Source organism: Monodelphis domestica, chromosome 3, assembly GCF_027887165.1.
Source record: "Monodelphis domestica isolate mMonDom1 chromosome 3, mMonDom1.pri, whole genome shotgun sequence".
Classification (NCBI taxonomy): Eukaryota; Metazoa; Chordata; class Mammalia; order Didelphimorphia; family Didelphidae; genus Monodelphis; species Monodelphis domestica.
The window spans coordinates 272,775,546-273,063,903 of record NC_077229.1 but is presented as its reverse complement, the minus strand read 5'-3'; the positions used below and the strand labels follow the sequence as shown (position 1 = coordinate 273,063,903).

Sequence of the window (288,358 nt, the reverse complement as noted above, 5' to 3'; positions counted from 1 at the left end):
TCTAGGTAAAGTGTTGGAGAAATATGAAAAGTTATGCAGATATTTGAAATTTTTAACTAAGGTAATTTTAATCTTAGAGAATTTAGAGAGAATAGAGAGAAAACTATGTCTTGGTCATAGACCCCTAAATTTTAGAGGCAGAATGATCTGCATCCATCCAACTCCAGCAGTTCTTTCTCTGAAAGTAGATAGCATTCACCATCATGAGTCCTTTAGAATTATTCCAAATCTTTGTATTGCTGAGAGTAGCCACAAGTTTTCAATTGATTATCATACAATATTTCTATTACTGTGCACAATAAAAAAAATTTTAAGCCCTTACCTTCTGTCTTATAATCAATACCATGTATTAGTTTCAAGGCAGAAGAGCAACAAGGGATAGGCAATGGGGGTTGAGTGACTTGCCCAGGGTAACACAGCTAGGAAGTGTCTGAGGCTATATTTTAACTCAGAACCTCTCAACCCTAGTCACCTGGCTACTCCTCTGCTTTAAAATATTTTTTCCATGTTTACATGATTCTTTTTCTTTCCCTCTCCTCTTCCGTCTCCCCTCCCAGAACCAACAAGCAATTTGCTCTTCTGTTTTAAAACTTTAATGACTATACAACATTCCAGGATCATGTCTTTAACCTTATGTTCAAAGATCTTCACAGTCTGGCTCTCATCTTTGCTCTCACTTCTCTCACCACAGGATCATATTCTTAGAGCAGGAAGAAGTGTCAGAGGTCATTTTGTCCAACCCCTTCCTTTTATAATTAAATAGACTGGAGAAAAAAAATAGACTGGAGAGGTTAAGCAAGATCTGCACTTGGATCCTAACCAAACCCTCTTTTCTAGCCAGACATGTCTATTATTGGTGAATTCATCCGTTGCTAATTCCATTCTACATGTTTAAATTCTGTCTGTCAAGGCTCAATGTTAAGTCCTAACTCTATGAAGGCTTTTTTTTTTTAAACCATCTTGGCTTACTAAGATCTGTGCTTGGCTTTGTGATGTTTAATATTATCAGTTACTTGGATAAAAGCACAACAGTATCTAAGATGATGCTAGACATTGAACCCTATCTAATAAAATAAAGTTTAACAAAGATAAATGTAAAGTCTTATACTTGAGTTCAAAGAATCAAATGTATAAGATGGAGAAAGTAAAACCAAACAACAATCATGAGGACAATATGGAGATTTTTAGAGAATTGTTCATTCAGTCTGAGTCTTCTTTCATTTTCTAAGCCTCGCCTTCTGTCCATTGTCCCAAATTCTATTAGCCAAAAAAAAAAAAATCCCTAAGCTCAATATTCACAAAGTGGTTCAGGGTCCCCTTAAATAGTTGATGATGGCAATGGCCTAGGATGCAATGGATGATGTTGGTATCTTCAATGAATGTCTGGCCAGGTTCTAAGCACTCTCTCATCCACATATTCCACCAGAGAAGGTCTTCTCTTGAGGTCTGTAGGTTATTCTGTCTGATTTAGCCCATCTGCCTAGACACATGTTGGTGAACCTATGGCAAACATCCTGGAGGGGGTTACTCTCCACATATGTCTGAGGACATTTCTCCCGTCACCACCCTCTGCCCAGCAACCCAATGGGAGCACTTCCTCCCTCACCTGTCTAGGGTACGGTAGGGGGCTTACATGCAGCATGAGGTTTGCAGTTTGGGCACTTGGTCTCTAAAAGGTTTGCTATCACTGGCCCAGACAATTTAGCCAGGGAATGGCTGCTATGCATGCTACAGCTTCTTGGAGCCACAGGTGAGAGTTGGGTGATGACAGGTAGACCAAAGGTGGATGAGCAGCCCTGAGAAGGGCTTGGCAAGCCTTCACACTAGTGGTGCTGGTCCTCCCTGAACATCCCATACACCCCAGTAAACACTAGAAGTACAAAGGAAGGTCCACTCTAATCATACTAAAGGGAGAAAATACATACAAAAGTTGTGTGGAAATACTATATGTACAGAATAAATTAGAGATAATCATAATTTTGGAAATAGTATTAGATACTATGTAGAGTATACTAAATAGAGGGAAAGTATTAGACTTAAAGAGAATCAGAAATGATTTGTTGGAGAAGATGAGATTTGGACATGGAGTATCTGATGCAAAGAATAGCAAGGAGACCAGTGTCACTGGACCACAGAGTAGAAGGAGGAGAGAAGCCTAGAAAGGGATTGTGGGTGGAATAGCTTATAAAGGGTTTTGAAACCCCAAACAGAAGACTTTCTAATTGATCCTAGAGGTAATAGGGAGACCCTGAAGTTGATTGAATGAGGTGTCAGGAGGGCATAGATGTCCAATTTAGGAAGATCACTTTGACAACTGTAAACCTTAAAATTTCACAGACTTATGAATGTTAGAAATTTTACTCCACATTGAGGAATCCTCCAATTCCCTACTTGAAATAATTCCCTACCAGATAGTGAGAACTCTACTTGAATGTGAAAACTCCTTGCTATGGGAGTATCCCTACTCCACCCCTACTTAAGACTGCTTTAGGGCAGAAAACTCCTTGCTAAATAATGAAAGTACTTGAAAACCATACTTATAAAGGAAAGGAGTTCTTTGAGCCATGCCTGTTTTTGGAATTGATACAATGGGATGCTAGGTGCCTATAAAGGTGGGGCAACTTGTAAACTACTTAGACCTAAAAGGTGAAAATTTACTCAGAGGTTTTCTCTTAATGAAATTAGTCGACACAGCAGCATTTTTTTTCTGACTTACTAAAGAGATTAATCTACTCAGCTGTGAATTCAAAATGGGCTGTCTTTTGGAAAACATCTACAGTGATTGGTAGATGGAAGAACTTAGGGGAGGTGACATAGGAGATTTTGCCCTTAAAAATAAGAGCTCAGAGAAGAGCTGAAAGTCATTCTGAAACATTCAGATTGAGGAGGACTCATTCTGAAACATTCAGATTGAGGAAGGACTGATTCTGAAACATTCAGATTGAGGAGGGAGCTGGTGAAAGCAGCTGAGATGATGCTGGCCTGGTGTCACTAGAATCCTTGTTTAGGTAGACCTTGTGGTGAGTGTTAAAAGACTGACTGACTGATCTCTCTCTCTTAAGACTCAGGTCTAGGCCATGTTGGCTTAAGGCCCTTCATACTTATTTCCTTTTTCTCTCTTTCTCTCTTTTCTTTAATTCCACATTTGTATTAATTAAAATCTCTATAAAACCCAGTTGACTTGGGTATTTGAATAATTGGGAATATTTCCCTGGTGACCACCTTATATTTGATTTAAAACCAAGACACTGTAGTGAAACATATTTTCTGCAGTCAAATTTACTCACCCTCTCTTATATCTATCACAATTTATATCTTCCACCATTTTAACTCACTACAGTTTAAGACCTCAACCATTTTAAATCTAACACAACCAAGTGGTAAATGGACTAGAGTGAGGACAGACCAACTAGCAAAGGCTATCATAATAGTTCATCTTATTAGGCTCAACTGGGCAATCCCATGACCTCCTATCAGGTATGACATTGTCTACACTGCAGAGAGGGTTCTTGTTCCGATACCAGTGTGACTTGAGGTTCCTCTCAACTCTATGATTTAGTACATTGCTAGCAATACCAACCAACTTGTTCCTATTTGCAAGGACCAGCCAGTGAGAACTGATGAAGTTTAACATATAGAGAACATTCAATAAACATATTGTTGAATGGCTAGATTATCATGACAGATGGTGTTACGATCTATAGAATGGAATCAACATTGTTGGGCTCCAGGGTCCAAGTCTTCTCTGAAGTTCCAATAGTGCCTTGCTCTTAAAGGATACTGTCAGCAAATGTAAGCTGGGGTGGCAGCAGGATATATGTGCAATTTGAGTCATGTGGATATCTGCTGAGGCTAAAAAAAGTATAGAAAGTCTATAGAGGGGAGCCAAATGCCTTAGTGACAATCCTAATCATTATCAAAGGGTTAGTTAGCACCCACTGATTATCCAAATACTTCATAATCATTTACTAATGGGTCTTTCCCCACACACCAACTGCCACCATTGATATGTGGAAAAAGGAGTATTTAAACTGGGAATAGGCCAATTGTGTGTGGCTTTTATATCCAAATATAGGTGTAGCCTTAGAGACCAATATTAAAAAAACTAACATTGTTCTGCACTAGAAAATGTTTTTGATTTACGTCAACACAAAAGTTTAACGTAATATTGATATGTAAGAAAAAAGATTGATATGTAAATATAACCCTAAAAATAATGCAAGTAGACTTCCTTTTCCAGGAATTTGATCTATTACCAGGCAGATCAACAAGAATTTATTGAGGATTCGCAGTACAATGTGCCAGTAACTGTGCTCACCAGAGAGAATATAAAGAAAAAGAGCAAATGAACCATGCCTGCCCTCAAGGGGCTTAAATTCAAATGGGGGAAATAACATACAGTGCATAGAAGTAGAAGGGCTGAAAGGCTTCCTGTATAATGTGGCATTTGTGCTGATTCTTAAAGAAAAGACTAGCTTTGGGTTTTTCTTTTTCTTTTTTTTTCCTTCTTTTTTTGGGGGTGTGGGGGGAACAGCCAGGTTACTCAGTAGATTGAGAACCAGGCTTACAGACAGGAGGTCCTAGGTTCAAATCTGGCCTCAGACACTTCCTAGCTGGGTGACCCTGGGCAAATCACTTCACCCCCATTGCCTAGCCCTTACCACTCTTCTGCCTTGGAACCAGTACAGTAAGGTAAGGGTTTTAAAAAAAAAAGACTAGCTTTGGGTTTTTCTAGAAATAGGATTGTACAGACACACACTCTCTTTTATTCATTTTACATTTTACACACTACTCCCATTCTGCAATCCAATGACACTGGCTTCCTTGATGCTCCTTAGACAAGGCACTCCATCCTCACACAGTAGGCATTTTCACTGGAAGTCATTCCCATGCCTGGAAAGCTCTTCTTCTTTGGCTCTGCCATCTGCCTATCAGGGCTTCCTTCAAGAGTCAGCTAAAATCCATCCTTTTATGGGAAGCCTTTCCCAATCCCTCTTGTGCCTTTACTCTGTTGATTAGTTCCTATTTATTCACTTGCTTGAACATAGTTGTTTGCATGTTGTCTCCTCCCCACCCCTTGGATTGTGAGCATCTCAAGAGCAAGGATTGTCTTTTGTTTCTTCTTGTATCCCCAGGGATTTGCACAGCACCTGGCACATAGTAGGTGCTTAATAAATGTTAACTGATTAACTGACTGCCCTGTTCACCTTCTCTTGTGAACTCCTACAGCATGTATTTGCAAGAAAGCCAGCTAGGGCTAGGCATATACAGTGGCCAAGGAATAGAGGGAAGATAAGATGAACCCATAGACGTTCTCCAAGCTCTTTGACACCAGTCAAAATGAAATAATGTTTTAAATGGCTGTCATTTGCATAGCACTTTGGGGGTTTTATTATGAATTATATATGATAATAAGTTTCCATATAATTTTTCCAAAGTTATTTTTTTTAAACCCTTACCTTCTGTCTTGGAGTCAATACTGTGTATTTGCTCTAAGGCAGAAGTGTTGTAAGGGCTAGGCAATGGGGTGCTGAGGCAAAAGTGACTTGCCCAGGGTCACACAGCTGGGAAGTGTCTGTGTTCAAATTTGAACCCAGGACCTCCTGTCTCTTGACCCGGCTCTCAATCCACTGAGCCACCCAGCTGCCCACTCCAAAGTTATTTAAACCAAATTGTCTCCCTCCCTTCTTACCCCCACTCCCACCCCACCTCCCAGACCCCTTAAAACATGTTTCCATATTATTCATTTTTATAAGTGAATAATCTTATAGAACCAAAACCCCAAAACAGACACCCAAATAAACGAGTGACAAATCACATGCTTTCATCTGTATTCTGACTCCCACAGTTCTTTCTCTGGAGGTGGACAGCACTCTTGGTCATAAGTCCCTCAGAATTATGCTGGATCATCTCATTGCTGACAGTATATTCCACAAAATTGCCGTCATTGTGTAAGATGTTTTCCTGGTTCTGCTTATCTCACTCAGCCTCAGTTCATGGACATCTTCCCAGTTATTATAGAAATTAAGCAGTCCATCATTCCTTCTACCACAATCACATTCCATCACCATCATATACTACAACTTGTTCAGCCATTCCCCAATTGAGGGACATCCTTTTAATTTCCAAGTCTTTGCCACCACAAAAAGGTCTGCTATAAATATTTTTGTACAAGCAGGTTCTTTCCCATTTTTTAATCTCTTTTGGATACTGTAACAGTTAAAATTTAGGGGAGATGGGAAGACTGAGGCAGGTAGAAATTAGTTTCTCTCTGCAAGAAGTATTATATTTTTTAGAGGTTTATTAAAGGTTAAAGATTAAAGAATATACAAGTAAGAAACATGTGCCTAGGCCAGAGGCCTAGACAAAATAACCTCACATCATGCAAGAGACCGCCTGCTCCAAAACGGAAGTCCAAAAAAAGCCAAGAGCACCCTCTCAAAAGCCTTTGAATCAGTTTAAATACCTTCTCGATCTCAGCCCAGGTGAGATTACAAGGCATTCTGGGGAAGTGGAGCAAAGGCTCATGGGGATTGTAGTCCTGTATTCGAGTCTATTTTTTACAATACAGACCTAGTAGAAGTATTCCTGAATCAAAGGGCATGCTTGTTTTATAGCCCTTTGAGCACACTACCAAATTGCCCTCCAGAATGTTTGGATCAGTTCACAACTCCACCAACAATTGCACAGCACTTTGTATAAATTATCTCATTAGGGCCACACAACAATCCTTTGAGGTAAATTAAGTGTTATTATTTCCATTTTTCAGATAAACTGAGGCTCAGAGAGGCTAAGGAATTTTAATCATTGTAGGCAGAATGTGGAGATCTTGAATTCAAGTCCTGATACTTTATTTAGTTTATGCCATGAAGAAACCTTATTTAAGTAATATTGATACCCAACTTCTTTAAGTCTTGTTCCTGACACTACCTTATAACCCTTATGTGATTTCACACAATTCTTAGCGGGATCATTCAAAGTTATCTAGTCTGGTCCTCTTATTTTACTGAGGAGGGAACAGAGGTCCAGAGAGAGTCAAGAATTTGTCAGGTTTTGAATTCAGAAAGTATAGAATTGAAGTGTAGATATTTTCTCACTATGCCACACTGCCTCATATGGCATCTTTTTTTAAAAATGTCATTTTACATACAATGGCTACACCTGCATTTTTCCATTTCCAAATTCTTGCTACTAGATTTTTTTTTAACTTGGTATCATTCAATGAATGAAGACTTTGCTTTGTAGCATTATTTTTTTTTTTCAAATTAAACCCATCAGTACCTTTTTATTGTTGTTTGGTCCTTTTAGTTGGGTCCAAAGCTCTGTGACCAGTCTTCCTGGCAAAGATGCTGGAGTGTATCTTTGTGGCACAGTGGACAGAGTTCCAGGTCTATAATTGGGATAACTTGGGTTCAAATTGGCCTCAGACATTTCCTAACTGTGTGAACCTGGACAAGTCTTTTAATTCCTTTTGCCTAGCCTTTACCCTTCTGTCTTAAGAGTTGTTATTGGGACAGAAAGTAAGGGTTAAAAGAAATAGATTCTGGAGTGGCTTGTCATTTCCTTCTCCAGCTCATTTTACAGATGAGAAAATTAAGGTCAACAGGCTAAAGTAAGTTGGCCAAGGTCACACAGCTAGCAAAGGTCTGAAGTCAAATTTGAACTCAAGCCCTTCTGACTCCAGGTCTGGCTCTCTATCCACTGTGCCACCTAGCTGCCTTAACTACTAAGAATAATAGTGTTGGAAGGGAGCCAAGAGACCTTCTCCTCCAATAGTGATTGTTGTCCTTAATACTGGAAGAAGATCAAAATGATATCATTATGTCAGGGTCAAGGTAGAGTGTGTCTGACTGTAGCTGATCAGACCAATAGGAGCTCAGAAGGCTCTACAATAGGTCTGGCACAAATAGCCCCTATGAATATCACCTAATCAAGAAATCATCCCCACATCAGGTCCAACAAAGGGTCTTTGCTTGAAGACCCTCAGCACCAACAATCCCATTACCTCCCAAAGAATTGGGTCCATTCCACTTTGAGACAGCCCTAATTGCTAAATTATCCTTTCAGACACTAAGCCTACTTCTGCCCTCTGGGGCCAAGCAGAACAAATGTGATCCCTCCAAAGATCTAAGGTTAAACTAATGTTTTTCTTCATCTAGAGGGTGCCAGTGGGCACAGAATAAGTGTTGAAAAGCTAATCTCTACAGAAAACAAATGATGCATATTCTCACCTCATAACCTGGGAAATAAAGGAGCCTTATTTTAACTCAAATGTGTTTGAGAAACTCTTCTCAGGTGAGGAAACATGCCTTAATAGTAAAGGAGAACATAAGAATAACAGAAATGTAATCATAAATACAAAATGCCCATATCTCTCTTTGGTACACAAAATACCTAGCTTCCTTGACTATGCCAACTAGAACTTTTTTGGATTTATATCTTTCACATATAAAGATTCTAGGAATTTTTATCCCAACTCTCACACATTGATAAATTGGATCTCCAGAGACTAGCAATATTTCCCCTCAGGGATATAAAGTTAGTCCTGAGGGGTTATGGGAGTATCTTTCTAATGCTATATAACTCATGCACCCCAACTGGTGTGTTACACACACACACACACACACACACACACACACACACACACACACTCAACTTCCTGGTAGTCTGACATCAGCCCTAATCTAAATTCTCTTTCAGCTTCAAATCCAAGCCACTACCTTTTGAACTCTCTTCTCTCCCAGGTCTTCTCTAGTGCTCCTGAGGCTGTTCCAAAACCAAATCCACCAAAACTATCAGCTCCTACCAGTTGTCCAAGACTAACTTGCTTGATTCTTACTTCTAAGAGGAAGGTGTCCTGGGTCTCATGGGACAAAATACCACTTGCCATAAGGTTTTCAGTGCCTTGAATATTCTAATTACCTGTCATCTTCAACAGACCTCTTACCCTCACCCCCTCCACTGATAACTGTCTGGATTTATTTCTTCAAGGTTAGCATGACAGTGTTCTAGAGCCAGAATTTACATTTCAGAACTAACAAATGCTACAAATCAGAATTTGATCTACTTCCACTTCTAGTGCCTTCTCTGATATTATCTTCCACTTACATGTTATACATTTTGTAGACACTTTTTTTGCCTGCATTCCCCCCTTTGTAATGTGAAATTCTTTCTTGCAGGGACTATATGGACTTTTTTTTCCGTATGCTCAGATCTTTGCAGAGGGTGAGGAATATTATAAGTACTTTATCAAAATTGGCTGATAGCTTGTCTGATTATAATATCAGTTGGTATTAATTAGTCATTCAGACTTAGTTGCCTTTTAGGAAGAGGATATTTATTAAGGTAGTACTGTAAGAAGAATTAGTTCAAAATACTCCCCCCTATCCCCACAAAAGTCTGTGAGGGGTGGAGGTAACTGGGATCACACTTAGAACATATATGGCTAAGGGGTCACTTACAGCCATGGAAGTTCTTTTTGGGGGGTCCTCAAGATGTTTTATTTTTCTTCTGGGCTCTCTGATCTTTGAACTTATGTCTAACATGTATAAACCAGTGGAATTGCTTGTCAGTTCCAGAAGGGGAAAAGGAAGAGAGGAGGGAAAGAGCATGAACCTTGTAACCATGGAAAAATATTGTAAATAAATTGAACTTATGTCAGTCTTATTCCCTTCTTCTACACTTTCATCAATGGTCAGGGGATGATGCTGTTATGATTAAAATTCTCCAGAGACTCTATCTTAACTTATATATTTATTAAATAATTAAAAAAAGCAGGCCAGAGGTACCAGCCACATGTGGCCAGCCATTCCCTTGGTAACCTCCTCTGAGAGTTGGGCCAACACACCTATTCCCTCTCAGGATTCCCAGGAAAAAGTGCCCTCTTCCTTCTAGTACTCCAATTTATGCTTTTTGTGGCATCCCTTTCCAAAGCCTCTCTGGTGGGAGGGCTCCAATCTTACTCTAGGCAAGAGACAGGATCTTCCAGGTCCCAGAAGTCAGGAGACCTTTAGAATGGCTGCAGAGTGTACATCCACTTTTCTCTACCCCACTATCTTAAGAAGTAACTTTACAGATAAACAAAAGGCTTTATCTTCTTATTCAATCAGAGAGTGAGGGAAGAAGCAAAGTTGCATTTTCAGTCTTAAGATGAAATCTTTCTCCCTTTAAAATCCAAAGGTTGTCATGGGGTGCCAAATAAAGGGGTACAAGCAAGAGTTAGATTTCCACATTGCCAAGATATTAGTGAGAAGATAGGAAGTCCCAAATCCTCCAGACTCTTAAAAGCTCCCTACATTTTCCACAGGCACTTTCTTCCCTCCCCAAACCAATTCAAGAGATTTCCCCTTTGGAGACCAGTCCCTCTGTTCTCCCTCATCAGATGCTGGAATCTCTTGATTTCATTTAGCTTCAATGGCCTTATACAGCCTCCAGAAGAGGATGGCCAAGCCCCTCAGCTAATTGAAACAGACTTCCTAGCTGACCTAGAAGAGGTATCAAGGCCTTGTTCACACTCTGTAATTAATATAAATGAATTCTCTCCTGGCAATGGCATTGCGAAAATTTATTTTTTGTATACTGTTTTTATTGCCAGGTCAGAGCCTTGAATTAGAGAGACCCCAATCAATTCCTGTACCAGGGTCCTGCTTGAGAGTCTACTGCTTTTTACATTTTCTTTGATCTTAGGAATTCCAATGAATGGTCTCCTTTTAACAAAATTTGGCTAATACAAAAAGGAGACAACGATTCTCTTCCTACCTTCATCACCTGTGGTTTGGGCAAAGATTGAAAGTTTGATGGACTATTTACCAATTAGAAATGTCTTAAGATGTTCATGGGAGCTCAATAATGAGCTCCCAAATATATAAGGCACCTAAGCCAGAAGAATCGAGGGCTTTTGAATCTTGGGAGGATCATTTGACCATGTTAGGGTATCTTAAGTAGTCAATTAATCAAAATTAATTGAAAATTAAGAAATACTGGGCAGCTAGGAGAAGTCCTGGGTTCAAAAATGACCTCAGACACTTCCTAGCTAAGTGACCCTGGGCAAATCACTTACCCCCCATTTCCTAGCCCTTACTTAGCTCTTCTGCCTTGGAACCCATATACAGAATTGATTTTAAGATGGAAGGTAAGGGTTTAAAAGAAAAGAAAGCAATATATGATTAGCCTGAAAAAAAAGACCAGAGCCAGATTATGAAAGTTTTTATAGGCCAAGAAGAGAGATTTGTACTTGATTCTAAAGCAAGGAACCCCCAGAGCTTCTTGAGCAGGGTAGGGACATGGTAAAATCTATATTGTAGGAATATCAATTCTGTAGTTGTGTGGAAGACAGATTGTTGGAGCAAGGAGACACTGAAATCAGAGAAACCATTTTGGAGACTATTGCAATAGTCCTGGCAAGGGGTGATGGATGGGTAGTTGAGGCATGACCAAGGTGGCTAGAGGGAGAGGGAGGAAGACTCAGATGCCCTACAGGTAAAATCTATGACTTGTTAACTGGCAGGGCTTGGGGGATGAGGGAGAGTAATAAGTTCTGACTTGGAAGGGAATGAGATCTAGGACAGGTTAGCTTTAGAGAGAAGAAAAGATGCCTTTTACTCACAGGCTTATAGAAAGAATAAGAAGAGCATTCTTCCAGGAATAGAGAAAGCCCAGGGCAGCTAGGTGGTGCAGTGGATAGAGTGCTGGGTCTAGAGTCAGGAGAAACCAAGTTCAAATCCAGCCTGAAGGAACTTACTAGCTGTGTGACCCTGGGCAAGCCACATAAACCCGGATTGCCTCCATTTCCTCATCTGTAAAGGAAAATGGCAAACCATTCCAGTATCTTTGCCAAGAAAACCTCAAATGGGGTCATGAAGGGTCTGACATGACTGAATAACAAGAGAAAGTCATCTTTTCACTGCACGATGACATCAGATGTTATACTTAAGGAAAGAATCCAGGTGTTCCAACTCATAACCCAAGAGCTCATGCTGTGCCAGGAAGCTAATTTCTTTCTGATCCTAATTGCTAGCTACTGTTTTTTTAATTCATCCAGAAAAAATAAATCTCACAGCTGTTTAAGGCTCTAAGAAGCCCTAGACAGCATCTGTATTTTTTAATGCAGAGAAGGGATTCACTAGCCAATCATGGCCCAATACTTGAAAAGACCTGAGAAATGACTGAGCCCAATGAAGGGGTGTGGGAAGAAGGGAAAGCATGCTATAATGTCATAATATCAACCACATGTTCTTTACAGGGCTGATACTGATCCCATACTTTTTGTGGAAAGTCTAGTACCAAAAGGTTACCATATGCTATAAGAATGTTTCCCTCACCACCACTGACTGGCCATAGAAGCCGGGAGCTTTAAATTATCATAGAGGCAACACAAGTTCATCTGTGCCTTGTTTATCTGGAGGTCTGGCTATCTAGAAGATGCCATTGGCTTTTCTAATTAAATAGACACACCTACATCACCAGCAGCCTCCTTCTCTCCCAACCCTACGCCTTATACACACACACACACACACACACACACACACACACACACACACACCCCAATAAAAGTGTGTAAGAATAGGGTTTGCTAATGGATTAGATTTATTATGAGGTCTGGCCTTTATTATTTCCTAGGAATATGCTGCTGACTAAGAAGTTAAAGGACGACCAGGCATCCAAAAGTTAGAGGGGGAAACTTGAAGGAAGGGAGGGAAGGAAAGAACGAAGGAAGAGAGGAAAGGAGGGAGGGAGGAAAGTAGAAAGGAAGAGGTGGAGGAGGCATTTCAAAAGAAGGAAAATGAGATGAAGCATTCTTAAAGTTAACACAAAAGCTATTTATTTCCCTTTGCTGTGGACCTCTGCTTTCTTGGGAGCCAATCAGTTTATCCTGGTGGGACGGAGATGATTTTGCTCTTGGCAACACAGACAGGCTGAGATACCTTCCAGCTGCCCACAGAGAGGGGAGAATGTGTGGAAGCTGCAGACTCAGACCTCCAACTCCTCCCCCTGCTCTTTCACATAACTAAAAGCTTTCTTTGGATGATTTCATCGACTTACTCATTATAACTAGCATTTGTCATAGAAATAAGTCATAGCAACAAGCATAACTTAATGCTGATGGAAGTCAGTATGGAAAGTGAGTATAGTGGTTGGAGTGCCGAAGTGGGAGCCCTCAGTAAGCCCTCAGTAAGTTCCAGTTCTTCTTCAAACACTGATGAGATGTGTGACCCTCTTCCAAGTCACTTACCCTCTCTAAATCTCAGTTTCTTCATCTGTAAAATGGAGACAAAAACTCCTACCTCAAGGAAGCCAAAGCTAAAGGATTTCATCTTCAACTGAAAGGATTTAGTTTTCATTAGAATGGGTTCACTGGAGGACAGCTAGGTGGCTCAGTGCATTCAGGGATTGAAAGCCAGACCTACATAGGAAGTCAAATCTAACCTCAGATACTTCCTAGCTGTGTGACCCTGGGCAGGTCACTTAACCCCCATTGCCTAGACTTTACTGCTCTTCTACCTTGGACCCAACACACGGTATTGATTCCTAGATGGAAAGTAAGGGTTTAAAAAAAGAAAAAGAAGAAGAAATGGTTCACTGAGGAATTGACCCAACCATTTTGGAAAGCAATTTGGAATTATCCCCTAGAGTTACAAAAACTGCGCATACCCTTAGACCCAGCAATTGGGTCTGTTTCCCAAGGAAATCAGGGGGAAAGGAAAAGAATCTGTATGTTCCAAAATATTTATAGCAACTTTCATTGAGTTCATTGAGTTGGCAAAGAATTGGAAATCGAGGGGATGCCCATGAATTGGGGAATGGCTAAACAAATTGTGGTACATAATTGTGTGCCATAAGGAATGACAAACAGGCTAATTTCAATAAAACTTGGAAAGAACTATACATGGACAGCAAAATGAATAGAGAACATCACACATAGCTACAAATTTAACACTTGAAGAATAAATTGTGTGTTGTCTCCAGCAAATGAAACAAAAAATGGGATCATGAAAAGCACAATTTACATATACCTATCTGTTTCCTGGATGATGCCTTCTATGATGTGGGGAGGGGAAGGAGAGGGGGAGACACTTGGAACTAAATTATGTTAATTTTAAAAAAGAATTGGCTCACTGAGGATCAAATGAGATAACGCATGAAAAAGTACTTTGCAAACTAGTTGCTATGAAATATTAGCCCATGTTTAGTTAGCTCCTTATAGTCTGCCACTTAAAAAACATTTTTTTCTTACAAGCCTATGAGGAACTCAGGATGGATGCTACCACTAACATAAATTCGGAAGAGTGACACTTCTAGATATCTTTTTTTAAACCCTTCCCTTCCATCTTAGAATTAATACTATATATTGGTTCCAAAGCAGAAGAGCTATAAGGGTTTGGAAATGGAAAGGAGTTAAGTGACTTATTCAGGGTCACTCAGCTAGGAAGTATCTGAGGTCACATTTGAACCCAGGATCTCCTGGCTCTCAATCCACTGAGCCATCTAGCTGCCCCCGCTAGATATTTTTTCAAATCAAGAATTTTCTATCACAACCATACTGTTCTCAGCCAGTAGAATCTGTCCAGTTATAACGTATTGAAATATTGCTTTGTTATTTTGGGCAACATGAGCATTTAACTGGGAAATAAAAGGCTCCCTCAGCCACAGGAATATTGTTGGCTTCTTTTCAGCTTTGCTGCTCCCTTAGCAGGAGAGTATTCCAACTGGACCAGAACCATGGGAGAAAGCCAGAGGGAAAGTGCTGACCTGCTGCCCCTCCAGGATCCTGGATGTTGTAATTCAAAGCTAATCTCCTCTGAGATGTAGAAAAAGAGAAAATTCGAGAAAAACTGACCCTCTTTTACCTAATTTGACTGCTGACTCAGTCCTGCATCACCCAGATAAAAGGGATTTCCTGTTCTCTCAGGAGCACCCTGCTCCTTGAAGTTTGAGGTTTTAGCTTTATTTATAACCTTATTCGATTTCTCTGGCATCTCTTGTAGATCCTTCATTCTACTGGTACAAAGAACCTAGAAACTATTCTTCAGAACAACATAATGGCCTTAGCTTGGACCAGAAATATTCAGTTCCTCTCAGCCAAGGATTTTTAGTCTTCTGACTCAGTTTGGTGGAATTCATTGAACTTTTTAAACATAAGGGGGAAAAGACTTAAATTTCAATCCTCCCTACCTCTAGTTCATTACTTCCCATCTACAATGTTGCAAACAGTCCTTTGTGCCCACCCTGCATATATATAGTGCTCCACACATAATATTTTCTTAGGTTCTTACAATTTAATAACCCAGTCCCAGTTTCTTCACTCTCCTGAATCATCTTTTGATTCAATTCTGTTCAATAAATATTTATTGAATGCCTACTACTACAAGACACTGCACTATTCACTGAAGACACAAAGAAAGATTGGACACAAGCTCTGCCTTGAAGGTGAATATGCTTAATTGATAAAACAGATGTCTAATAGATGGAAGAAATCTTTTAAGAGATGTCTTTAAAGATCCAGAGAAACATATATTAATGTTCCAGAGAAACGTGAAATCAAAAGTAATTCACACCTTGCATTTGTGGGGTCCCATGGAATGGAAAGATGGCAATGGGATAGTAGCCTACATATTTTTCTCTCATCTACATACATATAAATCACCATCCCACCCTCTACCTAATCAAGGGGATATTCAACTCTGACTGTCAACTCCTAGGTGAAACATATCAGAAAAGTGAACAAATTCCACAGAAAACAAAATTCTTTAAATTTGGCATTCCTTTTTCCATCAGCAGCTGGATTGCATTCAGGTGGGATCCACCAAAATGAGAAGCTAAAATGTTCCCCTTCTCTTCTCTTCCCCTCCTCCTCTACCCTTGCTAGACTATAAATCTCAACGCCCCTTCTTCACAGTTCATTCTTCATCCAAAGTGTCTACAAGTGGCATTGCTTCGTGTCCATTCTCTTCCAAAGCTACAAATGTGCTTCTCATCTAACACATGTATATGCCTTGAGTGCAGACAGGTCCACAAAATGCCATTCCAAATGATAAAAGACCTAATTACATGCTGGGTGGCAACCTCAAACAGATGACCACCAGTACATTTCCTCCAGCTCTTCTGAACTTCTAAGATGTGATTAAATAAATCTCTACTACATCCGCTCTCACCATCTTCCCAGGACCCAGGACTTAGATGCAACCAGCTCTCTCTGACCTAATAGCCACCAGAAAGCCAAACTCAAGGGCACAGATCTGTATTTGTGATGCAGGTATGAATTAGACCATGAAACATTTTTCAGCAACTAGATTCTGGTTCAGATTTTTTAAATCCACATAGTTACTGCCTTCAGGAAATGTTTACACGCTAACCTATGGAATTTTAGGTACCATAGCATTTTGTTGGGGTGAGGAGGAGAGAAATGTTTTGGGTACACTAGATAGATAATAACCAACTCTGCTTAAATTTTAGGCCTGCCTTCTTTGCACAGATGTCAATACTACTCATAGCTGACCAATTTCAGAGGGCGTTCCTAAAAATTTTGGACAATTTGGGTGAATACAGTAGAGTCAGGAGATTGCAGCTATAGCTAAGGATTTGGAACAAAATAATTTGATCTGGTGTTGGAGGAAATTGGAGTAGGGAGGGATCTAAGTCTTATTCACTCAGGTATATAGATAAGATGGGTTAGAAACAAGAGGTAATGGGAATTGAGGAGTTTAAAGAATAGAAAGACCAGAAGTTCCAGTGAGATCAATAGGAGTTAGAATGGAGAAGATTGTGAATAAGACATGACTGGAAGGTTCTTAGACGACGACAAGGTATAGATTGGATAAGGGAAACTTTATAGGAGGAGAGGGCAATTACTGTATGGATGTAGAGGGCATAGGGGTCTGAAAATGACAGTGGGGAGCAAGGAACAAGCCAATACTTTCTCCTGGAACTATGTTCAAGGGAAATGATAAAATGATCAATGAGTATTGGAAAGGATGCCAAATTTTTTTTTATTCATTCATTGTATGATTTATATATTATCTTCCATCCAAGGATAAAACAAGATTGCATATAACAGAAACAGATGAATACTTTTAACCTGGCTTGAGCTAGATAGAATCTCTTTCAAGGTAAAGAATGACTTTTGATCTAGAACCAACTATAAGGTCTGAAAAGTCCTGGTTCAGAGTACTTGATTGTTTTTTAATCTTTAAAATAAGCATAAGTTTCAGAAAACAGGAAAAGATGGAAAGAATCTGAGGGGAGAAAAATAAAAGATCATAGGATCATAGATTTCAAGCTGAAAGGGGACTTAAAATCAACTAGTCTGACTCTGATTTTGAAGATGAAGAAACTGATCCAGAAAAGTGAAGTAGTGCTTGACTAAGTGCAGTTAGTGGCAGTCAGGATTTGAATTCAGGTCCTCTAAATCTAAATTTTAAGATCTTTCTGCTACACAACAACAAAGATGGATTCTCTAAAGGGAAAATGAAGATAGAGCATAGAGGAAGATAGTGACTTGAGGAGGTTTAGGGATGTTTATTACAGTTTTGTGTAGTGCCCAACATCAATTTGCTATTCCTCTGATCCCACACTGGCCAATAAGTCCACGAGTGGACCTGTTCATATTGGGGAGGTGGAAGAGAGTATAGTATTGCTCAACTTGTAGGGAAGGAAGGCATTCTGGGAGAAGAGGGTTGTCACTCAGTAGAGTCTTAGGAAGGTGGCAGCCAAGGGCCAAGTGAGGGAGTAGGCTTGTCTGGAAAAGAAGTTTTGAGGGGACAAAAGATGGAAAATGTGCCCCTTTGAGACAACAGCATGTAGAGCCCAGTGATAGTTCTGCCTTCGTAAAATACCTCGTCTGCTTTCATGACTCATCTCCAACAGGCCAAACACTTGGAGACAAATTCTTTGGCCATGGTAACACATGAAACAAAGGAAAACATAAAATGACCTTCATTCCTATGTAACCCTCTTCCATTACTGCAGTAACAATGACAAAATGGCCAAAAAAAAGAGGGAAGGAGAGAAGAGGCTTAAAAAATCACACAACTTTGTTCTTGTTCATCAGTGAACAAATGACTATTCTACTAAAGGAAATCAATCATATCAACGCTAATATTCTTGCTATCAATGAATCCAAGAGATGAAAAGAAGTCACAACCAAATGGAAGGAGGAAGGTTCATAGGTTCTCCTTAGACAAGCAAGTAAAGGAGTTGATGGAATTGGTTTTCTAACTCATGAAATGACAACAAGAAATCTTTTTTCATGGGACATCTAATTATTTTATAATGTTGTGCTCATGATAAGCTCTTGCAAGGAAATATATTTAAATGACACATTGTAAAGAAAAAAAAAACCTTTGAAAGATTTTAAAACTCTTATCATAGCAATACCAGTCAATATTCCAGAGGATCCTCAGTGAAACATGCTTCCTCCCTCCTTACAATGAGATGGGGACTCAAGATCCAAACTCGTTATACTAGCAACAGCTAGGTAGCACAGATAGAAGGAGCCAGGCACGGAGTTGGAAGGATCTTGATCCAAATATAGCTTTAGATACTTCTGAACTTTGTGATCCTGGACAAGTCACTTAACTCTGCCTCGTCTATGCCACTCTTCAGTCTTAGAATTGATACTAAGACAGAAGGTAAGGGTTTATTAAAAAAAAAAAAAAGAACAACTATTCATCCATTTTTGGAAAGAGTAAATGTGGGAATCTATTTTGCTTGACTATGCATAATTGTTACAAGAATTTTGCTTTATTGTTTTTTCCCCAAGGAAAGGGATTGGAGGAAGAGAGGCGGACCAGGGATATGGTTGCTAGAGAGTGAGAGAGAGAGAGAGAGAGAGAGAGAGAGAGAGAGAGAGAGAGAGAGAAGAAAAGAGTGTTATCTAAAGGGTTCTAGTTTAAATTCACAGAACAGAAGGAAGGCCTGAAAAAGTCAGATCAAGCAGAACAGCTTGAAACCTGTCAAAATTATTTTGTATTTTATAGCTCTTATTTATGTTTATTATTTGTTACTTACATTTATTTTAAATTGTTGAACTAAGTATTCTAATTATATATTATTAAGTCTTGAATAATTAATATTTTTGTTTACTTTTTTCAATTAACAAAAAAAGGTGGCATCTTGTTTTTCTCTTATTTCCTCTTCCATTAAAAAGAAAAACAAAACTATATCACTATTGCACATTTAAAAGAAAAAGCATGCTGTATATAAGAGATTTACAGTGAATGTACAATCCTTTTCTGCTTTAATATGTGAAATTTACTTGGTGTTTGGAAGTTCAGAATTTTTTAAGTTAGTTTTTTTTTAAGGTAATATATTTAGAATTGGAAAGAAACATTCAAGTCATTTCATCTTATCCCACCATTTTTATGGCATGGAAAATGACTTACCTATGATCACACAGATCCTTTGAGTCTAGAACTACAAATAAAGGAAACCGATTGGAACTGGACCTTTACTATCATTCAGAGAGGGAACTTCCAGGTGAGAAACCTCCCTTTACCAATGCAGCCTAACAACTTCTCAACAATTTGTAGTATTAGTTACCTACATCTCTGAGAGGCTAATTGATTTGCTCAGAATCTCACAGCTAGTGTGTGTGTCAGAGTAGGGACCTGAGCCCAGGTCTCTCAGATCACACAAGTAGTAAGTGGCAGAACCAGATTTCAGACAAAGGTTGCAGGATCATGGAATTATGGGATCACAGATGAAGAGCTGGAAGAGAAATTAGAGGCCATCAAATCTAATTCCCTTATTTTATAGACTAGGAAAAGGAGGCTAAGAGATGTTCAGGGTCACACAGCTAACTAATGTCTGGGGCAGTATTTGAAATAAAAATAATTGTAGTTTAGGTTACTCCTACAAGGAGGCAAGGAAATTCTATAAAGAATTTTAAATTCCATTAACCTATTTCCCAATTCTAGGTGATTTCATTACAAAGATGATTTCAAAAAGAAAAGTAAAATATGCACACAAAAAAATATGAAGATGTTCAAGAGTAAAAAATGAGAGAGGCCAATGATTTGAATCTATTATATAGAAGCTTCACACCTCTAATAAATATTTTTTGAAAATTTGGGGGAACATCCAAAGAATGGAATTACATTTTAACAGGGAAAAAAAGATCATTATTAACATGGGAATTCTTTCTTTTTTTTTTTAACCCTTACCTTCTGTCTTAGAATCAATACTGTGTATTGATTTCAAGGCAGAAGAGTGGTAAGGGCTAGGCAATGGGGGTTAAGGGACTTGCCCAGGGTCACACAGCTGGGAAGTGTCTGAGGCCAGATTTGAACCTAGGACCTCCTGTCTCTAGGCCTGGCTCTCAATCCACTGAGCTACCCAGCTGCCCCCAGGAACTATTTCTGAAATAAATCTTGGTAAATAGCTAGGCCATTGTCTCCTTAGAGAAAATATAAAAGTCAATGTTGAATTAGAATAATAAACATAGGATGATAACGTATACTTTTAAGATAACTCCACCTGACCTATTTTTTTTTAATTGTTGAATCTGCAATGACACATGTAAAACCCAGTGGAATTGCTCATTGGCTATGGGAGGAGGGTGGGAGGAGAGGAGGGGAAAAGCATGAATCATGTAACCATGGAAAATTTTTCTAAATTAATTAATTAAATAAACTTAATAGTAAAAAATTTGTTGAATCTGGAAAACAAAATAGGAAACACATAAAAGAATAGACACTGAGTCAGACTGTCATCATTTTCTAAGGAAGTTTAATTTATGCAAATCAGTTGCTAGAAGGAAAAGACAATCTCATCCAGCAGGCACTTGATCTTGCCAGAGAAATGTGGTGGTAGAGAAGGGCAACCCTGGTTTAGAATATAAACAAATTTGTAAATATTTCCTGGGGGAAGTGGTGGGAGATTATGAGCAGTTTTGCCTCAGAAAAGAGCAAGAAGCAGTGTAGGAAAAGACATGTTTACAAAAAGCTGGGTGAGAGATTGAACTAAGCCAAAGCATCCTGACATTACTTGAGAATGAACTGGAAGGAAAATGGACTAAAAATGGAAAAGATATGTCAGCATTTCTATAGTAAAATCTTTCTTCCATCAATGACTATGAAGCTGCTGTGGTCACCACCTCAAATGAGCTATCTGAAGAAGTTGAGATTGCCCTAAGGCAGACAGAGTTGGGAAGAGCAACTGAACTAGACCCAGTACATATAGATTCCTATTCTAGAAATGTCACAATTTTGAGGACATTGCAAGATTGCTTCTCAAGATATCTAAAAGAAGAGAGGATGACGAATACTTTAGAAAACAGTCACAGACCTTAAAACAATGTTGTAGTTTCCTCATGTCCAACTCTTCATGACCCTAAATGGGGTTTTCTTTGCAAAGATACTGAAGTGGCTTGCCATTTCCTTCTCCAGTTAATTTTACAGATGAGGAAATAGAGACAAATAGTGTTAAGTGACTTGAGCAGGGGTCACACAGCTGGTAAGTGTCTGAGGCTAGATTTGAATTCAGGAAGATGAGCCTGATCCCAGGCTATACCTGGAATCTATCTGGTGTATCACCTAGCTGCTTCTATGAAGTAACAAAAAAAAAGTGGCCAATATGTTTAATCCTCAGACTAGAACTTGACTGAGATGGGGAGATTAAAGATGATGTAATTGAAGGATATAACAAAGAAGATGGAGTTATCCATATATAGGATGTCAAAATTTTAGCTCAGGTCGATGTATATGTGAAATGTTTGTTGCTATAGACCCTCTTGGTGAACCTTTTCTGTGTTCCAGTGCCCAGAGGGCAAATTTAAGCTGTCTGTGAGCCCACCACCCCCACCACCACCCCCATTACCAGAGAGTTGAGGGAGAAAGTGCTTGCTTTCTTTGGGCAGCTGGACACAGGAATGGGGCACGCAAAAAATGTCCTGGGAAGTATGGGAACTATCCTGGGAATTCACTGGGAAGAGGGGGAATGGAGCAGCTCCCAGAGTGCTGTAAACCTCAAAATTTCTCAGACTTATGAATGTTAGGGGTTTCCCCCATTGGGGAATCTTCTACTTAAAAAAATTCCCTAGCAGATGGTGAGAACTCTACTTGAGTGTGGGGACTCCCAGCTATGGGAGTGTCCCTGCTCCACCCTACTTAAGACTGCTTTAGGACAGAAAAATGCTTGCCAAACAATGAAAGTACTTTGATCCATGCTTATGGAAGGGACAGGAAGTTCTTTGAGTTATGACTGTTTTAGAATTGATACAATGGGATACTAAGTACCTATAAAGGTGGGGCAACTTGTAAACTACTTAAACCTAAAAGGGTGATAACTTATTCAGAGGTTTTTTTCTTAATGAAATTTGTAGGCACAGCAGCATTTTTTTCTGACTTACTAAAGAGATTAAAACTACTCAGCTGTGAATTCAAAATGGGCGGTCCTTTAGAAACATCTACAGTGATTGGTAGATGTAAGGACTTAGGGGAGGTGACAGAGGAAATTTTGCCCTTAAAAATAAGAGCTTGGATCTCATTCAGGGATCTCGATTTCTGACTCTCATTCTGAAGGAGAGCTCCTTGAGGAGCTCCTCTGAGGGGCTCTGTCCCTCTGGGGTAGGAGCTCTGGAGGCTCTTGAGAGAGGCTCTTTGAAACAATCTCTGGCTGGAAGACTCTTTGAGGAAGGACGCAGGCCTGGTGTTACTAAAATCCTTGTTTAGTCAGACCTTGTGGTGAGTATTAAAAACTAACTGTTTTCTCTTTTAAGACTCAGGTCTAGGCCATATTGGCTTGAGGCCCTTCATACTTATTCCTTTCTTACTCTCTCTCTCTTTCTTTGATTACTCATTGTATTGTTAATTAAAATCTCTATAAAACCCAGTTGACTTGGGTATTTGAATAATTGGGAATATTTCCCTGTTGACCACCTTATATTTGATTTTAAAACCCAAGACACTGTAGTGAAACATATTTCTGCGGTCAAATTTACTCACCCTCTCTTATATCTATCACAATTTATATCTTCCACTATTTTAATCACTACAGTTTAAGACCTCAACCATTTTAAATCTCACAGTGCCAGCTCTGCACGTGTGCCATGTCTTCACCAACACTGTTATAGACTTTGCCATAGTAAATGTCTTTCATGGAAGACAATTTGCTAGAAAAAATGATTACAGCTACATAAATACCTCTTCCAATTTACCACAATCTCTTCCTTGATTCCCTAATAACAATATTAGCTACTGATTCTCATTCAGTATTGAAGGAGGATTTGGTCCTTTATGTGGAAACTTTGGGTACATGATGCCTTGTGTAAACATATATATATTATTTACTCCCCACCCATAAGCCTGCTTTCTCATCTTTAAAAATTCTTTATGAGAATAATCTACACATCCATCAAAAGCATCCTTAGAGTGTGAGAAGCCAACATTCATCGCATGAAGGAGATTATTACTTTCTAGCAGAAAACATATTGATTGAGAAGAATAAAAAATTCACAATCCCCCTAGATTTATTATTTTTTCTATAAGAAAGATTTAGATTAATTAAGTTGTCCATCTTAAAGGTATCTTCCATGTATTTGTCAAAATTACATAAGATTCTTTGAAAAATGCCATAAGAGATAACTGTTTGAGGATACTTTGATTATTAATATTGAGTAAGGTATAAGGCAGGGAAACATCTGCTTGACACAAATGGAAATATAGATGTTGAAATGCTCTAGATTCTCCTGTTTGCAGACCATGCTATGCTAGTTGCATAAAGCCCTGGAACATTGGTGGGGACAGCTAAGTGGTTCAGTGAACAGAAAGGCATAGCTGGAGATGAGAGGTCTTGGGTTCAAATGTGCCTTCAGACACTCCCAGCTTTTGATTCTGGGAAAGGCACTTAACCCCTATTACCTAGTCCTTAGCAGTCTTTTGCCTTAAGACCAATAGTGGTTCTAAGGCAGAGGGTGAGGGCTTTAAAAATAAATAAATGGAGAGAGAGAGAGAGAGAGAGAGAGAGATGAATAAACAAACAAGTAAACAAATAAATAAAGCCCTAGAACATTGAAGGACTTCTTTATGAGGTCCATAATAACTCAGAAGAGTTCAGTCATTATCTAACCACATGGAAAAAACAAGTGGATGAAGGTCATTTATTTCCCAACTATAATATGTGCAGATGGACTGAACACTCACAAAGCTAGTCCACTAGTACATTTATATCTTATACAGACACTCCACACGCACCCAGAATTAGACAGAATGAGGAGAGTGGACTGGATTGACTTTGAAAAGCCTTGGAGTACCTTTAATGATACCATATTTCTTCCTAAAGCAAAGATATCTCTTACATATCAGTATTCCTTCAGTGATATTGAATGGTTGTGAGCCATGAGATCTCAATTTCCAAAGAAATAAAGTTGAATACATTGAAATATGAGGAGAGGATACATGTGTCCTTTCTGAATCCTATCATCATCAAGTTCAATTAGAGAAGGCCTGGGAGTTGATTCTATTGTCTTGATGATCTTAAGAAAAGAATGGAAAGAGATGGGAAGAAGGATGGGGGGTGGGGAGGAAAGGGAAGTTAGAGAAAATTATCTTATATAATTAGGGCACACAAGTAGACATTTAGACAAATAAGGAGGAGGGCATAGGGAAGAGGCTGACACCTGAACTTCATTCTCTTTTAAACTGGTCAAAAGAAAGAATACACATACCCACACACAGAGCTAGATATAAAAATACATTTCACGCAGCAGAGAAATAGGAGAGAAAGAGGAGAAAGTGAGGGGAAAGTAGAGGAAAACTGATTAAGGGAAGTATTGGTTCTAAGCATAACACACTCTAAGGATGTACAAAAATTTTTATGGCTTCTTAAGATGTCCTAGGGTAGGAGTCTAAAGGGTTGCCCATAAACCGGTGAATAAATGACTAAGTTGTGATATATAAATGTGATGGAATACTATTGTGCTGTGCTCTTATCAGCATTATGATCAACCAGAATTCCAGAAAACTAATGAAATGTGCTACCTACTTCCTGTTAGAGAGGTGGGTCCTTTGAAAGGATTTAGAATGTGGAATGAGACAAATTTTTTTTTGTTATGGCCAAGGTGGAAATTTATCTTGATTGACTAGACCCTATTGAAGTGGATTTTGTTTTTCTTTTGTTCTCAGTTAGGGGGTGAGGTTGGGGTAAAAAGAAAGTTCTTGGCTAATTAAAACAATTTTTTTTAATTCAAAGAATTAAAGCTGCAGGGCACCTAAAGTGTAATGAAGAACCATATAGTGGGAATGAGTAAGCTGCAACATATTACTGACAAAGAATTACATGGAAATTGTGACATAAAAAGTGTCAACAGGGAGTTGTATGACTAGAAAATGAAAAAAAAGAATTCTTTTTAGGAAGAATGAGGGATAACAGAGGTGCCCATGTGTGCCATTGCCATCCATGCAATGTCAAGGGATTTAAAAGAACATTCCCACCATTGTCTGGGAAGAATTCTCACCTCTTGTGGAGGATTTATGGAGAGTCATGCACTACAAGGGACAGGATGAGAAGGGACTGATGAGCAGCTATCTGCACTTTTGGAAGGAGTACCCACATTACTGATCCATAGAAATAAGTTAACACTTCAGAACAACACATGTACCAGTCCAATTGTCATTTACTTTGGCTCCTTCCCAGTACGCCTTGACTTGATATTTTTCAAAAAGTCTCAAAAACTTTTAAAATGAGCAAAATCCCTCTAAACAACTCTGTACATAGTTGACCACACAGCATTCATTGTGATCATACTCACACCCATTAAATCTTGACACTGACGTGCTCCATCGATGTGTGCATAGGTAAATGACTTAAACTGTCTGAACCTCAGTTTCCTCATATGTTAAGTGGGGATAATACCATTTGTTCCAACTCCTTCATAGAGATGTTCTAAGAAAAGCATTGTATCATGTGAGTAGTTAAATAAAGATGTTCCATTTCTAAAACTGGTTAAATCTGGGCTTTCACAGTAAAGTTTCCAGCTCTGTTATTTTGTTCTTTCTTCTCCAAACCAATTTATAGATTTGGCTAACCCATCAACAACCATTTACTACTGTGCTAGTTATAGTATAATAGGGGAATGGAAGGGAGTGAACATTTATGAAAAGTCTACTATGGGTCAGCTAGGTGGGTCAGTGGATAGATAGTCAAGCCTGGAAAGGGGAGTCCTTCTTGGGTTCAAATGTGACCTCAGACACTTTCTAGCTATGTGATCCTAGACAAGTCATTTGACACCAATTTCCCAATCCTTACCACTCTTCTGCCTTGGAACAGCGATCCCTCAACTGTGAATCTTAAAACTGCTCAGACTCTACTTCAGAAGATTTGATTAAGCTATTCCCCTATTATAACAATGGAGGTACTTGATCAGGAATGTATTGAGAACTTTAAAATTACTCCACCCTGCTCAGACAGTGCCTTAGGGGAAGATAAAGTTGTAAACTCCTGATTGAACAATGAAAAGTCTCCAACTCATACTTATAGTGAAGCAAAAACCCTAAGCTAGGTGGTCTATTTTTAGATCTAGTACAAAAGGGTGCTAAGTACCTATAAAGGTTAAATTAATCACCAAAAGGCAAGCTTAACAAAAGAGGTGTGAAGTTTTAGTCTACCCAGAGAAGGTGAAAACAAAAGAGTGGTGAGAACTAAGAATGGGCAGTCCTGGGAAAAAGTGTCTACTGTGATTGGTAGATGTGAAAATTTAGGGGAGGTGACACAAGAGAAAATTTCTTTAAAAGGAGAATTCACTTCAGTATGGAAGCTGAATTGGAGCTCTGAACTCAGTTCAGGAGTTGAGGATTTCAGTGAAGGACTGGAGTTGGCTTGGGATGATCTTGTGGTGAATGATAAAGACTGACTCTCTCTCCCTTAAGGCTCAGGCCCATGGCCTAGGCCCTTTCTATTATTTCTCTTTCTCTCTCTCCCTTCCCTTAATTCCTTCATTTGTATTAATTAAAATCTCCATAAAACCCAGTTGACTTGGGTATTTTCATATTTGGAATTTTCCCATGGTGACCACTTATTTTTTTATATGAATCAAGACACTAAAAATTATCTTTACAGTTTGACTGAAACCTTTACAGTTTTGGCAATTCACAGTCTTGGAAATCCACATTTTCGCAGTTATATGCCTATTGTGGGAGTTACGTTCCAGAGACCCCTGCAATAAGTGAAAATCCATGAAGTAGCAGCATTATATTTATTTAAATATATACATATTAAATATATTTACATTTATTTAATTATTTATATTATAAGGCTTTATAAACCCTTCCTATTCTCCTATAAACCTTTTCTACACTCTTATTAACCTTTCCCACACTCTTATAAACACTTCATATGTGCTTAAATACTTTCTACACTCTTAAACCTACATAACTTGGTGCTTGGGTTCACTGCCAGAAGCCTCAGAAGGCAGAGAACATTTGGGTGGCATAGGGCTTGAAATAAATCCAAATTCTTATGAAAACTTCACAAAAACAAAATACCACAAAGCAACACTATGCACAGTGATGAGACTTCAATGTGAAGTGGACAAGGACAGATGCTGAATGTATGGGCACAGTGCAACAGAGCAAATAGATTGATGCTACAGTCAGAACCCAGGATGTAGGACACAGCACTGTGGTTGGTCACCTTTCATTCCAGCAGCTAACAGTATGACACTTACAATCTCACTTTGGCAAACCTGTGCAAGCACTAGTGGTGTACTGCATTTCCATTGTGTACAGTACGGTATTCATCCATAAAATCCCATGATATAGCAAAACCTCCAAAATGCAGAATTAGATTTTTTTTTTAAACCTACAATACAGTGAAGCTCCAATAAGTGAACATCAGTATAGCAAGGGACAACTGTATAGTATTGATTTTAAGACAGAAGGAAAGTTTTTTGGGGGGTGTTTTTTTTTTTAAACCCTTACCTTCTGTCTTGGAGTCAATACTGTGTATTGGTTCCAAGGCAGAAGAGTGGTAAGGGCTGGGGACTGGGGGTCAAGTGACTTGCCCAGAGTCACATAGCTGGGAAGTGTCTGAGGCTAGATTTGAACCTAGGACCTCCTGTCTCTAGGCCTGGCTCTCAATCCACTGAGCTACCCAGCTGCCCCCTTGGGGGGTGTTTTTTAAAAGAGACTACTATGTGCTAGGCACTGTGTACTTTATAAAATTATCTTATTTGGTCCTCACAACAACCCTGAGAGTCATGAAATATTATCTCCATTTCAAAGTTGAGAAAACTAAGGCAGACAAAGTTTAATTGACTTCCCTAGGGTCACAGCTAGTAAGTGTCAATGGCAGAATTTTAACTCAGGTATTCTTGACTCCAGGTCCAGCACTCAATCAACTGCAATACCCAGCTACTTTATTAGGGAGAAAGGCTAAAGAGGCACTGGGACATTTTTTAAAAAAGGCAATACTGCAAGATAATATGTGATAATATAAAGTATTGTATTAGTCCCCAAAATATAACTCAGGCTTTGGCAGTAGGTGTGTCTAAAGTCAACAAAATTATATACTACAGAGTGAATGGCTACAGACCCATCCAAGAATGATTCCAGGTCAAGATTATCTAAAAAATAGGACTCCTCTAATAAATAGTTTGATCCCCAGCACCCTACTTTACTCTTTTTTTTTTTTAATCCTTACCTTCCTTTTTAGAATCAATACTGCGTATTGGTTCCAAAACAAAAGAACAGTCAGGGCTAGGCATTTAGGATTAAGTGCCTTGCCCAGGGTCACACAGCTAGGAAGTGTCTGAGGCCAGATTTGAACTAGGACTTCCTGTCTCCATTTCTATGACATTGTCCTCTCACAAATCCTCCTCACCTATGAAAGTTGGAGCTAGGCAATTCCTCTTCCCCAAAACCACCTCTGTTTACACCATGGGGATTTTATATCCTTGCCAAGATTAGAAAGGGAGTAGAGAGATGGAAATAGTAGGTGGCCCCCCAATCTTTAAACCTCTACACCATGGGACAGGGGAACATCACATGGGGGTTAGACATCTATCATAACTCCAGGCATTTTCAGTGGCTGTCCTCCACGTCTAGAAGTCTCTCCCTCATCTTGTCTCTGCCTTCTGCCTCCCCTGGCTTCCTTCAAAGTCCCAGCCAAAATCCCACCTTCCATAAAAAGCCCTTCAAATCCCCCTTAATGCTAGAGCCTTCCCTCCATAAATTATCTCCAGTTTATCCTGTATGGATCCTATTAGTACAGAGTTGTTTGGCTTGCCTCTCATTAGAACGTGAGTTCCTTGAGTGCAGGAATTCTCATTTGCCTTTCTTTCTATCATTAGTGTTCAGCATAGTTCCTGGCACATAGTAGGCACCTAATATATGCTGATTGACTGGCTGACATCTATACTCACTCAATCTTGGCTTGGTTAGGCTTTCATCATCTATTGTCTTCACTATTGCAAAAAAAGCCTTCTCTATTGGGATTTCTAGTTTTCAGCTTCTTTTCTTAAATCCATTTTCCCCACAGCTGCTAAATCACAGTTCCTAAAACATAGGAGTATAATGATGTCATTATCTTCCTTAAGAAGTTTTAGTGACTCCCTGTAGCTCCTAGGATAAAATAACAACTTTTCACACAAATATGATTATTCAAATATTGTATTTTTTACACATTCAACTGAATACTATGCTCCAAATTTTACAATTTCTGGGTTGTATACTACCCTTCTGGGCTGTCTTTTTGCTTTTTGATTCACTTTACACAATGTTATACATTTCAGTATTTCCATGTTTTTTTTTCCTTCCTTTGAAATACTTTGAAATACCAGAGGACCTGGGTTCAAATGTGACCTCAGACACTTCTAGCTTTGTGATCGTGGACAAGCCATTTAACCTTGTTTGCCTAGCCCTTGCACTTCTGTCTTAGATTTGTTACTAGGACCAGAGGTAAGGGCTTTAAGAAAGAAACAAAGAAAGAAATTCTATAGTATATTTGCCATTTCCAATGTACACCTACAGGGTTTTCCGACATTTCTTTATTACTAAAAAATAAAATAGCTACATACATTTTTGCACGACTAAATTTCTTTTAGGGGAACTAATCAAGAAAAGTTCTTGGAAAGTGAATCCTCAAAAAGATATTGGCCATAGATTTTCCACCATCAGAAAGGACATTCCAGATAGACTGTGTGAAGTGAAAGATGTGTGAGACAGTAGCAAGTTTGAATATCTGAGACTGAGATTCTATATTGAATAAAAATTGGAAAAGAGGTTGCCAAAATAGGGGTAGGGCAAGTTGATACAAGGCAATGAAGGTCAAGTCAGAGGATTTAGATCATTTACTTAAAAGGAAATCATCACAGATTCATAAGTTCAGTAATGGCAAAATGAAAATAAAATAATTTTGAAAAACTGTTTAAGAAATATAGGGGGCAGCTGGGTAGCTCAGTGGATTGAGAGCCAGGCCTAGGAACTGGAGGTCCTAGATTCAAATCTGGCCTCAGACACTTCCCAGCTATGTGACCCTGGTCAAGTCACTTGACCCTCATAGCCTATCCCTTACTGCTCTTCTGCCTTGGAACCAATACACAGTACTGATTCTAAGACAGAAAGTAAAGGTTTAAAAAAAAAGAAAAGAAAAAGAAATGTCTTAAAGATTGGGGATGTAGACTCTAGATGATCACCCTAGGGCAAATATTAATAATATGGAAATAGGTTCTGGAACAATGACACGGGTAAAACCCAGTGGAATTGCTCATTGGCTATGGAGGGGGGTGGGAGGAGGGGAGGAAAAGAACATGAATCATGGAACCATGGGAAAATATTCTATAGAAACACAGCAGGAAAACAACTGTCTAGTCACATGGGTCAATGGGGATATGAGGGGGGGGGTATAGAATCTAAACAATCACCCTGGTGTCATTATCAATAATATGGAAATAGATCTTGATCAATGACACGTGTAAAACTCAGTGGAACTGTTTGTTGGTTTTGGGAGGGGGATGGGAGGAAGGGAGGGAAAGAACATGATTCTTGTAACCAAGGAAAACATATTCTAAATTAATTAATTAAATAAAATTTTCAATTAAAATTATTCTAAATTAAGTAATAAATAAATAAACTTATTATTTTTGTAAAAGAAATATTGTAAAGAGGCACTATGAATTAGGGGAAAGAGAATAGCCCCAAACTCATGCCAGCTGAGTTCTAGTGACACAAAATGGGTAAGTAACTTTGGATAAGTCATTTAGTCCCTCAGTGCTATCCATAACTCTCCAAGCTAGATAATGGATATATCAAGCTTTAATCAAGTTTGCAAGTGTACATATTATCTCACTTGATTCTCACAACTCTATGAAGGAGGCGCTGTTGTGACCCCATTTTATAGATGAGGAACCTGAGACAAACAGATGTTAAATGACTTGCCCAGGGTCATACAGCTAGTTAGTGTTGGAATTGGGATTTGAATTAAGGCCCTTCTGACTCTAGGCCAAACATTGATACCTCCTTCCATCCCTTGCTACCCCTCTAAGACTACAGGGTGCATCGAAGGTCCTCATTCCACTTATCTTTCTGGGAAGTTCAGTATATTGATGAAATCACATATCTAATCTCTGCCTCTAAGAAGTAGCATAGAATTAGAATTGTAAGGCACCCAGAAGTCATCCAGTGCCATTCATTCCCTCATTTTATGGAAGAGCAAACTCAGGCCAAGATGGTTAAGGGATCTTCCCAAGATCACACAAGCAGCAGATGATTCTGGCAGATTTCAGAGGGTGGCAAAGTCGAGAAAGCTAATTAGGCGAGGGAAGCTGTTTCAGACACAAGATAGCCAAGGACAGGGACTGTGGAAATGAGGATCAAAGCCAAGAAACATTGCAAAGGGAGAATCAGCAGGACTCAGTGACTAATTAGATGGGAAGAACAATGGAAAGAGGGAAGTTAAAAAACAACTCCAGAGAGGGCAGAACCACCACTTAGAGTAGCAAGACCTTTTGATGGTGATTTAAAATAATAAAGCCCAGTGGTGTCTTCGGATTGAAAGCTCTCCTCATCCAGAAATCGGGGCCCTCTCAGCTGTTGTGAGGAAATAGGAAAGCACAGAAACAGTGTCACCTCAGGAAAGACAGCAAAGGAGGCACCAAAGCTCTGAAGGGTGGCTGGAGGATGGTTTTCTCTCTCAGAGGGGAAGGCTTTTGTGATCAAAATCTCAGACTGGGACCAGGTCCCCTGAAGCATCAGAATCAACTGAGCTCAGCCCTTTATCTCATGGAGACAGACACCAGGAGATTTGGGGGTGGAGGTGGCTGGGAAGAGGAGAGGAGGGAGTAGGAAGCTGGGCCCAGGAGGTGACCTTTTGATCAGATAATAGAAATTGGGGCTGGGGTGGGGGGGAGTCACCCAAGTCTACACAGACATCCACGGGTACTTAACATATCAGATAATGTGTGGAGGGTGTTGATCTTTGGGATCTGATTTTGGGACAAGACAGATGAGGTCACCCTACATAAGATAGGGACTGAGAAGAAAGCGGGGAGAAATAAAAAATAAAATAGGGTAAGTTTTGTTGGGCTGCCCCAACCTCCATATTTGCCATCTTTCTTCATCTGAGTCCCTCTAAAGGAGTTTGAGGACTGCTCCCCTATTCAAGGACTAAGCCACCTCTTCATCTCTTCGAAGGAAAGGAAGGACTTCTCTGATAGAATATTTCAACGGGGACCCCACTCTTTCTTGGTTAAATTTGGATTCAAGGATTTGAACCCTCCACTTTTATATAAGGCAATACAAAGGCTACTCCTGAGGCATTTCATCCTTCCTCCTCAGCCATAACTCTGGGGCAGGGTGCAGACTCACTGGAGACCACCCTGACTCAGATGACCCTCACCTCAAAGGCCAGATTGCACCCCCCCCCTCCCCACGATGGTGGTAATGTCGAAAGCTGTGGAAGGCAGGATGTCCTGACTAGGAAAACAGCCTCTTTTCCCTCAAACAGCAACAACGAAAGAGCACATTGAATTCACCTCAACTGGAAGAATTGCTGAACTGAGGACAGAAGAGATGGGGTGACTGGGAAGCCGCGAATAGCGGGTGGGGAGGAAGTGGCCAAAGGAGAACTACAGGCGGGGGACTTATCAGTGATTGGCTCCGAGCAGCACTGTGGATGCCCTGGTGGCAGACCGAAGTGCCAGACTCCCACCTCAGTTAAGTCAGCCAGAATAATGAATGGGTCGATGTGCTCTCACCCTGGTGACAGTCTCTAGAGAAGGAAGGGGAAGGAGCAAATTCAGCACGGAGGGTAGAGCCGGCAGAAGATAGTGAATTCCTTCACACAAACACTCCAGACACCCAGTTGGGGCCCGAGTTGGCCAATATCCCATAGCAGCGCCCAAGAGATGGATGTCAGTGACAAGGACCATCAGGGAGGAAGAGGAGGAGGACCCTTCCATTAGGAGCCTGGGAGGGGGTTAAGGAAGGCTCTGAGGACATTTCTAGGACTTGGAAAGGGATGCCTCCGCCACCCCCTCCTTCCCCAACTCTTCCCGCTTCAGACACTGGTTCTATTGTTGAATGAAGATTTAGTCGTAACCGGAGGAATAGGGCTAAAATTTGGCCGGCTCAGATCAGGTGACTGCTTCACCGGGGCAAAAAGAGAATAAAAGGATTACCCTAGCCCCTCCCTCCCCCTCCGAGGCAGGTGAGACTAAATCCATTTAAACTGGCAGGGCACTGTCAGTTTACAAATAAAACATAAGTTATAAATGCAGCCATTGTTAGAGAGGGCCAGCCAGCCTGGCTGTGAGTTTAGATTAGCAATTTGTCCTTTGTGAGGGGATTAGCTGGGGCCTCATTGTTTTAATGTTTATTTATCAATTTGCATCTTCAAGGAGGTTCAGGCCTGGCAGAGGCAGAGCTGCCTCCCCCCACCCCCACAGGCCCCCTTTGTAAGGAAGGCCACTCAGTTTACCTCCAGGCTCCTCTGCCAAGGTCTCTTAAACTAGCCTAGCTCAACCGAAAGAAAGGACATGCAAATCTTGCCTCCACTCCCCCCCCCCCCCCATTTCTCTGGTTTGGGCTCTAACTCTTTATGTTAAGCAAACACTCATTCACTCTCACTCCAATCCCCCACCTCCTTCTCTTTCGGTGATCTCATACCTGATGGTTCCATAGAAAATAAGGGGCCTAGAGAAAGCCTTAAGGGCTCCCCAAAACCCTCACCCTACTCACCCTGGGAGAAAAGACAATTCCCCTTCTCGTGGTCTCTAGTTTAGGACATCCCACTCATCTCCACTCCATGCCTTTTCATTGGGGAATCCTTTCCATCCTTCTTGACCTCCCTGATATCCTTCAAAATTCAGCTCAAAGCTCACCATCTACTGGAGGCTTCTCCTGGTTTCCCTCCCTGTGTCACCCCCATGCTCCTTTCCTCTGGAAGGACATCCCATTTACACTCTATGGAACTGGTTTCACATCCTTGTTTTGCTTGCCGTTTTCCCCATTGATGACTGTGAACGCCTTGAGGGCAGGTACTGCTCTGCTCTTTCTTTTGTCAACCTGGAATCTAGAAACCCCAAACTTGTAGCCTAGTAATATCTGATGAACCCCAGATTTTAGGACTAGCTTGTAAGGTGGAGACCCCAAAGTTTGTACTTGTTCTCTGTTCCCATGAGAATGTACCCTGAAGGGAATCTCAGGCTAGCAGCCTCAGACTGAATAAAGGACCCCAAGGTAAAAGACAATCCATCAGGTGGGGACAAGTCCTAGCCAAGTGGCTTTTTAGCGCAGTAGGCAGCGTGTCAGTCTCTCAAGCTGAAGGTCCTGAGCTCCATCCTCAAAAGGAGGCTGTGATACAGTGGGAGAGGTTTCTGGAGAAAAGAAGGGTCACAAGCTAGTGATAAAACTTGGGGTTCACCAGGTCTTACTAGGCTACAAGTTTGGGGTTTCTAGATTCCATGTTGACCCTTTGTATGACTAACAGCACAGTGCCTTGCACATGCTAAGGGCGAAGGTAATAAATACCTGCTCCTTAGCTCACAGACTAGAGGGTTCAACCTCCCTTTTGTCACTTGGTAGTATGTTTTCAAGGCTTGGACACTACTGTGCACACAGCAGAAGTTCAAACGGTTTTGGAATGGTCCTTTCATAGAGGTGCCCATTATGGAGAGTAGTAGCTGGTTGGACAGGAAGCATCAAGCTTCTATGATGAGAGAGCACAGATCTTTCTTGAATGGTCCTTTCATGGAGGAGTCCATAGAGGCTGGTTGGAGAGCTTCAGTGACAGGAGAGTGTTGGGGGAAAAACACTGAAGAAGCAGTCATATACCTGACTGAGAGAGTCTGCCCAAAAGGAGTTTTGCTTCAGTTTCATGGAATGAACCCAAAGGACAATTTGGGGAGAAGTTTTCTAATTTAGACACACAGATGAAGCCAGTCTAATCTAAATTCCCCTTCTGTCATTATTCTGGAGAGAGTTTCTTTGAGCCAATCCTAATCATCCAAGGGACAGACTGGGGATGGGAGCAGATGGGAACCTGTTAAGCACCAAAAGGAGCATAGTACTACACATATCCATATTATATCAATATTGTTGTAGACTATAAGTCAGGAAACACAATGCAGAATTTAAAATGAGTATCACTGGAGGGAAAGGTAGACCATGATGGATATGAGTTCACTGCAACCAGAGGTTCACTAGTAAATATTTAACAACCAGTTAAAAATCTCTTTTTAAAAGTGTGTGTGTGTGTGGACACACACTCATATTCATCACTATTGTTGTTTAGTCATTTTCAATCATGTCTGATTCTTCATGACCTCTTTTGGTGTTCATTCGCCAACTCATTTGATAGAAAAAGAAACTGAGGCTAATAGGAGTAAGTGACTTACACAGCTAATAGGCATTGTGGGCCAGATTTCAACTTGGGTCTTCCAGACTGTGGAAATTTAACATTAGCCTGTGAAGACAACATTGGATTTTAAAGCAAAGGATCTTGCTTCTGAACCTCTGAACTGTGGATGGATGGAATCCTCCATACAATGCTGGGAGATGCTATACCTGGTACAATGGTTGTTCTAAGGACCACATAGTGATTCCTGGTGTCTGGAACACCCACATTGGATCCAGACTGAATCTGGAGTTCACCAAATCAGGGGCTCAGGAAAGTGACCTCCCAAGGACCCTAAATTCAACTAGAGAAAGGAAGTAAGTCTCTTTTGCCTTGGATCCACAGAGAGAAGAGGTTACTAGCAGAGGGCTGGCACACATGTGGTATGACTGCAAAGCTGCCTGTGGGGAGGTGACTGGGAGAGTGCCATGGGGGTAGGGGGCATGTGCTGGCCAGGGGAGCCCCAGTGCACATATATAGTTGGGCTTGGGGCTGCCCAGGAGAGTGCCCTGGCATGCCTAAGGTCTGACACTTTGCAATCCATGTTCTCTCCCTCCTTCCCCCCTCAATAAGATGACAAGTAATATGATATCGGTTGTACATGTGTTATCATACAATACATATTTCCATGTTCTCAATGAACTGTTTTTAATTAAATTTTATTTTTTCCAAAATTGTTTTTTTTTCCTACCTCCTGCTCACTGCCCCACCACTGAAAAGAAAAAAGAAAATTACAGCCCTCCTAACAAATATGCAGACTCAAGCAAAACAAACTGGCCATTTCATACATATATCTATCTGTGAAACATAATCAATATATGTATGTGTACAGTGTGTGCATGAATGTATAGATATAAATCACTTTAGCAAATTATATGTATTATGTTATTATTGTGTTCTATATTGTATTTTTATATATGTATAAATAGTAAGTCAAAAATTATATACACATACGTACATGTGTGTGTAATTCTGCACCTTGAATAATCCATTATGGGATGAACTATTGAGAGGATGTGAACAGCAATCCCACAGAATGGATGGCAGCCACATCAATAAGTTCACAGCCCCACAGATTTAAGCATTGTACAAAGAATTAGAAATACCCAGACTTTCCCCTCCAGGAGTTAATGATTTAAGACAAACATACTTCATCAGTATCATTTGTAACACCCTCTCTCCAGGGTTCTAATCCCCACCCACCCCCATAGCTAGTGACTAAATCCTCTCTTCCTTCATAATGTTTCTTAATTTGTCCCTTCCTCTCCATTCCCATTGTCCTGCTAGAACAAACTTCCTAAAACATTACTTTTATCATGTCAGGATTATGGAGTGGAAAGAGCACTGAATTTGAAGTCATAAGACCTGGGTTCAAATCCTCACTCTGATGCTTCTAGTTATATGACCCTGGACAAATCACTTCATCTCTGTCCTCCATTTCTTCATATGTAGAACGGGATAATGATAAATATATGGTCTATGGCACAGGGTGGTTATGAGGAAGGCATTTTAAAATCTTAACCTGTTAAATAAATGGTTTTCAAGTAAGATGCTTGCTCAAAAACCTTCAATGGCTCCCCACTACCTAAATAAGAAAGTACAATTTCTTCAGCCTGTAATTCCTTCAACCATTCTTTCCTTATTCTCATTTCACCCTTATTCATATTTTATTTATATCCTGGTTTTGCTCTTACAGAACCAATCTGGTTACATTTCCCCTCAGGGTTTTTGTTCCCCTCAAGCTTCCCCTTGCCAGGTACTCCCTTTCTCACTATTAGCTCTGTAAGTAGTGCCCCAATTCCATCTAACCACCTAATAGAGATTAGCTTTAAAAATGTATATTTGCTTCAATGATATAGCAAGAAAAAAGGTGTGGAAAGTTCTTCCCTACACCTTAAAGACACATTCTCCCTAATTTCATTTTGCTTTCTGGGATTGGGATAAAAATTAATCCAATCTCCACACAATTTTGCTCTTACCAAATTGTTCTCTCATCCACTTCTGTGATGGGTGTTTAAGATTACTCCTGAGGGTCACTCTTTGCTCCTTGCACCACTAGTGGCAAGCTAACTGCAAAACCCGGATGCCAGGATGTAAGTACCTTTCAGTGAGCCCAGGACATGGGCTATGGTTGTTGTTCAGTCATTTCAGTCATGTCTGACTCTTTAGGAACCCATCTGAAGTTTTCTTGGCAAAGATATTGAAGTGGTTTGTATTTCCATCCCCAGCTCATTTTATAGATGAAGAACCTGAGGCCACCAGGGTTAAATGATCTGTTCAGGATCATGCAGCCACTAAGAGTAGGGGGGGCAGATTTTTTTTTAAACCCTTACCTTCTGCCTTGGAACTAATACTGTGTATTGGCTGTGTAAATGTGTAAGTGTGTATATAATTCCACTGTGTAAGTGGAAAGGGCTAGGCAATGGGGGTCAAGTGACTTGCCCAGGGTCACACAGCTGGGAAGTATCTGAGGCCAGATTTGAAGGGGCCTAGATTTTATACTTCAGTTCTCTGCCAAGAAGTAGAATAGATGAGAGGGTAATGAGCTGAGTGACTTTCACAATGCAGGACAGATACTGTGGAATTCTTCACCAGTCTCTGCTGACTTCTGATCTACTGAGCCTGAAGAGTACAGGTCTAAAGGGTCACTGGGAGCAGCTTGGTGACTCAGTGGATAGAGAGCCAGGCCTCAAAATGGGAGGTTCTGTATTCAAATCTGGCCTCAGACACTTCTTAGCTGTGAAACCCTGGACAAGTCACTTAATCCCAATTGCCTGGCTCTTATGTCTTTCTGCTTTTGGACCAATACTGAGTATTGTTTCTAAGATGAAAAGTAAGAGTTAAAAATATATATATATGTATATATATATCTGACTGCCCAAAGCCAGCTCTGTGGCACCCAAGCCACAAGTGGTTTCCCAAGCTCCAAAGTACAGAATAAGACATTGATTTCCTTTGCAAACTCTCATTTTACTGGCTTAGTTTACATTTGGTGCTTCACAGTTTCACGCAACAGAAGTACTCAGAGCAAACTGTTTTGGGGACACTTGTCTTTGTCTCACTACCTATTAGTCTGGTCACACCTGTATTGTGTAGGTCACTCTGGCATTCTGGCCATCTTATGAATGATTAAAAGAATGAATGCATATGTAGATAAATGAATGGATGAGTTAGTCCACTTCCTTCAGAGGATCACTGGAAAACATTACAATAAAGGTTCAAATTTCAGAAACTAGAAACCTGGATTGTTGGTCAAAATGCAATTGAAATAATACTTATTAATCAAACATTCAATCAAAATGCATTTATTAAACATCTACAGGCTAGTAGGTGGCACAGTAGATGGGGTCAGAGTCAGGAAAACTATAGTCTGACTTCCAACCTAATCTTTCAACTGAAGCTCTTCTCTCCAAAGTTACCAATGAACTCTTAATGGCCAGATCTAATGGATTTTTGTCAGTCCTCATGATTCTTGACCTCTTCACAGCCTTTAACCCTGTGGATCACCCTATTCTCCTAGATACTCTCCTCTCAGGTTTTTGGAACACTGTTCTATCCTGCTTCTCCTATACATCTGATCCTTCCCATTAACCTTTTTTTTTTTTAACTTATCTTCTGTCTTAGAATCAAGCTTAGTATTAGTTCCAAGGCAGAAGAGCAATCAGGTTGAGGCAAAGAGAGTTAAGTGACTTGCCCAGGGTCACATAGCTAGGAAGTGTCTGAAGTCAGATTTGAAACCACTATCCCCTGTCTCCAAGCCTGGTTCTCTAACCATCGAGTCAACTAGCTGCACCTTCTCATTTTCCTTTGATAGATCTTCAGTCAGGTCCTACCCATTAATCTCAGGACTCTGTCCTGGGTCTTTTCTCTTCTCCCTCACTTGGGGATGCAATAAGCTCCCATGAATTCAATTATCATCTCTGCCCTGATGATTCTCAGGTCTACTTATCTAATCTCCATTTGCATTTCTGACTAACTGTTGGGAATCTCTCACCATGTCAAACTGAACTCACTATCTTTTTCCCTCTTCTAAACTTCTCTATTACCATCAAGGGTATTACCATCATCCCAGGCACCAAAGTTTATAATCTAGGTGCCTTCCTTTACTTACCACCCTCTTTCTCCCTTCCCATATCCAATCACTTGCCAAGGTCTGTCAATCTTACCTTCTTAACATCTCTCATACATTTCCCTTTCCCTCTCAGACCATTCTCTAGATTATTATTATCTCTTTATTATTTCATTCTTGAAATTTGAGTATTTGAAATATTGAAATAGTCTGCTGGATGATCTCACTGTTTCAAGTGTCTCCCCATTTCAGTGTCAACTTTCCCTTCCTACAGCACAGGTCTCCAAGCCAGGATCAAATATAAAATTCCCTACCTGGCCCCCTCCTACCTTTGGAGTTTCCTCATACCTTTCTCACTCCACATACTCTATAATCCAGTATCATTTTCCTCCTTGCTGTTCCTCACACAAGACATTCCATCCTTTGACTCCTGGCATTTTCAGAAGCTATGGCCCAAGTCTGGAATTCTCTCCCCCCTCATCACTGTCCCTGGCCCCCTTCAAGTCTCAGATCAAATCCCACCTACTGAAAAAAGTCTTTCCTGATTCCCTGAAACACTGGTGCCTTGTTGGTTACTCCAGATTTATCCTGTATCTTGCTTGTACAAAGTTGTTTGCATGTTATCCATCCCATGAGACTGTGAGCTCCTCAAGGTCAGAGACTGCCTTTTAGCTTCCTTTGGACATCCAGTTTGATAAATAGGATGGCAGTGAGTGACTTGGGACTAAAGCCCTGAGGATCTTCGGACTAGCTACAGACATAAATCTGGAAGTCATCTGCATAGGAGGGATAATTAAACTCTTGGGAGCTGCCAGCATAGTGTCCTAGGGAATGCTCACATCTAGAAGATGTTATATGGCTGATGAGTCAGCAAAGGAGATTGAGAAGAAGTCATCCAACTGGTAGCAGATGAAGCAGGAGAAAGTAATGTCAAGAAAACCCAAAGAGGAGAGAGTATTCAGGAAGAGAGAGTGGTCAGCAAGGTCAAATGCAACAGAGGTCAAGAAAGATGAAGGCTGAGAAAAGATGATCTGATATGCTAATTCTTGGGACAATCGTTTCAGTTGAGTGAATTGGGGGAAAGAAAGTGGAGACAGGAAGATAGACCACGTTTTTTTCTAGGAATTTAGAAGAAAGTGAGGTGAGATAAAGGAAGATAGCTTGAAGGGATGGAAACATCTAATCAAGTTTTTTTTTTTTTAAGGATCCAGAGACATGGAAAAGTTTGAAGGCATTAGGAAAAGAAACAGTAGATAGTGAGAGATTAAAGATTAGAGGAGGAAATGATTGAGAAAGTGGTCTGCTGTAGATGATAGGGGATGGGATCAAGGACATGGAGAGGTTGACCTAGGCTAAGTGAGAGACCATCTCATTATCAGTGGCTGGAGGAGGTGGTGTGTGTGTGTGTGTGTGTGTGTGTGTGTGTGTGTGTGTGAAGGATATTGTCAAGGGTTTGAGATGAAGATAAAAAGAAAAGGGAGCTCATGGGAAATGACCTCAATTTTTTCAGAAAAGTTAAAGAGGATAGGAGGTTCAAGGAGAGATAATACTTTCTTAAGTCAAAAAACTTAAAGACATCATGTGAACCATGTGAATTTGCATCCATCTGATATGTATGGTGGATATGTTATGAGAGAACAAACAAAGTAGGCTTTTACATTAGTCTGTGAAGAGTTAGACTTCTTCTAGAAGGGTAAGATTTAGGGAGAAGTAGAAATAATAAAAATGGGGTCAAAGGGTTTTGAGAACCAACCAGGATTCACGTTGGAGTGTTCATTTGCATTATAAAATACAATATTTCATAGGAATTTTTATGCATTAAATCAAAATGTAGCTTTACACAATTATATGAAAATGAGTTTTGGAATAACTTCTGTGGGGAGTGAGATAGGGAACTAGTGAGGGAAAGTGTGAAAGGATTGCTTTGGGGTAGTTAATTGCCTTCTAGGAGCTTCCAATCTGAAAAGGCAAGAAAAAGTGTGAAAATAACTCCTGAACAAAGGGAAAGGGAGAAAGGAGGAATTTGCCAAGGGAAAAAACCATTCTCACCTGGGGAAGGGTGAAGGAAGGCTTGAAGGAGAAGTCAGAATCTGAGCTGGACTTTCCAATAAGAAAGGCACATAAACTGATGAGAGGAAATGAAGGTCACAGAGTCCATTCCAGACATGGGTTAGATGTGAGCAAAGATGAATTTTTAAAAAGTAATGATCATATGTAGCCAGGCCAGTCTTTGGAATTGTGGGGCCCTGGGTGAAATGATATTACATGGGAAAGGAAAGCCTTCCAAATCAGTCTTTTTTTTTTAATTTAATTTTTCTAGTTTGAATTGAAAATCCTCTCCCCATCCCCCCAAAAAGAAGAGCATTTCCACATACTTCAACGCAAAAGGATGATTGTATATGGGAATCTCCATTCTATAACACTTTAAACAACCCTTACCTTACCTTCCATCTTAACATCACTACTGTGTACTGGTTACAAAACAGAAGAGTCATAAGCCCTAGGCAACTGGGGTTAAATGGCTTGACCAGGATCACACAGCTAGGAAGTTTGTGAGGTCGGATTTGAACCCAGAATCTCCAGTCTCTAGGCCTGGCTCTCAAGTCACCAGCCACCCAGCTTGTCCCCATAACATCTGCTTTTTAAGAAAAGTATATAATAAATTCCACACATTACTTTCTCTTTTAAATAGTTAACAAAGGGAGATTTACTTATAGGAGGAGGATATTCAACAAGGATACACACTGAGGACACCCTGAGTTTTATCAGCTAAGCAAAGCTCCCTTGCTTGAGTTGCCTTTTGTGGTTCAACAGTCAAGCATCAGTGTTCCTAGAACTCTTTCATGGTTGTTCAATATTTCGGTGAACAGGAAGCCCTATATTACTTTCAAAATGGTCCTGCTTATCTATGCTTCATTCTGAACTACTTTCTATTCTCTACTCTGTGTTTAAAAAAAAAATGTCAGGGTCTCTAGGTGGCTCAATGGATACAGTGCCAGGCTTGGAGTCAGGAGATCTGAGGTTCGAATCCAGCTTTAGACAATTCCTAGCTATGTGATCCTGGACAAGTCACTACTTGACCCTTACTAGTTGGAACCAATACTTAGTACTGATTCTAAAAAAGAAGGTAAGGATGAAAAAAAAGTCTATTTTTTTTAAGTACCACTGTTACTTAGCCATCCTTCCAACCCAATTCCCTCCCCATTTCCCTTTCCAATTTAAAACTAAGAGTAATGTAATAAGTAATAAGAGGGAATTTCATATGTTGTCTATGCCCCACACCTCTTCCTTCATGTTTGTACACTCTCTTCTCACCCATTCCAATTATGAAAATTGTGAAAAAATATTAAATTTTGAATGAAAGTATGAATTATGAAATTAAATTATTAAAAAAAGTTCCATCTTCTTCCATTTTTCACACTCTAGTGCATTCCTTTTACTTCCTTCTATTTCCCCTCAAATCTTCAGATGGAAACTGATCCCCTCCAAGATTTAACTTTTCAATATACTTTAAAGACATTAAGACACTGAAGAATCTCTCACTAATAGAATGGTAACACTACATCATGTAGCACTTTTTAATTGCCCAAATAACTTTAAATTAGTAAATTTCTCTTTATTTTTGTTTTTGAATTTCCTACTCAGATCTGATATTTTTACCAAAAATATTTGAAAATCCTTTATTCTGGAGTTGCCAAACTCCAGGTGAGTTGCAAGCTAGCCAGCAAAACTCCCTTAGTGTATCAGATTAAAATATAAATAAATAAATAAAAATATAGTACCATATAATCTTAATTTGTGGTTTCCCAAGTCAATGTGCAGACATTAAGGATCTGTTTCTATTTGAGTTTTGACTCTCTTGTTTGTCATTTCTCCTGTTGCAATAGTATTTCATTACAATCATATACCATAACTTGTTCAGCCTTTCCCCAATTAATGGGCATTCTTTCAGTTTCTAGTTCTGTACCAAAAAGAACTACAAAAAGAGTCATTCTAAATATTTTAGATTATATAGTTTCTTTTCCTTTTTGCTGATCATCTTAGGAAATAACCCTAATAGCTGGGTTGCTGGGTCAAAAGGCAAACACAATTTTATAACTGTTTGAGTATAATTTCAATTTATTCTCCAAAATGGTTGGATCTGTAGTTCACAGTTCCATCAACAATGTATTAGTGTCCCTGTTTTCCCACATCCCCTTCAACATTTCTCATTTCATCCTTAATCCTTTTTTAAGGATTCTTAAATTATCTCTCCTTGATTTATTTTCTAAGTTAGCTATTTTTGATATCAGATACTTTACATTTCCTTCTACTCTGTTCTTTCAAACTTCTAAATGCTGTTATATTTCTCCATGTTTCATGGAGTCATTAGTTTGCTTCATCTATTTCAGTTTTCAGAGTGTTAGTTACTTGGGGAAGGTTCATCTCTTTCCCTTATAAGTTGTTCTTCCAGTTCTGTACTCAAGAGGTTTTCATTTTAATTTTTAAAATATCTTTTATAATTTTTCCTAGTCATTTATGTGACTTTCAAAAAGGATTTTTCAGCATTTCTAAATCTACAATTATTTTATACTCATTGGTCTCTTCTTTGGTTTACTCATTTCTATAGATGAGTTCCTAAATAGGACTTTATGACAATGCTGGTTCTCTTCTCTTCCTGAACCAGTGATAGATAGTTTCTCTCCTCTCCTGTGTTTCTGGGTAAGGTGATTCACTGCTTGATCTCACCTAGGATTGATCTCTACTTCCTAGGGTTAGATCCTCTTGGATTGTTGAGGCTCAGCATACTCATTCTTCAGGACCTTCCATGGTTTCTTAAGAAAGAATGGTAGGGACCTTGGAAACCCTTTGTGCCTGAGCTGGCCTAATTTGGGAGCTATTGCACTTTGATGGGGGCTGCCTCTCTTGATAGCCTCCACCTCCCCATCAACCACCACCAAACTGTGAGTCTCTACCCTGTTCCCCACACCATGTAGATTTCTGACTACCCTGACACCTTCTGATTTTGCAGACCAAGAGCACTGTTCTTGTTAGCTTCAGACACAGAGTAACACAAGTTTGCAAGTGTGTTTGGCCCATCTCTATCCACTCTGAGAGTCCGAGAGAACTCTTTTCTCAGCAAGTCAAGTCAACAAATATGTACCAAGCATTTTGCTAAGTTCTAGCAATACAAGGAAAGGCAAGGATTTCTGCCCTCAAGGAACTCGGACAACTAGGAGAGAAAACGTGCAAAAAAGTGTGTGCAATTAAGCTATACACAGGATGAAATGGAGATAATCACAGAGGGAAGGCATTAGTAGGAAGGGTGACAGGGAAAGTCTCTTGCAGAAACTGGGATTTTAGCTGAGACTTAAAGGAAGTCAGAGAAGCCAGGGGTCAGAGATGAGGAGGGAGAAATGGCAGGCAGTCCAGGTGTCTTTGGGGATATTAACAGTTTAGTCTCTTAATTCTATTCTATTAGCCTTGGATTGCAATTTGTGCTATACTAGATTCCTAGAACCTGGCTGTATTTAAATTTTAAATCAGAAAACAAATCTCATTTTAAAAAATCAGCTACACACTCTGGAATGAAGGTGCCTGCTTAACTGATTAGTTAGGAAGATCTGCTTGCTCTGCAAAATACAATAGGTTGTATGGAAAAGGAACTTTCCACATGGGGACTGCTTCTTTTATATGCTCATTCTTTTCATGCACTTGCATTAAAGTCCCTTTGGAAGAACTAGGTTCAAATTCCTTTTCAGATACTTATTTTATATGTTACTTTTAGTCTGTTGGTTAATTTCTCAGTATTCCTTATCTGTAAAATGGGGATAACAATAGCTCTTACCTCACATATTTATCCTAACAATCAAGTGGGTTAATATATGCCAAGTTCTATATAAATATAATATTATCACTATTACTATGATTACTCTGATTTACTCTATAATGGAATCCTTAAAATAAAAACTAACTTTAATCTATCATATTAGAAATATTAGCTAATCAACCCCTTCCTCCCCCATGCCTCAGTAAAAACTCATCCTTGAGGTATACATTAATTGCTACCTTCCTTCTTTCTCTCCCTCAGAACTGGAGCAGAATGGGTTTCTCTAGGACCTTTCCAGTAAGTACACAAAAACCCCAGAGGATAGAAAGAAAGCCTTGCAAAAGCAACATAGGACTCAAAGGAGTAGGGAAAAAGCCTTGATCCAGGACTGAGGATGGCTGGGGAATCACCTAACATCTCTTCTCAGGAGCCATATTGATGTTCATGAAAGATAAGCATATCCTCTGATCCATCCCAACTAGCACACTGTTGGCTTTGGGAATAAATATGACAGACTAATTAATAGCCTCAGATTAAATCCAAATAGATCACTAGACCAGTCTGACTTTTCTTTTAAGATGCCTCAACCATGAGCCCCTAGCCCAAAGGAGACAAAAGATTTAAGGGACCTGGGATTTCTTTTTTTAATTTAAATTTATTTAGTTTTCATTTAACAAACATTTACTTCTCTTCCACATCTCCCCTCCCCAGATGAACAACAAACACAAAGAAAAGGCAAGCCCTCATAGCAAATATGTTTAGTCAAACAAAGCAAATTCCCCAATTGGTCATGTCTGAATATGTACATTTCGTTCTGTATCTTGAAGCCATTACCTTGGGGAGGGACCTACAGATTCCAATGGGAATAGATGGGCTTATTTTTCCAGAGCACCCATTGCATGCAAATGGATTATATTTTAGGGAGAGAAAGATGGACAGTGCATTGTAGCACCCACCCAGCTCAGCTTTTCCCAACACAGTTATTTTTTCCTTTTTTTTATTGTCATACAAAACACACGTCCATATTTGTCATTGTTGTAAAAGCAAAGTCATATATAATCAAAACCTAAAGACACACTGATATGAAAGACAATTCTAACAGTTCTTTCTCTGGAGGTGAATAGCATTCCTCATCATAAGTCCTTCTGGATTGTCCCAGATCGGTGATGGCAAACATATTAGAGACCTTAGAAACCAAGTGACCAAACTGCAACTCTCTTACTGCATGTGACACCCCCACACACACACACACACCTTATCCCAGAAAGGGGAGGGAGGAAGTGCTCTCACTGGGCTGCTGGGCAGAGGGGCTGGTGATATGAGAAATGTCTTCAGATACCCATGGAGAGGGGGAAGGAAGCAGCTCCTTCTGGCATGCTCTGGCATGCATGCTATAGGTTTACTAACATAGTCCCAGATCATTGCATTGCTTGAGAGTAACTAGGTTTTCATTGATAATCATTATCCAATATTGTTGTTATTGTATACAATGTTCTCCCAGTTGTGCTTATTTCACTCTGCATCCGTTCCCACAGATCTTTCCAGCTTTTTCTGAAATCATCTTGCTTATCATTTCTTATAGCACAATAATATTCCATTACCAACATTCCCCAATTGATGGACAGCTCCTCAATTTCTAGTTCTTTGCCACCACAAAAAGAACAGCTATAAATATTTTTGTTCAAGTAGGTCCTTTTCTGTTTTTTATTATCTCTTTGAGATACAGACTCAGTAGTGGTATTACCGAATCAGAGATTAGGCAAGTTTTATAGCCCTTTGGGCATACTTCCAAATTGTTCTCTAGAATGGTTTAGATCAGTTCACAACTCCACCAACAATGCCTTAATGTCCCAAGTTTGCCACATCCCATCCAACACTTACCACTTTGTTTATTGCCATATTGGCCAATCTGATAGGTATGAGGTGGTAGCTCAGTGTAGTTTTAATTTGCATTTCTCTAATCAAGAATAATTTAGAACATTTTTCATATGATTTTTGATTTCTTCATCTGAAAATTGCTTGTTCATATCCTTTGACCATTTGTCAATTGCAGAATGGCTTATATTCTTATAAATTTGCTTTATCAGACACATTTGTTATGAGAAAAATTTTCCCAGTTTGTTGTTTCCCTTTTAATCTTGGTTAGTTTAGTTTTGCTTGTAAAAAAGCTTTTAAATCTAATATAATCAAAATTATTCCTTTTATATCTTATAATATTCTTTATCTCTTGTTTGATCATAAGTTCTTCCCTTTTCCAAATATCTGCCAGGTAAACTATTCTGGGTCCCCACTAATTTGGTTATGGCATCACTCTTTATATCCAAATCATATATTCACCTTGACCTTATCTTGGTATAGGGTATGAGATAGTGGTCTTTACCTAACTTCTGCCATACTGTTTTCCAGTTTTCCCAGCAGTTTTTATTAATTGGTTAGTTCTTATTCCAAAAGCTGGGATCTTTGGGTTTATCAAACACTGGGTAGTTAAGGTAATTTATCCCTTCCTAACAGTTTAATGAACACTAAGAGGGACAAGAAATCCTTAGTCGGCAATGTGTAAAGTGACATATTGAGTGATATTTGTTTATCTGAAGATTTAGATATGGTATTAATGGTTTTACAGAAAGATTTGTCTGTCTCTGTTTGCTTCTCCTCCTTCTTTAACTAAGAGTATTGTCCTATTTTGTTCCTAATCCAATTCCATAAGGTCTCCAATAAAAATCAGTCCCCATTTCCCTTGTCCCAGAAACGTCTTGTCCTGGAATAAAGCTAGATAAATGTTTTTGTTCTTTTAATAAGGAGGAAAAAGGGAGGCAGGTGGGTGGCTCAGTGGATTAAGAGTCAGACCTGAAGATAGGAGATCCTAGGTTTGAATCTGGCCTCACATACTTCCTAGCTGTGTGACCCTGGGTAAGTCATTTAACCCCCATTGCCTAGCCCTTACCATTCTTCTGCCTTGGAACCAATGCACAGAATTGATTCTAAGATAGAAGGTAAGGGTTTTAAAAATTGTTTTATTTTAAATAAGGAAGAAAGAGTGTAGTTAGGGGGCTTAATGGATTGAGAGCCAGATATGGAGAGGGGAGGTACTACATTCAAATCTGATAGCAGATACTTCCTAGCTGTGTGACCCTGGGCAAGTCACTTTACCCCACTTGCCTATCCCTTCACTGCTCCTTTGCCTTGGAACCACTATTTAATATTGATTCTAAGACAATAGGTAAGAGTCTTTAAAAATAATAATAATAAGGGGCAAGAGAAGGGGTCTAAGATGCTTTAAAAAATTTAATCCCTATTTCTGTCTCACAATCAATACTAAATATTGGTTCCAAGGCAGAAGAGCTGTAAGGGCTAAGCAGTTGTGGTTAAGTGCCTTGCCCAGGGTCACATACTAGAAAGTGTCTGAAGTCAAATTTGAACCCAGGTCTTCTGGATTCCAGGCCTGGTGTTCTATCTACTGGACCACCCAGCTGCCCTGTTTACTTCATTTTATTGGGATTAAACCCAAGAATTCCTGTATGAAGATATCTGTGTTTTAAATGTAGGGTAAATCAATCAATAAGCATTGATTATTTACCTATAATTAGTGCTAAGCACCCCAGTAGGAACTGAGAATCCAAAGACAAAAGACAGAGTCCCTCTTCTCAAGGAGATGACCTCCTATATAATGATTCATTGCTGATTTTTAGCACATCATCTCTGACTTGGGTCTTTGAGCTAGGACCAGAACTAGATCATGGGTGACCAAACTGCCAAATGGTACCCATTCTTTTTTTTTTTCTTAAAACCCTTCCCTTCCTTCTTGGAGTCAATACTGTGTATTGGCTCCAAGGCAGAAGAGTGGTAAGGGCTAGGCAATGGGGGTCAAGTGACTTGCCCAGGGTCATACAGCTGAGAAGTGGCTGAGGCCAGATTTGAACCCAGGACCTCCCATCTCTAAGACTGGCTCTCCATCCACTGAGCTACCCAGCTGCCCCCGGTACCCATTCTTGCACCTAGGACTATGCCAAGGGTTTCCTTGGACCTGTTTCCATCCTGGTGCTTCCTGCTCTGATGTTCCCTCTTGTCTCCCTTTCAGCCCCTATTGCTACCACCACGCTAGCTTCTGACCAGCCCCTACCTCATTGTCCACAGACCCCTCTTATCTTTCTCACCTGTCCTGGCCTGGTGACTTAATATGACTGTTTCTTGGCTTTCCTGATCTGAATTTGGGGCCTGGAGGATTTTCTAGGTTGTTGTAGAGGAGGTATTTTGGGAGAACAAGGCAAAAATCCTGATTCGATCAGTCCTGACAACTTTTAAATGCCAAAGGATGTCGGATCTCCCATTTTTTTCATCTTTGTCCTGGCATCCTGCCTCCTAGGAAGAGCTTCTTTTCACTGGTTTCCTAAACGGAATCCTTAGAATAGCTTAACTCACTGCACTACAATGAAGCCCAGCAAAGAGACTACATCATACCTCAGGAGAATGAACTTCTTGAGCATCCCACAAATAGGAGAAAAAGACTTCAGGAGCTGTAAGTCAGCCCTTTTTTCCCCCACATTATTTAATTTTTTATTTTAGAATATTTTCCCATGGTTCCGTGATTCTGTTGCTATAAATTTGAACTTACTTTGCCCAGGACTTGTGGATACTGAAGGGAAAGTGTATCAAAGATGTGGGGGAGTATGTTTTATAACAAATGTTCTATTTTATCACTTTGCTGAATATCCGTTTCTTTTTTCTTTTAACTTTTACCTTCTGTTTTAGAATCAGTAATATACATCAGTTCCAAGACAGAAGAGTGGTAAGAGCTAGGCAGTTAGGCTGAAATGACTTTCCCAGGGTCACACGGCAAGGAAGTATCTGAATCCAGGTTTGAATGCAGGACCTCCCATCTCCAGATTTGTCTTTCCATCCACTGAGCTAGGTGCCCTCTAAATACATATATATATATATATATATATATATGTATGTATGTATGTGTGTGTATTAATATTTATCATTTGTTTAAATTATTTAAGCTTAGAATGTTACACTACTGACCTCAGTAACTCTCTTTTTTAATTTTAATTTTTTTTTAATTTTCCATGTTTAGACAATTAACTTTCTTTCCCTCCCCCTTCCCAGAGCCAGCAAGCAATCTCTGTAGGTTGTACAAAAGCTATCACTTGATACCTATTTCCATATTATTCATTTTTACCATAGAGCAATCTTTTAAAGCCTAAATCCCAAATCACATCCCCATATATACATGTGATAAGTGATGTCATATGTTTTGCTTTTGCATTTTTACTCCCACACAGTTCTTTCTCTCAGTGTGGATAGCATTCTTTCCCATAAGTCCTTCTGGAGTGTCCTGGCTGGTTGCAGTGCTCCTAGTAGCCAAGTCCATTACACTGGATTGTTCCACAATGTTTTACTTTCTTTGTACAGTGTTCTTCTGGTTCTGCTCATTTCTCTGCAGTTCATTGAGGTTCTCTAAGTTCATGCAGAAACCCTCCAGTTCATTATTCCTTTTAGCACAATAGTATTCCATCACCAGCATATACCAGCTTGTTCAGCCATTCCCCAACTGAGGGGCAACCACTAATTTTTTAATTTTTTGCCACCACAAAAAGCATGGCTATGAATATAAAAATCCTTTTTTATTATCTCTTTGGGGTACAAACCCAGCAGTGCTATGGCTGGATCAAAGGACAGACAGTCTTTTATCGCTCTTTGGGCATAGTTCCAAATTGCCCTCCAGGATGGATGGATCAATTCACAACTCCACCAGCAATGCATTAGTTTCCCAATTTTGCCACATCCCCTCCAGCATTCATTGCTTTCCTTTGCTGTCATGTTAGCCAATCTGCTAGGTGTGAGGTGATACCTCAGAGTTGTTTTCATTTGCATTTCTCTAATCAGGAGGAATTTGGAACCCATTTCTAAAACACTATTTCAGGTTGATTGCCTAAAAACCACTGGGTAAGCTCAAGATAATGGCTTTAGAGTATAATGACTGAACTTTTTTAGAGGCAATATTTCTTAACTTAAAATAATTTACTAATTGATCCCTCAAGATATTCCTAAACTGGCCAGTTGACTCCCTCCATAATCCAAACAGATTACCAAAGAGAGGGAGTGGGGAAAAAGAACAGGGCAAAAGAGAAAACAAACTTCTCTTGTTCAAGCCAAAATAGATCCCTTGTGACCTCACCACTCAGTCCCTCCCCTGGACATCCCAAGACATCTCCTAAACTGGCCAGTTGACTCCCTCCATAATCCAAACAGATTACCAAAGAGAGGGAGTGGGGAAAAAGAACAGGGCAAAAGAGAAAACAAACTTCTCTTGTTCAAGCCAAAATAGATCCCTTGTGACCTCACCACTCAGTCCCTCCCCTGGACATCCCAAGACATCTCTGATTGGTAAATAGCCTCTGAGGAGGTAGATTTAGAGACCTCAACTCTTTCCTCATTACTTCATCACCGGAAGAGGTAGGTCTTTGTTCTTAGGAGGAAATTCACCAACAAATCCTTTCCTCCTCCCCAAGTGGCTGGGTCACCATAGTTAAACATGGCAGCTAGAACTTGCTGACTTTTCTTACCTAAGAGAGTATTAGAGTATAAGATAAATAAGGAGCTGTCTCCACCTTGCTTCTAACAAAAGGCAGCCCAGTGAGATGCCCTGAGGTCTGGAAATAAATTACTTTTAGCTTGGAACCTGGCTGACCTTCAAAACCAGAAGTTTCAGAAAGGTTCTATATAAAAGTTATTATTAATTTTCAGAGAATCAGCCCTGATTTTCTAATCTTAGTTCTTTCTTTCAAAATCCTTCCTTCCCTTCAAGACCCAACTCAAATATTATTTCCATGGAGCCTCCTCTAATCCACCCAGTTAATAATTGTCCTCTCAAATATGTGTGAACAAGTTTTATTTTATCAGTAGAATGTAATTCTTTCTAGGAAGCGACTCATTTGTTTTGTCTGTGTATCTACAGAGCCTAGCATACCAAGTACCTTACACACAGTCAACACTTAATGCTTGTTGAATTGTTTAATCCTGTAGAACAAAAAAAATTTTGATCCCTGATCATACAATAGTCATAGTTTATAAAGAAAGTGTAAGACTATAATGCTGTTTATAGTGCATGCAGGAAGAGAGAAAAGCTGTAACTGATCACTTTACAGTTCTTTTATCCTGCCAACAAGTAGCAATTATTCTTCACATCCCATTCGTGCCACAGAAAAGCTCACTTTACCACTTCAATTCACAAATTGCCTACTAAAAACACCTCCCGTCCCCAAAAACCCTTCCAACCTGTCCCCACGCAGTTTAGGAGGAAACGTGAATGTAGTGGGGCTAGAGAACATTTGAATAATCGTTCTTTTCTCTCTTGAGTTCAGAGCATTCTTTTTACCTGCTAATTTGCAAAAGAGTCACGCCTGCCTTTATTTCATCTTCAGATACTGCAGATGTGATATCTATCCACATTTTCGTTGTGACAAATGTAATATAAAGAAGAAAATCAAGAAGCCACACCACATGTTATAACAGCATTTTACTTAGCCTCTTCAGGCAAGATCTGGCCCATCATTTACTTTTTAAAATATAATTTAATTAATAAGCACTTATCAGGAGCCTAGGATGCTACTTTATGCACTGATTTTGTTTTTATTTTTGTTTGAACTAATGACATAAAGAAAAATCCTTTGAGTACTTTATATTGACGCAGCATTGCATCTTTCTTTTTTGTAAACTCAAAATGTTTAAGTAATTTCCCATTTTTTTTTCCTAATACAGATATATCAGGCCATGAACAACTGAGTTAAATCATCCGATGGATCTCTGAGGCTCTCTCTTCACAGTCGCTCCAACCATCCAACCTTTACTCAATTTATTTTTATCAGATTAGTATTAAAAGAAGTTGCTAATCTATCGCATAAATAACCTCACCATAAAGCACTTTATACAAAGTGTATAAAACCCGGCATATAGACATGCATATAATTCAAGTTAAATAAAGTTATAAGAGCCATACCCAGGAATCCCCCATGGCCCAGTTCAAATTTCAGTTCCTTCGGAAAGCCTTCCATGATTCTTCCATTTGAAAATGATCCCATGATCTTCCTTGGTCCTCCACATGGGGAATTAAGGACGAGAGGGAAACAAACATGTATTCAAAACCCACTACATGCCAGACACTCATTTAATCCTCACCACAATCCATGAGACAGAAGCTATTTTCTCCTTCTTGTGGAAGGAAACTGAGGCAGACAGAGAATAAGTGACTTGTCTAAGGAACTCACATTGATGTCTGAGGCCATACTTGAATTCAGAACTTCCTGATGCTTAGCTTTGAGCTCTATCCATTAAACCACCTAGCTGGGACTAGTACTCTATTTGTACTTCTCCTGCATTTATCATTCTCTATTTGCATTGCAGTTTTTTCCTTGTGTTGCACTTCCCAACTAGATTTTACTTCTTAAATTAAGGCATCATTGAATCTCCTTCAAGAATAATCAATGCATTAAAATAAATTCATTTTAATTGCACATAAGACTATTTAATGCAATTGGCTTGTAAGAGTCTTAGAGTGATTTAGCAACTTGAATTCAGGAGGTTCATGGGGAAAGCTATGATGAGCCTCAGTTTCTTCACTCTCTAGAATGGGGATAATATAACTCAGATAAGCAAGGCAGTGCAAATGAAGAGAAAGTAATCTAATAGCATTGTATAAAAGTGAGGGTCTACACTTTCCAAAGCCAGAATTATACAGGGGTCCCTCTCTACTCCAGGTGTGATCCTCTGACTGAACCAGATTAAAGGGTAACTGAGAAATGTTTAACAAAATAAGTAAAAATGTAATTGTTGTTCAGTTGTTTTCTAGTCATGCCTGGCTCTTTGTAATTCTGTTTGGGGTTTCCTTGGCGAAGATACTGGAGTGGTTTGCTGTTTTCTTTCCTAGCTCATATTACAGGTGAGGAAATTAAGGCAGACAGGGTGAAATGACCTGCAGCTGTGTCTGAGACCAGATTTGAACTTAGGAAGATGAGTCTTCCTGACTCCAAGCCTGGCACTTTAACACTATGCCACATAGATGTCACAAAAATGTAATAGGACATAGATAATGTTAATAAGTGATTTTCTAAGTCAATATTTGGCTTGTAGGTATCCTTATCTATAGCTGAGTAGCCCCTGTTTCTATTTGAGCTTGATATCACTGAAAAACACTAGAAAAAAGGTGGTATAGACTCAACATTTCTTTAAGTCATATACGTAGCAAAATTCCATTGCCCACAAAATTCCTGCCAGGTTGTTTGGTCTATTTATGGCCTAGAATTATTTTTCCTTGTGGTTTTTTTCCCTTGCATCTACATGCACCTAGAAAAGGTGTTTTTAAGCATTTTGGCAGTCTGGTATATCCATGTTCAGAAAAATGTTCTTAAATACAGAAAATAAACTAGGACGGATGACAAAGCAAAGCAGAATGGAAGCTGCTTGATGGCAAGGCTGGCCTTTGATCTGCTTTTACTCGGCAGCGCCTCCGCGCAGTGCCTTGCACACAGTAGGTACCTAATGAAAGTTTGCTCAGTTGAAACAGTATTAAAGTTGGCATTCTGTCAAGGAAACAAAAAGGTTGTCTGGGCCCCTTTGTTTTATTTGCTGAGGAATAACTAAAATGTGCCGCAGTTCTGGGAGATGGGTTTAACCAAAGCACAGCTTTTCTGGGGGAAAAAACCAAAACAAAACAAAGCCACACATACATTTTATGAAATTTCTTTTTTTTAAAGAAACTTTGCATTTCCATCCCACCAGGGAATAGACTTTTAATGAACACATGAAACAACTAGGTGACATCTTTATCAGCCCTCATAAACCTTGATTGAACACACAGTGATAAGGCCTGTTTAAACTGTCATCCTCCTGATAACATATACAGAGTCAGCTCAGGCCTTAGCAACCGCCTGGTGTAAAAGAGGCCTCTCCAAGCGGCAGAGTGCAGGCCCGTTAGGTAATGGATATCTTGTAAACAGTTCAAAGCTCTGGGCAGTGGCTTTAGGGGGGGGGGGGGCCTTGGGGGAGGAGTTGAAGATGGAGAGAGGAGAAAGGGGGGACGCACGCACTGTCTCCCCCTATTTTCTTGTGCCATCCCTTGGCTGATCCCCTTCCTCAGCGTTGGTGTGGGTAAGCTGGGGGCGAGTTAGGGGCTTGGAGGGGGGCAGGCTTTCCCAGCAGAATGACCTTTAGCATTCCCATTTGCAAACAGAGAACGCTGTAGGGGACTTTGAAAGGATTTTGGGAAACGCTGCCCTGGTTTTCTAGTAGCATCATAAACGAGGGGAAAGAGGCAAGATCCAAAAAAGCTAAGGGCTTCGTGGAGTTCCTGAAGACACGATGTCGATTTCTGCTCTCACTGCCCGCCCCGCTCCCCAGCCGGCCTCTCCCGCCCTCATCCAACTTCCCTTCTGACCATTTAAGAATCTCCTGGGCTGGCCACCTTTCCACTGATGGCTGGCTCCTTCCGTGGGGCTCTCCGACCCTCCCCCCAAGCTCTCAATCCCATGGTCACAGTGACACCCAGAGGCTACGGCGGGGGCTGGACTGTGCCGGAGCTTTATTCAAACAATTTCAAAGGGGCAAAGCAGCTACACCCCGAGAATGGGAAGAGTTCTGGGGAGAAAGGGTGGAGCCAGGGAACCAGGGCTGTGTGAATTTCCTCTTTGGAATTAAAAGGTTGCCCTACACATGTATTATATAGATAACATATTTTACATGTCATATGTATGCATGTATATTGCAAAGAGCCTACAAATATGCATATAATAAGGTACATATGTTTATTTTATATGTGTGTATATATGTATGCCTATGTAAAGAATGCTGGAGAGAAAGGAATGAATCAGGGAGCAAAGTTTGAAAACGAATTTTCTATTTGAAATGAAAAGCCTCCCCTACTATACATACACATATAGTATATTTTTACCATGTCACACACATTCTATGTTTGCATATATTATATATATGAGAGAGGAGAGTGAGAGAGAGAAAGGGAAGGAGGGGGGGGGGGAGAGACAGGGAGGGAGAGAGGGGAAGAGAGAGAAATAAAGGGAGAAAGAGAGGTAGAGAGACAGAGAAAGAGGGAGAGAAGGTGAGAGAAAGAGAAAAATAGAGGGAGAGAGACAGGGAGAAAGAAAGAGAAGGAGAAAGAGAGGAAGACGGAGAGGAAGAGGGAGAGAGAAGAAGAGGAGCAAGGTTTGAAGACTAATTTCCTTTTTGAAATTAAAAGCCTCCCTACTTAGAATCTTGTTTCCTGTCTCTTCTCTTTCTTTCCAAAACTCCATATCCATCTATCTATCCATCCATCCAAACACACAAAAGTGGCCCACCATGGATGAACATCTAGACTCAAAGCCAAGAAAATTTGGCTTCAATTCAGTTCCTACCTCTGACCTGTACAGGCTATTCCACCCTGGGCTAAAGACTAAACCTTTTCAGCACCCTAGTTGACTCTAAAACTGTTGCTATTTCAGAGATGCTAGTATTGGTAGATGTGGTTAAGAATGAAAGATGGCAGATCCCATCCCTCCAGACCCAGATTCTTATTGACAGTTAAAATCAACAGATTTTTTAAAAAGCATTATGCTATGCTGCAAGGGTTGGCAAACAAAATAAAATAAAGCATTCCCTGCCCTCAAGGTGCCTGCAATCTAGTAAAATTGGGAGTGAACAAAGAGACAAACACTACACATAACAGATTAAAATGGGTGAGGTGACAGGATGAGATTCAAAGTACTATGAGGCACTGGAGGAAGGAAAGGTTGTGGAGCTAGTAGAAGGCTTCTTAGAGGAAGAGGCACATAACCTGGGCCTTGAAGGCTTTGAAGGACTTCAACAGTTGGATATAGAGGGATCAGGGAAGAGAGTCCATTAAGAGGGGATAGGAAATGCAACCTCAATGGCATCTAAAAAAGAAATTACTAAAAATATCTTAGGACAAGAGAATAGATGTCTTATTAAGTGAATTGTTATGACATAATTTTTTTAACCATGTCTCTTGAGTGTGTAGAAGGCAATGTAATTTTTTTTTAAACCTTTAACTTCCATCTTAGAATCAATACTTTGTATTGGCTCCAAGGCAGAAGAGTGGTAAGGGCTAGGCAATGGGAGTTAAGTGACTTGCCCAGGGTCACACAGCTAGGAAGTGTCTGAGATCATATTTGAAGCTAGGACTTCCCATCTCTAGGCCTAGCTATCAATCCACTGAGCTACCCAGCTGTCCCTCCTCCCCTACAATGCAATTTTTCTAAAAAGAGATGAACACTTCCTAGCTGTATGACCCTAGGCAAGTCACACAACCCCAGTTGCCTAGCCCTTACCACTCTTCTGCTTTGGAACCAATACTTAGTATTGATTCTAAGACAGAAGATAAGGATTTTTTCTTTTTAAGAAAAAAGAGAGAGATGAAGCTAGAGCTAAATATAGAAGATGCCTGGTGTCCATGTCCTAGGGCTTTGGCAGAAAAGGAACAAAAAGGGAATTTTACAGATGGGAAATTCCAGAGTACTATGAAAATCACTGGGCCATTAGAATTCAGGGACTTGAATTTTAGCACAGTTTTTAAGAGTAGTGAGTGTTCCAGCCTCCCTCAACTACGAGTGTATGCTCCAGGAAGAGATATAATCACCAAAGTAACCAAGTTTTACAATTATGATTGTCCCTTGGAACAAACTCATTTTTTCTCCAAGTTATTGACTATTTCCCACATACATGCCACTTCCTATTTGTGAAATGTTGAGCTATCAAATTGGATCAAATGAGATAGACATTGATAAAGTCCTTAGCCCAGATCCTGGCACAGAGAAGACACATAATACATGTTCCTTCCTTTCCCCTCTCTCCCTATCATTTTACTACCATAACATCACTATGTTTTGTTGCTCACAACTCTGCAAAAGAGGAATTTGATGTCCAGGGTAATTAAGTGGCTTGCCCAGGCTACAAAGCAAGTTGATGGTAAGTCAAGGATTAGTAGGTTTAAGTCTCTAAGTTTATAATTGGGAGCTCAACCTTTAGACCCATTCTGCAAACATACAGTGTTCTGGAAGAGAAATTTGCTGGTGGTTTTCAAGAGTCTCTCTCAAAGTCTTAAACACTCTACTGGTCCATTCTGGTGAACACCAATGATATTAAGAGGGGTATTCCAGTCATTGGCTCTAAATGAGAACACACAGCTCTAGGTCATCTCAAAGTCGTAGAGGCCTTAATACCAAAAGGAAAAACAGACATCCTAATACTGGAGTCCAGTCTAATCAACTACATTTTCTTGTACTTTTGCTAGTACTCACAGGTCTATATTAAATTTTTTTAACTCTTACTTTCTGTCTTAGAATTGGTACTAAGTATCAGTTCCAAGGCAGAAGATCAATAAGGGTTAGGCAATCAGGTTGGGTTTCTGTTGTTGTTGTTGTTGAATAGAAAATATTTATTTAAATAATTAATTTAGACTATTTTTCCATGGTTCCATGATTCATGTTCTTTCCCTTCCTTCCCCCCCCCCACATCCAATGAGCAATTTCACTGGTTTTTACCATTGATCAAGACCTATTTCCATATTTGTTGTTGTTGTTGTCGTTTTTAAAAGAGATAAACACTTTTAGCTGTGTGACCCTGGACAAGTCACATAATCCCAATTGCTAAGCCCTTACCATTCTTCTGCCTTGGAAATGTTAAGGGTAAATTTTAGGATTGAGACTAAATATATATATATTTTAGTGGTCACCAGGGATTTAAATTCTAAATTCCAATGAAATACTCAAGTCAGAATAGAATTTTATGGTGGTTTATTTACAATAGAAGGAAGACATTAAGAATGAGGGAGAGAGATAGAAAGAAAAGATTTGCTCTGATCTTGTCTGAGCCAGGGGAAGTTCAGAGGCTTTAGTCAAGGGGCCTTCCCAGAATATTAAATCTAGCTTAGCTTCCAGCCACAAGGCCTCCTCCAAGATGAGGGGCCTCCTTGGAGGCTAGTGCCTCCAGAAAGAGCCAAGGAAAAGGGGAGTCAGCCTTAACACTTACCACATAGTTGTCTCAGGGAAGCAGTCTGAAGTCCCACGCTCCAGCCCTCCAAGCCAAATTCCACCACCAAAGTCCAAAAAAAGTCCCACTCACAGGAAGCGATGCAAAATATAAAGGCAATTGTTTACATCACTTCCTGTGTCTAACATGTACCAATGGTGGCTTAAACTTGGCTTTGGACAGCCCATGGGGTCAGTCAATTGTTTCTGATTTGTGACTTGCGAGCACATGATGGTCATAGGCCTTCCTCCTTCACACTTAATCCTGAAGTGGGAGTATATACATTCCTGGTTGCTAAAATTCTAAAGACTAAGCAGGGTGGAGTAAATCTAAAATTCACAGAATCAATACTTAGTATTGATTCTTTTGATGGAAGATGGGAATTTTTTAAAGAAAGGAAAAAAACAGATGAAGCTAGAGTTAAACATAGTAGATACTTGGCACCCATGTCCCAAAAGTCAATAACTTGGAGCTTTGACAGAAAAGGAATGAGAAGGGTCACCCAGCTGGGAAGTGTCTAAGGCCAGATTAAACCCAGGACTTCCCATCTCTAAGCCTGGCTTTCTATCCACTGAGCCACCTTGCTGCTCCTTCCATATTAAATCTTATAAACCTCCCTTCATGATACTTGAGACTAAGAAGTGAATCAGTGTCTGTTATACTAATGGTTGACCAAAGCCAATAGTCCTCTGACCAAGAACCATAGCAAACACCCCTGCCCTGGATTTGTAGCCAGTTCTCAACTTCTCCAGGAGCCCAGTTGTCTGTCCTTTGGGTTCAGGGAGGATACTACCTAAGTGCTGCTCTCTTTGATATAGAAATGGCTTAATATCAGAAAACCTCAGGTCTTCTGAATAAGGGACATTAACTTTTTTAGATTATGGCTAATCAGTGGTAATCCACCCTTCCTTTGAATGCTTCCGAAGACAAGAACTTCACCCTCTAGAGGTTGCTAGATGATGTAGTGTATGGAGCACAGGGCTTGGAGTTGGGAAAGCCCAAGTTCCTACCTTGGACAAATATCAGTGATGTGACCCTGGCACATCACTTCGCCTCACTTAGAGTCTCCTTGTCTGTAAAATGAGGATTATAATAGAGCCCTTTTCACAGGATTGTTATATCAGAAATGTATGTAAAGTGTGTGAGAAGGAAATTTACCCTTCTTCCCTTTGCATACAACTATTGGTGTGAGTCTGAGTGAACTTGGCCTGGAAGCAGGGATTGTAAAAGAAATCATTGGGTGAATTGAGGCATGAGGATAGAATGGCAGCTGGAAAAAGGCAACTATTAATAGAGTCATGGGATCATGAGACAGGGGGCAGGGTGACTATCCCCTGCTCTGCCCCCTGGATCGCCCCCCTGGGCAGCCCAGGCAAAATAGAAAGCCATAGCTGGCTCCTGAGACATGACTTGTAAGCATTAGTAGGCTGAGAATAGGTTTGATAAACTGAGGCAAGATCGGATTGGGCTCTCTTCTCTTCTGGATTTGTTCCTGTCTGGACTTCTACTTGGACATAGCTAGGGGGCCCTAGTGGCAGCTGCAGAATAGCAAGTCAAATGAAACAATAAGGAAAGTAAACTATGCATCTCTTATTTTTTCCATTTCTTTTTCCCTTACTAGTTTTGATTAACAAAATTATAAATTTAAGGCCAGTCTCTTAGTTTTCACTCTTATAAGTGCTTTGCAAACTTCAAAGGCACAACATATAAATGCCAGTTAGTCATTGATTGAAGTAATTCCTCTTCACTAGGCAGTGTGATATGGAAATAGCATTGCTGTTAACATATATAGTGTTCACCTGGTTCAGCTTATTTTGCTCTGCATCAGTTCCTGCATATCTTTTTCAATATTAATTTAATTTTTAATTTTTAAATTTGGAAAATTTTATTTAATTAATTTAGAATATTTTTCCATAGTTACAAGATTCATGTTCTTTCCCTCCCCTCTTCCCATTCTCCTGTAGCCAAAGAGCAATTCCACTGGGTTTTGCATGTGTCATTGATCAAGACCTATTTCCATATTATTAATATTTGCTCTAGGATGAGCATTTAGAGTCTACATTCCCAGTCATATCCCCTTCGACCCATGTGATCAAGCAGTTGGTTTTTTTTTCTGTGTTTCTACTCCCACAGTTCTTCCTCTGGATGTGGATAGTGTTCTTTCTCCTAAGTCCCTTAGAATTGTCCTGGATCATTGCATTGCTGCTAATAGAGAAGTCCATTACAATCAATTGTACCACAGTGTATCAGTCTCTGGGTATAACATTCTCCTGGTTCTGCTCCTTTCACTCTGCATCAATTCCTGGAGGTCTTTCCAGTTCACATGGAATTCCTCCAGTTCATTATTCCTTTTAGCACAATAGTATTCCATCACCAACAGATACCACAATTTGTTTAGTCATTCCCCAATCAAAGGGCATCCCCTCATTTTCCATTTTTTTTTTGCCACCACAAAGAGCCCTGCAGATCTTTCCAGCTTTTTCTGAAATTATCTGGCTTATCATTTCTTATAGCACAATAGTATTCCATTACCAACATGTGCCACAATTTGTTCAGTCATTCCCCAATCAATGGACATTCCCTTAATTTCCAATTCTTTGCTACTACAAAAAGAACTATTATAAATATATCTGTACAAGTAGGTCCTTTCCCCTTTTATATTATCTCTATGGGATACAGACCCAGTAGTAGGATCAAAGGATAGTCACAGTTTTATACCACTTTGGGCAGAGTTTCAAATTGCCCTCCAGAATGGTTAGATCAGTTCACAACTCCACCAACAATGCATTAGTGTCCCAATTTTGCCACATCCTCTCAAACATTTATCACTTTTTTTAATTGTCATATTAGTCAACTCAAAAGTCCCAGCATTATTTTAATTTGAATTTCTCTAATCAAGAGTGATTTAGAACATTTTAAAATATTATTATTGAAAGTTTTGATTTCTTTATCTGAAAATTGCTTGTTTATATCCTTTTGTCAATTAGAAAATGGCTTATATTCTTATAAATTTGATTTAGTCCTCTGGATTTATTGGAGAAATTTGTTACAAAAATTTTTTCCCAGTTTATTGTTTCTCTTCTAATCTTTGTTATATTAGTTTTGCTTGTACAAAAGTTTTAAATTTTAGTATGATCAAAAATATAATCAAAATTTTCTCTTTTACAACTTATAATGCTCTCTATCTCTTTGGTTGTTCATAAAGTTTTCTCTTCTCTGTAGATCTGCCAGGTAAACTGTTCTATGTCCCCCTAATACTTATGGTATCACTCTTTATATCTAAATTGTATTCCCATTTTAACCTTATGTTGGTATAGGGTGTGAGATATTGGTCTATATGTGTTTCTGCCATACTGCTTTCTAATTTCCCCAGCAGTTTTTTTCACTCTAAAATTTTAAATTCCAAATTTCTTCCCTCCTGCTTTCCCTATTTTCCTGTCTCCCTTTGATAGTAATGATTTGATCTAGGTTATTCATGTGCAATTATGCAAAAGCATCTTTCCACACTGATTATAACATGTAACTTTCAAAGCAGTCCTACTTGTCTGGGATTCCTTCTGATCTTACTCTTTGGTTTCTTTTTTTCTGTTTGGTAGCAAAATATCCTTACCTTCTGTCTCCCCATCTCCATCTTGCCCTTCTCCCCACATTAAAAAAAGAATGAGGGAACAGGGTCTTTGTTCATCTGTTCTCTGGAATCATGATTGGTCAGTGCAATAATCAGAGCTTTAAATCTTTCAAACTTGTTCTTCTTTATACTCTTTTTTAATTGAAAAGGATGCTCTCCTGATTCTGTTCCCTTCACTTTGCACCAGTGCCATACCAGTCTTCCTTGGTTTCTTAGAAACCATTCCTTTCATTATTTCTTAAAGAAGCATAATATATATTAATATATTCCATTACATTCATATACCATAATTATTCCTATTTCTGGAAGGGAAAACAAAGAGATAAGGTGATTAAATGACTTGCCCATGGTGCCATGACTACTAAGATGTCCGGATCTCAAATCTAGGACTTCTAATTCCCAGTCTAGCACTTCTAGCCACTGTACCACACTTCCTGACTCAGAATTTACATTTACTCCTCCAACATCCCATGGCATTCTAGAAATGGTCTTTCCCTCATGCTGTCCTTTGTACGCAAGAATCCATATGCATTTTTGTCCATAGGAAATGAATAACTTGACTACTTGGGGATTTGGGCTTATCCAAGGTCAATTTACACTCTTCCTTCTAACTATTTTTGTGTAGGTCCCACTACCCATTCATTGCAAACAGAAATTGATTCATTTTGTGGCTTTTTGTTGTTGAGTCATTTTAGTTGTATCTGACTCTTTGTGACCCCATTTGGGATTTTCTCAGCAAAGATGGTTTGCCATTTCCTTCTCCAGTTCATTTTACAGATGAGGAAACCAAGGCAAGCAGGGTTCAGTGACTTGCCCAGAGTTGCAGAGCTAAATTAAGTGCCTAAGGTTGGATTTAAACTCAGGTCCTACCTGGTTGCCTTTGTGACTCATTATCTATGGTTAACAGTCCAGGAGGAAGACAATTGAAATGGATTGCTAAAATGATCCAAAATTTTCATTTCTGTTTTCAGGGGCAATTGAGTTCACCACACTTGCTAATTCCTAATATTGATGTTAGTCGTGTAGGGGCTCACCTCAATGGTGTCCCTCTGGTTCTCCCTGCAAAGTGATGGATTGCATCAGAAGTACTAAGGTCCAATTTCAAGATGAAACAAAAACACAATGAGTTTAGTAATCCTCCGAAAGCACAAACCCTGAATATTGTCCAGGGCCAGACCTGAGCATGGAGACACTCTAGATTCTTTAGTGTATTGGAATTCCCATTGAGACTTTCGTCCAGTCCTTCACAGGATTTTAAGTATGTAATGTCTTGCAGATTTCAGTGCTGGCTCTGATAGCTCTGACATCTCTGAACTAAAGCTAACCCCAGCTATTTACTTTAAAGCCTGATAAGTTATACTGTACCTGTCAGAGTTTCTCTCTTGACTCAGAGACTCTCTTCCAGAATGGAGGGAGGGAGGGAGAGAGAGAGAGAGAGAGAGAGAGAGAGAGAGAGGGAGAGAGAGAGAGAGAGAGACAGACAGACAGACAGACAGAGGCAGAGACAGACAGACAGAGACACAGAGACACAGAGACAGAGAGACACAGAGAGAGAGGAAAGGAGGGAGAGAAAGTGAGAGAAAGAAAGAGGGAGGAAGGGAGAAGTAGGGAGTGGGAGGCTGTTCTGGCTTCCTTTGGATATGTTCCTTACAATTGCCATTGTCTCATTCTAATCTTGATTCAGACTGAGAAGGAAATACAGTCTGGGGAGAAAACCCATTAAAGCTATTCCCCTATCTTTATTGAAAAATTCTGAGATTAGGGTTGGGATTTGGGCTAGTGGGATAGGGCAGATCTGTGATTTCATTGATTTGAGAACTCCCAGTCAAAGAAATTATCTATCTCAAAGACTCCTTCCTTAAAACCTAGACAATTAAAAAGTTGCTCAGATAGCTAGGTGTCTCAGTGGCTAGAGCCCCAGGACTGGGTTCAAATCTAGCCTCAGACACTTTCTAGCTATGTGCCTCTGGGCAAGTCACTTATCCTTGTTTACCCAGCCCTTGCCCTTCTGTCTTAGACTTGTTACTGAGACAGAAAGTAAGGGTTTAGGGGAAAAAATAGTTTTTTTAAATTGCCCAGAGCACTGACTTGCCCAAGATCACACAACTAATATATATCAAAGGTAGGATTTGAACACAGGTCTTCTTGGCTTTGAGGCTAGATCTCTATCTACCATGCCAGGAGTTGGCAAATAATCATACTTTAAAATGTAAAAACCTTTCTGAGCAGGCCAGTGGTGAGCCATATTTGGCCTTGTGGCAGCAATTTATTGACCTCTGCTTCCCCTATGTTTGTGCGTGTGTCTATGTCTATGTGTGTATGTAGATATATATATATATATATATGTGGATGCATGTATATATATATATATATATATATATACACACACACACATATGGGAATGTAATCATTGGTCTTTGACCACTTGGCTTATTAAGTAATTATTTTTTGTTCTTTAATCCCCCATCTCCCCCCATTCTCCTTTTCCATTGATGTAGTCAGGGAAAGCAAATGGCAGATTTGGCCAGCCAGGGAAAGAATTTGATTCGTATAGATTGAGACCCTGCTATCCTTGGACTTCCTGTGATAAGAGATCATCTGGTCTAATTAGCCCCCTCCATTTTGCAAATGAGAAAACAGAGGCTTAGAGAGAGATTTGCCAATGTGACCCAGAGAGTAAGTAGCAGAGATGAGTTTCGAACCCAGACCTTCTTGACTCTGAATACAAATGTCTTCAGCTACTGAGATTTGCCCCTAAATAGGTCCAGTTCTTGACCATGTAAGGTTAAAGCATCATTGATAGACCTCGGTAGCGGATGCTCCCTAAGGAGTTCCTACTTTCTATCCATCTAGGAAAGGTAAAATGAGATGGGCACATGCAGTGCTCACTCCTACCCCAAATGCCATCCCAGGAAAAGTTGGCCCTATGACAGGGTGCCATCTCTGTATCATTTGGGAACATTGAAATGAATTCCCAAGAGATGTCTAGGGTCGTCCCATAGGTTTTCCTCTGCTAGCAAGTCAAGTCACTCATGGTCCTAAGCGACAGAGACTTTCCTTCAGAGATGAGGGAATTTGTGACTACACAATTGCCTCGATCCTGGCAAGTATAATAATTTTAAAAAATATATGAATAATAGATTATATTTGTGTAGCACTTTCAAAGCACTTTCCTAACAATAATAAAGGCATTTGCTTCTTATAGGGTTCAGAGGTTGAGAAAATCTCATAATTTGATTCATATTTTATTCTCATAAGGATCATGGGGAAAGGGGAAGGTTTTATAAGCATTATTGCTCCCATTTTACTGAGAAGGAAAAATGTACAGAAAATTCAAATAATTTGCTCATGTTTACAGTTTGTATATGAGGCAGAAGGGTTTTCTTGACTCCAAGTCCAATACTTTTGAAACCATACTGCCTCTCTTCCATCAATAAAATCACAAATTAGTCTTGATGTTCAATAAGAATCTTTCTTAAATTTAATATAATATTTTATTTTTCCCAGGTACATGCAAAAACAATTTTCAACATTTGTTTTCCAAAATTTTGAGTTCCAAATTCTTTCCCTTCCTACTTTCCTTCGCCCCTTCCCAAGACAGCAAGCAACTTAACGTAGGCTATACATATGAGATCCTGCAAAACAAATTTCTATATTTGTCATGTTGTGGAAGAAGATTCATCTTAAAAACATGAAGAAAATAAAGCAAAAAACAGTATGCTTCAATCTGCATTCAGAGACCATCAGTTCTTTGTTTGGATGTGAATAGCATTTTTTATGATGAATCCTTTGGAATTGTCTTGAATATTGAGGATTTTTTAGAAAGGATACCTAATAGGCAAGCAAAATTAAGAAACTTAAATAGACCAGTTGATTTTTTACCCTATAAAAATCATTTTTCCTTTTTTGAGCCTCAGTTTCTTCATCTGTAAAATTATCTTTTCACACCCCTTCCTTGCAGAAGTATTGAGAGAAATATAAAATAGTTTTGGGGGACTTCTGCAAATCCAAATCCAAATGCTCCTGCTAATTTCTTTCTTAGAAATAACATTATTGGGGGAAGCTGGGTGGCTAAATGGATTGAGAGCCAGGCCTAGAGATGGGAGGTCCTAGCTTCAAATGTGGCCTCAGACACTTCCCAGCTGTGTGACCCTGAGCAAGTTACTTAACTCCCATTGTCTAGCCCTTACTGCTCTTCTGCTTTGAAACCAATACATAGCATTGATTCCAAGATGGAAGGTGAGGGTTTAAAAAAAACAACAACATTATTGCAGCTAAGCAAATATTATTGATGAAATCAAACATAAATGATCCACCCTAAAACACAAGAAATAACTAATTCTCAGACCAAGGCAGGCAACCTGAAGCCCTTAGCTGTTGATTTGAAAGACTATATAAAAGCTAATCTCAGAAGCTAGTTTGCTCCATATTTTCTTTACAAGTTGACTCTCCAGGCAATTGAGGTTGATCTGTCTATCAGTGATTCAAGGGCTAATTTTTGGCTCCTTCTTTCTAGCTCTGGGTGCCCACCTTTGGGTTACTCCTTATCCAAGAAGAGGGGCCAGGTGAAATTAAAGGATTTAGTCTGCTATTTGTTAGCTCCTCTGTTAAGTTGTCCAAAGAGAGTGAAGGTGAAAGTAATTGGCTAAAATAAAGTTCAGACTTTATCTGTAAGGTTTCATTTGTCCATGGGGCACCCTCGCACATATTCACCCTACACCCCCATCACCATACATAATCAAGAGTTGGCTTCAGCTGAGATTTATGGGGGAGTGTATCTGGATTTCCCTGGTCTGATGATATCCCAGTTGGCCAACTTTCAAGGCTTGGTGCCAGGCCAATGTTTTGGGGAAGGATTGTCCAGAAAGATAGGGGCTGATATGATTTGGCTGCTGTATTCAATCTGGCATGTGTTGTTACGTGCTTCAGTGTTATGTATCCTAAACTCTGTACATGCACTTAGCTGCCTTTTCATCATCCTCAGAAAATATCAAGGCAGCACCTTCTTGGCACTGGCAGCCTCCTGAATATTTTTTAGAAATAATATTTTAAGTGTGGGGCCCGGTAGATACAAGATGTAGTGGCACAGCATGGTACTAATAGGTTACTGTGGTACTGAAGTTAGATGGAAATTAGAATGTTTTCCTGTTTCTGAAAATCAGAAAGTATTCTGGGAAGGCATGAGATAATAATGTATCATTTTTTTCAGTCCACATGTATAAACATAGGCAAGTACTTTTTGAAGACTGAAACACAGGACCTTAATACTTGAGCTATGAAAACACACAGGGAAAGAAAAATAAAACACCAGGGAATGGTAGTTTTTAAAGAATTTTAAAAGAATTTTTCATCTTTACTCCCAACTTGCTTAGCTAATTCACAAATGACCTGAAAGAGAAGCATTCTTCCATTCTCTTAACTTATTTATTCTTTAGTCTTAAATATAATTCTTATAATTATTTTCTTATTAGAGTAATCTTGCCCTAGCTGATATTTGACAGTTTTTTTCTAGATTTCCCTAATCAGATTGTTTTCAATGGGAATTTTCATTGATGGTGTTGATTCTGGCACCAAATTCTTTGAAGGTGATTTCTATATGCTGTATGACAAAACCTTGATAGTCCATCTAAGGTTCTAAGCCAGAGGGTCGTGAACTTGCTTGTTCCAAAATTTTGATAACTATATTTAAATATACAGGAAGGTACTGATCAGAGGGAATAATGAATCTCCTAAAGCAGTCACACATTCAGGTTAGCAACACATTAAATTATAAGCTTCTAGTCCAATGGAAATTCACAGTGCAAATTCTAATAATGTCACCCTAAATTGTCTTTGATTTCCTTTGTAATCCTATAAATTTTATTTTATGCATCTAAAAAAAAATTCTGCTGAGAAGGGGATAGACTTCACCAGACTGACAATGGGCTCCCTGACTCTAAACAAATTAAGAATCCCTGATCTAAATAATTGCACATTTTTTTCTGTCATATAAATTTTTGTAGACTTTAGGCAATGAAGGACTAGCCCTTGTTAAGAAGAAGAATTAACTAAAACATCTAAGAAATCATAAGGGTCAGTTTTAGAGGAATAAGAAATCAGCAAAATATTTAAAGCACATTTGTCACCTTGTTCTTAAAATAAACCAATAACTTTTATAATGCAGAATATATTTATTCCACTAATCGTGCATTAAGAGGCAAGGGAATGTAGATGAATAGAATCTGCACTACAGGGATGGTTCTTTTGCCAGGAGATCCCTACAATGATGAAATCACAGGTCTAGGAAAAACAAAAAAGCAAATCACCGCTTCATTTTCCCCCAAAGGGATGGCAGTCTAGAATTGCAGAAAGAGCACTAGAAGGAATCAAGTCAGTTCTGTCCCACATTATCACAGAGAAATCAGCATTTTCTATTGCAGTATCCTTAGCCACATCTTTAATAAAAATGAAATCATAGACCCAGGGATACCATCACTGGGTCTATTTCCCAAGGAGATGAGGGAAAAAAAGAGGAAAAGAACCCATATGTTCCAAAATATTCAAAGCTGTGCTCTTTGTGGTGGCAAAGAATTGGAAATCGAAGGGATGCTCATCAATTGGGGAATGGCTAAACACATTGTGGTATATGAGTATATATGGATGTATATGAGTATGAGTATATAAGATGAGTATATATAGATGGAAAACTACTGTGCCATAAGAAACAATGAGTGGACTGATTTTTTTTTAAACTTGGAAAGAACTACACAGAATAATGAATAGCAAAATGAATAGAACCAAGAGAATGTCATACACAGTTATACACTTAATACTCGAAGAATAAGTGGTGAATGTTACCTCTAAAGAATGAACTGAAAAGTAGAAACGTGAAAGATATAATTTGTGTGAATACATCTATCTATTGGATGATACTTTCTGTGTTTCAGGCAGAAGGGGCAGGGGCTGGGACACTTGTGTATAGATTCCATTAAATACACGTATATTTAATAGAATGTATATAATTTATTTTTGTGATTAGCATAATTTATCTAATTCTGTGGAATTAGAATTTATACATATTAAGTAAAGATAAAAATGAAATCAGAAGTAACCAAGAAATTGCAGCTCAATGGTAAGACATCTGTGAGGCTCACAGATTTGGCTGTCTCCATTTCAATGTTTCTTGCTTCTCCTGTGGGCAGCTAGGTGACACAGTGAATAAAGCCCTGGAGTCAGGAAAGAACTCAGTTCAAGTCCAGCCTCCAATATTTTCTAGCTATGTGGCTCCATACAAGTTATTTAACTTCTACCTGCTTCAGTCCTCACCCCCCAAATGGTTATAACAAATAACATCTACCTTCTTCCTCCTGAGTTGTAAGGATAAAGAATGAGATACTATTTGTACAGTGCTTTGCAAATCGTAAATAACCAAAGAAATGTTCATTATTAAACCATGTAGCTCTTGGGTTGCTGGGCAAAAAGATCAACATGAAGTTTTGGTACCAACATCTTATTGATGAGGGTGAAGAAGTAGAGAAATTCTGTGAAGATGTATCATGAAGCATAGAGGGCACAGTGCCCAGTAGGGCACTCCAGCTCCTTTTTCATCTCTTCGGCTGTATCTTTCACCTTGACCTACACTTATTCTAGCAGATCTAAAGGGTTTTCCAGGGGGATGGAGTAGGCCACTAGGGTGCTAAAACTCAGCACTCAAGGTCCTAGGGATAACCCTAGCTTAGGAAACCTGCTTATACATAACCACAATTGTAGCTCCTGAGCCCCCATGGGTGTGCTTTCCCTTTATACAAATTTGTCACAATGATTCCATTAACTCCAAAAACAAGCTTTGCCCTCAAGGCACATGCAGTTTAGTTGATAAGACAATGTGAAAACTACTATGTATAAATAAGAGATACAAATGCAATGAGATACAAAATAAGAGAACAAATTAGAGATAATCTAGAGAGAAGGAATGATGATTAAGGAGGACTAGAAAAGGATTCTTGCACAGCATATTTCCTAAGCAAGAAGACAAAAGTAAGGATAATTTCCTTAATTATAAGAATATAATATGAATATTATATTAACAATATATTACATATTATAATATAACCATAAGATAAATTCATGAAATAGAAGTCAAAAATAGGAATAATCAAAATAAAATGGTCCATCCTTCATTCCTCTCATGGCTGTGTTTCTGACGTTTCCTGGACATCAAAATCAGGCCTTCCTTGCTCCTCATCCTAGCACTCTGGGGCAACGTTGCCCTGGACGGACCTGATGGTCTTAAGCTCAAAAGCAACGGGATCCTGAAGCCTGAAACTTTCCAGGCATCCCAGGTCTGCTCTCTTGGCGAGGTCCTAAGGCAGCAGGACATTTTTTTGACGAAAAGCAGATTTCTTCATCCTGGGATCTGCAGAGCTATTCAGGTCTTGTTCAGTGTGGGCTTTAAGGAATTTTTCCCCCTTTCAGAATACTGAGGGCAATATGCAGCCTTATCGGCAAGCCTTTGAGGATTTCCCCTCTCGAGCTGTAGATGGCGCTAAAGAGCAAGCTCCTTAGCCGTGTTGCTGCCACCAATGAGTTCCCAACACCAGCGTCAGCCACAGAGCCAGCCTGCCTCTAGCCGGCATCTGCTAGGCTCAGCTCGTCTAGCTTCTGTGTCTGTACTTTTTTAGCAAGCTTCTTCAAGTCTTCTCAAGTGGCTTCTCAACTAGCTTCTTCTTTTTATTTTATTTTATTCATTTAAAATTTTAAATTCATTTTTAGTTTTTATTTGTTTTTAAGAATATTTTCCCAGGTTTCCACGATCCGTTTTCTTCTCCTCCTCCCTCCCTGAGCCAACGAGCAATTCCACGGATCAACTAGCTTCTAATGCCTCAAACCAGATCCTCCTGTGTAATCTCTGACTTGGGTTGAGAAATCCAAAATCCGCATTTCTGTCAGATACCATTGAAATAGTTATTATACAACAGTCTCATAGTTTCAAAACAATTCTTCTGGCAGTAAGCTTCCAAGACCTAAAAGCAGATCTATGCAAATGGGACTGCTGAGAAACAGCACTGCTGCCACCAGATAGGGATTTTATCTCCCAACGGGATCACTTTTTCTCAGGTCCTCAAAACCAGCTGTTTCTCCTTAAGTTACTTTTTTTTCTGGGTTTCTCACATCAGTGTCCTTTTTTTTTACCCTTTTTCTTTTAAATCCTACCTTCCATCTTAGAATCAGAACTGTGTATGGGTTCCAAGGCAGAAGAGCAATAAAGGCTAGACAATGGGGGTTAAGTGACTTACCCAGGATCACATAGCTTGGAAGTGTCTGAGATCAAATTTGAACCCAGGATCTCCCCTCTCCAGGCCAGGTTATTAATCCAGCCAGCCACCTACCTGTCCCTACTCATTTCAATAAATACAGCATTTGCCCAAGAAAAGGGCAATACCTTACGAAGAACCTGACAAGATCCTTCAAGACCAGTCTCTATTGATATTGATATGAGGGCAAAGCTTGTTTTTGGAATTAATGGAATCATTGTGACAAATTTGTATAAAGGGAAAGCACACCCATGGGGGCTCAGGAGCTACAATTGTGGTTATGTATAAGCAGGTTTCCTAAGCTAGGGTTATCCCTAGGACCTTGAGTGCTGAGTTTTAGCACCCTAGTGGCCCACTCCATCCCCCTGGAAAACTCTGGGAGGTTTTCTCCTGGCAGACACATAGGAGGAGTGCCATGATTATGTTGGAAAGGTTTTATGAAAGAATAAGTCTTAGGAGGTATAGATTTACAGCCTTCAAATAACTCAAGACACCTTCTGGGACCAAAGCATAATTTACATTGATTTTTACTATCTTCAATTAGTCAATCAATAAGCATTGTCAAGCATCTGCCATGTGCCAGGCACTGTGCTAGGTGTTGAAGATGAAAAAAATGGCAAAAACAATCCCTGTCCTCAAGGAGCTCACAGCCTGATTGGAAAGACAAAATGCAAACTATTATGTATAAATAAGAGATATGCAGGACAAATTGGAGATAATCTCAGAGAGAAGGAATGATGACTAAGAAGCCCAATGTTAGAGAGAAGGAAAGAAAGAATTCTAGGTACAGAAGAAGAAGACAATGAAAATGCCTAGAGTTGGTGCTATAGTAGACCCTTGAGGCAGGGAGACTAGTTAGAAGTCTAGAGCAATAGCCTAAGGAGAGAGACAGACAGCCAGACAGAGGTAGAGAGACAGAGACAGAGACAGAGAAAACCAGGGTATATACTGGAGATGTTACAAAAAAAAAAAAAAAACCCAATAGGACTTGGAAACTGATTGGATATGGAGAGGGTGAGAAAAAGTGAGGTAAAGGGTGACCCCTAAGAAACAAGCCCAAGTGAGTCAGAGCATAGTGATATCTTCCATAGTAAAAAGGAAGTTGGGAAGAGGGAAAGGCTTGGAGGGAAGGATAATTAGTTGTTACATGAAAGATGTCTATGAATATTCAATTTAAGATAGCCAATAAGTGGTAGGAAATAGAGGACTGGACAAGAGAGATTAGAGCTAGACAAATAGATGAGGGAACCATCTAAATAGAATGATAACCGAATCCATGAAAATTCATGAGAAGTTTACAAAGAATAGAGGTATAATGATTCCTTTGGAGCACACCAAACATGACATTCAGAGCCTTCCATAACTTGTTTCTCCTAGCGACAGGTTTCTTATACTTTATCTCCTCCATGCAATCTGCAACTCAGTGACACTGGCTTCCTCTGCAGATATTTTCTCTGGTTGTCATTCCCCCATTCCCTAAATGTTCTTCCCCCTCATCTTCACCTCCTGACTTCCCCAGCTGTCTTTAAGTCCCAGCTAAAATTTTGCCTTCCATGTGTAGCCTTTCCCAATCCCTCTAAGAACAAACAAGCACCTTCCCTCTGATGGTCATCTTCAATTTATCCTGTATTTTCTTTGTCTGCAGTTGCTGGTATATTGTCTTTCTCTACAGACTGAGCTCCTTGAGAGCAGGGATTGTTTTTGCCGGTCTCTTCATTCCTAACACTTAGCACAATGTCTGGCACATTTATGGTTCAATCATTTTTCAGTTATGTTTGACTATTCATAAAACAAACCCAGATTTCTAGTGTTTGCCCATTTGAGTTATAAATGCTGACACTGAAAAAAATTATTTTCCCCCAATTTACAAAAACAAACAAAACAAAAAGATTATATACAAATGAAATCACACTACTTTTCTTCATATCTGCATAATAAATACCATCCATAAATGTCCCAGCCCCTCCTGGCCCTTCCCACATCACAGAAGATATCTTCAAGGAGACCTATATATACATATAAAATAAATTTTTCATGTTTCACATTTCTGATCATTTTCTGGAAGTAACATTCACATTTATTCTTCCAGCGTTACTTCTGTGGTTATGTATAATGTACGCCTGGTTCTACTAATTTCACTATTCACTATCTCATAGAGTTCTTTCCAAGTTGTTTTTTTTTCACCACGCTGCTCATCATTTCTTATGGCACAGTGGTATTCCATCACAATCATATCTCTCAATCTGTTTAGCCATTCCTCAGTTGAGGGATGTCCCCTCAATTCCAATTCTTTGCCACTACAAAGAGATCTACTTAAAAATATTTTGGAAGATATGTTTTAGTCTTCTTTCCCCAATCTCCTAGGGAAACAGACCCAACAATAGTATTGATGGGTCTAAGGGTATACACAGTTTTATAACTGAGTATAATTCCACATTGCTCTCCAAAAAGACTAAATTGATACACAGCTTCACCAACAGTGTATTAATGTCCCCATTTTTCCACATTCCTTCCAACATTTGTCATTTTTCCTTTTGTCATTTTAGCCAGTTTGATCAGTGTGAGGTGATATCTTTTTGGTTTGGTTTGCATTTCCCTAATCAATGGTGATTTGAAGCATTTTTTCTTATACCTATATATGATTTTGATTTCTTCATCTGAAAATTATCTGTTCATATCTTTTGCCCACTTGACAATTGGGGGATGGCTTTTATTCTTATAATTTTGACAAAGTTCTCAAGGCTTCTCTCTGAAAGGTTGTCTATAAGATTTCCCTTCTAATCTTGGCAGCATCTGTTCTATTTGTACAAAATCTTTTCAATTTAATGTACTTGAAATTATGCATTTTACATTTCACAATTCTCTCCATCTCTTACTTATTATCATAAATTTATCATAATAACATTTATTATAAATTCCTTTCCTATCTGTTCAACTGATAGGTAGTAGGTTCTCTGTTCTTCTAATTTACTTATGATATCTCCTTTTATGTCTAGATCATGTATCCATTTTGATCTTAGTGAATGGTGTAAGATATCAGTCTATACCTAGTTTCTGCCAAATTCCAATTGTTCCAACAATTTTTACCAGATAGTGATTTCTTATCCCCAAAACTTAAGCCTATGATTTTGTCAAAGACTATAGTAATCTTGTATTTGGCAAAAATATAGATCTAGATAAGGAGGCAGAAACTGAAATTGTCCTTACATTATATGCTACAGATAAAATATGGGGGGTATTAATTTTTTTTAAGAAAGAGAAATAAAATTTTATCTCCTACCCATGTTTAAAAAAAAAGAAAGAAAAGAAAAACAAAGCCCTGGTAACAAATATGAATAGTTAAGCAAAACAAATTCCTTCATTGGTTATATCCAAAAAACATCTCATTCTACTCTGAATACTTTACTTCTTTGTCTGGAGGTAGGTGATGTTCATCATCATGAAATGGAATGGAACCATGTGTTTTCACTGAGTTGTTCAACATTCTTCAGGCTTTCAAAATTGTTTTTATTGTATTGTATTGTGTTATTTATTGTATTGTCATAGTTATTGTATGAATCATTCTCTTGGCTCCGTTCACTTTGCCCTGTATCAGTTCAGACAAGTCTTCTAGGTTTCCTTGATGCTGCTCATTTCATCATTTTTATAGGACAATAATATTCCATTAAATTTATATGCCAGAATTTGTTTAGCCATCCTCTGATTGAGAGGCATTTGTAAATATTGATATTCTAGAAGACGTGAACATCATTGGAAAAGAAAGGTCATCTAGCTATTTGTCACCTGTATACAAATCTTTACTGAACTATAATTTATAGTTTACAGGCTTTGCAACTTTTAAAAGAATGTAGCTCTGTGCTTCTGATTTCAGAGATGTTCATATTATAGACCCCCAGACACATGTTTAAACTAAAAGCAAACACTCAACGGGAACTTTGCGCCAGTCATTGGTTCACCATTACATGGGAGCTCAAGGATGGTGTGCAGGTGCTTAGTGAAGTTAGTAAATAAGCTAATTTTAGATGAACTTGCGCAGCGAAGGAGGCAAATGAAGGTCAGCTCTGTACACCCTGCTGCAATCATTCTCATTGGCCCCAGGGGAAAACATGTTCCAGTGGCTGCAAACCTGCAGGGGAGATTTCACAAGAGGAGTGTTTTACTGCCCCCTTGTGGGAAAGGCAGGTTGCTACAACCAAGTAAAGGGCTCGGATATGCAATTGCAAGGTGCTAGGAGCAGAAAAGTGAAACAGGATTCTTAAAACATACATTCTATTCTCATCTATAAATCACATCTTTGGACACTTGTCAATCCATCTCAATAAAATATTTCAATGCTCTCATTTTTAATAGCAGTAAAATCACTTACCACCCCTATTCAATACATTAAATAAAGTGTATTAAAAATTAAACTAACATTTAAGTGAGAAACAAAATAGTTGCTAGTTTTAAAAAACAATTTTAAAAGTTTATAATTGGAGCATAATGGTGCCTGGAATATAGCGAGCACTTAATACAAGTCTTTTTCAACTGTGAGTTTTACATTAATTTCATTCTAAAATTCCACAAGTACTTTGGACATTTTCCCTATCTGGGTCTTACTAAATTGTAAGCTCTCTGAGGTCACAACTCCTGTTTGATTTATCTCCGTATTCTCAGCAAGCCTAGTTCAGTGCCTTTTATATGACAGATGAAAAGAACACGAGAGGAACTCTAAACAACTTTAAAATAACATCCTCAAATCAAACTTTGGAGTGGCAGAGCCATCACAAGATCAGAGTGTGCCATTTTCCCAGCCTATGGTAACTCAGAAGTAGGCAAGAGAAGTCTCTGACACCCAGGGAGGTCTGCTGGGTGTGTAACAAAAATTATAATGGGAGCAGCTTCAGGAACTAACTCTCAGCCCAGATATGGTAAGAAAGAAATTATAGGGGATCTGTTCCTGGCACTAGGTGCATCTGGAACTCTATTGCAAATACACAGTTCTGGGTGATAGTTCCAGCATGTGGTCAGTCACAAGGGAATAGGGTCCTGGTCATAGTTCCAAGGCAGAGAGGAGGACTAGCAAGGCAGCTGCAGGAGAGGAGGAAATCTGGTCACAGTTCCAGGGCCAAGAGGAATACTAGTGCTTGCAGCTACGGGAAGCAGAAGTCCTTCCCAGGTAAAGACTAGAGTATAGACCAGGACAGCAGGGACCATACTTTTCTGTGCATTACACCACCTCAGAAGCAATGAAAACTTGCAGACCCTTAGAGCTAACTTTGAAAAAAACATGACAAACCCTGAATCTTAGAACAATGCAACAACACCCCCCCCCCCATTCCCAGGTGCATTAGCCCAACTTTATTTTTTTTTTATTTAAAAAACTTTTTGTTCAAAGCCCAACTTTAAAGTTTAAAGTCAAGAAATGAAGGGATGAGAAAAACGCATACACCAGAAAAAGGAAGAAGGGAGAGGTAGGAGGAAATTTTTCCCACAGAAAAGGAGCCTATAAAAAAGAGGTTTTATACTGGAGGGAGAAATGGGAGTGGGGGTGGCAAGCAATGTTTAAGCCTTACTCTCATTGAAATTGGTTCAGAGGAAAGCATATATACACACACATTCAGTTGTGTACTATTTTACCCAATAGGGAAATAAGAGGAAAAGGAGAAAAAAGAGAGGAGAGGATGAATGATAAAAGGGAGGTCAAAACAAGGGAGGTATTGCTTAAAAGTAAAATAGACTTTTGAAGAGGGACAGGATAAAAAGAGAAGAAATAGAATACAATGAGATAGAAGGAAATACATAGTAACTATAACTGAATGCAAATAGGATGAGGTAATAGATAAAATAGAAACAGAAGAGTGGATTTGAAATCAGAATCTAACAATATATTGTGTACAAGAGACACATCTGATATAGAAAGACACACATAGAGTTAAAATAAAGCATTGGAGCAGAATCCATTATGCTTCAACTAAAATAAAAAAGCCAGAGGAACAATTGTAATCTCACACAAAGCAAAAGCAAAAATAGAGAGAATTAAGAGATAATCAGGGAAATACAATTTTGCTAAAAGGTTCCAAAGACCAAAAACTAATATCAAAACAATTTATAGCGTTTCTCTGATAAAGATGTCATTTCTCAAATGTAGAGAGAATTGAGTCAAATTTATAAACATAGGAACCATTCTGTGACTGATAAATGGTCAAAGGATATAAATAGCCAATTTTCAGGAAAAAAAGCAAAACTATCTATAATCATATATTTAAACCCTTACCTTCCATCTTGGAGTCAATACTGTGTATTGGCTCCAAGGCAGAAGAGTGGTAAGGGCTAGGCAATGGGGGTTAAGTGACTTGCCCAGGGTCACACAGCTGGGAAGTGTCTGAGGCCAGATTTGAACTTAGGACCTCCCATCTCTAGGCCTGCCTGACTCTCAATCCACTGAGCTACCCAGCTGCCCCTAATATACTCTAAATCACAATTGATTAGAGAAAGGCAAATTAAAACAACTCTCCTATCTATTAAAAATGACAAATTCTGAAAGGAAAGTCAGAAAATAGGTTCAATAAGGAACTATTGGTAGAGTAGTGAACTGGTTCAACCATTCTGGAGAACAATTTGGAACTATTCCCAAAGGGCTATAAAATTGCATATTCATTGACCAGCAATACCTCTACTAACTCTACATCCCAAAGAGATAAAAGGATGAGGACCTATATGTACAGAATTATTTATAGCAGATCTTTTTGTGGTGGTAAAAAAAAAATTAGAGTTCAAGGGAACATTCATCAATTGAGGAATGGTTGAACAAATTGTGGAATATGATTGTGATGGAGAACTACTGTGCTGCAAGAAATAATGAGGGATTTGATTTCATAAAAATACAGTAAGGCCTAGATGAACTTATGCAAAGGGAAGTGAGAACAGGGAGATCATTGTGCATAGGAACAGTAATATTGCAATGATTATTAACTATGAAAAATTTTTCTCCTTCAATCAAAACTATTTCAAAGGACTCATCATGAAAAAATGCCATCCAGGGTGGCTAAGTGGCTCAGGGAACTGAGAGTCAGGCCTAGTGATGGGAGGGAGGGAGGAAGTAAGGAAGGGAGGAAGGGAGGAAGGGAGGAAGGAAGGAAGGAAGGAAGGAAGGAAGGAAGGAAGGAAGGAAGGAAGGAAGGAAGGAAGGAAGGAAGGAAGGAAGGAAGGAAGGAAGGAAGGAAGGAAGGAAGGAAGGAAGGAAGGAAGGAAGGAAGGAAGGAAGGAAGGAAGGAAGGAAGGAAGGAAGGAAGGAAGGAAGGAAGGAAGGAAGGAAGGAAGGAAAAGAAAACATGTTATTCCTCTTTAGTGGATGAACCCTGAATACAAATTGAAGTATATTTTCTTATTTCTTTTTTGTTTTTGTTTTTTACAATATGGAAATGTGTTTTTCATGATTTCACATGTGTAATTGATATTGTATTACTTGCCTTCTTAGTCTGGAGGTAGGGAGAGAATTTGGAACTCAAAATTTGAAAAAAAATACGCTAATAAATAATAATTTTTTAAAGAAAAAAAGACAATAGAAGAGGATAATTATGGGAAGATGGTGACTATTACAGCCTACAGAGCAGCTGATCCTCCACAAACATCCTGTGAAAATTTTAAAAATTAATTAGGAGGATGATAATAAAGAAAACCAAAAAAGAAATAGTTATAAGTTCTTCGATCCAGCCCAGAATTACACAAAAAAAGACTGTTAGAATTCTGTGGAAACTCTGAACAGATAGGGCACAGTTGGTAGAAGGCAAGGCATTGCCCCAAAGAAGGAGACAGGGGTAAGCTAATGTGGGCATGGAGTTCAGGCAAATCAGCACCTATGAAACCCTGCTCGAGGCACAGCCAGACAAGCAAAACTTCCATCCCTAGTCAGTCTCATCTGAGGCGGCAGACGAGGGAGCACAAGGCAAGCCAATAAGGCATTTATAAAGTGCCCGTGGCAGACACCTCACTGGGGATGCAAAGAAAGGAAAAAAGCAAAAGTCCTGCCCTCCAGAAGGGCCTCTATTTTAATTCCAGAAGCTACATATATAAATTACCAGGTGACTTTGAGAAGTATGTATAGAGAATGGATAGAAGACACTCTGAGAAGGGAAGGTGTTAGCATCTGGAGAAACCTTTAGGTTGTATTTGAGCTGAGTCTTGAAGGCAATCTGAGAAATTAAGAGAGAAGATGAGAGAATGGAATCTTCCAGGCCTGGGGGACAATCAGTGCAAAGATACAGACAGAAAATGAATATCATATATATACAGGGCTGTGCTGGAACTAGCTCTAACTGGCTTCCATATCAATTGTTAAATTTTCAGAAATATCAAAACAAGACTTGATTTGGTGTTTTACGATTGTTTAGACTTAAATCGGGCAGCTAGGTGGCACAGTGGAATAGAACACAAGCCCTATTGTCAGGAAGACTCATGTTCCTAAGTTCAAATCTAGCTGTGTGACCAGGCAAGCACTTGATTCCATTTGCCTCAGTTTCCTCAGCTGTCAAATGAGCTGGAGAAGGAAATGGCAAACTACTCCAGTATCTTTGCCAAGAAAACCCCAAATGGAACCAGAGTCAAACACAACTGAAAACAACTGAACAACAAAGATTTAGAAAGGATTAATAATGTAGATTAAACTCAGAAGTGTGTGCTTTTGTTTTCCCCAGAGAATTAAGTTGCTAAATATTTACCAGTGGCACCTTCCTAATAATATACAAAGACCAACAAGTAGTCCATTTTTGCAGAACCACTGAGTGCCTGGAAGAGAAAAGGGGAAGAAATTGGAAAGATAGAAAAGGGTAAGGTTATTAAAAGCTTTAGATGCCTAACAGCAGAGGTAATGGGAAACCATCAGAGCTCAATGAGCTGGGAGAAATAGTCAGACCAGTATGTTCCAAAAGAGGGCAGTTAGTGGCTCGGAGGATAGTTAGGCCTAGAGATGGGAGGTCCTAGATTCAAATGTGACCTCAGACTCTTCCTAGCTGTGTGACCCTGAGCAAGTCATTTAACCCCCAATGCCTACCTTACTGTTCTTCTGCCTTAGAACCAATACATAGTCTCTATTCTAAGACAAAAGGTAAGAGTTTAATATATATATGTATGTATATGTGTGTATATATAAAATGATGTTCCAAAAAACAAAACATACAGGCTTAAAACCAAGAATCATTTGCCCAGCAAAACTGATTATAATCCTGGAGGGGGAAAATAGATTTTTAATGGAAGAGAGGGCTTTCAAAGAATTCCTTAAAAAAAGACTAAATCATAGTTGTTCATTTGTTTAGTTGGGTCTGAATCTTTATGACCCTGGGCCATACAGACATACAGGTTTTCTTAGAAAAGATACTGGAGTGATTTACCATTTTCTTCTCCAGTGGAGAAGTGAAATGACTTGCCCAGGGTCACACCGCCAACATGAGTCTGAGACCAGCTTTCTGAAATTAGAGCATAGTAGAAACTTTGAAATACAATGGCATGAGTAAATAGAAACATAAGTGGGAGGAAAGATGATCCAAGTATATGGTGTTAGCAAGGGTTATAGTTGAAATAAAACCATGGAGAACCTCAAAGTAATCTCTATTAAGATTCAATGATCTTAAAAAGCAAAAAAGAAAGGAGGGGGGTAAACTAGGGAGGAAAAAAGAAACAATAAGGGTTGAAACTTATAATCAGGCTATGCAGATTTCTTTCTTTCTTTTTTCTTTCTTTCTTTCCTTCCTTTCTTCCTTCCTTCTCCTTTATTCTCCTTACTTTCTTTTTCTTCTTTTCTTCCTCTCTCTCTTTCTTCTTTCTCTCTTTTCTTTCCTTCTTCCTTCCTTTTTTCTTTCTTTTCCTTCCTTTCTTCCTTTCTTTCTCTTTCTTCCTCCCTCCCTTCTTTCTCTCCTTTCTTCCTCCATTCCTTCTTCCCCTCCTGCCTTCCTCGCTTTCTTCCATTTTAGAATCAATGTGGTTTGGTTCCAAGACAGAAGAGTAGTAAGGCCTAGGCAACTGGAGTTAAATGACTTGCCACATTTAAACTCAGGACTTTACATGTCTAGGCCTGGCTAACAATCCTCTAAGCCACTTAGCTATCTCCTGTATATTTCTTTGTTTCTCTTTTTTTCTTATTGCCTTTTTTTTGAAAAAGGTGTATGGGGAGTTAAGGGTAAAGTATCAAAAAAAGTGCAAAAGAAAAGGAATAAAAGAGGATACTTTAAGCATATTTTCATTTTCCTCCATTTCATTATTTTTCCCAAGTAAAAAACATGTATTTTCTCTCTTATCCACTTCCCCCAAAAAAGTCAGTTAAATTCTTATAACAAATGTAATAGGGAACAGGTACCCATCAAGAATAAAAAGAAAAGCAAGCAAAGAGAATCACTGAAGCATATATATTTCTAAATGCACAGAAGGGCACAGAAGGCTCATAAAGAATCAGAGACAAGATAGCTTTGAAAATTACATATTGAACTTATTATAAGTTAATAAGAAATGCAAGATGTACATAATAGGGATCTGTACTTTCATGTATAATCTTCATTATTCTGTTCTACTATTTAGATGGAAGTACCTGTGTTATATTATATTAATTAACGTGCAGAAGCACTTTATAAAAAGAAGGGGAAAAAGGAAAGGAAACTAGGAGAAAAAAATTAAGTCATTTACACACTCTATTTGGAAGAAATGCTCTGTATCCACAGGGGATTCTAGAAGTTCCCTCAGCAAAGAAATCAAAGAGGATCTATAATAAAAATAGGAATGAAGAAGTGTCAAGAGGATGGTTGTAGAAAGAGTCCAAGTGTGATATTTAACTCTGGCCAGTGAATCAACTTCTTTCTCTTTCTTTCTTTCTTGTATCCTTCCTCTCTTCCCCACCCCCCCCTCTCTTTCTAAGGAGGAAGGGTAGGGGGCCAAAAAAAGGGACACTGGGCTGAAGGAGCCCTGGAGGATAATAGATGAGCTTGGTCTGAGGTAATTAAGCCCAGCCAGGATAGGCTATTAGTAAATCTTCTAAACTATATTTAACTTCCCAACTCAAGCAGCAGTAATCTAATGCAGGGGGGTGGGGGGTGGAAGAAATCTTTTCCTATGTGTTACAAGCTCCAAAATAACTTCTCTCCCCTCCTCCCGATAAACACAAATTGCTTCAGTGAAGCTGTGGGTTAGATTAAGGAAATGAACTTTAAGTTGTATTTGGCACATAGGCTTAATCCTTCAAGTGTTAATTGCCAATTCATTAACTGCACAAGAAAATGTTTTTGTGGGGGGGTTCAGAGAGAGATTGTGGGGTGTATGGGATGCTCAGGGGGGATGGTATCTCTGGTATGGAGGGCTTGTCGTGCCCTTCTAGGGCAGTTCTCCAGCCTCTGACCCTCACCTGACACACAGCTCTCACTTGTGGCTCCCAGTAGCTGCTAGCATGAGGCAGAGGTGGCTTCGACAGGCCGGCTAAACCTTGTGAGGGTAGCCATCGGGTCGACGTTGACCCCTGGTGAACCAGGGCTTTGCTCACCCAGCATGTGAAGACAGCTTCGGCCAAACAGACAGAAGAAACCAATAAGAAGGTTCAACGGCTGAGATGGCGACGCAGCAAAGCACTGTGGAGTGCTTAGGGCATGTTGGAGCACAAAGGACAACGCAGCCATCCAATGCAGCTGCGGAAGTCTCCAGATGTAACGACTTTTTGTGCCACTGGACCCAGGCTTCCAAGGCCGAGAGAGTGGGACTGCCTCTGTGCATCGACTTTTCCACTTAAATCTCCTTCACACACAAGTATCTTTGTGCATACTCATCTATCATAGATGAAAACGCACAAAGACAATCATTCTCGGTTACCAAGAGACAACTACTATAGTGATACAAAGAAAGGCAAAAAATGGGCCCTACTTCCAAGAAGCTCATACTTCAGTGGGACAGACACCTTGAAAAGAGATACATATGTAGGGCAAATTGGAGATAATTGCAGAGTAAAGACATTAATATAAGTGAGAATGGGAAAAATGGGTAAAGTCATAAAGGTATGACTTTAGCTAGAACTTGAAGGAAGGTAGGAAGTAGGAGATAAGGAGGGAGAGAGTTCCAGGAATGGGGGACAGTCAATGGAAATGCTGAGAATCAGGAGATGGAGTACTGGTTGAGGAGTGGCAAGGATGCCAACATCATTTGATCATAGAGTATGTGGAGGGGAAGAAGCAAAATGTAAAAACTAGAAAACCAAGTAGCAGCTCTGCCTCAATGGGGAGAATTTTTGTCTTTCCGGTTTTGTGCACTGATTAAATCATAAGTCCAGAGTAAAAAAAAAGTGCCAATTATTTTAATTACTATTGCAATATTACTGAACCTTTCTCTTTACTATAACATTTTCATATTTAAGTTGAACACAGAAAAGAGAAAGAAGAAAAATGGAAATTATTTTTTTGTTTAAACATTTCTAGAGGGAATTTTAAAATGTAAATGAGAAAAAGATAAATGAAGAACTATTCACTATTTAACTATAAGAATGACCTTAAATGTTAACAAAAACTTAATTTTCCTGTCCAAGCAAAGATACAAAAAGACACATGAAGAGTTTAAAGGGGAAAGCCTTGCATAAAAGTTTGAAATATTACAATCTATCAACAACAAACTCTAATCATAATATCTGCAGGTTTGGCATTTGTGACTACATTATATTTTCTTCCTTCCTTCCTTCCTCCTTTTTCTTTCTTTCTTTTCTTTCTTTCATTCTTCTTAGAAATGACACAAAGTATTTGTTCCAAGACAGAACAGTAAGGGCTAGACAGACATAAGGGATTAAGTGACCTGCCCTCACAAAGCTAGGAAGTGTTTGAAGCCAAATTTGAACCAAGGATCTCCCATCTGCAGGCTTGGCTCTCTATCCACTAAGCCACCTAACTGCCTGTTTTGGGTTTTTTTTTCTTGGTTGTCAAATTCCTTTTCTTTGTAGACAGTGACCTTGTTGGAGGATGCTTTAATTTACCAGATCTAGTATCCAGCTGGCAAAACAAAAACCAAACCAAAAAAAAAAAACAAAACCCATGACTATATTTAATAAATATAAGTCATGATGCTTTGGTAGTTTGTTTTTTTGTTTTGTTTTTCAGAAAAGAAACTTACAAATTAAATTGCCCAATTTCATTGAGGCTTTCCTTAATGTTTATGGAATTCTGAAGGTAGGAGAGAGATCTGGGTTAATTAGTACTTCTAATCAATTGGGGTTTTCTTAAACTTCCATTTACACTGAATTGAAGGAAGTCCAATCAATGGTGAAGAGTGCCAGTTAACTGTTTCAATTCATATAGTTGTTTTACAAACTCCAGTAGCCCCATGATGCCTTCATTGTGATGCAGATTGTTTTCCTTTGTGCCTATTCATTTTGTCTTCCTATCCCATGTTTATTAGAAGGAATTTCTCAAAGTTCTGGGATGGGTGCTTCTTCTCTTTCTCTTAAGAAGAGTACTAAGGGGAGTATAATGTTTGTTACCAATGTAAAAAATAGACTCGAATTCAGGACTTCAATCCCCAGAAGTCCTTGCTCCACTTCCCCAGAATGCTTTGTAATCTCACCTGGGCAAGATCACAAAACTTTATTTAAAGGATTTCTCCTCCTACTGGAGCTCTTTTTCTACTTCCATTTTGGGGCAGACATGCATCTCTTTCATGATGTGAGGTTGTCTTGTCTAGGCCTCTCTGGTCTAGGCATGTGCTTTCTTATTCTGTATTTCCTTTAATCCTTAACCTTTAATAAACCTCTAAAAATATAATACTCCTTGCAGAGAGAAACTAATTTCTTCCTGCCTCAGTTTCCTAAAATTTTAACTGTTACACCCCTCAGTTTGCAATCATATTCTTCTGATGACATCCCTTACACAGGTCCTCCTACATAATCTCTAATGTGTTTTGCCTTTCTCATACCCATCAGGGACTTCATCTTTGCTTTCTGGAATCAAGTTCAGCTCTTTGCTGATTCAGGAAGAACATGGGTGCTAAAGAAGATAGGCCTTTGTTTCGAGGGGAAGCTTGGGGCCATTAAAGGAGCTTTGCTATTTTTCCAAGGCAATTCAGCCTACTCTGAGCAAACCAGCCTGTTGTCTTCCTCCTGTTCAATTCGAAACTAATTTTCAATCTTCAGTATTTGTTAAAGATTTTATACACACACGCACGTTCATATATATGTATATGTACATTGATGGATAAGCTCCTTAGATTCTTCATTTAACTGGACATCATAAATAGACATTCTTCATCCATTCCATTTTTCTGATGTGAATAGTTAGATGAAACTCTATAGAGTCACTACAGATCCAATTTAGAGGGTTCTGAAATGATACACAAATGACCAGTTTTCGAACAATTACAATGACTACAAAACTAAAATCTTAAAGACAGTTCAGTACAGTAGGAGGAGTGTTACCCTCACAAGAAGGCAGTAATCAGTAGGGGAAAGAGCTCTGGCCACGGATGGACTCAGATGACCTGGGCTTCCATCCTGATTCTATTACTTACTACCTATTTTTAACTCTAGTCCTGCATTTCTACATGCCTACTAGACCTTTCCACTTGGATAGCAACACAGGAATTGACATACAAAGTCAGATGCATGCTTCAATTGCCCAAGTATTCTCTGGCCAACAGAAACTCATGACATGTGCCATGGAGGGCAAAGTTGTCCTCTCTGACATTAACCTAAGTGGCTTTCTAAGCCACTTGTGGTTGTCATTTCTAAAACTGTCCAAACACTTTTACAATCCATTCATACATATTAAATCACCTTTTAAGAGTATAAATTTGTAACATTATTATTCCTTGTATATTTTTGTCCCAAACTCCACTTATTTAGGTTCTAAAGAGCACCCTCTTTCAGATATTTTAATGAACAATTCTATATTCCCTTTATCCATAATTTGATTCATAATGTATACATCTAAATTATATACTTTCCCCTCTTTCATTCCTTCCTCTATCCCTTCTTCCCTTTCTTTCTCTCCTTCCTTCTTCCTTCCTTCTTTCACAAAGCTAATGCAGGAATGTATTTTGTTTGATACACACACACACACACACACATTTATAAGGGTTTTTGTTTTTTCACCTCCTTAATGAGGGAGGATGGGTAAAATGAGAGGGAGAAAACTTAGAAAATTCAATTTAAAAAAAAGATTTAAATGCTGTCATTTCTCAGAGTGTTTGCTTTCCAAATCAAATCTTTTTAGTTCTGCCTTCACTTATCAGCCAACCCAGCACCACTGGTATTTGTATATAGCCTTCCTGAGAGCCTATGTGTTTCCAAGGCAGATAAGTGAGCTTTTGTGGAAAGGTTGATTGATTCTTTCTTTCTTTTTTGCCTTCATTTACACTTCTTGGTTGTTTGTAGTTATTATTGCCTAGTGGCTGTCCAGGCCTCAGAAACTCTTCTTTTGGGGTTAAGATTTTGATCCTGCTACTAGATATTGAGAAAATAGAGGAAGGAGAAATGAGTAGAACATTGCCTAATGTTACTTATAGTTGTTTTTTAAAGGTTATAAGAATATTGCCTCTTTCCATAGCACAATTATAATGTTCTATAGGGTGTGTTGTGGCCTAAACATAAAGCTATTTTATATAGGATTTTTTTTTTAGTGAGAGGTGTCAATAAATTTTTTAAAAGATCTAATTTGTCCGATAGTAATCTACATTCAAAATAGTTTTTGTAAAAAACACCTTCTCCTTCCCACTCCCCTAAACATGTCCCTCTTCCCTACTTCTCTATTTCTATTGAAGGTACCACCATCTTTCCAGCCATCCAGGTTCACCAACTGAGCCCTATTCTTTCCCTCAGTATCCATATCCAATCAGTCACCATTCCTTGTGGATCATATTTCCACATTTCTCACATCTCTCCCCTTATCTCTAATTATGTGGCCACCACCCTACTTCAAGCCCTAATGACTTCTCACTTGGGCAGGCCATTGCAGCAACTTCTTAAATGGTCTCTCTGCCTCCAATTCATTCCCTACATAGCTGCCAAGTTGATATCAATTGGTAATTTGGCATAGATCTGACCATGTCACTTCACTTGCTTCCTATTGCTTTTAAGATCAAATACAAAGTCCTCCATTTGGCATCAAAAGATCATAATATAGCTCTAGCCTCTTTGAAGAAAAGACTATGTGAAACTACAAGTGTCTATTATATACAGTTTATTTTTCAAGTATACATAACATCGATCTGTAACTTAATTTTTTGAATATAAAAAGAATTCCTCTATCTACCCCACAGCTTCCCTTAACCTTGTATTAAAAAACAAAACCAAATACTTTTCTATCTATATAGTCGTCTGGCAAAACAAATTCCTGTATTTTCTGTGTCTGAAAATTTTTTTTCTGCATTTTAAATTTATCACTTCTCTGTCAGGGAGTAAGCAATGTATTTCATCTCTGTTCTTTGCGTTTATGGTTTATCTTTGCATTAATCAGAATTTAAGTCTTACAAAAATTTTAGTTGTTTTTCTCTCTAATGTTATTATATAAATTGTTGTTGGTTCCAGAAACTTTGCTTTCCATCAGTTCATCAAAGTCTTCCTAATTACCTCTTATAGCAATTGGAATTTTAGCCACTAAATAAAATAAGGCCATTTCTCCAAATAGAACATTATTTCTTAATAGGGGCTCGTGATCTATTAGTGGAGGATGGGTTAATCGTGGTTGTCTCTATGTAGAAAGACCCTAAATGAGAGTCTTACACCATCTTTTAGATCGAGGTACATCTTCCTTCTGACTGGTCTGACAGTATGCCCTTTGGACCTCCTCTGGCAGTCTCAATTGGTGAATATTTTAATAAGGAGGTGGGTTTAGAGAGCTCAACTCCTTCTCCATTATATCATCAGAGGGAAGGGAAAGGAAGGGTGGATGGATTCCTAAAGCTTCACTATGTTAGGGAAATATGGGCAACCCATCCTGCTTAGTGTTTTTAAAAAAATATGCCCTTTCAATCAGGTTTCCAATGGCTATTTCCCCTGTGGTAGACCAGGTCACTCCAAATCTTAAGATGGCTGTCAAAAACAAAAGGGGGTAGGTTTACTGGCTTTTTCATTTATAAATAAACACAAAGTAGAAGTCCAAAAGAGTAGAGGTCTGCACCCTGACTTAACAAAAGACAAGGGTCCTAGCCCAGTTAAAGGCCTTGGGGACCTGGATTAATTACTTTACTCAGTTATGCCCTGAAGAAACTGCTTGACCTTCAAAGACTGAAGTTTAAGAGAATGAATGGATTCATAGAAATATATAATACAACCCAGCATTAATTTTCCTTACTCTGAAATTGTCTATTTCATAATTTCCAAAGATATGTTTCATTATATTTATATATCACAATTAATAAAGCTATTCCCCAATAGGATATCTTCTCCTTAATTTCCAGTTTGTGGCTTCCAAGATCACAAGCTTTAATGTGTTTTCCCATGTCTCTAAGAACACAATTCTGTTAAAGCCCTAAAATCTACAGCATAATATGCAAGGAGCCATGAGAACCAACTAATAATCTTTTTAATTAATGGGGCCCAGATCAGGATAGTATTAGGAAAAGGAGAACAAGGGATGGATACAAGAACTGACAAATGGGAAACAAATATACTATATTCCAGGCATGTGGGAGGAATAACATTCGCGTAGCTAACTAAAAAGTAACTTAAGAGGGTGGGAAAAAGCACTGATCATATGAGCAAGCAGGATCAGGAAATTCCCCTGTGTAGAAGGTAGCATGTGAGCTTTTTAGGAAGCGAAAGGCAGAGAATTTCTTTTTTTTTTTTTTAATTTTTGTCACTGCCTAGCAAATGACAGGTGCTTATTAATACATACTTGTGGCATTTACTTGGAAGAGGTGGAGGTAAGAAGGAAGAATTTTTTTTTTTAAATCCTTACCTTCTGTCTTAGAGTAAATACTGTGTAAATACTTTTGCTTCAAGGCAAAAGAGTGGCAAGGGCTATGCAATGGGGGTTAAGTGACTTGCCCAGGGTCACACAGCTGGGAAGTGTCTCAGGCCAGATGTGAACTCAAAAATCTCCTATCTCTAGATCTAACTCTCAATCCACTGAGCCACCCAGCTGCCCCCAAGAAGGAAGAATCTTAATGGCTCAGATAGTACAAATATGGAAAGAAAATAGAATATTGTGGATGGACTGACATGGAATAGGAGGAAGTAATGTGAGATTAGTCTAAAAGATCAGTTGAAGTCACACTGTGAAGTTTTAAATGGCAAGTGTAAGCATTTGACATTTATCAGAGAAGAAACAGGATAGTTGAAGCTTCTTGAGCAAGGGGATGACATGGTCAGGGTTTTGCTTTTCTTTTAAATATTTTTTTCAAACAGAGATTTTTTTCTCCCTCCCATGTGTCTTCCCCACCCCATTCCTTGAATAACTAAGACAAACAATATTCCTGTAACAAATGCCTAGTCAGGTAATATAAAAATTTTCATTACAAAGTCTAAAAAAGTAGATCTCAATTTATGGTCTTGAGTCAGATTTTCATTATGAGTCCTTAGGAAATGTGGTTGATCATTTTGTTAATCAGTTTATAAATTTTCTAATATTTTACTTTAATCAGTCTGGATCTTCCTTTTCACCCTTTAATGCCAATATCACTAGCCCTAGGGGAAGACAAGAAAAATGATATCCATGACAAACATCAAGAGAAGACCTTGAAAGTTTTCCTTGTGCAGCCTCTATACAAGAACTTCTAACTAATTAACTTCTAAGATTAGTCTGTCTGACTAAGTATCATCATCCTGGTTAAGTATTCACCTACTAGAGATGCTAAAAGGAGGGCAGAATGAGCTTTCAAAATTGTATTTAATGCTTTAAGATGCTGAATATCTTTGTTTTTGACCATGAAGGGAGATCACTAACAAATTAATTTATTGGTTACCTGATAACCTGATTCTCCTCTACCTTCTCAACCTTCTTACACTTTATTCATTCCTCCACAATTTGCAAACATCAACCTCCTTGTTTTTTGCTGACACAAGACACTCCATCTCCTGCCTTAGGGCATTTTTACTGGCTCACCCCCATGCCTTTAACTGATCTCCTTCCTTATTTCCCAATTTCCCCAGTCTAGCCAAATTATCACTTTCTAAAAGAAACCTTTCCTGAGCTCCATTAATATTAGTCCCTTTCCTGTGTCGATGATTTCAAATATATTCTTTATGTTGTTAGTACACAGTTGTTTGTATATTATTCTACATTAGACTGTGAGCACCTTGAGAGCAGGGACTACTTTTTTTCCTCCTTTCTTCCCATTCCCAATACCTGGCACAGAAGCTGGCCATATATTCCTGAATTGTAGCACAGTGCCTGGGACATGGCAAATGCTTTAATAAGTGCTTTTGTTTTCCTATGGATGCTCTCCAGTTTGACACTATGCTAATGATGGCACCTAGAACTGAACCCAATATGCTAGCTAGATCCATGTTGGCAAAGGCATGGCATGCATGCCAGAGGGGGCTGGCTCCATTTCCCCTCTCCATCAAGCCCAAGGACATTTTTTGTATGCCCCGTTGCAACCTCCACTCTCTGGGGTACTGGGGCGGGGTTCACAGGCAGCCTGAAGGTGCAATTTGGGCACGTGGTGTCTAAAAGGTTCACCAATGCTGCTCTAGATGCTGACTAGGAAGAACATAGTAGGATTTTGATGACTTTTTAAATTCAGTACATTGCCTCTCTTTATGAGGCACAGAGCATTAACTATTTTGGCTTAAATGACTCAGTGTGGATTTATTAAACTTGCAGTTTAGAGCACTTAGATCTTTTTTTCACTAAGCTCTGGTCTAGCTACAAATACTGCATCCTGAACTTTGAGCTCTGTGTGTGTGTGAGTGTGTGTAAAGCATCTTCTAAGACTGAGGGTAAAAATACTAGGCAAAATACTGCTTTTGAGGAAAAGTGAATTCAGAGATCCATATTACAAACTTAAAAATAAACTTTTAGTAAATTGGGTATTACCTTTACACTTATTGGTGATGTTGGGAAGACTCAAATTACATATTAAGATGTTAATATACATATTACCACATGCTCATAACTTTATACAACTAGATTCTTATCATTATTCTTACCATAATATGATACTACTTAACAGCAAAAGGGCAGAGATTAAACATGATTTATGATTCTTATATATGGAAGACAGAAGCAAGGCCAGGTAACACTGAAAATGTGTGGCAAAGTACTATAAAAGGCACCAAAACTCAAAGTGAATTGAAGCTGAAGAAAGAAGCTAAGACAGTGGACAGGAAATGACTTTGGGAAGAGATCAAAGAAGAGATAGGAACTTTGCTTGTGATGGATGGGACAGTGGTAACATAACAGAAAAGTTAACTACTCATTTCTGATTTCCTTTGTTTTTTCTTCAAAAGAAGATGACCTTTATATTGGAAATGACAGAACAAAAATTATGAATAAGGTGAGTTGACAACCAAGTCACATTTTGATGAATTATAAATTACATGACTGGAAGGAGCTGGGTGGCTCAGTAAATTGAGAGCCAGGCCCAGAGACGGGATGTCCTAGGTTCAAATCTGACATTTCCTAGCTGTATGACCTTGGGCAAATCACTTAACCCCCATTGTTTAGCCCTTACTGCTCTTCTGCCTTAGAACCAATACATAGTACTGATTCTAAGACAGAAGGTAAAGGTTTAAGAAAAAAAGTTGCATGGCCCAGATAAATTACATTCTTAGGTCCTGAAATAACTGGCAGATAAGACTAATGGTCTACTGTCACTAACATCTGAAATATCATGGAAAACAAAAGAAGTACCATAAGACTGGAGGACAAATGTCTGACTTTTAAAAAGTGAGTCTTCCAAGTCTGCAAACTACAGACCAGTTAGTATGACCTCAACTCCTGGTAACATTCTAGAATCAATACAGAGATGGTCATAAATATCTAGAAAGAGAAGTGGTGTTTACAAAGGGCCAATATGTCTTCAAGAACAAGTCACTTAACCCCCATTGCCTAGCTCTTACCATTCTTTTGCCTTAGAACCAATACTTGGTATCAATTCTAAAACAGAAGGTAAGGATTTTTAAGGGGGAAAAAGTCGTGCCAGACTAACCTCCTTTCTTTTTTTCATCTGATACTATATTCATATAACTTGCTGAAATTTTGGTAAAGTATCATGCTTTTATATAAGATAGAATTATGACTTACATAATCAAGTGGATTCAGATTTAATTGGATAGAGGACAGAACTAAGATGGCAGCTTAGTAACAGCAAAAGCTAAAACCACTCTGACAATCCTTCCAAACCAATCTTTAAAAAGTACTTTCAAAATGACAAGTCAAAAACCAACAGCAAGAAGAGGGCTCTCCTGCAGAAAACAACGTGAAAGGTAGGCAGAGAGTCAATTTTCACAGGATAAAGGGGAACTGGAAGTAAAACTGCACACAGAGTGCTGGCCACCCTCCACCCTACTATGTCAGGTTCCAAGCTTGGACATAGACCAACTTTGGGAGTCCAGGACCCTGCCTACACCAACACCCCATACTCACTCCTTGGAAGTCCCAGGCCCCTGGCATCAGCCTGCAGTGAGGCCCAGAAGCATTTGGCCCTTTGAAGCCTGCACTGTGTGAAGCCCTTAGCCCTTGGGCAAAATACCTGAGTCCTGCTCCTACAAGCCATCAGCGGAAGAGACAGAATCAGCAGCTTTCAGAATTCAAAATTCGGAATTTCCCAGTTCACAGGCAAAAAGGAAAAAAAAAGGCTGAGAGAATGAGCAAACAGCACAGAGCAAGATACAGAGTCAATAGGGGCCAGTGAGATCCAAGCAACCACATGCAAAACTTCAAAGAAAAAAATGGGAATTAAGTCTCAGATGCTGAACGAAGCTTAAAAAGCAAAATTGGTCAACTGGAAAAAGAGGCAAAAAAAATTCCAATGAATAAGAGATTCATGAAAAGCAGAATGGACCAAATGGAAAAGGAGAATCAAAAGGTCCTGGAAGAAATTCTTCTTTTAAAAATCAGAATATAATAGAAACTAATGACTTCACAACACATCAAGAAACAATAAAACAGAATTGATTGGATAACTAGATTTACAATAGCTTATGGTTCTATGTTAATGAGATTAAAGGTCTATAAGAGTGACCAAGGGATCTCCAGTATTGTTTAAAATTTAAATCAGTGTCATTGATAGAGGCCCAGATAGTATGATCATCAAATTTTCAGATAACAGAATGCTGCAAAGTATAGTTAACACCCTGGATGACAGGATCCAAAAGCACTGCCAGGCTAGAGTATTAGGCTAATTCTAATAAGATGAAATTTAATAGAAATAAATGAAAAGAACAGGATATAAAATGTTCACTTCCACAAATATAAGAAAAACATGAATAAGCAGAAGTTGCTTTGAAAAAGATCCAGGGGTTTTAACAGATTGCAAACTCAATCAATATGTGCCAGCAGAGTGATGTGATAAACAACAAAAAAAGGTAATGCAATTTGAGGCTACATTAGCAAAAGTATAATTTCCAGGATGAAGGATGTGATGATTTCTGTATACTCTCTACTTGTCAGACCTCATCCAGACTCAGCCAGGATGGTGAAGGGTCTCCAGTTTATGACGACATATGAAGATGAGTTTAAGAAACTGAGTATGTTTGACCTGATGAAGAAAAGACTTGGGGAAAATGATAGTTGTGATCAAATTGTGAAAATCTGGGATTGGGAAAAGATTTATTAGCCTTATTCTACTGGACCCCAGAGAGTAGCATCAGCAACAATAGGTTGAATTTGCTAAGGGGATCAATTTAGGCTTGATGCCAGGAAAAAATTTTTCCCAAATGGAGCTCTCCCAAAGTAGAATTACCTGCTTTGAGAGGTCATGGGTTTTCTCTCCTTAAAAGATCTTCAAGCAAAAGCTGGACAATTATTTTTTTGGCAAATTTCAGTGGGAGTTATTTTCTGTACGGGTCAGACTAGATGGTTTCTGATCTTCAGGTTCTTTGGTTCCTTCAGTAATATTTCAGGAATGGTCAGAGGTATTTTGTTTGTGAGTCCCATATTTCATTGATTTGTCCAAGTCTAAACTTCTCAGTCAAATTGAGGATATCTTCCACATTTGTGTTACGGGCTAAATGTTTATAATTTTTGCTATGTGAAATTCTATATCAAAGGTCTTCAGTCTTCTTCACAATTAAAAAAAATCAATGATTAAAAATATAATTTAAAAGATTTTGTTAAATGTATTTATTTAAAAGAATATGCCAACCAACCCTATATGTAAAGTTTTAATGTAATCAAAGGTAACTCCAAACTATAATACATTAAAAATATGTATATATGGCTAACTAATATGAGTCATTGTAAACCTTAAAATTTCTTAGACTTATAAATGTTGGAAATTTCACCATTGGGAAATTTCATACTTGAAAAATTTCCTACTGATAGTCTATTGGAATGTGAACCCCCCCTTGGCATGGGAGGATCCTTCTCCTCCCTACTTAAGATTACTTTAGGACAGAAACCTTTTGCTGAATAATGGAAAGGGCTTTGACCTATGCTTAAGCATAGAACAGGAAGTTCTTTGAGTCATGATTGATTTTAGAATTGAAACAATAGAGATACTTGGAATGACAGAACCAGGTCTTGGAAAATACAATTTCCACCCTATTTAGAGTAACGGGATTTAGGAAGGGCTGCAGCAAAGGATGAAGATTTAATTATTTGAGAATATGACCTTCAACAGACATGTGCAAAGCCACAGACCTCTGGGCGGTCCTGGGTTAAACTAGAACCACCATTGGCACAGGGGAGATATCGACAGTGATTGGTAGATGTGAGAACTGAGGGGAGGGAACTTAGATGGTTCCCTGAGATAGTGGGGTCTGGGGAGAGGAGGAGGAGGTTTTGCTCTGAGCGAGGTGGCTCTGAAGGAGTTCGAGAGGTTTTGCTCTGAGAAGCTGGCTCTGAAGGAAGCTGGAGGTGGAGGCCCCTGAGACTGTTTCTCCATTTTGGTCACGTGAGTGATAGGGACTGATCTCTTTTCTTTGCCTCAGCTATCTAAGGGCTTGGGCCTTTTGGCCCAGCCTAAACAGAGGGGGTCTTTAAGCCCTATTCCCTTCTCTCTCTCTCTCTCTCTCTCTCTCTCTCTCTCTCTCTCTCTCTCTCTCTCTCTAATACCTTTCTTCCTCCCGTTTGTAATTAAACTCCATAAAAGGTTGACTGCTGACTTGAGTTTTGGAGGAATTACATAGCTGAATTCCTTGGCGACCTTAAATTAATATATATCAGTCTTTTAAAGTGATTTCCATGTCACATTGTGGCTGACCACACGGGAGTCTAAAGAATTCTCTCAATAAACTTCTGAAATTCCTTGCCTTTTTATTCTACCGTCTCATCACTTAGTCCTTTTTAACAGCAAACTTGGCTTAAAGACACAGCTGCTAGAACAGGTGAGTATAAAAAACTTTTTCTCTCTTCTCTTTTCTCCTTAAGTTAAATTGGAATCAGCAGTTTTTCTTTTTCTTCCCTTTAATCTTAAGGGACAGCTGGGTAGCTCAGTGGATTGAGAGCCAGGCCTAGAGTCAGAAGGTCTTGGGTTCAAATCGGACCTCGGATACTTCCCAGCTGTGTGACCCTATAGAAAACAGCTGTTTTAAATCTTAGCAACAGGACCCTAAAGTCCTGGCTGGAATAGCTGTTTCTAAATATCCTTTCCCTTAAGGAACAACTTCCTAGATTTAAAAAAAAAACCCTGTGGAAAGTTTGTTGCTTTGCCCTGCTCCCCACATGTTTTGTGAAATTACAAAATATATATATATATATATATATAAATACTACATTCTTTGACATTTATATGGCAGCTAAAGAATTAGGGGCATTGAGGAATGCAGGATACCTCCAACTTTTTATATTAATAGGTACTGTCATTTTTGTACTCCTCAATACTATATTTAGAGATGCTAAAATAAAAAATATTGAGGATAAAATAGAAAAAAATTGAGGATAAAATGCAAGTCCAATTAGAAGATCTAAAATGTTTCTTACAGGATCAATGGGCAAACAGCCACTCTACCAGAAATAGACCTGTTTCTGAACCTTTGAATGAGGAAATTTCCTTCCCTAAAATAGAGATGGAAAACACCTTCCCTATAGCCCAGTTAACAGACTGCTTCTCTCGTGCAGTGCAAATCTTGACTGAATTTAATCCCCAAAACCCTTCCCCTACAATCCCAGTTTCTCATGTTCCCTCTCCTACAGAAAACCAAATTCCAACGCAAAGGAGATCTTGTCCTCCTAGAGAAACCTGTCCTTGTCAAACTGACCCACAGGTACAAAATTCAACTAGAGGCCTGTTTCCTTTAAGAGAAGTACCTGAAATAGGACAGAATGGGGATGCGGTGACTTTAAGACATAGGATACTGTTTATTCCCCAAGAAATAAATGAATTTACACGAAATATCCCCACATATGAACAAGATCCTTTTCTAGTAACAAAAAAGATGTGAGACATATTTTTTCAGTATAATCCGTCTTACAAGGACATTGAGAACTTACTACAGGCTTTTTTAACTGAACATGAAAAAAATAAAATAATTGCTCATGTCAACAAAACCCAGGGGTGTAATGCAGCACATTGGCCATCTCAGGATCCCGAATGGGACTATAACAATTCTGAGGATTATCTACAACTATACCGTTGTAGAGAGGCCATCCTCACAGCAATGAAGGAATGTGCAGACAGTACAGATAAGTGGATGGAACATGAAAAAATTAAGCAAAAGGAAGAAGAAACACCCTTCAGATTTATGGATAGAATAATCGAGTTTGGGGACAGATACTTAGATTGGGACCTAACTAAAGAGAGTAGTTTAAGACAAGTTAGAAGGATCTTTGTAAATAACTCTTGCAAAGCAATTAAGAATTATTTTAGAACACAATGCCCAAGATGGTCAGATATGGACCTTGAAGAATTGCGAAAAACAGCTATATATGTTTTAAAGGGAAACAAAGAAAAGGAGGAAGAAAATAATGATGACATGGAGGAAATGAAGAAAAATGAGATATTTAATAGATAGGATAACTAAATTAGAAAGTGGGCATGATAATGAACCAATGACAATTGCCCCTCTCCAGAAATCCAATTATCAATCCATTACTTGCCACTTTTGTGAGAAGAAGGGCCACAAAATGATGGAATGTAGAACCTTTCTTAAGATATTTGGAAGGAATACACAGTTTAATAATAGCTTTAGAAATAATAACTATAGAAATGATGATAATGGTTATAGAAACCAGAATTCTAGAAATTATAATAATGACTATGGAAATAACTATAATGAATATAGAAATAAGAAGTTTAGAAACCAGAATTATAGAAATAGAAATTGGGAAAATAATGACAATGCTCCAAATGAAGAAAATGATAATACCCAACAACAAAATATAAGAAATGGAACTCGTCCAAAACCTCAGAGAGGTGCCCTTCAGGAGGGTGCCCAAGGAACTTCCCAATATAATGAAGATGATTCTTCTTAGATTGTATTGATTTTGTTGATGTTAATTAACATTTTTCAGTTTTTTCTCCTCTCCAAATAGTAGGAAAGAATGAACAAAGAACTTAAGACTATGATTGGCAAATTATGCACTGAGACCCATTTAAAATGGCCTGAAATTCTCCCTCTGGCCCTATTTTATCTTAGAAGCAGGCCTAGAGGAGACTTACATATTTCACCATTTGAGATGCTTTTTGGACATCCGCCTATACAGGCTAAGCCTTTCTCCCCGGCTTATATATCGCTATTAGGGGGAGATATTACTATTGCTTCCTATATACAGGAGTTACAGCACAAACTACGTGAACTTCATGAATCCAGAGCTGCACTACAAGCTGGACCATTAGACTTTTCTCTGCATGACCTGAACCCAGGAGATAAAGTTTATATCAAGAATTTCAAGCGAACTGGAGCAACTCAACCTTCATGGGAAGGACCATTCCAAATATTATTAACTACTCCAACATCTATAAAGATTGGAGAAAGAGACTCTTGGATTCATTGCTCACATGTGAAGAAAGCATCTTCTGCTGAGAATGATTGACTGTATCCTATCATATGAATTGTGACCCTATCTTATCATATGAATTGGAGATAATAATCCATAGACAAATGGATGCTGTTTTTTCAAGAATATATTGAATTACTGATTTTTTTCTTATTTTTTCTTTTATTTTTTGATCAGAATATTTTATTTTTTTCTCATTTTTTGTACTGAAGGTACACATAATATTATTTTTTTTCCTGCAGTAATACAAGTTAATATATATACTCTTGGTATAATATCAATATATGCCTAAAAGCTTTAAACTATGGGAATCTGCCATTTATTGATAAAATATTATAGGACTGTGATTAATGTTTGTGTCTGATTCCAGGAAAAGGGATAAAAACAAGGAGCACAGACTAAACCTGAATAGTGCCAATAGAGCACACAAGAAATATTAAAATGAGACTCGAGGTTGCGACGCTTAACTTATGTTTAAGTCGTAGGACTTCCTTGAATCTACACTCTTTGTGAAGTACTCAAACAAGTACAAAGCTTGACTATCATGCTGGCTCCCTATATCCCTGAAAAAAAAATCAGACGAGGGAATGACATTTCCCCATCAAAATAGAATTCTAATTCTTTTCTTCTTATATTATGGCAACTTCCTATAGTCTTGGCTACAAATGGCTAAGTGAAATATTACTGCATTCTGTCCTACATACTTGTGGGATAGAAATTACTTTAAACTGGACCTATACAAGGCCTATTTTGAATTTTTCTTATGTTTTTGATTATTTTTCTATTCTTTTGATAATTGACACATACACCCCCATAACTGAACATTGCATTCTGAGCTAAACTTGATATATTTTTTAATACTTACTTCAGGGGAGATTGTATTTTAATTTAAAATCTAAGAATTTTATTTTTGAATTTTTTTTGTTTGAGATTGTATTTTTATAAAAATCCAAGAATTTTGAATTTTGTTTAAGATTTTACTGTTATAAAAAAAATCAAAGATTTTGATTCTGTTCGAGAAAAGATCTTCAAGAAAGAAGCTTGAAATTTTTATATCCAGAGAATGAACTGTTGCAGAAAGATGCCGAAAACCTATAGTTCATTAAGAAGATCAAGAATGAACTTTGGATATGCTTTTATTGGACTGAACTTTTGATTGAACATTTATTGTAATCGTACACATTTATGCCAAAAGGGACTGCCCCTAATTTGGCTTTCTGTCAATGCGCCTAGCAAAACATTGGTTTTCCTTTCTTTTCTTTTCTATTTCCTCTCTCACTATTCTAATTTCTTAGAAAATTGAATATTGTGTATATCTATAGTTAGAAGTGCATTTAGAACTACAAAATGATTATGTTAAATGATCAATGTGGAGACTAGTCTCCCAATGATCATCAGGGGGGATTGTAAACCTTAAAATTTCTTAGACTTATAAATGTTGGAAATTTCACCATTGGGAAATTTCATACTTGAAAAATTTCCTACTGATAGTCTACTGGAATGTGAACCCCCCCTTGGCATGGGAGGATCCTTCTCCTCCCTACTTAAGATTACTTTAGGACAGAAACCTTTTGCTGAATAATGGAAAGGGCTTTGACCTATGCTTAAGCATAGAACAGGAAGTTCTTTGAGTCATGATTGATTTTAGAATTGAAACAATAGAGATACTTGGAATGACAGAACCAGGTCTTGGAAAATACAATTTCCACCCTATTTAGAGTAACAGGATTTAGGAAGGGCTGCAGCAAAGGATGAAGATTTAATTATTTGAGAATATGACCTTCAACAGACATGTGCAAAGCCACAGACCTCTGGGCGGTCCTGGGTTAAACTAGAACCACCATTGGCACAGGGGAGATATCGACAGTGATTGGTAGATGTGAGAACTGAGGGGAGGGAACTTAGATGGTTCCCTGAGATAGTGGGGTCTGGGGAGAGGAGGAGGAGGTTTTGCTCTGAGCGAGGTGGCTCTGAAGGAGTTCGAGAGGTTTTGCTCTGAGAAGCTGGCTCTGAAGGAAGCTGGAGGTGGAGGCCCCTGAGACTGTTTCTCCATTTTGGTCACGTGAGTGATAGGGACTGATCTCTTTTCTTTGCCTCAGCTATCTAAGGGCTTGGGCCTTTTGGCCCAGTCTAAACAGAGGGGGTCTTTAAGCCCTATTCCCTTCTCTCTCTCTCTCTCTCTCTCTGTCTCTCTCTCTCTCTCTCTCATACCTTTCTTCCTCCTGTTTATAATTAAACTCCATAAAAGGTTGACTGCTGACTTGAGTTTTCATTAAAGAATTACATAGCTGAATTCCTTGGCGACCTTAAATATATATCAGTCTTTTAAAGTGATTTCCATGTCACATCATCCAGACCAAATGCTAGATCTTGAACTAATGATTATTAAGAATTCTTTAATTAAGCAATTTAAATAGCTGTTTTATTGTTGTTGTTAAGGCAATTTCTTTCTAATCTATCCTAAAAAATTCATCCTCAAATATCCATGATTAATTTGTTATATTAGAGATAGTTCCCACCTCACAATGACATTAGGGATAGATATCTTCAGTTAGTTTTACTAAATAGAATAGTCCAATGGAATTGTTCTATGATGTAGCTACAAAATGAATTTGAAAAATATCAAAATAGTTTACTGCTTTACAATGACTATTTTCTAAAAGTAAACCTATGCCCATTTTTGAGTTATAATACACTTTTAAAGAACACAAATTATTTAAATTGAGACCAGTTGACTGAAACCTAAGGTAATCTGTTTTTTGACTGAAATCAAATCAACTTTACGCATTCACCTCTTATAATAATCCTAACTGGGAGGGGGCTAGTTATGATGAAAGAATATCCTTTGGTTCTTTTCACAGTACAGTTTTGGATACAAACAACATTCTTTTGGATGTTGACTTCTACAAAGTAATAAGGAATTTTTTTTCCCCTCAAAGCCAACAAATGGTAATAATAGCTTCTTGCTTTCTTTATTGATACAGATTTCCATCACAAGTGAAGTATGAAAGAAATGAACATACCAAATGCCTAAAGCATTAAGCCCTTATGCATATGCTTTTTAAAAGAATATTTTTCAAGATTAAGACATTATATAATAAAACTTTATTAATAGGAAGATATTAGCATTTAATTTCAAAAGCTTAGGACTCGCTAAGCATTTCTTAAAAACTGAAGACTAATAAGCAAAGTCATCTGTAGTACAGAAATTAAGCTATATTCACACAAAAGACTTCAAATTCCATCAAATGGTATAAACCTAACAACTGTAGGGAGATGAAAACAAAATATTGCAATGAGCCACTGAAACTTGTCTTCTACTATTGAATATATTAGACTGATGACACTAGCATATTAAACTTGGACAAAAGAAAAGCATGTGAACTGACAAATTAGGATTATCATTAAGAAACTCCATGCAGATGCTTTTTTTATTGTTAATGCTAGGATACAAGGGGGGGGGGGGACCTCACTGTTAACATACTGAATCCTCCTTTCAAATCAACTAGGCATAATTATGTAAAAAAGCAAATCCTCTCCCCAGATACTTTATACATGTAACTTAGTATGAATATAAACACAGAATTATTCTGTCTACTAGTATAGTTGTCATGGACATGAATGATCAGTTCTTAAAAAATAATCTTCAAATTTAAATCTACAAAACTTCCTTTACAGAATTACCAATGACACACATGTTTATACATACTGACAGACAGGCACACTGTAATGGTCTAATGGTAGTTGCCAAGTCAATAATTCTTTCAAGGCACTAAACAATGATGTGGATGGAGTTTTCTAAAAATGTAACAAACACATAGGAATTTTGCTTAAACTGTTAAAAAGCCCTGAGTCAGAACTTTTAATTACTGCAGTTATAAGTTTAAAAGGAAATAACATGTGGGGAGGGAAGAAAACATGGAAATGAACAAAAAATTTTTTTGGTTTTGGAGGAAAGTAAATCAAACAGCCTATAAAATGGATGAGAACAGTACATGTAAAACTTGGCAATTTTATTATTATACATTTAAAGATCAAATTGAACAGTTTGTAATTAATTTAGGAACCAAACATAGATGTCCAAATAAAACCCCCAAGCTGGGGGGGGGAGGGGAATGGGGGCGCACCGCCGCAGGGGGATGTTTGTTTTAAAAAAAAAAACAAATGCCACTAACAAAACCCTCTAATTCCAGACTTCCCCTTTCCTTTGACCCTGAAGACTAGAATTGTGGCAAAATGTAACACTTTGACAGAAAGGAGGTAGAAAGTTTCAAGGAGTCTTAAGCTATGAAACATTAACTGATCAACACTAATTGTCTGTGTTTCTACCATTCACCAGCAATTATTAATGAGAAGATTGAAACAATCTAAACATTTTTCTTATACCAAACAACCATCAAATCAGCTTTAAAAAGCTTCCTCAAACTTTGTTTAAACTATTCACAAAATAATTTCATTTTTGGAGGCAAACAGGGTTAAAGTGATTTGCTCAGGGTCATACCACTAGTGCCTAAAGCCAGATTTGATATCAGGTCTTCCTGATTGCAGGCCTAGCATTCTATCCCCTGTGCCACCTAGCTGTCCCAAAATATCATTTTAATACTGCTATAATTTTGTTTGCTTGAGTAAAAATCCACCTTCATAAAATTATCAAACAAAATCAGTGAGTATTCTTATTATAACATATGAGTAAAGTCAAATTAGGTTCTTCTGTTTTAGCAAAAATAAATTCACAAATAGATTTTAAAGTTTATTTACATTTTTGCTTCAAGTTGTGTATTTGTGAAAATGTTATAAACCTTGGCTCAAATTCAGAGCTTGTTTATAGCTTTTTTTTGGTAGCTAAAAAAAGGAGGGGGGGGGGACACAATTATATTCCAATGAATAGAATTTTTAAACTTCCCCCAAAATGACTATCAAATGCGCAATTAATAGTGAAGGGAAGGAACCTATGGCATATTATTTTTAATGATTGCCTAGTGGAGTGCCAAAAATATTTTGTGAGAACTATGCTTACCAATAATTTCGTCTCTTGGTTAAATTGTTAAGAAATATACACAAGCACGTTACTATTGATAGAATTTAGATATTTCTTGAATTATAGAGACACATAAGGAAAAAGATTAACTTCCCAGGACTTCTTATCAAAAACTTTAATTACTTTATGAGAGAGGGGTTAAATGCTTTCCCTTTTGGAGCAAATGAAAAACCATTTTAAACTTATAATTTACAAAGCAATTGCTGAATATAATGAAATATGATTTTAAAAAACTGGTTTTATTAACTGAAATGGCTTTTTTGGTATTAAATATTTCCCACAGGCTGCCTTCGTGAGACTTTGATAATCCCTTTGTTCCTCTTTGTTCAGAGGTCAATCATCCTGCTCCCAGTCCCGTTCATATATTTGCCACCATCTTCACTGCCATGTCCTCTTCTCTGAAATCCCACAACTTCTTTACACTAAGCTTAAGTAAGACCCTATGAGAAGGAAGCACAAACATGACTAAACAAGGCAAGAGTAATTTGGCAGCATTCACGATCTAAATGGCACAGGTACACTGTATGCACATATGGCAAAGTTAACTTCTTAAGCTACCTAGATACTGTGCTTTGATACAGATATAATGAGTTGTACAAAAGTTAAGTAACATAGATTTAAATGTTAAAAATGGTCTTGCAAACCAAATCACTTAAAAAAACTTAGGAAAGTTGGACTTTGATGAACACTTCCACAAGTTGTCAATTTGTAGTGTTTCACCTTTAGCATTTCCTTAATTCAGCTTTTAATGCTGCATCACCTATTATGTCAGTGAAACTAATTAATTGGTTACAACTAGTATTATCCTAACAGCATTTTTATTCACGCTACTTTTCATCTTGGGCATGAAGATTTTATAAGATATGTAGATGGTGCATAGCAATAGGAAAAAGTACATTAAAATGATTGTTTTAAAGAATAGCACCTTCAGTAAGTTTTCAATTTAAACTTACTAGTATTATTCCAAGAATTGGCAGTGTTATAACAGAAAACTCCAGTTATGATATAGATCAGTAAAAAAGAGACAAACAAGAAACCTATCATATTTTCTGACATCCAAGTAACAAGGATCATGTGTTCTCCAAATTTTCTATCCTTCCCAGTGTTCTGAATACCATAGGTGCTTAATGTTGGTTGAATTATACTGGCTTTTTTTCCCTTATAAAGCTAATTTTAACATCTACTTCTAAGAAAGTATTCAATATAGAATGCCAAATCAAATTGTGATAGTGGTTATTATTAAAACAGAATGTGACAGTATTAAAATTCAGACAACCCTGATATATCAGGAATTAATATTTGATCTAACACTGGACTTTGAAAGCCTGGTGGTTAACATAAGGTCTTACAGAGTAATGTAAGGTTGTGGTAGTTAATAACTTATTATATGGTAGTAAGGGCTAACAATGAAACAAAAAGAGTACATACAGCTGGCTAAATATACATAAGGAGTAATTTATAAAATAAGACATGTAAAAGTATGACAAGTTACTTGTCGCCTCCATTCTTCCCTCAAACAAAAACCCAATACACACAAAACAATAAAAGGTAGGTACTAATGCACTGGACAGAACAACAAATGGGATTGCTGAGAAGGATGCCAGCAGAGGAAACTGGATGCATGAATGAAAGATAGTGCCTATAGAATTTTTCAAGGCCTCAAGTGCAGGAAATAGCACTGACTAAAGTTACATTCATGTATCTGAGATTTGTCTTCCTTAGCTTAATTAGTAGAAAAATAAAAGGAAAAGAGCTTAAAATAAAAAATTAATTTAGTAGCTGTTTCATAACTAATTAGTGTTTGGAGATTCAAAGTTCAAACTGAAGTCATCAAAAGTGTTGGTCATTTAACTCAGTGCAATATGATACTGAATAAATATTACTTGATTATGTAAAAGAAATTAAGAATTAAGGAAATGGCAATGGCAAAACAATATCTAAGTGGTCCTGGTTCTTTTCTAAAACAAGAGCCTTCTAGAGATCTGATCAACTAGTAGTTCAATACATAATTGAAAACAATCCTTGGAGACAACAGGATAAAGAGAGATGGTAATGGGATGAGATCTAACTTATTCAGAAACTACTGCTAGGAGGTGCAAAACAGAAGTTGAAGTTCAAAAAGCTGAAGAACGTGTTCAATTCTGCTCTTCATCATCATCTCTCACAAAACCAGAATTAAAGAGATTACCATCTATTCACAAAATTATCTTCAGAAATATAATAACTAATATAAATCCACAAATCCATTGACAATAACTATCAATTATAAACTTTGGGATAGGAGCTTAGAAATGTTGTATTTTAAAACCATAAACCAAAGTATTCAGAACAGTAGGAAAGGGCAAAAAGTCTTCTTCACAGTGAATTCTAGAACTCAAGATTCAGGGAAAAAAGAAAATGTTTTGTTGAATAAAATTATCATTTTCAGAACAAAAAGTATTACTGTAGTTCTCAGATTAGCCAAAATGAGTCACCTTAATCAGTCAACGCAATACTTAGCTATGTGGAAATAGTATTTGGTAGAATCGAAGTTTCTTAACTTTTAGTGACCCCTTTTACTATTTAATGAAACATACAAACCCTTTTCTCAGAACAATAATGTTTTTAAATATATAAAATAAAATACACAGGATTTACATGGGAACCAATTGAAATAAAGAAGTTGGTTTTTGTTTTTTTTTAATCAATGTTCACAGACCTTCTGAAATCTACCAATGGACACCTTTGGCATCCTTGAGCTCCAGTTAAGAGAAAGACATCTCATAACAGGGCAGAAAAAAAGAAATGCTGACTATATTCTGTACAAGAAACTAAACAAACAGTTCATTGCCCTCCTCTTTATATTTTGAGGCTAGAAACTCTGCACTTTCTAATTAGTAGGAAATGGTAGGAAAACTTGAACAAAAATCACCAACAGAACTGTAAAAAAAAAAAATAATAATAATTAAAACCTGCAAGAAGTAGCCTAAAGAGTGAATGTGTGTGTGTGTGTACTTTAGATAAAAAGGACATGTATACACACACACACACACACACACACACACACACACACACACACACAAATACATACACTCACACACACATATATATATGTAAAGAGGTTAGGTGATGAAGTCAGCAAATTGTCGCTCTAAACTACTGACAATGCACACCTGTACATCAACAAAAAGTATAAATACACTTGATATTTCTTTTTGATAAGCTAGTATGCTTCTCTGTTCATTTAAAGACTAAAAAATCTTTAAATAGCCAATGATAGTGTAAAAGCAAGTAAAGTCACCAAAAATTGTTTTTCTTATCTTTGTACTGACCACCAGAGCCACGTCTTCCATAAAAGATGAAAAATCTATTTTTACTGCTCTTAAACATTCTTTGGAGAGCACTGGCTGCAATGATTGAAATAGTTATTTGTAAGTACAAAGACTTTAAGTTCATAAAGCTATACCAATAACTTGGGGAGACAATTTTAAAATCACAAAAGACCTATGAAGATAGAATTAGCAACACTATCAAAAGTAATGGATCTGATCCTGCAAGAAGAAAGAGAAAACTGCTGCCTTCTGGAAGGTACATCATTGTCCAAGTGCGCTGTTAAAGTTAATTTACTAAGAGACAACTCAATGGCCTGGGAAAGGAGCGTTACTCTTCTTAATGGTCAGATCAAGCTAAATATTGGCAATTCTGCAACTGCTATTGGAGTATTGGAGTGATTATGCCATATTTTCTCATCACTTTTCTATAAGGCTTAATAATAACAGTATACTAAGTCATATAGGAAGGGTAGTGTCTTTTAATAATGGCCAGAAGTTATATATATATATATATATAAAATTCTGTTTTGCAGAACTGTGGGGAAATGATCTTTTTTTTTTACATTTCCCAGGGGGTTGCCCAATCTTATTTTTTCTTTAAGAATATTAATTACTTTAAGTTAATTGACAATGAAATTAAGTGACTGATTTTTTTCTTTTATAACTTAGGAAATAAGCTGTTAATATGAAGCATTTTCCTTTCTCTATTCCATACTCTTGTTACTTTAAAAAAATTGGAAAAAATAATTAGAAATTAAAGCAAAAATATATGTTTTTAGAACACAGGTCATGTGATCTTAGATCTAGAGCTGGAATTTTACAAATAAATTAACTAAAGCCCAGAGAGGTAAAAGAATTTGCCCAGTGTCAACAGGCAGTACGTGGCAAAGTCTAATTCAAACTTGTGATTCCAAAGTTCAGCAATCTTTTACTGTACCACACCACTACCTTCCTCAAAATATTTCTCAAACTTAGGATTTTATACAGGGTGTCCCAAAGTCTTAGTCATAGGTCTACTGACGTCTCAAACGGCACTAAGACTTTTGGAACACTCTTTATTCTTAATATGAATGACATAAAGATTTGACTTGCCTGCTTAACTTGGCACCAAATGACATTTTAAAAAGGTGTTAATTTCTTAAAATCTATGTTACGCTTAGTGTGGAAAAATGCAAATATTAATGCTAAGGATAAGAGAAAGCACAAAAAAGTGTATCACCTAAGGGCTGATTAAACTGAAAAGAAAATTTAATGGAAATAGTAAAGTATAAGGAATTAAATGTATTTGTAAATCTGTCCCATTACAACCATACTCTGCAAGGCTGGAGTAAAAAACTTTAAAAAAATTAACTGTGGGTTACATGGATTTGATCCAAATTTTAAAATGACTGTCCAAATACTGTTTTGTGGTTTGTTTGGTTTGGTGCATTCAAAGTAATCATAATGCAATACATATACTATGGTATTATACAGTATTTCACTAGAACTGCCTTATCAAATGCATTTAAATTTTGTTTAGCTAACAAAACACACTGCTATTTCTTATTTAATACAAAAGGATCCTTCGTTCAATGGCTTTGCGGCAAATAGGGCATTCACTCATTCGGTCTCCACAAAGTTGACATGTTCCGTGGCCACAGAGGAATATCATATTCTTCAGACGATCCAAACATACAGGACACATCGTCTGCAATAATAAAATGTAAGAGCACAAATAATATAATTACTGAAGAAACATGAAAGTGAAAATTCTCACACCTCTGTAATATCACTAGTTTTCCTATACTCTTTTTTTTTTTAAACCCTTACCTTCCGTCTTGGAGTCAATACTGTGTATTGGCTCCAAGGCAGAAGAGTGGTATGGGCTAGGCAATGGGGGTCAAGTGACTTGCCCAGGGTCACACAGCTGGGAAGTGGCTGAAGCCAGATTTGAACCTAGGACCTCCCGTCTCTAGGACTGGTTCTCAATCTCAATCTCAATGCTACCCAGCTGCCCCCTATACTCTCTTTCTTGAGAATTTGTTATAGTAGCATTTTCTTAACATGACAAGAAATTTAATTTTTTCTTTTCTTTCTTCCCTATATGTGTTAAGTATTTACGGATGTTTCACAATTTTAATTTCTGGAAAAAACATCTATGTACCTTTACTATTATGTTAAAACAGAAATCATCAAGATGAGAAATGTTATATTTTAAAAGATGACTCAGTATGGTCATTTTCTTTGATCTTGCTGTTAGCTGCCAATGGACCTCCAATCTCTTGGCCCCTCAAATACACTCCCAGGCCATCTCCCTTACACTAGCTACTCTATTCTTTTCTTCCCCCATCTTGGCCTCTTGGTGAACCAATGAAACTCTATGCTGTTCTCATCTCTTGAATCTTTAGGACCATTAGTAAACTAATCTCATGCTGCCAGGCCTCAGCCTTGGTTCATTCCCACCATCTGCTGCCTTTGCACCTATACACATGCTTCTTACTGATTGAAGTGGGAGCAAAATCACACAGATATTCTGATTGGGCCCACTATGAATTTATGTTACACAACTTCAACTGGACCGTCACCGCTGCTAGGCAATCTACCATACACTTCCAAACCTTTTCATCTCTCTTCAAATCTCCCGTGGCTCTTCTCTTCCTTCTCACCCTCTCAGTTGAGAACCTAGCTTCCTAACTTACAGTTAAAATTGAGGCTATTTGACTTGAGTTCCCCCTTCTCATATCACTCAATTGCCTTCCACCATTATCTCCTCTTCCTTCACTGGTATCTCACAATGAGGTGGTCTTACTCCTTACCAAGGTTAATCCTTCTATTTACACAAGTGATCCTATACCTTCCCTTCTCCTCCAACAGATTGCCCCTTCTGTCATACTTATTCTATCATTTATTTTTACTTTTTCTTTGCCTACTGGTTCTTTTCCACTGTCTACAAATATGCTCATGTTTCCCCAATCCTGGGGGGAAAAACATACATATGGAACTTTCCATCCTTTTTAACTATTATCCTAAATCTCTTTTCCTCCAAAAGGCCATCTACAATAGATGCCTCCACATTCTCTCTTCTCACTCTTCTAAAGCCCCTATGATATAGCTTCTAACCTAATCAGTGCACCAAAACAGTTCTTTCCAAAACTACCAATGATCATTTAGTTGTCAAATCCAACAGCCTTTTCTCAATCCTCATTCTCCTTGAACTTTCTGCAGTCTTTGACACTGTTGATCATATTCTCCTACTAGGCACTCTCTTCTTTCTAAGTTTTTTTGGAACTATTCTCTCCTGGTTCTCCTCCTGTCTGACTCCTTCTTTTCAAGTCTCCTTTGCTGTATCCTTGGGTGTCCCTCAGTGTTCTGCCCAAGACCCTTCTCTTTTCTCCTCCTGTATTAGTTTACCTGATGAAGTACATCAGCTTGCGTGGATATAATTACCATCTTTTTTGCTAGTGATTCTAAAATTTACCTGTCCTACACCAATATCTCTACTGACTTTCAAACTCATATTTCCCACATGCCCATCATCACCTTTCCAACATCTCAAAGTGAATGATCAGTAGACATCTTAAATAAATGTCACAAACCAATCTTTCTCCCTAAACCCTCCTCATTTCCTACCTTCTCTATTATTGTAGAAGACAATATTCTTCAAATTCTTCCAGCTCCCAAACTAGAAGTCAGCCTGGATTTCTCATCATCCCTTGCCCCACACATCCAATCTCTCCATAATTCAAGACAAGGCCTGTTGATTTCCCCTTTGGAACATCTCTCAAATATTTATCCCTTATCTATGGCATTGATAACATTCAATCATGCTGCCACATACATGAATTTCTTACATGAAAGGAAAAGACTGAAAATAGCACCAATTTAAATTTTAGAATTTTGTTTCCTAGTAAAATCAAGAACTTGTAAGGATACAAATATATTTGTTTATTCACTCAAGAAAATGGATCCAACTATAATATTTTAACTCAAGTTGAAGAATTTTAATCAACTGGTTATATAAAATAATATAGAATTCTAACCTTGTATATAAAAATATGCACTGCCTTACATCACTATTTATTATGGTGATGCTTTATAAGCATATGTAGAAAAGAAATGGATAACTACTATACTAGCAGTGAGATAATACTGATATTTCAAGTTTTATTCCAATATAATAATTCTATAAGTCAGATTTACATCAGAAGCCAAATGTGAGATATGAAATAGATGCTTTGATTTCAGGAGGCAAATAAATGACCTCTTCTTCATAAAAAGTCATGCAAAAAATTAGTTGCCATTTCTTATAAATTATCAAATATTTCAAGTCATACACATTGAAAAAGAAATACTGTAGGAACTCATGTAACTTTAAAAAAAGACAAAAATCTTAATTTACTCCTAGAAATCGTTTTAACATAAAGATTTATTTTACCTGCTCTTTGATATCTTGTAATTGTTGCTGTAATTTCTGTACATCAGCATTGACATTGGTGTTGTCCTTGTCCTTCTGTAAAACTGGAATGTTTCCACTTGCTGCAACACAGAACATTTTAAAATCTCTCTCACCCCAACTGCATGTAGTACTTTTACATGAATTCTTTATGTGAAACCAAACATTTGTATTGCTATGGCCCAACTATTATTAGGCTGATATTTAAAAAAAAAAAAACTCTCTTAGACTCTGGGCAGAACTGGCACAGCAATATAAACAGCACATTGCTTCATTTGTAGTGCTTGACTAGAATAAGATTCAACAAAGATTTTAAAGTGTAATCAACTCTTATCCACACACTTGTTCTTCAAAATAATTTTTAGATGACTTTCCACCCCCTCCCCGCCTTGTCAGATTCATAAATATCTCTCTTATACTTGCTCTCTTTATGCTATGCTAGCCTATGACAATTTTAGGAAGGGACTGAGGCAATGAAAGATAACTACCCAAAGTTGTTTCTTAAAAAAAAAAAGTTTTCATTGATATCTTCTATTTTTGAAATCATAGTTGTGTCAAGTGTTTCTCCTCCTACCCTCTAGAAGAAAGCCATCCTATATAAAAAATCATATTTTTAAGAGGGAAAACCAACACAATTGATCATTACATTGAAAAAGTTTGAAAACACGTACAATATGTAATACCCTGGACTTGACTTCCCTGAAGGAGTAGATTGGAAGTGTCCTCTCATATCTCTTCATTCTAGTAATGTCTAATCTTTATTCTATTACACTTACTTTCTTGGGGGCATGTTATTGTTATTTCCATTTCCATTGTTTTCACTGTGCATATTGTTTTCCTGGTCCTTCTTACTCCTCTCTGTGTCAGTTTATAGAGTTCTGTCTATGCTTCTCTATAATCATTGCATTAATCATTTCTTATAGCACAGGGATATTCTATTATATTCATGTACTGTAATTTTTTCAGCCATTCTCCAAATGATGGGCTTCCAACTTTATCTGCAATTCTGAGCTATCACAAAAAGAGCTGCTATAAATATTCTGGTGTATGTGGGGACTTTTTTCTTGTCGATGGCTTCCTTAAGTATAATGGAGTCTCTGGTTTAAAAGGAATAGACATTTTTCTAATTTCCTTTTATGTAAAAAATGCATTTGTTCAGTGAGGGAGATAAGACTTTTAAGAATCTTACTCTTGCTAATAATGATGCAAAATGAAAAGAAAAAAATGAAAGGATAAGAAGGTCTTGTGTCAAATAGAAAAAAGAAAAGTTTTTGGTTTCATTACTAACCACATATTGCCATATTCTCTCTCTACTTGAAGACATTTACAGTTGTATTTGAAATGAAGAAAACAGTCCTTAAAAAATATCCACAGTTCCGTACTATCTGCACTAATGTTTCCCTCTACCATAAGATAAGAAATTATTATATCTACCAGTTTATATCAGTCCCAAATACAAAACAAAGTATGCAACTCCTTTATACACAAGGCATATGGGGGGGGGGTTATTATACATATTATCCATTTATGTCAAATGGCATCATTTTCTGAACCATATTCCTAGTATGCAGGGAAAATGATATAAGTATAATCTTTAAAATCATTCTTTTTCTTTTTCATTTAGAAGGAAACTGTTTGAATGTTTTAAGTTTTATAATCACCATACAAGTGGTATTAACTTTTTTCCTCTAACTACTAATTTATAACAATAAACCAACAATCATTTTTTACATATGAGAAAAGAACTAGACAAGAGATAAGGAGAATAGAATGTAACCTCCTAGAAGACAAGAACTTTCATTTTTGTGTTTTATCCTGAGAAGTAGGAACTTAATTAATGCTTATTTAATGGAATTAATTGAAATGGGTCCAAATGGAAGAAAAACAAATTTAAGAAAATTAACCTACCAATGTCATCAGTGGCATCTTCTGAACCTTTTCCTCCACAACACATTATGAAAGGTACTCTCCGTTCAACTACTGCCCGACATTGCACACACTTCTTCATCAGGTTAGCACAATCTAGAAAAACAGGGGCATATACATTATTTAAACAAGAGTCACAGTTCACCTTTCTTCTTCAGCTGACTGATCGTCTATTCAACCTGAATAACTCTTAAGGTAATCCCCACTAAACTAACCTGATGTGCTACCAGGAAGGTAACAACTGTATCAATTAAACATGCTGTGAACCTCAGAACAAAAATCAAACTCTTCTTGTATTTTAGGACATCTGAATCAGGGTTAATAATTTAAGGATTAATTATACTCCTTATTTTGGCAAAAAAAATTTCCTAAAAATAAATAACATGATGTCAATTTCAAGAGTTTGATGTAGTAAGGAAAGAAAAGGGAGATCTCCTTTCAAAATTCAAATTAATACCAGAATGCTCCTAGAACTGCCCAACTCTTATACTGAACTGCTTTGGCCTGATGACTAGTTACTTGTAAACCCACTGTAGTTTCTCTAAAATTCTTTTCTGATGCAAAATGCTATACGCCAAAATTTCTGCATTGTGTTGCACCATTCTCTTCTATAAAGAAATGCAAGAGGACTTGTTGAAGTGATGTAGAGTGAAGAAAACAAAAGTAAAACAATATGCATCCTGCTTATATAAATAATAGAAGGGAAAAATTCAAAAAGAAAAACAGAAATAGGATGTTTATTACCTTATTAAAGCTTATGTGTATTTCTATATATGCATACAAAATATGGATATACATTTAAAATTTTTCTTTTTAAAAAAACTACACACAAATATTATACTGTCAATAAAAGTATCACAAAAAAGCAACTAAACTCATAATAAATGTGATGACCAATACAGAATTTTGAGATCAGTTGACAACACAGACCAAATGATACACAGTTATATCAGTTAGATATGCTTTTCTTTGTTACAAGTGAGATTGAGGCAAGAGTAAGGGGAGAGTTTTGAAAAAATAGTTGATAAGGAAATTAATTTGGTGTAGAAAATAAAAACATTAATTGTTAAATAACAGAATCAAAGTACGTTTTAAATGCAGTTTGTTTTCATATGTTTTTGAAACCAAACTCTGTTAAGTGATAAAGGATCACTTATATAGACATCTCCAGCTGATAATGTACAAGGGCAATACAGAGTAAGGAAAACATAAGTTCTATTCAGAGCACTGAGGGGATATAGGAAACTAACAAGACTGCAGGAAAAACTGGTATCAAATAGAAAAGAAGTGAATGCAACAAAATGAAGTACCCTCCAAATGCCCAGGGATTATGGTTTCTTAATAAGGCAATATCTGGGGACACAAAAGGAGATAGACTTCTTTTTTTATTTTTTGCTTACACATGTTGCAATGTAAGTGAAGCATGGCCTAGGAATACTTACTCTCACAAGCACACATGTGGCCACAGGGCTGAAAAAGAACAGCAGCTTTCTTGTCAGAGCACACCACACATTCTTCAATCTGCAGGAGGAGGCCATGGTATTAGGGCAGACATCCAGTCAACATATCAGTCAAGCAATTAAGCATGTTCTCAAGCAGCATCTCCTATGTGCTAGAGACATGCTGGATGTTGGGGATAGACCTATATGAGAACACCTGCCCTCTGGAGGCTCACATCAGGCCCACTTAACCTAAGCCATATTCAAAATAATGATCTAACATTTATTTCTACCGAAATCTATTTCTCCTAAAACCAAAAATTCCAGGTAGGATTGAGATTTTAAAATCTACAAATGAAGAAGCTCTCAGAGTCCAAAAATAGGGTGTGATTCATCACTTCTCCATGCCTTAGACCCAATCATTTGTGTTGCTGATATTACCACCCCCCAATTCTAGATTTAGATTGTACCCCCACCCAATTGTTCTTCTCACTTTATTTCTTCCCTCTCCAAAAAAGAAAAAAAAGGTTATTTTCCTAAGGGAAAATTTTTAGGAAACAAAAGGAAAAATAAAACTCATTACAAAGGCACAGAAACATAATTCAACAGAGCACTTTTCTTTCCTAACAGCTAAATTCAATCCCAGGTTGTCTAAATAAGTACATTTTATTGGGTTGTTTTTCCTTGACTCAGCCTATAGGAAAAATCCCTACCAAGTGTTGCTGCCTAAACTCTGCAACCACAGTCCAAAGACCCACCTCAGATTTTAACTAGTTGTATCTTTGCCAAATCAATTAAATTTCAGTTTCTTCAGTTATAAAATGGTACCTCTTGCCAGGATTGTTGGGAAAATCAAATGAGAATTAAGTAAAGTGCCATGCAAAAATTGAAACACTATAAGGGGGAATAATTGTCATCTTTACTATTACTGAGTACTCTGAAACTTAGTGATCATTATCTCCTGAATAGTCTCTCTTCAACCTGGTTTTTATAATATTTCTCTCTCCTAGCTCTCCTCCTCCCTGTCTAAGTCATCCTTTGCAGTTTTCTTTGCAGGATCATCATCCATGTTCTGCTCCCTTAAGTGTGGGTGACTTCCAGGACTTTATTCTAGACTTCCTTCTTTCTATACTTTCTTTAGGTGAATTTATCAGTTGCCATAAGTTCAACTATTATCCTATGCAAATGTCTACCAAACCTATCTGTCTCTCAAAGTTTGACTTTAGTTTATTTATTTGTTTTTTTTTGGGGGGGGGAGGGGGTTGGTTCTACATCTACAACTTTCTCAATCCACCCCATATTCTCCACTCACATAGCCACCACTCTGGTTTAAACCCTCAACAACTCTCCCAGGACTATTATAATATCCCCTAATAGGTCTTCTTTCTTCCAGTCCTTCCCCTATCCAATTCATCCTCTACATAACCACCAAATTGGCATTCCTAAATAAAGCATGGGCAGCATGGTGATGGCACAGTAGGTAGAGTTCAGGGCATAGAGTCAGGAAGACTCATCTTCCTGAGTTCAAATATGACCTCAGGCACTGACTAGCTCTGTAACCTTAGGCAAGTTACTTAAATCTGTTTTGTCTCAGTTTCCTCATCTTTAAAATGAGCTGGAGAAGGAAATGGCAAACCATTCCCAAATGAGGTCATGACCCAACTGAAAATAACTGAACAACAAATAAAGCAGTTTCAACCTCTTCATTCCACTGGTTAACAAGCTCCCATGGTTCCCTATAGCCTCCAAGAAAAATACAAACATCTCTATTTGGCACTGATAGTCCTTCACAATTTGGCTCCAACTTACCTTTCCAGAGTGACTGAGAATTATGCCCCCTCATGTACTCTATGTTACAAGCTGAACTGACCTTATATCCCTTTCCATAAAGTGTTTCTTATTCCATTTTCCTTTCATGCATTGGCATTGGCTGTCCTTGATGCTTGTAATTTCCTCCCCTCTCATCTCTAACTTTTTGAAGTCCTCACACTTGTCAACATTCACCTCAAATTCCCATCCCCATAAAAGGCCTTTCTTGATTCCTCCAATTGTAAAAGTTCTTTCTACCCCTGAAATTGCTTCATATTTATTTTATATTTACTTGGTATACCTGATGCTGCTACTATTAAAAATATGCTCCATATGAAAGCAATTTCTGTTTTGTTTATAACCCCAGTAATTAGTGCAATGCATGGCACAAAGTAATTTTTGAGAACCTGAAAATTTACTAGTGATCTTAATGGCCAAATCCAGTAAGTAGCCTCTTCTTTATCCTCATCTTTCTTGATCTTTCTGCAGCCTGTGACACTGTTAAGCGCTTTCTCCTTCGTGTATTATTCTATTTAGATTTTCTTGACAATACTTTTTCCCTTTTCTCTTTGATACTCTCTTCTCTCTAGGTTTTTGTGACACTTTTTCTGTGACCTTCTCTTGGTTCTCCTCCTACCTGGTTGACCCACTCCTCAGTTTCCTTTGCCAGATCTTCATTCAGGTCATAACCATGGATGTCCTCTTCCTCAGATCAGATTTAATTACCATCTCTAGGCCAATGATTGCTAAATCCACATATCCAGACCTAACTCTTTCCTAACCTACAAATTCATATCTCCAACTGCCTATTAGACATTTTAAACTAAATGTCAGACTTCCTTTGATGCTCCTCACAGAAGAAACTCTATCTCCCAACTTGAAATATTTTAATTGGTTCTTCCACATGCCTAGATTTTCTTCCCCCTCATCCAAATTCCCTGGCATCTCACAAGTCCTCCCTAGCATCCCATCTTTTACAGGAGGCGAATATCCCTTAATGATAGTACCTTTGCCCTATTAATTATTGCCAACTAATCTTGTATATATCTTGTTTGTACATAGTTGTTTTCATATTGTTTCTCTCATTAGACTGAAAACTTGAGAACACGGTCTCTTTTTACTCTCTTCTGGCACATAGTAGGTATTTAACAAATATTTGTTACCTTGACTTTTAATAATAAAACAAAGACTAGTCAAAGAGTCATACTTAAAGTAAAACCATGAGCAAGTCTTTTTCAGTTAACAGTAGAATTTCTCTGTCAAATACATAATCTAAACAAACCCCTATATGAAATAGGAATAGAGTATATACATTTGTATGTATTCCATGCCTCTCTGTTCCATCAAGGAATAACTGGCAGATACCATGGCAATAAACAATATCATTTCTCTGTAAAACTGCCTTAAATTAAAGCTACAAAAGTATAAAGAAAAAAGGAAAATACAAAAGTTACCTTTGTTCTAGACTGAACTTGTTCTTTACAGATGAGGCATTTCTTGACACGTGGAGAACACAGAGAACATGTAGCAATATGTCCACATGGGCCAAAAAGAGTATCTCTCTTCATATCTGAACATACCATACATTCTTCTAAAGTTTCTGAATCGTTACTGATCATGGAAGGACTCCGTGAACCCACTTGACCACTAAAGATAAAATATACTCATTCATGCTTAGTTCATAATCAGTTTATAATTCTTTGAATAGCTGCTAATAAAATTTCAACTAATATATCTATCCATTAAAATAAAATATTAAGAACCATCTAGAAGTAGTATATAACTTTAGATACAAAAGGGGGGGAAATGAAATATTTAACATTTTGAGTCCTCATATACTATATTTTTTCCATTTCTTACTATGGAATAATTTCCTTAAAACCAAAACTACCAATTGGAAAAAATTCTTTAAAAAAATAAATAAAACAAGTCACACTGAAAAAGACTATTTAAATAGTCTCATGGTTACTCATTTCTAGTCAAAGAGATCAAAAGCATCAAAAAAACATTCTTCACTAAACTAAGCATATATGAAAAAAATTGTTAAAGGGGAAGTCAAACCCTCTGAAAACTAGAAAAAGCTTTAATTATATAATAGAACAGATAACAAAATATAGCCACCCTTTTCTCAGTAGAAAGGTAGGAGAGTAAAATAGCAACTTGTTGCATATAGGGTCAGACCAAGTCACTATAATTTGAAACGGGCAGAGGGAAGAATCATAGCATGAAATGGCAGTGATATTATAAAAACCAAAGGCAACAGTAAAATTTATTTTTTAAAACTATCTTCATTAATATCCTTATAGATATTTTTATAGAGCCAGTAGAGGGAGCACAGATACCTAAAAATCTAACCCCCATATTTCTTTATATAGAGTGAAGCTAGACAATAACATCTATTAAATGATGGCTATTGTATAACTTTAGAACATAGTGGGGAATTATAGCTATAAAGGAGAATATACAATTTTAACAATTAACAGGATATAAATATGCATGAAAGCAAGGGACATAAACCCATTAATACACACACAGTAAAAAAAATTAGACCTGCCTTGGACTCTATTCAAATGGATATACTAATTACATATATGTACAAAAATATTTATAGTAGTTCTTTCTGCTGTAGTAGTGAACGAAAACTAAACAATGATATATTCATATAATGGAATACTATTACTCCATAAGAAATGATGAATGAGATGATTCTAGAGAAGCCTCAGAAGACTTGTATGAACCAATAGAAATTTAGCAGAACCAGAAGAACAATTCATATAGTAACACTGTAAAGAAAAAGAACTTTGAAAGACTTATGAACTCTGAAAAATGCAATAACAAACCTCCAGAAGACTGATGACACATGCTACCCACCTTCTCCTGATAAGAGGGGTGATAGTCAAGGAGCAACAGGAAATCAATTTCTGGACATGACAAATGTGTATATTTGTTTTACCTGACTACATTTATTTGTATCAGATTATATTTTTCTTTGTTGGAGAGAGGAGGCTTGGGGAAAACAGAGCTAGTGATGTCAGCAACACCTCAAAAAAGAAAATGGGTAATGAAATGGTCCATAATCTTTTTTTTCAACATAAAGAAAATAGATGGGGGCAGATACCAACTATAAATTTGATGCCTTCTGAATAAAGAGCTACAGTGAACAAGGATTGATAGTGATGGCTGACACTGAGTATCTAATAAAGTTATGAGAGCAGTTGTAGTTATTAAGAGTATGGTAACCTTTAAGTGGGAACTAACATTTTAAAAACAAAATCAAAATGGGGTGGTAGTTAAGGAAAAGGGCAATGTTTCTTAGGATAGAAAATACCTGAACAAGCTTAACTAGTGAGGGAGTCTCATATAAACTGATGAAGGAAAGGTTGGAGATACAGACAGGATATAGATATCTTCAATATTTATTGGGATCCAACTAGCAGATGAAAGATTGAAGCTATATAATAAGTTTAAGTTTGGGTTCTACTCAGTGATGAAGATAATTCCTACTGATGTGGACATCTGATACTAATATAAACAGTTAAATGCATTAAACACATTAAGCTAATCTTTCTAAGAAAGGGCAGAAATAAGTTGGCAGACTCCTAAAATTCCTCCTAAATGCATTAATTTTAAATTTAAATTTAAAAACTTCAGTAAACAATATAGCATTTGCTTTATCTCTTACTTCATTCACAAGAAGTCCAATGACTTATTTTAAAACTAGGTAATAAAATGAGGTTTTTATACTTCTTATGTAATTCTAGAGACCACATTCTGATTAATTATATCAAATTCTATAGATTAAGATTTAATCATACCTGACTTTTTCTTTGTGACACTTGGCTAGTGCTTTGCAGAGGCTAGGATCAGGACACAGATCAAGTGGAGACTGGCCCTTCTTATTTCGAATGCTAAGATCAGCTCCATTGGCTGCTAAGAAGCAGGCAATAGATGCTGCACTCTTCTTCTCTGCTCCTTGTGTACCAAGTCCCATTATTAACTGAAAGAATATAAAATCAGTCCCATAAGAATATGGTTTCACATCTTAACACAAAAAGATGAGAAATTTATTTATTATTATTTAGTAATTTTATTTTAATAAGAATGTTTTCCATGTTTTCCTAAATTATAGGATTCATGTTGTCACCCTCTCTTCTTTCCTCTTGGAGCTGACAATTCAATCTAGGTTATATATATATGAAAATATATATATACCCACAAAACATATTTCCATATTATTCATTTTTGTAAGTGAATAAAAAGATGGGAAATTTAAAGCAGTTATAAATGCTTTCTCATTCTAAATATTTAAAATTATTTTTACTAGTCAAGAAAATGTGCTACTCAGTTACACTCTCTGTATAAGTCACAATAAGAAAATAAACATGCAAAAATGGTATGCTCTTTACTTATTATCTATTATATTTATTATGTTTCATCTGTCAGTATCAGTTGGTTAGCATTTATTAAAGACTTGTAGAGCTTTCTTTATAAGAAGTATTAAAATTTACCTGCCCTAGGGCAAATAAATACATTATAAACAGAACATATAAGCTCTGAGATAAAATAGAACAAGGTATAATCCAAATGTTTCCTGGAAAGCTATGGGAAAATAACAGGTTCAAATGAACAAGTTAAATGCAGGGAGGCAAAGAGCAAAGTAATTGATATTTCTCAAAAACAAAAAGAAATAGTCATTATTTTTATATATTTAAGTTTTATATTGTCTACAAGGGCTTAATACAATAGAATCTAACTTGTAAATGAAAAATTGAAAATTTTTAAAATCTAATAGTATTATTTCAGTTAAAATCTTTGACAAAACCATTTAGTATTACTATTATGACCAGTAGAGTAGCCTGATCTCTCAATTGTTTCTTTCCAACTATTTAAAATAAATTATTTTCATCCTATCACTTCTCAAGAGGGAAAAGCTCATGAATAAAAGATTTTAACAACAATTAGAAAAACCTGACAAAATGAAGTACACATTTATTTACTGAAATTCAATATTTCCAATCATCATTTTCATTTTACTAATGTGAGGAAATGAAAATTTCACTGCTTAAGGGAAAAAAAGATTCTTTTAAATTTCATGCTGAAACAAATATGTTAATATTCTTGCAAAATCAACATTCTGATCCCATTTTATTAAAGGTATAAACATAAATACTCCTGAAGCCTTAATAGAAGGATTCTGCATTACTGTTTAGATGAAAATATGGACCAATTAAAAACCTAAAGATAACATGTTTACATTAAACATTAATATTTTAAAAATCCAAAATAAAAAATAAACCTTAAGATAGCCTTATACTGCTCAGAAAAGAAAGCAAAATAAGAATTCTGAAGGAAAAATGATCTATTTTACACTTTTCCTATATGGCAAAGTAGTACTCATCATCAGTGAAATTCCATGAAAATATGAAAGGGCAACAAGACAACTGTGGCTTTAATAAATGCATGGCAGATGGTGCAGAAAATCTAGAAACAGAATAACTAGAGCAATCTAATTTGAAAAAGTAGAGCTGTGGAGTAACATTAGCAAATACTACAATCTAAGTATTGTGGATGACTTACAGGATCCATTAATCTAACTCCCAATCCCAATTCATAGTAGAAAATTTTGGTTCTGATTCACCAAATAAGTGATATCTGCTGGAATTTTGTACTATGTAAAGCCAAAGATAATACTGCCCTGGTAACCACCATGGAGTATATATCAAGGGTTCCTAATGACTTGCATTAACAAAGAGAGCAGATCACATTATATACACCAAGAGGAATAAAAATTGTACTGGTATCACTTTTGCTAAATATCCAAGTAGGCTTTCTTTTGATAGCAGGGGAGCTTCAGGACACAGTCATTATATAACCGTATAATCAATCCATTTAACTATCTATGAATTCTCAAATAACTGAAATACAAAAAACAGGGGCAGCTAGATGGCTCAGCTTGGAAATAGGAGTTCTTGGGTTCAAATCTGGCTGCAGCTACCTCCTAGCTATGTGACCCTGGGCAAGTCACTTAAACTCCAAATGTTTAGCTCTTACCACTCTTAATACCTCACACTTAATATCAATTCTAAGAGAGAAGATAAGTTTTTTTAAAAAAGAAAATACAAAAGCAGAATCATGAAAGTTGTGGAGTTTAGAAGGATGGCACTGTGGCATTAACATGATGTCAAATTCTAAAGCAAACTCAAGACTTTTTAAGTGAGTTGCGCTGGGGGATCCTAAACATATCACTAATATCTCATATTCTTTTTGTTTCTTAAACAATATCATCAATTTCCCCATGAATACATCAGTACCTCAAAGATTCATGATTTAATTGGCATGCACACCATCTAAATCTATGGTTGAGTCTTCAAAATATTTGTCAGGTTTCCTCTTTTCTTCTAAAGAAGAAAAAGTACACAAAGTACACTAGTATAACTTTACAAAAAGTGCCCAGTAGCCAATCTGATGACTACTGGTGACCAGCCTCTTTAAACTCAGCTATGACCCTCTATAGGCAAGTACACATAGCAAAAACTTAAGCTCTAACAACGTATGAGACAAGGAGTTTCTTCCATCACATGCCAAGGCATTAAACTATAATTTTAGCAGAGATTATGAAAACAAAAGCATATTAAACAGCAATATAGGATGACTAGTGATGTCTAGGAATGCTGTCAAGTATGATATGACTAGTATTGAAATGTTCATCAAAACATGAAATTATTGAATCTTGGAGTCAGAAGGGACTTTCTAAGGCCATTTAATCATCCAATCCACATGGTGTCTTCCAATCTTTTCTTAAAGATCTCAAAGAAGGAAATCCATACTCTTCCATGATGATCCATTTCACTTTTGGATAGCTCTAAATATTAGGTTGTTTTTTCTATAATTAAGCCCATATGTCTTCCTTTTTACATCTCCACTCTGCTTCTGATTTGCTCTCTAAAGATCAGAAAGACAAAATCTAATTCTTCTTTCAAGTGTCAGATCCAGAATACTTAAATGGATTATATAATCATTCTGTCATAAATTTTCAATTGGGAAAGAATCAACCCCCTTATTTTATGTTTGAATAAAGAAACAAATCATAGAAGTCATGTGACTTGACCCATAAGGGGCACAATCAGTATAGAACTCAGACTAGTAGATTCCAATCCAGCAAGTTTTCCACCAGGATCCTAATATGTGTCAGATACTGCTCTGATCCTGCAAGTCTTCTCCTTTTTTTCCCTCAACTCCTTCGACCAATGCTTATATAATATGGTCTTCAGCTGTTTTGGTCCTGGAAACCATGCCTCTCTCAACCTAATATCACACTGTTCTCATGTGTTAAAAGTGTGCAAACAGGTAGAAAAATAGAATTACTTAGGATGAATCACAGCTTCAAATGTATACAGCACACATATTTTGCTAGCAAACAACCAAAGAAGAGAAAATAGTCTTGAAATCAACAGCTTTAGGCCAACAAAAACTTTTTAAGAGGCAAGGTCACAACAAAGACTGCCACTCAAAGTCTTACCATGTACATAATGAAAATGGAATTAATAATAATTCTCCCCCCAGATATAGCAATAACAAAACCTTTACAATTTTAAGGGTGCCTTAAAAACACCAATCCCAGGTTTGGGTATTCAAGGAGAAATATAAGCTTGATAAATGTATAGAAGGTTCAAAAAAATCATACTATCATACAATGGAGCTGGAAGAAATCCCAGAAATGATTTTACACATGAGGAAACTGAAATATAGGAAGTTAAGTAGTGTGCCCAACCAAAGTGTGGGCTGGGAGAATGAAGCTCTGAACTTAAATCCTCTGACTTCGAAGTCAGTATTCTTTCCAGGATGAGGCTGCCAACCATCAAGTTACATAAAAACCATCAAAAGGAGACACAATATTAGCATGGGCAAAAATCTACTTTGCTAATTAACTATTTTAATATTAGAATGCCATAGACTAGTTGTGAAATTTGACAGTCTTCTAAAATAATCTGAATGTTAGAAAAAATTAAGAGACACAAAATAATTGGTAACAAATGTGCCTTCAAAATTTTATATAAGGGGCACAAATGTGGCTTACAGAGCCAAGCCTGGAGATAGGAGAACATGGGTTAAAATTTGACCTCAAATATTTCCTAACTGTGTGATCCTGGGCAAGTCACTTAATCCCATTTGCCTAACCCTTGCCCTTTTGTCTTACAAGTTACTAAGACTAGGTTTAAAAAGAAAAGAAATAAACCCTAAAACTTTATACAAATGATATATGGGAAATTTAAATCAATAATATACTTACTGTGTTTTTGGATGGTTCCCAAGCTGTATCTACTTTCCCTACATCCTGCATATCTTGGAGCTGGCGGAGTTGTGATAAAGTATGATGTCTCAGAGCTTCATGCAAGGGAGTATCTCCATCTTTATCCTGAATATCCAGTTTAGCACCTGCACGAACCAAAAGCTAAAAGGAAGAAAAAAATCATTTGGGCAATGCAAATTATTATACTTGATAAAGAATCAAGGAAATCTAAAAGTCTTTTGAAGTAATAGACCAAAGGTTCAGCAATTAGCTGTAGATTTCTTATTTACTCTTACAACTTTAACTTGTATTTCTGAGTTTTCATACAAAGAGTAATACTATCTGCTGCTTGAATAAACACGTTAACCATATTCACTTAATCCACAGATGACACATTAACAGTATAATTACAGATTTTATTCTTTTCATTTTGAAACTGACAATGTATGTCAACCATTTCCATTAGAACAAACTATTTTTAAGTTGAATTTGGTATAAATGCTGGTTATTGATCTATTTTATTCCCTTGTCTATTTCCTCCCAAACAAGTTAAAATATAGACAAGGCAACATACTCAACTACTCCAGTAGTTCCCAGCATGAAGCTATTTTCTCCAAAATGATGTAGTTATTAACACTGAAAACAAATTCTAAAAAATCTGTAACAATGAATAGATGATATACTACAAAAGTACCATGATAAATAATTGTAGAGGTATATTGAAAATCATATCATGCCAATTTTATACATATCAATAGATAAAACAGGTAGTTATTAAATGTATTCCATAGAGGAATGCAGGTCCATATTTAAGATTTTAATGAGCAAACTTTAGGGAAATATATTTTTTTTCCTAATGCATCTCAATTATGGTTTCTGAAACACACCGAGAACAAATGAAATGAGATTTCACATATAAAGAAGAATTACCACTTCCTGCCATTAGAATTGGTCCTTTCAATCCTCTACTTCAGTCCCTAGGTTACAACTGAAAAACACCATGGGTACTTATTTTGGCAATACATAGTTTGTTTGTTTTTTACAATTATTTGAAAACAGGAGTAGAAATGATAGCTAAATTAAGACTAGATGGGGTGGATTAAATTAAGACTAGATGGGGGAAGAGAAAAGGAAATAAAACAGGGGCAAGAAAAAGACCAAAATTATTATCCTGTGCATAAAATATAATGGTTTGCATTAAAAAGGGGGGGGAAAATCAAAGGATAATAATGAAGATGAGGAATAGCTTCAGCAAAATAGCAGAAGACAATAAATCTACAAAAAATAGCAGCATTCTATGTACGCATTATTCAAAAAAGAAAAACATTTTAAAGTAACTATAAATACATAAAATATTTGGGAATTAAACTACCAAGACACAAACAGGAACTGTGTGATAAAATATTTATATGTTAGAGATAGGAGTTGTACCTATAACTCTTTTCATATTGGAAATGGGTGAAGAAATTTCCTCTATAATTTTTAGTTTTAAGAGAATTGCCTCAGACCCAGAGAGATGAAGTGACCTGTCTCAAGGTTAGGTCTTAAACTTAGTATCCCTGGCTTTAAGGCTGACACTTTATCTACAATATCATACTGGGATACAATCAAAAGAAAACCTTTACAAAAACCTAAATAAAAAAGTCTCAGACATATAACAAAGAAGCCAAATGGAAAAATGTTTAGGAAGATGGGGAGATGAGAGAATTTAGAACTTAAATTATTTTTAAATGTATGTTAAAAAATCATTTTTTACATATAATTGGGGAAATAAGATATTATTTTTTAAAAAGAATGAGAGGGCAGGTATTAGAAGCATTGAGCAAAGAAAGACTTATCCAGAGTTTGTTTGAGAAAGGAAAATGAGATATCAGAAGACAGAAGAGACATTAAGATACAGTGAGACAAAATGCATCAATTTCAATTGCCACAGGCTGAGGCATTTTCATTCCAACAATGTCTATTTGGTCTGAGTTTCTCAATATTTGATACTTTTCCCTGTGCGAGAGTGAACAAATTCCTGTTCCTTATGTGATGAAGAGTCACTTTCTGAAGAGAAAATCTCTTCTACTTTCTACTACTTTTTCCCATATTGTTCTTCATATCTTTGCAAACCTTAAAAATAATGTCTATTATTTTTCTCTGATCTGTTAACCTTAGTTCTATACTGTTGAACTCCTCCTTTAAACTTTCACAACAGTTCCAAAGTCTGAAACTAAGAGAAATCTGACTTTCTCTTGAAGACAATTAGAACTCATTCTTTGTCCTCTATTCAACAGAAGCTTATATCATAAGGAGTGGGGCACAGGACACACAGGAGGTTTTGGGGTACATATATGTTTAGTATTGATATAACTTCATTATCAATGGTACCTTTAATCAAGATGTAATTTCCTTATGTAACTCTTTTATTTAAATCTATTTTTGTTTTTGCTTCATCTGAGATCATGATAACTATCCTCTGCTTTTTTTTTTTTTTAATTTCAGCTGAAGCATAATTGAATCTGTTTCAGCCCCTTACCTTTATTCCGTATGTGGCTCTCTGCACTTAAAAGTTTGTTTCTTGTAAACAACATATTTTAGGAATTCTGGCTTTGAATTCACCTGCTTATCCACTTCCATTTTATGGATGAGTTTGTCTCATTGTCATTCAGTTATGATCACTGAATATTTCTTTCCATTCAATTTCCCCCCTGTTTATCTTCCCATCTCTTTCTTCTTTCACCCTATCCCTCAAAGTGTTTTGCTTCTGACTATTGCCTCTCCCAATATGCCCTCCCTTCTATCAGTTGATCCCTTTTCTTTTATTCCCCCTACTGTCCTATTTCCTATAGTGTTAAAGACAGATTTCTATACCCAACTGAGTGAAGATGTTATTCCCTCTTTGAGTCAATTTCAATGAGAATAAGGTTTAAATATTTCCTAACTACCTCCCATCTTCCCCTTCACTCTATTAACTCTTTCATGCCTCCTGTGAAGTAATTTTCCCTCTTCTCTGCTTCCCTCTTCTCCCTGACCATTTCTCTTTCTCACCTCTTAATTTTGTTTTTCTTAAGCACTGTAAATATTTATACTCCTTCTAGCTACTCTAATAGTGAAAATGTTCTTAAGAATTATAAGTATCATCTTCCCATCTGGGAATGTAAACTGTAATATAACTAAATTCCTTAAGTTTTCTCTTTTCTGTTTATCTTTTCAGATTTCGCTTAAATCTCATATTTGAATATCAATTTTTCTATTTGGCTCTCGTCTTTTCATCAGGAATGCTTGGAAGACCTTCATTTCATTGACTTTCCCTGAAGAAATATACTCAGTTTTGGTAGATAGATGATTCTTAGTTGTAATTCTAGCTCCTTTGCCTTCTGGAATATTATATCGCAAGCCCTTTAATCTTTTCATGTAGAATCGGTGAGGTCCTGTGTAATATTGACTATGGCTCCACGATATTTTGTTTCTTTCTGAATGCTTGTGCTATTTTCTACTTAGCCTAGGAGTTCTGGAAATTGAATACAATATTCCTAGGAGTTCTTATTTGGGGTTTCTTTTTGGAGGGGATTGGTGGATTCTTTCAACTTCTACTTTCCCCTATTCAAGAATATATGGGCAGTTTTCCTTGATAATTTCTTGTTAATATGGTGTCCCGGTGCTTTTTAAAAATTGTGGCTTTCAGACAGATTTTCATCCTTATATCATTTCTCCTGGATCTATTTCCAAGGTCAGTTGTTTTTCCACCGAGATATTTTAGATTTTCTTTTTTTCCCCATTCTTTTTATTTTATTATTTCTTGATGTCTCAGGGAATCATTAGCTTCCACTTCCCCAGTTCTAATTTTTAAGAAATTATATTCTCTATTGAATTTTTATAGCTCTTTTTCCATTTGGCTAATTCTATTTTTTAAGGAAAAATTTTCTTCTTTGGATTTTTATAACTCCTTTCCCATTTGACAAATCCTAGTTTTTTAGAGAGTTGTTTTCACTGGATTTTTGCATATCCTTTTCCATTTGGCCATTCCTAAATTTTAATGAGTTGTTTTCTTTAGTGACTTTTTGTATCTCTTTTACTAAGCTGTTACTTTTTTTGTATAATTCTCTCGCATTTTCATTTCTTTATCCAATTGTGCTCCTATTTTTCTTATTTTATTTTTAAAATCCTTTTAGAGTGCCTTCAGGAGTTCTTTTTGTGACTGACACCATTCACATTTTCCTTTTAGGCTTCATAGGTAACCATTTCAGCAATAATATCCTCTTCCGATATATTTTTTGATCCTCCCTGTCACCATAGTCAGGTTCTCTCTTGTTTTTTGCTCATTTTCTCAGCATACTTCATGACCTTATTTATATGTTATATTTTGGCTTTATTCCTATGGTGGAGTGAACACTGTCTTGAGTTTGTGTTGTAATCTTCTTTGGTGCTTCAAGTGGTCTGGCCACATCTGGGTCCTAAGATGTGCAAGGGGACAACCTGGATGGCTTTTGGACCTGCAATATTTGCTTCACTGGGCAGGCTGGTTGGCTTGCTATGAGGAGATCTGCAGCTCTTTTGCCCACATGCATCCTGTGATGTACTAAGTAGGATTCCTCTCTTCCTGCTACTGGTTTCCATAGATGCTACCACAATAGGTTGCTTTTTCCATTGGCAACACTGAGATGGGTCTTTTCTGCATCTTTCTATGTTCTCTTTGGATGGAACACTGCTTTATCCTGTCTTTTGTTGGTTCTGCCATTCCAGAATTCATTTTAAAGCCATTTATTGTGGTTGTTTATTGATTGGTTTGGGTGAGCACAGAGCAGTCCTTCTTATCTCTATCATCTTCTACTTTTTTTATTTGATTTTTAACATGTTAGTAATTTGTTTTGGGCCTGAGACCAATTCATGCCTTTCTTCAATGCTTTGCCCACACTGTTGTCCTCTTCTGTTTTGTTTTTTTAAAGTTCCCATATCACCATATCGCTATGATCATTTTAGGTGGGTTGTTTTTCTGTTTTGTTTTGGGGGGGTGTAGACAGGGGGAGATATTACTCATTTTTCCAGCCTATTTTTAAACTTTCAACTTCATGTTAAAGTTCTATGCTGCTATTTTCTGATCTAATTTGGAAGGCCTGTAAATTTTCAACTCTTCCAAAGTGGTATGATCTAAGGACAAGTATGGTCTCTGCTCTCTTAATACATGCTATGGTCTATAAGTAATCTGAAGTATTCTTTTGTACCCTGGAACTATGACCAGGATTCTTTTTTACTTGTAGTCACATACTCTAATGAGCTAGTGTTCTTTCTCATGCTGAAACTGCAACCCAGGTCCATGACTCAGATGGGTAAAGCAACAAAGTCCTGCACCCAATGCTAGCAAAGTCTCTTTCTAACCAGTTGTCTCAGCTTCTATCTGTGGCTGAGAGCTCCAGAAGTCACTGTTGCTGATTTTGTCACCCTCAAGGCCTACTCTGTCTTATGTAGTTTGGGCATCATTGCTGGCTTGAGGTGGGGTGTATGGTCTCCTGTTGGCTTGTTACAGGGAATGGGATCTCACTGCTTGCCTGCTTTCAGTTTGCCTAGGCTGCCTGTGTTTCACTCTCATCCCAGTAATGTGTTTCACTCTCATCCCAATAAGGTAAACAATTCCCATTGACACACCCCCTCCAAATTTTCTTTGGTGGGAAAATTGTTTTACCATGCCTTTTTGTTGATTTTGACATTATGGAATTATTTTGAGGTGTTATTTTTTTAAAACTCTTACCTTCCATCTTGGAGCCAATACTGTGTATTGGATCCAAGGCAGAAGAGTGGTAAGAGCTAGGCAATGGAGGTTAAGTGACTTGCCCAGGGTCACACAGCTCGGAAGTGTCTGAGGCCAGATTTGAACCTAGGACCTCCCATCTCTAGGCCTGGCTCTCAATCCACTGAGCCACCCAGCTGACCCCTTGAGGTGTTATTTTAAAATTGATTTGAGAAACTTCCGGGTAATCATGGCTGCAATCTAGACGCCACATGCTTCCTCTCCCCGGCACCGAATTTAATACACTACATCAAAGGAGCATAAAAATCACCTTTGGAGGAACAGAAGGACACCCCAGTACTCCCCAGTACCCCACAGAGGCGAAGGTACGTGGGGTTTGAACATTTCCACACTATAATAAGAAGGAGGAAGAGCTTGCACAGAAACGTGAACTGAGCCGCCCTTCCCCCTCCCACCTCCCCCACCAAACCAGAGTGAGCTACCTGAGCGCTCACTGGGACAGCGAGTGAGTGGGGAACGTCTCTGTCTGAGGGGGGTGGTGGGGGGCACTCCAGGGTCATTGGGATCTGGGGACTGCCAGGAAAAAACGTCTCAGGGCGGTTTCATGGGAGAACCCGGCGCTGAGCACGGGGGTCCGTGGAGCTGTACTTGGGGCAGTTGTGCTAAACATCTGGGCGGAGCTAAACACCAGAAGCAGACCACGAGCTGATTATCTGGGCTGAGCTGAACACCTGGGCAGTTTGGCTGTGATCAGGGCCCCAGCTCTCTAAGAAACCTCGGAGGCTGGGAAAAACTACTCTGAGGCAACCTAAATTCACAGAAAACCCGCCCGTATCACCCAGACCCCAGACCAAAAAGGAAAGGGGAATAAAACCACCAAAGGGATGGCTCACATGGTCCAAAATCAAGCCTCCAGGAAGAAAGGGAAAAAGGTGACTATTGAAAACTTTTATGGTGGAAGTACCCAAGGAAAAGAAGAGAATGAGGAGGAAATCCAAAAAAAATCAGAACATGCCTCCCAAAATGGAAATTATCAACAAGCTCTGGAAGATCTCAAACTGGAACTTATCCAAAAGATGGAAATCTGGAAAGAAAAAATGGGAGAAAGAGATCAGCAGTCTGACAGATAAGACTGCTCAATTGGAAAAAGAGCTAGAAGCATCCAATAAAAGGGCAGACAAAGCTGAAAAGCAAAACCAGTCCCTAACGACCAGAATCAAGCAACTCGAAGAAAGCAAGATCATAAAACAGCAAGAATCAATAAAGCAAACCCAAAAAATTAATGAATTAGAAGAAAACATAAAATATCTCACTGAGAAGGTTACAGATCTGGAAAACAGAGGGAGAAGAGACAACCTCTGAATTATCGGTCTCCCAGAAAAACCAGAGATAAACAATAAACTCGATATTATTCTACAGGAGATTATAAAAGAAAATTGTCCACACGTTCTGGAGCAAGGGGGCAAAATAGAAATAGAAAGGGTTCATAGAACACCCTCTATACTAAATCCCCAAAAGACAACCCCTAGGAATGTAATTGCCAAATTCAAGAGCTTCCAAGAAAAGGAGAAAATCCTACAAGAAGAAAAGAAGAGGAGCTTCAGATATAGGGGGGCTCCCATAAGGATCACACATGACTTAGTGGCTAACACACTAAGAGACCTCAAAGCACGGAACACGATATTTAGAAAGGCAAGAGAGCTGGGTCTCCAACCAAGAATCAACTACCCACCAAAACTGACTATATACTTCCAGGGGAAAATATGGGCATTCAACAAAATAGAAGACCTCCAAGCATTTGCTAAGAAAAGACCAGAACTTAGTGAAAATTTTGATATCCAAGCACAGAAAGCAAGAGAAACATGAAAAGGTAAATATAAAAGAAAGGGAAAAGGAGATAAATCTTATCTTTTTCTTTAAGTCAAACTCTCTTCTATAAGGACTACATTTACATCAAATTATATATATTAATATGTGGGGAAAATGTTTTGTGTAACTCTCAAAAACTGTAGCATCATAAGAGTAGTTAGAAGAAACATGCATAGGGAAAGATTGGGGCATTAAGAAGATTTGGGGAAAGTGCGGGCAAAGAAAGGAAAAGGGAGGGGGGGAACCATCGATAATACTAAGATTTACTTCAAGAAATGGGGGGGGGGATTTAATAGAATAATCTTTCCCATATAAAGATACACATGGGAAGGGGAGGGGAAGAACTCTCATATGAGAAGGAGAGGAAGAGAGCGTGAAGTGGAATTACTTAAACCTTACTCTCAGTGAAATCAAATCTGAGAGGGAAGAACATCTAGATCCAGTGGGATCCTGAATTCTATCTTATCCATTAGGGCAAGAAAGAAAGGAAAATTAAGGAGGGGGAGGGAGTATAAAAAGGGAGGGAAGGAGAGGGGGAAGGGGAAGGGAGCATAAAAAGGGAGGGGCTAGAAAGGGAAGCATCTCAAGGAAGGGGACTAGGGGGACTGACCTAAAGTAAATCACTGGTTCAAAAGGAGATAGCTAAAGAAGAAAGGTCAGAACTAGGGGAAGATATCAAAATGCCAGCGAATCCACAAATGACAATCATAACTTTGAACGTGAATGGGATGAACTCACCCATAAAGTGTAGACAAATAGCAGATTGGATTAGAACCCAAAACCCTACCATTTGTTGTCTTCAAGAAACACATATGAGGCGGGTTGACACTCAAAAGGTTAGAATTAAAGGTTGGAGTAAGACCTTTTGGGCCTCAACTGATAGAAAGAAGGCAGGAGTTGCAATCAGGATATCTGACAAAGCCAAAGCAAAAATAGACCTGATCAAAAGGGATAGGGAAGGTAAATATATTCTGTTAAAAGGGAGTATAGACAATGAGGCAATATCACTAATCAACATGTATGCACCAAATGGTATAGCATCCAAATTTTTAATAGAGAAACTAGGAGAATTGAAGGAGGAAATAGACAGTAAAACCATATTAGTGGGAGACTTGAACCAACCACTATCAAATTTAGATAAATCAAACCAAAAAATAAACAAGAGGTAAAAGAGGTGAACGAAACCTTAGAAAAATTAGAGTTAATAGACATATGGAGAAAAATAAATAGGGACAAAAAGGAATACACCTTCTTTTCAGCACCACATGGCACATTCACAAAAATAGATCATACACTAGGTCACAGAAACATGGCACTCAAATGCAGAAAAGCAGAAATAGTAAATGCAGCCTTTTCAGATCACAAGGCAATAAAAATACTGATCTGTAAGGGTACATGGAGAGCCAAATCAAAAATTAATTGGAAATTAAATAATATGATACTCCAAAATCAGATAGAGAAGAAATCATAGACAAATTAACAGCATCAAGGATGAAAAGGGGATCTCACCTCAAATGAAGAGGAAATTAAGGCAATCATTAAAAACTACTTTCCCCAACTATAAGGCAATAAATATAACAACCTAGGTGATATGGATGAATATTTACAAAAATATAAATTGCCTAGACTAACAGAAGAAGAAATAGATTTCTTAAATAATCCCATATCAGAAAAGGAAATCCAACAGGCCATCAAAGAACTTCCTAAGAAAAAATCCCCAGGGCCTGACGGATTCACCAGTGAATTCTATCAAACGTCCAAAGAACAGCTAACTCCAATACTATACAAACTATTTGACATAATAAGCAAAGAGGGAGTTCTACCAAACTCCTTTTATGACACAAACATGGTACTAATTCCAAAGCCAGGCAGGACAAAAACAGAGAAAGAAAATTATAGACCAATCTCCCTAATGAATATAGATGCAAAAATCTTAAATAGGATACTAGCAAAAAGACTCCAGCAAGTGATCAGAAGGGTCATCCACCATGATCAAGTAGGATTTATACCAGGGATACAGGGCTGGTTCAATATTAGGAAAACTATCCACATATTTGACCACATCAACAAGCAAACCAACAAGAACCACATGATTATCTCAATAGATGCAGAAAAAGCCTTTGATAAAATACAACACCCATTCCTACTAAAAACACTAGAAAGCATAGGAATAGAAGGGTCGTTCCTAAAAATAATAAACAGTATATATCTAAAACCATCAACTAATATCATCTGCAATGGGGATAAACAAGATGCATTCCCAATAAGATCAGGAGTGAAACAAGGATGCCCATTATCACCTCTATTATTTGACATTGTATTAGAAACGCTAGCAGTAGCAATTAGAGAAGAAAAAGAAACTGAAGGCATTAAAATAGACAATGAGGAGACCAAATTATCGCTCTTTGCAGATGACATGATGGTCTACTTAAAGAATCCTAGAGATTCAACCAAAAAGCTAAACGAAATAATCAACAACTTTAGCAAAGTTGCAGGATACAAAATAAACCCACATAAGTCATCAGCATTTCTATATAATTCCAACACAGCTCAGCAGCAAGAACTAGAAAGAGAAATCCCATTCAAAATTACCTTAGACAAAATAAAATACTTAGGAATCTATCTCCCGAGACAAACACAGGATCTATATGAACACAACTACAAAACACTTTCCACACAACTAAAACTAGACTTGAACAATTGGAAGAACATTAACTGCTCATGGGTAGGACAAGCCAATATAATAAAAATGACCATCCTACCCAAACTGATTTATCTATTTAGTGCCATACCCATGGAACTTCCAAAAAAATTTTTTACTGATTTAGAAAAAAATATAACAAAGTTCATTTGGAAGAACAAAAGATCAAGGATATCCAGGGAAATAATGAAAAAAAAATACAAAGGAAGGGGGTCTTGCAGTCCCAGATCTCAGACTATATTATAAAGCAGCGGTCATCAAAACAATTTGGTACTGGCTAAGACACAGAAAGGAGGATCAGTGGAATAGACTGGGGGCAAGCGACCTCAGCAAGACAGTATATGACAAACCCAAAGACCCCAGCTTTTGGGACAAAAATCCACTATTTCATAAAAACTGCTGGGAAAATTGGAGGACAGTGTGGGAAAGATTAGGTTTAGATCAACACCTCACACCCTACACCAAGATAAATTCAAAATGGGTGAATGACTTGAACATAAAGAAGGAAACTATAAGAAAATTAGGCGAACATAGAATAGTATACATGTCAGACCTTTGGGAAGGGAAAGACTTCAAAACTAAGCAAGAATTAGAAAGAGTTACAAAATGCAAAATAAATAATCTGGAATACATCAAATTAAAAAGTTTTTGTACAAACAAAACCAATATAACCAAAATCAGAAGGGTAGCAACAAATTGGGAAACAATCTTCATAAAAACCTCTGACAAAGGTTTAATTACTCAAATTTACAAAGTACTAAATCAATTGTACAAAAAATCAAGCCATTCTCCAATTGACAAATGGGCAAGGGACATGAACAGGCAGTTCTCAGCCAAAGAAATCAAAACTATTAATAAGCACATGAAAATGTGCTCTACATCTCTTATAATCAGAGAGATGCAAATCAAAACAACTCTGAGGTATCGCCTCACACCTAGCAGATTGGCTAACATGACAGCTATGGAAAGTAATGAATGCTGGAGGGGAAGTGGCAAAGTGGGGACACTAATTCATTGCTGGTGGGGTTGTGAATTGATCCAGCCATTCTGGAGGGCAATTTGGAACTATGCCCAAAGGGTGATAAAAGACTGTCTGCCCTTTGATCCAGCTATAGCACTGCTGGGTTTGTATCCCAAAGAGATAAGGAAAAAGACTTGTACAAGAATATTCATAGCTGCACTTTTTGTGGTGGTCAAAAATTGGAAAACGAGGGGATGCCCATCAATTGGGGAATGGCTGAACAAATTGTGGTAAATGTTGGTGATGGAATACTATTGTGCTAAAAGGAATAATAAAGTAGAGGAATTCCATGGAGACTGGAACAACCTCCAGGAAGTGATGCAGAGCGAAAGGAGCAGAACCAGGAAAACATTGTACACAGAGACTGATACATTGTGGTACAATCGAAGGTGATGGACTTCTCCATTAGTGGCAATGCAATGTCCCACAATCTGCAGGGATCTAAAAAATACTATCCACAAGCAGAGGATAAACTGTGGGAGTAAAAACACCGATGAAAAGCAACTGCTTGACTACAGGGGTTGAGGGGATATGACTGAGGAGAGACTCTAAATGAACACTCTAATGCAAATACCAACAACAGGGAAATGGGTTCGAGTCAAGAACACATGTGATAACCAGTGGAATTGTGCGTCGGCTATGGGAGAGGGAAAGGTGGTGGGAGGTGGGGAGGGGAGGAAAAGAAATGATCTTTGTTTCCAGTGAATAATGTTTGGAAATGACCAAATAAAATAATGTTTAAAATTTTTTTAAAATAATAATAAAGTTAAGTTTAGAAGTAAAAAAAAAGAGTAATTCTAAGATTTAAGTGCCTATTTTTATTGTGAAAATCTAATAAAACACAGGCAAACTTGAAAAAAAAAATAAAATTGTTTTGAGAGGAACTTGGGAGACTTTAGGAGGGTTCCTGCATTTTCTCTGCCATACTGATTCTATCACCTTCCAAATCAATTAATTACTCTCTTGTCTCCTTTTCTGCCACTACAAAGTATAAAGAGACTTCATAGAACTAAAAGCCATTTTAGTTTTTTTCTTTGCTTTGTGGATTGCCATGACCAAATAACTTGTCACCTATAAAAGCAAATAGCTTAGAGATGAGTCTTTCTGTCCTAAGTTAGAATAGTTCCTAAAGATATTCATTTACTGCCAGAAACTGACAATCTGACGTCCACTGGCATAGCTTTCAATAACTCATGGCCCCTTCCATGTCACAGTAAGACACTGAGACATTAGTGAAGGACCTTATGGAGAGAAAAACAAGAAAGTTCAAAGAGAAACCCAATTAAGACCCTTTGCTGATCTCCCATCAGCTAGTTCCTTTGACCCCAAATTAGTCTGTTTACTCTTCATATAAAAGTATATATGTGTGTAGGTGTGTGGTGTTTCCTCTGAAAGAATATACACTCAGTGAATGCAGAAAATGTTTCATATTCTGTCTCTCTATCCTCAGTGCCTAGCACAATGTCCAGCACATAAAATAATTATAAACTCTCATTGATTAACTGATCCATGATCATTTAAGGGTGAAACTGGAAAGAGAGAAATGTTATGGTAAAATTACTATACCAAAACATATCCTTTCCAATAATATTAGAAGCATCACACTTAAGATGCTAATGTCAGTCATCAAGGTGTCATATGAGCAAGTAAAATTGACACTCAAAAAAAGAAAAGAAGAGCTGACTGGCCTGAGCATACATAAAGAACGTCTGTACTAAAAGGCAATATAATTCTCAGGACACTGGGGAGATTAATTTGAGGGAAATTTAAATTAATTTTGAGAACTTGTAGGAGATTACATTAATCTTGAAAAATTCAATATAACTGAAAGATGAAAGAACACTTGTGAGAAAATCATAGATTTTATTGTTACTGGAAAAAAAGATGATCTAAGAAATCAAAGGATATGCATAAGTACTTTTTGAGTGAAAGAATTCAAGTTTTCAAAACCATACAAAATACTTCAAATTTCTCATAAATTAAATTAAATGCAAATTAAAACAGTGATAGCTAACACTTAAATAACACTTGACAATTCCAGGAGGTAGATGCTGTTGTTATTCCCATTTTACAGACTATAAAACTGAGGATGAGAGATTAAGTGACTTGCCCTGTATCATATAACTAGAAGCAGCTGGGGCTGGATACAAACTAAAATGTGCAAGCATTTCACAGCTAAAATATCAAAGATGATCAAAAAAGGAAAAATGACAGTTGTCAGGAATAACTGGAAAGGCAGGCCTACTGATTTTGAAGGGTTTTGAAGTGTTCTAATTGTTCCTGAAAACAATTTTGGAATTATACCCAAGAAGTGAATAAACTGCATATCCTTTTAACTAAGAAGTAGGATTGCTAAGTATATACGACAAACAGGTCAAAGAAAAAAGGGAAATAAACTACATATACAAACATGTCTGTTGATATCAGTGAGCACTGTAGCAAAAAAAATTAGAGACAAAGTGGGTACCCCTCAATTGAGGAATGGCTAAACTGTGATATATGAACAAAATGAGGAATTCAGAAAGGCTTTTTTGAAGTTATATAGAGAAAAATTTATATGGTGACTACAATAATGTAAAGGAAAATTCTTTTGAAACACTTCAGAATTCTGATCAATGCTGTGCATCATGACTTCAGAGATGATAAAGCATATCTCCCACCTGATGGAAGAAAGATCTACTAGAGGCTTAGCATGAGGCATTCATTTTCAAAGATGACACAACTGATGAACTGATTTCTTGGATAGAATTATTTGTTACAAGGAAGAAGGAGAGGAGCTAAATGTCTAAAACAGAATTTATATTGCCCCAAAAATTTATCCCTCCACTCAACTTCCCTATTTCTGCAGAGAATTCTATTGTCCCTCCACTCACCAAAGTTGGCAACTCTGCCTCTTCCCTCTTCTAACTTTCCTCCCACCCAATCAGATGTCAAGTCTTATGAAGAGTATCTCAGTACCTTCTCTCACAAAATTTTACTAATGCCCAGTCACAATCTTCATCAAAGAGGGCCATTTCCTCTCACCTGGATTGGGATAGCTAGGTCTCCTGTTTTGATACCACATCCATAATCATTGTCAAAACTATATCCTCTAAAATCATTACCTCTGAACCCATTGTAATTCCTCAGTTTCCCCTGAAATTATTTCCTCCATTTTGTCTGTAATTATTATAGTATCTGCCATTTTGCCTAAATATTTGTCCCTGTGACCAACAATCACGCATTAAATGTCCTGGTCTCCCACATATGTAGCATCTCCGGACTTGGTTGTTAAATCCTCTTTGTGGATAACAGAACTGTTTTGGTGGTCTATATTCCCTTACTACTGCCATTGTTTTTTTCTTGTTAATCTGACTTATTTAATTTTAGTTTAAGATCTTTAATTTCCCTTCTTAAATCTTCAATTATTTTGTTGGTCACTCCTTGTTTGTCTTTATCAGCTTGTTACACATAAGAAGCTATTCTCCTCAAGCTTGTCCAGTTCCATTAGATACCAGTCTTTTAACTTCTAAAATAATTTTGTTCTATAGGGTAGGTATTTCTAAAAAATTGCCTCCTTAATTGACTTATGTCCCTTTCCCTGTATATGTCCAATCCAATCCAACATTCCCCAGGTCTATCAATCTATCCAGGAAAGTAGATGGTGTCTCCCCAACTTTTTGCTTCATTCCCTCGATTTTGTCCATGTACCCAGTCTTTGGAAACAGTCTTTCATTGTTTGGATTACTGCCTGTCTTGCCCTGGTCAACTGCTGATATCTGAATTCATATTCTAATTTGGGTTAGATAAAGGCTAATTAGGGATCCTATCATTTTCATTGGTCTTAGCAATGATTTTCTGTTTTTCCCGTTTTGTAATCAATTCAATCTAAAATAATGTCAGGAATCTAAAGGAATGTCAGGATTAAATTGCTGGATTATTTTTTGGAACTTCTTTATAACTGCTCTTGGTTCCTCCTCAAAAGACAGAGTTTCCTTCTTAAAACTGTAAACCTTAAAATTTCTTAGACTTATGAATGTTGGAAATTTCCCCATTTCCAACATTAGGTAGGGAGGGTCCTTCTCCTCCCTACCTTTAGGACAGAAACCTTTTGCTGAATAATGGAAAGGGCTTTGACCTATACTTAAGCATAGAACAGGAAGTTCTTTAAGTCATGATTGATTTTAGAATTGATACAATAGAGATACTTGGAATGACAGAACCAGGTCTTGGAACTTCCAATCTCCACCCTGCTCAGGGTCACAGGATTTAGGAAGGGCTGCAGCAAAGGATCAAGATTTAATTATTTGAGAATATGACCTTCAACAGACATGTGCAAAGCCACAGACCTCTGGGCGGTCCTGGGTTAAGCTAGAGCCACCATTGGCACAGGGAAGACATGGACAGTGATTGGTAGATGTGAGAACTGAGGGGAGGGAACTTGGATGGTTTCCTTAAAGATAGAGGGGTCTGAGGACTGGGAGAGTTCGAGAGGTTTTGCTCTGAGAGGTTGTGCTCTGAGAAGCTTGCTCTGAAGGAGGCTGGAGGTGGAGGCCCCTGACACTGTTTCTCCATTTTGGTCACGTGAGTGATAGGGACTGATCTCTTTTCTTTGCCTCAGCTATCTAAGGGCTTGGGCCTTTTGGCCCAGCCTAAACAGAGGGGGTATTTAAGCCCTATTCCCTTCTCTCCCCTTGCTCTCTCTCTCTTTCTCTATCTCTATCTCTAACACTTTTCTTCCTCCTGTTTGTAATTAAACTCCATAAAAGGTTGACTGCTGACTTGAGTTTCCATTTAGGAATTACATAGCTGAATTCCTTGGTGACCTTAAATTAATATATATCAGTCTTTTAAAGTGATTTCCTTGTCACAAAACTATCTATGTCACTTTGGGTAAAGCCCTCATGATGCTTAACATTAACTAATTCATGGTCAGGGGTCATCATTAGGTTCTCTCTCAAAGGGAAATAAGTGCCCACACTCTTCTCTAGTTCTGCCATTTCTTTCTCCAATTTAGCCGTGTTCTATTATCAGTGCCATTTTTCTGTCTCATATTTCTGTATTATAGACTCCAGGTAATTAACTTTTAAGGTTAATTGGTTAATTTGTTAAATCTTCTTTGCTGTACTTTCAATTCTTTAAATTGTTTGAAGATGTAGGGGAATACTATCTTCACCAATAACAACAGTATTACCCCTACTCCTAATGGTATGAAGCTCAAAAAATCCACTAATGTAATGGTAAACAGTCCCATCATGCAGTTGGGGAATGCTATTCCCTTAATATAAGAAGGAATAGTAAAAAAAAAAAATTGGGTATAGCTCCCAGGTACATTGTGTTGTAAAACCACATTTTTAAAATATAGCCACTGCTTTCTAACTGTCACTAAGTGACATGCAACACAGTAATGGGTCCCTAACTGAAAACCTGCACAGCAGTTCCCCCTGCTATGAGGCTACTGAGAGGGGAAAAAATTATCTTTTTAAATTCAAGCCTCTAGTTTTCAAAAGTCTTTATTGTATTTGTTATGGATACTAGTATCAATTCTTTAGGCTATGTGTCCCTTTGGTTCGCCAGAAAATGTAACAAATAGGAACAGCGAGGAATGTTAATATAGGAATTTTGGGGGGGAGGGATTGGGAAACAGTATCTCCTTTACTGCTTGTAATAATAGATCAGGAAGGTGTACAAGAATAACTGCTAGAGACAGATATAAAAAAAAATCTCTAATAACTATTAAATGTTAAAAGGAAAAATAATAATGGTTTTTGAAGATTGGGATTCCCTAATCTAAAAGGGTTCTAAGCTTTTCCCCATTCCCTCTAGCATGCAAAAACCAGCTTCCTACTTGAGGAACTTGACCCTCTATAAAACTCCTTATCTATCACTAAAAAAACCCAAACTATCCTAATTAACTATATGCTAATTACTAATCCTCTAATTATATTTTTACTGTCTCTGTAAATCTCCCTTAACTTTGAATCAGTTGGTAATCCTCTCACTCTCTGCCCACTGCCAGCCCTTCCAGGCCTAGTTTTTAAAGCCTGACCAGGCCGCAAAATGGCCTGACCCTCTCAGCAGCCACTCAGAGAAAAAAGTTTCTCTCTTTCTCCTTTCTGTTAATTTTCCAGACAAACTTATTCCAGAAACTCTAACCTGTTCTCCTCCTTCACTTGCCACTGGGTTTTTTCCATGTTCCAGGGAACAGAAACACCAGGTTTCCTCCTAGGCCAAAAACCAAGAGCCTTTTGGCAGTTGGGAAACACCAACTGACTCTAGCTACCCAGAATTCCAACAGCCACTCTTCTCAAGATTCACTCTGGCCTTAAAAAAACCTTATCCACTATTCTTTACCCTGTCCTTAGCTGCTAAGATCCCAATTACTCCAAATGGTCCTCATTAGCTCTATGGTTTAATTAATCCTAATAGTTCCTATAGTCTCATAACTGCTCTTTCTTACTCCCATCTCCAATATATTCTTTACAGTGCTACTAAAGTGATATTCCTAAAGTACATGTCTGACCATATAACTTTATTCAAAAATGAGCAATGTCTCCCAACTCTTAGAAAATGTAAAATAATCAGTATGGCATTTAAAGTCCTACTCAGTTTGGCTCCTGTCTCCTTTATAGTTTTATATTTAATATTATCCCTCTTCACACTTTCCATTTCAGACAAATTGACCTCCCAGCTGCTCCTTATACAGAATGTGCCCATCTCTCACCCAGGTCCTCTCTGCATCTAGAAAAGACTCACTTCTCACCTCCATATTTCAGAATCTGTATATTGATTCAAAGCTACGATCCTCCTCCTCCTCTTACATAATGGCCTTTCTTATTCCATCTATTCCCTCTCTCACCATCTCACCTTAACCCATCTCCTCAGACACTGTTACTTGGTATTTTTTAATCCAGATTAGTAATTGCATTGACTTGGGGAATTCCTAGTAAAGAAACTTCTACCAATGAAAATGAGCAAATGCTCTTTGGTTCATGTCTGAAGAGAATTGCCTAGGACACTGAGATGGTAAGGGACTTGCTACCAGGCCATTATATGTGAGAAAGACGAGTTTTTCTGATGCCTTGGCCAGTTCTCACTTCATTAGAACAAAATACTTTTCTATTATTTTAATACATAATTGGATATAAAGATGAGAATGGTAGTGATGATGCTGATGACAGCATTATTTATATAGTGCTTTACAGTTTACAAAATGCTTTGCAAATGTTATCTCATTTGATCTTCACAACAATCCAAATAAAGTAGATGCTACTGATATCTTCAATTCACAGAAGGAAAATGAAGCAGAGGTTAAATGACTTGCCTAGGGTCATAAAGCTAATAAATATCCAAGGTATGATTTGATATTGGGTTTTCCTCCAGGTCCAGTGTTCTGTGTCACCTAACTTCCTGTATGTGTCTACCCAGTGTAACATAGGCTCTTTGGGAGCAAAGCTTGTTTCATTTGTTTGTGTATCCTCAGTGGATTAGATACAGTATGCACTTTCTTTAGAATTTAATGGAATTGAAGTAGAAGGAACTGCAATGCATTTGGGAAACTGCTCAATCCTTTTAGTGACTTCAAACTTTTAACTGAAACAAAGCCCATTTTTTGAATACCAACACATTCTAAATTATGCTAAATAGCTATAAATCCCAGTTTTCAAAGAATTCAAATTGCTAGCTCCACCCAGAGATCAATGGGGATATATGTTATAAATATATAGCTGTAAAGGAGAAAACATATTTACCAGAAAAAAAGGGCAGCCAGTTCCATAGCATATCTTAAATATGAACTCCATGTTCCACTGGCACACATGATATCAAAAGATTCAGAAAGTTCTCCTAATATATGAGATACACACCTTGTATCTCATTAAAGGCTTGGACAAGACATACATACAGTAAGAAGGAATGGATATGGGGAGAGACTGCAAAATGAACTGTCACATATCTACCAAAGCACCCAAAAACGAAAGGGAAAATAGAAATACATTTCCATTGAATATGTATTTTTATTCTGATATTTGAATAGATATTTTTGATGTTCTGAGAATTTGTAATATGGTGAGAAAATTAATGAAGCCACAAATAAATACTTCGCTCAACAGGTTCCTTCAGATACATAGTGTCCTATTCCTATTTTCTGTTCAACTCTTCCTAGCTGAAAATTAGTATCAGTTCTCAGAATGACAATAAACATCAGCCTATACAACTCTCAATCTACTGTCTCACAAAGTCTAGGACTATAATGCTTAAAATAGAATTCAATATGTCCAAATGCCTATTCAATTAAAAGACAAATATGAGCATGAGGTTATTATAAGCAGTATCTTACCCTGACTATTTGGGTGTGTTGTCGTTCAACAGCAAGGTGTAGTGCTGTTTGCTGGTTCACATTCTGGATATCCAGATTTGCATTGCCCTGAAAAAGGAGGACATAAATATTTTATAAGAACAAATTGGGGGGAGGGGGGAGTAAAGAGTAACACTAAAGCCTTATCTAAGTCACATCTCAAATTTCACCTTTATAAAATGTATAAGCAATTAAAGCATGGTAACCAAGAACTTTTAAGTGTAATCTTGAGGAAAAAACACATCAGAATATACAAGAAAAAAAATATGGGAATGGAAATGGCCTCCAGATCTCATGCATCAGCAAATCCTCAATAACATTTCTTCTCTCTTTTTCATTTCAGTCCTGTTAGTATAAGGCAGATATATTCAATAAATGTTATTTACAGACCATCACTTGTTATCTTTTCTCCACTCTTCATAGTCACATCCTTATGATAAAAGGCACATTTCCAAAATAGATGAAATAAAGCAATGTTGCTCTTCTCTTCCCTGGAATATTCAGGTGAGGGAGCAGTGTTAGAGAAATAAAGAAAGGCGTGAGGACATTCTTTTCAGAGCATCCTACAGGAAATCTTTCTGCCTCCATTATTAAGTGCTTGCAATTCTGTACCATATTCCTTTATCGCCAGTTACTATGTACACAGGACATTTTGATAGGTGCTAGAAATACAATGACAAAAATAAAAACAATTTCTGACCTCAAAGAAATTCTTTCTTAGGAAGAAGATGCATGTAACTAGATAACCATCAACATGATATGAGGAAGGAAATAGCATGAATTATGAAAAAAAAAAACCAGGAAACCCTTCCAGTTGGAGTTGATACATGAATGGTCTTCAATAGAGCTAAGAACTTTTGAGCATGGGATGTGAAGAGATTTTCCCCCACCATTGGGAAGCCTGAGCAAAGGTTTAGAGGCAAAAGAGAAAACACAATTAAAAAAACAAATATAAGGTGAGTTTAGCAAAATAATATATAAACAAACAAATCTAGAATAAGTCATGAGCTAGTCTTATGTGAAGCTTTAAATACCAAGCTGAGGAATCTGTTTCATCTCCTCAGAAAGCTACCTAGCTATGTAATACCTTAGTGACAACTCTGGGCTAAGACTGTATTTTAATAAAAATCCAAGATTTAAAATTTTTTGTTCAAGAAAGATCTTCAAGAAGTTTGCTAACTCCTAAATCCAGAGAATAAACTGTTTGCAGAAAGATGCCTGAAAACCTACACTACATCAAGAAGATCCAGAATGAACTTTGGGTATGGTATATTGAACTGAAGGTTGATTGAATATTTAATTTGAATGTATACTCTTATGCCAAAAGGGGACTTCCCCCTAATTGGTTTTTGTCAATGCACCCAGCAAAACATTGGTTTTGTTGTCTCTCTCTTCTATTACCCTCTTATCTCTAACTATTGTAGTTTCCATTTCCACTTAGGTAAAATTTTGTATGCACCTATAGTTAGAAGATTTAGAGATGATTATGTTTAATGATCAATTGCGAAGACTAGTCCCCCAATCATCATCAGGGGGGGATTGTGAATTTTAGTTTTACTCCATCCTGCTTAGTCTTTAGAATTCTAGCAACCATGAATGTATACACCCCCACTTAAGGATTAACTCTAGGGGAGGATGGCCTATGACCAGCATGTGCTAGCACATGACAAATCAGAAACAACTGACTGATCCCCTGGGCTGTCCTAAGCCAAGCTTAAGCTACCATTGGTACATGTGAGACACAGGAAGTGATGTAAAGAACTGTCTATATATTTCGCGTCACTTCCTGTGAGGAGCGCTCACTTGGCGGCATTGGGAACTTTTGGTGGCATTTGGCATGCTCGCAGCTTGGCAGACTTGGCCCTGGAACTTGACCCTGGAGGAGCTCAGCGTGAGACCTCAGACTGCTTTCCTTTAGATGGAAATGTGGTGAGTGATAAGGCTGACTCCCCTTTCCCTTGGCTTATGGAGAGGCCCGTTGGCTGAGGCCTCTGAACTCCTGCCTGGCTCTGCCTGGCTCAGCCTGGCCCAGAGCAATTCAATTCCCTTTTCCCTCTCTCTCATTCTTAATTTCTTCCTTCTATTGTAAATAACCCACCATACAATTCCATTGTGACTTGAGTATTTCATTGGGATTTAAAATTTAAATCCCTGGCGACCAACTAAATTTATATTCAGTCTCAACCCCTAAAATACACCCTTAACAACTGGGAGTCCTTGCCCATCCACTTCACTGTCCTCTTCTGACCTGTTCCCTCTTCTTCACACTCACTTACCCCGATAGCTCTGCTACTGTTTAAGTATCCTCCTTTCCTGTCTCTTCCTTTGCTCCCCAAATCCTCCCTAATTAAATTTCATCTTTCCTTATTAGAATATAAGCTCCTTAAATGGTAGGGACTATGTTATAGTCTGGAGTTTTGTTTTGTTTTGTTTTTAATAGCACAGTATCTGGTACTGTGGTACTGGTATCTGGTACTATCTGGTAACAAATGCTTAGTAAATATACAATCTATCCAGTTATGTTACCAGAGAAGCAAAAAGAACCATTTAAGGCTCTCCAACAAGAGAATGATGCTTGGACTTGTGACTTAGGAGTATTATTTTGTCAACAGTTTGAAAAGTAAAATGATAGAAAAGTGAGGCAAAAAGTACTTGGGAAACCAATGTAGTGCAGGGATGATGAGGGCCTGATCTAAGGTTGTGGCCTAATAAATAAGGAAGATGGAAATGATGCTAGAGAAGTTGTAGAGAGAAAGATTCCAAAAGACTTTAGCAAATGACTTAAGAGGATGATAATGGGAAGGTCAGGGAAACAATAACTAGAGAAACAAAGAGGTTTATTTAGAGGAAGGACAGGTTTAAGTCTCCTTCTTGAACAAACTTCTTTATGATCTCCATTTATCTCTTGGTGCTTTTTTTTTTTTAATATCCATCTCACCTCTCTGAAGTCAGAGATAGTCTCATCTGTTTTATATTTGTATCCCCAGGCACATGATAAGAGCTTAATAAATGTTCTGTTATTCATTCTATCACCAGAATTTTACTTCATTAAAGGTAATCTGGCAATATGGTCCAATTTTTTTTCTCTCTTTTAAATACATCTTTTATTGCTGATTTTTAAAAATGTAAATGATTTGTCCTCAAATTGTAATCTATTTTTGTGAGAAACAACCAGAAAATAGAATATAGGAAGAAGAAAAAAATCTAGTCATTGATTAACAAGAATGTATTAAATGTTAACAACGTACCAGACATTGTGCTAAAACTGAGACTACAAACACAAAAGTCTCTCAAGAAGCATGCATACATTCCAAGTGATCTGAACTTTCTGGTTGTTTCCATTCCAAATAAATTTTACTGAATACCTCTAATGGTAAGAATTTTTAGACTTAACAAATATAGCAGAAACTTAGAATAAACCATGAAAACCTAGCACAGATTCACCTCTCACCTACTCTCCTTTCTGATATTGTATTATGCTTTCCCACATTAGTCTTATTTTCCCTCTAGTATGCTGAAAGCTTCCTAAGGGCAGTCACTGTCTTCTATTTATTTTATATATTTCATAAACACAATATTAAAGGTAAAGTAGATACCTAATAAGTTGTTATTCTCAGAAAGACCCATGTTCAAATCCAGCCTCAGACTCTAGCTAGCTGCATGACCTTGGCCGAGTCCCTTAATCTCTGTAGACTTCAATTTCCTCATATTTAAAATGAGGTGTAAAATGGCATTGTGATAGAATGTGCAATTTCCTGACATAACTTTCTTTAGCCCCAGTTTCCCTGACTCAGCTTTATCTCCAACATACAGCTTTTAAGTTGAGCCTGCATATAGTCTGGGTTTCTAAGATCTGGTAGGGCCTGAGACCACAGGAGTCTCCATACTATGATGACTTAATGATCAGATGAGGTTCCAAATGGAGATGAGGAGGTCAAGTCCAGAGAAGTCTATTTTTAGACTGGGTTAGGGCAGAGTCAACTTTGTCTAATAAATGTTCAGAGACTCCTGAGTGCCCTACAGCATTCCAATACTGAACTTAAACTAAAACAGAATTAGCAATAGAGCCAGGGCTACAATAAGCACCTACTCATCAGGGCTGATGTGAAGATAAAATGAGATAATATTTATAAAGTGCTTTGCAAAACTTAAACTGCATGAGGGCTATTATTATTATTGACTGATTTATTTGCTTACAATTTATAAAATAAAAAGAGCTAACAGAATTTGATGATGAATATTTATAACAATAATAGAATGTTTGAAGTCTATCTCACTGGACTAGGATCAAAGGTGAATATGAACCCTGGTCTGGCTGGCTTTAGGCCCAGTACTCTCTCCACTGCACAACCAAGTTGTAAATACTTATATTGTATACTTTACCTGATGCACCAAGAGTTCAGCCACTTCTACATGATTATTAAGTGCAGCTAGATGCAAGGCAGTATAGCCATCATCTTTCTTCTCATCCACAATCCATGGTCTTGGCAGTTTGGATAGTAACACACGCATTGCACTAGAAGTCAAATTTGATAAGACTTGTTTTTTAAATGCTTTGCTTTAGAAAAGCTTATTCTCTATCACACATATCAAGTCACAACAGCACCTTTATAGTAGCAAAAAGTTGGAAATATATCAAGTACCCATTGTTTAGAGAATTACTAAACAAATGCAATACATAAATGCAACAAAATATAACTATGCCATAGAAAGAATATAAGGATCCAGAGAAACATTAGAAGACTAAAGAACTGTGTAATTTTAATTATTGATACTGGCTAGAAGAGATGAACATACCATCAACACTCCCTTCTAAGGTGAGAACTACCTAAGTGACTGAGCAAATAGTAATCTCTTTGAGCCTCACATTTTCATCGGTAAATGGGAACATTACTATTTGCCCTGGCAAATTCTAAGGTAAATGAGAGTCAAACAGGGATGGAAATTCAAACATCCTAGCTCTTAATTTTCTTTTTCTTTTTTTCCTCTTAACTTTCTAATAGGAGACAGTGTGGTACAATGGGTTAAGAGTCGGCCTCAGAACAAAGAAGATTTGGGGTTCAAGTTCTACCTTTGACACATAATGAATATGATCCTAGATAAGCTGCTTAACCTCAATGTGCTTTAGTCAACTGTAAAACCACATAATGCAAAGAATGGGTTGGTCTATGTCATTACATTAAAGGGTTTTCACATCCAGGAATTCTGTATGCCAATAAAATAAAATCAAAGGGTCAGTCTCTATCCCTATAGTTCATCTAATATGAATTCACATGAATCTTAATCATATACTACTAAATTCAAGTCCCACATACTATTTTATCCCAAATAATGTGAAAGAACATCACTGTTTTAACTACCCAAAAATAAAAGTAGGAGATATCATGGAAGACTTCTCAGAGTGGTTCAGACTTTCACTGCTACTAAGCTGCCATCTTGGCTCCACTTTTGGTCATATCTATTTAAAAATTCATACATTTTTATGGGGATGGGCTGGGAGGGGCTTTTCTTGATCTACATCTTTAGCGTATTTCTCCAAGACACTACAACATTTCTCCATTTTATATTTCTTGCATTTAGAAACAAATAAATATTTATATATTTATCTTTACTAGATGTTCAAAAATCAGTCAGCATTATTTTTCAAAAGCTTTATTAGTGATTAAGTTTTTCTACATGAGTCTTTTATTATTTCCCACATTTTCCTGTGTCCTCTTAAATCTCTATGCTGTCAAATGATGATTTCATCCATTCCCAAAGAGTTACTATACTTGCAGATAACTTTCTACATAACTATCCCTCATCTCCCTCCTGAATACCAATCCAACATCTCTAGCTGCTTGCTGGACATTTCAATCTAGATGGCCTTGAGTCAAGGAGCATTTACTAAGCACCAACTATATTGTAATAGACACTATGCTAAGCACAGGGATCACAAAGATAGGAAAAAGCAAGTACTAGATCTCAAGAACATATAAAGGATAAAAAGAGATGATGAGAGGAAGACAATAGCATTAAGAAAGATCAAGAAAGGCTTCCAAAAGAAGGCAGAATTTTTAGTCAGAACTTGAAGCCAATTAAGCAATCAGTAAACATTTATTAAACACCTATGATATGCCAAGCACTGTGCTAAGCACAGAGGCAACAAAAGGAGATAAAAGATAGTACCTCAAAGAGCTTACAACCAATCTTAATGAAGGAGACAAACAAAAACATGCAAACAAATATATGGGAAGTAAACTATATACAGGATAAATGGAGAGAAAGTAGTGGAATGAAAGGCTAGGGAAAGTTTCCTTTCTGTATAAATTGGGATTTTAGATGGTTCTTAAAGGAAGTTGGGGAGGTGAGTAGTGGGAACAGAAGAAGACCATTTCAGGCATGGAAGACAGACAGAGTAAATGCCTAGAGTTGAAAAAATGGAGTATCTTGTTCATGAAAGATCCAAGCATCCAGTGTCATTTGATCAAGGTGTATGTGTCGAAGAATAATTGATAAGAAGACTGGAAAGGTAGGAATGGGCCTATATTATGAGGGGCTTTGAATGAGAGTATTTTGTATTTGCTCCTGGGGGGCAACAGGAAGTCTCTGGGATTTACTGAGTAGGGGGAGTGGCATGATCAGACCTACATTTTAGGAAAATCACTTTAGTGGCTGAGGGGATAATGCATAAAAGAATGGGGAGAGACTTTGGAAAGGTAGACCTAACAGTGTGAGGTGATAAAAGGTAAGCACTAGAGTGGTGGCAGTGTCAGAAGAGGAATGGGGATGTATTTGAGAGATATTGCAAATGAGAGATCAGTAGGCCTTGGCCACAGTTTGGATATGGTGGGGTGGAGGTGAGAGATAGTGAAGAATCCAGAATAACTCCTAGCTTATGAGCCTAAGGAATTGGAGAGAATGGTGTTGCCCACTAATGGTAACAGGGAGAATGGTAGGGAGGATTTAGGAGAAAAAATACTGTTTTGATCAAGTAAGGCAAGAGACAAAGACAAGAAAGGAAAGAATTCTTGGTATAGGAGACAGTACGGAAGGTCAGTTGATGAAATCTTATGAAAAGAAGAGGAAGAAGGCCAGTGTCACTGAATCCCAGAGTAAATGAAGGGGAATAAATTATAATAAAACTGGAAAGGTAGAAAGGGATCAGGTTATGAAGGGCTTTATAAGTCACACAAATGGGGCAGTCAGATAACACAGTGGATAAAGTGCCAGGCCAGGAGGTTCTGGGTACAAATCTGACCTCAGATACTTCCCAGGTATGTGACCCTGGGCAAGTCGCTTAACCTCAATTGCTCAGCCCTTACCATTCTTATGCCTTGGAATCTAAGATACCAGGTAAGAGTGTTTCAAAAAAGAAAAAACGGGGAGGGAGAGCCAGACAAAAAGAGGATTTTATAATTGATTCCAGAGGTAGTAACACAAGTTCTACGTCTAAGAGTCATATTTACTTCTTCATTCTCCCTCACCACCACTCCCATATCCATCTAGCTGACAAGTAAATTGATTTAACCTCTACAATCTATCACTGCCATCTACTTTTCTTCATTCACACAGCTATACTCTCTCATTCAAGCCCTCATGACTTTTTAATTGGAGTATTGCAACAATCTCCTAATTAGGCACTGTCTCAAATTTCTTCCTTCTCCAATCCATCCTCTCTCCATACAGTTACCAAAGTGATATTCCTAAAGCAATGATCTAACCATGTCTTTCTCCTACTCATAATTTCCAATGGTTTAATAATGCCTATAGGATAAAAGACACACTCCTTTTTTCACATTTAAAGCACTTTATAATCTGACATCAGCTTACTTTCTCCTAGTTTGCCTCCTCCTTGACCATTCATATTCTGTCTTTTGCTGTAACATCATTCATATCACCCCCCCTCCCAACTAAACATTCTCCAAGGTTGTTAATCTAGTGGAGGAGACAGTTGTGTGTGTACGCACACACACATATACATATGTATATGGTTAATAAATACAAATATATACAAAGTATTTTGAGTAAGAGAGCATTAACATTTGGAGAGATCAGAGAAGGTTTCATGCAAAAAAAATGATGCTTAACTTGTGTCTTAAAGGATGATATGGACTATGAGATAGAATACATTCCCCACATGAAGAATGGTCAGTGCAAAGGCACTTCACATCAAGAGTGAGGTTTTTTTTTTTTCTAAGTGTTATTTAATTAGTCAATTTAGAACATTTTCCTTTGGTTACAAGAATCATATTCTTTTCCTCCCCACCCCCCACTCCATCCCGTAGCCAATGCACAATTCTACTGGGTATTACATGTGTTTTTGATCAAAACCTATTTCTATGTTGTTGATGTTTGCACTAGAGTGATCATTTAGTCTATATGCCCAATCATATCCCCATTGACCCATGTAATCAAGCAGATGTTTTTCTTTGGTGTTTCTACTCCCAGAATTTTTCCTCTGAATGTGGATAGTGTTCTTTCTCGTAAATCCCTCCGAGTTGTTCTGGATCGCTGCAGTGCCACTAATGGAGAAGTCCATTACATTCAATTGTACCACAGTGTATCAGTCTCTGTGTACAATGTTCTCCAGGTTCTGCTCCTCACCAAGAGTGAATTTAGAAGAAGGAAAAATAAAACCTTAGGAGATTGAGAAAGAATAGTCCGAGAAAGGCTGGAACAGTAGTGTCAAAAAAATATAGGAAAGAGCATATCCAAGAGGAGAGTGGTCAACATTATTACTGCAGCAGACAGGATTGAGAAGGATAAGGCCTGAGAAAAGTCCATCAGATTTGACAATAAATTACTGGTTAACTTTGGAGAGAGTAGATTCAATTGAAGGATGAGGTCAGATGCCAGGGTACAAAAGGTTGAAGATGGATTTTTCTAGTTTTCTGGAAAAGGGGGAAAGAGACCTTGGACAATAGTTTGAGAGGATTTACTAGTGAAGACTTATTAAGGATAAGAGAGACTTGGCATGTTTGAAGGTTGCTGATGGGGAGAGGTTGAAGATGCAAGGCAAGGATTGAAGATGTAATCTGCTGAAGAAGGGGAAAATGGAATTAATGTACAAGTTGAGAGTGGCCTTGGAAAGGAAAAAGGCCACCTCTGGATTTAAATTCTAAGCAAGGGGGGTTATATTTTATCTTGTAGACAAAAGAGAAACTCTGAAGGTTTTTGAGCAGGGAAGCAAGTAGCAAGGCCAGATAGAAGGGGGAGAAAATTATGATGCATAGAGATAAATTAGTAGATTATTACAATAATCCAGGTAAAAGGTGATAAGGGGCTAAAACTAGGGTAGGACTAATTAAAGGAAAGGCTTTCAGAAAGACTCAAAGATCAATGTTATGATTAACCATGAATACCAAAAACAGATGATGAAGAATGTTACCTACTTTCTGAAAGAGAGATGATGGACCAATATTCAGAATGAAGTATACAATCTGGATATGGCTAATAAAAGAATTTGTTTTGATTAAGTACACTTACTTGTAAAAAGTTTAGATTTCTTGAGGAGGATGGTCAAAGTAGAAGGGGAAAATGAAAATGCATAACTGAAAAAAGTAACCTTTAAAAAACTAAGAATTAAAAAAGAAAGTAGAGGCAGGGGAAAAGACAATTTTTTAAGTTCAGCATTTAAAGAGACTAAATATATAGTATCATAGCATGAGGGTATCAAGGTCAAGGGAAGAGTTTTTTTTAGGATGAGGGAAATCTGAGTATGTTTGTGGGCAGCAGGAAAGAAGCCAGTAGTGAAGGAGAAATTAAGACAGGTGGGGGGAGGGGGGGGAGGATGTTCAATGACGATTCAGGATGTACAATACATTCAATAAAGATATTCAATTTGTTTTTTTTTCCTTGAATGCTATGACTCTGAATTACATACATATAGAATAAAAAAAAGTAGTTGTTTTTTTAAAGCAAAACTAGACTGTCAGAAAAGCAAATTTAGAAAAATTTCAAGGGAGAAAATTTTTGATAGGGAACACAGTGATATTCTGGATTCATGGTATAGTGATATTGGTTCTAATAATGATACTAACTCAATTTATATACCATTTTATCACTTATGAAGTGGTTACCTCATAGCATTTTTAAAGCAGGTAATGAAAGCATTAATATCTCTTTCTTTGTGGACAAGGAAATGACGGTTAATTATCTTGCCATGAATCATATAGCTAGTCCCAAATTATTTCTTCTTCCATTCTAATTATGTACCCCAAAGAAGCTTTAATCATGACAATCACTAACAATTTGATCTATGTCTCTGCTACATAAGATCATTTTGAAATTAGCAGATCAATGTCAATTCCCTTCTTCTGTTTATTCACCATTTAAATACCTATGTAAATGGCTAATGTGGAAATATATTTTGCATGATTTCTTACATATAATGGGTATCATGTTTCTTGTCTTCTCAATGGGCAGGAAGGAGGTATTGAGAGGGAAAGAATTCAGAACCAAAATTAATAAATAAATAAAAGCCCAAAGTATTCTGATAATGGGGGAAAAAATATCTATGTATAAGGTACTCTCTAAGGTAGTAAAATAGGTATAGGTAGGTCCCCCATCCAAAGAAAAAGTCTGCTGACAAGGAGCTTACATTTCACCAATAGGATTGTAACATGTTAACAGTTAAGTAAATATAAAGTATATTCAAACTACCTTGGATTTCAATTTCTGCATAAAGGAAAGAGTAAAACACACTTGAAGAATTGTGTTTTGAGACCAAAGAGCTGGGTTGAAACCCTCTTTCTGTTATGTGTGAGACCATGGATAAGCAACTACCTTTCTGAGTCACAACCCCTCCATAAAAGGGGGAAGATGGGTCCTGGACTAAAAAGACCTCAAATACCTCTTTCAACTTTAAATCTATGACTCTATTTGAGGTGTTTACATTCTCCCTCAAAGGAGATATGGTAAATCTCTTACTAATTCAGACAAATACTACTAGAAAATAATAAAAAGCCTGAAATATAATTTTAGCAACTTTTTATTACTTAGAAAATTCATAAAGTAGATTAAATTTGTTTTGGGCAATCTCCCTCTTGGGGAAGTTTAACTATGCACTCAAATACTGAATTTTGAACAAAGAAAAAATATTTCAGAGATAATATTGGAGAGGAAAGTAATGATACCCTTTGAATCACCAAAAGAAATAACAATCCCTGTTTAAGTATAGCAACTAACCTGTGGATAAAGTCCCAGATTTGAAGTCAAGAAGACTAATCTTCCTAAATTCAAATCTAGCCTCAGACACTCATCTGTGACTCTGGTCAAGTCACCTAACCTTGTTTGCCTCCGTTTCCTCATCTGTAAAATGAGCTAAAGAAGGAAATGGGAAACCACTCCAGTATTTCTGTCAAGAAAATCTCTTCATGAAGAATCATATATGGCTAAAATGACTAAATAACAATGAATAAATATCTACTAATTATATCCCAATATCTAAGCTACTTTATAAGATTAATTTGTTTACTTAATTCTATTTTGTTGCTATCTATAAAGAAAAATGCTAGCTATTTTCAGTTACACTATCATGAATTCCTAAATTGGCAAATTCAAATTAATTTCATATTATACAAGCCACAAAAAACAGAGAAATTCAAAGCAAATAAGATCTAAAAAGAGCCATAAAAGTAAGAAAGCTCACTGAAGGAGGACAGAGATCAGAGTTCTTGGTTCTGGTACTAAGCAATGTAGACAAATCATCTAAGCTCTCTCAACCTATTTCCCCATCTGAAAAGTGAGGCTGCCATCTTATGTCATACCTTTTTCATAGGCAAGTCATATCAAATGAGAATATATGCAATGAGAATGTGTTCTGTAAATTGTAAGGTACTATGTAAATGTAAATTATTAGGTAAAAAGTACTCTTACACCTGAAATATCCTTCCTTCAAATTTCTGCCTATCATTCTTTCACATCCAAATGAAAAATTACCTTCTCAGGTCCAAAGCCAAAGGTTCTTTCTCTTTACATTCTGCAAAATGAACTTTTCTATTCTGTACTTATAATGTATTTATAATATATTTCTTCTCCTGTTAGAAACTTTTATCTTTGAACTCCCCACATCAGGCTAATTACATAGTAGGTCTTCAAGAAATGCTTGAACAAAGACATGTTCTCACCAGAGACAAATGAAATTAGCTCTCAGTTGAAGAGAGCAAGGCAAGTGAACAAGTTACCTCTCTCCAACTTTATCTGGGCTGAAAATCTCTAGCCCCATATTAACTATTTACTAGGTATGGGGATTTTTGTCCTAAAAAGAAATTGCAAAATGGCAACAACAACAGTATGCTGGCTTGCCAGAGAATTAGCATAATCTTTCACCGTGAAAATCTCAAATCCCTGTCATCAGAATCTAATGACAGTAGAGCATAGAACTGCCACAACTACTCCCTATAATCCACTCTAAATGATCCAACTTTTTTCTATTACGGAACCCATTTTCCCATTTTAAAGTGAATGTGATCCTTTTCAATTCCATGAAAGAAAGCAGTGTTCATATAGCTTCATACATATAACACCGCTGAAGTCCTCCCATTCTGCTACCTCTATAAAACAGGTAAAGATGGAACTACCCAACAAGATTTTCACTCCCTGATGGGAACTTATCCGACTGACCCCAACCCCACCCCAGAAAACTATCCATCTTAGATGGCCAAGTAATGCTGCCACTGCTGCCACTACCACTACCACCACCACCACCACCACCACCACCACCACCACCACCACCACCACCACCACCACCTCCACTAGTGTAGGCACAAAGGAAGTAATTACCTAATACTAAATAGTCATGGCTACTTTTTTATTCTCTTTCTAATCCATCAACAATTCTCATTAAGTACCTATCAACTACAGATCATTGCATTAGGCACCATGGCAGGGATATCATATAAGTAGCAAAGACTGATTTTATAAAAGATCCACAAACAAGGCATTTTAACAGGCTGGAAATTCTGAGTCCTCTAAACCCTGAAAATTTCATTTAGATGTAGTATATATTGTTGGCTAAATTTCTGATATAGATAAATAACCAGATAGCAAAAGCTATAAGAAGATATATTATGGAAACCCTCAAACTATCCTATATGAGTTTTCAAACATATAAAGTGAATTCTAGTCCTGGCTCTGTCTGACCTTGAGCAAATCATTTAACCTCTGGGTTCCTCTGTAAAATGAGGGGATTGAACCAGATGACCTCTAATATCCATTGTAAACCTCCAGAAAAGTGTATGAGTTCTATTTCCTCAAATCACTGTTTTTAAATAACTACCCCAAATTGCTAATAATACTGAGGGACTAAACCTGCAAAGGCAGAGTTTCAAGAGCAAATATGTTCTTTCCAAAATGAGTCTAGAAAAGTGAATGTGATTTTTGTCTGAGTTTTGCTTTTGAATTATACCTAAGAAAATCTAATACAAGAAAAATATAGTTGGTTTCCCAGACTTATAGTTGTTTTCTTTTTAAATCTGGCCCTGAAGTGATTTGTCCCACAGGCTTATTCAATTTAATATTAGTATTATGCCTTCTCCTAGTTAAATGTATATACATATGTGTTTAAAATTATATATTTTTTTTAATTCTATATATGCTGCCAACATTTAGTATATAAGTTCACAAGAGCTATTTGTTCCATGCCATAAAGTTTTGGGTTAATGGTTACTGTGATCTCTTTGTGGAGGAAAGCAATAATGTTAATTTAAAAATTTTTTAAACTTAAAATACTGAAAATATTCATGAAAATATTTCAAACTCTTTCTGAAGGAAACAATTTATATTTAAACATAACAATGTATTTAATTTATTTTAGTATATATAGCCTGCAGATTCTTAGATACTTCATTTCAGTATACTTTACTGGACTATTCCATGAAACACATTACCTGTTCCCCCCAAAAAAAACTGAATAAAAACTACTTATGAATTAAAATTATTTATATTATAACTATAGCCTCCAAAGATTTAAATGACTTCCTTCCCTCCTCCACTATGCAAATTATTTGACCATCTTATCTACCATCTATTCAAATACAGTAGAATTAAACCATATTTATTAAATGAAAAATATATTCAAGAACAGTTAACTACAACTGCTCAGGCCTATAATTTTATAGTACATTACTTAGCTTTTAATCACTACCAAAACAAGTCAGAATGTAAAATATGTTGTGACAATAAAGGAGTATTTCTTGTTCCACATGTTTCTAAAGACTGTCTTGCTACTCTAAGCAAGGTAATGTGGTGTTTTTTTTCCCTTTGCCTTTTTGCTCTGCAGTGCTTCTAAGTATAGTGACAGCAGCATCAGGGTTTACTAGTAACAGCGCAAGCTCAGTGAAAATCTGGGAAATATAAGTGGAAACATGAGAGACCGCTTTATTTGGCAGTGCTAAAAAAATAGCAGGACAAATGGCAAAGCAGCGTGTTGGGACTGCAGGATGAACAATCAATAGGCAGAGAGCAAGATAGAGGCTTCCTCAGCTTCTGGATCGACAATCGACAGCTGAGAGACTATTTTTTGCTATGGTTGACTAAATATGGTCAGGGAAGAGAGAGGCATAAGAGAGCCCGTTTGTCTGGGAGTGCATGTTTTAAATGCTTAGCTGCCTATAAAGCTGTAACAGTTTAGCTCAACCCATCTGAGTGGGAAATATGGTTAGCCTCTGTAGTGTCCATGTGGAAGTCCTGACCTCGCTTGCAGACTTGACCTCTGGAGATGAAAAGGTAGCCTCAATACAGATTTGCCTACACTTTAATCTTGGAAACTAAAAACAAAACAAAAGCAAAACCTCAATCAAGAAAAGATGCAGTATACTTTTTAAGAAGCCAGAAGAATCTAATATATTATGGTGGGATTAGGATAATAGGGGGGTGATTTGCTGTTGCTTTGGGGGGAGAAAGGTATGCTTTTTTGCCTTTTAAAAATTATAAAGTAATTTCCTCTGCAACTTTTTTTCCCTCTTCCGGAGCTCTTCATCTGAGAAAATGAGCTAGGTTCATCTTCCTTGGACATGCTAGCATCCTTAACTTTCGGTCCAGCAAGCACAAGGTACTCATTTCTATGCAATATTAATAATTTGACATTCCAAGAAAGCTAGCCAATGATGATTAAATTTTACTGTAGAGACTAGTTTTGGGGGGCATGGGAGAGGGGTGGGAGAGGTTAAGTTATATCTATTTAAGAAGGTGAGGTTGTGTATTCACCGACACTTCCCCCTTACCTCCCCCCTCCCGTGTAATGAAGAGCTGAATCAGCGAATAGAGTGAACGAACACTCAGGATGAGATGGCTGCTGCTGATGAGTCTGTCTCTCTAGGTCATTACCTCTCTTCCAACTGCAAATGCTGCATGATACTAAGCTTACAGGTAACAGAGCACCACAAGGCCTATGTTATTCTGTACTTTAAGGATTCCTATGACTTTCTGCATGCTTACCTATGATTTACTAGATGGTTGTTTTCATTGATTAATTACTATCTATCTGGGCACAGTTTAATTTTAGAGTTCAAGTAGAAAGCCTGAATAGTGTAAAAAAGAGTCTTTGAAAAAGCAGTCTGAAATATCATGCCAGACAACTTATTTGAAAGATGTTATCTCCTAAGTGTACAGGTCCTTTCTGCCATTTATTAATTCCTAAAATGAAAGATTTATTCTTAGTAATAGCTGTCTAGTGAATCATTTTGTCACTCCAGTAAATTATATCCTATTTCCAGAGATGGGATATCTAAAAAAGTATCAATTGAATATTTCAAGATTTAAGCCACTAAGAAATATTATCATGAGATTTTTTTAAAATGCTTAACTGAATAAAGACAACCCAGTTTAAATTCAGAATGTGCATGCTGTAATTTTAATACTGCATTGCTGTTTCTCTTTGTAGTATTAGGCTCTCTATAGCTACATTCTGATTTGCTCTCTATCAGCTGCACTAGCTTTTTGTCACAAACTGCAGGAAATCCAATTTCTCTGGTCTTCCTTTAACTAAGAAATTTTCAGTGTTACTTTATTTGCAACTTAGACTTCAATGTTGGGAGAATTAAGTTCCTTCTTAATATAACTCATTTTCAACACACAAGCTAAGAAACTGAGCTGTTCTATGCTGAATCCTTTCAGTTCTTTTTTAGTTTATTATTCAATTGATCTAGCATGTTCATCAAAGAAGTCCAAAAAAAGGGAAACTTCTAATTGATTGGCAGCTTGATAAATATTTTTTTAAAATGGTATGAAACTGAATAAAGTAGTGACTAATGTCAACAAAAACATTGAAGAATCACTCAAATAAGCATTAGCTCCTAGTTTTGACTTAGGTTCTACTAGTTTACACAAAAATAACTGTTTCTTTTCTCTTGAAAACTTTCCATTAATGCACTTTGGACAGATTTTATGACTTACAAATAATAAAATCTACATTAGAAAAAAAAGTGTTAATTGGATAAAGAGGGACATTTTTGACTAAGATGTAGTTTATGCAAAACTTATTTTCCACTAGACTTGAGTAATTACTACCTGCTTTTAGAATTCAGAAGCACATTACAAGTCATCAAAGAATTCTGCTGAGAAGACCAAGATGAAATCTTTGCAATTACAGAAATATATCTGGGAAAATTGCTTCAGGTCAATAAATCATACAAATTTGGCCAAACCAGGATGAAGAGCAACAGATATGCCTGGAAATGACTATGCCCATCAAGAACAATGAAGAATAGTAAGCCTTAATGCCAAATCTTCAGGTAAATGACACTATAAAATTCAATCTTTATGAAAAAGTATTCTGTGCAAGTAATCACACCATTTTTCTGGTAAATAATGAACAAATTAAATGTTACTGTAATGATATAGGAATAGGGAAAATGATACATTTCAGGTTTATCTGACAACCACCTAGACCTACTCAGAGTACATACTTCTTTATGTACCCATATGAACATACAATGCTATGGAATGTAAAGAAGTATGTATTTTTGGTAGGTGATAAACCACCAAGGGGCAAGGAAGTAGACTGCGACGGAAAGGAGCAACATTTCTTATGGAATGACCTTCACGTAGCCAATTAACCTGGCATGAAAGAGGACAATTTTTTCAGTACTGCTACAATAAAATGTGAAACAAAATATTGTGTTCCAAAGACACTGATTGTTTTTATGTAGAGGAAGAAAGATGTCTGTTGAGAAAAAGGTAAAGAAAACTATGAGTATTTTTGGTTCATTTTCAAACATCTTTCTCATTTTAAATCCTTTTTAAAAAGAAGATTCAGAATAATTCAAGTGACTATAATGTGAGACCAAAAAAGCATCTTAGCAAAACAAAAAAAGGGGGTGGGGACAAAGGGCTTAATTTTCAAATCTGGTACCTACCAATAATGTTTTTAGTCAATCCTTATAATTTAAGGTATGTCACATTAATAAGACTTTTTGATTTGTCAAACTACTGGCATACCAAGAAATAGTTTATTCATTCAAAAATGTTAGCAAAATATTCAAAATAAAAATAGCTGTTGAAATACAATTATTATTCATGAAAAGGCTTTTTTTAAAGTAGTCTTAACAATCAATCATAGCTAAAACTTTAATTCTAAAAGATGTGTTTAACCACAATCTCCCCAACTCCACCCCTACAATAAAAAGTATCTTTGGTCTAGTTACCTTTTAAGTTTGCTAGATCATTAACCAAATCCACACTTTAAAGTTTTCATTGTGTTTAAATGAAATAAACTGAAGTGTCAGATTTAAAAGGATAGAAAACAACAGTGCAACAATTTCTAGGACACAGCTGCTAATTAAAAGATTACTACCAATAGAATCTTTAATTTGAAAAAAGGAATGACAGTTTTGGGGGTCATTTTGCTATATATCTTTAATCTCTGTTTTGTCCCACTTAATGATATTGAAGCCAAACTACTTTAACATATAGATACCAAACGATTACCTATTTACAAAGTAGTGCTTTAATTCAATTTAAACCACTATTTGTAGAAATTTGCAAATAGAGGAAATCTGGAAAGAATTGGCATTTAAACCACTATATTCTCATAAAAACAAATAAATAAAATAAGCCATAAAATTAGTGTATGATAAATGCATAGAAGATTTAGAGGGAAGTAGCTTCATTTTGTTTTAGTTGGGTTAGTGTACACTGGATATTCCTTAAATAAAATTACTTAACTGAGGTGTGGGATTTTCTTTGGGTTATACTGACTTTTTAATATTTCATGTTCTTTTTGTGTGTGGGAAGTCAGATACATATGTCTAAAAGTTATCATGGTTAATTTTTTTCCTACCCATTACTGTAATTGGTCAAGCAAGCAATAGTTAAAAAAGAGAACCACAAATACTATGTAACCTGCAGAGAAAATTAAACTGATTTTGTGGTGTTTGAGAGACTATTTATCTTTTCATGTTGACTGAGGATAATCACATATATAGAAGAAATATCTAAACTATGTTTCAAAAATATTTCCAAGAATGATTTTTTCCCCCTCAAAATTTTGTTACTTGATTAATATTGACCTTTAGGAGTTCTGAATAACAATTCCTAGGACTTACTACCTCATTTTGCTTGTGGACTCCAATATTACTACTTTGTTGTTATCCCTTTAAATTTTGTAATGAACAATCTTACAGATAAATTACTCCATAAAGTTCTAAAAATTTGTTTTTTTAATTATTGAAAACACACCAATGTCTTATAATTTCATATTAAGGCCATGTGATACTTTGAAACAAATGATGACCTGTCAATTATATATTGATACTATTGCATGTGAGCTCAAGTTAACATACTTAAGAGTATATTCAGTCATTCTAAAATGTCACATCTATCACTTAGATCAGCTGTTCATTTTTAACTGAGTACACATTAAACTCTGGGCATCTGCTGACACTGTTGTAACTCAAACATTTCAACTGTCTCCCTGACAGGGATAACAGATGCTGACATTATCAAATGCTGTACTATGTGCTTCTTTTTTTCCATGGCCTCTTTTTGCCCTGATATGGCCAGTATATGAAACTGAACTGCCATCCAAAAGCACACTTGAGCAGCTGGATCCGCTAAGTAGTTCCCATATAACTGATAAAAATAGAAGTCCATTTTAAAGTTATCTTCAGTGCTTAAGTCCAAGCAACCTGACACCTGCTATGTTTCTATTAGAATACATGGTGTAAAGAATATATTTACATAAATATCTTTAGCAATATTATACATAACTACCAACAGATGCAGCGTCCACTTGACAAAAATATTCTGAACTGATGCTGACCCCCTTCCTTTGTTCCTTAACTCCCTCTGGTCAGACAAGAGAGAAACAATAAAGAATTCTGCTGAAACTCTATGACTACTCTAACTAATGCCCCTTTTAGCTCTATTTTATCTATTTTATAGTAATACTTCAGAAGACAACCTTAGATATTCTGCCCCTTGTCAAGCCAAACCGATATGAAAGCTATATTTGAAGATTTTTTTTCATTTTCTAAATTGCCATCATTATACTAATGTGAAACTCTTATTTATTCAAATGAATATAGCTTTTACATTTTCTTAAGGTATTATTCCTTTAAAAGAGATTTCTTTTATCAGGGTACTTTTTCCACCAAAATAAATTACAATCCCTCTATGCCAGGGGTCAATCTAGTGACAAGTCTGTCCAAAATTAGTTAGGCTAGTTGTCACATTATAGAATCTAAAACTAGATCTTTATGCAATGTTTTACCAGGGAAGCCTGCCAGAGTATATATTCCACAGACACAGGGACACCTCTACAACAAAATGAGGTGGCAGTGATTTTGGCTTTGCACTTAACCAAAACTTCTTTTTCCTATGAGAAGGTATTAGGTAGCTTATATTCAAAATGAGAGAGAGACAGAGGCAGAGGCAGAGGCAGAGGCAGAGACAGAGACAGAGACAGAGACAGAGACAGAGACACAGAGAGACAGAGAGACAGAGTAACATTACATAAGTGATATCAGGAGAAAATACACTGGCATATCTAGTAGTTCCTTTCATCTGAATGAATCTGAATTTATCTGTGCAGGCAATACTTTTAATGTACGTATGATCTATTTATAAACCAAAGGGCAGAGGTACTTCCTCAAGGCCATTCTCATTCTTCTCCACCCCCTTTCAGCAACTTGCTATTGGTCCTCAATAGTTAAAAGACTAAAAAAAGCAATGGTGATAGAAAAAGTATGACCTGTTGAAATCAAGACTTATCTCCACCTCAAATATACTAACATCAATTTTCTGGTTTCTGGTTTACTGCCTAAAGATTAAAATTAAGTATGATGTGCTATTCTAATTGCATTTACTTAAAATATGAGTGACTTTCTGCATTTATAAATAATATGAAGTTGTTCAGTAGTAGAAACAAAGTAGCAATCCACCCATTTCTGTTCTTCCCCTGAACAAAAGGATTCATTCAAACAGAGAACTCAATTAAACCAAGTACTACTGATTTACCTTGTTCATTTCTAAATCTTCCAGAGGGCTACAAGTTGATAAAGGTTACTAATGCAAAAAGCTAAACCATTTCAAATAAAACATCATTAAAGCTTGACAATGCTTTGCTAAAGCTGGTAAAATGGAACCAAATCACCTATTCAATGGATTTGGTCCCCTTCAACCAGCTGTAGCTATGCATTGATTACTACAAGAAAGCAAAAACTTTCAATAAGGAATACAATCATCAAATACATTTATGTCAACTAATTTTCAACTTATTTAAGTTATTCAGAAGATGGTTAAACATATTACAGATGATAATCTAAATTAACACTTTAATTTTATATTTTATGAAACTGTATTTTAAGGCATAACATTTCTGTTAATATTACTTGTAAAGAATGATTTTATGATAGTCAAACATGTTTATTAAAATTTTTATGAAAAATAAATGTTGCCTGTTAAGTTTCTCTAATAAAGCCTTTAACTTATTTCATGTTTCTTAACATTATTTCCCCAAGATGGTAAATGGTAATAAAATGAAGGCAGGCTAAACTTTTCTATGATAGAGCAACTTGAAAATCTACAGGCACACTAAACCACTATTTCTCATTATACATATACATGGTTGAGTTTGATATAAATTATGTCTAATTTAATCTCAAATTATATTGAAAAAAAGTTGTATTAGATAATGATAGGAACTAGACCTGTGATTTCTTGGTACACAGAACTTTTTGGTGAGATAATTCCCTTTACCAATTCAAGTGGGCACCTCAACAATTTACAGTCTTATAAGATTGCCTAGAGAAGATATTAAATAAAATTTCTGAAACTGAATTTAGCATAATTAGCATTAATCTGGGAATTCTTCCATTATTCACCATAGTTAAAATTCATCTTGCTTAAAATTGGAATATGAGTAGAGGGGAGAGAAAGAGACACTTGTAATATAACATACCTAATTAGGAACTGTAATAAAGTAGAAAAGACACAGGATCAGGAATCATTTAGTCCTGGATTCTATTCCCAGCTCTGCCACATACTATTGCTTTGTGACCTTGGGAAAATTATTCATTCCTTTTAGTCAGTGTTTCTTTAATTGTAGAATAAGGTTAAAATGTTTTATCTCCAAGACCCTCTAAAAAGACTCTATAATTAACTACAAAATGCAAATAATTTACCGGACTTACTACTCCCCAAACTGATAGCTACACATTTCATCCTTATTTCAAATACTGATCTGGTCCTGGGAATAACAACAAATTTCTTTTTCCAAATACAGTTTTGAAAATACTCACTATTTCAAACCCATACTAAGTTCATTAAACATACATTTTACACAGAAAAATGCAGAAAATTGTTCTACCTAAAAAACTCTTCCCCAAACAACTATTTCTGTCTTGAAGCACAACATAATACATCTAATATATCTTTCTTTGGCCAGCCAAAGTACTAAATTATAAGTAACTGGGAGGGAGGGAGGAGGGAAGATCTAGTGAATTTTTATTCAATGACTCCTGCCCAACTGAATCTTATTAGCTCAGCATCCCTTTGCTTTAAAGAACAATGGGATATTAAGTTTGTTCAAAACATCTTTCTGTTCATTCCTGCTACCTTGCTTACCATCATACCACACTGTACAACCTTGTTCAATGCACTGTGTAGTCCTTCCCTTGGTATGAATGTACTTAAGCTCCATGTGTGAGGGAACAGGAAAGGCTAAATTTAACTTTTCGATCATTTACAAATCTTCCCCTTTTCTCTGTCACAAAGATTGTGAGTCTTACTCTAAGCAAGAGGAAATTTCTTCAGAAGGGGATCAATTCTAAATGCTGTCTAGTCCATTCAACTTTGCCATTTCCTTGTCTATAACTCTGGGTAACAACTATTTAATAAATAAAAGCAAGTATTTTAAAGATTAATGAAAGCCAGTGAAAAGTAGGAACAAACCAGATGTTAACATAATCTTCTTTTTAAACCCATCACTCTGAGTGAAAACCGTAGAAGAGGAAGGATATGTAAGTCGATACTGTCCTCAGTTAACAAGGCATTTGCAATTATTAGCTAAAGAAAATAGCCTACCTGAAAGCTATACCTATATTTACGTATTACAGAACTCAAGAATGTGTTGGATTAGGTAAAGATGTAACAAAATCAACATCATCAAGGACTTACAACCTAATAGTATATCTAAATATACAATAAAAACAACTATCAAATAAAAATAGTATATCAGCCCATTTCCATTCTCAGGTATTTTTCTAATACTAGTTTAGCTGCTTCTAGATCATAAAATATACTATACAATATATCCAAGTGATAAGTAAAATCCCTAGTGAGACAGACTAGTCAAGAAAAAAAAAAAGTCTTCATCACAAAGAAAACCCAGTCTTAAGACTCGAGATTCTTACAACCAATTATTAAATAATCTCTATCATTATTAACAATAAAAAAGGCTAAATGAAAACAAAGTAACTTTGTGCAGGAGAGAGAATGAATGCCTATAAGTTTGGTTGGTAATTTAGTTAAGTCTTAATATATGTCTTTTGGCAACTAATAAAAATTCTTGGCTTATTTCTAATCTGACAAATAAAGTACTGGTAACATCATCTACCTTCAGTAAGAAATTCTTGGTTGTTTTTTTAAGGCAGAGGCCTCTATATAAAGAAAAAGAATCTTTATAAATAGCAGATCAAAATAAGGAAAGCCATGTGTATAATTGATACATTGCTTGCCTTCTCAATAAGCAGATGAGGGGCTAGAGGGAGGAAGAGAATTTGGAACTGAAAAACAATATATTTTTAAAAGAATGTTAAAAATAGGGGGCAGCTAGGTGGCTCGGTGGATTGAGTCAAGCCTAGATATGGGAGGTCATGGGCAAAACTGGCTTCAGACACTTCCTGGCTGTGTGACCCTGGGTAAGTCACTTAACCCATATTTCCTATCCTTTACCACTCTTCTGCCTTGGAACCAATACACAGTATTGATTCTAAGATGGAAGGGAAGGGTTAAAAAAAAAAGAATGGTAAAAATCAAAAGAAAGAGAGAGGCAAACATGACATCATAAATATGGAATTCTGGTCTCAGAGTCAAAGAGTCTAGATTCTTGTGGTTTCATACTGTCACCACCTCTAAGCAACTCAGAAGATTCTATAGAGTTCAGGTGGGCAGATGTCAATGCAAACTGGTAGAGGTAGCTACATTAATTCCCTATACCAATGATACCACAGATCTGGTACATTTATTTTTTTTTTTAAAGGAAAACAGGGTTTTCATCCAAGTTTCCAAACAGCTCCATATAATTCCTATATTATCCAGAATATTTTAAATGCCAACACATGAAGCAAAGTGCTCAATGCTTACTCAATTCAAAACAACTATTTTTCTTTCCCAAAGGAAAACACTGAGTTTGCTTGTTTGCTAATTACCAAATAGTAGAAAACACAATAGACTCAAATCATGAAAATCTGAATCCAAATTCTAACCTCAGACACTAGTAGTGATTTGCCCTGTTCTATGTTATCAGCAAGCATTTTATTTCCATATCAAACTGATATCTGTGTACTTTTTTAGAAAAAGATAGACATTTACATCTTCAGAAAAATACTTTGGCAGATTATGAATTTCTCATTTTTAAGATCAACTGCTAAATATATATACTACCACATTACAGGTACTAATTAATTTTCTGACAAGACAAGTAAAAAAAAAAGAATACAAAAAAGATTCAGAAGGATGGGATGATGTCCTAGTTATAATTTCTGTCTCCTAATTTTGTAAACTTTTAAAGATTTTTTAATATTATGATCGACATTTTAAAATGTATATCTTGCTGAAACTATATTTCATTGATGAATATGAGAACCTGGTGAGTATGAAAACATATTACTTCAAGTATAAGAAATAAAATGGCATAAATTGTAATAATCACAAAATCAGGATCAACATGTTGACTAGAGAATAACTAAACAAACTGTGGTACATGAAAGTAATGGAAAATCACTGAACTATAAGAACAATATGGAAAATTCAGAGAATGGGAATAAAACAAAATGACATAAAGTGAAATAAGTAGAGATTCTCTTGCATTCCTATGAACAAACCAGTGTTCCTAAGTTGAAAAATCAATCTGAAACACTAGAAATAACAGTTGGAGCATAAAGATGCTTAATAAAAACATCTGTTGAATGAATGAATGAATCTGATCTTTTAAACTCTAAATGACATAACCACAGGCAATTATTTTCTTAAAATTCAGAGTAAATCAGTAAAAGACCTCTTTCTACTCATCATTTTCATGGTTCGGTAAGGAAAAGAAATGGCAAATTATAAGGTATGAATCCTAGAATTTATTAAATATAAACTGAGTTAAGAAGCAAGCTTAGAATTAGAGCAAATTATCAGGACCATTTCTCTATGAGCAAATCAAACTATAATCTTTGTCCAGCAACCCAAAAGTGCCAGCCATTTGAAATGTATGAAACAGATAGGGATATACACTATCTCTTCAAATGAAACACTGCCAAGTTCAGATAGTAGGGATAGTTTTTGACTGTCATTAAAATATCAGTGCAGTACAGTGGAAAGAGATGAACTTGTAATCAAAAGATCTAAGTTCATTTCAATCTTGGATCTGTCACCAATATAATTCTAGACAAATTATTTTACTTTTCTAGGTCTCAGATTCCTTATCTAAGAAGTAAAGGCATTGGACTAGATGACTATCAGTAGCTGCTGAACCAAGAGTGAGAGCTATATGCCTCAAAACCTTTAGATGTAAATACTAAAGAGTTAGGCAGAAGCGAGGCTATGGAGAAAGTGAATACTTCTTCCTTTATATAGGATTAGTGTCAAAGACCAATCCTTTCTCTGCATTATCACTTCTCAGAGGCTATCTACATCCCATAAATACTTGAAAAGAGTCAGCTAGCATTTATTAAATGCTTACTATGTGCCATATACTGCATTGAGTCAAAGGCAGGGGAAAAAAAGTCCCTTCTCTCAAGGAGTTCACTCATGGTTTAATGAAGACAACATGCAACAACTACATATAGGCAAGATATATACAGAACAAATTGAGGGTAATCTCAGATTGAAGACACTAAAATTTAGGAATACTAGAGAGGCTTTTAACTGGAAGAAGGTAGGGCTTTAGCTAAGCTTTGAAAGAAAGCATGGGAGGTACAGATGAGGACAAAAGAGTCAGGAAATTATGTGTACAATAACAGTCAGGAGGTTAATATACCCTGAAACCCAGGGTAAGAAGAATAGCACAGTAGGAAAGGGCCAGGTTATGAAAAGCTTTGGAAGTCAAAGGATTTCATATTTGATCATGCAGGTAATAGTGCCCCTAGAGCAGCGGTCCTCAACCTCTCAATTTGTAGCAATGAGAATACATAATGCATATCAGGTATTTACATTACAAATCATAACTGTAGCAAAATTACAGTTTTGAAGTAATAACTTTTTGGTTTGGGGTCACTGCAACATGAGGAACTGTATTGCGGGGTCACGGCATTAGAAAGGTTGAGAACCACTGCCCTAGAGTTTACTGAATAAAGTGATGATGGTCAGATTTCCGTTTTAAGAAAGTCAATTTGAAAACTGGATAGAAGATGGGTTGGAGTGAGGAGTGACATGAGGCAAAGAAAAACAACCAGTAGATTATTGCAATAATTTACATGTGAGAATATGACCAGGGTGGTTTCGATGTCACTGACAAGCTTTCTGAAATGGCATTCTACATTTTAGAAATCTCTGAAACCTAAGATAGTATTTCCCAATGTCATTCTCATGTTTTATGATTACATTTATTCAACAAAATAAGACTTGACTTGAAGTTTGTTACAAATTCAGGCTGGAGTCTCCTAAGTAAAAAGTTCAAATTTCTCTGCCAGGTATTTAAATCAATTCAATAATTATTTATCAAGAAGCATTTTAGAAATTGTTAGGTAGGGAGCAGCTGGGTGGCTCAGTGGATTGAGAGTCAGGCCTAGAGATGGGAGGTCCTGGGTTCAAATGTGGCCTCAGACACTTCCCAGCTGTGTGACCCTGGGCAAGTCACTTGACCCCCATTGCCTAGCCCTTACCACTCTATTGCCTTAGAGCCAATACACAGTATTGGCTTCAAGATGGAAGGTAAGGTTTTTTTTTTTTTAAATTGTTAGGTGTAAGACATAAAGACAAAAATAAAGCAGGTCCTTCTTTCAAAAGTCCTATATTCCACTAAGGTATCAAGGGATGACAATAGAGGTGATCTTGGCCAAGAATCTAGGAAGAAATAAGGTCCTTATTACAGTGTTTCTTCCATTAATTTTTTTTTAACCCTTACCTTCTGGATTAGAATCAATATTAAGTATTGGTTCCTGGCAGAAGAGCAGTGAAGGCTGGGCAATGGGGGTTGAGAGACTTGCTCAGGGTCACACAGCTCAGAAGTGTCTAGGGCCATATATAAACCCAGGACCTTCAGTGTCTGGGCCTGGATCTCCATCTATTGAGCCACCCAGCTACCTCTATTAACTTTTTAAATGACAATAAACACTTAAACTCAATATTAAGTGGCTTCTTGGGTGTGCAATGGTTCTAGGGCTGGATCTGCAGTCACTTAAACTCTGTGATACTGGGCAACTTAATTAACTCCTGTCTGCTTCAGTTTCCTCATCTATAAATTGGTGATAATCATAATACCTACCTCCTAGGGTTGTTACGAGGATAAAAATGAGATATTATTTATAAATTACTTTGCAAATTTTAAACCACTATAGGTGATAATGATAATAATAAAGTTACTCCAAACTCTACACTGTACAGATTATAAAACAGAACTTATATTTTATCTAGGAGTCAACAGGAAACTAATAAAGGTTTCTGGGCAAGCTGGTTATATAGTAAAAATCATGTTCATTGGGAAGATTTTAACTCCTTTGTGGTAAACAGATTTGGAAGGAGAAAGATCATTAGTGTACTATTACAATGCTCCATGAACGATGTGCCTAATGCCTAAATTACGGTGGTAGGAGTCAAATGCAGATGTGATAGTCATGTTGGCAAACCCACAGCAAGTGTGCGGGGGTGGGGGGGGTCACTCAGAGCCCTCTCTGTGGGCAAGCGTGCTGTTACCCTAGCTCAGAGTTCCCCAGGGTTCGTTACCAGAAAGGCAGAGGGACTCAGGGCTGAAAAGACTCATGGTTTATTTAGTACCTATCTGTTAATTTGGTACCATGAATAAAACAAAGTGCAAAGAATCCAAAACACACCCATGATTGCAAGCATTTACCTAATATGTCTCCACAAGAGGTGTCAACAAGTAATAAATGTGAATTCCACTTCTCCCTTCTTGTTACCACCACACTTTGTGAGCAGATACTAATAAGCTGAAAATGGCTATAAACCAGGAAAGTTCATGGTTTTTATAGATTGCACAAGCAGTCTTTGACATTGACAACAAAAGACCCATAGTTTACTATTCAGGATATGGCAAGTATTTAACCACCATTTACAAGAAAACAAAATTCAACTTGCTTCAATTAAATATTTTGTTCTATATAAATGCACTAAATATTTTATAGACAGATTTTTGTGCTCAATTACTTCACAATAGTTTTGTTAAGTTAGCAACCAAAAGGAAAAGAGCATACAAAGAAAACAAAGTTATTAAATAAGTAGAAAATATGATGAATGATTAAATGAATGATTATTTAATAAACAATCTAGTCAGTATCATAATCACCATTACTAAGATTTGAGGCAGATACTTTAAATAATTTGGTTACTTAAATAGTAGCTATACACTAGTAAATGAAAAATTAAAAGTATACATAATAACATAAATATATAATGTAATCAAAAATAGATTAAATATTACATCCTTACCTGGGGTTTCCTCGTAGTGCAGCATGATGTAGAGCATTAAACCCATTGTTGTTTGTGATTGTAACATCTGCCCCAGCTTCTAGAAGGACTGCAAGGATATCATCACGTTTTTTACTTATTGCATCATGGAGGGGTGTGTCACCTTCAGAATCCTTAAGAGACAAATTTTTTTAAAAATTACAGATTACTTGTATTTAGCTACTCACAATATGATGACTATTATAATAGAGACCCAATTATCAAAGTAATAAAAAGTCTAAAAAGATCAAATTCCTTCTGTCACTAATGCAATATTTTCAATACATGATGTAGAACTTCTTTTAAAGTTCCAGATAGCTATTTTACCTTACACAAAACTCATACTTTAGAAGTTATAATTAGTAGAAGGAATATATTGCAGAAGAGTCAAGAAGGTGAAAAAGTCAATAGAAAATGGATTTGGTACTCTAGTACTCCATCTACAGAGTCAGAGCTCTTTACATTCTCCTATTGTAAGAAGCTTACTAGTTGTGTTACCCTGGCAAGTCACTTAAGTCTGTTTGCATCAGTTTCCTCATCTATAAAATGAGATGGAGAAGGAAACAGCAACCCACTCTAGTATCTCTGACAAGAAAACCTTAAATGGAGTCACAAAAAGTCAAACATGACTAAAATGGATGAACAATAAAAAATACATGTCAACATAGCTTGATATTCTAGGCATATAAAAATAAAACCATAATCCTTGTTCTAAGGAAATTTATATAAAGACAAATATATATACTACATACTCGATAATATATATTCTACAAGTAAAAAGAAAACAAATAGCACAACATGAGGGGTAAGTGAAGAATTACTGCTTCAAGTTAAGAGAGCATAAAACAAGCTTACAGTTGGTCCCTGAGCTGGGTGTTGTATAATTAGAAATCTTGTATCTTTGAACTACATTACCCAGGAGCCCACTCACTTCCTGTTGTTATGTGCAGACATAGAAAGAAGGAAAGAAGAGAAATTGGAAGGATAAATTTCCTTCCTGGGTCAGTACATTGGTGGAGTAGGTTGTTTGAGCAGGTAAATTAGCCATGGGCACATGGCTTTATTTTGTTACTTCTAGTGATTATTAATGAATCTTATAAAATGTAATATTTGAAGTTATTGTATATTAATTTTAATTTTTACAGTGTCTTGCAGGAAAAGAACCAGAAACGCAAGAGACTGCAGTCAAGGGAGGGAGGCATGCAAAATGACTTTCACAAATGTACAGATTATGGGACATTAAAGCTGAAAATTATTTTAAAGGTTATTTAGTCCAACTCTGGTTTTACTGGTGGAAAAACTTAAGGGAAGGGTGAGTTTGGCACAAATACAGAGAGACTACTGAAAAAACAAGTCAGATTACAGAGGGCCTCAAAAGTTTTTCAATTAGATTCAAATCAGAAGTGCTTATTAATGTAGATTTCTGTTAGATAGCAGAGATACAGAGACATACACAAATAGTCCCTACTCTCAAGTAGCTATTGGGAGAAATGCAATATGTTCAAAAATAAATTAAAAATATTTTAAAGAAGGAGAAAATATTAAACACAATGAGAGGGATAAAAGGGAATTCTTCATTCCCTTTGTCTATTTTGAGTTAACAATAACTTCAGTACCCCTACTTAGCACCTCACAAGATCAGGATTAACTCTCCTTTGTCTACTTTTGAACCGAATCAACAAAAGCTTGAACACTCTAATTAGCACTAGATAGAGGAGCTCTCCACCCATTCAATTCAATTAGTCTGGAAATGAGAATTCACACCTCAGTCAGCCAGGAATCTATGAACCCTTTTGATGAGTATTTACCTCTTGAGAAGGTGAGAAGTGGTTCCCACAAACACTGCCCCCTGGGCAGTGCTGGGAAATTTGGAAGCTGTGATTGGCCCTTGTGAAAAGGGGAAGGGACAAGAAGCCATTATAAAAGGTTCTGAATTTCTGAGGCTAAACAAATCCACTCCAGGAAGGAAGTGAGCTTAAAGAAGGAGTTGAACTTCAAGAAGGAAGTAAGCTTCAAAAAGAAGATCAGGGGGGCAACTGGGTGGCTCAGTGAATTGAGAGCCAGGCCTAGAGACAGGAGGTCCTAGGTTCAAATCTGGCCTCAGACACTTCCTAGCTATGTGACCCTGGGCAAGTCACTTGACCCCCATTGCCTAGCCCTTACCACTCTTTTGCCTTGGAACCAATACACAGTATTGATTCCAAGACGGAAGGTAAGGGTTTAAAAAAAAAAAGTCAGCTCAAGGAATTAAGTTGGTCCTAGGGATCACCTTCAGCTCCAGGCATCATCATGACCTGCCTCTTGGAGGGAACTTGGGTGTGTGAATAGCTGGCTCTGTCTTCTGGAGGTAGTTTAATTCTGATTGAAGGTCAACAAGTCTTGACTGAGTCAAGCACCAGAGCATTATAGCATTATTTAGTCAGATAGGTTAATGTTTTTTTTTCTCTACCCTTTTGTATTTCTCTGCTTTCACCCTTTCCACCTCTTTTGTAAATAAAAGCATTTAAAGTCATTTCAACTTTGAGCAATATTACTTTGAATTGGTAACCATCATTATTATTTATAATCTTCACATATTTTAGTCAAACCATTAATTTTTAATCACTACAGGGAAGTAAAGAGTAGAAAGGAGAGAAAGAGACTGGAAGCAAGTGATTCCTATCGTCTGGGCAAGAGATGATAGTACTGGAGAGGAGACATATAGAAGACAAATTGTGGGGACAGAATTGACAAGATTTAATAACTGACTAGATATAAAATTATAGGTGAGGCAAGAATCAGGTATGACTCCAAAAGTTATAATAAATATGTTAATAACCTCAAAATAAATAGGAAAATTTGAAGAATGGGTAGCATTAGAGGGAAAGTCTGTTTTGAAAAGTTGCATGTGAGATGCTAATGAGACATACAGGTAGACAGACATGTCTAGTAGATAATTAGTTGGTAAATAAATCAAAGGAGCTCAAGAAAACAATTTAAGGGCTGGATATATGTGGCTGAGAGTCATCTGGATAGAGGTGAAAATTGACAATGAAGATATCTATATAATGGGGAAATTATTTAGCCAGAAACAAAAAAAAAAGGAAGGAAGGAAAAGGCTAGTTGTAGAAAGATCAGATCACAGACTTTGAAAGTAATCAAGATGAAAGGTAATAAAAGGGTAAAACAAAGAGATGGAAAGGAATGACAGGTGTGAGATAAATGGAAGAAATAATAAATAAAAACTGTGAATGATGGGGGTACAGAGAACAGGAGAATAAAGATTAATAATGAGTGCTGATAATAAGTACTAGGTGATACCATCAATAGGAATAGGAAAGTTGGGGAGGAATAGGAGTTGGGAAAGTGGAGGAATTTCATGGAGACTGGAACAACCTCCAGGAAGTGATACAGAGCGAAAGGAGCAGAACCAGGAAAACATTGTACACAGAGACTGATACATTGTGGTACAATCAAAGGTAATGGACTTCTCCGTTAGTGGCAATGCAGTGTCCCTGAACAATCTGCAGGGATCTAAAAAACACTATCCACAAGCAGAAGATAAACTGTGGGAGTAAAAATACCGATGAAAAGCAACTGCTTGACTACAGGGGTGGAGGGGATATGACTGAGGAGAGACTCTAAATGAACACTCTAATGCAAATACCAACAACATGGAAATGGATTTGAATCAAGAACACATGTGATACCCAGTGGAATTGCGTGTGGGCTATGGGAGAGGTGGTGGGAGGGAGGAGAGGGAAGAAAAGAAAATGATCTTTGTTTCCAGTGAATAATGTTTGGAAATGACCAAATAAAAATTAAAAAAAAAAAGGAATCTACGATAATCCATCATTTTATAAAACTCTCAGCTATACCTAAGACAACGTTTTAAAACTTGTTTTACCTGAAGACTTGGATGACAGCCAAAGTCCAATAAAGTCTTCACAACTTGAAGGTGACCTTTATTAACAGCAATATGAAGTGGAGTCTGTCTGCGTTTGTTTCGAGCATTCAAATCTGCACTACCTCTGTGTAGCACTTCTATGACAGCACCTTCATCTCCAAAAGCTGCATGGTGAACAGCCCTGTCTCCATCTTTATCCTAATTATTAAAAAGTAGAAAAATCTGCATTAGGGGAACATTTTTTACAGAGTAAAAGAATTAAAATTCACTAAAGAGTAAGCCAATAATGGCTTATAAATATAAATGAAGTATTATATCCTAAACTGGAGACCTTACTTTCATGATTAAATTCCAAATATAAAAGAATGAGTATAGACACATGCTGTATTATTTACAGTGAGCAGCAGTCTTTTTTATAAAGCATAAAAACAATGTTTTATTTTCTTTATTTATGTTTCTTCTTTCTTCTACTTTAGGCATTTTACGAAAACAGTCCTGACAGCATGTCATAGCAATAACCCCCAAAGAATCGTATTTTAAAATACTATCCTAATGATTTTAGATACATACAGAAAAAAAAAGATTATTACATTGAGTCAAAGTAATAAATAAAAAACATAAAAAACCTTTTAAAAGCACTAATAACCATATATCATCTATCATATAATTTTAGAGGAAAAACATGAATAGTAACTCACATTAAATAATTATGAAAAGTTGAGTATAAATTTAAAAAATTTAAGTACAGTAGAGAAATCTAAAAAACAAAACCCCAAATAACAATGAATAATTTTGTGAAGTAGAATCATTCTGTAATGTAACTCATCATCCAATGTATCTATATGTAAAACTGAAATTTTATACCTTAACACTGATTACTTAAAAAGAAAACACAAATGACAAAATACATAGCAAAGAGTAGCCTCAGTTTCCTTGGATGGAAATCCTTTGGATAAAGACATTTCCAGCACAGTGCATTTACCCTCCTATGTCACAAACTTCAACAGCATAGCTTGACACTTTCTCTGAAAGACTTCAATCTTTACCTCCATTTTACCCAAGTTAAGTTATTTCTTTTCACTACCAACTACACAAGGCAATTGGAAATACCATTAAGCCAGACCACTTCGTAATACCTACCAAGCATTATAACATAATCCATCAGCTGTAAAATTTTGCCATTTTTACCTTCTCAACATCCCTAGCATCTGACCCATTCTCTCTGCTCAGAGTTACATTTTAAGTTCAATCTTTCTCATCATCTCCTGCTTAGCTTATTGTAACAAGTGTCTTAATTGATCTCTTGGCCTCAAGGCTCTACTCACTGAGACCATCATATAATTCTCCTTAAGTATAGATTTTACTTATTTCACTCCCCTGCCAGTGGTTTCTTATTGCCTCTAGGATCAAATATAAACTCCTCGCTTTACATTTTAAAGCCTCTCAAAACCTGGTCCCACACTATTTTTCCAATCTCACTGGAAAATATTCCTCCCTCTCACATTATTCAATCCAGCCAAACTGGTGTTCTCTGATTCTTACACGTGACTCTCATCTCTTTGCCTCTATATTAGTCATATCCAGTGCCTGGAATGCAATCCCTTCTTAATCTCTATCTTCAAATTCTCCAGGTGAAAAAGGTCAGTATTGGATCACAGGTCAATGTGGAGGAAAGAACAATTATTGCCTTCTAAGGGGTCGCCCTCAAGAAACTAGGGATGTAGTTACAATATCATAACTTCTCTTAATCTAGTATCCAGGAATTTATTTAAAATCTCCCTAAAATTTTTTTCTACATTGTCCCACTGTATACAATCTCTCTAAATGAGTTTCAGACCCTCTATGGTAACTCTGGTTTCTCATTCCATCTCAGAAGTGTTTCTATTCTACTCTTGATTCCCACACTCATTGCAACTACTCCAAATCCCTACTTGTCTGTCATTAAAAAATGTAATCCCACACTCCAGAGCAGATTTTATCTCTACTTTCATCCAATCTGAAGCTATTCAATATCCCATTTCTATTCACTTCTACCTCAGAAAAAGTGCCAATATTCTTGCTAAGAACATCTATGCTTTTGCTATTGATTCTATTCCATAATATCCTCCCCTAAAGACTTTGATCCAGTCTAACTATGTAACCTGGGCATGTCACAACCATGATTGCCTAGTCCTTACCAATCTTCTGTCTTAGAATTGATACTAAGACAAAAGAGTTTTTTTTTTAAAAACTTTGATTCAGTAATTATTATTTCTCATCCAGTCTCTTCATCTACACTGATTCCTTACAATATCCTTATACTTAAAAAAAAACTAATCCTTCCATTGTTCCCACACCCTCTCATTCAGCTAATGTCCCATATTACTCCTTCCTTTCACTGCCAAAGTTCTTAGACAAGCCAGTTAAAATTATTTCTTTCACTTCCTATAACTCATCTCTACTTGACCCCTTACAATTAGACTTCCAACTCCACTCATTTGTAATTTTTGTATCATAGTTTACCATATAACCAAGTTGCCAAATCTGTGCCCATTATTTAAAGCCCTACTCAAAAGTCAGCCTTCAATAGAAAACCTTTCCTCATACCTTCAAGCTGATCATAAATGGCTTTCATTTTCTATCTCAAATATAATATATAATATTCTCTCTGTAATTATGATGTATTTTTGTTCTATAGTAATTTATTTAAGTTAAAAACTAACATGATGTTCTAGAAAGATGTGTGAAACTAAAACTAAATATATAAGTGTAAGTTAATATAATAACTGCTAAATACAGAGTCAGGAGAAACCTGGTTTTGAATCCTGGCCACTGCACTAACTATACTTATTGACTGACTGAGGAAATTACAACCTTTCAAAGCCTGTTTTCTCATCAAAGGAAAATAATCATTTCAAAATTTCCCTCATTTGGGGTGCAATAAGAGGAAAGCACTTTGAAACCCTTCAAGTACCAAAAAATAAGTCTCATTGCTTTTTTCATTGCTATGTTGCATAGTTTCTCAGACCTATGATGAAAAGGAACAGGCCTCATCTATATTGTGATGTATAGAGCTTGGATCTGGACCATAATGACTGCTACATGAGGGACTCCGAGCAAATCAACTTTTCTAGGCCTGTTTCTTCATCAGGAAAAGGAGGCAGTTAGATTCATCTCTAAAATCTCTTGCTTTAGGTCAATAGATTTTTGAGTAGGATTTACATGATACTGTATTTCTGGAATTAAATTCTACAGCAGTATGTACATAAAAGCTATAATCTCAGTAACTTGGTTTTGTGTCTTAAATGACAGTTGGTGAGAACCTAGTTGAAGGTTTCCTTAAAGGTTAAACTATGCATTTTGTCCCAATTCACCTCGTAGCATGGTTAGCTCTGCTTTAATTTCAATGATGGGTAGAACATAGACAATTTGATAAGTCCAATATTAGGTATACTCACAGAGCTAAGTTATCTATTCACAATCAGAATAGCTTTACCTATATATTAAAAGGGAAATAATATGAAATCTTACTATGCTGAAAAAGAAAGGTAAATTTCAAAAGACAATTTCCCAGTATAGGTCTTTGAATTTTCCTTAACAAGAAACAGGAAATGATAATCACTTTAAAACAACGGATCCTTGACCATGTACTAGGGCATAAAAACATTGCAAACAAGTGCAAAAGAGCAGAAATAATGAATGCAACTTTCTCAGATCACAATGCAATGAAAATAATAATTAGTAAGGGTACATGGAGAGGCAAATCAAAAATTAATTGGAAATTAAACAATACAATTCTCCAAAATCGGTTAAAGAACAAATCATACAATTAATAATTTCATTGAAGAAAATGACAATGATGAGACATCCTTTCAAAATGTATGGGATGCAGCCAAAGCAGTACTCATGGAGAAATTTATATCCTAGAGTTCATATATTAACAAATAAGGGAGGGCAGAGATCAATGAATTGGGCATGCAAATTAAAAAACTAGAAATTGAACAAATTAAAAATCCTCAGACGAAAACTAAATTAGATATCCTAAAAATCAAAGGAGAAATTAATAAAATTGCAAGTCAAAGAACTATTGATTTAGTAAATGAGACTAGAAGCTGGTTCTTTGAAAAAACAAATAAAATAGACAAAGTACTGGTCAATATAATTTTAAAAATGAAAGAAGAAAACCAAATTCACAGTATCCAAGATGAAGAGGAAATTAAGGCAACCATTAAAAACTATTTTGCCCAATTATATGACAATAAAAATGGCAATCTAGGTGATATGGATGAATATTTCCAAAAATATAAATTGCCTAGATTAGCAGAAGAAGAAATAGAATACTTAAATAACCCCATATCAGAAAAAGAAATTGAACAAGTCATCAAAGAACTTCCTAAGAAAAAAATCCCCAGGGCTTGACATTCACAAGTGAATTCTATCGAACATTCAAAGAACTAATCCCAAAACAATGCAAACTATCTGACATAATAAGCAAAGAAGGAGTTCTACCAAATTCCTTTTATGACACAAATATGGTACTGATTCCAAAGCCAGATAGATCAAAAACAGAGAAAGAAAACTATAGACCAATCTTCTTAATGAATATAGATGCAAAAATCTTAAATAGAATACTAGCAAAAAAATCCAGCAAGTGATCACAAGGATTATTCATTATGATCAGGTGGGATTTATACCAGGAATGCAAGGATGGTTCAATATTAGGAAAACCATTCACATAATTGACCATATTAACAAGCAAACCAACAAAAATTACATGCTTATTTCAATAGATGCAGAAAAAGCCTGACAAAATACAACACTCATTCCTACTGAAAACACTAGAAAGCATAGGATGAATAGAAGGGCCTTTCCTAAAAATGATGAACAGTATATATCTAAAACCATCAGCAAAAATCTACAATAGGGATAAACTAGAAACCTTCCCAATAAGATCAGGAGTGAAACAAGGATGCCCATCATAATCTCTACTATTTAACATTGCACTAGAAACACTGACAGTAGCAATTAGAGAATAAAAAGAAATTGAAAGTATTAAAATGGGCAATGAGGAGACCAAGCTTTGCAGATGATATGGTCTACTTAAAGAATTCTAGAGAATCAACTAAAAAGTTAGTGGAAATAATCAACAACTTTAGCAAAATTGCAGGATACAAAATAAACCCGCATAAGTCATCAGCATTTCTATATATCTCCAGCCCATTTCAGCAACAAGAATTAAAAAGAGAAATTCCATTTAAAATCACAATAGATAATATAAAATACTTGGGAATCTATCTGCCGAGACAAATATAGGAACTATATGAACACAACTACAAAACACTCTCCACACAATTAAAACTGGATCTAAACATTTGGAAAAATATTGATTGCACATGGGTAAGACAAGCTAACATAATAAAAATGACAACCCTACCCAAATTAATTTACTTATTTAGTGCCATACCCACTTAACTACCAAAAAACTTTTTTACTAAATTAGAAAAAACCATAACAAAGTTCATCTGGAAGAACAAAAGATCAAGGCTATCCAGGGAAACCATGGGGAAAAAAATGCGAAGGAAGGTGGCCTACCCATTGAACTACCAAAAAAACTTTTTTTACTGAATTAGAAAAAACCTGTAAAAAAGTTCATCTGGAAGAACAAAAGATTGAGGATATCCAGGGAAATCATGAAAAAAAATGCGAAGGAAGGTGGCTTTGCAGTGCCAGATCTAAAAACTATACTATAAAGCAGTGATCATCAAAACAATTTGGTACTGGCTAAGAGACAGAAAGGAGGGTCAGTGAAATAGACTTGGGGTAAATAACCTCAGCAAGACAGTCTATGATAATAAGCCCAAAGATTCTAGCTTTTGGGACCAAAACCCACTATTTGATAAAAACTGCTGGGATAATTGGAAGACAGTATGGGAGAGATTAGGTTTGGATTAACATCTCACACCCTACACCAAGATAAACTAAGAATGGGTGAATGACCTGAATATAAAGAAGGAAACTAAAAGCAAATTAGGTGAACACAGAATAGTATACTTGTCAGATCTTTGGGAAAGGAAAGACTTAAAAACCAAGCAAGAGCTAGAAAAAAAAATCAAAATGTAAAACAAATAATTTTGATTACATCAAATTTAAAAGGTTTTGAACAAACAAAACGAATGCATCCAAAATTAGAAGGGAAGCAACAAATTGGGAAACAATCTTCATTACAAAAACCTCTGACAAAGGTTTAATTACTCAAATTTATAAAGAGCTAAACCAATTGTACAAAAAATCAAGCCATTCTCCAATTGATAAATGGGCAAGGGACATGAATAGGCAATTTTCAGTTAAAGAAATCAAAACTATTAATAAGCACATGAAAAAGTGTTCTAAATCTCTTATAATCAGAGAAATGAAAATCAAAACAACTCTGAGGTATCACCTCACACCTAGCAGATTGGCTAACAGGACAGCAAGGGAAAGTAATAAAGGCTGGAGGGATATGGCAAAGTGGGGACATTAATGCATTGTTGGTGGAATTGTAAATTGATCCAACCATTCTGGAGGGCAATTTGGAACTATGCACAAAGGCACTAAAAGACTATCTGCCCCTTGATCCAGCCATAGCACTGCTGGGTTTGTACACCAAAGAGATAATAAGGAAAAAGACATGTACAAAAATATTCATAGCTGCACCCTTTGTGGTGGCAAAAACTTGGAAAATGAGGGGATGCCCTTCAATTGGGGAATGGCTGAACAAATTGTGGAATATGTTGGTGATGGAATACTATTGTGCTAAAAGGAATAATAAAGTGGAGGAATTCCATGGGAACTGGAATAACCTCCAGGAATTGATGCAGAGTGAGAGAAGCAGAGCCAGGAGAACATTGTACACAGAGCTTGATACACTGTGGTACAACTGAATGTAATGGACTTCTCCATTAGTGGCAATGCAGTGATCCTGAACAACTTGGAGGAATCTATGAGAAAAACCACTACCCACATTCAGAGGAAAAACTATGGGATGAGAAACACCAAAGGAAAACAACTACTTGAATACATGGGTCGAGGGGATATGGTTGGGGATGCAGACTCTAAATGAACATCATAGTGCAAACATCAACAGCATGGAAATAGGTTCTGATCAAGGACACAAGTAATACCCAATGAAATTGCATGTCAGCTATGGGAAGGGGGGCAGGGAAAGGGGGAAAAGAATGTGATTCTTGTAATCAAGGAATAATGTTCTAAATTGACTAAATAAAATTTTCTTAAAATAAAGATTCCCTCAAAATTTTAATTTTACCTAATTATTTGGTTTGCTATTTCCCAAATCAATTTAAATTTTTTAAATGATAACAATATTATATGGAAAATCTAAAGGGTTACAGGTTAGATATTTAATTCAGCAAAGAGCAAACATTTACTGCCTACTAAACACTCCAGGCCCCGTGCTAGATGCTTAAATCAAAGACTGTTCACTGATTAGGGATATAAAATAAAAACAAAATGGTTCCCTCCCTAAATAAGTTTATATTCTACTAGGGGGTGTAACATTTAAACATACACATACAGACAAACTATACAAAAAGTACTACAAAGTAATTTCAAAGTGAGAGCTCTGAGATGGATTTGAAAGAAACAAGTATTTTACAAAGTAGAGGCCAGAGGTAATTGCATTCCAGCTGCTGGAACACAGATGTAACCGTGAAAATATGGTTTGCCAAGACTGTGAATTGCCAAAACTGTAAAGGTTTTGGCCAATCTGTAAAGATAATTTTTAGTGTCTTGATTTAAAATCTAAAATTAAGTGGTCGCAATGGGAAAATTCCCAAATATGAAAATACCCAAGTCATCTGGGTTTTATGGAGATTTTAATTAATACAAATGAAGGAATTAAGGGAAGGAGAGAGAGAAAGGGAAAATAGTAGAAAATAGTAGAAAGCCTAAGGGAGAGCAAGTCAGTCTTTATCACTCACCACACAATCATCTCAAGCAAGCTCCAGTCCTCCACTGAACTCCTGAACTCCTGAACTGAGTTCAGAGGTCCAATTCAGCTTTCAAACTGAACTACTAAACCAAACTGAACTGAATTCTCCTTTTAAAGAAATTTTTTCTTATGTCACCTCCCCTAAATTTTCACATCTACCAATCATAGTAGACGCTTTTTCCCAGGACTGCCCATTCTTAGTTCTCACCACTCTTTAGTTCTCACCTGCTCTCCATAGATTATATCTTCTGAGTACTTCACACCTCTTTTGTTAAGCTTGCCTTTTGTAAGTTGCTTGACCTTTTAGTGATTAACCTTTATAGGTACTTAGCACCTTTTTGTATTAGATCTAAAAACAGACCACCTAGCTTAAGGTTTTGGCTTCACTATAAGTATGAGTTGGGGACTTTTCATTGTTAAATCAGGAGTTTACAACTTTATCTTCCCCTAAGGCACTGTCTGAGCAGGGTGGAGTAATTTTAAAAGTTCTCAATGCATTCATGATCAAGTACCTCCATTGTTACAATAGGGGAATTTGCTTAACCAAATCTTCTAAGGTACAGTCTAAGTAGTTTTAAGATTCACACAGAATTGGATGCTGCCAAGGTGAATGACCAGCAGAGCTGCCTTACTGACACCAAGAAAACATAAAAAGGAGGAACCAATAAGAGTGCAAAGGAAAGTGAGAGAGCATCAAGATAAAAAAATGGAGCAATTCAATACTTCTGAGTAGGGAAGAGAGCACTGGAGCTATGCTTCAGAAATAAAACCTGGCAGTTATGGAGACAATGGAACAGAGCAGGGAGAAGAATCAGGAGACCTTTACAGAGCCCATGTGCGATAGACCTGCCACTGGAAGAGTCACTTTTCCTCCCTTGCTGTCCTCCTTTTGCCTTTCTCCACACCTGGAACTCACATCTCATCTGAGATGGGAGTGGGAGTACGCTAGTAAATGTTTAATAGAAGGGAAAATGTACATGAAACAAACTATTAAAAATCACCAAAACAATAAATTAAGCTCTTCTTTAAAGCAGTTGCCAATTGAAGAAGTATAAATGCTCATCCTGAACATATAACAATCAGCTCTCCCAAATGAGTTGCCTCCTTGGATGGAATTCAACAATTCCATTCCTCTTGATGAGAAAGAACATTGCTGGGCCCTCCATCTCCTCTCCTTTTGCATCCTACAAAACCCCAGCACTGTCATCTGACTGACTGATAGAACCTAAGGATCCCCAGTCTTTCCATCCAACCTACAGGTGAACTTTTCTTTGCTATTTTACCAGAGAGTGATCTCCTTGAGAGCAGGGACTGTCTCAATTTTTCTATTCACATCCTCAGTGCTTAGCATGGTGCTTGGCATACATAAGCACTTAATAAAGGTTTATTCATTCATAGTTCAGGTAAAGAGTAATATGGGTCTGAACAAGAGAAGAGGCTATCTGAGAAGAAAGGTGAAGATAGATACAAAATGCTTTGGCAGTAGAATCAACAAGACTCATCAAGAGAAGAGTTAAGGGCTGCTCAAAACCTGCAAACACAGGTAACTAAATTAACAAATCAAAACTAGATAAAGTTTCTTAAGACATTTTATTGGGTTGATGACATGGTTGCCTCTTACAATTTAATAAGAAATTAACTATATAACAGAATTACCAAGTTTATGTGAATTATAAAAATGCAAAAATTTTTATTTTTCACAAGATGAAAAATGCATATATATTATTTCATTTTTAAAATGCTCATACCCTAGATATAGGAAAATATCTTTAATAGTATGGGGTTATTTGTTTTGGTGAAAATTTATTTTTTAAAATTTGCTATTATAGAACATTTTGGACTTCTTTAATCTTATTATAAATTTTTTTGTTTGTGTGTCATCTGTTCTACTGCCTCTAAGAGAAAAATTCTGAAGCCCCCCCAAAATGTATATATATGTACATATATAATACTAAAAATACTAAAGAAAAGCCTTAAAGCAATGCCACACATTTCATTTCTCTCACAATGACTTCAGATTTCCTACAGTGAGAGCTACTATTCTTTAGCATTTCACATAGTTAACTTTACTCCCACTCATTCACTTTGCTTTTAATAGTAGCTAACCAATTCAGTCTGTATTTGAGACTACATTGAAAAAAAAAAAAAGGATCCATTTTTAAAATACTATGCCAGCTATTCTTTTTATTTTCAAAACCACAGGATGTATAACCTAGTTCCTAGCTACTTTCTGTTCATATAATAAAAGGAAAACATGAGGCCTCATCCCCCAATTCATTAAAAAACCCCAAGTCTGATAATATATGCCAATTTGTGAAGTCTCCATGCTGCCATTAATAATTCAAAATCAGACAACTGATCTTTTTTTATTCTTTAAAAAAAAAACAAGCATAAAAGTTTCAGCTTTATTACCTTTTTTTGTTATTGGCTGAAACAACAAAGTATCTTATCTACTTTGGAACTATTCAAATTTAAATGGAGGATCTGGTCCATAAACAATCCAAATCAAAATGAAATAAAATTATATCATTCCTTCCCTCTTAGTTAAAACTCAAGTTATCTTAAATATACTTACAACCATCATTAAAAAGGTAAGTTCAACTACATACTTCCTCCCTGTGTGATCTTGGGCAAGTCACTTAATCCCTATTGCCTAACCTTTACCACTCTTTTGCCTCTGTACCAATACTTAGTATTAATTCTAAAACAGAAGGTAAGGGTTTAAAAAAAAAAAAGATGAGCATTAGTAAAGCAAATTCACATTGTACAAATAACTATCAAAAAATAATAAAATTGTAATGGAGCAATAGAGTAATATTTCCTCTTTTTAAGGTAATCAAAGTTTGCATTACTGCAACCAAAAATATTAAAATCCTACCATTGCCACCAGACATAAAAAAGCCTTAAGGCAAAATAAAACTAAACAATAACCCAAAATGCACTGTTTTGCCTGAAGATGACAGCAAACCTACAAGAAGTAGGATATGCTCGCTCTCTAATTTTAAGGCACTAAAGATTTGTTTCATTATCAACATCATAATTTCACATTCAAAGTAAAGCTCCTAAAAGGTATCCACTTAGTTAAATGATACTGCTCTTTGAAAAAAAAAAAGTATTGCAATAACCTAAATTATACTAGGTAATAAAGAAAAGATGGCTCCTTCCTAAATGAGTCTAAAGAAGAAAATACCTAGATCCGTGATGGCCAACCTATGACACAGCCATTTTCAATGATACAGGGTCACATGTGGACTCAGCAAGCCTCAGGGCTGGAGCCATCCTGTGCCCTGTAGCCAAAGCTATGGGTAGGGGGGAGGGTTACTCCACTAGCTGGCTTGGGGGCATGGGGCAAGCTTGGCAAAGGAGCGCACAGAAAGAGTGCACGTGCGAACACACACACAGACAACAATTAAATAATGTCAAAACCAAAAAAAGAAACAGATTGACAGATGAAGTTAGTAGAGCTTGCTTGAGCTTGAAATGTACAAAATACCAACCTACAATTGAAGATTTAGCCAATGAAATTCAACAACAAAAAAGTTACTAATAGTCTAGTTAAAGAATTCCCCCTCCCCCTCACTTACCTTAGTTCACGGCACCGCACACAAGTTAATAATATCAAGACCAACAAAAGAAACAGACTGACAGATGAATAAAGAAGTCTCTAAGCAGGTAAGTTAAATAATTAGCTTTGGGTTTATTAAATACAGTTATATATTACAATTATACATTTTTGTTATTTAAACTATAAATATCATGAAATTATGGTGTTTTTCTCAAAGTGACACACCACCCGAGTTATGCTTGGTCTTTTGGTGAATTTTGACACACCAAGCTCAAAAGGTTGTCCATCGCTGACCAAGATCAACATGATTTTAGTAGGATGGTGTTCACAAAAATAAAAGTCATTCTCTTTTTTTAAAAGTCTACCACATTAAAGTAAAAATCCTGATAGACAATTTCTAGAGAAATTTACCTCAAGTTGCAATAAATTAAGACAGAGGAGAAACCTTATATATATTCCCAAAAATCTCTACTAATGGAAGAGAACAACAATATAAAATAAAAAAATACCCACTGAACCTGTCCCAATGCTGGAAATGAGGCTCTCATACATGGAAGAGTTTGGGGGCATGTGGTGACAGAGAACTCCTGGCTTGACTATAAAGAGTTATGCCAACACCAGAGGATTTCCTGCTCACCAGCCTCCAATCTCAGAAGACAGGCATACAAATGGCATTCCCAGACACATCCAGTGTTACTCAAGAATACAAGAACCACATCAAGGGCAACAGCTCTTCCCTGTTCTAGGCCTTCATTTCTTCACCTATGAAATTAAAGGACTGGAATAAAGGTCTCTTATTGCATCTCAAATGGCCCAGTGGACCATGTAGGACTTAAAGAGTTAGAGAGAAACTCGAGTTTGAATCCAGAGTTAAGACATTTGCTAGCAGTATGGCTCTGGACAAATTCCAACTTCTGGGTGTCCCAGTTTCCCTACTTGTAAAACGAGGATGATAATAGCACTTACCTCACAAGGTTGTAGTAAGGGTCAAATGAGTTAACACATTAAACAAAGCACTTTGCAAACCTTAAAGAACCCCCACACGTTAACTATGATTATTTCTTTCCCAGGTTTCTCTTGATCTCAGAGCCTTGCTTCTGAGATGATCTCAAATTCATCTTGTATACATCTAGTTTGTTTGCCCTACCTCTCCCCATCCCATTAGACTATGAGCTTCTTGAGAACAGGAACTACTTTCTTGTTTTTTTTAGCACTTTCTTGGGCACTTAGCACAATGGAGATGCTCCACAAGAAGTGCTTATTGAGTTAAAATTTTTTTTTTTAAACCCTTACCTTCCATCTTGGAGTTAATACAGTGTATTGGCTCCAAGGCAGAAGAGTGGTAAGGGCTAGGCAATGGGGTTCTAGTGACTTGCCCAGGGTCACACAGCTAGGAAGTGGCTGAGGCCAGATTTGAACCTAGGATCTCCCGTCTCTAGGCCTGGTTCTCAATCCACTGAGCTACCCAGCTGTCCCCTTGAGTTGAATTTTTAAAGAAAATCAAGAAAGTACTGATGAACCTGAGGTAAAAATTAAAACAAAAGTGGTATAGCTACAGGACTAGTAGTGCATAGTTCTACTCAATTATAATCTTATCTCGTATGTACTTATATTTTTGTGGAAACTAGTTAATTACCTCTGCTTCTACATCCACATTTTGCTTCAAAAGCAGTTTTAAAATGTCAACATGTCCATTCTGACTAGCAGCTTGCATGGCAGTGTGTCCAGCACATTGTCCATTTACCTGAAAAACAAAATAAAATAAATGTTAAGATCCTCACATGTAATTCTAAATATGAGAAGAGATATTATATGCAATGGTCTCTACAATTCTAAGACATTATTTATCTTCACATATCTGTGATTATACAAATTCAGTATATATATAGAGTATAAAGCAAAGTTTTTTTATTATTCTTATTTTTTCATTTATAGTATTAAACCTGAGCTATATTTTCATCAGAAAAGTCCTCCATGGCCATGGAAGGAAAAAGGATATTTGTTATTATCTTGCTAAAATGAATAGAAATTTTTTAAACAAACTGCAACTAAAAATCAATCTCTCATCTTTTCTGTTGCATCTGAATATTCTTTTGTCAATGGTTAATCAGTTTAAAAATTATCAAGGAGACAGCTGGGTGGCTCAGTAAATTGAGAGCCAGGCCTAAAGACTGGAGGTCCTAGGTTCAAATCTGGCCTCATGCACTTCCTAGCTTGGATCCTGGACAAGTCACTTAACCTCCATTGTCTAATCCTTTCTCTTCTGCCTTGGAACCAATACAGAATATTGATTCTAAGATGGAAGGTTAGGGTTAAAATAAAATATAATAAAATTAAATTTTAAAAAGTTACCAGTTTCCTCATCTGACAAAATGAGTTAGAGAAGGAAATGGCAAACTACTCTAGTATCTTGGCCAAGAAAACCCCAAATGGGGTAGCAAAGAGATGGACATGACTGAAACAACTGAATAATAAATAACAGTTTTTATTTGAAGTTTTTCAAATGGACTAAATAGAAAAATTTTCACAAAGAACAGTTTGAGACCATCATGCTGGTCTGGCCACAATAATATCAAGGAGAAAAATGGGAGCTCGGTTTCTAGCCCCATACATATTCACTTATAGAATCTGAAATCAATACCACCACCCTTTTTTAACCCTTACCTTCTGTCTTAGAATCAATAAATACCAATTATCAGTTCCAAAGCAGAAGAGTAGTAAGAGCTAAGGGTCACAACAGCTAGGAAATGTCTAAAGTCAAATTTGAACCCAGGACCTCCAGTTTCCAGGCCTGACTTCTCTATCCAACGAACCACCTCACTGCTCCAATAACCTCTTTTAAAAATAACAAAATCAACAAGTTTGACAGTATAGCAGGGGAGCTAGTGGTAACTTTTAGTTGCTTTTAGCATAGTAACATGTTCAAAATCAGTGCTTAATAAATGTTTACTGAATTGATTGCTTTTAGATAGTTTTGTGTTAGAAAGGGGCTAGAATGGGTAAAATGTTAAAATTTATCTACCTTTAGCAAACAGATAAAAGCCGAAGAACTTGGCTGAAGAACAAATTAAAGTTTTCCATTGCCTTCTATTATAAATAAGCTACAGAAAAAAGAGGGAAAGGAAAGAAAAAAGAGGGGGAAAGGAGAACTATGTTTCACAGATTTCTTCTACTAACAAACAACATAGTTTACAGGGAAGCAAACACCTTCTCATCATGAGCTCCCTTGAAGAAATCCATTGGCTTTGTTGCCACAAACAAGGTCTCTGAGAAATCAGGTTGCTAACTTCCCTTAGAGTCAACTACATCTTTGTGGCAGCAACCTACCTTTTATGAGGTTAAGAATGAAGTATATCTGTTTAAACAGCAGATCCCTCATGGTGGGAGGAGAGTACAAGATTTGAGACCAAGAGGAGTCAATTATGATAGCCTCTAACTCTTATAGACACTTGTAACTGCTCTTAATCCCTAAGCCTTAAACAAATAACAAGCAGCTAAAATATTATTTTCCCATCACTATTCTTCATTCTACTATGATGGTAGAAATGAAAGATTTATATATTTCTTCAGAATCCTCCAAGAGAATCCGATTATGGTATATAAAGGGGCAGTCTTTATAGTTATGACTGAGTAAGATATAAATTCCTATAGTGCCCCTTCTTAGTCTTGAGCATTTATTACACTGTAGAAGTTCAAAGTTTTTACAAAACTTCTTTCCTTCCCTTCAATTTGAGATTCAATTGTGTCTTAACATAAATAATGATTGATTTTGACATTTGTCACCATTGCTAACATTATTTCACCTAATGGCTGGCTCTATTCCTGAATTTCCTAAACAGTGGGATGAGGACCCCTGGAGGAAGAAGAAGCTATTGCAAGAGGTCTTTGATTCCACATATGCACCAAATATGATGTTTACATATTTATGTAACTCCAACAAAATATATGGGGGGGGGGGGTAATATATGTGTATATATGGTAGAAACAACTTTATTTCTTTATTTATTTTCAACTTTATATTAACACTATTGCCCTTTTTCCAAATGAAAAAGAAATCCTACCTATCTTTTCTCTGAATCTTTTGAAATCTGCTTCTCCAAATCCTATTATGTATGTCAGAAATTAGAGGCGCAATCAGTTCCTCATCCCACCCCAATAGTACTCTTTATTTCCACTGTAACAACCAGTAGCACTGTTAGCGAGAAGCAGATGCAGAATAGAATTTCACATTTTTTATTCCTCCACCTTTTGAAAGATAAAATTGTCATAAAGTTAAGAAATTATTAAATGTGGGGACAAGTAAGTGGCTCAGTGGACTGAAAACCAGGACCAAAGACAGGAAGTCTTGGGCTCAAATGTAGTTTCAGACACTTCTAAGTCATGTGACCCTGGGCATTTAACCCCCATTGCCTAGCCCTTGCCACTCTTCTGCCTTAGAAACAATACACAGTATTGATTCTAAGAAGAAAAGTAAGGGTTTTTTTAAAAAGAGACTAGTAGCTCCTTTGCTTTGGGGAGAAAGATAAAGCCTCAGCAGTCCAGATAACTAAAATACGCCACCATTACTACTAGACCATGCGTTGTGATGTTTCCCAAACTCCTCTTTTATTTTTTTCTTTCTGCACCTGTGGTCTGGTCAGTACTCCAAGGATATATGCCTTTCTGATTCTCCCCCATATCATCCAAATGTTCTCTACCACACTTCTTTTCTTCAGGTGGTATATTTTCTGAATATATAATGCTATACCAATCCATCCCTCCTCACACTCATTTTTACCTAAATTGATGGTTTGACTTGGAATTATGATGTATTTTTGCACAGGAAGATTAGAGACTTAAGTTGCAATGATATCTTCTTGATCACAAAAGCCTTTGTAAAACAATCACAGTATAATGCTAATGCAGCCAAGTCCTCAAATTTCATTCCCAAATATCACTTTCATTTTCATTGAAAGTCAAAAAATTCATGTTTAACTTGAGCAAATCACTTTGAAAATACAGGTTTCTGGTGACAAAAAGGACTTCAAAACATATAGCTTGATTCAGGTGTAAAGATTAAAATTTAGGAATATGGGGAGACTGAGGCAGGTAGAAATTAGTTTCTCTCTGCAAGGAGTATTATATTTTTTAGAGGTTTATTAAGGATTAAAGAATATACAAGTAAGAAACATGTGCCTAGGCCAGAGGCCTAGACAAAATAACCTCACATCATGGAAGACACGCCTCTGCTCTAAAACGGAAGTCCAAAAAGAAAAAAAAACCTTTGACACCAGCTTAAATCTTTCCTCCATCTCAGCCCACCTCAGAATTCCCGTGAGATTACAAAGCATTTTGGGGCAGTGGAGCAAAGGCTTGTGGGGATTGTAGTCCTGTATTCGAGTCTCTTTTTCACATTCTCCCGTTTGATCCTCTGGGAAGAAGTCCTTCCCCAAAGGTTCATAAAAACATATTCAATTTAAAGATTACAATAATTTGAGGATAAGAAAAAAAAAAGAACAAAACCAATAATTACTGGACGCATTGACAGAAAGTCACTCAGTCAGTCCTTTTACCAGATACCTTGGCTTAAAGACACAGCTACCAAAACAGGTAAATATAAAACACCTTTTCTCTCTTCTCTTTTCTCCTTAATTTAAATTGGGGTCAACAGGTTTTTTTTCCCTTTGTCTCTCATTTCCTCCTCCCTTTACTTTAAGGAGGTGGCTCAGTGGATTGAGAGGCAGGCCAGGCTTACCTAATCAACTGATTAGCAACGAGGAACCTCTGGAGAAGGAGCTCTTAGGAGCTCCTAGCCCGCAACAAAAACAGCTGAATACAGCTAGGGAGCTAACTTAAAACCCATTTTCCTGTTTTCCTGGCCTTTCTAGTCTTAAAAATTTAAGTGGGCTTTGCTCAAGGAAGGCAGCACATGGTCCTAGCAGTTTTAGCCTGAGGGCTAAATAAGATTGCTGGGACCCTCCCATATACACACTTTGTAAAAGAAGGAATTTTAGCTCTACCCTTTGTTTATGGCCTATTCACTCCTAATCAGCCTTTTCATAGCCTCTGCCTCCCTGCATAAGGCTTTTGTGACCCCTCCCAGAAGCTTAATAAGGAGAATTTACAACAGAAAAGGCCCTTAACCTGTATATGGTTGTAGACTGTAATGGGAGCCACCTACTGACAAAAAAAAAAGTTACAGGTAACTTAGTAATTGACTTTTTAAAAAAAATGTGGTTTCAACCAGTGTATGACTTGCTTCGAAACTGGCTTATAAGTTCAATAACCAAGTCCACTGGATTTCTAGTAGGTGTTCCTGTAGGATAGTTTTTTTTTTCAGAAACTATAAACCTCTTGGTGACCCTTACATTCATCTTCCTTGGGATTGTAATTGTTGTACTTGTAATAATATACCTAACCTCTAAGAGAGAACACTCACTTGTTCCTTCTATTACTAAACAAATTAAGGAACAAAATATTTTTATTGATCAAAAAATTAAGGAACTAAACACTTATATTGATCAGCAAATTAAGGAACAAAATACTGTTACTGATCAACGAATGAAGGAACAAAATGCTTTTATTGATCAACGAATTAAGGAACAAAATACTTTTATTGAACAACAAATTACGGAAAAAAATACTTTTGTTAATCAACAATTGGTGGAACGGGATGAAGTTAGGGAAGAAAATTGGGGAGAGATAAAAACTTTCCTGGATGAAGTTAGGGAGGAAAAATGGGGAGAGATAAAAACTTTCCTGGATGAAAGTATGGAGGAAAAATGGGGTGAGATAAAAACCTTCCTGCAAAACATTGAAAGGGAGTTAAAAACATCCCACAATTGGAGTGATTTATCTCTCCATTCCCCATCATTATCAGATTCCCTGACCCACCCTGCCCAAAATGATTTGGCTCAAATAGCAGCCCCTTCACACCAACCAGCCCCTCCCCATCCTGACCACCCAGTCCCTCCCCCTGCCATTCTTTCCCCTCCCACCCTGATTCCTCCCTCTATTCATGCCTCTTACCCTGCCCCCTCAGCCCCGCCCCCTGTTCCTGTCCCGGCCCTTCCCCCTGCCCTCCCCCCCACTCATGCTCTAATCCCCAACCCCCATGCCCCAACAGCCAATAATCCTAACCTTTCCCCTTCTCTTACCTACCCCATTGAAACGGAGCAAGTAGCCTAGAAACAGTAACACCAGATCATTTAGACAGAAGCTTATTTCCATTGAGGGAAGTACCCACCTTTAATAAAGAAGGGAACTTGGTGTCTGTAAAACACTATACACCTTTTAAACCTGATGATTTAGAAAAATTCAAACACAATGTTCCATCATTTGAGGCAGAATCAATATTGGTTATAGAAAAATTAGAAAATATATTCAGAAACTTTGACCCTTCTTGGTTGGATGTAGAAAATTTGTTAGATGCATTTCTGACAAAGAGAGAGAAAAATAATGTCATCTCTCTAGCTAATAAGACAAGCGGTAGAGGAGCTCACCACTGGCCAACTGTAGATCCACACTGGAACCCCAATATTACACAGGATCACACAAAACTAGTCCTGGCCAGAGAAGCACTATTAAAAGCCATGAGAGACTGCTCTGATAGCCCTGATGCATGGAAAAAATTTGAACAGTCCCGACAGGAAAATGATGAGACCCCCTCCCACTTTATGGACAGACTTATTGACGTAGGAAGTACATATATGGACCTTGATCTGACCAGAGAAAAGGACATTAAACATATACGCAGACAATTCGTTAGGAATTGTTGTTCAGCAGTAAAAGACTACTTTGAAATTAGCTGTCCCAACTGGGAGTCTATGGACCTCAAAGAACTGAGGAAAGTAGCAGCATATGCCTATGAGAATCGTACAAAAAAACCTGAAACACACAATACATCAGTGGCAGACTTAAAAAAAGAACTTGAAAGTATGATACAGGAACAATTGAAAAGTAAGGGAGAGACCATGGCCCCTTTGCAGGAATCCACAGATAGATCATTAACAAACCCCTTAATATGCCTCTTCTGTGGGAAGAAAGGCCATGCAATGATAGTCTGTAGGAGCAGGCTATGGGAAACAAGAAATAATAACACCTTTAGGAATAATAACTATAGGAATCACAATGCCAATCAAAATGACAGTGCTCAAAATACAGAAAATGATAATACCCAAAAAAATGCCCAACAACAATATATTAGAAATGGAGCTCAACCACGCTACACTCAGGGTGAACACCCCCAACAGCGTGGAGGGTCCCAAAAAACTGCCCAAGCATCTTTATGAAGGTGTGAAGGGGGGGTGAGGGCCTTGGAATCAAAGAATGAAACCTTTGATTTTCCAGACCCTTATATTTTAATGCCAATAATCCCTATATATTCCCCCCAAAACAGTAAGGAACCTCATATCACTTTAAAGGTAGGAAATTCATACTATGACTGTCTTTTAGACACTGGAGCATCTAGGTCAGTTCTAGTAAGCAAACCAGATGAGAAATGTGATTCTATTGGCTTCCTAAATGTAGTAGGTGTTTCAGGAAAACCATTAAAGGTCCCAAAACTTTCTCTTCACATGGTACGCGTGGGACCCGTAACTGTTGAACATTCTTTTCTTCTAATGCCTGGATCCCCCACAAATTTGCTGGGGAGAGATTTACTATGCAAATTACAAGCCACAATAATGTGCGCCCCAGATGGCTCCCTCTCCTTAGAAGTGCCCAAGGAAACCTTAAATTTACTCCTTGTATTTCTCTCAAAGAGCCAGGAGGCAAAGGAGCCTCCCACCTTTGAAATACCTACAGATATACCAGAGTCTCTTTGGGCCACATCTTCTAATGATGTAGGCTTACTTAAATCAGCTGCTCCCGTGCAAATAAAAACTAAATCCAGCCCACCTCCTTGCATTCCTCAGTATCCTCTCTCCAAGGAGGCAACAGAGGGCATTACCCCAATAATAAACTCATTAATTGACCAAGGAATAATTTTCCCTTGTAAATCTGAATACAACACACCCATCCTCCCCGTTAAAAAACCAAAAAGGGGGCCCGATGGCAAACACCTCTATAGATTCGTACAGGATTTGAGGGCTGTGAACAATCACGTTATAAAGAGACACTCCATAGTTCCCAATATCAATACTATTATTTCTTCTATTCCTAGCACAGCTACATACTTTACAGTACTAGACTTGTGCTCAGCCTTCTTTTCCATACCCATACATGAGAACTCGAGGCATATTTTTGCTTTCACCTGGAATGGCACCCATTATTCCTGGAGTCGTTTGCCCCAGGGTTATGTAGAAAGTCCAACCTTATTTGCACAAATTTTGGGACAAGATACAGACAACATAACATTTAAAAACAGCAAATTATTAAAATACGTAGATAACCTACTCTTGGCTTCCTCAGATGCAGAAGCATATCAGGAAGATAGTAAACACCTTCTTTTGGAATTGCACAAAAGAGGTCATAAGATCTCGAAGGATAAAGTTCAGTGGTGTCTCCCCAAAGTAGAATATTTGGGGTTCATTCTGACAGTTGGTGCCCGTTATATTTCTCCCAAGCAAATTGAGAATATTCAAAAATTGAATGCTCCTACCACTAAAAAACAGTTAAGAGCAATTCTGGGAGCAACAGGGTTTTGCAGACAATGGATTCCTTGCTGTGGGGAAATTACTAAACCTCTTATAGCACTAACAAGGAATTCCTTCCCTGAACCCCTCAAATTAGAGCCTGAACACCTGTCAGCTCTATCAGAGCTAAAAAAGGCTATCCTATCTGCCCCTGCTCTAGGCATCCCAGATTACAACAAGCCATTTACTTTGTATATACATGAGCAAAGAGGAGTAGCCTCAGGCTTTTTAACTCAGACTCTGGGGCCTTCTCAGCGTCCAGTTGCTTATTATTCAGCCCAGCTGGACCCAATAGCTTCAGGAGCACCACCATGCCTTAGAGGTGTGGCTGCTACTGCTTTACTAGTGACAAAAACCGTTGATCTAGTATTGGGATGCCCACTAACAATTATGTGTCCACACGAGGTAGAAGCATTGTTGCTAAGACAGAGAACACAGGCATTTTCTGATCAGCGAATTACAAGGTATGAAATAACCTTATTAAATAATGAAAATATTACTCTAAAACGCAGTACAACCCTTAATCCTGCCACCTTGCTTCCAGACTTACCAACTTCAGGAGAACCATTACACAGTTATGAAACACTAGTGTCCATGGCAGAAAAGGCTTGAGATGATCTCCTAGACACTCCCTTAAAGAACTCAGACCTGATCTTATTTACTGATAGTTCTTCTTTCATGAGGGATGGCATACGCTACAGTGGAGCTGCTATAGTCACAGAATTTGCCACTGAGTGGTCAGCTTCACTGCCCTCTAACATTAGCGCTCAAAGGGCAGAACTCATAGCTCTGAAACATGCATGTATAATTGCCAAGGATAAAAGGGCAACAATTTATACGGATTCTAGATATGCTTTTGGCATTTGTCACTCAGTCGGAATGCTATGGCTCCAGAGAGGATTTTTAGCCTCAGCTGGAAAATTCATAGCTAATGCAGAAATTATTAATGAAGTACTTTCTGCTCTTCAGCTGCCTGAAGCCCTAGCTGTAGTTCATTGCTCAGCCCATACAGGTGGCACCGACTCTGTCTCTAGGGGAAATGACCGAGCAGATGCTGCTGCAAAGCAAGCAGCCATAGAAGGGCCTGAATTACTTTTAACATTAACAACTACAGATGACTTAAATTTATCACTTTCCTATAATGAGAAGGAAGTGGGAAAATGGAAACAAAAATTCAAAGCAAAACAGATCAATGGAGTCTGGGTGTCATCTGAAGGAAAACCCCTGCTCCCTAGAAGTTTCTATCACCAAATTTGCCAATCTGCTCATAATATGGCCACTTTGGTACCCAGGGCATCGTGGACTCTGTTAAGAGAGTATGGCTAGCCCCTGGTATAACTACCATAGCCTCTAAAGTGTGTTCAGCCTGCTCTACCTGCCAGGCATATAATCAACATGCCTTTTGTGGCAAAGCCTTTGGTGGGCGTCCTCTGGCTTACACACCTTTTGAGCACCTGCAGATAGATTTCATAATGATGCCAAAGGTTGGACAATATAAATTTTGTTTGGTCATAGTAGACCAACTAACCAGATGGCCAGAAGCATTTCCTACAGCCTGAGCCACAGCAGCTTTTGTTGCTAAGGTGCTTTTAAAAGAAATTATTCCTCGCTTTAGCCAGCCAGCACGTATTGATTCCGATAGGGGGAGTCATTTTACTGACTCTGTTCTAAACCAGATATATTCTTGCTTGGGGATAACTCCAAAATTCCACGTTCCATATCATCCCCAGAGTTCAGGCCAAGTTGAGAGGATGAACAAAGAACTTAAAACTATGATTGGCAAATTATGCACTGAGACCCATTTAAAATGGCCCGAAATTCTCCCTCTGGCCCTATTTTATCTTAGAAGCAGGCCTAGAGGAGACTTACATATTTCACCATTTGAGATGCTTTTTGGACATCCGCCTATACAAGCTAAGCCTTTCTCCCCGGCTTATACATCGCTATTAGGGGGAGATACTACTATTGCTTCCTATATACAGGAATTACAGCACAAACTGCGTGAGCTACATGAATCCAGAGCTGCAGTACAAGCTGGACCACTAGACTTCTCACTTCACGACCTGAACCCAGGAGACAACGTATATATAAAGAACTTCCAGCGTACGGGAGCAACCCAGCCTTCCTGGGAAGGACCATTCCAAATATTGTTAACTACTCCAACATCTATAAAGGTTGGAGAAAAGGACTCTTGGATTCACTGCTCACATGTAAAGAGAGCATCTTCTGTTGAGACTGATTGACTGTATCCTATACATGCATTGGAGATAACTACCCATTGACAAGTGGAACTGTTTTATTCTGCTTTTGACACATTGAATTCCTAAATTTAATTTTTTTTTCTTTTTTCCTTTTTTCTCTTTTCCTTATTTTATTATTATTCTTTTTTACAATATTTTATTTTTTCCCCTTTTTTCTCATTTCTATGTACTTAAGGTACATACAATCAATATTAATTTTATTCTACAATAATATTAGTTTAAATATATATACTTGCTATTATTATTAATACGCACCCAAATAGCTTTAGACTATGGGAACCTGCCATTTATTGATAATTGTTGTGGGACTATGATTAATGTTTGTGTCTGATTCTAGGAAAGGGATCAAAAAGGAGCACAGAGATGACCTGGATAATGCCAAAAGAGCTCACAGGTCTAAAAATCAAAGACCAATCCAGGTAGGATTGATGCACTTCTAAGCCAATAATAAGGACTTGAACCTAGTGTGAGACTCGGGGTTGCGACACTTGACAGACATTAAGATGTAGGCCTTCCTTGTATCCACACTCTTTGTGAAAATACCTACAGACAAGTACCAAAGGTTGGCTACCATCCTGGCTCCCTCTATCCCTGAGAACGAAGGTAAAATCAGACGAGGGAATGACACTTCCCTAGATAGAAAATAAAAATCTCTCCTATAGTATGGCAACTTCCTGTAGCCTTGGCTGCAAATGGGTAAGTGAAATTTGCTGCATTCTGTCCTACAGACTTTTGGGATTAGAAATTACTTAACTGGACCTTAATATAGGGGCCTGTGAGAAAATTTTATTCTTGCTGTCTCAAATTTTTGTATACATAGATTTTTTGATACTGATTTTGAATTCTTCTTTAATATAAATATATATATATATATATATATATATATATATATATATATATAAAGGGTCTATATTTTTCCCTTAATTTTTTCCCTTTTTCTTCTTTTGATTTTGTTTTTTATTTTATTTTCATTTTGTTTTGTTTTCCTTTTGGATTAACTCACACACCCCCACAACTAAAACTTGCATCCTCAGCTGGACTCAGTGTTTTTTCAACACTTTCTTCAGGGGGGATTGTATTTCATCAAATCCAAGATTTAAATTTTGTTCGAGATAAATCTTCAGAGAAGAAGCTTGCTAACTAACTGAATCCAGAGAATCAACTGTTTGCAGAAAGATATCTAAAACTTTTCACTACAGGAAGATCCAGAATGAACCTTGGGGTGTGGTTGATTGAACATTTTTTGAATGTACACTCTTATGCCAAAGGGGACTGCCCCCTAATTGGCTTTTGTCAATGTGCCCAGCAAAACATTGGTTTGCTGTCTTTCTCTCTCCTCTATTTCCCCATATCTACAACTATTATAGTTTTCCTCTTAGTGGGTAAAATTTTTGTATACACTTACAGTTAGAATTTTTTGGGGTGCAGTATGCTTATGTTTTGTGATCAATTGGGGAGACTAGTCCCCCAATAATCATCAGGGGGGATTGTGAATTTTAAAAGTCTCCATCTTGGTCTAGCACCCAAAAATTTTGCACACCCACACTACACGGGCATGTGATAGTCAATGACAAATCAGAAATAACTGCCCACCTGGGCTGTCCTAAGCCAAGCTAGAGCCACCATTGGCACTTGTGAGGCACAGGAAGTGACAGAGAGAGCAGCCTCGGGAATTCGCTCACTTCCTGTGGACAGGGCTAGACGCCAGTTCGTGTTAGAAGCTTGAACAGAGAGGAGGCTTGCAGACAGCTTCCCTTCAGATCAGTCACGTGAGTCAAGGACAGATTCCTTCCACCTTGGCCCTTTGGCCCTAAACTCCCTCTGCCTTGGTCAGAGGTTGAGTAACCCCTTTCCCTTTTCTCCTCTCTCCTTCTCTCCCTCTCCTTTTCCCTACTCCCATTGTGATTAAACCTCCATAAACTCCATTCTGACTTGAGTGTTTCATTTTAGGAATTTCATAAGTAAATTCCTTGGCGGCCATTGTTCAATATTATAATAATCTTAAAAGGTGAAAATTTCACCACAACACAGGGAAAATGCAAGGGAAAAAATGTAAAGCATATGCAGTACTGATCATGAGAGAATAAAGTGATCAGTGTAAAAATAATAGATGAATGAATTAATTATTGATTATAAACTGATTAGATACTCTGCTTATTGTGCTTACAAAGTATCTTCAGGTTATATAATTGAAATGAAACTCATAAATGAACTCTTTAGGGCCAAGCGCAAGGACACTAAGGAGACTCTTGTTATATAAAAATGAACTATTTATTAAGAATATAAGGATAAAAAAGGAGTTCTAACTAAGGGATTCTAACAACACCCAAATAAAATTCCCTGGTTCCACAAGGAACTGCTTCTCCTATTTCTACAGGCTACACTGGTCCTTCCTGATCTGACTAACCCAAATTTTCACTATTCTACAATAAACTAAACACTATTATCCTTATATAAAGTATATAACTCTTAACTTTGTCTCCAAGTTATAAAATAACAAAGGCTAGCTGGCTAAGCCTCAGCAAGAACCAAGTTAGGACCCTGAGCCTTAGCAGATTCAGAGTCCAAACCAAATATCAGGTCTTTCTTTGTTCTTCTTAAAGATAAAACAATTTATGCAACAGCAATAGACAGTCACTACGGTTTCCCAAGTTGGAAAAGGAAAATCACTTAGTTTCTTCAGGTTTTTCACTTCTTTCCTTTTACCTCCAAACAGTGAGGAGAGAAAACCCACCACTCGGAGAGCCAACTGCCATACCCAGAGACCAACCGCAACAGAAAAACCGTTACTCCTTCCACACACAGTCAACATTTGAAACTGACACTCTATCTCAGCTCTGCTTCAAACTTCAATTCTTTCTTAAGCCTGCTGTTCTACTTCTTATCTCTAAACTAATATAATAAGACTTAATTTCTAATATAATCCTTATATCATATATATAAAATGTATATATATAAAACGAAGCACACATATATAAACATTATCTTGAAAAGGATTTAGTTTGATAGTTTTTCGTACAAACTAAGCTGAGAAAGCTTACCATTCCTCCCTCCTCACCCTCCACCACTTTTTAAAAAATCCCTACCTTCCATATCAGAATCAATACTATGTATTGGTTCTAAGTAAGAGCTAGACAATGGAAATTAAATGACTTGTCCAGGGTCACACAGATAGGAAGTATCTGAGGCCAGGTACGGAGGTCCCTCCAGGTATAGAGGTCCCTCCATGTCTGGCCATCAAATAAAGGGAAACCTAAGTCAAATTTTTATTTTGTTAAATAATTGATATGACCAATGACCAAAAGGAAAATGGGAAGAGGGAACAGGGAAGCATGGGAGAAAATTACACTAGACAGGTAGGAAGAGGGTGTTGTTTTCTTACTTCCATCATACACAGGCTGGCTATTTCAGGGGTGTTGGATTTTGGATGGGGCAAAAATATGACATCTTTATTTTGACTGACATCTAACTGAAATTTTGTATTTCTTTCAATTATGTAAAAACATTATTCAAAGAAGAGGTCCATAGAATTCCCCAAAATACCAAAGTGGTTCACAACACAAAAAAGGTTAAAAAAAAAACAACTTCCCTATTAGCTATGCTTCTCCTATACAAAGTGTATAAACTAAAAGATGCTTCATTTATCTTCCCTAGGCCTAAGTTTCCTCATCTAGACATGGAGAGAAAGCAAGACTTGGAGTCAGGAAGACTTGAGTTCAAATCCCATCTCAGACATTTACTAAATGTGAGACACCAGGCCAAATCACTTATTCTCTCAGTCTGTTGTCTCCTCTGAAAAATGGGGATAATCATAATTACGGCACTTATCTCACAACAGAGGACTGTTGTGAAGCTTAAATATAAATGTATTTTACTACTATTGTTCCATCATTTCTGACTCTGTGGCCATTTGGAGTTTTCTTGGCAAAGATCCTAGAGTCGTCTGACATTTCCTTATCCAGTTCATTTTACATATGAGGAAACTGGGGACAATAGGGTTAAGTGACTTGCAAAGGGTTACATAGCTAGTATGTGTCTAATGTCACATTTGAACTCAGGTCTTTCTAACTCTAGACCCAGCTCTCCATCCACTGAGCCACCCCCCTGCCCCTGCATTACTACTACTAATAATAATAATATTACTACTACTATTATTACCACTACCACTACCACTCATAATAATATTACTACTACCACTACTACTACTAATAATAATAATGATGATGATGATGTTATTATTATTATTACCATTATATTACTTATATTATCATCACTAGCATCTAGGTGGCTCAGTGGATTGAGTCAGGCCCAGAGATGGGAGGTCCTAGGTTAAAATGTGGTCTAGGACACTGCCTAGCTGTGGGACCCTGGGCAAGTCTCTTAACCCCCAAGTGCCTATTCCTTACCACTCTTCTGGCTTGGAACCAATACACAGTATTGGTACAGAAAGTAGGGTTTAAAAAAATTGATATTGTTTCCCCAAAAGGAACATTGAACCATTTGAAAATGAAAACACTAAGTTCAGAGACTTAACAAATTACAAATGCTCACATCAACATCTGGTCTCTTTAATAAATCTTCTACTTTGGCAACATCTCCATTAGCAGCAGCTTTAACTAATTCTTCATTAAGGTCCCCAGACTCTTGAGTTTCAAACAGTTTCTTCAAGAGTTGAGACAGTCTCTCTGAAAAATATAAAGTAAAATGGAAAGTATTAGGAATATGAAGGAACTCAGAATTTAAAACATTAGAGGACATATTTTTCTATGTCCTAATTGCTTCTAAAATTACTACACTTCAAATTACTTTCCTTTGTGATATTACAAATATCATACAATCCATAATTATACTACCTGAAATTATGGTAAACTGCAGAAAGTGATATTATATATTTCTTCAAAACCATTAGTGTTTTGTGAATGTGAAAACATTTGCATAGTAAAAGCAATTCAAAAATTAGTACTTATAGCAAAGGCATTATGAACTGACACGTTATGATGGAATTCACCCTGAAAAACAAATGTTTTATATTACTAAAAGATCAATATTTGAAAAAATAAAAACAATTGTCTCAACTTTCAGTTTCAAGCACAATAGATATAACTAGCCCTACTAAAGTCTTCACAGGAATTCTTTAGTTCCTTAATTCCTTATAATATGCCTATAAGCTTTTATGAAAATGATATTTCAAATGTAAATATCTTTTTATTTCAGTTGAGACTAAAATCTTAAATTCTAATGACACATTTCTAAAGTTACTGACTGCTTTGTTTTCATCAAAATAAGTGTAACAGACTAGAGGGTTACCAATTCCATAAGCTATTTTTATAGGCAACCCTCATTCCTGCTAACATCAAACAAAAGAGCCACCACAATGGGTGCTCACCAATAAAAAGTTCTCTGCTTCCCAGTTCTTAAATATAATTATTGAAAAAGAAAGCAAAAAGAAAAAGAATGAAAAGACACAGTGCACATTACTGTACTTCCTCCACTTATGTCTTTTATTTGTTTATCTGGTGCAGATGATGATTTGTACCAAAGTGAAACAAGCTATCTAAAATAAGAGAAACAAGAATTGAGAGCACTACAAAATAACAGATGTCATTCAAACTTTTTTATGTAATTTAACATTTATAAATAAAATTATAAATAATCTCATAAAATTTTTTACACAATAAACCAAGTTTAAAAAATCAAAAACAAAAAACATACCACCAGATGCATTGCTAATAGCTGATCCTGCTGAAGCCACCTTAGAAACAGCTGCAGGATTGTAAGTCCAAGATGTCCCACAAACTTCTACCTTTAAGTCACTGTCTGAATAAATCTGCTGTACACGACCAACTTTGCCCAAGGTCTTAAAGATATGAGAAACAACCATAAGTTTTCATATATAAAAGGACTTATAAAATGATTTTTTTCTCATATTAATATATTTTCTAATGATACCTGGTTTGGGTTTCCAGACCAAAGGGAAAAAATGCTAATCTTGCTGAAGCAGGTTGTATATTTATAAGCTAAATATTATAATGTACTAATATATGAAGTTAGTACCTGTAATTTTATTAAAATATATTATTACTAAAGAAATAAAACCAGAATTATTACTGAATAGTTAAGAGATTAAAAACAAAGATTTAACAAAATCAACTGGCTAATTTACTTTCAATCTATTGTTTTTCACAAAAATCCTTTTATTGTATACTGATCTTTTTTTAAAAACTTAAGACAGTACCACTCCTCTCTTCCTTACAACCTACTTTGTGTATTAGAGGATTAGCAAAAACAAACAGCATTTAATTAAGATCTTTCTCTTGGGACATCATAAAAGTGTTAAAGCTAATTTGTCACTCACAGAAATTATGCTGTTAAGTAGTTAATACACAATACTTCATCTTCAAGAAAGCTCTACAGTGAAAATACACTGAGGGGGCAGCAGAAACTTTCCAATAAAGTAACTAGTAAAAGTAGTAAATCACAATGAATGCCAGCCTTCTCCCGAGGGGAAAGGTCCTGAGAGAGCCTGTTAAACATCATTTTTTCTTCCTCAGAAACCACCAAACCAATGAATATCTGGAGAGAAATTAACTAATGTATCAAATGAATAGAATACCAGCAAACACAACAGTTTTCCTAAGCAAAACTCATTTTCAAAACATAGCATATATTCAAGTTATAGCATATGGCTGATATTTTTAAACCAAATATTAAGCTTCAGAACCCTGAAAAGTTATACCTATGAATACTGGAATTCTATATTACCATAACTCCCTACTTTGCAACACTTTAGTGACTCCCAAATCTCTGGCAATAGGAAATTCTCTCTTTTCCATTGGCCATCTCTGGACCTCAATGTGGCAGAACAGGAGGGGAATGGGATATACAATCTATGAATTCTAAGTCTAAATCCTGCCTCACATTTATACTAATTGTATGAACATGGGCAAATCACTTAATCTCTCAAACCTTCAATTTCCTTTTATGTAAAATGAGAATAAATTTGAGCTCTTATTGTTGCTAGAAAAGGAAGCAGTGGATGAAGTGCCTCTGGGATGGAAAAGTTCCTTCAGTAATTTCTCTTAATTGAAAAAAATCAAACAGGTAAAGGAAGGAAAAAAGCTAAAGGCTCAGGTTCCCATAAATAACAATTCATCCTACTTTGGGGAGTTTTACTCTACTGTGGTTTTGAGAATTTATCTGTTTACAAATCTAAGTAAAATATAAGCAAACAAGTTTACATGATCAAATATCCCATTGATAAATACTTACAGGAAGCATAGCTTCTGCCCATTCACCATGACCTCTTTGTAGAAGCTTAATTCTTTCCAGATCATAACAAACCTGAACAAGGTCACCCACTTGAAACTGTGAAGTACCCCCTTCTGCACCCTGTGCAGCATCCCCACTTCTAACAACATTAGCTTTAGTAAGCACAGCTGGATTGAAGGTCCATCTGCAAAAAATAAAATAAAATAAGAAAAGAGACAAACCATATTTAATTCCATTAAAAAATACTCTCCCCTGGGCAAGTCACTTAATCCCCACTGCCTAGCCCTTACCAATCTTCTGCCTTAGAACCAATACACAGTATTGATTCCAAGACGGAAGATAAGGATTTAAAAAAAAAATTCTCATGTTGAACTATTTTTTAAAACAATGAGTTTGCTAAGAAGAAAAATATTTTTAAATGTCAGTAACTTAAAATCATTCTTCAAAATATTCCCAAAATATTTTTATTTTTAAAAGAACCATTGCATAATCAAAATTTCTGAGTATGTAATCAATTATAACCAATTTGTATATAATTCTATGAAATATCATATGTACATAATCAACTTGTGATATTTACTCATCTACACATTCATAAGGAACAGGACCATTACTTTAAAGTGAGTTCAAACTGAAGTATCTGCATCTACAATTCATACATGAGTTACTGAATTCAAAACTAGGCTACTGAAAATTCTGTCTGCTTAAAGTGATCCGGAAAAAGTAATGGTACCTGCTGCATACAGAAATGAACAACCTGCAATTTGGAAAATGGAAAAAGTATAACTCAATTTTATTGTAACAAGCTTAAGTAAGCTTAAAAGGTAAAAACAAATCTTTTGGAATATCTTTAACAATTTGTATCATGTGCTACATAACAATTCTTCATTATCCACATTTTTTAAATTTAATATTATTTTGTTAAACCCTTATCTTCTGTGTAAGAGTCAATACTGTATATTGGTTCCAAGTCAGAAGAGCAATAAGGGCTAGGCAATGGGGGTGAAGTGACTTGCCCAGAGTCACATAGCTAGGAAGTGTCTGAGGTCAAATTCGAATCCAGGACCTCCTGTCTCGAGGCCTGGCTCTCAATCCACTGATCCACCTAGCCACCTGCCATTATCCACATTTTAGAAGAAAAAATAGGTACCAACAATAAGGCAGGGGAAAAACAATCTAAAATAATAAAGTAAGAAATAATTTACAGGTGGCTTATAAAAGTACCAGTTCAGGATTTTAAGCTTGCACACAAAGCATGCTGAGGCCTAAATTCCTTTCCTCCCATCTTACTGTAAGACTCAATTTTAAATTGCAAAACAAGTTTCAGAAAGAAAAAAAGTGGGAGGGGGCTCTTCTTAAAGTATCTATATAATTCTTAAATTAATAAGAAAAATCAGAACCAGAAAATAACTCCAGAGTCATCCTAAGTCTCTGAATCTTATGCCTCTAATCTCTGCTTAAGGCAAACCATGCCGAAAGCAAACATGAGCAAGGAGGCATCACAATAGAATGGTAAGAACACTAGAGCTAGAGTCAGAAGACACAGGTTTCACTTAAGAGTTTTGCCAATTAATGGACAAGTTCCTTAACTTTGTTTCCATACTATAAAATTAGGATAGTACTGCTAACAAGTATACACTTTTAAGGGTTATTTTTGCATTAAATCAAATAATGTATATAACATGATATAAAATTTAAGCAACTTATTATTACACCTATTTTTTAAATACCTTCATAAATGGAAATTCCACAGCTTCCCTAAGTAGCCTATTCCAGCATTTCACTGTCCCTATAATCAATTAAATCATTTAGATTCCTCTGCCTGCATAAGGAAAAAGAGGGAAATTGGCTGGTGTCCGTCTTAAATGAAATCTTAATATAATGATAATCCATGGCATAATCAATGGTATTTGCCCTTAAGAGTCAATAAGACCTTAGTTCAAAAAATGACTTTTCTTCCCACCACCCAATGACTAGCTATGTGACTCTAGGCATTTCAAAAACCTTTTAATCTCCATTTATTCACCTACAAAAATAGAGATAATATCTTTAGTACTTAACCTCATTGGGTTGTTGCAAGGATCAAATGAGAGAATGAACACTGAATACTCTGCAAATCTCAAAGCACTATTATATGTCCCTCTGTATTACTAATATTATTCATCTCTATCTTTTTCCAAAGAATTCAGAAAAAAAGTCCTGGGATAAATCACTATCTTGCAGTTACTCTTTTTTAGTTAATGTTCTTTAAACCACTGCATAGGTGGATAAAATAAATGCTTTTTAAAAGAAGAATAGCAAGAACTAAAATTGATTTTATTATTATTTTCATGGTTAAAGAACTCAAGTTTACTTCATATTTTTTCCTACAAGGTCTATTTAATCTCTCTCAATATTCTCTTGGTCATTTTTATATCTTCTTAGTGCCTCAAAATGTGACTACCAAAATCAGACATTCAACTCTTAGAACCTGAGCAAAGCCAAGGAAAACTGAATTATTTTCTGGGATACCATATTCCTATTCTAATAATATACAAATATAAATAAAAAGGCATAATACTTCCTATTCAAGGCAGTCTTGTATGATACACTATAACTTCTAGCACTTTCTCTGTTCCATTTGATCCTAGTCAGGCTTATAAAATCATTTTTCCTTAGGAACAGAAATAAGGCCTGTAATGCCTTATTTCTGTAATGCCAAGGGTAAAAGGAAATTCTAGATAAGAAAATTCCCTCTATCAATACAGGTTCAGCACCATCTCTGTAATGTAAAATGTTAAGAGAGTTGCCATGGGAACTTAAAGGTTAGGGGGCTTACCCAAGGCCACATAATTAAAGACAAGATTTCCTTATGATTCACTTTTTTTCCCTACAATGTATTAACTTGAGTTTTCTCTATTACGTAAAATTCTACTGGATCACTATATTAAAAAGGGCTTGGAAACATCCATTTTATTTGCTTACTTTTATGTACACATACACAGTGTGTCACTGTCTAAAATTGAGTAGTATCACCAACCTATTTCCACTTGGGTACTGTACTACAATGTCATGATCTTCATCAATGCCACAAACTGTTCCAGTTGTAGTTAAAGTCTCAAACATGCCATCAGTCCAGCCTCCATGCCCATGTTGCAAAGACTGTACAATCTCTAGATCAAGATCTATGTTTACTAGGTCACCAATCTGTAGTCCACCAGGATTCCGGTTACCATTCTGTTCACCTGTAATTGAGGGAGGAAAAGGGAGCAGTCATAGGAATAATCACTGAATTACAACAAGCATAATTACCATTATTCTGTAGAATTATTCTAGGTGCTATCATCACTGGAGGGGGTTTTATCTTGTTTTTAAAAGAGAACAGACTCAAAATGGCTTGAATCACATATTTAATTTTCCTGCTTTTCAAAAGGTAAATCATATTTTTACCTTTTCCGATTTACAAAAATCCTAGTAGTGAAAAAAATCCCAATAATTAAGCACTAAAATTTACATATTACATAAGCTACTCTATATCGACAAAAAGAAATAAGGAGAAGGCTACAGGATTAATAAGTCAAAATATAGTTCATTTGGAAGTAATTCATTTAATGAAATTTGTTCCACTAATTGGTTACTTTTTTTTTGCTTCCCCCCCAAGATTAGTGTGCCCAAACTTTAAAACAAAAATGAGAGTGTTCCTGCAAAATTCAAGTCCATCTTTTACTGTGAATCATGTTAGATAAGCTCTTGCTCACTTTTAAAAGGAATCTTACAGAGAATTTTTTTTTTCACATGTCTACTTGGCAAATACAGTTTTGTTTTGTTTTTTAAGACTATCTCTAAGGGGCAGCTGGATAGCTCAGTGGATTGAGAGTCAGACCTAAAGATGGGAGGTCCTAGGTTCAAATCTGGCCTCAGATACTTCCCAGCTGTGTGACCCTGAACAAGTCACTTGACCCCCATTGCCTAGCCCTTACCACTCTTCAATCACAATCAAATCAAACACAGTATTGATTCCAAGACAGAAGGTAAGGGCCTTAAAAAACAAACAAATAAATAAATGGATGAACAAATAAATAAATAAATGAATGAATAAATAAATAAATAAATAGATGAATAAATGAATAAATGTCTCTAAAGAACTTAAATATTATTTCTTTAGAATCTTTATTAAAAGTTACTGGATTCAAATTAATTCGATTCAATTCAATTCAAACATTTATTAAGTGCCCACTTTATATATATCTATATGGCATTACTATTACTCTAAGCACCAAGGATACAAAGACAAAAACAAAAACAGTTCCAACCTTTAACAAGCTTATATTTTACTCAGGAGACACAGTGACTATGTATACAGATAAATAAATACAAAGTCATACTAGGTAATTTAAAAAAAGAGAGCATTTACAAAAAGGGAGGTTTGGAAAAGGTCCCCTAGAGAAGGTGGTACCTGAGCTGCATCCTAAAGGAAATGAGAGACTGAAAGAGGTGAAGATAGAATGCTTTGAAAACACAGGGGACCACTTGTTCAAGGGCCCCAAGATGAGAGATTAAAAATTAGTGGCAAAAGCTAACTCAGCACTTTAGTTGGAAACAAACTATGCATAAAAGGGAATAACATGAAACTGAGTGGCAAACTGTGAAAGGCCTTCAATAACAAATGGTTATTTTTAATCATAGGAAACCAGTTGTTTTCAGTTAAGTCCAAATCTTTGTATGGGATTTTCTTGGCAAAGATACTGTAGTGGTTTGCCTTCTCTTTCTTCATCTCATTTGACAGACATGGAAATGGAGGCAAACAGGGTTAAGTGTCTTATCCAGAGGTCACATAGCAAGTGTCTGAGGTCACATTTGAACTCAGATCTTCCCAACTTCAAACGTGGCACTCTATCTACTGTACCACCTGGATGCCTGAATGGTGTTTTAGGAACAATGATTTGGCACTGATGTAGATTAGAGATAAAAAAGGCTAATTGGAAAGAAATATTTTCAGTACTCTCCCAAAATACAGGAACTTAATATTAAGATAAGTATACCACATAAGCAACTACCAGGAAACCTGGTTAAGAGTATGGTCTAATGCAGGAGGTCTGGAATACTCTGATATTTGTGACATTATTTGACCATTAATTTCAAAAAGTCCATTGGTAAAACTTTCTCCTAATCAGTGGAGGTTAATCAATGTTCTGTACTAATGAGAGGCAAGAGAAATTGGTAAGAACAGGAGTAAAGCTCTGCTCCCTTCAGACTTTCTTCAGGAATCTCTTCTAGCTTTCAGCTTCAAAAGAGAAGATTGAAGATGCCAGCACCATTTCAGATTACTGAAGAGAAAAGATTCTAAAGCAGACAACCTTAGATTGCTACAAGTAGAAACTTTTGAGGAAATTCTCTTTGGGTAAGATCTAGAACTAAGAGAGATCTTTCACCCTATACTGCCTGCTATATATTCTCTTCTACACTTTCTCTAGTTTCTATTTTGCTATCAACTTGGATAAATAGTTTTCTTTACTATCTATTATATGTGTCCCTGTGGAACTTGTACTTGGTGGGAAATGAGTCAAACCGTGAAAATAAAGTTTCAGTCTTCCTTTCTCCATTAAGAAATAGCTATCAGAAGTTTAACTTTAGGGGGCAACTGGGTGGCTCAGTAGACTAAAAGCCAAGCCTAGAGATGGGAGGTCCTAGGCTCAAATCTGGCCTCAGACACTTCCTAGTTGTATGACCCTGGGCAAGTCACTTAACCCCCACTGCCCAACCCTTACTGCTCTTCTGCCTTGGAACCAATACACAATATTGATTCTAAGATGGAAGGTAAGGACTTTTTGGGAAAAAAAATTTTTTTAAGGTTTAGCTTGAACCTAAAAAAATCTTTCAGATGGAAACTTCTGTCTCCAACCTCTTGCACTGACTCCTGACAGAAATTAAGTTCTCCTTTGAACTAGAGTGGAGAGAGAAAAGACTAAAGATTTCTCTTCTGCCCCTATTTGAACAATATAAACACCCCTGTGCTACATGTCAGGGAACACACTAACCTCATTTATAATAAAGATACCTATATATACAAGGCCCAGTAAGTAAAACCAACTCCACAAGAAAAAGAAAAATCAAAATATCAGGCATATCACATCAGAATGCCCTTAGGATGAAACAAATGATGTTTTACAATAATACTATTACTAAATTATAATCTAATTCTATTATGGTCTCATAAAACTTATGATGAGAAACAAGAGATCATCTAGTCCAACCCTTTTATTTACAAGTGAAGAAAACAAAAAATTTTACTTTAACATCTACCCCAAGCATCCATCATATTCATCATATTAAAGAGAGTATGACAGTAAGAAGATAATATAAGAAAACATTTGAAATAAAAATTATGAACTAAATTACCAATGAAAATGGAAAATAACTATAAGTATCAGTAACAAAATGGAAATTGAAGTTCTTTTTTTAAAGTTCTTTTATGAATCTATAAGTCAATGGGATTTACTTTAAAATGCAAACTTTTAATGAAGACACCAATTTATGGTATTGCATGTTGATATGTATCTGTTCCCAAGCAAGCTTCCCAATTAAGTGTTCTAAATCTTTGGCTATTTTCCTAAATGGGTCAGTATTTGCCCTCCAAAGGGCAAAAAAAGACACAAGGGTAGGGCCTAAGGGCAGATAGAGTCTATGGAGACAAGAAAAACATAAGGTAAGCATTTTCTCTGCTTGCACGTACTTCTTCCACAGAAGCTATTACAGGAGACGTATCCTTGCCTAATTGTTTAGTGTTTAATCATAACCCTAGGCAACATAAGTATTACAACAGAAAGATCTAAGAATAAGAAGGCTCCGGAAAAAGCAGATCAAATAGAAGACAAAAACAACAGGATAGAACATTGATTAAGTCAGAGTTGTTGAGACTTTTGGTTGTTGCTACTATTACTGTTGCTTTGTTAAACAAATATTTTATTGATTTTTTTTCTTTATTACACATTATTATCACTTCCTAATGACTCTCCCTCTCCTTGACCCCATAAAATCCTCTCATGTAACAACTTACAACTGAGAAAAACAAACCAAATCATTGGCTACATCTGACAATATACACTTGTGAACTGTCTTTGATATACTCTGTGCTCAGCCTTTAGATTATATCATAACAAATGGGGTGTAGGTTTGGAAAGGATATTCCTAAAATATTGACATAATTCTGTTGTGTTTATTCTAACAGAGAATTTTTTTTATTTCCTGAGTACCATATAAAAGATTAGTTGACAATATAACTTTCATCCAACAAACACAAGACATAGTTGAAAATAGAATCAAGAAACTCAAATTTCAAAATCCAGCACTAAATCTTACAGATAAAGTAATCACCTCTTTTGAGTATAGCTTAACTCACTAAACTTCTAAGGGAAAAAGGCAGATGCTGAAAAAGACTGAAGCAAATCTCTCTTTCTTTAATTACAACTATGAATTAATTCAGCTGGAAAATAAAGACAGCCACAAAAACAGAAAAAATTCTTGATATGAATCAATCAACAAGTATGTACTTGGTATCCATCACTGTGCTAGGAACTGTGGCTACAAAGAGAAATAAAACAATTTCATTTCCAAGGATTTTACATTCTATCAAAGGAGACAACAAATTATATGAAAAAGAATAAACAAAATAAATACAAACAAAATACAAACAAAATAAAGTAAATTTTGGAGGGAAGGTGGTCCAATTGGCTGGAGGGACATGAGGAACTGAAAGTATTTCTTGAGCAAATTCTGAAGGAAACAAGAGGCACAGGTGAGCTGGAAAGGCATTCCAGGACTGAAGGGCAATTATCAAAAAAATATGGAAACAGAAGATGGATTTGGGCATAAGGAGCAGCAGGAGGGCTGATTTGAAAAAACTAAAGAGTGAGGAAGGCAAAGCAACATAATAAAGTTGGAAAGGTAGGTTGAAAGTTAGATTACAAACTCAGCAGCTAGAGAGACATGGATGGAATGCCTCACCATCAACACATTTATATAGTCCCTTAAGGTTTACAAATTGCATAACAGCAACACTATGAGGTAGGTAACATAAGTAATTTTATAAATGAGAAAAGTGAGTTTTGAAGAGTGAAGTGGCTTAGTCGGCCATACATCAGGTATATCTAAGAGCTAGCTGGGCCTTAAGACTACAGAATTTAGAGCTGAGAAGGACCTTAGAGGGTTTGGTACAAGATGCTGGGACTTTCCCAAGGTCACAGAAGTACTAAGCATCAACTATGGGATGTGAATCAGCTTTATGAACCCCATGCTGCCCCTCAAAATCAATACAATCCTGACACATAACAACCATTTTTTCAGAAGTTGCCAGTTATTATATGCACAAATCTCTCCTACAGTGGAGGTATACAGGAATTAATTACTTGACCCTTAATTTTTTAAGAAATTTCTAGATTTCCTTAAGCAGTAAAGATTATTCATTTGTTGTAGAACTTTCAAAATTAACACCTTTTGTGTTTCTGTGTTTTTCCTCTCTTAGCTCAATAAACCCTATTCATTCCCAAAAGTCAATATCACCAAGTACTAAGAAAACAGTCCAAGCTGCCAAGGAAAAGTACATGTTTTCTTACTTTGGACTATGGATAAGAGGGAGTTTTACTAAAGTGACATGCTATTTTAGTCCTATATATTTTGTTTGCTTAAAACTGTCAGTTTCAAACGAATTATGTCAATTTTTTAAAATCCTTGTCATTTTGTAGTCATATTTTGATCCTTGAGCATGACTGTGTTTTTCAACTTTCTAAAAAGAAATAACAATTTGGTTAATTGTGTGATTTAAAAGGTCTCCCTTTTGATGAGAAAATTAGATTAGAGGATCACAGATTTAGAGCTAGTTATTAAGGATTTTAGAAGTCTTTCAGTCTAGTCTCATCTTATAGACGAGGAAACAGGCATAAAATTGTTAACTTGACAATAAAATTGTTAACTAGGATCGAAAGGCAAGTAATTCATGACTCAGGATGTAAACCTAGCTTCCAAGTTCAATGTCCTATTCACCCCACCATGCTACCTGCAAAATAACAACTGTACTCTATACAAGAGATGTGTTCCTAGAAAACCAACATAAAAACAGTTCAATTACATAAGAATTGCTTATATCAACAAATTAAAATTGCTTGAGATGATTCCTATTGGATGTCACCACCTTAAGTATTCATGACCACTGGCTCTATTTACCACCTATCTGTAAATTATTTCTTTTCTGTCAGACCTAGGATCTTGGAAGATGTCTTTAACTCCATGCAAGGTAATAAATAAGTGCACATAGTTACTAAATCCTTAAAAAATTAATCCATGAATCTGATAAAATTAGAAAGGCATCAAAAAAGCATCAAATTGAACGGCAAAATCTTTGAATTTAAGGTCCTAATGAGCTAAGATATTTATCAAAATGCTGGATAATGAAAATTGTTGTGGGGCATATCCCAAAGAAAATTATATCATCTAAAACTGTTGTCCATTACAAAAAAAAAAAAACTTGACAGGAACAATCTCTTTTTTTCCTAAGTTATTTGTAATATGGCTCAATCTATAACATCTTGTATTTGTATTTCCAAACACATTTTATTCAAATTATCCTTATGTTACATAACACCATTGGTAGTAGGATTTTGAAGAAATAATTTACAAATAGTTTACTGTATGGGTCCTGCCTAAGTTGTATCTACTGAAGGTGAAATACTGACACTACAAAATATGAGAAAAGTATATTTTAAGAAAAGCTCCAGAGATGAGACTGACCATTGACTATTTATTTAGCTACTTAACATACTGACTTCTCTGTACAGACAACTTTTTGATCATCACAGAATCAAAAAGTCACATAAACTGTATGTAGGGAATATGAAATACCATGGCATTGGTAGCATTTCATTTCTGGGGTGATCTATAAATGGCCTTTGCTAATAAAACAAAGACATTTTTATGAGACACTGTAGAAACCAATTACAGGGACCATTTTCAGTAGTATATAACTGGATATACTTCACAAAAAATAACCTGCAGAAAAATAAGTACACACACATTTCCAATGGCAGTACAGAATAATAAGAATATACTAGGCTTGAGAACCAACATTGGATACCAATACTGACAATGATACCTTGTATCACTAGGGGAAAGTCATTTAACATCTCTAAACCTCAATTTCTTTTTTAAAATGAGGATAAAATCATATGCAATACTTATCTTATAGGTGAACTGAATATGAAAAGAGGTAACATGAAAAGTGCTTTGCAAACCTTAAAACACTATATTAGGGCCAGTTAATATGTTTATCATGTCTATGAAGCCCCAAAGGGTATAAGTTGTATCTCTCTCATTTTCCCCTTTCTATTCTTCCATAGAGGGGAGACCACATTAAAAAGTTTGAGAGCCAAAAAGCCTAGTAAGGATCTCAACCAGGCAGAGAGCATAAACACAACCCCAATATTCCTCTTTGAAAAAACACCTTTTGGAGATAAGTAGCTTCAGAAGGGTGTGAAAGGAAATTCAAAAAGGTACAAGGGAGGAAAGAATTGAGAACAGTTATGAGATTTCAGTAAAGTGTGCAGTCATAGAGGAGAGGATTTTACAACAATGATTTCAAGCAAAGAAATTATAGGCATAAAGGCTAACATGATCTGCAAATTTTGCTCCTAGGCACAATTTGCATCAATAAGCAAATCAGTAAAACCTAAGTCAGTGTCTCTATGACAGATGGTGGTGAAGTGTTAGACAGGATATTAGTTTGAGTTATTTTGTTGCTTTAGGGGCAGAGAGTATAAAATTTTATATGAATATGAGGAAATTCTCATAAAAGTCAAAAATTTTAAGTGGCAGAATAAAGACTTATACTATATGGAATTTTTTAAAAGTTTTTCAGACAATTATTTCTGAAAACATGAGAATTTTTTAAAAGTGAAAAGATTATCCTTTTGGACCAAAATATAATAACCAGGAAAAAATGGCCAACAAGGCATTTTAGGAAATAGTGACAATCAACTTCTAAATGTAATTAACTGCTCTAGTCTAATAAAAATTAAAATATTGAACTAAATCTAATTCATTACAAAAACAGACCAATTATTCAACAAATTGCTCTCATCTGCTAACTTACCTAGCACAGGGCAGTGGTCTCTGTAGAAAGAGCCTCCTTTAGCATCTTGGACACACTTCAAGTCAGACTAAAGGCAAGTAATCAAATGCATATATTAAAGAGTGATTTCAACAATGTCTGAAATTAGAAGAAACGTGAGCACCTCAAAGTTTATATTAAAAAGAATCCAATATAGACTCTATAAACGATCACCCTAATGCAAATAACAATATGGAAATAAGTCTTGATCAATGACACATGTAAAACCAGTGGAATTGCTCGTTGGTTACAGGAGGGGGGTGGGAAGAGGGGAGAGAAAGAACATGAATCATGTAACCATGGAAAAATATTCTAAATTAATTAATCAAATAAAAATTTTTAAAGATAGTAAAAAGAAAAGAAAGAGTCCAAGGGGCAACTAGGTAGCACAACAGGCCTGAGCCAGGCCTGGAGTCAACAGGACCTGGGTTCAAATATGACCACTGAGGCTTTCTAGCTGTGTGGTCCTTAGCAAGTCATTTAACCCTAATTGCCTAGCCCTTACTGCTCTGATGCCTTAGAATCACTATTCTGCCTTAGAATTAGACAGAAGTTAAGAGTTTGTTTGTTTATTTTTTAAAGGAATCCTGGCATAGCTTTGGATTCATAGTGGTCATACTTTAACAAGAGCTTTCAAAATTGCATAGTGTGACTTCTAAAGTGTTTTTCAGCTCTAAATCTATGATCATCTGCCTTTTAAATATTTTTTACTTTCAGTTTCATTAAAAGCCCCAAACCAAGAATTTAAAAACTTGTTAAATTGCCAAAACAATTCCAAATTAACTACTGGATAAAGCTTTAAATAGCTTGTTAAAAAGTATCACAGTAACTTTGTTTTATAAGCACTGTCAAAGTTATATAACATAAGTTTTTAAATTGAGCTGACAGTTACCAGGCTTCGTTCATTATGCCTGATCTTAAAAACTATAACATTATTTAACATTTCAAAAATTCATTTTCACTTAGTTCAGGTAAAGAACTGACTTCTAAGTAATAGCTTCCTGGAAAACGCATTTAACCAGAGATTTTAAAGAAATAAGGTAACAGTAATTGTATTTTCAGCATCAAAAAAATATTTCCAAAACTGTGAGCCAGAAGTGATCATTCTACTGAACATTCATTTTATATGCATTTTGTACACTCATATATACACATACACAAGTATATCTTGCAAGATTTTTTAATTTAAAAAAAAAGGAAAATTACCATAAGTATATAATGATGCCATACATAAAGCTTAATTTTTGAAGTACTAGTACAACCCCACACCCATATATACTATATACATGCACATGACCACACACAAATACATTATCTCATTTCAAATTCAAAAAAACCTAGTGAGGCAGCCACAACAAATATTACCAGGAAATGTCTATTTTAGAGATGTGGAAACCTGGTTTAACAAAATTAACTAACCTGCCTATAGTCATACAACTAGATAATAAAATCACCAGAACCTACAATTTGAAACTTTCTACTTTACTTATCTAGCCTTATGTCACCTATTTTCCCTTGCTGCTTAATAACTTAAGCACTTCAAGATCCAACCAATTTAAGATTTTTAAGTGAATTTAGATTAGCCAAGAAAAAGCAAAACACAGCAATCTTTTTTAAAAATTACAAATTTTTTTCATATTATTGGCTATTTAACTGAATTCTAAAGAGCCAGCAAATAATTTTATTTTCAAAAATATTAAGAAGCCTTGAATTTAAATATATTAGCCTATTGAGGTGGTAAAGAATTTTCAATCTATATGTTAAATTTTACTTCCTATTGCCAATACAACTTCTCCACTCATTCATTTCTTTGGTGCTATCTATTACAGCTTCTAGATCAATGATGGCGAACCTATTGCATGAGTGCTTAAGATGGCACACAGAGCACTCTCTGTGGGCACATGGCCGCCCTCCCCCATCCAGTTCATTACTAGAAAGACAGAGGGTCTCAGGCTGAGCTGCTCCCCTCCCCCTCTCCAACACTCCTGATGACATTTTTTCGCATCCCCCACCTCTCTGCCCAGCAGCCAATGGGAATGCACAGGGAGCAAGGTGGACAGCTCACAGGTAGCAGAGCTGGAGGGGAGCTGAGTGCTCCCGGACATTCCCCTCCCCATCTCTACACTAGCTGAGGACATTCCTCACTTTACCTCCCACCTCTCTGCCTAGTAGCCCAATATGAGTGCTTCTCCCCTCCCCCGTGTGGGGTAAAGGGTACACCCAGCATTGGGGGCATGGCACTTGGGGGGGGGTGCCCCAGCACTCCATCTCTAAAAGGTTCACCATCACTGTTCTATACAAACATGGCACTAGTTTTTCTTCCTTTCACTCTATACATTTTAATAACCAAGAACATCATGAAAGGAAAACTATTAAGAGGAATGAGCTGGGTATACTCCCATGGCTTCCTAAACTTCATTCTGAGTTATCCAACATCTTTCTCAATATAATCATTTCAAATGATCAGTTCAATATTTGCGTAAATAATTATCTTTCACTTCAAAAATAACTTCTAACATAATACATTTGATTTTATATATATATGTATACACACACACACACACACACACACACACACACACACACACCACAGAGTCTCCTAATACTATTGTCTTTAGCATTCATAGTTCAGTTTTATTCACCTCCAGAACAAATTTTGAAATTGAAGTAACCTAAAAGACCTTGTATGAGGTTCCATACAAAACCAATTTAATTAACAATATTAAGCACCTCTAATGTGCAAGAATGAGATACAGAACCAAAAATGGTCACTGACTTACAATCTACTGAAGGATACATAGAAGCAAACAAATAATAAATAACAAGGTAAATTAAGAAGGGCAAGAGTACTAACAGGCTTCTGGTAGAACAGGCTTCCATATCCTAATGTATATATATACAGGATATGGAAACTAGGAATTTTAAAAGGCTAAAGTGAGGAGGAAGTATATTCCAGGCATTAATAAGTGAAGGAATAAAAAAAAGATTCTATTAAACACTTATACTATAGGTCAACCACTGAGGATACAAACACAAAAGTGAGATAATCCCTGTCCTTAAAGAGCTTGCAAAAGGGGCTAGAGAAGGCAGAAAGTTAAGTAGAATAATAGTAAAGAGGAAATGGTAGTAATGTTTTCATTAAAATTTTCAGAGCTAAACATGGTCAGGTAGAGGGAGATGTGAGGAGAACATACATGAAGTAATCCAACCAGAAAACAGCTGAGACAAAAAAGTATGGTCTCAGTGAGTTCAAGGTTAATTGGAGTTCTGATGTCTTTCAATGCTAATTTTATTTATGTTATTTTAGTCATTTTCTAAACTGTCTGCATCTGCTCATTTCAGTTTTTAATCAGTTCATAGGCCCACCAAAATTTCCCTGAATTCTTCATATTCATCATTTCTTATTATGGATTATATGTATTTATATCAATATTGGGCTACTACTTTCAATCATTCAACTAATCAGGCACTGTGATAAGCACTTTGCAGTACTTTGTGATCACAAAAAGTGCTGTTAAAAATATTTTTGTACGTGTGAAGGCAGCAAGGCAGAGAAGTAGAATGCCAAGTACCAACAACTTTAGGCAGGGTCTTACTGAAATATAAAAGAAACCTACTTTAAGCAATGAGCCTTAGAAAAGAATAACTAATTAAAGTAATACCATGTTTACTATCAAAATTTTCAGTTAAAGCCTTTGAGAAAGTTTAAACATCTTCCATTGTAATAACATCTCCTAGAACAGGCTTCCATATCCTAATGTATATGTATAATTAGTATAGCTGAATTCACAATGGACTTCCTACTAGGATGCAAATGGACAGAAGGCTATGACAAAAGGAGGAAAACAAAAGAACATGTTAGGAGCTATTTTTATTTCTCTTCCTTTCCCCAACCCAACATTCTTATCATTTGTATTTGCTTCAAGCTTACCATGCCTTCAAAGCCAACTCTGTAAAGGTTCTTAGCACCATTGTCCCATAGAACATATGCTGCACTGTGTGGGCTGGAGGCACTCCAGTCTTGAATTTCAGTTACCTAATAGATTTTAAGATAAAAAAGAAAAAAATGAAAGGAAAAAATGTTAGTTCTTTTAACAAAGTTTAGCTCTTTTGGCTAAGTAAAATCTTTTAACTGTCGCATCTTCTATGAATGGTTCATTTTGTTCAAAGAGTAATCTTAAAGCTGGAGTTTTGGGGCCCCTATGGACCCTGGTAAAATAATCCTAAAATGTATATAGGGCAAGATTCACTAGGGAAGACTAGCATGTTAATCTCCCAAAGAATCAGAGGGGGCTTGTGTAAATTTATTATAAATTATATCCCTCTTTCCTATTAAAAAAAAAAGACAGTTTTGAACCAGCCTCTCTCTGACTGGGCATGCATATGTATTATGAAAGAACGTCAGAACCCTGACGTCCCAGAAGTCTCTTGTCTCTTGTCTCCCAGTGACTCTGGACCTCTGACCTGGACTGAGGTCAAGTTTGTCTGACCAGGGAGACCCAGAAGGAGTGACATCATAGACATTCTAAGAGAAGGAAATGAGGAAGCACAATCACTTTTTGGGCTTTTTTGGCTCTTGGCAGTTGGTCTAGAGACCTGCCTGGTAGGACAACTTGCATTCAGGCTTTGGCTAGGAAGCGGCATGTGAGCCTTTCAACTTTCCCTGGAATGGCTTCTCTTGACTACATGAGGTGTAACAAACGTAGGTTAGCTAGGCACAGCCAGGTGATTAGATGACTTTCTCTTTCTCCAACTCCAAGCTTTACTACCTAAGAAAAAATTATAAATCAATACAGTCACCAGAGAATTTTAATCCTAACAATCATGATCATAAGACCCAGGCATTGACAGCAAATATAATTTACTACAAAATTATTTATTTTCTTTAGTTGCTGAAAAACATGTATTACTAATGGCATATTATTTTTATTTCTAAATAATACTTTGACTATACTGTTTGATTTCTTTTTTTTTTTTAATTTACCTTCCATCTTGGAACCAATACTGTGTATGAGGAAGAAGAGGTAAGGGCTAGGAAACAGGGGTTAAGTGACTTGCCCAAGGTCACACAACTAGGAAATGTTTAAGGCCACATTAAATCCAAGTTCTCTTGTCTCCAGGTCTGGCTCTTAATCCATTGAGACACCTAGCTGCCCCCTATTGTCTGACTTCTAATAAGGTGGGGTAAAACTCTACTTTTTAAGCCTTTTTTCCTCAAGTCTTCATCCTGTCAAATTTAGGATAGTTTTCACATTCCTATCCCAGAGCAGTTTCTAAAGCTGGGATATTTATGATTGAGAACATAAGCTCTCCTGTCTAGCAAATGAAAATTCGTTTTTGGCCAAAAATATCTAAGGGGCAGCATAGTCATGTCTCTGATTCCCCCAATGAGATGAATAGGGGAAAGTCAAGTCTTGGACAAGCCTAAATTGATTTTCCCATCTAGATCAGCAAAGATACGATAATCCTCTGATCAAGCATCTGATTCTCTCCTTTATCATAAGGAGATCAGGAAAGGACTAGAAAATAGTCCACTTCCTCATTAGGTGTCCACCAATTAGAAATGTCTTCTGCTGTCTAGAAAAGGGCTGAATAACAAACTTCTATAATTGTATTTGATGATTCAAGATGCTAAATGAATTTGTCTTTGATCACCAAGAGATTCTATGAACCAATTAACTTATTGTTTATTGCTATATATAAAATGATTTCTCTGCAAAAACAACTCTGAGGTACCACACAACTCTGAGGTACTACCCCATACCTAGCAGAGTGGCTAATATGAAAGCAAAGGAAAATAATAAATGTTGGAGAGGATGTGGCAAAATTGGGACACTAATACATAGCTGGTGTAGTTGTGAATTGATTCAACCATTCTGGAAGATGATTTGGAGTTATGCCCAAAGGGCTTTAAATGACTGTCTACTCTTTGATCCAGTCATACCACTACTGGGTCTGTACCCCAAAGAAATAATAAGGAAAAATACATGTACAAAAATATTTATAGCCATGATCTTTATGGTGGCAAAAAATGGAATATGAGGAGATGCCCTTCAATTGGGTAATGGCTGAACAAATTGTGGTATCTGATAGTGATGGAATACTATTGTGCTCAAAGGAATAATAAAGTGGAGGAATTCCATGTGAACTAAAATGACCTCCAGGAACTGATGCAGAGTGAAAGGAACAGAACCAGGAGAATGTTGTACACAGAGACTGATACAATTATGGTACAATTGAATATAACAGACTTTTCTACTAATAGCAATGCAATGATCCAGGACAATCCTGAGGGACCTAGGAGAAAGATCCATATCCAAAGAAAGAACTATGGGAGTAGAAACACAGAAGAAAAACATTTCCTTTATCACATAGCTCAATGGGGATATGATCGGGGATGGAGACTCTAAATGATCATCCTAGAGCAAATATTAATAATATGGAAATAAGTCTTAATCAATGATACATGTAAAACCTCCTTGAATTGTTCATTGGCTACAGGAGGGGGAGGGAAAGAATATGAATCATGTAACCATGGAAAAATATTCTAAATTAATTAAATAAATTTAAAACTAAAAACAAATAAATAAATTGATTTCTCTTACCCAGAACCTAGTCTCTTGGAATTTTTACTCATCATTGTTTTACTAATTTTAACATTTTAAGCATGGCAGAAAATGTTATAGAAGATCTTTTTCCCCCCACATCATATACTTTTGATGTAAATATAGCACTGTTAATAATGAGGCAGTACAAAAAATAATTATCTCAGCTAAAGCTACAATTTATGCCAGTAACAAATTTGTAAAGAACCAAGTTGGCCCATTTTTGCCTTTTCAGCTAGAAATTATTAAAGCTTCCTCAACTGTCCAGACTCACCAATCTATCTGCTATTCTGAGCACATAACACTCTATCTTCTCAACTCTATGCCTTTACAATGGCTGTCCTCCATGCCTGGAATGTTCTCCCAATTCACCTCTGCTTCTCAGAATTCCAAATGTTCTTGAAGATTCTGGTCAATTACCATGTTCTAAAAAAGACCTTTCTTTCCTGATTACCCTTTCCTGATCACCTTTAGATGCTAGTACCTTCTCCTCTAATGTTGCCTTTCAACTACCCTATACATATCCATTTATAGACATGTCATCTAAAAGGCTATCACTTGGAAGAGGGATTAAATTTTTTCTGACTCCAAAGACCAAAACTAGGAGGAATAAGTATAAGTTTGCAAAGAAACAAACTTGGGCTAGATATAAGAAAAACTGTAACAATTAAACCTATTCAAATATATAATGCTATTTTTTAAATATCAAATTATGATCCAAAAAGATTGCATTAAATATTTCTATTCTTCTCCATGTTTGTGATGTTTTTAATGTTCTAGTGCCGTGATGGTGAAGCTATGGCACATGTGCCAAAAAAGGCATGCAAAGCCCTCTCTATGGGCAAGCCAGGAGTTTCCCTGTACCTGAGAACATTTCTCACTTGACCCACCCCTCTGCCTAGAAGCCACCTCCCTTCCCTGTCTGGGGTAAGGCACTGGGGGGGTGGGGAGTGCAGAGATAATAATTATTTTATTTCCTCCTATAACTTAACTTTTCTTTCAAGAATTTGGCCTCTTGCTATGCCATTTGGCATGTGTGTGTTCAGTATTCATATTCATTATGTATGGTGCATTTTAGTAAAATATAGTTTCCTCAAATATTTCTTTTAATTAGGTCTATTTTTGCTTCTGCTTTGTCTTAAATCATTATTGCTATCCCTACTTTTTTAACTTCAGCTAAAGCAGAATAGTCTGTAATTTATTTGTATGTATCCTTCTGTGTGTGTCTCTCTATGTGTCTCTTGTGGTTTCTCATCTATTCTGTTATTCCTTTCTTTTTATGGGTAAGTTTATCCCATTTATATTCAGTTGTATTGTTATATACTTTTCTCTATCCTATTCTATTCATTCTATTTTTTAAACCTATAGTGAGTGGAGAAAATTGCTTGTAGGGTGAGACCAAGGCGCACCTCTCCCTCTCCCTTCCTCTCTTTCTCTCACAGAACCTGAAGGGCGATGGGGAGCTTCAATCCGTCAAATGGCAAATAGGGTTATAAGCTAAACAACTCTTTACCTCTTTCCTACATTTCCCTCACTTTATTATCACTATTTAGATGTAATAAAAGTACTAGCAACCTCATAATTTAATTTTAACAATTACAACTTTGCCATCTTGACTCTGCCCCACATTTGAATTCTCACTAATATTTTTAAAGCATTTTACTCAAAGCAAAAAAGGATATGTTGTATCATGTATTTCTATATTATATCCTAACATTATTTTGAAACTATCACAAAATTATAGTACTGCTATGTCACGATGAACCAAAATATTCTTATGAAACCTAAAGTATAGCTATTTTCTATACCCAAAACAATCTCAATACATTAGAAAATTAAAAAAAAAACACTTACAAATCAGGAAACAAAGAGCTGCTTATTGAACAATGTACTTTAAATATACAAAAGTAAAAATTGGCAGCTAGGTAGCTCAGTAGATTGAGAGCCAGGCCTAGAGTCAAGGAGGTCCTAGGGTCAAATCTGTCCTCAAACACTTCCTAGATGTGTGACCCTGGGCAAGTCACTTAACCCCCCATTGCCCAGCCCTTACCACTCTTCTGCCTTGGAACCAACACACTGTATTAATTCCAAGATGGAAGGTAAGGGTTTAAAAAAAAAAGTAAAAATTTACTTTAAATTACTTCAAGAATTAAAAGTAGATATCTCTATGATAACATTATAAATTTACTCTATATTTCAATACATTAAGAAATAAAAGTTAAACAACTCTAATTTTAGAAAGTGTTATTGGGAAAATTGCCAAAGAATCTTGGATCTATCTCACTGCTAATAACTGCCCTCAAAATTAACTTATATTTACTTTATATTTCCACATACCCATATGGCATAAGGGCACTTGTTAAAACAAATAGGTAAATTCAGCAGATTAGCTGACAAAAAAAAAGATTACCTAACAAAGAAGGAGGTTCTAAGGGAATAAGACATGGAACAGGCAAATTTGGAAGAATCTAGAATGGGATCAACAATCATCACCTGCTTTTGTACAGCCCATGAAATACAAGATCCTTTAAGAGCTGAAATAACAAAACTACGAAGTATTCCAAAAGAAATATTCAAAATTTTTTCAAAAGCAAAATGTTTTCAAAAAGAATTCCTTACCTTCCCTCTTCTTCCATTTCCACCATCTTGATCCTCCCATTGCCAATCCACCCCACGAACCACTCTGGCACCTGCAAAGATTCCTCTAGCTGTAATTTTCTTTGATTTCCGACGAGATTCTAAAAGTACCCTAAAGGTAAAAATATTTATGTAGATTTGGTTGATTTGGTAAGATAATATTCAACTGGTTCTTAAAAACAATATCAACAAAAAACTTTAAATGTAAAGATGTTAAAGATAAAAACTTATATACCTAAGATCTGAAGGTTTCCCCTAATTTGGATTTTTTGTTTTTTTGCCCACAGAATACAGATATCTTTTATCACCAAAAGTACTCTGTAATTCAAGATTGAATTCTAGATCAGAAACCATTCAAAATTTAAACTGTAGCCAAACAAGCTAAGTTTGGGGGCTATGTTCTTTCTTAATACACACTATAAAAATATTTTCACAGCAACACAAATGTAAATTTTCATGGAGAGCCAGTCAAAGACACAACTAAGATGAGACAACCAGAGTATTGGTCTATAGGGTTGTAAATTAACAGTGCTACCATTAAAGCACACACTCTTCTAAGGATAAAGCTTGCTAGAAAGGCAGAAGTCAAGTTCTGATAGGGTCAAGGAATGGTCAACAAGCCAGTTACAGGATGACAAAATACGAATACACATGGAAGTCAGTCTCTCCTTGGGAGAAATTTGACAGACTCCAAAATTCCTTTAGCAAAGGAGGAAATAATAGGCTGAACTCTAGACTAGTCTAGGTTTGGAAAGAAACTGAGAAAACAGACCAAGGTGGTTGTACAATATGTTGTCTATAGGTTTACATAAAGAAATATACATGAGGATCCCGGTTTCAGGCAGGTGGCAAGTCAAAACAACATTTTATCAGACTTAGTAGTTATCTGCAAGGGAAGACTCTGGGCACCATCTGCACTGACAGGGATGGGGAAGATGCATTTCAGGCAGGGCAAGAAATGTCAAGAGACCAGAGACAATGCTCTGAAATGGTTCAGAGACCAAAAAAGGTGGGGAGGCACAAGGAGAGGTTGTCCCAGGTCCCTTCTAGGTCTAAAAGTTGATGAGTCTACCAAATTTGGAGTTCAGTTGCCCTCTTGTTTTTCCAGTCTTTTTCAGTTGTGTCATACTCTTCATAATCCCATTTTAGGGTTTCCTTGGCAAAGACAATGGAGTGATTTGCCATTTCCTTTTCCAGCTCATTTTACAAATAAAGGAAATTGAAGCAAAGAGGCTTAATAAAGGTCAGGGTCACACAGTATATATCTGAAGTTAGATTTGAACTCAGAAAATTAGTCTTCCTGACTCTTGGTGGCACTCTATCCACTATGAAACCTAGCTGTTCAATCTCAATTTTATTAAAAACTGAGGCCTCCTCTCTAAATTAAGTTTCCTTCATGGTAAAGTGAAGGCACTGGACTAAATGATTTATTAGGGTACCTTGCACTCTAATGCAATAATTTGAGGGTTTGAAAGGTATTGTCATTAAACCCTATTTCAATCCCTGTCCCCAAAAGAAAAACATCTGTTGGCTATGAAGGCTTTTTTTCTTCCCTTTCTAATCTTCAGTAAGCAAGTTTCTAGGATGTGAAATGTGAAATGTGACTTTAGAGCCCAATTATCAAGAATAATTAATTAAAATTGTAAGTTATAAAATGGTTCATTTCCTGAGTAGGGGTACAACCTTCTGAGCAACCGTTCCCAGTATCTCTGGTTCTCTCTCATAGCAAGGTTTTGAACAATGATACACGTAAAAACCACAGGAACTGCTTGTCAGTTCTGGGAGGGGGAGGGAAGAGAAGAGGGAAAGAACATGAATCACGCAACCATGGAAAAATATTCTAAATTAATTAATCAATTAAAAAATAAATTAATTAATTAAATTATGTAAATAAATTAAATTTTTAAAAAGATATGGGTAGTGATAAATCTTACCCAAATAAGTTTTTGTACTCCATAAAAATTAAAATAGACCAAACAAAAACCAGTAAGTAACTCCATGAGATAAAAAAAATCTTAAAACAAACTCTAAAGATTGAAAAAAAATACAAATAAGTACAAAAAATATGGGGAAAAAAACACCTCATTTGTAAAAAAGGAAAAGGACAAATAATTTAAGTCATTGGCCTTTTCATCTCACTGGAAACGAGATTCTACCCCTGATTCCATTCAGTTCTTACAGGTGAAGCTTTTGCCTTTTCTTTCTACAAACTGAATCTCCATGTAACTATCAATTCCTGTACTCTCTTCCATATGCTCCCTCATGGGAAAATCTTGGAATATAATATTCCAGAAGGGAAAATATGCAGGCTTGAGACCAAGTTTTCCTGAAAGTTTAAGTATAATGAAGTGAGGTCTTTAATGGAATAGCAGAGTTTCACATATCCAAACGAAAAGACCATAGCTGAGTACAAACTTTGAAATGCAAACATAACAGAGTCAATTTATTTGAGCAAGTGGAGGGGGCTATATGATGGTGAAGTACCAATATTCTGATGGAAAGACAAATAAAAAGTATCTCTTCAGAACCTCAATGTCTTGAAAGGGCACGGTTAAAAGAGTTAAATAAGATGAATACTAGACCCAAGTTAGGCTGATTCTATTGTGAAAATTTGAAAGGAGAGTAAAAAGAATACATCAGTATAGAAAGTAGAGCTAAAAGGAGGTAGAGGAAATGGGTTCAAATCAAGAACACTTGTGATACCCAGTGTCGGCTATGGGATAGGTGGGGTGGTTGGAGGGGAGAAAATGATCTTTGTCTCCAATGAATAATGCTCGGAAATGTCCAAATAAAATAATGTTTAAAAAAATAAAAAATAAAAGGAGGTAGAATTTACTATTTCTCAAAATTGAAAAAAAGAATATATGAATATGAAGGCATCTGGGGAGCAGACAAATGATCCTCACACTTTTATGAACCAAATAAAGGAGAACTGAACACACATACACATACACATGCACATGCACACAGTTTGGCACAGAAATACATCAAATTTAACAGAGAAACAAGGGAGAGTAGGTTTAAGAAGGAGGATACTAATTAAGGGAAAACTATAAGCAAAAACAAACTTGAGCTTTGAGGATGGCCCCTAAATGGAGGATTTTTAGGAGGGAAAAAGAAAAAGCAATGGACTAGAAACTAAAGAGGTATGCATCAATGGGGATGGCTGAAAAAATTAAATTATGATTGTAATGTAGTATTACTGAACCTTAAGAAATTAAATTACTTCAAAAAATCTCTGGCAAACATAGCAACCAAATGCAGAGCAGAGTAAGAAGAACAAAAAAAAACAATTTATGAGATAACATTTTAGAGATAAACAACATTGAAAGACTTAAGGAGCACTGATCAAAAATTGGGCAAAAAGGGAAGCTAGTTATAGTAATGCCAAAAAAGGAAAAGAAAAGAAAGCTAAAACATTTTTAAAGGCAAAGAAGAAAAGGAAGTTCACAAGGAAGCAGAGACAAAGATAACTTTGAAAAGGGTAAGTTAAAGTCATGTACATTTTTTTAAAAAGTAAGCTGTATAGAATAGACATTTATGGTTTAATATGTGGTCCTTTTAAATGTTCTTTATCTAAGGAAATACATACTTTGGGGGGTGTTAGGTTTGGAATAAAAATACATTTAAAAAAATTTACATATGACACATAACCAGGAAGAATAGCCATCAAAATACATTAATCAAGTCAGGACCCAAAAATATCTTCCCAATAACATTAGACCAAATCTATTAAGAAGAAATAAGAAATGAAAAATGTAATCACACATTTGGTTTCAAAACTGAAATTCACAAATCTAAGAGAAGGTGGCCATGGCTAGTCACACTTCAGCAAAAGAGATAAGAGATACAATTGCCAGCAAACTAAGAACAAGCAAACAATGTATTAGGATAGCTAAAAGCTAACGAAATTGTAGGTTTGATTAAAAACAATTACAGTGTTCAAGATTAGAGAATAAAAAATGTCCCAATAATTAAAGTTGTCCAAATATGGAATGGCCTGTTTTGGATATGGGTAGTAGGTTCTCCATCACTTAGTCTATTAGCAAAGGTTGGATAACAATTTGTCAGGTATATAAGAAAATAGATTCTTATTTGAGATATCATTTGGACCTAGATGACCTCTGAGGCTTAATAATTTTCTCTCTCCTACTTCTGACAAACCTTGTTCAAAATTATGCTAGAAATTATTAAGAGTCAGAGCTCAAAGGTTTTTTATCTCATTTACAATATAAGACTGAATAAATTTTAAATATACGAGGAACTTGTATTTGTATAATTAAGATTTACTCCTTACCTTTCACTTCCTGGTGTGGTAATTCTGTAAAAACGATGCCTTAAGTGATGTTTGTCTCCATGATAACAGACTGTGCACAAGTCATAATTTGTACACTCAGCACATTTCCATCGGATACCAATAATTGGCTGTTGTCGACAAGTATCACACATGGTTCCATCATGCTTGATGCCTATTTTTAAAAAGACATACATTTTCTAAAGTTTTGCAATATATTTTAATTACTTAATAAATAAAAGCTAATGAAAATTAGTAAAACAAAAGTTATTTAAAGAATTTCTAACAAAAGATACAAGGAAACAAGTGTTTACAACAGAATCTTTAAAGCTTTAAGTTAAGGGGATAATAAATTTCCATTAGTTTAAATAATACAAATCACAATGTTGTTTTTCTTTTCAATTCATTAATTAAAAGGAGATGCTACTATTGATCACTTTTTTCCTCCCTGACAAAAAACTGACCTCATGTTGTAATTTTAGTTAGAGAAATTAAGGAAGACAAAAAAACCACAATTTAATAAAAACCACAATTTTCTGTATTTCTACATTTAAATACTAGGAAGCTTTCATAACTTTAACTGGTCGTCAATTATGATAAATGACAAATCAAAACAAGGAGAATTTTTCTCTTCATCATAAAACAAAAATAAGTAACATTTCTCCCAAGTCTGTTTTCTCCAAAGAAAAGAAAAAAAAAGTGGTAGTACATTCAAATGGCCAGGAAGAGATAGAAGGTGAAATTCCATTTGAAATAACTACAGAATGTATAAAAAATACTTGGGAATCTACCTGCCAAGATACATATAGAAATTAAATGAGAAGTACAAAAAAAAAAAGCACCTTAAAGAAATACAAACCTAAATAAATATTAATTTTCTTAAATTTCAAAAAGAAACATATCTCAACAGTCAAACTTGACTTAGAAAACCCCAAAGTAATATTATATATATTATACTGCATTTTTATCCAGTTTAAAATTTCCCAATTTTTTTTAATCTTAACTTTCATCCTGGAATCAATATTATGTATTGGTTCTAAGGCAGAAGAGTGGTAAGGGCTAGACAATGGGGGTCAAGTGAGTTGCCCAGAGTCACACAGCTGGGAAGTGTCTGAGGCCAAATTTGAACCCAGGACTTCCTGGCTCTCAATCTACTGAGCCACCCAACTGCCCCTTCCCAATTACATTTTAATCTGGTTCATTTCCTATCTACAGGCTACCTCTGATCAAAACAATTTGATACGAGTAAAAAAATATTGAGAGGGTCAATCAGTGGAACATATTAAATAAACTATAAAGATGCAAATGAACACAATAGCACAGTGTTCAAGGACACCATTTACTTGGATAACAACTCAATATTAGACACAAACTACTATGAGAAATGGAAATCAGTCTGGTAGATGGCAGTCATGAAACCAGCATTTTACATAGTATACCAAATTTAACTCCAAATAGATACATGATATACACAAAGAATGATATGAAAGAAAAAAAAAGTACCTTTCAGATCTATGGATAAGAGAAGAGTTCATCACCAAACAAGGGGGAAAAAAGGATCACAAAAGATAAAATAGGCAATTTTGATTCCATAAAATTAAAAATTGATGTTACAAACAAAACTAATGCAATTAAAATTGGAAGAGAAGTAAGTTGTTAACTAAGAATACCTTAGCAGCAAATTCTCTAATAAGAACTCAATAGAAAAATGGTAGAAGAGTATCAATGGGCAGTTTTGAAAGGAAGAAACCCTATCAATAACCAAACAGAAAAATGAACCTATCACTAATAATTAAATCAGGTGGTAAAGATGACAAAAAAAGAAAGGTATATGATGTGGAACCTTGGGAAAAGGGGCACACCAACACATTATTGGTAGACCTATGATTTAGCCATTCTAAAAAGTAATTTTAACTACATTCTATCCAATACCTGCCCCAATCACTAAAATGTGTATTCCTCCTTCCATCCAATGATACTAGGCAGGCTTATAGGCCAAGAGATCAAAGAAAGAAGGAAAGGATCCATATACACTCATGCATAAATATAATAAGAACCCCCCCCAATTAGTATGTTTTTCAGTTGTGTCCAACTTTTTGTGGTCCCATTTGGGGTTTTCTTAGCAAAGATACTGGAATGACTTATTATTTCCTTTTCCAGATCATTTGACAGATGAAGAAACTGAGGCAAAGTGAATTGCCCAGGTCACACAGCTAGCTAGAAAGTGCCTGAGACCAGACCTGAACTCAAGAAGGTAAGTCTTGCTGACTCTGGGCCTAACACTATCTACCCTTCCTAACTAAGTGCTTCCTAACTGTGCTGAGAATAATATATGATATTATAAAATTAAAAAACAACTTTGAAAGATAATGACAATTCTAACCAATTAAATGACCCACTACAATTCAGTAGGGGAGATGATGAAGGATGATACTCATTTGATGAACTCAAGAAGAGAATAAACTTTTCTTTACACAGTCAAAGTAAGAATTTATTTTAATTATGCAGATGTTTTATTATTTTTCTTTAAAAAGGAGGGGAACTGGAGGTGGGGGGAGGTGTGACAGGAGGAGAAGAAAAGAAGGAAGGTGAAAGGGGGAGGGAAGAGAGGAAGAAATCACTAAAGCCTCTTTTTTTTTCCTTCTAATTCACAAAAAAAGAATGGAAAGAAGACCAAAAAGAAACAAGTAGGAGAGCTTTGAAGGCCACAGGTTAAATTTATTATAGTTTTTTTTTTAAAAAGCAAGATATACATAATAGCCATCTATAATTTCATAAAGAATCCTCTCTTCTGTTCTACTATGTAGATGGAAATACTCATTTTATTTTATGTTTAAGTTTAAAATAAATGATTTTAAAAGAATTACAAACATTTGCTCATCTTTTTAAGGTTTACGAAGCTCTGTCCTCAAAACAACTCCTTACCTGTGCAATCCTGTACAGGTAGCAAGGGTTCATTCTGAGTCAGTTATAAAGTATCATACAGCACTGCTCTACAATTTTTCTGTGACATTCATCACACCTTTTAACAGAAAAAAGCAGTAGACTTGGCTCTAGACTAAGTAGTAGAATATAGTAATAAGCCTTTAATTTTGCCAGTTACTATGTCACCTTAGGCAGATGGATTTGACCTCTCTGTGTCTCAGTTCCCTTAGTCATATATAAATTGGGTACTCTACCCTATGTTGCATTATCACTTAAGAATACATAAGAAGATCTTTGTATGTAGTATTATTACTAGCATGCCAAAAATTTGACATTTTTAAACTTGGTTTTAACTATACTTGGGTCTCTCCCTGTACTGAGGAAATAAAAAGTTAAATGACTTAATAAGCTGCTGCACCATTATAAAGCAACAAATTCTAAGCTGATTATAAATGTTTCTATGATAGCATAATTCAAAAATCACTTATTCAAAAACCTTCATTCAAAAGTGTTTTCCATAATCATCTATTTAAATATTTGGAGCTCCATGGTGTTTATTCTTCTATGTCAAACCAAAAGGATGATAAAATTTATGAACTCATAATCAATGCCCAAATTTCCTTTTAAAACAACAATTCTTTTAAAATGCAGACAAATGGCAAAAAATCTCCCATAATTCATGGTTTCAAAGTATACTTGAAGAAAGCAATACACACACACACACACACACACACACACACACACACACACACACACACAAAATCACATCCCAACCCACTTTGGTTCCCATGGCTCAGATGCCAACAAAGCTACTCAACAGCTGTGAGACTGACTAATGCTGACTATTTGAAAGGGTAAACAAAGCAACCCATTCAGTTACCATAATCAGCACTACAGAATATAAAACAAGACCACAATTAATTTGTTCTAAAAGAAAATCTGCCCATATGATGGCATTATAAAACACAATATTTGGGGGGAAATGGTTCAAATATTTTCACTATTTTTTCCTTCTTCACCTTATCACACCCTTCAATTTTATTCCCATTTACTGTCCTTCAGTCCCAACCACGATCTTCATATTAGTTCACTGCATTCCTTTCCTTTTGACTAAAATTATAAACTCTTCTTTCCAAAGTTTCCTATAGATGCTTTAATCCCTGGATGATCTTTGTGCTCTTTTTCTTTTTGTTTAGTTTTATGACCACATCTGCCATCTACTTTTCACTGATAAATGCACCACCTATGACAATAGCTTTTGACTCCTCCAATTACTACTCAAATCACCATCTGTTCCAAGTTTTTGATATATTATTCTAAGTTAAAAAGTAATTCAGAGAATCTACATAATGAAAGCTTGAATGAAAATCTCACAAGGTTTATAATACATGCGAAAGAGACAACAAGCAATAAGTTCATAAAAAGATAGTAAATTTTTGGGAAAAAAGGTAAAAAGGAAATCCCAGGAAAAAAGTATGGTTGGGAATAGGAGATTTCTTCCACCAGGAACTAGAGAACTGTGTAATATTGTTATCCAACCTTTCAGTGATCTCAATCAATATGTGTTACCATCTCAAAAGTTACTCATTTAATTTTGTCAACTGATTCTTAAAATTCAAATTGCTAAAGGACTAATTTATGTATCTTTCTTAACTAAGGGTATTTGTTTGTTTGTTTGTTTTTAATTCTGTATACACTACGGCTAAAAGGATTTTTTGACTTTTTCAAATGGTTTCAAAGTTAATTAAAATAATAAGGACAAGACCTTGCCAGCTGGTTAATACATTCCACATTTATTACTCTTGAAATATTTTTTTAAATGATGGGTATCAAGATTTTTCCTTAGCTCAGATCAAATATGGTTGCTAATTATATGTTAGAGGAATTTCATGCTAACAATCCTGTTCTTCTCAAAGCTGTAAACATTTTAAAATGGTGTCAAAAATAAAATTCTCAAATAAAAAGGAACCATTTGTGAGGTACCATTTGTTTTTGTTATTTTTTAAAGAACATTTCAGGGGAGAGAAGTAGAGATTTTTAAAAATTACCTTTTTTTCCAGACTTTTAAAATAGTTACAATCTGCCTCCCTTTTTGGCACTGCCTCATCCCTAAATCTCTTCATTTACACCTTGATTTACCATCCAAGTCACCCTGCTCTCTGCTTCTATCACTCTTATTTTTGTTTCATTTCCTACACTTTTCAAACTCACCCCACATTTAACAAGCTCAACTATACACTGCTCTCTGTTTCAAGTCTCTTACATGTGAATCCGGGGTCTGTGTCTACCTCTTTATCTCAAGGCTTATTACATGTCAAATCTCAAACCTTAGTCAGCCTAAGCACCTGTCTCTCCTTCCCTCCCACTTTCAGCTGCTGAAGAAATCTACATAACCCCATGCCCAAGTCTGTCCACTACAGATTTAATATATGATTTTATATGGATTCTCCCTGGTGCAGAGCAATGCATTAATTCACTCAAGTTGACTCTCTCACCCTCCTCAAGGCAGCTAAGCTATTCCAAACATTTTTTTTTCTTTGTCAGAACATCCTCAACTACTGCCCTCCAACTTTCTTAGCTTCCCTCAAGATTCTGCTCAAATCCCACTTTCTGCAAGAGAAGTTTCTAGGAACACTCCACTCATTCCCCCCCACTTCCATATAAACACTTCTGGTGTTTCCCCTCTGAAACTATCTTCCATTCACATTGTATATTGCTCCTGTGTATATAGTTGACTGCATGTTGCCTCTCCCATTAGAACATTAGCTTGTGGGCAAAGACAATGTCTTAGCCACCTGCTTAAACTCCCTACTCCTAGTCTCTTTTCTTCAAATCCATCTTCCACACAGGTGACCAAAAATAAAAATTTTTTTTCTTTCTAAAACACAGGCCTATCTACCAGAAAACCAGAAATAAATAATAATCTCGACATTATAATACAAGATATCATCAAAGAAAACTGCCCAGAGATTCTAGCACAAGGGGGCAATACAGGCATTGAAAGAGTTCACAGAACACTCTCTACACTAAATCCCCAAAAGACAACTCCCAGGAATGTAATTGCCAAATTCCAAAGCTTTCAAGCAAAAGAAAAACTCTTACAAGAAGCCAGAAAAAAGACAATTTAGATATAAAGGAATGCCAATCAGGGTCACACAAGACCTTGCAAGTTCCACTCTGAATGATCATAAGGCATGGAACATGATTTTCAGAAAGGCAAGAGAGCTGGGCCTTCAACCAAGAATCAACTATCCATCAAAACTGACTATATACTTCCAGGGAAAAGTTTAGGCATTCAACAAAATAGAAGATTTCCAAGTTTTTGCAAAGAAAAGACCAGAGCTCTGTGGAAAGTTTGATATCGAAAAACAAAGAGCATGGAATACCTGAAAAGGTAAATATGAAGGAAAGGGAAAAGGAGAAAAATGTCATCTTTTTCTTTTATTCAAACTCTCTTCTATAAGAACGACATTTATATCAATTTATATATATTAATATGTGGGGAAAATGTAAAACACAGGCCTAAGCACATCACTTCCTGCTTAAGAATCTTTCATTGCAATAAAAATTCATACTCCTCTCAGCTTAGTATTTTAAAGCCCTTCAAAGCCTGATGCTCCAAATTTCTAATTTTATTTCACGTTAATACCCGTCATACATATTCCTTACACATTCAGCTAAACTACCAGTCTTGTTATTCCCATGACATTTCATCTCCCACTAATGTGCCTATGCACAAGGATGTCACCAGGTTTGGAACATACTCCCTTCCTATAGCCATCTCTTACAATCTTTAGCTTCCTTCAAGTTCAGGTGCCAACTACAAAGAGAAGCCTTTCCCTATTCGCCTACTTCTTAGGGCTCTTTCCTCCTAAAATTATCCTTATGTACTAAAATGAATGATATATCCTTCCAGTAGAATGTAAGCTTCTCCAAGAAAAGGACTATTCATCTTTTGTATCTATAGATCTGAAGTCTAGAATTTTAACCAATAAATAAAATGAAGCTATTTCTCCAAGTATATCATTTATTAATAGGGGCATATAATCTATTAATAAAGGCCAAGTAAATCATCCACATGCCTCTGTTCAGAAAATAATTCAGTGATGTCTGACTCAGTCTTTTCTACAGAGATATGTCTTCCTCCTGATTGGCCTGACAGTACATCATTTGAATCTTCCAGCAGTCCCACATGGAGAATATTTTAATGAGGAAGTGGGCTTAGATGTAAACTCTTCTCCTTTATGGCATCTGGAGCTTTAATATAACTAAGCTGAGCAGCCCCTCTCTGACAATTAAGAAATGGCATTTTGGTTTTCGATAAACAGAGGAGGGGTCCTGGCCCAGGGAAATGCCTTACAGACAAGAGTAATTAATTACTGTACCCTTGAGCAACTGCCTAACTTTCAGAGGCTAGAATTTGAGGGAAAGAATGAATTCATACAATCTAACATTAATTTTCCTCAATCTGAAACCTTGCACATAGAAATGGAGACTGGATCTGTGATTTTATTAGTATAGGGAAATCTCATGTAAGGAAACTCTCTACTAGTGAAGGTAATCTATATTCGAAGAGTTTTTCTTTCTTTTTTTTGGTTTGCTTGTTTTTAGTCCATAGCTGACATTGTTTTTAAATTTTATTTAGTCAATTTAGAACATTATTCCTTGGTTACAAGAATCATATTCTATCCCTCCCTCCCCTCCCCATAGCTGTCACACAATTCTACTGGGTATTACATGTGTCCTTGATCAGAACCTATTTCCATGTTGTTGATGTTTGCATTAGGATGTTCATTTAGAGTGTATATCCCGAATCATATCCCCTCAACCCATGTAGTCAAGCACTTGTTTTTCTTCGGTGTTTCTACTCCCACAATTTTTCCTCTGAATGTGGGTAGTGGTTTTTCTCATAGATTCCTCCAAGTTGTTCATCACTGCATTGCCACTAATGGAGAAGTCCATTACATTCGATTGTACCACAGTGTTATCAGTCTCTGGGTAGAACATTCTCCTGGTTCTGCTCCTTTCACTTTGTATCAATTCCTGGAGGTCGTTCCAGTTCACATGGAATTCCTCCAGTTTATTATTCCTTTCAGCACAATAGTATTCCATCACCAACATATGCCACAATTTGTTCAGCCATTACCCAATTGATGGACACCCCCTTATTTTCCAGCATTTTGCCACCACAAAGAGCACAGCTATAAATAGTCTAGTAATGTATTTTTCCTTATTATCTCTTTGGGGTACAAACCCAGCAGTGCTATGGCTGGATCAGTCTTTTAGTGCCCTTTGGACATAGTTCCAAAATGCCCTCCAGAATGGTTGGATCAATTCACAACTCCACCAGCAATGCATTTATGTCCCAACTTTGCCACATCCCCTCCAGCATTCATTACTTTCCTTTGCTGTAATGTTAGCCAATCTGCTAGGTGTGAAGTGGTACCTCAGAGTTGTTTGATTTGCATCTCCCTGATTATAAGAGATTTAGAATACTTTTTCATGTGCTTATTAATAGTTTTGATTTCTTTAACTGAAAATTGCCTATTCATGTCCCTTGCCCATGTATCAAGTGGAGAATGGCTTGATTTTTTTGTACAATTGAATTAGCTCTTTATAAATTGGAGTAATTAGACCTTTGTCAGAGTTTTTGTTATGAAGATTTTTCCCCAATTTGTTACTTCCTTTCTAATTTTGGTTGCATTGGTTTTGTTTATACAAAACCTTTTTAATTTGATGTAATCAAAATTATTTATTTTATATTTTGTGATTTTTTTCTAACTCTTGCTTGGTTTTAAAATCTTTCCTTTCCTGATGCAGAGCGAGAGGAGCAGAACCAGGAGAACATTGTACACAGAGACTAATACACTGTGGTATAATGGGCTTCTCCATTAGTGGTGGTGTAATGTTCCTGAACAATTTGCAGGGATCTAGGAGAAAAAAACACTATTCATAAGCAAAGGATAAACTATGGGAGTGGAAACACCGAGGAAAAGCAACTGCCTGAATACAGCGGTTGAGGGGACATGACAGAGGACTCTAAATGAATACTCTAATGCAAATATTATCAACATAGCAATGGGTTCAAATCAAGAAAACATGTAATTCCCAGTGGATTTGTGCATCGACTATGGGGGGTGAGGGGGAGGAAAGGAAAATGATCTATGTCTTTAATGAATAATGCTTGGAAATGATCAAATAAAATATAATAAAATTCAAAAAAAAATAATAACAATAAAAAAAATCTTTCCTTTCCCAAAAATCTGACATATATACTATTCTGTGTTCACCTAATTTACTTATAGTTTCCTTCCTTATGTTCGAGTCATTCACCTATTCTGAGTTATCTTGGTGTAGGGTGTGAGGAGTTGATCCAAACCCAATCTCTCCCATACTGTCTTCCAATTTTCCCAGCAGTTTTTATCAAATAGTGGATTTTGTTCCCAAAAGCTGGGAGCTTTGGGCTTGTCATATACTGTCTTGCTGAGGTCACTTACCCCAAGTCTACTCCACTGATCCTCCTTTCTGTCTCTTAGCCAGTACCATATTGTTTTGATGACTACTGCTTTATAATATAGTTTGAGATCTGGGACTGCAAGGGCAGCTTCCTTCGCATTTTTTTTCATTATTTCCCTTGATATTCTTGATCTTTTGTTCTTCCAAATGAACTTTGTCATGTTTTTTCTAATTCAGTAAAAAAAAAATTTGGTACTTCGATGGGTATGGCACTAAATAAGTAAATACGTTTGGGTAGGATGGTCATTTTTATTATGTTAGCTCATTCTACCCACGAGCAGTTAATGTTTTTCCAATTGTTTAGATCTAGTTTTAATTGTGTGGAAAGTGTTTTATAGTTGTGTTCATATAGTTCCTGTGTTTGTCTCAGCAAATATATTCCCAATTCTTTTATATTGTCTAGGGTGATTTTAATTGGAATTTCTCTAATTCTTGCTACTGAGATGTGTTGGAGATATATAGAAATGCTGATGACTTATGTGGGTTTATTTTGTAGCCTGCAACTTTGCTAAAGTTGTTGATTTATTTCCACTAGCTTTTTTGTTGATTCTCTAGGATTCTTTAAGTAGGCCATCATATCATCAGCAAAGCATGATAGATTGGTCTCCTCATTGTCTATTTTAATACCTTCAATTTCTTTTTCTCTCCTAATTGCAACTGCTAGTGTTTCTAGTACAATGTTAAATAATAGAGGTGATAATGGGCATCCTTGTTTCACTCCTGACCTTACTGGGAATGCATATAGTTTATCCCCATTGCAGATGATGTTTGCTGACAGTTTTAGATAAATACTGTTTATCATTTTTAGGAAAGGACCTTCTATTCTTATACTTTCTAGTGTTTTCAATAGGAATGAGTATTGTATTTTGTCAAAGGCTTTTTCTGCATCTATTGAGATAATCATGTGATTTTTGTTGGTTTGTTTGTTGATATGGTCAATTATGTTAATGGTTTTCCTAATATTGAACCATCCTTGCATTCCTAGTATAAATCCCTCCTGATCATAATGAATAACCCTCCTGATCACTTGTTGCAGTCTTTTGGCTAATATTCTATTTAAGATTTTTTGTATCTAAGTTCAATCCGGAGATTTGGTCTGTAGTTTTCTATTGATTTCCAAGACGAAAGGTAAGGGTTTAAAAAAGAAAAAAAAGGGTATGCATTGTTTTAAAAAAAATCACAGCTCTGACTTACTTCTGAAATCACCTGTTTGTGTTAAAAAAAAAAAGGAAAATGAAGGTCAGAGAGATTGTGACTTGACTGGTAGTAGTCAGCCTATCCTTTATCTAGACCGCAAATGCTTTGTGCTGTAAGTTACCTCCAACTGGGGTAGAGTGGATATGTATGTTTTAATCTTTAGAGATGAGGGATAGCCTTCTATTCCATGAGTCTTCCTTCCTTCTTCTGCTCCCCCAGCCCCCAGCTACCCAGTCACCCAGTCTAATCTTAAAAGCTCAAGTCACCCTGACAATTTTGCCTAATTCCCCTGGCAGGATTATAAACTTTCCTTTAGATAAAGGAAAACAAAATAAAGGGAAAGATTGCAAAGGTAAAGAGATAAGAATAATCTGTATTAACCTGGTCTGAGAAATTACTTCCATCACCAGTTTTATACCTGTTAAAATGATAATAATAATAATATACATAGGTTACCAGCAGAGATTGCTCCTGATTGGAGCTGGATGTATTAAGAGGCAAGGAAAAAAAAGGAACGAAAAATGTCATTTCTTCATAGTGCCACTGATGGAGACACTCTCAACAAAGGCTTTATGCAAAAGTCAAAGGGTCTTCACCAAATACAAATAGAAATAACTACAAATAAAATAATCTGAAAGTGATGTCAGCTTCTCTGTGGAGAGAAAGGGAATAAGTATTTATATAGTCTCTACTATTTGTCTGGCACTAAATACCATAATAACAACAATAATAATCTGTTTATTAAGATAACAATTATAAATTATGTTCATTAAGATAACATAAGTACTTTGGAGACAGATTTCAATCTCATTTCCTTTTAAGTAAATTAAAATGACAATTTTAAATTTAGACTTGGAGCTGGATAGGAACTTAGAGGTTATCTAGTTCATCCCTCTTATTTAATTAACAATATGAAGAAATCAAGGCTTAGAAAGATTAAGTGACTTGACTGGGATCACAAAGCAAAGTATCAGAAACAGGATTTGAACCCAAGTCTTCCTGATTCCAAGACTAGATCTACTAAATCAAAGTGAGATCTCAGTTAAATTCAGATAGATAATATACATAAAAACATATATTTAAGAGTCTGAAGACTTGCGAGTTACCATTTTTATTTTTTTATCATTTCTAAATTCCTGCAAATCAAAGAGATCATTAAAAAATTAACAGCTTATTTCCTTTCTTCTAAAGGATGGAACCTACTAATTAAAACAATAAAAAGTAGCCCAAGAAAATAAGTATTATACTGAATTACCTTTGTGTGGATTTTCCAAATGAAAAAAAATTAGATTTTATATACTCAGAGGACAACTAATTCTAATGACAGCCAAAGCAAAAGATTCAGCAGCCAAAAAAAATCATAATGCATTCCAACTAGCCAGGCCATTGGATAGAATGCTGGGCCTGGAGTCAGGAAAACCTGAGTTCAAATCTGGCCTTAGATTCTCACTAGCTGTGGGACCCTGGGGAAGTCATTTAATCTCTACTTACTTAATCCTCTGGAGAAGGAAATGGCAAACTATTCAAATATCTCTGCCAAGAAAACCACATATGGGATCACAAAGGGTGGAATACAGATGAAAGAATAAACAACAAATTCCAATGCCAAAAATAAAAAATTTTAATCCCTTACCTTCTGTCTTGGAATCAATACTAAGTAAGGGTTTCAAGGCAGAAGAACAGTAAGTGGTTGGCAATGGGGTTTAATTGACTTGCCCAGGATCACACTGATAGGAAGTGTATAAGGTCAAATTTGAACCCAGAACCTCCTGCCTCTAGGCCAGGCTCTCAATCCACTAAGTTAGCTGTCCTGAACTAAATATTTTTAGGGGTTTTTCGTTCATTGTCTTTCACTATTCATATCATAGACAGGTAATTCCCAGCTTATCAAAGAGTTGTACTTTTAAAGTTTATTACATTGGTACTTTGGAAATCACAATGAATTTTCCCATAACTTTTAATATATAAGTAGATTCTTGGTCTCTTATAGATTGCTTTTATAACCATAATATGAAATTCAGCTTAATGAGAAGAAAATGAAAACTAGTTCAGTTCTACTAGATAGCAAAATACTTAAATATGAATCACAGAACTTAATACACAAAGACTACAAATATTTAAATAAGATCAGTAATTAAACTCAGTTAAACACATTAAAATGAAAATTCAAAATGGCATATCCATGTAATGCTTGATTTTCATTTTGAAAGAGAAAAATGTTAGAAGTTGCAAAAAAGCTTTTCTCTGACTAATACAGAAAAGTTTTAATTAAGGAAGAAGTAGGATTCCTGTAATTACCCAATAGACAAGAGATTGACAGCTAAGTTAAGGTAGCATAATAACCATGCATAAATAGTTCAGTTAGGTAAAATAAGTAGGGCTCTCGGCAGATGGGCTTAACATACACAGGAGGAACACAGAGGTAAAGAAGATTGTCAAATAACAGCTAAAGAGGATTTCTGAGTGAGTAAAGACTATAAATTTAGTTTGTACAGTACACACACACACACACACACACATTAAAAAACAAAACAAAACCAGAAGTGTGGACCTTGATACTGGATGACTGTTGCAAAGGTGGGCACAGGGGAAGATAATAAAAATTACAATTCAGAAATCAAAAATTGAAAGAACGTAAAGACTTGTCCACTGTTTAGGAACCTCGCACTTTTTCATGATACCACATTCAAGGAAAGAGTCAAAAGACAAAGAGGTGGTGAATATTCAAATGTAATTTTTTTAAATGAAACCAATTATTTTTAAAAGATTATTTTTAAAAGATATCCTGTTTATGCTTTCTTTTTTCTTTAAAATTTAATTTTTCAAATAATCAAAATTATTTTCTCTCCCTTTCATACTCCTCAACCCCATAGACAAAAAAGAAAAAAGAAAACCTGCAAGAAATATGCATAATCAAGCAAAATTAATTACTGCACAGGCCACATCAAAAAAAAAATCTCTTATTCAACACCATGAATCCACTACATCTTTATTAATGGGTGGGTTTCATACTTTATATCATCAGTCCTCTGGAACCATAATTGGTCAGTATTCTTGGCAATATTTTAAAAGACAAGAAATGACTAACTACAGACATACCATTCAATGGCAGGATTCATTTCACATTAAGCTTTTCTATGTGAAATAAACTCATTGAAACTTTAGAACAAAGGATAGAACTAAGTACCAAATTAGATTTGAAAAAAGGAAAAAAGATGAAATCATGGTAGTATAGACTGAAATTACAGTAGTTCCAACATGACCCATTTAAGTAAGCAATTGATTTCTAGAAGTGTAGACATACTATTACTGTTTCTCTGAAGTTTAACCAATACAAAATGAATGTTAAAAAGAGTCTACAAACTACCTCAATAAACTCTTGATCTCCTTGTCAAAGAGAAGAAACATGGCAGCCAAAAGAAACACCGGTCAGAAGAACAAGCTCATTTTTTTCCCCATAAACTAATTTGTAAGGAGGAAGATAATCATTTAGCATTTATTGAGTGATTACTATGTGCCAAGCACAGTGCTACCCTGGAATTCAAAGAAAAAAGAACTAATCTCTGATCTTGAGAAGTTTACTTTCTAATGGGAGACAGCATGAACATATACACACAAACAAAATACATATAAACTGAATATTTGGTGTTTTAGAGAGGGAGATGGATGGGCAGAATAACCTCTTAAAAAGCAAAAAACAGTTGAGGGAAAAATGCTTCAGAGTGCTTGGCATCAGATTCAGCTAAACCAGATTAACTAAAGAGTGTATGTAGATGAAGCTGAAACAAAAATGTTGTGAAATGGGAACAGATGTCCTAGTGTTTCTATAGTCATTTATTCTTACTAACAATGTCAGTAGAATCACAAAGCTGGACTCTACCATTCTAGTACCAGCTGTACCATATAAAGAAGTGGCAATGAAACTTAACATAAGATATAAAAGAAGAGTTAGACCTGACCAAATGCATATGAAATAAAAACCAGAGCTGGAGGAAATAATTTTAAAATATTAACATTTATATTAAAAACAACTATTTAGTGCTTTTAAAGTTATAAAGCTTTTTCATCTCTATTATGCATTTTGAACCTAACCACCTGGTTATTATTATTATTATTCCCTTTTCAAAGGAAACTGAGGTTCAGATTAATTAAGCAACTTATTCAAGGTCCCTAAGCTAAGTAAACAATAATTGCTGAGGCAATATCTGAAACTAGGCATTCCAGCACTCTATCCATTATAACACATTGCCTCTCTTTAAAAGGAACTTAAGGATCAATTTTAACAATCTACAGATCAGAAAAGATAAACAGTATTTAAAAAAAGATGACCAAAAAGACATCAGCAACTCATGAGGTATGTGCATACTTTGGTATGTCAATTCACTAAGGGTCTCTTCATTTAAAATTCTGAAAATGGAACAAGTAAGCTTTTGCAAATCTTGATTCCTCTCCAGACCAAGCTAGTTTTTCTTTACCATGTTCCAGAAACTTCTTGAACCTAGAAAATCCCTCCAGCTCAGGAATTCACATATAGGAATTAATGCTTGGCCACTACAGCATCTCCTCTGTTTAGATGGCTCCTCCTAGAATCCCTATGAAATTAGGGAGCCCAAGCCAGCCCAATTTTCATCCTCCTCTAGGCTTCATTCCAGCCTTTCTCTATCATTTCCCCTCCTCTACACTTTGATTTTTTAGTTTCCTTTTATGTGTTGTCTTCTCCAAATAAAATGTAAACACTTTATTTGTTTCTTATGACTATATATATATATTTTTATTCCTTGCCTAATCAATGGGAAGGGGAGAGAAGAGATGAAGGGAGAGAATTCAGAAATACAAACAAAATTTTTTTTAACATAATCCACTTTAAAGGCAGGAACTTTCTGCTTGTACTGTATTTGTATGCTCACTACTTAATAGAGTGCCCTTCAAATAAGCAGCTCTATTTGATCCTGGAGGCAATAGGGAGCCAATGGAGTTAAGTGACTTGGGAGGGAGAAGGAAGACATATGGTCAGGCATATGTTTCATAAAGCTCAGTTTGGCAGCTGTAAGGAGAATGGACTAACAAGGGTGAGAAACTGTGGAGAGAGACCAATTATAGACAGCAGACAGAAAAAATGGGGGAGGGGGGTAGAGCATCACAAAAACAGAGAAGGTCTTGGGGGTGGAGGAGATGGAGAGGAAAGACCTCCAGGAAAAGTGGAATGTGAGGTGAATCCTGAAAAAAAACTAGAAAAACTAAGAATCAGATAAAGAGAGCGCATTCTAGGAATGGGAGAAAGCCAGTACAAAGAAAGGTACAAGCATGAGAGATAGAGTGTTGTGTGTAAGGAACAGAAAGTAGACAAGTGTAGCTAGAACATTAGAGCAGGTATATTGTAGTGTTGTGAATTTTAGATTTACTCCACCCTGCTTAATCTTTAGAATTTTAGCAACCAAGGAATGTATACACCCCCACTTAACTGTATGACCGGCATGTACTAGCAAGTGACAAATCAGAAACAACTGACTGACCCCCTGGGTTGTCCTAAGCCAAGCTTAAGTCACCACTGGTACATGTGAGACAAAGGAAATGATGTAAAGAACTGCCTATATATTGCACATCACTTCCTGTGATCGAGCCCTCCAGGGCGTTGGGAGTTCTTGGCAGCGTTTGGAGGGCTTTCGGCTTTGGTGGACTTGGCAGTGGAATTACTGGGAGGAGTTCTGTAAGCGTGGTTTAGGTGAGGTGTCTTCCCTAAATCAGAGTTGGTGAGTGATAAGGCTGACTCCCTTTTCCTTTGGTTTCTGGAGAGGTCCCTTGGTCAAGGCCTCTGACCTCCTGCCTGGCTCAGTCCAGCCTGGAGCAATTCAGTTCCCTTTTCCTTCTCCTTCTTCTTAATTTCTTCCTTCTATTGTAATTAAACAACCATAAAATCCCAAACTGACTTGAGTATTTCATTGGAATTGAATTTTAATCCCTGGCGACCACTAATATAATATATTCAGTCAAAAACCCTAAATTTTACCCCAAACAGTATTCAGACCACATCTTCACAGTCACAATCCTGAGTGGCGCAGAGAATATAAGCTCCTCCTGAGTCTGTTTTTTGTTATTTTTAAAAAGCATTTGACTCTGAATAACAAATATTATCCTGAAGTCTTTCCTCAAAGTATTTTATATGCATGTCATATCTATGACATAAAAATGATACATAACTTTCTTCAATAATCTGACTATCAACATTAAGAAAACCACAAGAAAAGCACAATGAGTTGAACTGCATTAGAGAAACTGAGTCACACTTTAAATAATCCTAGACTATTGGCTGCAATAAACCCTCATTTTTTAAACACCAATATACCTCTAGTGGTTGATTCTATAGAGTCAAGTCACAGAACACCCATCTTTAAAAGAACCAAAATTGCAAGTGACACAAAAAGCAATGGGAAGATAAATTGCACATATAAATAGGCTGCAGCATATTACTAATGATGACACATATATGTAGTTGTGTAAAAGACATCAATGATGTGCGAAGGGAAAAGGAGATGGGCCAATTACATAGCAAACAAGAGAAAACAGATAAGCAATACAAGTGTTGCACAGGAAACCAAAAAATATTAAAAGAAATTAGGTAAGGCATCGAGAATATTGAGAAGATCCTTTATTAGAGAAACATGAACAAAAATGGCATGGGTTAAGAATGCCTAGGAAGACTAGCATCTGAACCAATTGAAGGAAAACTCACAGTTTGCTGTTTGCAGATTCAAGTATTATTATTTAAGAGATACAAAGCATTAAATGTGGTCTGAAGGTTTCATGGAGGAAATGGCATTTGAACCAGATTTTAAAGTTACCAGTTGTGACCACGAAAATATGGGTTTCAAGACTGTGAATTGCCCAAACTGTAAAGATAATTTTTAGCATCTTGATTTTATATAAAAAATATGTGGTCACCATGGGAAAAATTCCCAAATATGAAATACCCAAGTCAGCTGGGTTTTATGGAGATTTTAATTCATATAAATGAAGGAATTAAGGAAAGGGAAAGAGACAGAGTAAGAGGAAATAGTAGGAAACGGCTAGGGCCGTATATGTTGGTGATGGAATACTATTGTGCTAAAAGGAATAATAAAGTGGAGGAATTCCATGGAGGCTGGAACAACCTCCAGGAAGTGATGCAGAGTGAGAGGAGCAGAACCAGGAGAACATTGTACACAGAGACTGACACATTGTGGTACAAGAGAACGTAATGGACTTCTCCAGTAATGGCTTTACAATGTCCCTGAACAACCTGCAGCGATCTCCAAGGGGGAAAAAAAAAACTATCCTCAAGCAGAGGACAAACTGAGGGAGTAAAAACACCGAGGAAAAGCAACTGCTTGACTACAGAGGTTGAGGGGACATGATCAAGGAGAGACCCTAAATGAGTACCCTAATGCAAATACCAACAAGGAAATGGGTTCAGAGCAAAAACACATGTGATACCCAGATGAATCGCCCGTCAACTAGGGAAGGGGTGGGGTGGGAGGAGGAAAAGAAAATGATCTGTTTCCAATGAACAATGTATGAAAATGACCAAATAAAATAATGCTTTAAAAACTATAAATAAATAAATAAATAAATAAATAAATAAATGGATGAATAAGTGAATGAATGAATGAATGAATAAATAAATAAATGAATGAATGAATAAATAAATAAATGAATGAATAAATGAATGAATAAATAAATAAATAAATGAAAAAAAAGGCTAGGGCCTAGGCCACCTAGGCCTTTTCTCTTTAAGAGAGAAACTAAGTCAGTCTTTAAACACTCACCACAAGATCTTTCCAAGCAAAACTCAAGTGTTCAGAGACCCAGCAGCCTCCTCTGACTCCTGACCTCCAATTCAGCTTCCAAAGCTGAATTAAATCGAACTCCAAAGGCCTCAAGCTTCTTCCTTATAAAGAAAATTTTCTCTTGTGTCAACTCCCCTAAATTTTCACGTCTACCAATCACAGTAGACGCTTTTCCTAGGGCTGCCCATTCTTAGTTTTTAGTTCTCACCTTCTCTGGGTAGATTATATCTTCTGAGTACTTCACACCTCTTTGTTAAGCTTGCCCCTTGCAAGTTGCCTGACCTTTTAGTGATTAATTTGACCTTCATAGGTACTTAACACACTTTTTGTATTAGATCTAAAAATAGACCTAGCTTAAGGTTTTGCCCTCACTATAAGTATGAGTTAAGTACCTTCATTGTTCACTAAGGAGTTTTACAACTTTATCTTCCCCTAAAGTATGCTTAAGTATGAGTGGAGTAATTTTAAAGTTCCTGATCAAGTACCTCCATTGTTTAAATGGGGAATAACCTTAACCATAACCTTGAGATAATGTTCCAAGGTAGAGTCTGAGAAATTTTAAGATTCACACAGTAGTATTTCAAAAGAGATATAAGGAAAGGAATGTGTTCCAAGTACAAGAATAAATGGGAAGAGGGCAGTAGAACCACCTTGGAAGGGAAGAATCAGGGTACTGCTGATGAAGAACACAAGCCTACAAGAAGCATCAAATATTCCCTTGTGGTCTGCACAGTTCTGCAATTTGGATAGCAAAATAGGCAACATCCAGAGTATACCTTCTCTGGAGCTCTCAAAACCACACACTCTAAACAAAATATAGTAAAAGGAGTATTGAATTTATAGTCAAAGAACCTGGATTTAAATCCCAAATTTTTGGCTTAGTAGACATTACTAAAAGTCAAACTCTTAATAATTCAAATCCTGCTTCAGACATATTTAGCAATACATACTATGTGATAATGAACAAGTCATTTAATCTTTCAGATCCTTAAGAATCCCAAAGGACTCATGATAAAAAAAATGCCATCTGCTTCCAGAGAAAGAAATAGTCTGAATATAGACCAAAGCAAACTTTTTTCAATTATCTCCTTAATTTTTTTGTTATTTCAAGTTTCTTTCCACAAAAGGATTAATATGGAAAGATATTTTTCATAATTGCACATGTAAAATCTATATCAGACTCTTACCATCTTGGGGTAGAGGATGAAATTCAAGGCTCAAAATTCTTTTTAAAATGTTGGGAACTTTTGATCGGTAACTGGAGAAATAATTAAGTTTTTCTAAAAAACCTTTCAGATCCTCAAATTTCTGCATCAATAAAATTAGAATAAGACCTATCTATAATGGTTATTGTGTTGGGTCAATCCGAAGTCAGACTGGTCTGGTGGTACAAGCTTGGATTGAGAGGAAATGAGGCATTAACAGAACATCTAACACTTAACATAAAATAAATTTACTTAATATCATGGAAAAATTATTCAACAAGTATATAGCACTGATTTAGTCAAGTAGCTCCTGGACCTTTGAATTTACCAATGTTAACACCTAGTCAGCAAAGTGTGGTTAACAACTGAGGAGTCCAAACTCCTCCTGCACTAGGCTTTTATATTGTATCAATTGACATATTGTATCAATAAGACATATCAATAGTTTGAGCCTAAGTCCTTCTGAACCAATTATGTCTCAAGGACAGTTTCACTGTCTTTAAGGGAAAACCTAGCTCAGCCTATATGGCAAAGACTTTCCATCCTTTTAAAGATCTTGCTCCTACCATAGTTGTAGAAAGGAAATGGCTTTCCAAACATTAAATTGTTACAAAAGCATACATTATTATTACCTGGGCAAAATTAGCAAATCTAGGCTTCAATTCCTGTACTACATCATTTCTGAGTAGATTCAAGATTCTCTTAATCCTGCAACCTTTAGACAAAAGAAAAGGCTGGTTTCTGCTCTTTTGTCCACTTAAAAACAGCTGCCTCCTGCTCTGGGGCTTTATAGTTTTGGGGCCACATTCATTCTTTCTGGGGAGTCTCCTCCCCACTTTTCCCTAACCTCACTGACCCAGACTCAATGCTTTGGCAATTTTCTTACTTACATACAGCCTTCATACAGTAACAACAGCAGCTGACATTTACAGTTTATATATATTCTCATTTGATACTGTAAATCTTGAAATTTCTCAGACTTGTGAATGTTAAAAATTTCCCCATTGGGGAATTCTCCATTGGAACAATTCCCTACTGGGAACATTCCCCATTTTGACAGTGAGAACTCTACTTGGATCAGAAATGGGAGGACTTCTACTCCACCCATACTTAAGACTGCTTTAGGGGAGAACCCATACTTATAATGAGGCAAAAAGTTCTTTAAGCCATGCCTATTTTTAGAATTAATACAATGGGGTGCTAAGTACCTATTAAAGGTCAGGCAACTTGTAAACTTGCCTGGAGCAAAGAGGTGAAAACTTATTCAGAAGATTTTTCTGGTACAAACTTACTAAAGGGATTAGTCGACCCAGCAGTGTTTTTAGAATGGGTTGTCCTTTGGAAAACGTCTACAGTGATTGGTAGATGGAAGAACTTAGGGGAGGTGACATAGGAGAAAACCCCCTATATAAGAAAGAGATTCTCTTGAGAAGAAAAAATCTTATGAGAATACTTTTGGAGAATCTCTCTTGAGAGAGTCTCTGGAGAAGGGAAGCTCTTGAAGAACAATCTCTAAGGAGGTCTCACTGGAGCTCCTCTGAGGGGACTCTGTCCCTCTGGAGGCTCTTGAGAGAGGCCCTTTGAAACAGTCTCTAGCTGGAAGGCTCTTTGAGGAGGACTCTGGCTGGAACTCTCTCTGAGGAGACTCTGTCACTAGAATCCTTGCTTAGACAGACCTTGTGGTGAGTGATAAAAGACTGACTGACTGATCTCTCTCTCTTAAGACTCAGGTCTAGGTCATGTTGGCTTAAGGCCCTTCATACTTATTTCCTTTTTCTCTCTTTCTCTCTTTTCTTTAATTCCTCATTGTATTATTAATTAAAATCTCTATAAAACCCAGTTAACTTGGGTATATTTCATAATTGGGAATATTTCCCTGGCGACCACCTTATATTTGATTTAAAAACAAAACACTGTATGAAAACATATTTTCTGCAGTCACAATTTACTCATCCACTCTTTATATCTACTACAATTTAAGTCTTCCACTATTTTAATCACTACAGTTTAAGTCCTTCAACCATTTTAACTGCCACAGTTTATGGCAAGAATCTATTTTAAATATAACAATACTCATAATATCATGAGGTGGGTACTTTTACTGGCCCCATCTTGAGATGAAGAAACTGAGGATCTGAGAAGTTAAGAGTTTTCCACAGTCACATTGCTGGTAGTGTCTCCGAAGCAAGATTCTACCCACTCTGCCAAGAAGGGTTGAAATTTGAGGACAGGTTCTCTGACTACAAATTTACCATTCTTTTACTGTTTCAAGAATGTGGCCCTGAGGAAAAGGGAAGGTGAAAGTATCTTCTCTTCTACTTCCCAAATTGTAGAATTGGGCAAAATCAAAGAAAATAGAAGATTCCTCTGAAAGCTCACACTCTCAGCCAAGTGCTCCCTTGTTCCCAACACACATGAAGGAGAGATGAAACAGTTAATTCTCTCTTAATCCCAAACTACCTCCTTGCTAAAGGTGCTACAGAACAGCAGAATTACTAAAAGGTAGGGAGAGGAAGGAAAAACAGCTACAAAGCTATCAACTACTGTTAAAAGAAAAGTTAAGTAAGATGTGTGAATTTGCAGATGGACAGCAGAGTGCAGAGCTGCTGCTGCTGGAGAGAGACAGTTGAGCCTGAAGGCTGTGGCTTTTCTCTCTCTGGGTGAACCTGAGGAGATTAGCTTTTTCCCTGTGGCATTTGACTGCCTGATCTTCATATCCTACCTACTATTTGGATTATCCTGTTACCCTGTTGGCTATGATACCTGCTGAGTTCCTGTGCTGCTCTTGTGACAACTGACAGCTGATGGTGAGACCTGGCCTAGATCTTTGGACCTTGGTCCATCACTGGGCGCTGTCAGACCCTTTTCCTTAGATCATCAAAAGGGGAGCTTCCGGGTCAAGATGGCTACTGAGTAGGAGCAGAGCTCTTTTCCTCTCCACTGATCGAGACAGAGTGCCTCAAATAGGCAAAACCAAGATCAAACAAGGGAAGGAGTTCCACAGTAGGACACAGCACAGAAGATAGGCAAAGTTAGGGCATTTCCATGCTAAAAGGGGGTGAAATTTCCCCCACTAAGGGACCAGCTCAACACCCCTCCCACATTTCACCTACCTTTCCAGAGTCCAAGCTAGCATGGGACAAACTTATAAGTTCTAGAAGGGAAGCTGGCTGAGTTCAACACAGACTTACCCCTACGAGAAACAACTCAGAATACTGGGAGGCTGAGAAAACATGGAGATAGGGGGTTGCGGAGGTTGGGGAGAGAGGGCGGATCACAGCAAAAACTCCCCGGAGAATCATAAAAAGCCCTCGGGCTGAAACCACCAGTGCACAATACAGAGACCTCCCTACCCCCTACACCCAGACCTCTTCCAGGCAACCTCTTAAGTTCTCAGGGGCCAGACCTGCACGTAAAAACAGCAAAAGTCTAAGGACCTCAGGAGGCAGAAGAAGCCTGGAGATAGGGCATGGAGCTTGGGCAGAGAGGGGAGGCTCAAAGCAAAACACCAGAGACCCCCAAAATAGCCTCTGGACAAAAACCTCTCCAGTGCTCAATACAAAGACCTGCCTACACTCCACACCCAGACATCTGAAAGGCAATCTTTAAGTTCTTGGGGGCTGGACCTGCCCCTAAGAGCAGCTGGACACTGCTGAGAACTGGGGGAAAAATATCCTCAGGGCAAAAACCTCTCCAGAGCCCAATACAAAGATCACCCACATTCCTCACTTAGACATCTGACCAGGAAGGAAGAAGGCAATGGCCACCAATTCCCAGGAACTCAAATCCACAAATACTATTAAAAAAAAAAACAAGAAAAAATGTTGACCCTAGATAATTTTTATACAGAAAAAAACCCAGACTAAAGAAAAGGCAGCAGAAGATGACCAACAATTAAACACACCCAAACCTTTGGGGGAAAAATGGAAATTGGTCACAAGTTCTTGAAGACTTCAAATCCGAGATTGTCAGAAAAACGGGAGAGATGTGGCAAGAAAAGTGGGAAATAGTCCAAAAAGAAAATAACAGTTTAAAAGACAGGATCTCCCACTAGGAAACTGAAGCCCAGAAATCAAATGAAATAATAAGCAAATTAAAGAGCAGAAATGACCTGCTGGAAGCCATGAAAAGCAGGCTAGATCAAACCAAAAAGGAAAATCAAAAGATATTAGCTGAAAACCAGTCATTAAAATATAGAATTGCTCAAGTAGAAGCCAATTATCTCACAAGACAGCAAGAATTAATAAAGCAAAGCCAAAAAAAATGAGATTAGAAAGCAACACAAAATATCTCACTGAGAGGGTGGTTGACCTTGAAAACAGAAGTCGGAGAGACAATTTGAGAATCATAGGTCTACCTGAAAACCGGGGGGGGGGGGGGGGGGGGGGGGGGGGAACAACACAGAAAACTTGACAACATACTACAAGAAATTATCCAAGAAAACTGCCCTGAAGTTCTGCAACAAGAGGGCAAAATAGACATTGAAAGAGTCCAACCACCCACCACACTAAATCCTCAAAAGACAACCCCCAGAAATTGAATTGCCAAATTCAAGAACTTCCAAGCTAAGGAGAAAATATTACAAGAATTCAGAAAGAAACAATTCAGCTATCAAGGAGTACCAATCAGGATTACATAGGATCTGACAGCCTCCATACTAAAAGACCACAAGGCTTGGAATATGATATTCAGAAAGGCAAGAGAATTTGGTCTTTAACCAAGGGATCACCTACCCATCAAAACTAACTATATACTTCCAGGGGAAAGTATGGGCATTCAACAAAATAGAAGACTTCCAAATATTTGTAAAGAAAAGACCAGAATTAAAAGGAAAATTTGACATCAAAATCCAAAAACCAAAAGAAACTTGAAAAGATAAATAAGAGAAAGGTCTTATTTTTTTTTTGTTCTCTAAGGGCCTCAAATAAGACCAAATCATTGATATTCCTATATGAAAAAATGTTATTTGTAACTGTCGAAAATCATATTTACTATTATAATAGTTAGAAGAATTATCCATAGGTAGAGATTGGGGTACTAAGTGGTTTAAAATCATATATGAAAAAAAAAAGAAGGGGGGATGGCATCAAGAGAAACTTGAAGGAATAAGAAAATTAGGATAACCTATACTACACAAAAAGGAACATGGGAGAAGGAGGGGAAGAATACAACTATAAGAAGGAGAGGAAGAGAGTGCTAAAAGGTAATGCTCAAACCTTATTCTCAGTGGAATCAAGTCCGAGAGGAAAGAGCATATAGACCCATTGGAGTATTGAATTCTATCTTACCCTATAGGGAAGTCGAGAGGGGAAAACTAAGGGGGGGAGTGGGGAAGGAAAGAGGGGGAAGAGAATTTAATACACTTTTAAAAAAGCAAAAGGGGAATAAAAAGGGAGGGAAAGGAAAGGGACAGTGGGGAGGGAAGTAATTCAAAGGGGGAAGAGTGTGTGGGGTAGCTTAAAAAGACCCCAAAAGAAAATTAAGAGAGGAATGAAAAGGGGGGGGAGTAAAATAAGGGTGGGGATTAGGGGAACTGATTAAAAACAGAATACTGGTGTAGAAGGAAATAATGAAAGAGGACAGAGCAGGACAAGGAGAGAAAATGAAAATGTTGGCAAAAACACAAGTAGTAATCATAACTTTGAATGTGAATGGGATGAACTCACCTGTAAAGCGGGAGCAAATAGAGTGGATCAGAAACCAAAATCCTACCATATGTTGTCTACAAGAAACACACATGAGGAAGGTAGATATGCATAGGGTAAAAGTAAGTGGATGGCAAAAAATCTATTGGGCATCAACTGATAAAAAGAAGATAGGAGTCGCAATCATGATATCTGATGAAGCCAAAGTAAAAATAGATCTAGTCAAAAGAGATAGGAAAAGTAATTACATCCTGAAAAAAGGCAGTATAGACAATGAGGAAATAGCAGTACTCAACATGTATGCACCAAATGGTATAGCATCCAAATTTCTAAAGGAGAAACTAATGGAACTCAAGAATGAAATAGATAGAAAAACTATACTAGTGGGAGATCTGGACCTGAACCTTGCTCTATCAAAACTAGATAAATCAAACCAAAAAATAAATAAGAAAGAAGAGAAGTGAATGAAATCTTGGAAAAGTTAGTAGATATGTGGAGGAAAATAAATAGGGACAAAAAGGAATACACCTTTTCAGCAGCACATAGCACATTCACAAAGATTGACCATGTACTAGGGCATAAAAACATTGCAAACAAGTGCAAAAGAGCAGAAATAATAGCAACCTTTTCAGACCACAATGCAATAAAAATAATAATTAGTAAGGGTATAGAGAGAGGCAAATCAAAAATTAATTGGAAATGAATACAATTCTCCAAAATCAGTTAAAGAATAAATCATAGAAACAATTAATAATTTCATTGAAGAAATTGACAATGAAGAGACATCCTTTCAAAATCTATGGGATGCAGCTAACGCAGTACTTAGGGGGAAATTTATATCCTTGAATTCATATATTAATAAATTAGAGAGGACAGAGGTCAATGAATTGGGCATGCAAATTAAAAAATTAGAAAGTGAAAAAATTAAAAATTTCCAGATGAAAACTAAATTAGAGATCCTAAAAATTAAAGGAGAAATTAATAAAACTGAATGAAAGTAAAAGAATTATTGAATTAATAAACAAGACCATAAGCTGGTACTTTGAAAAAACAAAATAGACAAAGTACTGGTCAGTCTAATAAAAAAAGGAAAGAAAACCAAATTGACAATATCCAAAATGAAAAGGGAGACTTCAACTCTAATGAAAAAGAAATTAAGGCAATCATTAAACACTATTTTGCCCAATTATATGGCAATAAATATGGCAATCTAGGTGATATGGATGAATATTTACAAAAATATAAATTGCCTAGATTAGCAGAAGAAAAAATAAAATACTTAAATAACCCCATATCAGAAAAAGAAATTGAACAAGTCATCAAAGAACTTCCTAAGAAAAAAATCCCCAGGGCTTGACAGATTCACAAGTGAATTCTATCGAACATTCAAAGAACTAATCCCAAAACAATGCAAACTATCTGACATAATAAGCAAAGAAGGAGTTCTACCAAATTCCTTTTATGACACAAATATGGTACTGATTCCAAAGCCAGATAGATCAAAAACAGAGAAAGAAAACTATAGACCAATCTTCTTAATGAATATATATGCAAAAATCTTAAAATAGAATACTAGCCAAAAGACCCCAGCAAGTGATCAGGGGGGTTATTCATTATGATCAGGAGGAATTTATATACTAGGAATGCAAGGATGGTTCAATATTAGGAAAACCATTCACATAATTGACCATATCAACAAGCAAACCAACAAAAATCACATTATTATCTCAATAGATGCAGAAAAAGCCTTCGATAAAATACAACACCCATTCCTATTGAAAACACTAGAAAGCATAGGAATAGATGGGCCTTTTCTAAAATTAATAAACAGTATATATTTAAAACCATCAGCAAACATCATCTGCAATGGGGATAAATTAGAAGACTTCCCAATAAGATCAGGAGTGAGACAAGGATGCCCATAATCACCTCTATTATTTTACATTGTACTAGAAACACTAGGAATTGGGAAATTAGGATTTGCAATTAGGAATTGCAATTAGGAAAGAAAAAGAAATTGAAGGTATTAAAATAGACAATGAGGAGACCAATCTATCGTGCTTTGCTGATGATATGATGGACTACTTAAAGAATCCTAGAGAATCAACTAAAAAGCTAATGAAAATGATCAACAACTTTAGCAAAGTTGCAGGATACAAAATAAACCCACATAAATCATCAGCATTTCTACATACTTTCAACTCATCCCAGCAACAAGAGTTAGAAAAAGAAATTCTCTTTAAAATCACCACAGACAGTATAAAATACTTGGGAATCTATCTGCCAAGACAAATGCAGGAACTATATGAACACAACTACAAAACACTCTCCACACAATTAAAACTAGATCTAAATAAGTGGAAAAATCAATTGCTCATGGGTAGGACACGCTAACATAATAAAAATGACAATCCTACCTAATTTACTTATTTGGGGACATACCCATCAAATTACCAAAAAGCTTTTTTATAGAATTAGAAAAAACAACAACAAAGTTTATTTGGAAGAACAAAAGATCAAGAATATCAAGGGAAATAATGAAAAAAAGCTCGAAGGAAGATGGCCTAGCAGTACCAGGTCTTAAACTGTACTATAAAGCAGTGATCATCAAAACAATATGGTACTGGCTAAGAGAAAGAAGGGAGGATCAGTGGAATAGACTTGGGGTAAGTGACCTCAGTAAGACAATATATGATAAACCCAAAGATCCCAGCTTTTGGGAACAAAATTCACTATTCAACAAAAACTGCTAGGAAAATTGGAAAACAGTATAGGAGAGATTAGGTTTGGATCAACATCTCACATCCTATACCAAGATAAACTCAGAGTGGGTGAATGACTTGAACATAAAGAAGGAAACAATAAGTAAATTATGTGAACACAGAATAGCATACTTGTCAGATCTTTGGGAAAGGAAAGATTTTAAGACCAAGCAAGAGTTAGAAAAAATTACAAAATGCAAAATAGATAATTTTGATTACATTAAATTAAAAAGTTTTTGTACAAACAAAACCAATGCAGTCAAAATTAGAAGGGAAGCAACAAATTGGGAAACAATCTTTATAACAAAAACCTCTGACAAAGGTCTAATCACACAAATTTATAAGGAACTAAATCAATTGTACAAAAAAAATCAAGGCATTCCCCAGTTGATAAATGGGCAAGGGACATGAATAGGCAATTTTCAGATATAGAAATCAAAACTATTAATAAGCATATGAAAAAATGTTCTCAATCTCTTATAATCAGAGAAATGCAAATCAAAACAAGTCTGAGGTATCACCTCATACCTAGCTGATTGGCTAACATTACAGCAAAGGAAAGTAATGAATGCTGGGGGGATATGGCAAAATTGGGTCACTAATGCATTGCTGGTGGAGAATTGATCCAACAATTCTGGAAGGCAATTTGGAACTATGCCCAAAGGACACTAAGACTGTCTGCCCTTTGATCCAGCCATAGCACTGCTGGGTTTGTACCCCAAAGAGATAATAAGGAAAAAGACTTATAGAAGAATATTCCTAGCTGTGCAGTTTGTGGTAACAAAATTTGGAAAATGAGGGGATGTCCTCCAACTGGGGAATGGCTGAACAAATTGTGGTATCTGTTAGTCATGGAATACTATTGTGCTCAAAGGAATAATAAACTGGAGGAATTCCATGTGAACTGGAACGACCCCCAGGAACTAATGCAGAGTGAGAAGAGCAGAACCAGGAGAACATTGTACACAGGGACTGATACACTGTGGTAAATTCAAATGTAATGGACTTCTCTACTAGCAGCAATGCAATGATCCAGAACTATTTGGAGGGACATATGAGAAAGAACGCTATACACATCCAAAGGAAGAACTGTGGGAAAAGAAACAGAAGAAAAACAACCACTTGATCACATGGGTCCGTGGGGCTATGACTGGGAAAGTGGACTCTAAAAGATAATCCTAGTACAAATACTAATAATAAGGAAATGGGTCTTGATTGATGGCCCATGTTAAACCCAGTGGAGTTGTGCATCATATATGGGAGGGAGCAGGGGAGGGAAGGAACATGAGTCTTGTAACCATGGAAAATTATTCCAAATCATCTAATTAAATAAAATTTTTTAAAAGGGGTGGGGTAGTGTTAGCTTAGCTGAGTACAAGGGTTATATAGAGAATATAGGAGTAGAGTAGGGAAAACACTCAGAAGCAATCTCTTTGAAGAGATTTGTAAATCTGGGGAGATGTAGCTAGTTATTAAAGTAAGTTATATCCAAATCCCTTCTAACCTGTCCCTATTTTATTAAACAACTGTTATTTTATAACATAGGGTTCTGTATTTGTCTCATCTCAGGATCTGGCTCTGCCTACACTGGGCTTGAGTAGCCTTCCCAAAATTAGGTTACTCTTCTGATACTGGCCTAAATAACATCAAATCCCTACCATTTACTTCACTACTTAATTTTAAGAGATTTTTTTCAATATTTTCATTATCAGCAAACCCAGTGAGAGTTCTCTGTGGAAAGTGTTTGTTTTTAATAATGCTTACTTACACCACTAACATGTATGGATTAAGTGCTATCTTCGAAAAATTAAGGTGGCCTGAGGAGCCTAAAGAGAGAAAAACAAGAAGGAATACAGACTACCTGGCCCACTAAATCTCTTCTACAAATATCTAAAAGACACACAACTGAATTCAGATCAGAAAGTCCAAGGAAAACGTCAAAATGAGTCACTTTTCTATCCCAGAGAGGCTTAGGGAGATAGAGAAATCTGAACATATTGGGGATGGGTATCTAGCTAGAGGCATGCTAGAAATGAAAGACCATGAAATAAAAGAGTGCTAGACTAGGCAACAGGGCAGGATGCACTGGGGCAGGAAGCAAACCCAGGGTATTGCTGAACTAGCACAGGGTAACAGGTGCCATCTGGCAGCTTTGTCACTCCCTAACCAGTTTTGGGTAACAGATTCAGGAAAAAGACCAGTGATTCAGGCCAGAGAGGATGAATCCAAGGTCCTAGCTGAGTACTGAACAAGGAACAAGTTCAAGAATCAAACTAATAGCTATGTGGCTCTGATCCAAAGGAGTGAAGTGGGGAACTAGCCTACAGTTCAGATAGAAGTACACTAAAATAAGTGAGCAGAAGTCTCAGACTAAAGAGAAGCCTAAAGTTGTTACTCTGAACCTGCAAAGCCTCTAAGCAGGCTAATGGTTGATGCTAATAGCAGTCTACTGAAACTTCCAAGCAGGGACAAACCCAACAGACCCAAACCTGGATCAGGAAACTTGCAGAGCTCAGACCAAGAGTACAGTGGACAGACTTTGCCCCACCTATATAATTTTTGGAGCATTAAAAGTTTGTAGGATGAGGGGCAGCTGGATAGATCAGTGGGTTGAGAGCCAGGCCTAGATACAGGAGGTCCTGGGTTCCAATCTAGCCTAACTGTGTGTCCCTGGGCAAGTCACTTAATCCCATTTGCCAAACCCATACTGCTTCTCTACCTTGGAAATAATATTAGTATTGATCTAAGATAGAGTTAAGGAAAGAGTTAAGGAAAAGAAAAGGGAGAGGGAGAGGAGAGGAGAGAAAAAGAAAAGAAAAAGGCTAGCAGAATGATTAAACAAATATTTTTAAACCCCTCAAAAAGCTATTAGGAAGGATCACAGGGAAGTTCAAGACAAAAACCCAAAAAGTAAGAATGACTCTAAACATCTATAAAGTTTGAAAGCCTCAAAGAAAAATGCAACTTGGAGACAAAACCAACCAGAATTATTGGAAGAGGTAAGCAAAGAGTTTTGTTTTGTTTTAAATCAAGTGAGACCAATAGAAGAAATTAAACACACACACACACAGAGAAATAAAGAAATGAGAGCTATGAGAGAAAGACATAAAAACTGAATTAGTGGATTTGGAACAAGAGGTATATACCAAACCTTACTCAAGAAAATAACTGACTACAAGAAACCAAAGAGATGTTCACAACTCCATGAGACATCAAGAAATATTAAAACAAAGTCAAAAGCCTAGGGAAAAAAATAGAGGAAAATATGAGGTCTCTCACAGCAAAAATAACTGCCTTAGAAAACAGGTAAAAAGGTAATTTAAGGATGATTAGGCTACTAAAAAAAGGAGAAAAACAGAGTGAGAGTGTACCTTGACTTTATTTTCAAGATATTTTAAGAATTTAAATTGAGATTTTATGCTAAATATGAGAATTCTGAAGTAATATTGTGGTAGCTGATTTAAAAATATTACACCTTAAGTCAAAATGACTTTTAGCAGCTTTATTTACAAAGAGATGGAAAGAAGGAAAGAGGGAAAATATAGATAAAGAGACAGAAAGTATTGCTTAGCTACAAATACCCTAAATTTAATTCTAATGTCTCCAGGCAGCAAATGCAAATCAGAAAATTAATCTCACCAGAATCCAAAATCCTAATTAGGAAGCCAGAAGAACCAGGAGATGCTGAAGAATTCATCAAGAATCTTCTGTGCACATGAGGCTAAGATCACCAAGAATCTCATCAGAACTCATGCTGAAGGGAGTGTCCTACCAAAGTGCCAATGAGCAAAGAGGGTCTCCTCACCAAAGAACAAAGGAAAGAATCATTCCACTCACCACTAGCCTAAGCAAGATCCAGGGAAAGAGTCTCCTCCTTCAGTCCAGCTCACCAATACAGAGAGCATGACTGAATCCTCAAGCTGGCCTTTTTAAAGCAGTTTTCTTGATGTCACTTCTTGTCACTCCCCCACTTTATGGGAACCAATCACAGAGTTTCAATTTGCCTAACACTGCCCAGAGGAATGCAGTGACATTTGATATGACAAGGTAATAAGAAGGAAAGGAGTTAAGGGGAAAGGGTAGATCAAGGAATGGTTAATCAGGAGCAAAATCAACTTTAAAGAGTGAGATAGCACTTTATTTTCTTCATGAATTTTTCTCTAGTAAGCAATATGTGTCTTCTTTCACAACATGGTGAACATGGAAATATGTACTACATGATAACATATGAGAAGAGAGGGGAAAGGAGGGAAAGGTTGAATATGGATCAGAAATTGTCAGAAAATTAGTATTAAGATTGTTATCTACATGTAATCTGGAAAAAATATAGATTTTAAAAAGAGGAGATGACTAGAGTAGTGAGAAAGAAAAATAAAACAACATGATGGAGGAAAATACAAAGTTAGCAATCATAATTTTGAATGTGAACAGAATAAACTCAGCCATAAAATTTAGAGAGCAGAGCAGATTAGAAACAAGGACCCACAATATGTTGTTTACAAGATATACAGTTGAAACAGAAAGAAATACAGCATTAAATTAAGGAGATGGAGCAGAATCTATGAAACACAAAAGAGAAAAATAGAACACAAAGGTTTAGAAGAAAAAAAGATGGAGCTGAAATATTCCAAAAAAGGGCAGAGGCCTCGAATATGATCTCATATAAAGTAATAGCAAAAACAGATCTATGAGATACACTGATAAAATACATTTTGCTGAAGGCATTATAAATAATGAATTAATATCAATATTAGGCATATGTACCAAAAAATTTTAAGGAGTTAGAAGAAATAGTAAAACTATAGTAGCAGGAGGCTTCGATTTGCTACTCTTAAGATTAGAAAATCTAAACAAAAAAGAAATTAAAGACTTGAACAGAATTTTATAAAAGTTAGATGGTACAGAACTCTGGAAAATTCAGAATAGTAACAGAAAGATGAAAAATACCAGTTTCTCAACTGTGATGGCAATTTCATAAAAAACAGACCATATACCTGGCCATAAAAACCTCACAAACAAGTCCAAAGAAGTAAAAATATCAAATGCACCTTTTACTGACCATGATGCAACAAAAATCAAATACAATAAAGGACTTTGAAGCAAAGAGTAAAAATTCACTAAAACTTAATAACTTAATCCTAAAGAATAGCCGGGTGAAAGAACAGATGATAGACATTATCAATAATTTCATTAACAATGAGACAATAACACAAAATTTGTTGGATGTATGCAAAGCAGTCCTTAAGGAAAATTTTATATCTTTATATACTGTCATCAATAAAAAGAAAAAGCAAATAAATTAATTAACTGGTCATTCAGCTAAAAAACAGAAAACCAATAAATTTAAAATTTCCAATTAAACACCAAAATAGAAATCCTTAAAAACACACACACAAAGGAAAGATTATCAATAGCAAAAGTAAAAAAAAAAAGCCCCACTAAATAAAACTGGGAGCTGTTTTTAAAGCAAACAATAAAATTGATCATCAATAAACTAACTTGAATTTTAAAAAGATACTAAATTACCAGTATCAAAAAAAGTTTAGTTAACAACCAATAGAAAAGAAATAAAAAGAAAATATTAGAAGCCATTTCATTGAACTATAAGCCAATAAAAATAGCAATCTAAGTGAAATGGGGGGAAAATTTCAAAAATATAAACTGCTCAGCTTACTAGAACTGGAAAGAAATGAATTTACAAGCAAATTTTACTAAACATTTAAAAAACAATTACTTCCAATACTACATGAACTGAAAAAAATAGAAAAGAAGAGCTCCTATCAAATATCTTCTACAACATAAATATATCTTGATATCTAAACTATTGAGTTACAATAGAGAAAGAAAACTATGGACCATTATCTTTAAAAATGAAGATTAATATAAAACTTAAATGTTACCAAGGAGACTACAACAATATATCACAAAATATATAAAAATATACCACAAAGATTATGAACTACTACATGGCTGGATTTATACTGAGAATGCAGAAAACAATAAACATAATCAATAATATTAATAATAAAAATGTATTTTAAATGGTTACATTAAAAGACACAAGAAGGCTTTTAACAAGTTACAATGCACATTTCTGTTAAAAAAAAGTTTTTCTTAAATGTTTTCCTTGATATTATTAGTATCAGTCTAAAACCAAAAGCCAGTATTATCTGCAATAAAAATGATAGAAACCTTCTAATAAGATCCAGGGTAAAATGAGGATGGCTATTAGCACCATTCTATTCAATGTAGTGCTATTACTAGGTTTAACAGTAAAAGAAAAGAAATTTTAAAAATAAGCATAGACAAAGAGGATCGCTTTTTGCAGATGATATGATAGTTTACTTAAAGAACTCTAAAGTCAACTAAAAAGCTAACTGAAACAATTAACTTCAACAAAGTTGCAGGATATAAAATAAAACCACACAACCCATAAGCATTTCTGCATGTTACCAACAAATCCAGAAGAAGACAGAAATTCTATTTAAAACAATTACAGTTTCAAATACTTTTTAAGTTCAAGTGTCAAGACATACACAGGAAAAACAAAAACACAATAAAAAAACACTCTTTACACAAACTGGGGAGTTAAATGGTTCAATGGCTAGAATGCTGGGCATGGAGTCAAGAAGATCTGAGTTCAAATCCAATCTGATACACTTGCTAGCTATGTGACTCTGGGCAAGTCATTTAACTATTTATCTCCATTTCTTCACCTGTAAAATGAGATGGAGAAGGAAATGGCAAACCACTTCAATATCTTTGCCAAGAAAACCCTAAATGGGATCACAAAGTCTAAAATGATTGAAGAACAACAAATTAAGACAATGTGATTTGCATATAGTGTGGTTAATTACCCACTCTTCTTATAAGCACTATCACTATCTTAACTCCAGAAATGGAAGGCAACAAATCAGCCAGAGATGAAACTAAAGTTCCTTATAGTGACTCATTAATTTTCACAAACCTGTGCTGTCATTTCATTTTCATACCTGCCTATCCAAAATCCCCTTTCTGTTTTTTCTCCCATGTTATTATTTTAATATAAATGAGTGGGGGAAGGGTAAATGAGTGTCTGAGACTGAGAACCAGGTCTAGAGGTCTTGGGTTCAAATGTGGCCTCAGATACTTCCTAGCTGTGTGACCCTGGGCAAGTCACTTAATCTCCATTTCTTAGCCCTTACTGCTCTTCTGCCTAAGAACCAATACACAGTATTGATTCTAAGGGGGAAAGTAAGGATTTAAAAAAATAAAAATAAATAAATGTTTATAAAAATAAATGAATATGACTATCTCCCAAAATGAGGAAAGGCATATAACAAAAATGATTTGTATGTTTAAGATTTTTTTCAGATTACCCCTGAAATCTTATAGCATATATTTGAAATATCTGCTGTATATATTCTTATCTATATCATAATCATTTGAATATATAGTTTATTTCCCATAGACTGTAAACCCTGGAACTCCAAAGATTATCTTTATCTTTCACCCAACAGCCTATGCACACAACAAAATTTTACTGAATTATTATCATCACTAAGTAACTCTGAGATAACATCACATAAATGAATGTCAAAAAGGATGACAAGTTTCTCTTTTTGAAGACAGGACACAGATTCTGTATATCTTATGGCATGAAATAAAATGTCAATAGTCTCTGCTGTCAATTTATTTTTTCAGAGACTTATTTCACATTACTTCCTTCCAGCACCACCCATTAGTTAAAATCTCCTACCTGCTGTTCCCCCAAACCAGCAATCTATCTCCAATCTTCAAATTATCAGGTATCTATTTAGGTAGTGATATACAGAAGTAGAACATACAATCCTGTAATGCAGTGTTTTGTTTCTTCTTTTGGGGGTGTGAACAGGAGAAGTGGAATATTTGTATTCCCAACACCTTGGACAGTTCCTTGACTTAATCAGTTACTTGGTAAGTATTTGTTTAATCGAATTAGAAACCCAATACTAAATACTTGGAAATATATATAAATACTGCTGTAACTTGCCAGAGTTCTCATATTTTCAAGCAAAACTAGAAATAAAGACCTATACTATGTGTTTGTTTTTTAAATCACTAAACAACACTGATATTTAATAAAACAAGTAAATGTAGTGAACAGGGTCAGTTGCAGGAAATAATACTGAATTGTTCAAAATTAGTCTGAAATCAAATGAGCCATAGAATCCGCAAAATCAGGTAAGGTTCTATCTGAAAACGTTTGCTTTCAGACAGATGTAATTACAATAACAAATATAAATACATGCTATAAAATGTACACGTATTATACATAATCTTTATAATTGCCAAAACCACATCAACATGATACTTGAATGATATTGCATCAAGCTGATATTTAATTTCCCTCCAAACCTACAGTTATAACCACATTCCAAGGGTCCCTCTTAATGGCCACCGAAATATAATTTGATTGTATATTTGCTCAAAGTTAAATTAGTTTATCTGAAATTTTTTTTAAATAACTATGCCTCTCATCTCAATATCTGTCACTCACTTCAAGATTCCAATCTATATCCCTGTCTTGTTTCAAGTCTCAGCTAAAATCCACCTTCTGCAGAAATGAAGCCTTTCCCAGTCAGACTATCTTGTCGGTACTTAACGTTTAGCATGTTGTTTCCCCCATTAGAACTGTGAGATCCTGGATATCAGGAATTGTTTGTTGTTTTTTTTTTTTTGTAACCCCAAGGTTTAATGCCTGGGACCTATTAAGCACTTAAAATAAGCTTGTGGCCCGTCTTTTAGTAAAAATTAAAGTATTACAATTTAAAACACTCTCATTTGAAAAACAAAGGGGGACGGGGACCTAGAAATTCGGGGGGGGGGGATCAAATCTTTGGAAAAAGAAGTGTAAGTTCGACCTTTTTTTTTTTTTAAACAACTAAGGAGAACGGTGTGGTAAGCCTGTATCAGAAGATGAAAAGAGAAAGGCTATTTAAAAGGTAAACTTTCACTTTATAAATGTTAAGTTAACTACTAAAGTTCTGTGAGTATAATATATCCTCATATAAAATGTAGCCTTGCTAAGTTTAGAATTGTTTTTAGTGGAATTTTTTTTTTCAAAAATAGCTTTACCACCCCAGACTTAATATTAGGTCAGTTTGGGGCAGGAACACTAACCAAAAAGACAATTCAAAAGGTTTCCTGGGGGAAGAGGGAGGGCTGTCAAAATAAAGGAAAAAGTTGCAAAAGAACTCCATAACTTTTAAAATTTTTTCCTCTCTTGGCATATCTTGATATCAAACACTCCGTGAATCCAACAACTATAGAGCTACAAAGTCACTCGACAGAATGAAGCGGAAAAACCTCTATTATCCCAACAGATCAGGGTCCCTATCCCATCTCCTCCTCAAAAAGACCAATTGAAAGCCAGATGGCAAAGCAACATCCCCCCCATACACTCATACACAATCATATCAGAGAACTATCTCCGATTAATTTCAAAAGCTTGTTTACATTATACTTTACGCCTTCGCATCCTCCAGCCCCTAGCCAGGGGGAGACTCGCGGGCCCCGGTCTTTCCCAGAGCAGGGTCAGGCCAGAGCCTGGAAGCAGTCCCCCGGGCGAGTCCCGCCCAGTCGCCGTCCCCTCCCCCTCCTCCTCGGCCTCCCCTCCCCCCGCAGCCGCTCTCCAGCTCACCTGTGGGGGCACTGTCCAGGATGCGGAGGTCGTAGGCCCCGGAGCAGCGGTAGTTGGCAGCGGTACCATTGTCCCACACCACCACCACCTCTTCGGGGCTCTCAAAGCTACGCACGGTGCCCACATGGCCCTCGCCGCCGTCCTGCTTCCCCCACTTCCAGTCCGGGCCCCGGACCACCCGAGCCCCGACCCCTTCCACCATCACTCGGTTGTTCCGGGAGTTACTCATCGGGGCCCGGACGGGGGGCTCCGCTGCTGCAGCCGGGGGACCCGTGAGGGAGCCGGGCCGAGGCCGGACGCTCGGCGGCGGGGGCGCCGGCGGCGGCTGCAGCAGCGAAGCCCGGGGGAGGCGGGAGTTGCTCAGCGGGGCGGTGGCGCGGTCACCTCGGCGGACACACCAGCTTTTCAGTCTCCGCCGCGGCCGCTGCCACCGCCGCCCCGGTCTCTGCTCGGGCCTTAGCCCGATTCCCGGCTCGGCGGCGGGGGGATGCGAGAGGGGAGGGGGGCGTGGGCGGAGACTCCCCCGCTTTCTCCGGGCTCCGGAGCCAGGCTACAGCGACAGCCGCCAGGAGACAACGCTATCCCCCGGCCGGGAGCGCGGGGCGCGGGTGACTGAGGGGGAGCCTTCGCCCACCGAGGAGACGGGGGCGGCGGAAGGGAAACTTTGAGGCTGGATTCTCTTCTGCCTGGCCCCGTCGCGCCAGGGCTGTCTCCTAACAGCCGCCGCCGCCGCCGCCGCCTCCAGCTCCTCCCCCCCGGGTAGTGGTGGCGGTGGTACCTCCCAGCGTACAGCGAGCAGCCAACGCGCCCCAGTTCCCAACCCTCGCGCGCACGGCGCCGCGCTCCGCCCCGCGACGGCCTCCCTGCCGTGAGCTGCAGCGAAATGACGACTGCTCCACATCCGGGGACTGACGCACCGAACGCAGGAGCCACTGCCTTTCCAGAGCGAAGAGGGGGCGGGGAAGTTTCTCCACAAGATTCAGAGAAACGAGTGGGAGGAGCGTAGAAGAAAGGAAGAATGAAATCGATCAATTAAAAAAAAGGTCGATGAAAAAATGATCACACATGCGCGCTGGTGTGCAAGGGTTTTGCCATAGGATTTACTAGGGGACTTGTTTCTGGCTTCGCCGGGGTTGGGTTCCCTGAGAAACACCACCTAATCGCAGGCTGCTCTGTGGTGCCCTATTGGCTGTAAGCAGAAGAGGGCGGGGCTGCAGACGTGTCCTGATTTTTTTAATGGATTCTGGGAGGTGAAGGGATGTTGACGATTTTTCAAAGCCAGGAACCAGGTGTATGGCCTGGCAAAACCCTTGTTGAAAATACATTTTATTTTCTTGAAACTGAGACTTCTGGGAAATACGGGAACACTTTGGGGCATATACCTCGAGGAGTAATGGACTTGTCTACCAGCAGCAATGCAATGATCCAGGACAATTCTGAGGGACTTATGAAAAAAAACACTAACCGTATCCAGAGGAAGAACTGTGGGAGCAGGAACACAGAAGAAAAACAACTGCTTGATCACATGGGTTGATGGGGATATGATTGGGGATGTAGACTCTAAATGATCAAGCTAGTGCAAGTATCAATAATATGAAAATAGTTCTTGATCAATGGCACATGTAAAACCCAGTGGAATTGTGCATGGGCTTTGGGAGGGCGGTGGGGGGAGGGGAGGGAAAGAACAAGAATCTTGTAACCATGGAAAAATATTCTAAATTAATTAAAATTTTCTAAAACTTAAACAATAAAAATAAAAAACAGGACTCAATATAGAGAGAGTTCCATTTACCCAAAAATATTGGTATCTGGCAGATATAGTTGTTATAGTTGTTTTGAAAATCAAATTACCTAATACAGGCAAAGCACTTTGCAAATCTAAGTTCAAAAAAAACAAAACTCAAATCAAAAGTACTTTATTTTTACCTTTTAATAACATTTAAAATCCTCTTTTTTAAACAGTACTTATGCTTCTCTCTCTGTTTCAGGACTATTATTCATATTTAAAACACTATGCTCTAACATGATAAAATTATGATTATCTTTTGCAATCTGGGAAGACCTCCATCACAGGCCCTATCTTCATTTTCCAACGTGTAGTCCTTGTAATTCATCGTCTCACACACCCACTCTGCATTCTTCTTTTGGTTACATTTATTATTCCTACATACATTCAGGCCACAGCTGTAACAAGATAATTTTTCTTCTTTGCTCTTTTGTGATAGTTATTTGTACCAGATCCTTGTAATCTCTGTAATCTTGATAATTCCTCTGAACAAATAAAACTTTTGTTTACAGTTCCATATTCCAACAGATTTTCAGTAAACTTTTGTACTTGAATCTTAATTGTTATCTATTTTGTTGTGCTTCCGTACTGGAGAGGCTGCCTCCCCTATGGGAATCCCTCTCTGAGATTGCAATGGTACTATAATTGAGCATCTAGAATATGGAGAAGTAATTCAGCTACAGGGTGACCAGCGCAAGAACATATACCAGTTCCTCATCGAGATTGGACTGGCTAAGGATGACCAGTTGAAGGTTCATGGGTTTTAAGTGCTTTTGGCTCACTGAAGCTTAAGTGAGGATTTCCTTGCAATGAGTAGAAAAATTCCCTTCTGTCCCTTGTCACAAGTTTAAAAACTTCACAGCTTGTATAATGTAACCATTTGGGGTCCACTGTTTAACTTGGACTAGTGTAACTCATTCATGCAATAAACTGAAAAGAGCCAAAAAAAAAATATACACTATTGTGTATATTATGCACTATCAGCTGGTAGAAATGTGGTAGTATCCATTATATTTCAAGAACAAAAAAGGCAATACTTGTCCTGTCTGTATGCCACATTTCTCTTCCTTGCAAGTTGACCATATCCTCATTCTCAGGTGCCATTGGCTCTTCTACAAGTCATTCTCTGTAAATCTTGAAATCTCTCACTTGTGAATGTTAAAAATTTCCCCATCGGGGAATTCTTAATTGGAACAAATTCCCTACTGAGAAACATTCCCCATTTTGATGTGAGAACTCGCCAGGATCAGAAATGGGAGGACCTCTACTCCAACCGTACTTAAAACTGCTTTAGGGGAGAAAATTCCTTGATATGGGAGGACTCCTACTCTACCCGTACTTAAGACTGCTTTAGGAGAGAAAACTCCTTGCTAAACAATGAAAGTACTTGGACCCATGCTTATAATAAGGCAAGGAGTTCTTTGAGCCAGGCCTGTTTTTAGAATTGATACAATGGGATGCTAGGTACCTAAAAGGGTCGGGCAAGTTTTCTCTTGATGAGATTAGTTGACTCAGCTGTGTTTTCTCTAGTTCAGACTTACTGAGGAGATTGGTCGACTTAGCAGGAATTTAGATGGGCAGTCCTTTGGAAAGCGTCTACAGTGATTGGTAGATGTAGGGACATAGGGGAGGTGACATGGGAGAAAAACCCCTATATAAGAAAAAGCAGAATCTCTTGATATATATCCTTTTGGAGAAATCCTTTTGGAGGATCTCTGATGAGGATCGCTTGGGAAGAATCTCTTGAGAGAGGCTCTGGAGAAAGGCCTTTTGGAATAGTCTCTGGCCGGAAGGCTCTCTGGTGAAGTCAGCTGAGATGGAGCTGGCCTGGTATCACTAGAATCCTTGTTTAGGCAGACCTTGTGGTGAGTGTTAAAAGACTGACTGACTGATTCTCTCTCTTAAGACTCAGGTCTAGGCCATATTGGCTTGAGGCCCTTCATAATTATTCCTTTCCTACTCTTTCTCTCTTTCTCTAATTCCTCATTATATTATTAATTAAAAATATCTATAAAACCCAGTTGACTTGGGTATTTGAATAATTGGGAATATTTCCCTGGCGACCACCTTATATTTGATTTAAAAACCAAGACACTGTGGTGAAATATATTTTCTGCGGTCAAATTTACTCACCCTCTCTTATATCTATCACAATTTATATTTTCCACCATTTTAACTCACTACAGTTTATGGGCTTCACCATTTTAAATCTCACATCTCTAACCTGGCATCTGCCTAAATCACTAACTCAGTTGACTCTTTCCTTTTCTGACAAATTGTAGAATTGCTGAATGCATGTGTTTCCCATGATCTCATCAAATTGACTCTCAGTTTTTCAGGCATTCGTACCATGTGATTTCAGGCAGCCTGGTTTTCCATTCTTGTGTCAGTTTATAAATTTCTCCCTGAATATATTCCCCTTCTCTAAATTAGATACCTGCCAAATCTATAATGAGTTCATTGTAGTAAGGATTCATCTTTCCCATGGTGCTTTCCCAACTGGGAGTGATTTATTTCAAGGGTATAGTAGTAAAGGTTTAATAATAAGTATATGTATATTTTTTTCACATAATACACTTTGAAGTTTAATACTCATTGCTGACATTTTCTCCATTATTTTCTTAAATAACAAAATAATAAAGCAAACCCCAAATTGTAGCATTTGCCTATTTTCAAAATATAAATGCTCATACTGTAATTTTAACTGTTAGGTTCTTATAGGACAGTTTGAGCTGGCTCCAGAACACCCTGGATTATTTTCCAAAAAAACCCTGCCAAATTGAATTTATGTTATCCCTATACAACAAAATACCAATACTTAGTCTTTCCCAAAGGGTATTTTCATGTTTAACTTTGGGCTTCCAGCCCTTGCCTCACACACAGGTAAGTTATCTCTTTCTGCTTTGGATGGCTTAACTGTGATCCTCCCAGACTGTCTCTTTCTGATTTAATACTTTCAATCTACTTACTCTCCTTTTCTCATTAGTCTCAGTTCTCCTGTCCAAATAATCTTTTTCCTCAGACGGAAAGGATGTAAAAATCATTCTCTCCTGCCATCTCCAATTAATTGCATCCTGTATTTTGCATGTAATTAATAATAATAATAGCTAACATTTACATAGCACCTACTATGTGCCAAGTACTGTGCTAGGCACTTTACAGTTATTTTCTCAGTTGATCCTTATGACAAACTTGGGAGGTAAGTGTATTGTTATCCCCATTTTGCAGATGGGGAAACTAAGGTAACAAGGGGTACCCGGTGTTACATAATGTCAAAGGCTAGATTTGAACTTAAGTCTTCCTGACTCCAGATCTGACATTCTATCTACTGTTCCTCTTAGTTGTTTCAAGCCCTGAGGACTCCCCTCCCCTGATCATACTCTGAAATTCAAGACTGGGGAGTCCACTCATTAGTATTAGTATTCTACTGAATCATGCAAAAATATTGGGTTTCAGGTTCTAACCTGAAATAATCTGATTCTTTGACCTTTCATTCAATATTCTTATAATATCCTTATTTTTATTCTCTGAGTCCTAAAAGCAGTAGACAACTATGAATTTCCATTTAAAAAACATAATTGTCAAAGTCTCCATGTAAAAAAATAGTGATCATGTAAAAGGTAAATGTAGCAAACTAATAATGCTAATCATTAGACATTCAATCTATACAATAATAAGAAAAATATTAGTTATATATAATTAGTATATATTTTATGTTAAAAGTAACAAGTTAATATTACTAATTCACAGCAACACTGTCACTGCATTTATTAGTCTATGAGAAAATGTTAATGTGAAAGAAATGGTTAAAAAAGTATAACAATCCTAAACAATAAGTCTCTCACAATTAGGAAGATTTGAGGGTTGACAACACTTTATGAATATCTACATGGGATGGTCATCCCTGAACCTGCTACTTGACTACTTACCATACTAATTCTCATCATCCATGGTTCTACAGTATCTGGAAATGTGGTTTGAAAGTTTCCTTATTTATTACTAAAACTTCAATATCTCATTAATCAATTAGCTCAAATCCAATTTACTAAGTATTATTTATTTAACAAACTGGAGAAACCCTTTTTCCAAAAGTATTTACTCAGTTCTATCAAATTTCCTAATCTCCAAACCTAAACAAAAAAAGAAAATTTTGTGAGTAGGGATATGGCATGATCAGAACTATTCTGTGAAGAATAGTTTGACAGCTGTGTGGATTATTGCTTGAAGAGGGGAGTTAATTTGCATCCAGATTCTGTCAATTCCTTCTATGAAAGTGAATTTTGTCATGAGTCCCTTGGAGTTATCCTAAATTCTTGTGTTGCTGATAATAGTTATCATTCATAGTTAACCATCATATATTACTGTTGTTACTGTGTACAATTTTCTGGTTCTGCTCACTTTACTTTGAATCATCTTATTATAAGTCCAGGTTATTTTTCTGATCATCTTGCTCGTCATGTCTTATGGTACAATATTCCATTAAAATAATATACTACAATATGTACTATACCTGTACAATATTGTACACATGTACAACATATGTCATATTACCTGCCCTCTTGGGAAAAAGGAAAGGGTGGAAGAGAAGGAGAAAACATAGATCACAAAATGTCAGAAAGCTATTCTTTTTAATTATTTAGACATGTAATCTGGAAAATAAATTATTTTTTAAAGTGATGGAAAAAATGTTAATAATACAGATTAACTTTTTTTTTTCAAAGAAGAAGAGGGAACTTACTGGAATCAGGAAAATAAATAAAAAGATTTATTTCCAAAAATCCAAGTGAGAAGACTAATATACTAGTCCTGGTTTGGAGAGCCTGACCTAAGATAATGACTGTATGAATGGAGGGAGAAAGAATGGTTGCAAGGGATATGAAATTAGAATCAGTAGGATAGGGAAGATAATTGGATATGGAGGATAAGGGCAACAGAAGATTTAGGAATAATTGATGTTTATCAATATGGATGGCTTAAAGGGATAGTGACTAGAAATAAGGGGTTTAAAGGAAGTATGTTCTGTTTTCATTTTCTCTCCCTTCCAATCCATCCTCTTCACTCCTTCTAAATTCATCTTCCTAAGACACTACTCTAACCATGTCATTCAATATAATAAGCACCATATTGGTCCTTTTGAGTTTGAGATGCCAATGAATTATCCAGATAGAGTTGGCTATCCCTTATTCAGTGGTCTGGAGTCCAAAACAGATGTTAGTGCTGTATGGATAAACCTAGGAAAAATCCATATAGAATGCTGTCCATGAAAGCTAACGATCATCAAGAAACACAGAGTGTGACTCTTGGGCAAATCACTTAAACCCTATTGCTTAGCCCTTACTGCTCTTCTGCCTTAGAAGCAATTGATTCTAAGTCAGAAGGTAAGAGTTCAAAAAAAGAAAGAAAGAAATTTTCAAACAATCAATTTTCGTTTAGGACTACCACGTGGGTGAATGAAAAAAGGCTGACTCCCTTTTCAGACTTTTCTGGAGGGACTAGATTCCAGAGAGGCCCCTCATCTTAGAGGAGGCCTCATAGCTAAAACCCTTGTTTAATTTACCACTGGGGCCTCTGAAGCCCTGCCTGGTTTGGACTGGGCCAGAGTAATTACCTACTGTCTCTCTCTTACTTTTACTCTTTCTCTTTTTGTAAATAAACTACCATAAAAAGTCATTCTGACTTGAGTAATTATTTCTGGTGACCACATTTCTTATATATTTAGTTCAACCCTTTAATTTTTAACCCTTACATATCAGAGATCTAACCTGTTGCTTGGAGAAACCTGCTAAATATGATATCAAGAGCATCATAAGGGACTATGAAGGGCATTGTGAGCTACATAGAAGACCAGGCTATATCCTGTGACTTTAATATTGACATCCACTCTTCAATCTTTTATGCTGGTATAAAGACCATTTTATCAAGGCAAGTTCCTCCTTTTACAATGAGTATGATTATAGAAACCATGTAGTAATCCCCATGGTTAACATGGTCTCTAAAAGTAAAGTAGAAAGCCATGGATCTTCACACTGCCACCCCAAAATAGGAGTTTCATCATTGGGAAGCCCACATTCCAAAACTATTTCTCACTATTGGGAATCTCATGTTCCATAGAGAGTTCTTGCCCCAAGGCACACCTGAAATTTAAAAAAAAAGCATAGCTTTGTATTATGTAGTCAATAAAGTCACCATATTCATTGAAAAAAGAAAAAATATTAATAATTATAGTTATCATTTATATGGTGTTTACTATACACACTGTTCTAAGCAGTTCATAATTATTATCTCATTTGATCCTCACAACAATTCTGGGAGGTACATGTTATTATTCTCTCCATTTAACAAATGAGGAAACTGAGGCAAATATATCATGCTCAGGTGAACTACATCAAGGGGTACTGAAAGAGCTGGCAGATGAGGTTGTTGAGCTCACTATCAATGATCTTTGAAAGATTATGGCAAATGATAGAGGTGCCACAAGATTGGAGGAAAGTGGATGTTCCAATTTTAAAAAAGGGAGAGAATGGAACACATAAATCATAGACCATTGAGCTTGATTTTAATTCCTAGAAAAAAATCTGAAAATATATTTTTTGTTTTTTGTTTTTGTTTTTTAATTAATTTATTTAGTTGAAAATATATTATTAAAAAGATGATTAATGAAGTTTTTAAAAAGAAAGCAGCTATATGGCACAATGGATAGAACACTGGGCCTGAAGTCAAGAAGATTCATCTTCATGAGTTCAAATCTGACTCAGATGCTTATTAGTTGTTTGGCCCTGAGCAAGTCACTTAATGCTGTTTGCCTCAATTTCCTTATCTGTCAAATGAGCTGGAAAAGGAAAAGACAAACCACTCCTTTGTCAAGAAAACCATAAAAGAGGTTATAAAGACTCTGACATGACCAAAAATCACTGAACAATAGAAAAGAAAGCAAACAACTGAACAACAATAGAAAGGAAAGCAAAGATGACAAAGAAACAGAACAGGTCAAGTCTGATGAATCTCATTTTCTTTTTTAACTAAACTAGTACATGAAGAGAAAGCCATATATGTATTTTACATATATTTTACAAAATATTTAACAGCTTCTTTCATGCTATTCTTGTGGAAAAGATAGAGGAATGTGAACTAGATGGTAAGGTAATTAGGTAGATTCATAATTGGTTGAATGACCAAATCCAAAGAGAAGTCATTAATGGGTTTTGGTTTTTGTTTTTTGAGATCAGAAGATCTCTAGTATCTGTTCTTGACTCTGTGAATTTTTTTTTCAATGATGTGGACCAAAGCATAAACTGCATGCTTATAAAGTGCTGAAAAACAAAGCAAAGGTCCAAAAGGATTTTGACAGTCTAGTCCAGTGATAACAAACCTTTTAGAGGGGTGGGCGATGTGAAAAATGTCTTCTGGTGTCTGTGGAGAGGAGTAGGGGAGCATCTCAGCCTCATATCCTTCTAGCTTTCTAGTAATGAATTCTGATGAACTCTGTGCTGGGCTGATGGTATGTGTGCCCACAGAGAGGACTCTGAGTGCCCCCTCTGGTACACATGCCATAGGTTCATCATCATGGGTCTAGAATGTTGGGGAGATAGATAGATAGATAGATAGATAGATAGATAGATAGATAGATAGAGTATAAATATACGTATAACTATATGTATAAGTATAAATGTATGGATGTGTGTGTGTGTGTGTGTGTGTGTGTGTGTGTGTGTGTGTGTGTGTGTATGAGGAATGTCAGGACTCCCAAACCACCTCTTGCTAATGCCTCCAGTTTTTTTCTGAATTGTCATGTTCTCCAGGCCCAGACCTAGCAACTGAACATATCCCACCCAATCAAGATGTGCTATGAGCTCGGCATAACAACAGTCCTTTACAGGGAAACCCTCCATTGCTTCAAAACCACTGAACCCCCTCAAACAAACCAGTCTGAATAGTCCCTTGAAAACTTACACCTCCAGGAACCACATTCAGGACATGAAGCCCTCATGTGAATAGCTCTTTGATGCTGAGTAAATTTTCCCTTGTTGCTAAGCAAACCTTGCAATTGTTGCTGCTATACCCTATTTTCTTGTTCTTTGTCTTGCCACAATTATATATACCTCCAGCTTTGTCCTCAGATCAGACCCCAAAGTGCTATTTAGTTTTCCCTCCTCTAATGGAAAAAAGAAGCTTTTTGCTTTTAGTCTTGTAAGCTCTCTGTTATATTATTTTTTAGAGTTGAACATATATGAATGCATGTATTTATTTGTATTATGACATGGTGACAAAACACTGTATTGATGCAATTCAATACTTTCTCTGCAACATATGATCTAATAGAGTTGCTTAGATATTCAAGACCTGGAGGGGGCAGAGCCAAGATGGCAGAAAAGGTACATGGACCCATTTGATTTCTACCAAATTATCCTCCAAAAAGCTAAGATATAACACTTCAAAATTAATTCCAGAGCAACATAACTAACAAAAAGACAAGGTGAAGTAATTTTTCAGCCCAAAATTACTTAGAAGGCAAATATGAGGGATATAGTTGTAATGGAGGGAGAGAAATGGAATCACCCACCACTGAATTCAGGACCAGATTGTGGTAGAGATGGAATAGAGCCAAAAAAGTAGAGAGAAGGAATAGATTGTTTTCCCTCTCTGTTTCCCTCATAGACTTGGTTGAAATAAAGTACAAAACAGACAGCTTCTCCCTCTCTGAGGAGAGAAATATAACTTTCCTCCCCCCACACTCCAAGTCTCCCTTCTTGGATACTATGAAGCAGGCACATAGTTTTGTGTAAACAGCTATTTATTCTAAAGGAACACATGAAAGGTAGGGCAAGTGAGTTTGTGGGATAAGGTAGTGGGAAAGTGGGAAACAGGAAGTCCCTAAAGATAACAATTGAACTCCTTCTCCCCAAGTCCTGCAGGGTCAGGCTTTGCTGCCTGACCCTTTGGGTTCAATTGTGAGAGCTATCCTGACTCCTAGCTGTCCTAGCTATGATATTGAGTTCAAGGTCTATTTAGTGGGATAAAGAGGAAATCTTCCTGTCATGGATAGCTTTCTGGCACAGTCCTATACACTCTTGTTTTTCTTCCACTGGATACTGAGGTCTGGCTTCATAGGAGGATGCTACAGGCTCAGAGGCTCACTCAGATCAACCTCTCTGGTGGGCTTCCCAAAGAGAAGTGAGTTCAACTGTTTGGATCTTCTCAGTTCCTCTGTTCCTTCTCCAGAATTCTCTCTCCTCCCTGCCCTTCCCCCGCTCAAGTTGGTCTTCCAGCATGATGAGTCTGCTTTCCCCTCTTACATAGTGCATGGAGGTAGAGGTAGACCACAGTAGACCAAGACAGGCCCCACCTTGGCAACAGGCCTTTGGTGTTGCTGAAGCAGTAGCAAAGGCCTCCAGAACTCTCAGCCACAGGAAGCAAAGAGGGTTAGACAACTATTCAAAAGGAAATTACTAAGATCCCTTTGCTGGTTCTGGATGCAAGACTATTCTCATTATCCATACACAGAATGAAGTCACAGAATCAGGGGCTCAATCTCAGGGTGAGGAGGAGCACTAGCAGACACCAGTACTTGTGACCATAGATCAGGAAGCCTTGATTCTAGTTCCAAGGGGGAAAAGAGTACTGATGGTAACTTGCAGATGAGAGAGCAGCTGGGAAGAATATTAAACACACTCTCCTTTTATCATACTACCTTGGAAGAACTGAAAGCAGATAGATAGACAAATCCTCAGAGCCATTTCTGAAGGCAGCAGCTGCACAAAGAGCCTAAAGGATGGAACAGTGCTCCTTTCACCACAGATACAGAGCCCAACTTAAATAGTTTATTTTAACTAACAAAAGAAAAAGACAGGAAAATGAGCAAATAATAAAAAAAAAAGAAACTAAACGTAGAAAGTTATTTTGGTGACAAGGAAGACTCAAACTCAGAAGACAATAAAGTCAATATTTCTGCATCCAAAGCCTCCAAGAAAAATATGAATTGCTCTTAAGCCCCAAAAATATTTATGAAGGAGCTCAAAAAGGATTTAAAAAAATCAAATAGAAGAGGAAAAGAAAAACTGGAAAAAGAAATGAGAGTGATACAGGAAAATCATGAAAAAAGTCAATGGCTTGGTAAAAGAGACACTCAAAATGCATAAGAAATTGAAATTAATACCTTAAAAACAAAATAGACCAATTGGTAAAAGAGGCACAAAAATTCAGAGAAAAACTTCTTAAAAAGCAGGATTAGCTAAATAGAAAAAGATATACAGAAATACACTGAATAGAAAAACTTCTTGAAAGACAGAATTGGTCCAATGGAAAAAAGAGATACAAAATTTCACTGAGGAAAAAGAACTCTTTACAAAGTAGAACTGGCTTAATGGGAAAGAGATACAAAAGCTTGCTCAATAAAATCATGTCTTAATAATTAAAATTAGGCAAGTAGAAACTAATGACTCCATGAGACATCAAGAAACAATCAACATCAAAAGAATTAAAAATAGAAAAAAATGTGAAATAAAGCCAACTGAACCGGAAAATAAATCCAGGAGAATAATTTAAGAATTATTGGACTACTTGAAAGTCATGATAAAGAAAAAGGGCTTAAACATCATCTTTCAAGAAATTATAAAGAAAAATTGGCCTTATATTCTGAACCAGAGGACAAAATAGAAATTGAAAGACTACATTGATCACTTCCTGAAAGAGATCCCCAAAAGATAATTCCCAGGATTATTATAGCCAAATTCCAAAACTTCCAGGTTAAAGAGAAAATATTGCAAGCAGTCATAATGGAACAATTCAAATTTTGTGGAGCACAAGCAGTATAAGACTTAGCCTCTTCTACATTAAAGGATTGGAGGGCCTGTAATATGATATTCAAGAGGGCAAAGGAGCTAAGACTTCAACCAAAAATCAGTTACCCATCAAAACTGAACATAATCCTTTGGGGGGGGGGGGTTCAATGAAATTGAATTCAATGAAATTTCAAACATTCCTGATGAAAAGACCAGAGCTGAATGGAAAATTTGGCACTCAAATATAAGACTCAAGAGAATCATAAAAGTGATTATCACTCTGGATCATAATACAGCCAGTCCAGGTCTCATTATATCTCTTATATTTATTGACAAAGATGGGGAGGATATAAAAAACCATGTGATAATGGGAGGTTTGTAATAGGGTATGGAGGAGTTTAAGGGAGAGTGGGAATATTGCTGCTGGTGAGGCAAAGGAGAGAGATGGCCCCTGCCAAGAGGAAGCAGCAGCGGTCCTATAAGGACTGTTTGTCATTGAGTGACTGAACTGAAGTTCAGCTCCCTCTGTGCCCAGAAAAGATAGTCCACTTATCTGACTGCGAATTAAAATAAGACAAAGTTTAATAACCAGTTGGGATTGGAGAGATATCAGGAAAGAGGGACAAGGGAGGTCCCTAAATAAGGTTGGAGTCTGTCTCAGCTTTTAGAGCTGAGGCCAGGCCCCACAGGCTGGTGGAGAGTTTCTCCCACTCCTGTCTTCTGTGGCAGTTTTGTCAATTTCAGAATCTTAGCAGTAGACAGAAAGCAAACAAGAATAGTTCTAACTTCAGAAGCCTGTGTCTTCGGACTGACCAAAGAAGAGGTACTCCACTCCAGACTGGGCTGAATGAGCTCCTCCCTCCTCCAACTACCAGGAAGGAAGTCCAGTTGGCAGGAATGAAGTGCTAGTCACAAGACCCAACTGCCACTCCCAGTTGCCCCTTTCCCCACCAATTGTCAGTCTTGTTTCCTTTCCACATATCTGAGAATTTGAAGAGAGTGAGATATGGAAGTGCCAAATAATAATGGGAGATTTAGTGATTTTGCCCAAGTTCTTGGTACTTAGACCTTCATTTCAATAAGATACTATTGGGACATGGAGATGTCAGCCAACACTGGATGATGCATTGACATTTCTAAAGGACCTGTTCTACCTGAAGACTTCTTTCTGCTTATGGCAATAAAGAATCATAATGGCTGCCATCTTTATACAACAGGCCACCACTAACACTTTTATTCTGAAGTTTAAGTAAAACACTGCCATATCTATATGCCCCAATTAATGGTGGCTGTTTTCCTTAACTATGAATATGGAGAGATATCATAATGTCATTTTATACTGTCAGAGAAAGATATCTAATTTTCAATTTTCTGATCACTTCTCAAGTCCCTTCTCTCTTTTTGTGTCAATGAAGCTCATCCCCTCCCCTTCCTGAGTAACTTTACATGTCCATCAAACATTCCTGACATAGCAGAGCTGTGCCAGGGTTGCTTTGGTGTATGTTCTGTACGTCAACAAAAGTTAAGGTTTGGGGCAGAATCAGAAAGTACCTCGAGGAGAAACAAGGAGAGATCCACGGGAGAATTGGAAGGGGAACGAGGAGAAGAGACAGAGCAGGCAGGTGAGGGAGAATGAGGAAGACTGGCAGGCTAGGCACCATATGGTCAGGTTACTTATAGGAACATTGTCTACCTACCTTTCCAATAAAATTTATAGACTATATAGCTGGGTAGAAATATTTATTTTAATTATTACATTTTCTTCTGTCTTTCTAAGATAAATGATTGCTCTCTCATGATCTGCCCCTAACAGAGAGATCAAGGAATCATTACTTTTCTATCAAATAGCAATTTATTCCATAATTACTGAGTCATTATACTTTAGAACCAAAAGGGTTCTCAGAAGATACACAATGCCACAGTCTAATTTCACATGTAATATAACAGAACTCTATACAGGTAAAATTACTGGCCTTACCTAAATAGCATTCTTAGACCCATCTTCCTCCTCAGACTAGTTACATCATATTTTACATTGTGAGTATTTTGTATTGTCTATGTTCTTCCCCTAACCCCAGTAGAATGTAACCTATGATGGCAGGGACTATTTTCTTTTTTTTTTTTCTGTATTCTCAGTTTCTAGCACATTGCTTACTATAAAGCATATAATAAATGTCAGTTAAATTAATAAAAAGAATATTAGAAAACATGGAGAGCTTAAGTTACTAGTCCAAGTTCACACAGCTAGTATATGTCAGAAGCAGAACTTGAACCCAGGGCATTCTTACTCCAAGGCCAGTTTTCTATTGATGCCCTCATCACTTCACACCCGGACCATTGCAATAGCCTTATGATTGGTCTGCTTTGTCACATATCTCCCAACCTCCATCCATCCTCCACTCAGCTATCAAAGCGAGCTTCCTAAAATATAGATCTGATCCTAGTGCAAACATCAACAACATGGAAATAAGTTCTGATCAACAATACATGTAAAACCCAGCAGAATTGTGCATCGACTACAGGAACGGGTGTACTGAGGGGAGGGATGGAAAGAATATGATTCTTGTAACCAAGGAATAACGTTCTAAATTGACTAAATAAATTTTTCAAAAAATAATAAAATAAAGTATAGATCTGACTATGTATCATACCCTACACACCTTTCCATCACTCAATAATTTCTAGTGGTTTACTATCACTTCCAAGATTAAATTTAAAATCCTCTGACATTCAAAGACCTTCATAATAGGTCCCTCCTCCCTCTACCTTTCTAGTCTTCTTATACCTTATACCTTCCCCACCCCCACCCCAATGCATCCAGAAATCCAGTGACATTGGCCTCCTTGCTATTCTCTCCCACAGGAGACTCTATCTCTCAACTCTGAGCATTTTCACTGGTCATTCTCCATGCTTGGAATGCTCTCACTCTTCATCCCTGCCTCCTGGCTTCCTTGGCTTCTTTCAAGTGCCAGCTAAAAATCTGCCTTTGACAGGAAACCTTTCCATATCCCCCTTAATTCTAATGCTTTCTTTCCATTGATTATTCCAATTTATCCTTTAAACAGCTGGTTTGTATATAACCATTAGCATGTTGTCTTCCTCAATATGCCAGGGGCCCCTTGGGAGGAGGGATAGCCTTTTGCCTTTATTTTTTTTCCAGAACTTAGCAGAGTGCTTTTATATAGTAGGTGCTTTAAAAAAAAAGTTGACTAACTACCATTCTGCCTTTCATTGAATCTAATAAGATTAATTTTAATAGACATAAATGTAGTCTCACATATGGAATAAAACAAAAGAAAAAAATCAACTTCACAAACACAAGATAGGGAAGTCCTAGCTAAGCAGAAATTTATCTGAGAGGATCAAGAAGGTTTCGGTGGACTACTAACACAATAATGAGTCAACCTAAAAAAGATAATGTAATCTTTGGCTGAATTAAGAAAAAGATAGTGTATAGATGAACAGAAGGTAATTCTGCCCTGGTAAGATTACAACTGACATACTTTATTTCATTCTGGGTACCATATTTTAGAGAAAATATGATCAACTGAAGATTGTTCAGTGGGACACAACCAAAAAGGTGAAAGGCCTTGAATTTAGGAACTGGGTATGTTTAACCTGTAGATAACTAAGACTTCAAGGGATATGATAATCATCTTTAAGTATTTGAAGGTCAGTCCCATGGAGAAAAGCCTTGGACTTATTCTCCTTTGCCCTAACAGACAAAAGGAAGGCCAGTGAGTAGGAGCCACAAAAAATCTCAGATTTAGGTTTGATGCAAGGAAAAACTTGCTAATAATTACAGTTGTCCAAAAGTGGAATGGACTGCCTCTGGGGGCAGTAGGTTCCCCCTCACTAGATATCTTCAAGCAATGTCTGGACAATCACTTGTCTAATATCCTTAAATTGGCAAGCTCCTTCACCTCTGACCCAGAACTGAAGCTCCCACTTTGGGATTCAATTTTCAGTTGGTGAGCATTCACCTTTATTTTACCCTGACACCAGCACACATGTATTTCCCATCTATATTCATGCTGTGCCACCATTTACATATACTTCTTCCTTTTTAAATCGAGTTCTCAGAATAGAATTAAAATCAATCCTACTCTTTCTGACTCAAAGGAACCAGCTTTCTAATTTTCATATTCAAAATAATATTCCCTGACTGCCACTCAGCTGTGCTGTCTTCCCTTATTAAAGAATAAGAGTGATAGAACCAGCATTTCTTTCCTTGATGCAGCTTCTTTCTTCCCTTTCACAATATGAGAGAGTTTTAACTACAACCAGATAAAGCTGCCCCAGGGTAGGGTAGGTAACAACTTCACCCTCTCCTCACTACCCCCATGATTGGTCTATATGATTGGCCCTTGTTTTCCTGCAAGTTTCCTTCCTACCCCCTCTTCCTTCAACCAGAGTGGAGTAGGTCTAAGGTAGGATCTCATTTATGCAGGATTGCATGATAGAGCTACCTGGTCATCTAAGGTTATAGAAAGTCCCAGGCACAAGGTTTTCTGGATCTCTCTGAGTAAATTTCTGAAGCTCTAGAAAGTGACCTTATTCTGTTCTGCTGACCAGACAAATTTCTATCGGGAAATGATGAGGGCTGCATCCAGAGGATCTAAGTAGGACCACTGTATTCCAGTTTTCTACATTTGCTGTGTTAGAACAAAATAAAACTCCTCATGTTAAATGTTCAATGAGCTGGGAGTACCTCATTTCATCCCATCACCAAACTATAACAAAGAGGTACTGGACTTAGAGCCATCTCTGAACCATAGAGACTCACTTTTACTTGTAGGCTTCTATCATTTTATTTCTCCATGCATTCTTCTGGCTCAACTAGGAAAGATAAGAGGGGCACCATGATGGTACCTCTGCTGGACCAAATAGACTTGCTTCCTACTGCTACCTTCCACCAA

General features: G+C 36.8%; 1 protein-coding gene, 1 long non-coding RNA gene and 2 other non-coding genes across 7 annotated transcripts; 3 read left to right on the top strand and 1 right to left on the bottom strand.

Moving 5' to 3' along the window:
- Positions 1-102,773: 102,773 nt before the first annotated feature.
- MIB1 (MIB E3 ubiquitin protein ligase 1) lies at positions 102,774-271,783 on the bottom strand. The gene is made up of 21 exons (XM_001363175.4): positions 270,876-271,783; positions 233,145-233,316; positions 228,830-228,959; positions 223,537-223,641; positions 219,588-219,654; positions 211,488-211,692; positions 208,469-208,652; positions 206,912-207,056; positions 205,751-205,884; positions 190,961-191,068; positions 177,794-177,991; positions 173,890-174,041; positions 149,977-150,109; positions 145,576-145,662; positions 125,937-126,098; positions 121,462-121,643; positions 119,101-119,293; positions 115,841-115,919; positions 114,381-114,494; positions 112,455-112,555; positions 102,774-109,727 (listed from the first exon to the last, which is right to left on the bottom strand). The coding sequence occupies exons 1-21, from the start codon at positions 271,102-271,104 to the stop codon at positions 109,587-109,589; spliced, it is 3,021 nt and encodes a 1,006-aa protein (XP_001363212.1). The 5' UTR covers positions 271,105-271,783; the 3' UTR covers positions 102,774-109,586.
- LOC103098995 (uncharacterized) lies at positions 159,984-166,144 on the top strand. 4 transcript variants are annotated; one of them, XR_008917689.1, is made up of 4 exons: positions 159,984-160,302; positions 160,548-160,627; positions 160,823-162,308; positions 162,547-166,144. It is a non-coding gene; the product is annotated as an uncharacterized LOC103098995 (long non-coding RNA). The 4 variants fall into 4 exon arrangements; XR_008917688.1 differs by having other exon boundaries at positions 160,007-160,302; positions 160,823-160,944; positions 162,068-166,144; XR_001628866.2 differs by having other exon boundaries at positions 160,015-160,302; positions 160,823-160,944; positions 162,095-166,144.
- Positions 162,464-162,549, top strand: MIR1-1 (microRNA mir-1-1). Its single transcript, NR_032145.1, has one exon. It is a non-coding gene; the product is annotated as a microRNA mir-1-1 (primary transcript).
- MIR133A-1 (microRNA mir-133a-1) lies at positions 166,130-166,216 on the top strand. The gene has a single exon (NR_032172.1). It is a non-coding gene; the product is annotated as a microRNA mir-133a-1 (primary transcript).
- Positions 271,784-288,358: the final 16,575 nt, after the last annotated feature.

What these genes read in the sequence shown, in the direction of transcription:
- MIB1 (XM_001363175.4), bottom strand. Translation starts at nt 271,104, where the DNA reads ATGAGTAACTCCCGGAACAACCGAGTGATGGTGGAAGGGGTCGGGGCT. An exon ending in GGGAACCATCCAAAAACACA is followed by an intron (nt 121,644 to 125,936) that starts GTAAGTATATTA and finishes ATATTCTTTCAG; the next exon opens with TTAATAATGGGACTTGGTAC. An exon ending in TACAAGATATCAAAGAGCAG is followed by an intron (nt 109,728 to 112,454) that starts GTAAAATAAATC and finishes TTATTATTGCAG; the next exon opens with ACGATGTGTCCTGTATGTTT.